This window comes from Haliotis rufescens, unplaced genomic scaffold (genome assembly GCF_023055435.1).
Source record: "Haliotis rufescens isolate VD_foot unplaced genomic scaffold, xgHalRufe1.0.p SCAF_4, whole genome shotgun sequence".
Classification (NCBI taxonomy): Eukaryota; Metazoa; Mollusca; class Gastropoda; order Lepetellida; family Haliotidae; genus Haliotis; species Haliotis rufescens.
The window spans coordinates 17,153,139-17,379,700 of NW_025964112.1; the positions used below are offsets into that span (position 1 = coordinate 17,153,139).

Genomic DNA, 226,562 nt, shown 5'->3' on the forward strand with positions numbered 1-226,562 from the left:
CACTACCAACCATTGGTCTACCAGTCACAAAACACTACCAACCAACGGTCTGCCAGTCTCACCACACTACCAACCATTGGTCTGCCAGTCTCACCTCACTACCGACCATCGGTCTGACTGTCTCGCCACACTACCAACCATTGGTCTACAAGTCTCACCTCACTACCGACCATTGCTCTGCCAGTCTCACCTCACTACCGACCATTGGTCTGCCTGTCTCGCCACACTACCAACCATTGGTCTACCAGTCACACCACACTACAGACCATTGCTCTGCCAGTCTCACCTCACTACCGACCATTGGTCTGCCTGTCTCGCCAAACTACCAACCATTGGTCTGCCAGTCTCACCTCACTACCGACCATTGGTCTACCACTCTCACCACACTACCGACCACTGGTCTACCAGTCTCACCTCACTACCAACCATTGGTCTACCAGTCTACCCACACTACCGACTATTGGTCTACCAGTCTCACCTCACTACCAACCATTGCTCTGCCAGTACGGCCAGTCACACCACACTAACAACCATTGGTCTGCCAGTCTCACCCATCTTCCCGAGGCAAGTGAGTTAACTGACTATAAAAGTCCAGTTTCCACCCTTGCCGAACTAGGCTGGTATTATGGAGTTACATTTTGGCTGGACTAACGAGTCTATGCTTAGTCAAATCAAAATCGCGCACCGATATCGAAATCCGGTTCGTAAAGTGTCATGCAGATTTCGGTCGACTGCAGGATTTGCAAAGCATGTGCACCGCTAACTCGTTGTCGACAGATATTTTCTAAATCTTTTCATGTTTTTAATCAAGGTGCTCACGTGATTTGATGCACTTCGCGATGTAAGACTCGTTTAATCACAATATAGATCTTGATTATCGATCAGATCGTCTTGACTGGGCGCCACCGTTTTGTTTGAAGCAAATGCAAGTGATACGAGAGTTTGAATCTGATTGGTCAATAGGAGAGCCATAGAAAGGACATAACTCGTAATAGCCACTGGTGGCGCTACGATCGAGCCCAGGAATTCCAGCCAAGTTCGGCAAGGGTGGAAACTGGACTTTTAAAGTCAGTTAACACTCTTGCCTCGGGAAGATGGTCTCACCACACTACCAACCATTGGTCTGCCTGTCTCGCCACACTACCAACCATCGGTCTACCAGTCACACCACACTACCGACCATTGGTCTGCCTGTCTCGCCAAACTACCAACCATTGGTCTGCCTGTCTCGCCAAACTACCAACCATTGGTCTGCCTGTCTCGCCACACTATCAACCATTGGTCTACCAGTCACACCACACTACCAACCATTGGTCTGCCAGTCTCACCTCACTACCGACCATTGGTCTGCCTGTCTCACCTCACTACCGACCATTGGTCTGCCTGTCTCGCCAAACTACCAACCATTGGTCTGCCAGTCTCACCACACTACCAACCATTGGTCTGCCAGTCTCACCTCACTACCGACCATTGGTCTGCCTGTCTCGCCAAACTACCAACCATTGGTCTGCCAGTCTCACCACACTACCAACCATTGGTCTGCCAGTCTCACCTCACTACCGACCATTGGTCTGCCTGTCTCGCCAAACTACCAACCATTGGTCTGCCAGTCTCACCTCACTACCAACCATTGGTCTACCAGTCTCATCAAAGTGCAGCTCAGTAGTCTGCCTTCTCTGTCATGTCTCATCACATTACAACTCTAATGAAAGTCAAATTTATTTATTTTATTTTACCTCTTTTTTTAAAATTTATCACTGAGGCAAGTAATAAATCCATGTAACAGAAGTTTACATAGAAAATGTTATCACTTGGCCATTGTTATGTGACAGCAAACCCCTTTGTCCAAATGTGATACACATTCAAATTATTTAGATAAAACTTCCAGTGCTAGATCAGAGAAAGGACATCATTTACAGAGAATCTCCACTGCCTTAAATCTTATCCCTGGAAACAATCGCACTTTAGTTGTGATGCTGCCCCAAAGCCGAGAAACGATGTCCTGATCTCGCATTTTTTAAGTCGTGATATGGAAATGTCAATCATAATCAATTTGAAACCATTTATGATCCTACCATTGTTTTTACGTTTGGTTTCTGTCAATAATCATATTGTTCCCCAAAAATAGATCATTGTTAAATAGATCAATAGATTAACACACGATGGTAGATCTGTAGGGAGATAGGTTCTTCAAAGCGAAGCAAATAAGGCACTTGTGCTAGCGCTGAGATAAACATTTATGTTGATAAATGTATACTGAGGGCAAACATTAATTTGTTGAGAACTGAAAATATATAATTGTGATGCTATGTACAAACTGGCTCTATATATTGTTCAATGTGCTTACAGTGTACGAACAATTTTGTCAAGACCGTCCATAGAGTGAGTGTGTATGATTTTATGCCGCTTTTAGAAATATCCTAGCAATATCATGGCGGGGGACACCAGACATGGGCTTTGTACCCATGTCGGGAATCGAACCCGGGTCTTCGGCGTGACGAGCGAACGCTTTAACCACTGGGCTACCCGATACGAACTGTACAACATGGCGGAAGGACCGTTATGTTCCTGGAAAGGATGTGAAATGGAATATTTTATTATGGATGGAAGCAATGACGCAAAAAACACATGCCTCATAGATTTTAACCGGTTGAATATGTTCCGTAGACCTTCTTCAAAGGTCCCGAGTCATACACGTAGGTCGAACGACTTGACCTGCTGGAGGACAGAGGAAGACAAGCAGACGTCCCATTTCACATGGCACGTGGCACGTGGGTGAAATCATTCAACATCAGGAACATGGTTGCAGCGCTGACCAGTAATGTGTATAATGGATGAATGTGTATAATCGACTACTGGTTGGCCCACTCTCTATTCCCGATAACATTTAAAGATAGCGGGATACAGCTGTAATATTGGATCCGTTATGCCATAGTCATCTCTGCCTGTTCCTATTTACATGTGTGTTAATCCGACTTCTTGTGAGCGGACAGTCTAGAAATCTATAATATTGTTCACGAGAGTGTTCACGAGCGCTGACAATATTTTGTGTGGTTATAACTTCTGCTTCTACTTTGTCATCCTAATAGCAAGATTATCACATAACTAATCGTTATTCACCAGCTAACGTTATATCGGCATGAATATAATTAGATCTTCCCATTCCGACAAAACAAACCAGGATTGATCCGTAAACATGACCCCACTCAGGCAGCCTGGAGCGGCATCACCCCTCGAAGGTACGTCTGTCAATAAAGTATGTAAGAGGATGGCATTTGTCATAGCTTGGCTCCATCATTACAGATCACCAGCATATGTCCAAGGTTGAGGATGACGATGTCTAGCTGTACGCGTGTCAGTGGGGTAGTCTGGTGGTTAAAGCGTTCGCTCGTCACGCAGAAGACCCGGGTTCTTTTCCTCACATGAGTCCAATGTGTGAAGCAATTTCACCGTGATATTGCTGAAATATTGCTAAAAGCGGCGTAAAACTGTGCTTACTCAGTCTGGATGTACACAGAAATGGTTCAATTTGATAGGGCTCTGGTCTCAAGTCTTCTCTATGTGGTATATCATGCATGGGCAGCTCGATTCGTAATATAATTACACTGTATTCAACTGATGCTAATTTGGATGTGATTGAATAAAAAATGCACATACACATGGGTGGTTTTCTTCATGACGATTGCAAATATCAAACATGTGCATCTTGATGAGGGTTGAGCGGAGGATGGAGGTCCTGTGGCGGCTACGACATTGTCAGTTTCCGACGTCCCCGTCCTCTGTCCCGGATTGCCTGCGCCGAATGCGAGACTGCGATGCTGAAACAGCCATTTGTATAATCAGTGACTGACATGGGCTTCCCTCACATTACTTCATCTCCATAATAAAGATGTAATCAACTCCCTATTTGTCTTTGTAACACATTACATACACTGTGTTGTAACGACTGTAGCCAATACGTGGCTTTTGTTGTGTATAGGAATCTTTGCGTCACAGAGTTTTGGAGGTACGGGTGACCCAGTCGTCAAAATTCGCAGCAATTCGCTGTGTTTACTTACGTCCCTTATACGTGCATGCACCTGTGGTCGCAGGTTCTAATAATAGATTCATCCTGATTATGTTTCTAGGTTTGTCAGCATTATAACCTGGCTCTTGGGTTTCTTCAAAGTGATACATGTCTAAGACAATCATCACTTCGAGCTTTCGTCCTGCGTCCTTGCTGACAGTCCACGTGATATAACTGAAATACTGTTCAAAGCGGCGTTATAAAATCCAATCACCTTTTTTGTATATATATATTAAGTATTTGAGTTATTATGGGAGGAACGCCCTGTCTTAGACAATATATGGACTCGGAACGCCGAAGACCCGGGTTCGATTCCCAACACTTGTACAATGTGTAAACCTCATTCCAGGTACCCTCCCACTGTCAAATGGCTGGAATATTGCTAAAAACGGCGTAAAATGCAACACACGCACCTACTTTCGAACCAGAATATGTACTTAGTTGTAGTTGAGGATGCTGGGTAATAGCTGTTTGAGGAATTTGATAGCAATCTCATTACTGGATCGTCATGTCTGACAAAACAAGAGTTCGAATATTTAACTTTCGTTCGTAATCTTGCTCGGTAGTCATATGATCCTATCTGGTCCCAAATCGCAATATGCGGCCAAATATACATATGCATGTAACATGTCCAGTGATAACTGTTTACATGGTTATGTGTTAATGAATATATTCCGTAAGGATTTTCTGATAAGAGCGCTTTATTGCTCTACGGTATTTAGAGGACGAGGCCAGATTTCGTGTTGGTGTATGCTACTGAGTGAGTGAGTTAGTCGTGTTTAACGCCTTTCATCAGTATTCAGCTATGTAACGGCGTGTCAGGGTGATGCGAGAAGAACGCCGGAAGGGATGCAGATATCAACCTTTTACCACTTTTGGTGTAACTCACGTGCATGGCGCTGTCAAACGCAGAAACATAATCGGATTCGAACCGACGATCACAGGTGTCTGGCACACCCAAGGGAAGCAACTCTGCACAGCGAATTGTGGTGCCTAAGACAAACTGTTTGTTTGTTTAACGCCACACTCAGCAATATTCCAGCTATATGACGGCGGTCTGTAAATAATCAAGTCTGGACCAGACAATCTAGTGATTGATGTCATGAGCATCGATCCACGCGATTGGGATACGATGACATGCATCAGCCAAGTCAGCGAGCCTGACCACAAGCATAGTCGCCTTTTACGACAAGTATGGGTTGCTGAAGACGTATTCTTACCCGAATCTTCACGGGTCTTAGACGACTGAATCATCCGCACTCCCTGCTGGAAGTCTAAAGCCTATCTCACATCTAGAAATTGGTCTATTCATGCAGTAAGTATAACTTGATATTACATACATTTGTATAACCACCCATTTTGTGTTGTGTATAATTCTGTGCATAACGGAGAATACCATTGAAGAAAGACAAGTTCTATGGATGAACAACTTCTTTATTACAATCAGTGAGGACAAGTTCTATGGATGAACAACTTCTTTATTACAATTAGTACAATTGTTCATCCATAGAACTTGTCTTTCTTCATCACACCAACTTCTAAATGCCACTGAAAGAAGGAGAATACCATTGCTAGTGCAATCGTTTGTTTTAATACATGTCCGGATAAACGAGTCATTGGTGCAGAGTGATGTTGTAGTGAGTGAGTTGGGGGAACCGTTTTTAACAGCATTCCAGTTATATCGCGGCGTGTCAGCTTGATGTGGGAGGAAAGCCTGAAGTGGTGCAGGTCTCAGACGTTTACCACTTCGGTTAAACCCACGAGCATGGTATGGTGCTGACAAACCTAGAAACATAATCGGGGCGAACCGGGATTCGAACCCACAATCATAGGTTTCTGACGTGCCCAAGGGACGCAACTCTGCACGGCGAGTCGCGGCGCCTTAGACGACGCCACCCGCGCCCCAAGTTATGTTGTAAATACAGATAATCGCTCCTATCAATATCGTTCGATTAGCGAGGTTTCCGAACAACCTAGTTTCTTGTTTGTTTGTCTCCACACACTATTAACACCAAACGGGCGGTCGGTTAGCCTAGTGGTTAAAGCGTTCGTTCATCACGCCGAAGACACGAGTTCGATCCCCGACATGGGTACGATGTGTGAAGCTCATTACTGGTGTCCCCCGCCGTGATATTGCTGGAATATTGCCAAAAGCGGCGTAAAACCATACTCACTCACTTTAACACCAAACTCAACAACATTCGAGCTTCTTTCCGGTGTAGTCATGTGTTATGTTTCTTTAAAGTATTTTTTTATATTGTTCTGTATTTTGTTGTTTGTTCGTCTGTGTTTCGTTGTTGTTTGGGGGTTATTGTTGTTGTTGTTGTGCCCGCGTGCGTATAACGCGTGTTACATTCATGTACCTTTTAGTGTATTTGTGTAGACGGATTGATGGGATCATGGCCGGGTCATGCGTCGAGATGGATATGTCACTCGGGCCTAGTTTATATGGTTAATAACTACAGAGAACACCGTCAGTAAATGTTGAGTTATTTATATAGTTGGAAGCTATCTGTCAGTCCCTTGTGATGATTCATCTGAGGTGTTATTGGAGTCAGACAGCACGGAGCACGCAACGCTGAGCAGCAATACTGCAGCTATATTACGAGTGCCTGCAGATAATGGTGCCGAGACTGCATGAACAGTTCAAACACCGTGACAAGATGACACAGCAGACACGTAGATTACGCATTGAAACCACGTGACAGGCATAAAAACCCGTGGTGGTTCCGGGTTGAAATGGACCGCTTCCGTGTTCTAGTGGTAGAGCGTCCGCCCGGAGAGCCGCAGGTTCGGGGTTCGGCCATGCACGTCATACCAAGACGTTAAAAGATGGTACTTGTTGTTACCCTGCCTGGCGCTCGGCATTAATGGGCTAAAACAAGGACTGGTCCTATCGGAGTCAGTATAGTGTGTCTGAGCGGGGTATTCATGTCAAACTGCGGCATGGTATCTCTGTGGTATATCAGTGAGCTGGCACTATAAAAAAATGCATTCGTCCGGACTAGTACAAGCAGCTACACACACACGCTGATGCCAATATTTCAATGCTGAAATATATATTTATCGAGAGACAAATCGATAAATTATCTAGCCCAAAGCTTATGAGTGAGTATGATTTTACGCCGCTTTTAGCAATATTCAAGCAATATCACGGCAGGGGACACCAGAAATGGGCTTCACACAATGTACCCATGTTGGTTATCGAACCCGGGTCTTCGGCGTGACGAGCAAACGCTTTGACCACTAGGCTACCAAACCAAGGATCACACGCGGGGAGAATCTGCAATTCGAACCCAGCGGATCCTTTTGGAATAACAAGGGACAAAACTCTTTAGAAACTAACTTGTATACAGTTTACTGTTTTACGTATTAGATCATGGCTCCCTTGTCTTTCATCGTACATAAACTAACTGAATTTTTGTTAACACGACTAGGCAATGACGGAACTTCTTTTTGTTCATTTAATTTAACTTCATAATTGAACAATTTTACGAAATACGTGTACCACCAGCGTATATCGAACCAGCGAACTCCGTTCCGAAAGCTAACGAATGTGCGTTTCTTAAGCTGAGTCGCCAAAGAACAGTGTTCGAAATACCTGCCTGCCCGACCGTCCGAGACGGGTTGATTTCAACTCGGGCTGCCAGATTTTCAAATCCCCCTGCCCGACGGTCGGGTTATATTTCATATGTGAAAATATTCAAAATATTTCCCGATGATAAGCATTAATTCACATGTAAAGATGAATGATAAAATGTAACCAAAAAGAAACCCCGTTAGCTTATCCTGAGAAACATATGATTATAGTGGGCAGGCAGGTTTTGGTCAGGGCGGGCAAGTATTTCAGCTAGCCAGTCCTGTGGTCTGGCTGAAATCTTTGGGAGTTTCATACCCTGTTTCAAAGAACGAGAAGCACGTCCCAAAGGTACTAGGAACAAATTTCACGTGCATCACGCAGAGGCGACTCGCACAGTCTTCCCACCTTTTAATACAGAGTTCCACAATATCTGTTTCTTTTATAAATAAGGTTATCAAAAAAATGTTGTTTTAACATTTTGGGTGTTAGGGTTCTTTGAATGAATGTCAGCCATGTTTAAATAGGTTAGGCCACGCGGCGCCGATGTTTAATCGCTGAAATGGTTAGTTAAACACCCCAGCGCCCCTTTTCTCGGGGTTTAATTGACCATTTTTAACGATTAAACATCGGATACCAGCTTCCAACTTATACTTACAGTTGTTACAGAAGCGGGAGTTCTTGAAAACAAAGCAGTCCCTGTTACATCGTCTACTATCATTCTAATGATGAACATGATGACAAAGAGTGAGTGAGTTTGGTTTAACGCCGCTTTTAACGGTATTCAGGTTACATCGCGGCGTGTCAGCTTAATGGTGGAAAAGCCCGTGTGATGCAGGTCTCAGACGTTTACCACTTCGATGAAACCCACGAGCACAGGTATGGTGCTGACAAACCTAGAAACATAATCGAGGCTAACCGGGATTCGAACCCACAATCACAGGTTTCTGACGTGCCCAGGGGACGCAACTCTGCACAGCGAATCGCGGCGCCACCCGTGCCCCCCAATATACAAAGTTGAAATAAAGGTCAAAGTATGCAATGTAATAGTGAAATGTTACGAAAAGACGTCATGTGAAAAGAAAGAACAATGTGTACTAAAGAACGACGAGCCATTTTTTCTATCGACTGTACAACGTTATACAAATACATACATACATGTTTTACGCGACAGACAGCAATGTACCACCAAGGTTGACCTGCAACGAGCCTGGGGGAGACAAACCAGTGGTCGACAGCGTGATCAATGACGACGTCTTCGTGATCACATGGGCATTTTGACCTCTAGGCCTCATTTTAGTAGACCGCCTCCGTGGTCAGGTAGAGCGTCTGTTTGGCAAGCCGTTTTCACATTTATTACTTGAGTTACCGTTATCTCCAGTTGTTTTAAAGATATCTTGAATCATATTGAAGATATTTTGAATTGAATTGAAGAGATCGTGATTTCCATTGTAGACATCTTGAATGGGGAAGATATCTTAAATGCAGATAATTGAAGATATCTGCAATAATATTTAAGATATCACGAAATGAATTAAGGATATCGTAAAGCTTATTGCTGATATCATGAAAAGAAATGCTGATATCTTAAATTCGATTAATGATATCTGAGACTAGTTCCTGCACAAGTTGGGCATGGTTTGCCGCCATTTTGGAACCGGAAGAATTTACAAATAGGTAGCCAGACAGGAAGTATTTGAAGATATCTGTAAAACCCGCACTTTTCATGTTATATTACAGATATCAACAACTGATATAAAGATATCTTCAAAATTACTAATGTTATCGTAAATTTGAATTTTTATATCAGAAACGGTCATAATTAACGAAATGTTGAATTTAATTAAAAATATCTCTATTTAATTAAAGATATATGTATTGCATTTGTGATTGATTGGTTGATCATATTTTTGGATATGTATAACTTATTTCAAGATATCTTGAATTTATTTCTAATATGATTATGTACAGTAGGATGGTAATTGTTTAATGATATCTTAAATACATTTAAATGCATTATTACGAAATATTTTGTTGATCAGTAAATGTATTTTGGAATCAGAAATTCATTCAAGATATCTTTCATTATTTTTTTTTAATCTTTCGATAGAATACCGATATCTTTAAAACAATTGAAGATATCAGTAATTTCGTAATAAACGCGAAAGCGGCTTGCCATACGTCCGCCCTGAGAGCGGAAGGTCGGGGGTTCGATCCCCGGCCGCGCCTGTCCATCATCATACATGAGGTATAATTGGCATAAGTAGTGCGACCTGAGGTCATCACCATGCAGTAGCCAATCAGCTGTTTCAGTTTTCTTCACCAAAATGAGATTTACAGTATTTTTCGTGGTCTGTTCAAGGTAGGTCAAATATCAAACCTGACTTAAACCACCTGTTAGATTCAGCTTAATCGGGTTATTTCAAACAATGCAATTCGACTTTTCACGAGTAAAACCAATCGAACTTTATTGTGACGTCATAGACATGTGACGTCACAAATCGTCAGTCTCATCGACAGAAGCGGGCGTCTTTGCTATCTGAGGACGTGTCTCTGTAGATATGGCGAGCTTACTTCACCTGAAAACCTTCTCCAACTGTTCCATGAACTTGGCCTTCGGTAAGAAATTCATGTATAAAGAATTGGACATAAAACCAAGTTGATATCTTACATTTTCAGTTTTCACGCTGCATCCTGTTCTTAGCGACTGTAGATGGTGGATTAGCTTAATGGTTTATGCATTTTGTCACACCGAAGACCCGGTTCGATTCCCCAAATGGGAAGAAATTCTTCGTGTCTCCGCCGTGATATTGATGAAATATTGTTTGAAGGGGCGTAAAATCCTACTCGTTCACCCTTGGCAGCTAGAATTTTGCTCTATGTGGACCAAGGGTAAAATCAAGTTAAAACTGTGGGAGATACTCTGAAAATGCATGCAGTTGCTGAGATTTATCAACTCTTTCTTTCCCCGACTGCAGTTTATTATGTCTTGTCATCATACATTGTGCATCCTCCTGTATTGTGGCGCTTTTGTAATAACTGACCCAAAAAACGTGAAGATCCGGGGTAGAATAGGTCTTTAGCAAACCATGCTTGACGTAAAAGGCGACTATGCTTGTCGCAAGAGGCGACTAACGGGTTCGGGTGGTCAGGCTCACTGACTTGGTTGATGCATGTCATCGTATCTCGATGATCGATGCTCGTGATGTCAGTTACTGGATTGTCTGGTCCAGACTGATTATTTACAGACAGCCGTCATAGGTTTAATATTGCTGAGTGCGGCTTTAAACAATAAATAAACAAACAAACAAACTTAAGATATGATGTGAGTGGATTCTTTCCATGTCTATGAATGAAAGAATCCCACAAATATTTAGCTCATCTACCACTCAGATAAGTGTTTATCATTGCTAAAGAAAATCAAAATCATCATTGGCTAACACATGGTGTTGATATTTGTCTACGGTAATAAGTTTGTTTGTAGGTCCCTACTGACCTTCCCATATCATTGTTTAGTAACACCAAAATGTGGCGCCCACTCCCACCCCATTGCATGTGGTATGATATCAACTCTTGTATGTCCCCCCACCATCCATGTGGTATGACATCAAAGCTTGTCTCTCCCCCCACCATCCATGTGGTATGACATCAACTCGTGTCTCCCCCCCCCCCCCCCCCCCCCCCCAAACATCTATATCTATGTGGTATGACATCAACTCTTGTCTCTCCCTCCACCATCCATGTGGTATGACATCAACTCTTACTACCTATACCCCTTCCCCACCCCCACCTCTAATTTCCCACTCCATGCCAACAGTATTATATGACATCCATTTCTCCCTCCTCTCCTTCATTCACATGGTATAAAATCCAGCTAATAGATTTATTCTTTCTCTCCCTTGGTCCTCCAGCAAGTTCTTCTGCATCCATCTCAGGGCCACACAATGCTGCTGCTGAACTTTGGAGAGAACATCTCCAGACATCTGACACGGCCAGGACCAGTGCCACCCCCAACACCACGTACAACACACGGGGGTCGGCTGCCGACATCGGAACGTCAACCGGTGCCGGGTCCCAACCAACTGCTCCCACAGATCCACCAACACTCGTTGGTCAAACCATCAATGGCTACTACTTCGAGGGGGTCATCGAGTTGGGTGGGTGTGCTAGGGTATACAGGGTGAGGAAGGACGGGGTTCTTTACGCCGCCAAGGTCTCCCTACACACGGCCACTGATGACAGCTTCGCAGTTCGCACCTGGGTTAACGAGTATGCAGTTTTAAGATCCATTGATCATGAAAACATCATTAAGGCATACGACCTGTTCCGGTACAATATGAAGATGTTCATGATCATGGAGTACTTTGAGGGATATGACATGGTATATTTTATCAGCAAATTCAGTGTGAAATGGAGACAGGAGAACCTGAAGCCGATTGCCAAGCAGATTATGGCAGGTTTAAATCACTTGCACAACAACAACATCGTGCACAGGGACATCAAGCCAGAAAACATCCTGATCGGATCTGGGAATGAGGTGAAAATAATCGACTTCGGCGGAGCGATACGACTGGAGCAGCAGCAAACGCCTGAGGATAGGCACGTGACATGCTCCACGTCCTACTTCGCCCCACCGGAAATGCACAGAGGAGATGTCCGTGCCACCTCTAACGCTTGGATAAAATCCTTCGACATGTGGAGCACTGGTGTCACTCTTTATACGGCCTTAGCTGGGCAGTACCCGTTTCCTTTGGGGTCGGATCGAAAGATAACATCTTCCGTTTTTGACCAGGGGCCAGACTTTGGTGTACTAGGACAAATAGACACCAAACTTCTATCCCTTATGAAAAGGTGCCTGGACACCAACCCTGAAAGGCGCATCACGGCCAAGCGTGCCATGCACCACAGGTACTTCTGGAGAGGGGCTCTGGATGTCATTTCGTATGCTTTGTTTCAGTGTTTTGGGAAATAGGTTTATAGTTACAGAAACGATTAGCCCAGATACCTTTATATCCCAGGATCCGCTGGTCGTGGGTTCAAATCCCAGACAGGCCCCGATTATGATCCTTGGTCTGTCAGCACCATGTCCGTGTGAGACGGGTTCTACCAAAGTGGTGAACGTCTGTGACCAGCGTCACATTGGGTTTCCTCTCACATCAAGCTGACGCGCCGTCATGTAACTGAAATACTGTTTAGTGGCGTTAAATTAACCGACCAGCCCACTCACTCCTTCCTTCATATCCGGGGTCCTCGTAAAGATTCGGTAAGGACTGGTCACCTAGGCGCGCCAGAAACCTGTGATGATGAGGTTTGAAATCCCTGTTCGCCCTGATGGTGTTTCTAGGTTTGTCAGCACCATACCCGTGTTCGTGCGATTCACCAAAGTGGTAAACGTCTTAGAGGTGCATCACTTCGGGCTTTCCTCCACATCAAGCTGACACGCCGTGATATAACTGGAATAATGTTTAAAACGGTGTTCATCACTCATTCCTTCATATCCTGGACCTGTGAAGATGTCCAACCTGGCTTGGTCTGTCATCGGTCTGCTTGGCAATAGGTGCATCGTCACGCATATTTACCAACACTTACAACCTTACCTATACTGGTCAAAATAGACCCTGTGAAGCACAAAGACGTGTGTAATTCTCTTCTGTGGCTTCACAAAGATGTGTATAATCCTATACTGGTGAAAATGGACACTGTGGTAGCAAACCAATGTTTGTAAATCTTCTACAATTGGAACTGGACACGGTGTAGCATAAATGTGTGTGCAGTCCTCTTCAGGTGAAAACGGACACTGTGTTAGCACAAGGGTATGAAAATAGGTGCTGTGTGAGCACAAAGGTGTGTGTAATCTTCTACTGGTGAAACTGAACATTGTGTTGCATGAAGGTGTGTGTAATCCTCTACTGGCGAAAATGGACACTGTGGTAGCACGAAGGTGTGTGTAATCCTCTACTAGTGAAAACGGACACTGTGTTCACAAAGGTGTGTGTAATCCTCTACTGGTGAAAACAGACACTGTGGTAGCACAGAGGTGTGTGTAATTCTCTACTGGTGGAAACAGACACTGTGGTAGTACGAAGGTGTGTGTAATCCTCTACTGGTGAAAACGGACACTGTGGTAGCACGAAGGTGTGTGTAATCCTCTACTGGTGAAAGTGGAAACTGTGGTAGTACAAAGGTGTGTGTAATCCTCTACTGGTGAAAGTGGATACTGTGATAGCACGAAGGTGTGTTATCCTCTACTGGTGAAAACGGACACTGCGTTCAGAAGGGTGTGTGTAATCCTCTACTGGTGGAAACGGACACTGTGTTCACAAAGGTGTGTGTAATCCTCTACTGGTGAAACTGAACATTGTGTTGCACGAATGTGTGTTATCCTATACTGGTGAAAATGGACACTGTGATAGCACAAAGGTGTATTATCCTCTTCTAGTGACTTTGGACACGGTGTTGCAGAACGTCGTGTGTAATCTACTGGTGCTTATCGACACCGTGGTAGCAAACCGATATTTGTAAATCATCTACAAATGAAACTGGACACTGTGGAAGCACAAAGACATGTGTAAACCTCTATTTGTGAAAATAGACACTGGGGTAGCACAAAATCTAAGGTGTGTGTAAATCCTGTACCTGTTAAAACGGACACTATGGTTGCACACAGGTGTGTGTAAACCCTATACTTGTGAAAACGGACACTGCGTTGCATAAAAGTGTGTGTAATCCTCTACTGGTGAAAACGGACACTGTGGTAGCACAAAGGGGTGTGAATTCCTCTACTGTGAAGGTGGACACTGTGGTAGCACGAAGGCGTGTGTATTCCTCTACTCGCGAAAGTGCATACTGTGATAGCACAAAGGTGTGTGTATTCCTCTACTGGTGAAAGTGGACACTGTGGTAGCACGAAGGTGTGTGTAATCCTTTACTGGTGAAAGTGGACACTTAGGTAGTACAAAGGTGTGTGTAATCCTCTACTGGTGAAAACGGACACTGTGTTCACAAAGGTGTGTGTAATCCTCTACTGGTGAAAACGGACACTGTGGTAGCACGAAGGTGTGTGTAATCCTCTACTGGGGAAAATGGATACTGTGATAGCACGAAGGTGTGTGTAATCCTCTACTGGTGAAAGTGGACACTTTGGTAGTACAAAGGTGTGTTTAATCCTCTGCTGGTGAAAGTGGACACTGTGGTAGCACGAAGGTGTGTGTAATCCTCTTCTTGTGAAAACGGACACTGCGTTGCATAAAAGTGTGTGTAATCCTCTACTGGTGAAAACGGACACTGTGGTAGCACGAAGGTGTGTTTAATCCTCTACTTGTGAAAACGGACACTGCGTTGCATAAAAGTGTGTGTAATCCTCTACTGGTGAAAACGGACACTGTGGTAGCACGAAGGTGTGTGTAATCCTCTACTGGTGAAAACGGACACTGTGATAGCACGAAGGTGTGTGTAATCCTCTACTTGTGAAAACGGACACTGTGTTCATGAAGGTGTGTGTTATCCTCTACTGGTGAAAACGGACACTGTGTTCACAAAGGTGTGTGTAATCCTCTACTGGTGAAAGTGGACACTTAGGTAGTACAAAGGTGTGTTTAATCCTCTACTGGTGAAAATGGACACTGTGATAGCACGACGGTGTGTGTAATCCTCTACTTGTGAAAACGGACACTGTGTTCACAAAGGTGTGTGTTATCCTCTACTGGTGAAAACGGACACTGTGTTCACAAAGGTGTGTGTAATCCTCTACTGGTGAAAGTGGACACTTTGGTAGTACAAAGGTGTGTGTAATCCTCTACTGGTGAAAACGGACACTGTGTTCACAAAGGTGTGTGTAATCCTCTACTGGTGAAAACGGACACTGTGGTAGCACGAAGGTGTGTGTAATCCTCTTCTGGTGAAAACGGACACTGTGATAGCACGAAGGTGTGTTTAATCCTCTACTGGTGAAAGTGGACACTTTGGTAGTACAAAGGTGTGTTTAATCCTCTACTAGTGAAAATGGACACTGTGATAGCACGAAGGTGTGTGTAATCCTCTACTGGTGAAAATGGACACTGTGATAGCACGAAGGTGTGTGTATTCCTCTACTGGTGAAAGTGGACACTTTGGTGGTACAAAGGTGTGTTTAATCCTCTACTGGTGAAAATGGACACTGTGATAGCACGAAGGTGTGTGTAATCCTCTACTTGTGAAAACGGACACTGTGTTCACAAAGGTGTGTGTTATCCTCTACTGGTGAAAACGGACACTGTGGTAGCACGAAGGTGTGTGTAATCCTCTCCTGGTGAAAACGGACACTGTGGTAGCACGAAGGTGTGTGTAATCCTCTACTGGTGAAAGTGGAAACTGTGGCAGTACAAAGGTGTGTAATCCTCTACTTGTGAAAGTGGATACTGTGATAGCACGAAGGTGTGTGTAATCCTCTACTGGTGAAAACAGACACTGTGGTAGTACAAAGGTGTGTGTAATCCTCTACTGGTTAAAACGGACACTGCGTTCACAAAGGTGTGTGTAATCCTCTACTGGTGAAAACGGACACTGTGGTAGCACGAAGGTGTGTGTAATCCTCTACTGGTGAAAACGGACACTGTGATAGCACGAAGGTGTGTTTAATCCTCTACTGGTGAAAGTGGACACTGTGATAGCACGAAGGTGTGTGTAATCCTCTACTTGTGAAAACGGACACTGTGTTCACAAAGGTGTGTGTTATCCTCTACTGGTGAAAACGGACACTGTGGTAGCACGAAGGTGTGTGTAATCCTCTACTGGTGAAAACGGACACTGTGGTAGCACGAAGGTGTGTGTAATCCTCTACTGGTGAAAGTGGAAACTGTGGCAGTACAAAGGTGTGTAATCCTCTACTTGTGAAAGTGGATACTGTGATAGCACGAAGGTGTGTGTAATCCTCTACTGGTGAAAGTGGACACTGTGGTAGTACAAAGGTGTGTGTAATCCTCTACTGGTTAAAACGGACACTGCGTTCAGAAAGGTGTGTGTAATCCTCTCCTGGTGGAAACGGACACTGTGTTCACAAAGGTGTGTGTAATCCTCTGCTGGTGAAAGTGGACACTGTGGTAGCACGAAGGTGTGTGTAATCCTCTGCTGGTGAAAGTGGACACTATGGTAGCACGAAGGTGTGTGTAATCCTCTACTGGTGAAAGTGGACACTGTGGTAGCACGAAGGTGTGTTATCCTCTACTGGTGAAAACGGACACTGTGGTAGTACGAAGGTGTGTGTAATCCTCTACTGGTGAAAACGGACACTGTGGTAGCACGAAGGTGTGTGTAATCCTCTACTGGTGAAAGTGGACACTGTGGTAGCACAAAGGTGTGTGTAATCCTCTACTGGTGAAAGTGGACACTGTGGTAGCACGAAGGCGTGTTATCCTCTTCTGGTGAAAACGGACACTGTGGTAGCACGAAGGTGTGTGTAATCCTCTACTGGTGAAAACGGACACTGTGGTTGCACAAAGGTGTGTGTAATCCTCTACTGGTGAAAGTGGACACTGTGGTAGCACGAAGGTGTGTGTAATCCTCTACTGGTGAAAGTGGATACTGTGATAGCACGAAGGTGTGTGTAATCCTCTACTGGTGAAAGTGGACACTGTGATAGCACGAAGGTGTGTGTATTCCTCTACTTGTGAAAACGGACACTGTGGTAGCACGAAGGTGTGTTATCCTCTACTGGTGAAAACGGACACTGTGGTAGCACGAAGGTGTGTGTAATCCTCTACTGGTGAAAACGGACACTGTGGTAGCACGAAGGTGTGTGTAATCCTCTACTGGTGAAAGTGGATACTGTGATAGCACGAAGGTGTGTGTAATCCTCTACTGGTGAAAGTGGACACTGTGGTAGCACGAAGGTGTGTGTAATCCTCTACTGGTGAAAGTGGAAACTGTGGTAGAACAAAGGTGTGTGTAATCCTTTACTGGTGAAAACGGACACTGCGTTCAGAAAGGTGTGTGTAATCCTCTACTGGTGGAAATGGACACTGTGTTCACAAAGGTGTGTGTAATCCTCTACTGGTGAAACTGAACATTGTGCTGCACGAAGGTGTGTGTAATCCTCTACTAGTGAAAATGGACACTGTGATAGCACAAAGGTGTATGTTATCCTCTTCTACTGAATTTCGACACGGTGTAGCAGAACGTCGTGTGTAATCTACTGGTGCTAATCGACACCGTGGTAGCAAACCGATATTTGTAAATCTTCTACAAATGAAACTGGACACTGTGAGAGAACAAAGACATGTGTAAACCTCTATTTGTGAAAATAGACACTGGGGTAGCACAATTCCAAAGGTGTGTGTAAATCCTGTACCTGTGAAAACGGACGCTGTGGTAGCACAAAGGTGTGTGTAAACCCTATACTTGTGAAAACGGACACTGTGGTAGCACAAAGGTGTGTGTAAACCCTATACTTGTGAAAACGGACACTGTGGTAGCACAAAGGTGTGTGTAAACCCTATACTTGTGAAAACGGACACTGTGGTAGCACAAAGGTGTGTGTAAACCCTATACTTGTGAAAACCGACACTGTGGTAGCACAAAGGTGTGTGTAAATCCTGTGCTTCTGAAAACGAACAGTGTGGTAGCACACAGGTGTGTGTTAATTATGTGCTTCTGAAAACGAACAGTGTGGTAGCACAAAGGTGTGTGTAAATCATGTGCTTCTAAAAACGGACAGTGTGGTAGCACAAAGGTGTGTGTAAATCCTGTGCTTCTGAAAACGGACACTGTGATAGCACAAAGGTGTGTGTAATCCTCTACTAGTGAAAATGGACACTGTGATAGCACAAAGGTGTATGTTATCCTCTTCTACTGAATTTCGACACGGTGTAGCAGAACGTTGTGTGTAATCTACTGGTGCTAATCGACACCGTGGTAGCAAACCGATATTTGTAAATCTTCTACAAATGAAACTTGACACTGTGAGAGAACAAAGACATGTGTAAACCTCTATTTGTGAAAATAGACACTGGGGTAGCACAAAATCCAAAGGTGTGTGTAAATCCTGTACCTGTGAAAACGGACGCTGTGGTAGCACAAAGGTGTGTGTAAACCCTATACTTGTGAAAACGGACACTGTGGTAGCACAAAGGTGTGTGTAAACCCTATACTTGTGAAAACGGACACTGTGGTAGCACAAAGGTGTGTGTAAACCCTATACTTGTGAAAACGGACACTGTGGTAGCACAAAGGTGTGTGTAAACCCTATACTTGTGAAAACCGACACTGTGGTAGCACAAAGGTGTGTTTAAATCCTGTGCTTCTGAAAACGGACACTGTGGAAGCACACAGGTGTGTGTAAATCCTGTGCTTCTGAAAACGGACACTGTGGAAGCACACAGGTGTGTGTAAATCCTGTGCTTCTGAAAATGGCCAATGTAGAAGCACAAAGACAGGTGTAAATCCTGTCCAAGTGAAAAGGGAGACTCTGGTGGCACACAGACTCGTGTTATCCTCCACTGCTGAACTTGAACACGGGGGTAGCACGAGCCTGTGCAAGTCCTACATACGTGAAAATGGACACTATGGTAGCACAAAGATGTGTGTTATTCCATCAATTGTTTTCTCGGCCGAAATGTACCGCGATTATTTCTGACCATTCATTAATCATTAAGGACAAGGCATATGGAACCTCTAGTAGTGTAATCAGTTCAGAATAATTGTCACGATTACAAACATGTTTAACGATAATATGCTTCATGATACCCTTAAGAGGTAAAAAAAATCAATTCAGGGAGATAAAGGTGCTCATAAAAAGCAATATGCGTGAAAGGAATTAAAAAAACCCAACCATTATACTATTGGGATTAACACTTTTCAATTTGCCACCTGAAGTGTTATTGTTTTAGATTATTTGTTTGCAAAGTTAATAGCAGTGTAATAAAAAAAATAATTCTGTTGTAGTGTAAAATTTTTGTTATGGAATTTTTATCACGAAAATAAAAGAATGCCAAAAAAACAGTACCACTTGACCTATTTTAGTCACGCCCCCTGTGGATCGAAGTCTAAGACCCGGGCCAGAGGCCATGGCATGTTGGAGTCAGAACAATGAATGAGAACAACTGAATACCACGTGACTTGCTGAGTGAGTGCACGTTGCTACACTACGTAGTCAGCTATAGTCCGGTATTCGAATCCATGGCATGCAGGCAAACCAGTGACTGAAAACATGAACACTATCCACCCCATTGGCATACGGTTATTAACTACCTGTCACAGAGCCACCCGATCCACAGTTTAGTTGTTTCTTACAATCCGCATGGGGTTCAGAGGTACCTGTCCTGACCTGGAATCCATCTGGCTGAACGAGAGACATACTGCCATTTAAACATCTCCATATACCCCCAAAAGAAGTAGAGGATATTCGAACATGACGGATGATTACAGAAATACAAAGAGGTTTCGAGTATTGGTAACGGTTGGATAGGTTGGGTTGTTGTTTTACGCCGCATTCAGCAATATTCCAGCTATATGACGGCGGTCTATAAATAATCGAGTCCGGACCAGACAATCCAGTGATTAATATCATAAACATCGATCCACGCAATTGGGATCGATGACATGCATCAACCAAGTCAGCGAGTCTGACCACCCGATGGATGGATAGGAAAAGGGAAGGACTATGTGTAACATGACAACAGAACGTGTTGCCGGTGTTTTATGAGGTGCAACCAACCAACAGGGGGTGTAGTCAAAAAATGAACGTTTGAGATGACTTGATCAATAATGGGACATGTTCCACGACTGGTCGAACATGCGTTGATACGACATAGCATGGTCTGAATCATTCTCCTATTTCAGGGAGTCTTATTCACTCTTTTCCGCCTGCCCCATCTCGGCTAACGTAGCGACCCTTGACGTCGGCGCACGCATATCCCGCTCATGCCCCGGACGTGGTCTGTTAGGGAAAGGTCAGGAGTTGTGGCTGACCATTGTTTTCTGGTATTGTTTTGCTACTGGGGCTAGTCATTATCATATGTACACTGTGGGCACGAGCGTTGTCGTCTTGAAGACATAATATGAGCCATCATGGCGCGCAGACGGCACAGCTATTTGCGCTATAGTATGTATTCTTGGTGGTACCTCCAGAGACCATTCCATGGACAATGTATTGTGGCGTTATGGCAGTCATAGTGATCCCGCCCCATATCATTACAAACCTACCCCAAAATCTGCCATGTACGTTCGCATGACGTTCGTTCGGGTGCCGCCAGACACGTCCACACCTATCCAGAGTGAGTGAGTATGGTTTTACGCCGCTTTTAGCAATATTCCAGCAATATCACGGCGGGGGACACAAGAAATGGGCGTCACAAATTGTACGCATGTCGGGAATCGAACCCGGGTCTTCAGCGTGACGAGCGAACGCTTAAACCACTAGGCTACCCGACCGCCCCACGCCTATCCAGAAAGTGAATCTGGACTCATATCATCAGAAAAACATTACGCGAGACCATCGGCAATTCCCGCTGTTTTCTGCGCTCAAGACACCATTGGCCTCTGACTTGAATGTGTCATTTTGTTAAGGGTGGATGTACTACACGTGATCGCCGTGACCACAAACATATAGGTTACTATAAGCTTTACACCACAATCCTCACAGACTTGTTTGTGAAGAAAAGTCAAGAAAATGTTAAAGGTCAGTAATTAAAAATTACCTGCAACCTTCCAACACAATGGTTTGGAGAATCTGTCAATTTCACCAGAACCTATGCAAACATTGCAGACGGACTGACGGATGATGTACGTCACACCTGGACGATTGTTAAGGTTCCTCGACCGCATCTGTCCTCCCGTCTCTCCGCAGTCCATACAGCTGTACCATGAACCTTACACGACGAGAAATACAACACCGCACTGTCTGCCGCCAGGCGACACCAGACATCAATACACGACATGCATATTATTTGATATCAACATTTTCTTCAAGGAGACCGCCTCTGTGGTCTAGTGATAGAACGTCCGCCCGGAGAGCGGAAGGTCTGGGGTTCGATCCCCGGTCGCGTCATACCAAAAGACGTTAAAAGATGGTACTTGTTGTTACCCTGTCTGGCGCTCGGCATTAAGGGGGCTAAAGCAAGGACTGGTCGGCTCGGAGTCAGTATACTGTGTCTGAGTGGGGTATTCATGTTAAACTGCGGCATGGTATCTCGGTGGGCTAGCACTATAAATCGGCATCAGTCCGGACTAGTACAAGCAGCCACACACACGTGCATGCACGTCGCTATAAAAGTGCAATAATCTTGGACGCGACGTTAAACCCAATTTCACCTCACCTTCAAGTCTTGGCCGCCCCCGTCTGTTGATCCATGGGGATTTTACGGACGTATATACCATATATTCACACCGTGGTAGCCGCGGGTTAAACGTTCAAAATGACGACGGTCACGAAATATATATATACGCTTACGCTTGTAAATTGAATATATTGGAAAATATTGGTTGACACTCATATAATGTTCCGGATAATATTGCCATTATTATACGCAGTTTGACGTATATAGGTGGCAGCCGAGGGCGCAAGATGACTTTAGTGTTTGTTTTTACAGAGTGTGTGAGTGTGGTTTTACGCCGCTTTAAATAGCAATATTCAAGCAATATCACGGCGGGGGACACCAGAAATGGGCTTCACACATTGTACCCATGTCAGGAATCGAACCCGGGTCTACGGCGTGACTAGCGAACGCTTGTCGTAAGAGGCAACTGGGTTCGGGTGTTCAGGCTCGCTGACTTGGTTCACGCATGTCACGGTATCACAATTGCGTAGATCGATTCTCATGATGTCAATCACTGCATGGATTATCTGGTCCAGACTCGATTATTTACAGACCGCCGTCATATAGCTGGAATATTGATGACTGCATGTGGCGTTAAACAAGAAACAAACAAACTAACAAACCTACATGTACATCAGCGCAAGGGCGTAGTATTGCTGATTTTGCCATTGCCTGGATCTCCAGCTCTATTCGATTAGAGAGAGAGAGAGAGAGAAAGAGAGAGAGAGAGAGAGAGAGAGAGAGAGAGAGAGAGAGAGAGAATGATCCACGCCGAGCCGAGCCTGACCACCAGATCTATTAATCGCCTCGAACGAAAAGCATAAAGGTTGCTGGGACCTTAAAATTGCTATTCCAATACGGAATCCCCCCGTGTTTTCATATGTATATAAACGAATAGCTATAGTTTGTATTTATTCTCTACCCCGATCTACACAGGTAGAATGAATTGATATAGATCTAGCCACAGTTAATTTTGAATACATTTTTCAATAAATGACAACATAGTATTTTCGTTATTTATCGTTACATGTGTGCTTGTGAAATACAACCAGAGAATATCAATTTTAAGCATGATATATGTTTTGTTGACTTCATAAAGAAAATCATATCACTTTTTCAAAAGCTCTTAGAAAATGTCAACCTATCATTGCGCGAAATGATTAATGGCGTGGTAATATTATGAGATTTAAAGATCAATCGTCTATATGCCTAGTGTTTTTATTTGTGAATTAAGACAAAGCTACGATTCCATTAATCATTCAATTGAAATGTCGCTTTCGTTTAAGTGTAATAGCCCTTAATTAACAGTCAATTACAACCCTTGTGTTTGTTGCACGCATGTACAGACATGTAGCAATGACGTCGATGTACATTTAAGTTCGAAACAGTGGTCGATCAGACCTGCAATAGCTCTACACGTTTCCCCGGAAGTAGCGCTTGTCGTCTGTTAGAAGCGTTGCTTACGTGTTAACGGTGGTTTTGTTGCTGTCACACAGACATGTTGAAGGCAATTATCCTTATCGGCGGGCCTATGAAAGGTAAGAAATAGATTTAATCATAATTGTGTTTCTGGGTGACGTCACAATGGTCATACTTGTCACGTTTTAACAAAACATTCAATGAACGGACACCTGCAAAAGTGCATTCCTGAACCGGTTGTGATACGTCAGGCATGACAGTCGCGTGTTATTCAAGCATTCCATTACATTTTCATGTGTCTGATAAAATAAAAAGCGCTTCAGTGATATTTAACATATTTTTACAGAATTATATCCATGATTATCAGTGAAAATTAATTTATCTGAGAAGACAGTAATGGGCGTGACTCCGGGTGCAACCGGGTAGAGGGTGGTTGGAAATAAAAGCTTGAAGGTTTTGTGTTCATGAACAATAAGCATGATAAGAGTTAGTCAGACGCATGCACGTATTTGTACATGCATTTGGATCATGTAGACATATATTAGGTTGAATTTTTCAATAATAGGTTGCATTGGTGCAATGTTTTTATTGCTAAAAGGGCGGTCGGGTAGCCTAGTGGTTAAAGCGGTGGCTCGTCACGCCGAAGACCCGGGTTCGATTCCCGACATGGGTACAATGTGTGAAGCCCATTTCTGGTGTCCCCTGCCGTGATATTGCTGGAATATTGCTAAAAGCGGCGTAAAACCATACTCACTCACTCACTTTAGTGCTAAAATCGAGTCCTGAAGAATACAAGCACGTGTTTGTGTTGCTGATTGTACTAGTCCAGACATTTTTATAGTGCTAGCCCACTTTGATATCATGCCACAGTTTAACATGGATACCCGTGCAACCGGGTAGAGGGTGGTTGGAAATAAAAGCTTGAAGGTTTTGTGTTCATGAACAATAAGCATGATAAGAGTTAGTCAGACGCATGCACGGTTTTGTACATGCATTTGGATCATGTAGACATATATTAGGTTGCATTTTTCAATAATAGGTTGCATTGGTGCAATGTTTTTATTGCTAAAATCGAGTCCTGAAGAATACAAGCACGTGTTTGTGTTGCTGATTGTACTAGTCCAGACATTTTTATAGTGCTAGCCCACTTTGATATCATGCCACAGTTTAACATGGATACCCTACTCAGACATTATACTGACTCAGATCTGATCAGTCCTTGTTTTATCCCCTTAATGCCGCCAATAGTCACTCGTGATCCATTTTCCTTTGAAATGTACTGGTGGTACAAACAGATATATCAAGTTATAATTTTTTAATTTGAAGTTTACACGATATAAGGCTTTTCCATTGGATGAGAGGTCAGTCACCTGACCACAAAATTGACGTTCATAAGTGAGTGAACAACACAATTTGACGTGCATACATTTTTCACAAGACCGTGTTCTTGAAGTGATGTAAACACTGACAGACTACTTCCATATTCATGGGGAAACCCCTGGGAATTCCCTAGCACAAATACATTCAGAAGCGTTCTTTCTGTTCATTTAGACCCTTTAATCTTGAACGCAGCGTTTTAGTATACATTGAGAAACATCAGAGAGTTTAACTGCACGTTCGTTCACGAATATCCTCGCTATGACCCATCCTAGTGAACGAAACAAAGAAATGCACATCTAAACTATTGGAGTATTGACTCGATCCGTGTCTAGGCTGACACTGACAGTCTAGAGAAATCTATGAATTTACCTTAGTGTCTATTTGACAAATCTTTATTCATCTTTCAATGATCGGCCAATTGATCAATGATGACTAAAACATATAACCGCCACAGGTTCATTAAAAACTTCCAAAATCTCCCCCATCACGTTTATTGTGTCGGCCATTTTGACGTCTTGTACTTGATATAAATGTTTTATGACGCGCTGTCATTGTGACTGACTTACTGAGGTAGTTCTTAACAGACCGTTCTCATCTAATGGTGATATTATTTGAATACATGTCTTGTGTAAGATGTTTCTGAAGAGCAAGTTGTGCATACATACGCTCCATCTTCCCGAGGCAAGAGAGTTAACTGACTTTAAAATTCCAGTTTCCACCCATGCCGAACTAGGCTGGAATTACTGGGCTCGATCGTAGCGCCACCAGTGGCTATTACCAGTCATGTCCCGTCTAAGCCTCTACTATGGACCAATCAGATTCCACCTCTCGTATCACTTGTGTTTGCTTCACACAAAATGGTGGCGCCCGGTCAGTTAGATCTGTTCGACAATCGAGATCTATATTCTAATAAAACGGGTCTTACATCGCGAAATTCATCAAATCACGTGAGCACTTTGATTAAAAACATGAAAACATTTGGAAAATATCTGCTGACAACGAGTTGGCGGTGAACATGCTTTGCAAATCCTGCAACCGACCGAAATCTGCACGACAGTGGACGAACCGGATTTCGAATTCGGTGCGCGATTTTGATTGGACTATGCATAGACTCATTAACCCAGCCAAAATGTAACTCCATAATACTAGCCTAGTTCGGCAAGGGTGGAAACTGGACTTTTATAGTCAGTTAACTCTCTTGCCTCGGGAAGATGACATACGCTCATGTCACTTCTCTTTTTGAGGAACTATTTTATTCTGCAATATAACTGGTTGATGTATGGCTCTCAGTGTAAACATGAAGTCACAAATACTAAATAAAATTGTGTATAGATCTAGGCCTACATCCTTTGAGGTAAGAAATTGTGACCAAAAATTGCAAGAATTGACTTTCTCTTTGTGTGAGTCCATTGGAGTATGAACCTTCATAGAGTGAGGGCCAAACAATGTATGAACATCATCGCAAACCCCGATGTTCATACAGTTTGGCCCTCACTCAATGAAGGTTCATACTCCAAATGAACTCACACAAAGTGAAAGTCAATTATTAAGTAAACTACCCAGATTTGTGTTGCCATATTGTTTTGTACCCAGACGATACTATATCAAAGATGCACTGAAAATCTATGGATTTGTTGTAATGTTACCTCACACAGGGGTAGAATTATCATAATTAAGAAATCTATGCCCATTTCCAAGGACTAATGCTAAAAAATATCTTAACTGGTCCTTGTTACAAGTCAGTATGTTTGTATTATCAATGACATACCAGATATGAAGATTCAATATTGTTTTGATCGTGCATGAATAATGTCTCCTTGTTGTGCCAGTTTATAGCACACCTATTCACATGAGTTACCGTATTCGACGTAATAAGCGCCCCGCTCTAATAAGCGCCCACGGCGATAATTGCTAATATATTGGCTGGTGAACAATCCCAATTGGCACCCCTTCTGATTGATCAATGTACACAAGACTTATTTATTCGTGTATATGCACCCTTAATTACGGGCAATTAAATTCTAGAAAAATATATCTGTCGTGTATAATACGCACAGACTTTTCTTTTGTATCATTTCAGGCTGTCAGCATAAAACACGAAATTTACGATCTTTCAACTCTGTTTTTTTCTCACCAAAATAATATATTAATAAGAGCCCCCTATTTTCTAATTTTAAGAGCGCCCTGGGCGCTTATAACGTCGAATACGGTATATATACAAAGCAAAAATGAGTGTTCCCGCAAAGTTTGGTAGGCTTGCATTCCCTAATCTTGCAGTACTTATGGCTTTCAGTTTATTTTTAAATAAAGGCAATTCACCAGTGTCAAGTGTTAATGTTTATCAAAGCGTCATCGTTTTTTACAATGTTTACAAATAAGTATTTTTTCCGTATGAAATTTACATTTTACATAAAGATCGATGACGAAAGGTCATGTTGGAAGGTGCGTTTCATATTCTTGCGGAATGATTTCAAGGGGCCTATAGTTTTTTCCCGGGCACACAAGGTCAGCTTTCAATCATGTGACTTTATGAAGCTTACAGACAAAGTTTTTCAAGCAGCAAAAAGGTTATTTGACATGGACTTGTTAAATTATGATGCATCAATGTTAATAACTTCATAACTAATTGTGTTATCATATAATCTTCTAACCAGTCACTCAAAACATGAACATCACTTACCCCAGACATTCGTAAAAATAAATGAACATTAACAGGATTAATAATGACCCTCTTAAAGCTTAACAGTCAACTTGTTTTTCATAATGGCCAATCTTTTTTCTCTCAAAATATTGAATATGATTCATGTTCTTGATGATTCCAATATTGCAGGTACTCGTTTCCGCCCCTTGTCTTTAGAGCTGCCCAAACCTCTGTTCCCAGTGGCTGGCTTCCCGATGGTTTATCACCACATCGAGATGTGCAGTAAGGTAAGTCACGTTCCCATCTACGGCGCTGTTGGGGATAGCTCAGGGGTTAAAGTCCCCAGTGCAAACAAGAACACAATGATGCTGAGCATCAAAATCTGACTGCAAATAGTCGTGTTTATAATTTTGATGTTTGGAACGCTGAAAAAAAAAGTCAAAATAGTCTCTTCATTATTTGCTACACTATTCTCTTCAGTAGGTTAATAACATTCAGGCTTTATGATAAGAGGTAGTCTAAGTCAGTGGGAAGTGAAGTTGAAATGATTTGCTTAAGATTACTCAAAAGGCACAAAAGCAAGATAATTTGTGCAAATCCTCTTAAAACAATGCAGAAAGGTTTGAGAGCCATACTCTTGAAACAAAACCTAGATCCTAGTTCTCTCATTGTGAATGTATGTATTAATTGATGTTACATGTTGTTAATGAAATACTGAAATTTTTATAAGTTTGGCTGTGGACTTAGTCCTTACCTTCAGTTGAAATTTCTTCCAGTGAAGTGCAAAAATTGAAAATGTTAAATTCCTGAATAGCGAAAGGCATCAGCTCTGCAGTTCCCTGAAGTATATACAGACTTAAATCTTTATGAAAAAAATTGAAATGTTTATTAGTTATGTTAGGAAAGTGATCCTTACCTACATTTTCATAAGTCCAATTCTTTGTGCTGGAAAAGAAAACTCTAAACAATAAAAATATCATGAATGGTAAAAGTTTAACATTTGGACAGATTATGAGTTATGTTCCTGAAATGAATCCTTCTTTTTATGGACATGTGTTGTCTTTAAATGAAATGCAAACCCCCTAATTTGTTTTTTGATTCCTTTATAGCGAAAGGCGTCATTTCAGCTCTTGTCTGATGTGTATAATAATTGGTTGAACGCAGATGCATAGTGTGCACATCAGTTAATGGATTCACACCTCAATAAACAAAAAGAAATACATAGTCAATCCTTATGATTACATTTCACAACAACATATGTTCTCAACATAGCTGTATGACAAAAGACATAAATCAAAACAGATGAATATATGATGAAACCGATAAACATTCCATGTGTAGGATACATTTTGACTAATGGGTCAGGTTATATACTGTGGGACTAATGGGGCAGGTTATATGCTGTGGGTCTAATGGGTCAGGTCATATCTTGCGGGACTAATGGGTCAGATTATATGCTGAGGGACATGGGGCAGGTTATATACTGTGGGACTAATGGGTCAGGTCATATCTTGCGGGACTAATGGGGCAGGTTATATGGTGAGGGACATGGGGCAGGTTATATGCTGAGGGATATCGGGCAAGTTATATACTATGGGACTAATGGGGCAGGTTTATATACTGTGGGACTAATGGGGCAGATTATATCTTGCGGGACTAATAGGGCAGATTATATCTTGCGGGACTAATGGGGCAGATTATATGCTGAGGCACATGGGGCAGGTTATATGGCGAGGAACAACGGGCAAGTTATATACTGGGGGACTAATGGGGCAGGTTATATACTGGGGGACTAATTGGTAAGATTAAGTAATGGAAGACTAATGGGTCAGGTTACATACTGGGTAAACAATAAATTATTTAGGGATGAAATGCTATATTTATTTGCAAAACTGAAATTGGTATTTCACTCCAGTGAATTCAACTACTTTCAGTTTGCCTCAATGACTCTGATTTTCAGAGTAAGATCACAAAGAACATTAGAATATGTGTCTTTTCTTGTCGCATAACCTATTTATATCATTTTGTGATCTGAAAAAGTTAACATCTTGCTTCTACCTCATCTTTGTTCCTTAGTATATTTACCTCCTCAATAGAACAGATCAGAATCTATAACTATAAGTAGGCTGAACCAATGTGTAATATAGAGATCTTGGTGCACTATTTCACTTCACGATTTCACAGGCACTGTTAAATATACAGTTTTGTTGAAAAATCAATCAATCACCTGTCACATCTGTTCAGGTGTTTTAGTTCAGCTGATTATGTTTGCACATTGATTATATCAGTATAGTAAACCTTTCACATATTGTCGATATGGCAGCTAGGCAGCTCAGATTATCTGTCATCTTTCCTATCAGGGTGAAGGATTGATATAAAGAAGTATTTTTAGGGATGTAATAAATACAAAGTCTACCTAACTTAGTATGATCTAAAGCCACCATGCCAGAAACTGGATACAAAGTTTGAGAGTTTTCCATACAGTAATTGCTTCAAAGTTTAATTCATGCTGGTAGGCAAATAAATTGGCAATCTTAGGTTGTAGGTGATCACAATCTTTCTCATTCATTTTTGGTTTAAGGTTTTGTTCTTGGTGTTTTCTTGCCTCCTGCATATTTACATATTTGGCTAAAAGATTCTAAACCAAAATATGTATTACATTCATCCCTTTCTGTTCAATATGTTAGGTTCCAAACATGAAAGAAATCATCCTCATTGGGTTTTACCAGCCTAATGATGCACTGAGCAAGTTCATCATCAGCTGTCAACAAGAATTCAAGATACAGATCAGGTGAGTTCCATTTGCCACTCTGTGTGAATGTCATCAATGGTATCAGTAGAATTGACATCTGATGCATATGAAAACAGCAGACATGTCATAACAGGTCTTCATCTGAGGCAAGTGAATTTCCAACAGGCAAGCAAAATGTGCTGTCTTGACTTGTCCGTGGTCAAGTGAATTGTACAATTATATTTACTTTCCCTTTACGCCTGTGTATTAGAGTAACTTCCCTTGCTGAGTTAATTAAACTCAAAAGATAAGAACTATGACAGCAGTCATAGAACAAGAAAAAGATGTGTGAGAAATATTCTTGGTTCAATTACAATGAAGCATGTGATGTTATGGATTGCAATTACTGGACAGTTGTCCGTCTTTCTCTTCAAGGCATCGGATGAAAGACACGTTTGTTAAAGGATGTGCACAGATTAAAATTGTGTATGATGTAAATATTCATGCCAGTTCTGCCATTCATAACAAATGCTTGCCTTACTACTACATAGTGAAGTGAGCTCAGAATCCAGGCAGATTTTGTGCGAAACCATGCCCGATGTGATTGAAACGGAGCACAAACGTATTCAGTGCTTTCAAAGGATAGATGAAAACTACATAGTAGCAGAACTGTCACTCATTTTCATATCTACAAGTTCTAAGGAAGGTGAAATAATATACAACTCATTACATTAATGTTTTTTTACATTATTCATTGAAATGTTTTGGGCAAGTAGAAATATTGGCAAGTGATTTTATCTTTTTCACTTGTCCTTTGGCAAGTGGATTTTCAGAAATAATTTAAACCCTTGCATAACTTGTTAAGTCATGTCAAATATACCATGCAGACTGCAATATTATATTTCTTTAGGAGGGTATAACATGAAAAGTAAAAACCAATCAGCAAACTTAGATTCCCTGTCCACCAATACCACCAGTTTTTCCACAGAAGAATTATGCCTTCAGTACATCAACCGCCAGCAATGATGAATGTTTCTACTGACAGGTATCTCCAGGAGTATACTGCTCTAGGCACTGCAGGAGGAATCTATCATTTCCGGGACCAGATTCTCACAGGCAACCCAGAGAGTTTCTTTGTGATGAATGCGGATGTGTGTGGAGACTTCCCTCTGACCGAAATGGCAGAGTTCCACAGGTCTACTCCATCAGGCGCCTATGGGACAATCCTAGCTACTGAGGTAGGTGGACCAAAAGTATCAAGATTGATGTTATACTGAGGTCACATGTAAAGTCACTTGACATGTGCATATGTTCCACACATCTTATTTATGCCTTTAGAGTGCATCTGAGACATGGATTGGACTTAACTAGTGTGGTTTTCTTTGTTTCCTGAACTGTTTTATGTGTGGTTTAGTTGCTATTCTTGTTTAAGTTTTAAGGTAATTGCATCTGTTCTGGGATGACAGAATACAATCAGATATGTCAGGATGACTGTTAATTGGGACTATTACATGTAAAGACTAGTACATTTTGGTTGGACACTATCCCTTTGTCTAGAAGCGATTTTCATAAATCATTGACCTGTTTGAACAACTTTGAACAATATCCATCAGATGATTTTGTACTTCACAAAAATAACCTTTCAAGGCATACATATGATACTTAAAGGAACAGGATGAGATTGTACACTCACTCAAATTGCCTTATTTTATGCCACTATATAAAGAACCAGTTTATTGATTCAGATTGTAACTTTATTATTTTGGTTCATTTTAAGGCATTTGTTTGACCTTTGCCATGTTTGCAGGCAACCCGACAGCAGTCCTTGGAATATGGCTGTATAGTGGATGATAAATCCACACATGAGGTAAGATCACACACTGTTCCTTGTGGTTAAAGCATTCACTCGTCAAGCTGAAGGCCCGAGTTTGATTCTCCACATGGGTACAATGTGTAAAGCCCATGTTTGGTGTCCCCTGCTGTAATTTTGCGGGAATATTGCTAAGGCAAAGTAAAACCCAACTTAATCACTCTTTCCTTTAAAAAGATGCCATGCATCTGAAGTTCTTGAGGATGTCATTATTATGGGTTTAGTTTACAAAAAGTGTTGTCAGTTTGTATTAACACATCAAACTATCATCAATCATGCCATAATGTAACCGAATTACAAAGCTGCTTTAAAACAATGTTACATGGCTAAACCAAAATATGATTCTTCACAGATGGGATAGAATATGTGAATGATTACTGGGAGTCCTCAAATATTACTAGCCCTGTCTGCAACTTTAGCCACTAGTCTGAAGCTTGAGTCTTGTAAAAGCCTGTTTGGTGTGTTAAACTCAGCAGATAATGGCCTATGTGTCCAACACTAAACTCTACTGAAAATGATGCCATGTTTGAGCAAGTAGACTCAAAGGATTTTGGCACAGACTGCTAGTCACTGTCATGTCTGTTATGCGTTTTGCAGGTACTGCATTATGTGGAGAAACCTGGTACATTTGTCAGCACAACAATCAATTGTGGAGTGTACCTCTTCTCACCAAGTGTTTTTGAAAACCTGGAAATTTCATTTAAGAAGAATCTGGAAGAAAATTACAAGTAAGTGTTCATGTTTATCATGTTTATTGTGATGTATTGACATCATATTGTTGATATTTTTCCTAAATTGTTAGGTAAGCATTTGGATGATGAGTATAAAACACTGACTAGTTAGTGGAGTATGTTACAATGTGAGCACAATGTCAGTTTAGTACAAAAAATTGAATACTGATGTTGACATGAATGATGAACTGTCGAATACCCTATGCTCATAATGTGTAGGTTGTTAGAAGCTCAGGGAATCTGGAAAATAGGGTTTGGTCTATCAGTGTGTATTGGATTACCATAAATATACATAAAAGATCAGGACATGTTGTAATAACCATAAATAATGTTGATAGTTATTGAAAAGTTATTTTGATTGTTGAATGCCATCAAGGTATGCCTGTTTTCTTTGCCCTTCATCCATCTATTTATTTTACTTTCATGTAAGAGGCAATATTTCCTTCGTCTGTTTCATAGTTTATGAAGCAAGTTCTGTAAGATAACAAAAAGGGTATTACAGTATTAAGTAGCATATTGCTAGAGATAGAGCATATTTGTCTGCATTGATTTGAAAGAATATCTTAATTCATCTGATATGCCTTCTGAACTTAACCACTCAAATGTGACTCAAACATTGTTTAGCCAGGTCATTTTATCCTCATGTAAAACACAGTGCATTATTATGTTGATAATATTAAGGCCATAAAAAAACTATACTTACCTCATGCCGTTGACATGATTGATAAGAAATTGTTAAGTTCGTTTAATTTTGAGAACGGTGCATGTTTTATATTGAGTATCTGGTGATAATTTGTTCCAGGTTTTGGTTTAATATTTGCACTTTATTCTGACTTTCATTTTATGATCATGTTGAAATAAATGTCATGTTCTCTCACAGATAAGGCTTAATACTGCCAAATTATTAGCAGGGAATTGTCAAGTAAATCTCCCACTGCACACACAGAGTACACAACCAATCGCCATGAAATCAGATCTTGTGTTTCGATATGATACCTCTGTATGAAGATCTGATGTCGGGAGGTTGCATCAGGTGAACTTTCTAATAAGCCAATCAACATCAAGGTTTCCAAGTTATTGGTACATGTGAAGTATTCAGAGCAGTATGTCTGATTTCTGTATCTCAAAAAAGAAAAAATACAGGCATTTCCAAATGGAAATAATAATGGCAGTACATTGTTGTAGATATTTAATACTGTCAGTCATTTTTAAGCACCATGTCATCTACACCTAAAAGGGAGTACTATCAAAGGACTATATGTGCCTGGTGTCAGTTTTCTTTTCTTTTGGTCGGCATTTCCAAATTGAGATGAATTAAACAAAAGTAGTAGAAAGTATACATCTGAACCCACAAAATTCATCATTTAGAGTGGGCTTTCAGAAGTTTCTCAGGGTTCAACTGATGTGACCTCCCATGGAGGTTTTTAGGTCCTGTGTGTTTTTTTGCACGGATGGCCCAGTCTTTTAAGGCTGCAATTTGCTGTGCAGACTTGTGTCCTTTAGGTATGCCAAATTCCAGATTTGCCCTCAATTTGTGATCATTACTAAGCTGGCATGCTGGAATATACCTGAAGTACTATTTAAGGCAGTGATAAACAAGTCTCACTCACTTTTGCTCAGGTTATGAGCACAGTTCAGCTGAAACAATCTTTTCACAAAATATGAAGCAGACGGCTTTATGGTACGTACTTATGAGCCCAACGTTTCCTTCTAGTTACACAGATTTCTGTAGGTATGTACACTGCCTGCAAACGCATGCCCTGTCACCCTAATGTTTGCATGCAGCATCTACAGTTCTCCTTTGAATGCATAGTCTACCCCTGCAGAGTGTTTAGATACATTATCAGTGAAGGCATGTTTCCCTAATTGTGAAAATGTACTGATTAACGTGTTATTGCTGTTGGACTTAGTGTAGAAGAGGTGTTCTGAAGGTGGATAATTTTCTTAATATTCTGGGATCAGGGAATAGTTGTGTGTAGCATGCAGCTGTGTTGTCAGTGTGTGAGATGGCTGAGTGGTTGTCATTGTTGGTTGGATGTGGGCTATAAATGATGTTTGGATCGCTGTCGTTTGTAGTTTTGAATGGTGTGTGGTTAATGTCAGTCTGTGCCATTTCCTCATTTGTTCCTTGCTTTGTTAAAGTAGGGTTCCCAGCTAGAACTCCATGCTTGCTGTAAGAGCCGACTTATGAGGAGCTGGTGATAACTTACTATGAGTGCCTTGGCTGATTGTGTTATTGTGCATTAACAGTGTGGATCGTTACTCGTGTTGTCTCTGGTTTGCCTTGACTTGATTATTTAAGGGCAGCCACATGGCTTCAATATTGTTGACTGTTGTAAAACAACATTCACTTCCTTCTCTTGTTAAAATATGGATATATTGATCAAGCTGATTTGGTTTAACTATTTCATGTTTGTGTCTATATCATGCATCTCATTATTCATCATTCAAAATGGGGGAAAGTGTAAGCTTGATGTAATTGAGACATAAGACCTCAGCACTACTCTGGAAATTCTTAAATCAGTCAGTGGTAATGAATGTTTATGTTGGATATGATAGAATGCAGTTAATACAAACATACTTTTATGTGTGTATTGCTGTTCACCGCCGTCATATAGCTGGAATACTGCTGAGTGTAGCGTTAAACAACAAACCAACCAACCCACAAAATACTGTGGTGGAACAAATAAGAGTTTATTACACAATCTCCCGAGATCATTAGCTGAATGTTGGAATTGGCCGAAGATGAGGTTTTTCTTTCAAACATTAATACTAGTCACAGCTTGCTGGAGTGATGGGGAGAAATCACAACTCGAATATGACAGATTTTTAATTATTGTTGGATTGCACAACACTGACTTTCAGAAGTTGGGGTATTGTAGATGGTGAATGTATTATTTCCTTAATAGATAACTGTACTCGCTGTATTAAGCACCCTCCTCCAATAAGCATCTCTCAAACAAATTCTAAACCAACTTATAAGTAATCATATAAGTGCCCCCTACTTGACTGAAAATGTATGTGACAGGCCGTATGTTCTTGCAGATTCTTTTACAGAAACAAGGGTGTAGAAAGGGCATATAATTGCAAAGTGACTATTATCAAAAGAAGTTTTAGTTTCTTCAACTTTCGAAGTGTTTGTTCACTACTGCTAGGAAATACATGTATATATTACTTTTTGTCATAGGTTTAATAGGTGCCTGAGGTACTTATTGTGAGAAATACTATGTTTCATGCATGCTGTAATATAATTGGAAATTAAAAACCTTTGGATTTTCCCAGTTACCAGGATTTGTATATTGACATGGACTGATTTATAAGGTTTGGTTACTTGTGTATGTAACATATATTACATAATTAAGCATCAGCATGGATTAGAAAATATTGATATTAATTATCAGTTGATTATATACATGATATATGGCAACAACATTGTTAAAAAATGATTCCATTCTTTCACCTTTCCTTCGTTTTTTGTTCACAGTTTTGAACAATGTCATTAGTGCTAATCTTCTGCTCCTCTTTATATAATCAGTAACACATTCATACTGTGTTAAACTTCTTTACTTCATTTACAGGTACTTACTTCAGATCCGGGGTAGAATAGGTCTTCAGCAACCCATGCTTGCCGTAAAAGGCGAATATGCTTGTCGTAAGAGGCAACTAGCGGGATTGGGTGGCTTGCTGACTTGGTTGAAGCATGTCATCGATCCCAATTGCATGGATCGATGCTCATGATATCAATCACTGGATTGTCTGGTCCAGACTCGATTATTTACAGACTGCCGTCATATAGCTGGAATATTGCTGAGTGCATCGTTAAACAACAAACTAACCAACCTTCTACAGTCAAGTCCCGTTAATCCGACATTGTTGGTTGCATATGATTATGTCGGATTAACGAGTATGTCGGATAAACGAAATTGGTGGTATAAAGGTTCGTGATCGAAAATTGGACAACTACCTGATAGATAACGAGACGAACACGTCAGAAAATGAAAAATGAAATATTCATATTGTTGTGTTACATTGTCAGGGGAATATGTTTTCTAATCATGCAGCCACTAAACTTTAACACAAAACTATTGTTACAGACTGTATGACTGATTCAAAATTAACTGAAATTGACTCAAAATTTTAGAGCATAGTCTGGAATGGAAGTCGCTTATTTGAAACTAGTGCCGCAATGCTTAAGAAAGCTGCTTTCTTAGTGGCTAATGTCGACTTCCTGTAAGTAATTTCATTGGTCGGTCAAAGTTCGCGAAAGGTCTCGCATCAAAACATGGCGCTGTGTACTCGTAGGCAGATGACCACAGATCACTGTGTCGGATTAACGAGACTGATTAATGAGTGATTTCAGCAATTCGTTGCAAATTAGTTGTGTTGGGGTCGGAGTGCGAGACTGTCGGATTAACGGGTCTAAATAGCACTGATTTAATCGGTTCCCATCATTTGTGTCGGATAAAGCCGATTGTCGTATTAACGAGTGTCGGATAAACGAGACTTGACTGTTCTTCTGATTAACCTCTTATCACTCAATTGTTCAAATTGAGTTGACTTGTCAAAAATGTCAAGACAGTTGTACAGCAATAAATAGTATTATCACTCAAATGGGGTATGTAACAGCTTGAGACAATGTGAGAGATGATTTGGGGAAGTTTATGTTCTATTTTGCTAATCTACATGATGTTAGGGTGATGGGTCCTACAATTGCCTTTTCCAAGAACAGTAATGTTAAGTTGACTTGACTGACTTATGATTGCAGTAGGACACATTAATAACCAAATAACATATTTGTTGTCAACTTCTCTACAAGTTCAAAAATAGGCTGTTTGTGGGAGGAAATATGCAGAGGTCTATCATGTTCAGCAACTGTGTGAGCTTGACATTTTTTCAAATTATATCTACAGATCTAAATATTCCTTTACAGGCCATAATTCATCAATGATTTTTCGCCGCTTCAGCAATGTTCAACAAATATATTATTCAAGTTTGGTGGTCTAAGATTGTTTGGTTGCTGCAAATTGATTGTAATGGAGTTTATGCACTAGGGATTAATATGTTAGTTACAATTTATTTTACTGACACTTTTCAACTGAATTCAACCGATATTGATTTCATTAACTAGTTGGCTGCTTGAGCCGTTTCCTAAAGCTGCACAGTCCATGAATTTAGCACTTTTTGTTTTTTTGTGTAGATCTATTTGTATCGTTTTCAAACATGTCAAAAACAACTTATCATGTTTATGAATCAGGTAAAACTATATTTTGTTAGCTATACACCTTGGATCGATGCTCATGATATCAATCACTGGATTGTCTGGTTCAGACTCGATTATTTACAGACCGCCGTCATATAGCTGGAATATTGCTGAGTGCGGCGTTAAACAACAAACAAACCAACCAACCAACCAACCATGTGCAAGATGATATTGAAAATGCAATCACTTGCATCAACTTGATTAGTTATTTTGTCATGAAAAACATATCCTTGTAGTGTTTTAGATTAAGAATAATAGTTCAGGAGTCCTTAGATGAAGGTTTTATCATGGAAATCCCCAAGGACCCAGGGAATCACACACCCTACACCCACAATCCCCATAATTCTATTGCTGTCATTGGGAAAATTCAATTTGAAAGAAATGAACAACTTAGTAGCTTTATGCTGGTTCTGCTAAAGAACAGCAGAATGATTATGAGTTTCTGTGATTTATAACTATTACAAAGGTTGTAAGCAATATAATGAACAACTGAGGAAGCAATGTCTTGCACCATGTGGCATGTTAGTGTGATACATTCATGTGTTTTCAGCTCTATCGCATCTGTGTCTGTTGATGTACAGTTCTCCATTGTGTGCTTCAGAGAATACTTCAATAGTTGTTGCCATGTCCTCAGGAAGTGTTGCAGCATAACGATTATCATAGCTCACATACAGTAGTTGCAGCATCAAGATTGTTGTGTGTAACTAGTTTAAGTCATTTACTATCAGCTGGAACTAAATAGAATCTGTAACTCATGAGATAAATTTTGAATAATGACATTCTTAAGGGAATATTTCTACTAAGTTCAGAGAGTGATGTCAAATATTATAGGCAGAACTGATATCTGCTTTAAGCTAATGTTAGCTCTCCATTTGTCAGTTTTGACTTCAATACGCCGTCAAAAGAGGTGATTCGCTTGGAACAGGACATCTTCGCTCCCCTGGCAGGCACAGGGAAGTTGTTCATCTTCCCCACAACCAGGTTCTGGAGTCAGATCAAGTCCGCAGGGTAAGATACAACAGCCATTTGTTAGCTCTAGATAGCTTTCTATTCTAAGACCAACTGTCCATTTGATACCCTCTTGGACAAAATAAAGAATCGTCTATGGCAAACAGTCAACATGGTCAAGTATGATTGTAATGATGGATATGAGGAAATCATATTATGGTTTTACTGTTAATTGAAAATAGTATTTACACCGTGTACATCTATCCCATAGGGATTCCGGATTAGAATCGGTCCCTGGCAGCCTATGCTAGTTGTAAGAGGTGACTCTCAGTAGATCGGGTGGTCAGGCTTGGTGACTTGGTTAATTTCATGCCAAAGTACCCCCAAAGCATGGATCATTGCTCATAATGTCATGATCTACTCTCGGGTCCAGATTTGTTTATTCATAGACTGATGTCGTATAGCTGGAATATTGGAGTGTGGAGTTTAACAACAAACACACACCATGTACACCTGCAGTTTTAAAATATTGTCTGCTAAGTGATACTAAGTTTATGAGCATTTTTTAATATTTCAGCATCTTAGCATTTGAAAATAACTTGTTTAGTTCTCAGCCTTATGTATCTCTACAGCAAGATTTATTGGTCATATTGTGAAATTCTGTTCTACATTCAATGGTGTAAAGTGGGATGTGACATGCTGAATGAGATCTGTGTTTGTTCCCAGGGCTGCCATCTATGCAAACCGCCACTACTTGGCCATCTACCACAGCACACATCCAGAGAGGTTGACAACCAATGGAGAGGGCAAGATAAAGGTCATAGGAGACGTCTTCATCCACCCTACAGCAATGGTGCACCCTACAGCTGTGGTAAGATTACTGGCATTCCTGCATACCAAGGGGCCTGTAGTGTAAGGCCTTACAATTCACTGGGATGATCCCTTAGAGTCAGCAGTGTTAGCAATCTCATTAAATTCAGATTTTTTAATCCAATATGATACCTCTCCACATGAAGATCTGAGGATGTGAATTTTCTAATCAGCCAATCGGCATGGTTTTGACTTAATTCTCTGAACAAGTGAGCAAAACATTTAGGCAAACATATCTGATTTCTGTGTCTCAAACGTGAATATAAGCTTAATGCAATAATATAATGCTGTGCTATTATCACATGATTATATTGTTGAGGATAGATTATACATCCTGTCGTTTCTGATCACCATGACATCTAAGCCCGAAAGGGTGTACTACTGAGGGTAGAGATGATTGAAATACTGTTCAAAGCAGTATTAAGCTCTCTTACTAGGGCCATTGCCTCATGGGGGATTAACTTGGCATCACTATATCAGGATTCAAAATTAACATAAGTGCTCTAGTCTGAGACCAGTGACATTCAAGGAGGAGAATTGACATTTCATTGTGGACTACCACGTTTTGCCATGAGATAGATTACAACTCTATAGCATGTTATTTATTGCGGACAAGTGAAAATATCAATAAATTTCTAACCCTGTATATTACAGTCAGAAACAGAAAGACATTATGAAGCAGATTGGTAAAGTTGACATTAACATATTTGTATTCTTTTATTTCTTGGTTTATGACAGGCATATGTTTTTGTCTGTTGGGTTGGTTGGTATTCATGATATATATATGTTACTAAACAAATTTATGGGGATGCAGGTTAGCACATGTTCGAGGCCCTTAACATACCGGTATATGGTACTACTTGGAATAATTGTTGCTTTCTGGTTAAGCAATTTCTTGCTTTGATATTTCTAATGTAAAAGATTGGTCATATAATTTATATATTTTTTACCCTACAGAAACACTATTTAACAATCTCATTATAATTACATTTTTTATTCTTATGCATTACCTCTCTGAAGATCTGACAACACCTCCAAAATGCCCATAGAAGGAATTAGAGAAGAGTGTTCAACACTACCATGGTTTTGGAGGAAAAATCAATTAAAATTTTATCAGTTTTAATTTTGTTTGGCCAATTAGAATTATTTTAAAACAAAATATAATGTGTACATATGTCCTATGTGCAATTAAAATGTTTGTTTTTTTATTCTTCCATGAACAGTTATATTATTTTTACATTTTTACAGGATATGGTTATGTAAACTGACGTGTAAAAACATTCATGAATTGCAATTATCAGGAATATGAATCTTGTCATGCCCCAATACACATCCACGCCTTTATAACACTTGGTGACAGCAGTTGCTTAATCATGTTACTGGTGGCATGTAGTGTGAACTCTGACTGAGGAGAAATCAAAACCTTTTCAGTTTAGACAAGGATGTCAAAAACAAGTAGCATGATATGTAGGTGCACAATAACCTTAACATGTCATGAGATGAGAGAGAAATCAGAGGAAGATGAACACAAGTGAATGAAACAATCTATATAGCCACTGAGCGCTTGATATCAATGTCAGGTGAAATGGAGAAGTGTTGACACACATCACTGCCAGCTGTTTCATGCTATAGTCTTTTTCTTATAGCTTTGTAAAATTTGTGAAAGTAATTGGTAATTTTAGGGGTAAATATGCCTCTTATTCATGTAAGGCATTGTGACTGCTACTTAATTTCCACAGTTGTAGATGATGATACAAAGCAACATGTTTGACTGTCTAGAACTGCTTGATGTATTATGACCGCCCCGTGGTCTTGTGGTAGAGCGTTGATTTTACAGTAGTAAAGAAGTTATTATTCATAAATTGTGTCTACTTTGTCAAACAACTTCTTTAATACTGTAAGGGCGCCGTTTCATTACAGATCCTTATCAACGTCAACATCGATTGATTTTACAGTAGTACAAGAGGTTGTTATCCATAAATTATGTTTACTTTGTCAAACAACTTCTTTAATAATATAAAGGCGACGTTGCGGTATGGTTCCTTATACCGTTGTCAAACAATAATCTTGAACGCGACCCTACACCTATTTTCTGTTTATTGTTGAGTTTAACAGTTCAGCCTGAATCATATGCTCACGCCTGTTGGTTCATGTGTACTCTCATGAATCAAATCCTGCATGGTGGAGTTATATTCCTTGTAATAAACAAATTGGATATGAAGCCACCATATAGTTGCTCACCATTTTTATGTTTTTAAACTCACGATAATATTTTTTTGTTTCCAGCTTGGTCCAAACGTGACAATAGGTCGCAATGTTACCGTAGGCGAGGGAGTGAGAGTAAGGGAGAGCATCATCCTAGAGGGCGCCACTCTACAGGTTGGTTCTCTAGCACCGTGGTCAGATGGGGAATTCTGATCAGTAGGCCCATGCATATAGATTCTTTGCATTCAAGGGTAGCTGTAAATCCAGGTGATGTTCAAGCAACATTGCCTGCGGAGTGTGAATAAGATTGGCTTGGGGACCACCTGAAAACGCTAGAATCCAAAAATGCTTAACTCAGGTTGATGAATTATTCAGAAACTCTGTTTTCATGTTTCCTTCCAAGAATTGCTTTGTTACCATCCATTAATATGATTTTCATGTGAGGGAATCAGGGCAGGGTCACCAAAGACGTATGACAGTCTCTAGAGGAAGATTATATAATAATAGTTCACATATGTGGAAATGATGATGATGAACATTGAAGTGGACATTTAAAGATACAAAGTGCTTTTGCATTTTGTCTTTTGGGAAGGGTCACGAAAAGATAAGTGCAAGGATATGGGGTGGGTCATCAAAAATAAGACAAGCATTAGGGGAGGGTCATTATTGTCAAAACAGTAGTACATAAAAAAGCTCTGACCCACCCCCTGAAATAAATGATTGGCCCCTAATACAGTTTGAGCTTTCGTACATTTGGCCGTGTTTACCTGATCTTATTGTTTGTTGACCAGTAACATGTGTTTGCACATTCTCTTCACCAGAATCACTGTTGTATACTGCAAAGCATTGTGGGATGGCACAGCACAGTGGGAGTGTGGAGTCGGGTTGAAGGAACTCCCAATGACCCAAACCCAAACAAGCCATTTGCCAAGCTACAAATCCCATCCATGTTCACTGTTGATGGCAAGCTGAACCCCTCTATTACTGTAATAGGTTGGTAATCTTGTTACCCTTCTTTCTTAGTTGGAATGTACAGGCAAGTATGTTGACAATGCTGTCCACTGATTCATGTTCTTTACATACTTGTGATTGTAGCTTCTTGTTATGGACAGCAATGTGTTATGTTCCCCATAAACTCATATACCTCTATGACCGCCTGCATGGTCTAGTGGTAGTGCGTCTGCCAGGAGAGTTGGCGGTTTGATCCCCAGCCGCGTCATACTAAAAGATGATAAAAGATGGTACTTACACTCGGCATTAAGGGGCTAAAACAAGGGACTGGTCGACTCAAAGTCAGTATACTGTGTCGAGTGGAGTATTCATGTTAAGCTGCAGCATGGTATCACAGTGGGCTGGCACTATAAAATCAGCATTAGTCCAGCCTAGTACAAACAGACACACACACATGCATCCACATTGCTAAATGAGTGCAATGATCTTGAAAACGACATTGAACCCCATTTCACCTCACCTCATATACCTCTGTACTATAATACCTACTATCATAGCTTCCATTTGGTTTCCAGAGCAGAACAGCTCCCTCGAATCACGTCACATAATAAATAATAAATTTCCATGCAAAAACATGTGGTTAAAGCGTTGGCTAGCCTAACCGAAGACCCGGGTTCGAATATCACTAAAACCAGCTTAAAACCATACTCATTCACACTCACTCATGCAAAAACAAATGACAATATTCAAATAGTTGATTTGTGTTTGTTTAGGTTCGAATGTCCAGGTGCCGTCTGAAGTGATTGTCCTCAACTCCATAGTACTGCCTCATAAAGACTTGCAAGGCTGCTACAAGAACCAGATCATCCTGTAGGCCTCCCACACCCTGCTCACACCCTGTCCACCAGCACAGGAGCTGTCTCTTTGGTCATCATGGTTTCCTCAGTGATGGTCACAGATGCAAAAGATGTTTAATTACTTCTTACTGAGAAAAATATGACAATTAAGCTCCTTTCTCAGGCACTGGTTTAAGGGATTTTATCATTTTGGATGTCAAAAAGAGTGCTTTCAAGATTGCAGTATTCTGGTAAGCTGTAATCAATTCCTTTTATTTGGGGTGTTTTGATGATGGGGGCTAGTGCAGGAAAAACTGGATTATTTATTTTCAGATTAGAAGTATTTGTTTGAATATCTTTGAGGATATTCACTGGTTTTAAGACATGATTATTGCTGGTCGTATTTCATTACACCATGGGCAGTAACCACTGGTTGTTATTTCAAGAATACTGGAATACACAACTTTCACAAGAGGAAATGAGAGCAATAGCGATTCTACTATGACTACTATCAAATCTTCCACCAGAAGTATAAATTTTAACTGTGGTCTTTCTGTGCACAATAATGATTGAGAACCTCTCAATGACATCTTCTGTTTTCACATGAAGCTTACTGGTTTTCATTCTTTGAAAGCTTCTAAATTTAAAACAGTTTATCTCCTACTTGTTAGGAAATATATGCTGTGGTACAATGGTTATGGATTCATGTAGGGTTGGTTAGTTGGATAGCAGGAACTAGTTTGGAAAACTAGAAAAATTGGAGAATATGGCTTATAGAAAATATCTTCATTGAAGATTCAGACATTGATTCACTGCCATTTGGTTTTATGCAATCAGATGAAATGTTAATTATTTTGTCGTATATTATGTCTGCAGCATTAGAAATTGGCACTAGTCCTATAGTTTAGGTATCCTGAGGACTAGTAGAAATTTGCGCTTTTAAGGGTTTTGCTGTATGTTATCATTTTAAGGACTAAAACTGTTTGTTTCTATCGCTGGATGCTTTTGTAAAGTAATATGTTGCATCACATGGTTAATAGTCCTATTTCAAATCCCACAAATTTGTTTATTTAATGCAACTGTTTTTGTTTTCTATGTTATGGACAAAATGATGTTTGTATGAATGAAATACTTTGTAATGAGTATTGTATGAAAGCATGACTGTGAGTTGTGTGTTTCTGCTGCTCATTTCATATAACATCTCAACACTATTCCATTCATTTCCTTGCTGCCGTTTGCATGTTGCATTAGGGATGATTGGGTGATTGCTTAGCATATTTAACACAAGCAAGTATTATTTGGAGAGACATATTCCTATTGTACCAGTGTTTCTTTGTGTATGTATATCTTTAAGCATACTGAATGTCTTTTTTTGAGGCTTTGAGTGCCACAAAATTGTTTTCTGTGCAACTTTCAAAAGACATATAAAAATGTTTTTAATATGAGTAGAGAAAGTGAATCTCGTTTTTTTACCTCATTTTTATAGTATCTCTTATGAATCAATTAATATGAGAAGATTTATATCGTTTCCAGAAATAGATGGTCCTGGCTGCATCAAAGAATTATTAGCCATGTCCTATTATGACTGTTTTGAGATAAAAGATAGATTTTGCAGGAAATGAGAGAAGAAAACAAGTACTAGAATGCAATACCTACTTTCTCTTCACACTGGTACTAATAAGATTTAGATGCTTTATTTATATTCCTCGCATTATTCAACACCTGTGTCATATTGTCTGCATGAATGATGGAATATATATATGTTCATACAACATTGTAAATAGGAGGGAGAATAAACAATTGAATTTTTTGTGTTTATCTTTCTCAAATCTGTGTGAAAAGCCAGGATGTTGCTGATGCAGCATAATATAAAAACAAATCAGGTCTCCAAAACTAAACAAATACATTTTTCGCATTATCCATTGGTTCACTTCCAAGTCCTTTTTGCGTGTCAGTAGCCCAAATGTTGCTGATACAGCATATAAAACATTAAAAATATTTGTCTTTTGGACAGATGTATCAAAACAAACACATAGGAAATTAGTCCTGCACCATGACCGTGGAATATATTTATTTTATGAAAAAATAATAATCTAGAAATGCATACAAAAGCAAGTCTAGCCAGCTCAAGCTAGCTCTATTATGAAATCAGCATAGGGAATTTTTTTCATTTTTAGAGTCAAGAAGGATATTGTGTAATATAAGATTTCAGAGACTACATGTTAGTCTAATAGGAAATATATGACAAACAATAAGAACAAAACCAATTCATAATGTGATCACACTCTTCCCCCCCCCTCCTGAAAAACCCCAAAACAAACAAAACAAAACAAAGGCGATGAGTGTACTCAACTTGTTTTGATAAGAAATGGTAATATTTCCTTTTTGTTCAGAAATGTTTGATAGTTTGTGTGATAATTTATTGCCAAATAAAGAAAGTTGTGTACTTTCAGCTGAATGTCATGGTTGAGGGTGTGTCATTGATTTCTGCCAATATCTACCTTGTCTGTAATTGAGAATTTTTTTCTGATAGACTTTTCACCTCTACAGAAACAGGAGCAGACAACTCAATAACACTGATCCAACAAATATTTATTTCAAAGTTGATACAAAAATTCCTCTCTGTATTATGGGACATTCTCCACCTCTTCATTCTGTATAAAACTAACAAAACCCTAGGTATGTCACCAACAAACAACACTGCAGGACTTACTTGTTTCCTAAACCTTAACTACGATTTTCATGATACCCTTTATCAGTAACATGCTTATTGCATAGGGAATATCAGTAACTAACATGTGCATGTTCTATTGGAATTATACCTATGGGACGTGTCACAAAGGATTCCTAAAATGTTTGACATACTGTATGGATGTTGAGCAACTGCACCAAGAACACTGCAGATATGTATGATGATCTGATAGTGTGAGTGTTTTTTTGCCTGTTTTAGCAATATTCCAGGAATATCAGGGTTGGGGACACCAGAAATAGGCTTCACACACTGTACCCATGTGGGAATCGAACTCGGGCCTTTGGCGTGACGAGCGAAGGCAAAAAAACACTAGGCTACCCCACCGCCCCTCTGATAGGCGGGGTTACGGGTGGCTGTGCAGAGTTGCGTCCCTTGGGCATGCACTGAGGAACATGACAGTTTTGTGTTGTCTGACCAACACTAGAATATTATGTTCAAGGGAGACTTTCCCAAGACAATTACCTCCATGATCGTAACAAATTTGACTTATGTTAAGGTACACCTTCAGCCTCCCTCTGTGTAACCTTTATTCAGGTTATGCCCCAGAACATCTTGTCTTGTCACCTTGACACTTGCATCACTAGTCGTGTTACTTCACACACTAACACAAATGGGTATTCTGTGACAAACCTGAAACCTGGGCTATTTTGTTTCTTGCTTCTCATTACAAACAGTGAGGTGAACAGCATGGAACATATATGCCTGGCTTTCGAGGATGGGTTTAGAGAATGCATCTTAGCCCGGGGGAATACAGGGCTTTCATGAACTTGCAGTTCTTGTCTTTTGACCTGTATGTAATATCCTTGATACGTTGACATGTATAAGCTATGGCTGATCTGAGGGTAACGATTCCTGGACAGAAACACTATCTCTCACATATAGACTTAAACCATCTATTTTGGAGGGGTGGTCAACCATGACAAAAACAATCAGTGAACATATAGCTTCAAATAAGCAATATGCTGTAGCAAAAACAAACATTAATATTAATGCTTCTTTAAGCATAATCATCAAAGTGAAACATCATTATGAAGACATCATTGGCCTTCATTCCTAAATAACTTGTTCCAACAATTTCTGTTCCCTTTTGATCACCAATGTAAATTATCATATTTTGCAACAAATAACTTATTTCAATAGGATATACAAAAATAAACATAACAGCATAACAACCCTCATTCTACAAACATGAAATTTAAGCAAAATTTGATTAAAGTCATTTACATGTGTGTAAGCATCAGGAAGAAATGATTCAACAATTAAAAGCATGAATCTCTAATATATAAAATTTAAAAAACCCACAGTAATAACAAAAATCATCAAATCTCTGTTTGAAAATGTTGAGTCTCAAAAACACCATGGATAAAGATAGGTATAAAAACAATTCTTATCATGACCCATGTGCAAGTACCCTCAGAACAAAACCCAAGTAATACCCTCCTGACAATGCATTGTTCTTAACTTTATAAACAAACATAACCTGTCAAGCACTGGAGTCAAATGGTAATAATTGGTAAAAATGTACAAAAATAGAGCACACGGTCCTGTACCAATTACTTAAAATGCCATTTGGAGATCTAAGAATAAGCAATGCATTAAAAGCGAATAAAATATTCAGACAAAGTAAGTTTCAAATTTGATGACATCGCTTCAATGAAAAGAAAATGCTATTTATACACATATCATTGATAAACACAAAAACAAACTCTAATCAATTGCAAAAATATTGCAAATTCATACAAAACAACTAAACAAGAAAACTGATCAATAAATATAACTGGGACTAATTTCGGAAAATTGATGTACAAAAGCACATAAAATAATCAGTGCAATGATGAGACACAACATTCAATATCTCCATCACAAAATATAAAATACAGACTAACTACAGAACTAGAAACTTTCTTTAGAACTGTCACCTCTTATAATTGCATAGATAGTCCTCGTTACAGAAAAAAAGATTGGAGCCCTTCAGACTTCGATAAGTCTTAGTGAAGAACAAATACTGAAATGTCTTAATAAGCTCTCGAGACAAAGGTAAACAATCATCATTGCCATATACCAGGAACTTGACAGCACCATTGAAATGAGTTTTTAAGGAGACTTCCGTCATATTTGATTTATGTTGTTTAAGATCTGATTTGTCTGCTTGCTTGGATATTATGATTATTAATCTTTTAATGATAACCCCAATTACACATAGAAAATGTCACCACATCTGTGGTCTAGTGGATAAAGCATCTGCTGGAGAGAGGAAAGTTGGTGGTTTGATCCCAGGGCCGCATCATGCCAAATTGTTAAATAATTACTTTTTGTTACCCTGCCTGGTGCCCTGAATTAAGCAAGGACTGGTAAGCTCTGTGTCAGCAGGCACACTCTTTATACATTATGTTCAGACAATATGACGGTATGAATATGCATCAAAGGTGCAGATACCAATATCCCAGCACTCTAATGTAAACAGGCCAATTAAGACCTTATGAATAATGCAAAAATTGCACTTGAAATAATGAATTGCAAATAAATTAATACTTTCTTAAATAACTTTTCGAATAATGATGCCCTCTCAGTGTTTGCAATTAATGGGGGTCCTTGATGTTTGCCTCTGTAGTATTTGGATTTACATTTCACCCTTTTTGAATTTGCCCTCACTCATTCTTGACTACATTCATTCTCTTACCAAATTTCCCTAGAAAATATGTAACATAAATAAAACTAGTCTGCTTCAGTATCATCTAATATGATTCATTAAACAAGATGCTTTATAGAACATTTTCACATTGACACTCAACCAGAGTACGTGTACATGAGGCATATTTTCAACAACCAATTAACATATTACAAGGTAGACACAATTCTATGGATAACAACTTCTTTAATACTTTAAAAGCGACGTTTCAGTATAGATCCTTATACCGTTGTCAAGCAAGACTGGACTGGAATGTCGCTTTTTACAGTATTAAAGAAGTTGTTATCCATAAAATTGTGTCTACCTTGTCATCCGTCAACTAAGTAATGCCTATCAAACAATTCAATTAGCATGTTTAATACAGCAGATATGGACATGCTCTTAAAAGCAAACAGAAACTGAGAAGATAACCACAGTACTGCTATACACAACAAGAACTATGAATGTAAGTAGAATGGTCCAAATTCAACAGGATATACAAACAAGCAAGACACTGGCCCATCAAGAATATGTGCTACTTGACACAGAAACATCTTTGGTCAGTGAAGAACATAATCTTAATTATGTTTGCAATCAAGTTTGTATTTCAACAGAATCACTGACATTCTTATCATTAGGGGTAAATTTTATACTTCAGTTTTAATGATTATGCTGCTTTGTCATATCACTTTCATATATCATTTCTGAGTGATGATTCATTTTCAGTCATCAGAATTAAAAGGTCATGATCATGATGGAAAGTGGTTAATTTTATCAAATTTGACTAGAACTGACTTTGGCAGTTGGACTTATTTTCAGCACCGACATGTAGGTTTGGATTACCCACAATACCATCTTGTGATGATGTTTGTAAGGCAAGACCAATTATATTACTTGTTTTACATATGTGTCTCCTCTAAATACCTAAAGGCAGGAATGGACAAAATTGAAAATGAAATTCTCTTTCAAACAAAAATACATATAACTGCATTGTGCCTTTTTACCATATTTTCTTCTGCTTAATAGGAACCCATAATCTGAGGTTCAGTTGGTTGGTTGGTTTGTTGTTCAACGCCGCACTCAGCAATATTCAAGCTATATGACGGCAGTCTGTAAATAATCAAGTCTGGACCAGACAATCCAGTAATTGATATCATGAGCATCGATCCACGCAATTGGGATCGATGACATGCATCAACCAAGTCAGCGAGCCTGACCACCCGATCCAGTTAGTTGCCTTTTACGACGATTATAGTCACCTTTTACGGCAAGCATGGGTTGCTGAAGTCCTATTCTATCCTGGAATCTTAATGCAGTCAAAACATTCATATTTTGCTTCAGGCAAAGTCTTTGTTCAAGAAACTAGCAATTTTGTAATTTGGGTGGAAAATGAAAATGGCTGGATTGGAACTTTCACAAAATCGCAGAAGTATTTCCATATTTTTAAGAAGTACATCACAAAGCACATCATTCATATAAAGCTAAACTTTGAATATAGAACTTAATAAATACTAAACGATTAATATGTGAAATTGATTCCTATGAATAAGATAAACTGTAAGGATTAGATACCACAATACCTAGTATACTATTAACAGTATTCACAAATAATTTGTAAATTTCATCTTCCTTGACAATTATTGCCTTGAACACTGGATGGGTTTGCTAAATTCCTCTAATTGAAATTCAGTATCAATGAAACACAGTGGGACATGATTATAATACACAGATATAGCCAACTTTACTATACACAATAACAACAGGTTGGTGATACTGGTGATGGGCTTGCAGAACAGAGATCACAGGAAATAAACAGCGTGTTTGAGGAACCCCCAAATATGGTCACTTGCTGTTCCAACAATAGTTCCACCCTCCCTCGTAGTATATCATTTCATGCAATTAAAACAAGATGCTGTAAACAGATCCATTTAATAAAAAATAATGACTCATATATTTTCTTAAAGCTATTTCTTGTTGATTTATATAACAGCATGTAACCTTTAAATGTCTGACAATTATTCCCTTAACTTTCCTGAAAATACATATTTTCTGACGGCCCTCTGTCACCCCTTTCCCCATGCTTCAAATCTGTCCCTTGAAAATTCAACGGATGGCGTATCTACCATATTTGTCCCTCAAACAAAGCAATCAGTGAGACAACATGAGCAGCATAAACAGATATACACAGATGGTCATACCAACTATAAACAGTCACAATAAATACTTCAGACATATATTTGTCATCTTGAACTCTGTGTAACAATATTAGTCCACACTGCCTTCAATGCTGGTTGATTCATCATGGAGTATGTTTGGTGACATAAAAAAACATCACATTTTGAATTATAAAGTCATATAATTTTGATCATTTAATTATTTGTATTCTTTACTTCCTGATCATAACATACTAGTGAGTGAGTGAGTGAGTATGGTTTTACGCCTCTTTAAGCAATATTCCAGCAATATCACAGCAGGGGACACCAGAAATGGGCTTCACACATTGTACCCATGTCGGGAATCGAACCCGGGTCTTCGGTGTGACGAGCGAACGCTTTAACCATTTGGCTACCCGACCGCCCCTCATAACATACTACTCAATAGAAGTAAAGGACCACCCCATTCTTTCATATTGCTATAGTTAATCTGTCATGCCATAGTACAATAGTAATAGGAATGAATTGGGTGGTCCTTGACGTAACGTCATTAGAGTCGTATGAGAAACTCATTGGAGGTTGTTGTTTTTTAGCCTTACTGTCACTGAACTCTCCTGATGTAGCATCATGAGTTATGTAGAGTAACAGACATTGTTCCTAAATAAGATTACTTGGGGCACGAAGTGTTCCATTTTCACGGGTACAAAAGTATCTATAGGTGAAACTACTTAATATCCTCTTCAAAATTAACAATTAACTTTGATTGTGGGGTTAATGCCATCACAAGAACGAGAGGAGTGCATGGTTGTGGATTTGAACAAAACTGGAGTGAGAAATGTTATGGTACATTAGGGGCAGCATAAATAGAGAATCTCTCTATGGAAATCAGTTTTCCTGAGATTTTATTTATCATCCAAAATCAGTCTTCCAACTTTTTCGCTTTGTAGACAGTAATAAGCAGTGTCTTAGTGTAAAAAGTACTGCAAACAGCTTCAGTAGCAGAGCCATTAGTGATGTCATTTGATTGTGACGTCATGGTAACCAATGACGTCACAATGGTCTGCAAAGCATTGTGATGCAATTTCATTGCAGCGATATCTACAATGTAGATATCGCTTGATCTCACCCAAGCATATCTCCCGTGGGACCCAGTTTTGGATGATAAATAGAATGCACAGCCTTCACCAGTCTTGTCATTTGAACAGTACCAGTATATTATGATGTTTTGAAAACTAGAAGGATTAAGAAAAATAACACAACTTTATTAAGATGAGCAGACAATCCTAAAAACATTGCTTCTTCAAATTATCCCGGCTCATGTTGCTATTGTTTAATGTATCAATATTACCAACTTGCTAATAAATGCAAACATTAATTAATCAAGGTATTTGTGATGATATTAACCCCTGATGTTTGATATAAAGGAGCAATAACAGTCAAGCGGACATTTACACTGTGTAGCCAACATTTATGCTAAGAATAACTGGACAATATGACGGGTGTTTAACATGAGAAAATATTCACATTCAGGCATTTTGGTGAGAGGTAACTCTTGTTAGCAGAGGCCTATCTTTACAACAAGGAAGTGGAGTATGCGATGTAACAAGGAAATATTTTGAAGACACGATGTACTCATAAAATATTTCTGCAGAAAAGTGATGCACCAGTGAAATATTTGCATCTTGCAACAGTGGACGAAAGTGGAGGGACTTAAAACTCAGCACTCATGATTGGACAAGCTTCGAAAGTTGTGAACAAGGACTGTTAAATGGATGAATCAGTTCACAAATGTGACCAGTGCAACAATTCTGGCATATACATGATCTTTGGTGTTCAAAAACAGATGATACCGGGTTGACAATTTTTACAAATTCATCCATCTGTACATTCCACATCTTGTTAAAACACTGCCTCTTCATATACCTTTTCATCCCCATCTTTTACCAATAATGCACATGTTCACCAATCAAGGTCAGTTAGGAAATACTTTCACAGTATACAACAAACACATGTTCACCTCCATTCAGAAACAAAGCCTACATGGCAAATCAAGGGTCATATCCCATACAACCAATCAAATCATCCATAACATCTTTCTTCAAATTATGAACCAATTAGAAAGCACTTAATACAAATACAGCCAATAGCACAACCAGTTCCATCAGTCCTCTTCAAGAGTCTCAACATAATACTGGTTTTCTCTTAAATAGTTCTTCACTTTCTCCGGCACTGGCAGGACGTCGATGTGATCTCGCCGGACCCAGCGTAGGATGAGGAAGCGGCACATGTGCTGCAGTGACGGAACACGACAGAAGCGAGACACAGGGTGGAGGAGACGGATGGCAATTGGTGGCGATCCCGGCCCGGACGGACGCAGGAAGTACAAAAACTTCCCTGAATGGGAGAAGTGGACTGCCTGCTCGATGAAATCTTTAATGGTGGAAGTCCCATGGGAGTCTGGCTGAGACCAGAAACTGAACACACCTGGAAACAGTCAAAATACAATTGTTACTAGATCTGGTAAAAACTGAGTGAGTGAGTTGTGTTTGATGCCGCTTTTAACATTATTCCAGTTATATTGTGGCGTGTCAGCTTAATGTGGGAGGAAAGCCCGAAGTGATGCAGGTCTTAGACATTTACCACTTTGGTGAAACCCACGAGCACAGGAATGGTGCTGACAAACCTAGAAACATAATCGGGGCAAACCGGGATTCGAAGGAACAATCATAAGTTTCTGGCGTGCCCAAGGGACGCAACTATGCTCAGCGAACCATGGCGCCTTAGACGACTGGGCCACCAGTGCCCCCACTAAGTAAGAGAGTAAACATTGCTTTAGGCTGCTGTCAGTGATGTCCAAGCTGTGTCAAGGATACCTGTAAATAGATGCGGCTGGGGGCACACATGCATTATACCTGACACCATGTTTGTTTAATGCTACAAATAAAGTATTTTGTATCTAATTTGGTAATTATACATTTCATTTATCTATTTTGGTAATTACACATTTCATTTACATACGAAAGCATTTAATTCAGGCCATTGAGTGGGGGGCAAGCCCCACAAACCCCTTGTTGTTTTAGCGAGGTGACAAGAATGGCATCTGTAAAACATGGAAACCGTTACTAAGGAATAAGCTCATGCACATTTTTTCCAAAGTGGCGGAACTGCATTCTTGCCACGGCTGGGCCAGGCTAAACTGGTTTATTACGTACATTAACAAAGACCCACACCATCTGCATCCAATCGCATACTATCCATCAGGGCACACATAGTAACCACAAATTATTCATTATTGTTGGCACTTATGACTATTAAAACGATCCCATGGGATTCTGGGTTAGAATAGGTCCACAGCAAACCTATACTAGTTGTCACAGGCAAATGGATCAGGTGGTCAGGCTTGGTGTCTTGGTTGATTGCGTGACATGACCCCGATGCTGTGGACTGTTGTTCACCATATCGATCAGTGGAGTGTCTGGTCTAGGCTTAAATATTTCCAGGCCGCTGCGATATAGCTGGAATATTGCTGTGCGTGGCGTTAAACAACAAACATATAACATGTGTTTAACATGGGGAGTCGAAACCCCAAGGAAGACATGTCCAGGTGACCTGGAAAGTTCTTATATTACTTTTGTCACATTCACCTTTGTTGTGCTCGATGCGTGTGTGGCACACGGACCCCATGCACTTGAATGACAGGCTGAGGATGTAGTTCTCGTTGGAGCTGTCCCGGACCAGGAAGGACCCGTCAGGTTTGTTCAGCAACTTGTTCACTGCCTCGTTGTAGCTGAGCGGACCCCAGTACCACCCACACTGAAACAACATGTTTGATAATACAGTCATAAATACACATTGGTCTTGACCCATCCAAATGAATCTTTATTTGGCAATAATACATTCTTTACTAGTTTTCCATCCCCACCCACCTCACTACAAAACACCCTGTCTCATATCAATGTATTGGCCCCAAGTACCAACGAGGTAAATCGCACATTAGTTGTCTTGTTTCTCTACTTGACAGAATATACCACATACATAGTCCTTCCAAAAGTCCAACAACAGTTAACATACACAGATGCCTTGACAATTTAGTTCAAAATACAATATGAAATAAAATGGCTCCAGCCTTTTCATTGAAAATCTAATAAGTATTATATTGTGGCCATAAGACTGTTGATCTTGCCTAACATCATCCTAAATCAAGTGAATCATTTCTCCATTCTATATGCTAAATACCCTGGACCCATTTAATGAGCGACTGACTACGTGGTCCAGCTGTCCCTGGTTCGATCCCCTGGCCCTGTCAGACCAAAAATGTTAAAAAGACGGACCTTGTTGTTTGGCATTAAGGGGACAAAACAAGGACTGGTCGGCTCGGAGTCAACGAAATATGTCTGAGTTCGGTAACTGTGGCATGGTATCTCTGTGGGCTGGCACCTATAAAATAGCATCGCTATATGGCTGAAATAATTGCCGATGTGACGTTAAATTTGAACTCACTCACTATTAAAATTGCATTAGTCCAGACTAGTGTGAGCATGTACAGGTCCAGAGTTCGGTCCCCGGCCTCGTCTTACCTAAAGACATTGACAGATGGTACTTGTTGTTACCCTGTCTGGCGCTCAGCATTAAGGGGTTGAAACAAGGACTGGTCACCTCGGAGTCAGTATACTGTGTCTGAATTGGGTATTCATGTTAAACTCGGCATGGTTTCTCAGTGGGCTAGCACTATAAATCGGCATCAGTCCGGACTAGTACAAGCAGCCAAACATACACACACGTGCATGTCGTTATATGAGTGCAATAATCTCCAGCATGAAGTTAAAAACATTTCACCTCACCTCACCTCACCTCACCTCACCTCACCTCTCCTAACCTCACCATTTAAAGAATATGGAGTAAACACTATTGTTGAAGTTTCAAAGTGTACTGGTGTGTTAGTGAGGTGAACCCAAAATACATTCAAATAATGTATTCATAATAGTGATCTCTGGCAATTTTTGTGTTCTTTAAAACGCAATTACAATATCAATTTTAGCAATTGTTATCATAAACAAAATATTAAGCAGAAAAGTGTCTGGTTATATTAGTTGATGATGATGATGTTTCTGCTTTTGTCTACTGGCCATGCATGTTCTGTCCATGTGGAGGTGTCCTGAGATGCTCAGTGAGTGCAGTCAGGTGGTGGTCGGGGTTCCAAGAACACTGTTCTTCCACAGGGATGAGCATAGATGTGTTCGTGTGGCTGCATGTACTAGTCCAGACTTAGGCAGGTTTTATAGCGCTAGCCCACTGAGATACCATGCTGCAGTTTAACATGGATACCCCACTCAGACACAGTAAACTCTTTGGAGATCATATTGAGAATTGGATCATAATATTAAATAATAAAACGGGTCTTACTTCGAGAAGTGCATCAAATCACATGAGCACCTTGATTAGAAACATGATAGGATTTGGAAAAAATCTGTTGTCGTCAACTTGGCAGTACACATGCTTTACAAAACGAAATCTGCATAGCAGTTTACAAACTGGATGTCCATTTCGTCACTGATTGGGCTATGCATAGACTCATTAGTCCAGCCAACTCAATAATTCCAGCCTAGTTTGGCGAGGGTTGAAACTAGACTTTTATAGTCAGTTAACTCTCTTGCCTCGGGAAGATGCTCTTCAATATTCCCTTCATTGCCCCTTCCTGGGCCTGTACATTTCCCCCTTGACCCCTGCTTGTCACTCCTTCCCTGTGTGGCGCTGCAAGCTAACTTACATCTTTCAGTTGCCGCATGGACTCCAGGAACGCCCGGTGTGCAGCATTTGTTGCATTTTGATCTGCAAGAGAAACAATAGAATCAGTATGTGCGTGGCGTGGAATCTTTCAATGTAACATGATAGGGATGGGTGTTGCTGGATCATTTGTGGCTCAAGTTTGTCAACTGCTGTCGCACAAATGTACTGTGTTGCCCTGAAACAACCTCTGGAAATGTCATTTGCTGTTGTATATTTGAGAACATACTCAACAGAAAACAAGGACTCCAATCTGGTAGCTTGCAGTGTCAATCCTAGGGGACTTCTAGATTCTTGGGTTTTCTGTGAGTGTGTTAGCGTGTATGGTTTAACGCCACTTTGAACAGTATTTTAGTTATGTCAGCTTGATGTGGGAAGAAAGCCTGAAGTGATGCAGTCCTTAAACATTTACCACACTGACCACATTTACTGCATGGGTACAGTGCTGTCAAACCTAGAAGCATAATCAGGGGAAACTGGGTGAGGTGAGGTGAGGTGACATGGGGTTTAACGTCACGTCCAAGATTATTGCACTTATATAGCGATATGCGTGCATGTGTGTGTGTGTGTGTGTGTGGCTGCTTGTACTTGTCCGGACTGATGCCGATTTATAGTGCTAGCTCACTGAGATACCATGCCGCAGTTTAACATGAATACCCCACTCAGAGACAGTATACTGACTCCGAGCCAACCAGTCCTTGTTTTAGCCCCTTAATGCCAAGCGCCAGACAGGGTAACAACAAGTACCATCTTTTAACGTCTTTTGGTATGACGCGGCCGGGGATCGAACCCCAGACCTTTCACTCTCCAGGCGGACGCTCTACCACTAGACCACAGAGGCAGTCAGGGGATTTAATCCCATGATCATAAGGGATGCAACTTGTTTGCCTTAGATAACTGGGCAACCCATCAACCTTGGTATACTTAGAAGGGGAGAAGATTCCACCTGCAAAGTATACCCTGGATGGCTTGGGGAACTCTGATTCCACCTGAGTAGATTCTAGTCCACTAGCAACCTGCTACTGGTCAGATGCCCGGAAAGTGTGGTTCACGCTTCACAATATCAATCACTGGATTGTCTGGTCCACACGGGATTATTTACCAGCAAAATCATACAGCTGAAATATTCCGGAATGTGGTGTTAGACAACAAGCAAACAAAACAAACAAAGAGATCCTACCCTGAGGGAATACAGAGATAACGACACTGTTTTCTAATGAGACTGGTATCCTTGCCAGCCTCATCTTATTATTCCCAAGTACCTACAGTTGAAGAAAATTGTTGTGTGTTGCCTTCTTTCCATACTGGATGAAAAACATCCTATTCATATTCAAAGTGAAAAGATTTCAATGTTTTTAATATACATGGACACCATGTACATGGAGATAATGCTTGTCATAAGGGGCGACTAACAGTTCAGGCTCGCTGACTTGGTTGATGTATGACATTGTATCCCAATTGCGTGGATTGATGCTCATGATGTCAATCACTGGATTGACTGGTCTAGACTCGATTATTTACAGATGCTGAGTGGAGCGTTAAACAAACAAATATACATCGCCTACCAAACACTCATGCATCATGTGTAGCACAAACAGATGCCTTGAACAGTTTGTTAAAAAGATATATATACATATATGATAAATATAAAAAAAAAGCCTTATGCCTCATGTTTGTAAAAATGGATGAATATTTATGAAGTAATTTATTTTGGCCTAAAATAGAGTGCCTAATCTACCCAGGGAATCAAGACTACAACAGGGGTAGACTCTGGTTACATCAAAGAAATAATATCACTTCGAGTTTCCATAATGACTTTCTGTTAAGAAACCCCATTATCTCTACATTTCGTGACGTAAACGTGGACAATTATCCTACTGAAAATACCACCATGGATCAGTAATATCACTGAATAACAGCGATAGCACGTTCTATCCTTAATATATTCATAACTTTTCTGACCAAAGCCTAAAAAAGTAGCCTGATCAATAAGTGAGTTGTAAAACAAGTTTATTTTCAAGAACCTTTTCAAGAAGATTGCTTATCCTGCATTAAATCACAAGCATCCATTATGAGCATGCATATGACAGCTATCAAGCAGAATGTTATCAGCACCCAGTGGTTTATCACTGCACATGCAGTCAAGTGTTTACACAAGCTACCTATCTGAAAAAGCTGATAGCCTACATTTTACACAGCCTGTCAAACAAGCTATTGTGTTACTCTGTAAGCAAGTTGCCACATTGTAGGCTGGTGTGTGTGTAGTCCCAAATCTTGAACATCTTTGACTACCTGTTGGCTCTGTACCAAATTTACTAGCTACAGAACGCTGCTTTGTCCATCCATCGGGATGCTGATTACTATGTATAATAAAACTGTTATAGAATCTAAATATTTAGCTGAATATTCTCTATTGAAGTAAAATCCTGGTGTTTCTAAACTCGACACTCGGTTGAACACCACCTATAACTGATTGAAGCACTTATAAAATATACAAGCCAAAATGCTATGGTCTAATTCTTCCTAAAAAGCCAAGGGGCAAGGTCATATATAGACAGCTCTTGGGACTGAGCCAAAAGAATCCAATATCCGGGTATTCCATAGTTGTGTTTCCAACTTTTTATAACTCACTACATCTGTGATATCACCTTACTACCCAGGTATGAAGCGACATTAGATCACAAGGAAAAGATAAATAGGACACGCTTTGACATTTATTGAATCAACTGTGACTTGGCATTCACCAGCTGTCTGTTTGAAGACAAATGTCCTCCCAAGTTAAACATTGCCAATACAAAATGACTCCAGGGATCAAGGAAATGTTCTTCTGACACAGTTTTCTACTAGGGTTATTCTTGTCCTTGTTTTAAATGATGATATGGAAGGACAGTCGGGACCAACAAAACTATCTGCTTGTCATCAGTTTTTCTAATATTTCAGTTTCTACATAATGACCTTTGGCTGCATGTATAAAAATTTATACATACTAGTTTACCATACCTGCTTCCTGGTCTGAAGTGACTTACCGTATTCGACGTAATAAGCGCCCCGCTCCAATAAGCGCCCACGGCGACATTTGCTAAGATATTGGCTAGTGAACAATCCCAATTAGCACCCCTTCCAATTGATCAATGTACACAAGACTTATTTACTCGCGTATAATACACACTCGTGTGTTATATGCACCATTAATTATTGGCATTTAATTCTGGAAAAATATATCTGTCGTACATAAACATTTCAGGCTGTCAGCATAAACCACGAAATTTATCTTTCAACTCAGTTTTTTTCACCAAAATAACATTCTAATAAGAGCCCCCTATTTCTAATTTTGAGACCGCCCTGGGCGCTTATTACGTCGAATACGGTATATGATAACATGTGGAGTTGGACTTTATTGCCAAGCTTGAACACAGAACATAAGGAACTTGACAGAAGCTCATTGCGTGGTTGATCTACTGGATACAGAGCCTGTCAAGGCAGCCTGACTCTATACAAGGCCTATTATTATATAGGACTGAATAAACATATGCACTTCACCACGTTACATACAATGTGTAAGCTAATGGGGACCAAAGGGAGTTTGTGTGTTTTTATAGGTTTAGAATTTTAAGGTTTATTGGCAGCTTGTTTGTTGTACTTTTATTTTTAACTGCGGCCAAGTAGGCCTGTTTTGATTAGATATATGCCTAGTGCTTTAAATGTTTGTAAGTCATTTAGGGGGTTAAGTACCATTGCTAGTGTCATTTGATTGTTGCAATTGAGTGTGGATTGGAGTGTTGTTCTGTGTTTCTGGTAATGTGTGCACCCCACACAATCCCTCACAACCACTGACAGCTACCTCACACAACACCTCACAACCACTGACAGCTACCCTACACAACCCCTGACAGCTACCCCCCACAACCCCTCACAACCAATGACAGCTACCCCCACAACCCCTCACAACCAATGACAGCTACCCCACACAACCCCTCACAACCACGGACAGCTACCCCACACAACCCCTCACAACCACTGACAACTACCCCCCACAACCCCTCACAACCAATAACAGCTACCCCACACAACCCCTCACAACCAATGACAGCTACCCCCCACAACCCCTCACAACCAATGACAACTACCCCACACAACCCCTCACAACCACTGACAGCTACCCCACACAACCCCTCACAACCACTGACAGCTACCCCCCACAACCCCTCACAACCAATAACAGCTACCCCCCACAACCCCTCACAACCACTGACAGCTACCCCCCACAACCCCTCACAACCAATGACAACTACCTCACACAACCCCTCACAACCACTGACAGCTACCCCCCACAACCCCTCACAACTACATCACACAACCCCTCACAACCACTGACAGCTACCCCCCACAACCCCTCACAACCAATGACAACTACCCCACACAACCCCTCACAACCACTGACAGCTACCTCACACAACCCCTCACAACCACTGACAGCTACCTCACACAACCCCTGACAGCTACCCTTCACAACCCTCACAATCATCACCCCTCCACCACACAATCATAACCACTCCACCACACAATCATAACCACTCCACCACACAATCATAACTACTCCACCACACAATCGTAACCACTCCACCACACGATCCCAACCACTCCACCACACAATCGTAACCACTCCACCACACAATCCCAACCACTCCACCACACAATCCCAACCACTCCACCACACGATCCCAACCACTCCACCACACGATCCCAACCACTCCACCACACGATCCCAACCACTCCACCACACAATCCCAACCACTCCACCACACAATCCACCACACAATCCCAACCACTCCACCACACAATCCCAACCACTCCACCACACAATCCCCATGATCATCTTCCAGTGCCACCCCTTATCCAAGCTGAACACAATCTGTCACCATGCATTTAATCAGGCTTTTCTATCAAAAACAAGTTATGAACAGCTTCATCAAGATTAAATCACACATTTTTTTATGTGTGCACAGCTTCAATGAAAATGAAATTAAACATCTTTTGACTCGGAAGTTCAAAAAAATCCTGTGCATAATTATAGTCATAAACAAAGACAAAAATACTATGAACTATTTCAAAGCTGTGTAAGGTGGTGAAATGGAAAATAACATACGCCCCCACCTAACAAACCATATTGCTACTGTTAATGAGTCCTTGTAGCTAGGTTATTTATACCAGGCAGAATGTACACCACTTCAGTGAAGAAGTGAGTCTCTCACCTGTTCATAAATAAGGCTGGGGCAGGAAGTAGTGGGTGTGTTCACAGAAGAGGAGAGAGGAGAATTGGAAAGGATGTTGCTGTGTGATGGGGGTGAAGTTAAAAGGGGGTGGGGTGGCGTTGTTGGGGGTGTTGTGGGAGAGGTGTTGGTGTGTAGGGGGGGATCTAGAGAGGGATTTGGTGTGGGGATTTGGTGTTCGTGGGAGAGGTGTTGGTGTGTAGGGGGGGATCTAGAGAGGGATTTGGTGTGGGGAGAGGGTGTTCGTGGGAGAGGTGTTGGTGTGTAGGGGGGGATCTAGAGAGGGATTTGGTGTGGGGAGGGGGTGTTCCTGGGAGAGGTGTTGGTGTGTTAGGGGATCTAGAGAGGGATTTGGTGTGGGGAGGGGGTGTTCGTGGGAGAGGTGTTGGTGTGTGGGGGGGATCTAGAGAGGGATTTGGTGTGGGGAGGGGGGGTCATGGGAGAGGTGTTGTGTGTCCAGGCTGATCCATCTAGACATTCCTCAGGGTGTCACATACAGCCAGGATACCAGAGGGCCCAGGGTGATGACAAACTAACAACTACACTCATGACTCATGTGGTATAGGAATGTTACAACACATAGTTTACAATGCTTTTAGCATTAATGGTGTGTGTATTTTAATTTTATCAAAAATACTGCATGACATTCATAGATTATCAACAGGAAGCCACATGTTGAGTGAGTGAGTGAGAGAGTGAGTGAGTGAGTGAGTGAGCTTGGGGGGGACCGTGGAAGGAAGAGAGGGAGAGAGAGAGGGAGGAAGGATGGAGAGGGAGAGGGAGATGTTGCAGTCTGACTCCAGCTGTCCTACTGTGGCCTGTTCAAAACAAACCAGTGCTTGATTGTAGGAACGAACATTCACAGGAGTACCATGACATGTAGAAAACCAAGTCACAGAACATGACCACCTGATCTCCACGTTAGTCACAGAACCTGACCACCCGATACCTGTGTAAGTCACAGAACATGACCACCTGATCTCCACGTTAGTCACAGAACCTGACCATCTGATATCCGTGTTAGTCACAGAACATGACCACCTGATCTCCACGTTAGTCACAGAACCTTGTAACATGATACATTGCAACATGAATAAAAATGACTTGGTTTCACTAAGACTGAAATCCAAAAAGTTATTCACAGATTTTGAAAAATATCAATGAAAATTCATTCAAGTACAGTTTTACAAGTGAGTGAGTTGGTGAAGCACATCCTCACCACTTGAGTTTTAAATCACTGGATAAAGGTGAGCTTCATTGCCTCTTGTACTCTGGACTACACATAACATTCGGAATATTTGTCATTGATGAAAGATTTGCAAACTTTGAACAACAGTATATTCACACCAGGAAATATCTCACTCCAAATTCCGTGAGTTGCTTTCGATGTGTAATGATAGAAATGACTAACCACATAAAAGAATTGACTCAAACCGTAATAGCCACCGATTAGTCATAAAATATTTATGTACAGTAACCCAGATTTCAGATGAACCTCCAAGTCTCCACCAACCAGTGGTCTCAGTGAAGATCTGAACATACAGCTCATGGCTGTTTTTGTTGCTGGGGAGCTGTTCTGCCCATCTGCCTATGCAAAACTTGTCCAGATAATTACCATCCTTCCAACAAGCTTCTATATCCCCCCTGCAATCTTACAACTTAATTCAAACAAAACAGAAGACTCATTCCTGAATCCTCCATGGGTTGTGCTTATTTAAATCTTGCTTGAAACCACGTAACAGGTGATATCTGGGATCCCTTCAGGTGCATGTCTGTGTTCCTGCTTATCTTGCTCTTACCTATGCTATAAAATCCATTATCACGCCCCCACATTGTCCATGTACATCCCCCCTCCTTATCTCTCCCTTCCACAAGTGATAATACTAGTGATGTAGTGTAAAGGTTATCGCAGCATCTCTGTCACAAGCTGTATCAGCCCTCCCATGTTACTACTCCATTCCCCACCCCCTAAATCATGTGCCCCCCAACCATGTGCCCCCTCCCCCATATCCTCCTGCCTTCCCCTTCATGTAGAATCATTATTTTACATGTCACCATACATTTCATTCATGTACTTTCCCCAACTTTTCTTTACATGCTGACACATCCCTGTCCCTACTTTCTCTGACAAATCCCCCCCCCCCCCCACACTCTCTTTGACATCCTTTCTCCTTGATCCCTTCCTATGTACATGCTTCCCTCTGTGAACGTCCCATTCATCCACTTCCCCTCTTCCTACCCTCATAATTTAACCACGCCCATTCTGTCATGCCTCTGTACCTCTCCCCACACTTCTCTTTCCTAACCTTTCTATACACAAGCCCACACCTCTCTCCTCAATTTATCCTTGCCTATGTTAATACCCCTTCAAACACACCCCTTCCCTAAACCCACCCCACACAACCTTACCTCTCCCCACACAACTCTCCCCTACCCACACAACCTTACCCTGCCCAACATCACCTTCCCCCTACACACATCCTTACCCCTCACAACCCTTATGTACCCCCACAACACACATCCCTTCCCTTCTGTTCTCACAATCCACATCCGTCCTTGCCCACACACCTATTACCCCTCCCAACTCAACTTTACCCTGCCCCACATAACCCTAACCCTCCCAAGACATCCCTCCCCCCATCCTTGCCGACATACCACTCCCCATTCATCCTCTCCCCATTCATCCTCTCCTCCCCTAATCCTCCTAAACTCCATCGCACCTCACCCGTTTTAACACATGCTTGCCTGGAGGACACCTCCCCAAAGATCCAACTCCCTCCCTCCTGATCCCCCATCCCTAGGGTTATCTGGAGCCACCCCTGACTAAGGATGAGATAGTCCCCCAATGGGACAGCTTCATCAACAGCTTGCCTATGTGGGAGATCCTCACTGAGTCATGCCCAGATTCAAACGGCACCTACGACACCCCAGGGAGCAGTGAGCCACCAGGCAAACCACTCACAAAGTGACCAGATTGGCTGCAAAAGACATTCACTGTGGAGGCTTATCTTCACCGCCTAATGACTGGAATTAAATGGAAGCACTTCTCACTGACTAATCCAGCAATGCAACTTGATATGTTTTAACTGTGTGCATTAACGACTCACCGTCAAATGCCTTTCCACTGATCTCTAGTGATATGGTCATACTTAAAAGAAAAGTGCATAAACCACATATGTTCCTGACTTGACATTTAAGTCTGCTCTGACAAGATTATACGCAACACATTATGAAATATCTCAAACATTTAGCTTCAAGATATGAATTATTTGCTTGGGCATATCTGTCAATGATTCCTACAAAAGTGAATATTAAAAAATATCAAAACAATCTCGAAAAAAATTCAACCCTTTCACCCAAAATAGTCTTTACATTATTCTTCAATAAGGAATAAAAAAATATCCGTGCAGAAAACCTTTTAACAATTGTAATTTTTTCACATATTTTGCAAGTACTTGAAATACGTATTGAATAATGTGGTTCATACAAAGAAAACAGGTCCACCAGTCAGACAATGAATTTTTACATGTAAAGGTCAATCTAAATTTCAAAGGTTTTCAACCCATGCTTAATGGACGCATATGGTCCATTTCCTATTTTTTAAGGCCAAACTGACAAATGTATGTTCAGCATTAGCATCAATCTCCGTCACGTCTGTCACATCTGTCATGTCAGAGATAAAAGTTAGAACATCAAAGAAAAACAATAAATACCTATTTTGGAATCTCTTTTATAAAACATAGTCAACAGATGATCACTGCCAGTATTGGAGTTCTTCATCTTGAGCATGCTGCTAAATGCCCTTGAATCATTGAATATTTTACCAAAAAAGTTGTGCCTGATACAGCTGGATGTTATTAAATTGATTTTCTAATAAATCATTTTGCACAAACTGTAAACATGGTAATATGCACAACTTGTTTTTTATAGGCTGCAGCTTTTTAACAAACTAAATTATATAATACCCAAACTGTTTTCTATGAAGGACATGTCCAGATCTTTCAATGTCATTAGAAATCATATAATCCAAAAAAAGAAACTTAGCAAATGTCAGGTTAATTGAAGAAAATGCTGCCTTATATATATTAAAAGACTCAACTTATTGTTGACATAACATCAAGTATTATCTTCTGAGATTTGGACCTTGTCCTTGAACTCATAAACAACCCGTAAAACAATCCCCACATGGTATAATGTGTAAAGCTCATTTCGGGTGTCCCTCGCCATGATATTCATGGAATATTGCTAAAAGCTGCGCAAGACCATACTCATTAACAATAATTTTGACATACTGAGTAGTTAACTTATTTAAAATTTTAAACTATTTTCCTGCCCACTGCCTTTCAGAGTCATCTAGATTTATAATAACATCTTATTTTCTAACCATCGCATGCATAAATGACAGCTAGGAAACATTCTGAAGTGCACAGCATAATGCAGACTTGGTTTAGTCTTGGTACTGAATAAAACTCAGGTATGAAGAGACAGACTGTGAGGTCAGCATGTTCCCCTATGAATGGGACACACATGGAGTGGCGAGTTGGAATCCGATGCAAACACGAAATTTATAAAATCAGCGTTGAAGAATAAATAAAAATATTCGGGGCTGGATACAAGAAATTTATTTTGGACAAGCCTAATGAATTACATAATGATTAATTACACACAATGTCCACAATAACCGCCTGCCCCCTTGTCAGTGGCTGGTAACTTTTCTGTCGGGCTGCATTAAATTTACCTCTACCTCTTTTCAGTTTTATAATAACTCCTCGTAGATTCTCAAGTAATTGTTTGTATTAATTCAACTGAATCAAGACACAATTTGTCTCATACTTTTCATGATTTTTCAATATTTATAGTGTCTGAATGCAGGCAGATAAGTTTGAAGATGGGCAGGGAACACTGATTACACAGAGATGATGTTTCCACTGTTACTAATTACATGTAGACATTTTGAAAATGGGCACAAGACCATGCCGCATAGTCCCCCTTTAACTCAGTCAAACAAGTTAGAAGTTACAGTTGTTGGATGACTATTAACTTAATAGAAAATCACTGAGGACTTTACAAAGTCTAGCATCACATCAGAGACATAGTACTGGGCTGACACTTAATGAAAATGTCAGAGCAGGGAAACTGTCAGGTACGATGTCAACTTGCGATCCAGTATTCAGAGTTGGGTAATGCTGATGCAATAATTAAATTCTAAAAGGTTAATCTGCCTACCATGATAATACACGGCTACCATGGCTACCACCACGACAACTCTCCTGGTGTACTGCAACAAGAACCTTACACACTGTTCCTCATGCACTGGTCGCAATGCAAACATGGCAGCTCAGCAATACCCATTTATTACTGACTTCAGTATGACAGATATACAAGCACTGATAACCAAGACTGATAAGATAACCAGGAAGGGATGAAAAAAACACATTAACTGATTAGAGATTAGACCAGTCTAAAATTATTCTTGTCTCATGACTTATTAAATAATGTTTAAATAATTGTTATATTTTTTAGCTCCACTGGCCTGAAATGCCCATCAGCTTATATCATCGCATGTCTTCCGTCAGCGGTGGTTAAACAACCTATATTTTCATCGTCTCCTCTGAAATGGCCTGATGAATTCAGCTGACGTTTTGTGTGAATGTTTCAACATTGGAATATCAGTATGGCCACAACGTAGCCATCTTTACTTAAAATAAATAAATTATAGAATCTCTTTTCCTACAAACCTTGAAGGGCTAAGGGCCAAAAACTTGGTACATCCAAGTTTGTTCAAGGCATCTTGATTGAAAATTATATATGGCTGCCAGAAATTACAAAAAGTCATATGTCTTAAACATCTTCTCCTCTGAAACCATTGGACCAATAAAGCTGAAACTTTGCATGCTAGTCTCACCAATCATAACATAATTTGTTCATGATATTTGAATTTGATTTTCAATATGGCCTCCAAGGCAGCCATATTGAAAATCCTACTGATGACCAAAACTATGCCATTTTCTTTCAAAATGTAATGACACCTGTATTTTTTGTAGTTTGTAGGGAGGCCCAACACATGAATGTGTGTGTGTGTCTGCTTGTTCTAGTCTGGACTAATGTTGGTTTTATAGTGCAGGCCCACTGACATATCATGCCCCAGTTTAACATGAATAACCAACTTAGACACATTATACTGACTCCCAGCAGACCCATCCTTGTTTTATCCCTTAATACCAAGCACCATGCAGGGCAACAACAAGTACCATCTCGGATTGACACAGCCGGGTATCGAACCACTAACAAGCTCCACAGGCAGACTTTCTATTCCCAGACCATGAAGGTGGTCGATACACATGAAACTAACACCACTTAACAGACACAACTGGTCACTTTAGTTCCAGCTTCTTCTTCATCAGTGTACTGCAATGCATCTCTAATACCCTCCACGACAACAACCCCTTCATCAGTTGCAATCACAAAACAATCCCCATCCTCATCTCAATCCCAAGCAGTATCCCACAAAGCGCCCCCTTGAGGTAAATTTACAAGTCGGGAGGGCTGGATATGATAATTACGGTGTTTGTAGAACACGAGGACATGAACCCAGACACCCACTCCAGGGTTACATGAAACATCATCCTCCACCCACGTGAGGAGCACACACAGCAGATTGGGACCACGCATCCATTACTATGATTAATGGTGACTCCATGTTGTGGAGTCACAGGCTGAGCTCCTCATAATGGGGATGTCTCTACCTACAAGGAAATATTGATGTTTACAACTACTTGGGCGGAAAATGACCAGGTTATTAAATTAGGAGGATATTTATTGACAGTCTCAGCTTCAATACCAGGAGTTAAGTTAAATGTATCATGTTTATTGGCCATTATTATTGTGCGGTGAGTAACACAACGTCATTACATGAGGAAGGTTTATTGTGAGAGTAAGTTTACCTTACGAGAGTAAGTTTACCTTACCGCTGTTTTGAACAGTATGTCAGTTATATCAGTTGGAAGAAAGCCTGAAGTGATGCAGGTCTCAGACGTTTACCACTTTGGTGAAACCCATGAGCATGTGTATGGTGCTGACAAACCTAGAAACATAATCAGGGCGAACCGGGATTCGAACCCATGATCATAGGTTACTTCTACATCCTGTTGTCCTGGACCGTGGTCAAACATGGATCAAACAACCGGGGGTGATAGTGTGAGAGCAGTATGATCAGAATTACTACTGGGGTGATTATCAGGAGCTTTTATCTGGGACCACGAAAAGCTGATTACTACCACAAACATACCAAACCTAATCAAAACATATTGATGATAACCAGTTAATGGCAACAGCGAGTGTGAGTGTGTATGGTTTTACGAGCTTTTAGCAATATTCCAGCGGGGGACACCAGAAATGGGCTTCACACACTGTACCAATGTCGGGAATCGAACCTGGGTCTTCGGCGTGACAAGCGAACGCTTTAACCACTAGGCTACCCGACCGCCCCTAATCGCAATAGACTGAAACAGTTATAAAACGGCTATGGCTTCACACAGGAGCTAGGTTGAAGAAAAACACCTGAAGACATCCCCTCCCCGCACCTGAACACTTCTGTGACTAAATTGTACGCCTTTGTGAGGTTCTTGCCTTATCTAATCTTAATGCAAGTCACCTTGACCTTGGTTTGTGACCTTCTTTCAACAATCTAATTCACTAAACATTCCTGGGTTTCCATAAGAAAATGTGAAACACTTCCCCCTTGGGTACTTAAAATGGCTTGAGGACATGTTGCCTTGACTTGACTTAGTCTAATTTAATCCTTGCGTGCAGTGTTTTGGGGTTATTTCCATAAAAAATGGCAAATCTACTTTGTGTGGATCAGAGCATGCTAGCAGGTAAACTAGAAATCCAAATGGGGGATAGAAAGTTCAGAGAATGCAAGCTTAAGAAGAAAAATGTCAACAACAAAAAATGGAGAGAAAATATAGGGTTTAGCTGAACACATGAAATTGTGTCATTGATAGAGTGAAAATATAGAAAAAAGCTCAGAAAGGTATGAATATTATACAGCTTGGTTGCTGATGATTGTCATTAATACAAAAAAGGTTCGACTGGACAGATGAAACCTTGCCATTTTTGGTGTGGAAATTGGAAGAAGAAATCAGAATTCACACCAAATACAACCAGCCAAAGGAACAATGTGAATGCCAAATGTTACAACAAGCACCATGTGAATGCCTCCTACTGTGATCCCCTGGTGTGTTCACCTGATGTGATCCCCTGATATGACCCCTTGATGTGATCTCCTGATATGACCCCTTGATGTGACCCCCTGATATGACCCCTTGATGTGATCACATGACTTGTCCCCTTGATGTGATCCCTTGATGTGATCCCCTGATATGATCCCTTGACATGACCCCTGGATGTGATCCTGATATGACCCCTTGATGTGATCCCCTCTCGTCACACAGCTCTCCTTTGATGCCTGTCCCCAGGGATGACAGCCTATCATGCTAATCAAATCCTAGCAGACTGCCAGGCAGAGAGAAGGTGCCGCTGGTATGAGATCACAGTGATGTGTCTGACTGCGTGATCTGACATACATGGATCAGTCTTACACAGCAGAGAAGTCATTATTACATCATGGGATGGGCTCCTCTTGGGAGTAATTATAGCAACAAATGTCAACGTGAGACATTGTATGTGTGTACTTAAGATAGTCATCAACTGACACATTGATAAACGTATAAAATGTCAGTCTAATAACAAAGCAGTTTTTGAAAGACTTGAATCCAAGTTTGCTTGGATGGACAATTGGCCCTAGTCTCACCTTAATGTATTTCGTCAAGCCTCAAAATCACTAAACTCTTACTTTCTTCATTTGAGTATAACATTTGTACTCTAAACACGCAAAAAACCCAACTTCCTTATACAGAAAACCCACGGAAATACTTGCAGCATGAGGCAGTTTCCAAATTTAGACCATAATGAATAATAACGAATATATTTGAAAAATCAAGATTATTGCACTTACATAGTGATGCGTGCGTGCGTGCATGCGTGCGTGCGTGGCTGCTCGTACTTGTCCGGACTGATGCCGATTCATAGTGCTAAGCCCACTGAGATACCATGCCACAGTTTAACATGAATACCCCATCCAGACACAGTATACTGACTCCGAGCCGACCAGTTCTTGTTTTAGCCCCTAAATGCCTAGCGCCAAACAGGGTAACAAGTACCATCTTTTGATATGACACGGCCTGGGATCGAACCCCGGGACCTTCCGCTCTGAGGGCAGACACTCCATCACTAGACAATGAATATATACCTTATAGACAAGTTACAGAAAAAAAAAATAATGCACAAATTATCTTAACATCTTAAAGGTACAAGTGGTTCAGATAAGTCCTGACCATGACAAATACATCTACATTCAGTTTCAATTGTGTAAATATGCTTTAAAACAAATTTTAAATCAGGGCATGACTGTGTGGGTATTGGTTTTCAGAAGGATTTGAAATTATCATAATTAGTAGTCCGAGACTTGTAATATTCAGGAAGGACTAGTAACATTTGCTTGAGGACTAAAAATTTTAACATGAGGTAGATTGTTGCTCTGAAGCAAAAAAGTCTTTCAGACTAGTGAAAATGACAAAAATAATTTTTGACCATGTAAAATTGGGGTTGGGGTTGCCACCAACAAAGCTTCTGTTCCACAATCCCCCCCTCCCTCCTCCCCCCCCCCCTCCCGTATAACCTCCTTCCCACACAGTCCTCTGTCTGACAAATCTATGTTTAGTAATGTAATTTGTGACACCTGAGAGCCTCTTAATACAATCAGTGTCTTGCAAGCTGCACACCAACAACATAATTGTATCATGTTTTTTTAACCCTGTTGAAAAGTTATTCTCAGTTCCCACTGACATGACTACAAGAAAAGCCGACTTCTACATCACATCTCTCTTCAGTTACGCACTGCAATGTGAATAATGAAAGTTTTTCATGTGAAACATTCACAAACAGTATTCGGCTGTGCCCATTCAACATGGACCAAAAAAACCTGTTATCAGCCTCTTAGAAAATAAACAGCATTGCAAAACACGTGAGTGTGTGACACAATCTGGTTGTTTGAAAAACATTATAAAATGGAATTTAAACCTGGAAAACCTCTCGCCTTTTCAAGGCATGAATATTTTCTATAGTACCATTTTTTCAGTTCCAAATTTGAAGAATGTACCGGGTATGTTAACAGGGGGACATCAATGCCATGTTCATTACATCATCAGTCTAATTTATATTTGAAAGCAACAACACAAAATCATTTTAGTTTCTTCAAAAATTGAACTAACCATGCAGTTTGGTTGCCTTGGAAACATGACATCATCCATTGAATGATGACATACTTGCATGTTATGTATGTCTTAAGCGTACATGTAGAAAAATTGTGTCATAGAGATAATGTTGCACACCATGTTTTACCTTGACTGCAGGGTTTTACCCTGACTTACAGGGTTTTACCTTGACTTACAGGGTTTTACCTTGACTAACAGGGTTTTACCTTGACTTGCAGGGTTTTACCTTGACTTACAGGATTTTACCTTGACTTGCAGGGTTTTACCTTGACTTACAGAGTTTTACCTGGACTTACAGAGTTTTACCTGGACTTGCAGGGTTTTACCTTGACTTACAGAGTTTTACCTTGACTTACAGGGTTTTACCTTGACTTACAGAGTTTTACTTTGACTTGCAGGGTTTTACCTTGACTTGCAGGGTTTTACCTTGACTTACAGGGTTTTACCTTGACTTGCAGGGCTTTACCTTGACTTACAGGGTTTTACCTTGACTTACAGAGTTTTACCTTGACTTACAGAGTTTTACCTGGACTTAAAACACAGGGGGCTCCAGGGGACCCCCCAAAACTAATTTCAAGGGTCCTCACAGGAAATATGAGGGTCCTATTAAGTAATACAATGATGTGGTGAACTGTAGTAAAGATTTGATTATTACCTTAATTTCAGGGTGTTTTTATTTTTTGTCGAGAATTTGGTACAAAGAATATTACTATGCATCCTGAGGGATGAGCTTTATATTTTTTTTGGTGTCCATTCTATACAGTTGTGTGTATTGGACACACATTTCAATGCCTGTAAAACCCTGTTTTACATAAAGTGTAGCAAAACATTATGTGTCTTCAAATATTCAGGTGTTTCAAATTTGATACTAGGAAATTTGACAATCAGTTCCAAATGAAATACCCAGCGAGTCTAGAAACACATGTTTATCATTTGTTTTATTTGATGGAAGCGGACACAAATGATCTTAATTGAAGTAGTGATGTCACCCTCTTAATCATATTTGTCATACAGCCAATGTCAGTATCCTAAAGCAGATTATACACTTCAGTTTGCACAGTAACCAAATCAGCCAAGTGACATGCAGTTGCCAATTTAGTTTTTGGGGGGTTATTGTCTATAAATCTGCAGGATAATTGCGAAAGATGCAGATAATACTAAGGGCCTGGTTGTCTAAGGTGCTGCAATTCGCTGTGCACAGCAGCATCTTTTGGGCACACCAGAAACCTATGATTGTGGGTTTGAATGCTGCCTCAACCCAAAAATGATTCTACGTTTGTCAGCATCATAATTGTGTTTGTAGGTTTCATCAAACTAGTAAACGTCTGAGACCTGCATCATTTTGAGCTGTCCTCCATCATTAAGCTAACATGTCATGACTGGACTACTGTTGAATGCGGTGTAAACTCCAACTCACTCACTCACTCACTCACTGATACTTCTAAGACTTTAAGTAAATAACAAACTGATTATTTGTTTGTTTGATATTATCTATAAAAAGGAAATTATGAATCATGGCCTAGATTTGTCTGTATCTGAAACAGAGACACGATCTTGTTGTAATTAGGGTGATCATTATGACCTAGATTGGTCACACATTTCAGTGGAATTTGTAATGATTCAATCTTGGTATGACTGACACTTGGCCCAGTCCCCTTTTAACATGTTTAAAGAATAGAGGGATTTATTTTAAATGACATCAAATTAAAAAAATAACATAATCCAAAAAGTTAAAACTTTGGCTGATGAATACATCACTTTGTCCCTAACTTTATGTAAGAAAACATTAGGCAGGAATAGTCATTAAGTGTTTGTGTTTTGTTTTATGTAAATAAAGTTGAGTTTGAGACAAACCCACTTTTTTCTATAACAAGACTTATATGTTTAACATATTCAACCCAGACAATATTTATTTGTTTTATGGTGCTTGGAATTCAATGGAATATTCAACAAGCATATCCATATGTGAGAAATTAACAGGTCTGGCTGAATTATCACCTAACATGATTTTCCAATGTGTTTGACATATTTCCACATAAGCTCCTCAAGTCTGTGTCATCTGTCTTCATTTGTTAACATGGTGTCAAAGTTGTTGTAAGAGGTTAAACCTCAACTGATTGATGCCAGGAAACATTTCACCTCCTTGTGAATAAATAAACATTTCATCTGTCAATCTGTGGATGTATACTACTGTAAAATAAATGCATGAGATATATTATGGCATATTTCTGAGAGTGATGAAGTGGCAAACTGATAATTGTCAAGTAATTATCAAAACAGTGTGTGTTAAACATTAACATGATTAAAGAGCTAATAGATACTAACATGTTACTCCTTTAATCTGATGCAGAACAGGTCCCCAGAACCCATTGCTTGGCTCTCTGTGGAGATTCTGGGAAGAACAGGTCCCCAGAATCCATTGCTTGTCTCTCTGTGGAGATTCTGGAAAGAACAGTTCCCCAGAACCCATTGCATGTCTCCATAGTCTCTATGTGGAGATTCTGGAAAGAACAGGTCCCCAGAATCCATTGCTTGTCTCTCTGTGGAGATTCTGGAAAGAACAGTTCCCCAGAACCCATTGCTTGTCTCTCTGTGGAGATTCTGGAAAGAACAGGTCCCCAGAATCCATTGCATGTCTCTCTGTGGAGATTCTGGAAAGAACAGGTCCCCAGAATCCATTGCTTGTCTCTCTGTGGAGATTCTGGAAAGAACAGGTCTCCAGAATCCATTGCTTGTCTCTCTGTGGAGATTCTGGGAAGAACAGGTCCCCAGAACCCATTGCTCGTCTCTCTGTGGATATTCTGGAAAGAATAGGTCCCCAGAATCCATTGCTTGTCTCTCTGTGAAGATTCTGGGAAGAACAGGTCCCCAGTACCCCATGCTTGTCTCTCTGTGGAGATTCTGGAAAGAACAGGTCCCCAGAATCCATTGCTTGTCTCCATTGTCTCTATGTGGAGATTCTGGAAAGAACAGGTCCCCAGAACCCATTGCTTGTCTCTCTGTGGAGATTCTGGAAAGAACAGGTCCCCAGAATCCATTGCTTGTCTCTCTGTGGAGATTCTGGAAAGAACAGGTCCCCAGAATCCATTGCTTGTCTCTCTGTGGAGATTCTGGAAAGACCAGGTCCCCAGTACCCCATTGCTTGTCTCCATTGTCTCTATGTGGAGATTCTGGAAAGAACAGGTCCCCAGAACCCATTGCTTGTCTCTCTGTGGAGATTCTGGAAAGAACAGGTCCCCAGAATCCATTGCTTGTCTCTCTGTGGAGATTCTGGAAAGAACAGGTCCCCAGAATCCATTGCTTGTCTCTCTGTGGAGATTCTGGAAAGACCAGGTCCCCAGTACCCCATGCTTGTCTCTCTGTGGAGATTCTGGAAAGAACAGGTCCCCAGAATCCATTGCTCGTCTCTCCGTGGAGAATCCAGGGACAATTAGGTTCCCCATCACGCCCATTGCTTATTCTGTCCACCACTTGTGTCCTGGCCCAGTCACCTCTTTAGGCAGCCATGATGTAGATGGAATATGACTGACTTTGACAACACTCACACTACCAAATTAAAACTAAAAATCAGCAGCTGTGTATCGAAATCTTTTCTTCCCACAGTCCTGGACAGACAACGGACATTCTATTTCCCCATTAACAGTCAGTGGTCAACAGTTTCTTTACATTTTAATCTACACATGGTTCTCACTGAGTTCACTAGACCAAAAGCAATTTTAGTATCCACAGGCTCCGACCTTATGGCTAAAGTCACAGACATCATGACAGAAATAGAAATTCTCGCTCACTTCCTTACAACATTTGATAAGAGGCGTACATATTTCCACATCACCAAACCTGATTCATACAAGCAGAAAATCATGCCGGCATCCTCCTGGCCCAAGTCAAAGAGAGGTCAAAGGCAAAGGAGAGCTGTCTAAATGTGTTGGAAAGATAAGACAGCTAATATTAGCGATGAGGCATGGGTGAACTTGTGTAGGTGCTGCCACCTATCTTACATAGCTATAGTTCCTGGGATATCCGTTGGTGGTCTGAACAAATGGAAGACACTTTGACCATGGGGTGTAAATCGGTGCAAAACATAATCCTTGAAAAAATATATGCTTGGGGTCAGATTACATAGATTTCAGAATTTGGGCTGTTTGTCTGGTAAACAATTTTGACTAAAACTTAATATTTCTCATAAAAATGATGAATAGAATTGTTTAGTTGTTTTTGTTGTGTGATTGAGCAATTTGCCATATTATATCACTATGTCATGGATTGCTTTTCCAGGGGTTTTCGCTTGTTGTGCAGTTAGTTTATCCATATTTTGGAGCTGTATGCATTTACTGTAATTTGGCATGTGTAGTGTTACAACAGGAATGATTGTATTCTTTGTTCATAGGATGAAAGTCAGCGAGGGATTATTGCTGAATGCCACGACAGCAATCTTGCAACTATTCAAAGCAAGTCATGGGATGGAAGAGAATGCAACACTGTCAAAATTATGGAAGATTTTCAAATTATTTTTTTCATTTTTTTACCTAATTTTCACCAATTTAACATCAATCATAAAGAAAATTTCCTAACATGTAGACCAGGACATGGATTTTCTTGTTTCTACATCTAGCTCAAAAAACCTTTTAAAATGAAATATAATTTTTAATTATTTTGTATATTATTGCTTTTTTTAACAACGTTTTGTTTGTATTGATAAAAAGTTACTTCAATGTTTTCTTATGGTTTTCAGCGTCTTGAAAAGTATATTGAAAAATCTGAAAAATGGAAAGTTAAACTGGTTTGGCCTGATGAGACATTTCCACTTCCAGATTAACAAGGACATACATATTCTGCATGTTCTTGGGGAACATGCATTGAACAAGCAAAACCAGGTCAAAAAAAAAGAGGAAATGAAACAAACTTTATCTTCAAATCAACTACCTAATGGACGGAAGGTTGCATCCACTTTTTGTAGAAGAACTCTTTATAGTCAGCATGCCTTTGAACAGAGAAAGCTAATCTGAAATAAAACAAACCTAATTCTAGCACCTGACGTGATCCAGGCCGTAGTGTTAACACTGAACTTTACACACAAGGAGAAACTGCGGTCTCCCTGAGAGACAAAGAGTCCACAGCAAATGTCAGAGGTCGTAGGTTACAAATTGCCCCAATTATAATCATTTTGAACATCCCTTGACAGTATTCCAACACCCTTGTGTCTAGATCTGTAGCTTGTGGGATCACTCGTCCGGCCTGCTGAAGTTGTGGAGTTCAAGGTAAAATCTGTAAGTGCTGATCATCGTTTGGGAATAACCAGGAAGCCATGGTGCCAATCAATAACAAAACAGACACAATGAATAAATTTATAAGCTTTTCAGAAAATGAATCAGCTATGAATAAATTTTAAGTCTTGAAATGAAAAATGGCAAATTTTCAAAATACCTAAGCAAAAGGTACTCTTCATCACAAATTGGACACGAGTAGTGAAGCAATATTCAAGGTGTTCTGAGTTCTGATTCAAGCAAAGTTCATCTTCAGCAGAGTCATGTTCATCTAGATTTTAGTAACAGACAGCACTTCATTGACATGGTTGGTACGTGAGATACCAGAGTACAGGCATATATATGTTGGTAATGTCGGTATCATACATACATGAGGTGGCAAACATTGCTTCAAGTGGGTTTGTTTGTCTGTTTGTTTGTTTGTTTGTTTGTTGCTTAATGCCACACTCAGCAATACTCCAGTTATATGACAGTGGTCTGTAAATAATCCAGTGATTGACATCATGAGCATCTATCACTGCTTTTGGGATACAATGACATGCATCAACCAAGTCAGCAAGCCTGACCACCCGATCCCATTAATCACCACTTCTGAGAAGCATGGGTTGCTGAAGACCAGCTCTAACCCGGATCTTCACAGGTTTCCAGTGAATGTGTGAGTTGGATTTAACACTGCCTTGAGCAGCATATCATGTACTGATCACTGCATGCTGGCTTAACATGGCTTAACATGGTCAGACATCCCAAAGTGATGCAGGTCCCCGGTGTTTGCCACACAAGGTATGGTACTGACAAATCAAGGATCATCACAATGGCCACTGTGGTATTCAAATCCACAATCATTAGATTCTTGAACAAATAACTATGAGACACAACTCGCAGCAAATGCGGTGTCTTAGACCATCTGTAGATAGGGGACCACCTCTTTAACTGACCATACAACACATATGCAGGTTACCCAATCAATAGTTGAGTCTCCAAAACTTGATGCATATTGAAAAGAAGAGTTCAAGGAAAACACGAACTCACAGCCATCCAATTACCTATGTCTTGTTGCTATCCTTACATATCAGGTCTGTACCTCAATGCTTACTCATCCCTCCCTAATGAGTGAGTGAGTTGGGTTTAACGCCGCTTTTAACAGTATTCCAGTCAGCTTAATGTGGGAGGAAAGCTAGAGGTGAAGCAGGTCTTAGACGTTTACCACTTCGGTGAAACCCACAAGCACAGGTATGGTGCTGAAAAACCTAGAAACATAATCAGGCAAACCGGGATTCGAACCAACAATCATAGGTTTCTGGATTGCCCAAGGGACGCAACTCTCCACAGTGAATTGTGGCGGCTGAGACAACTAGGCCACCCGTGCCCAACCTCCCCAGCTCATCCAGCCATAATGACAATACATAGCTACTGTTCATCCTCATAAAGTATCTCCCAAATAAATCCATGTCATCCTTGCTTCATACAAATGTAATAAAATCACAAGGAATGATAGTATTACTCTCATTGCACCTGATTACAGAAAAATAACTCATTGTAGTGTGAACAGAAACCTTTGACTTCTTATCTTCAAAGAATATATATCACATACATTATTAATATTATTTCCCAATCTATTCTATAATGTCTCCTGGTCACATTACTTCATGACATATGGTCAGAAACTATGGAAGAATTGTGTAGAAACTGTCAGATGAGAAGGTATGTATAAAATAAAGCCATGAAAAACCATCAATATTTATTAAGCTCATGCATAACTTCAACCCTGTCAACACCTTGAGATAGTCATTTCCTGAACTACACACTAGCTTGTCTACACTCAAGCCTGTGCTGATGGAATAGACAAGAATAGAAAAGCAGGCCAAACATATGTACCTACAATCTGAACACACTGCAAAAGCTTGTGAAAAATAAACCTCTGATGCCACCTCTGGCAGCCATTTTGAAAACCTTATCCTGTTTGCTAACCCTACAATATGTAAATATTCTTGAATACATACAAATCGTCACAAAGGATTCCACTGTAAATAAATTCTTCTAACATAAATCACACATCATGAGAAAATGTTCATCCCAACAGTATATTTTTCAACTTCACAAATCACTGTCTGCAATTAAATGATTTGCAGACTGAATCATTTCCTTTCAATTTGTGAAGGCATATTGTTCCACAGGACTTTTGTGAACTTCATCTGGGTAACGTTAATATCATTTGACTGTACAAATATTCTAACGGTTAACAAAATTGTTGATGTCAAAGCCTAAATCAATGTCTTCTGATGAAGTATTGTTTGAGAGGATAATTTTCTTTTGAAATTGTGAAAATAATTTCCCAGTTAGAAAACTCTTAACTTAAACTAAACGGGAATGACTTTTGGAATACACAATGTATTTAGTAAAAATCAATAAGAGTTGTATGGTTAAGTGGATCTTCATGAAAATGTCATGGAATAACGTCCTCATTATACAAATCTAACTAACCTTCCACAATACCTATTCTTAGAGATAATACACCAAAATTATACATCAGTTCTTCAGAAAAGAGAATACAACAATGTTTCAACCAAAATAAACTGTTACAATGATATTTATTTCAGGTTCTCTCGTTGATTTCATCTACACACACAGCTGAGCAGGATGCTTATTTACTGTTCAAAAGTTGAGCCATTGTTCTACATTTCAAATTAATTTCACATTAAAACTTAACAAAGGAAGAGAAACTCAAAGAAAATTTCTACACATCACTCTTATCAAATATACTCATATCTAATCTACTCTTTCTAAACCCTTATAGCGAAACAAGTGGACCAGAAGTCTAAAGAAACCTCGGATTGATTAGGTTTCTAGGTTTGTCAACACCTACCTGTGTTCGTGATGTTCACCAAAGAGGTAAATGTCTAAGACCTACATCACTTCGGGCTTTCCTCCCACATCAAGCTGACATCTAACTGTTATTATAAGTTACTTCATAAAAATAATAATCTACAATGATAATATCCTTTTGGCACGTGGAGTGACTTGTTTCAGTCTTTCTAAAGTCTTGATGAGTTTATCACTCTTCTAACATGAGTGAGTGAGTGAGTGAGTGAGTGAGTGAGTGATGTCACATTTATCAGTATTCCAGTCATATCACGGTAAGTGAGTGAGTGAGTTGGGATTTATGTCACATTTATCAGCATTCCAGTTATATCACGGTGAGTGAGTGAGTGAGTGAGTGAGTGAGTGAGTGAGTCGGGATTTATGTCACATTTATCAGCATTCCAGTTATATCACGGTGAGTGAGTGAGTAAATTTATCAGCATTTAAGATTATATCACAGCATGTAAGCTAAATGTGGGAGGAAAACCCAGAGTGATGCAGGTCTCAGATGCCTACCCATTTGATGAAACCAACAGCATGGATATATATATGATGCTGACAAATCCAGAAACATAATCGGGACAAACCAGAATTGAAATCCACAATCATAGGATTCTGGTGTGCCCAAGGTATGCAACTCTGCACAATGAATTGTGGAGGCTTAGATGACTGGGCCACCTCTGCCCCCTGTACAAAAGAAAGAATGTTAAGAAACAATTGATAGCGTGGATTTCAGGGAGACACAGGATTTTATATTTTTACTTCAGAGATGAAGATGATGGATCATTGATTATGTTTCTTCATCGAACAGAACTTACAACAAGCTCTTATCATAGACTTCACACAAGTTGCCCAAGGCTATTTTTCTCTTGTAACACATGGAACCTCATAATGCACAAGCTCCCTACTAGTACCACCTGTTGTAAAGTACACCGATAAGATAAGCTGAGTGGATAATGTTCAACTTGTGTTCAACTTGGACAACACGTTATCTCCATCACAGTCTACTAAATTTACACAGACTTCATTACCGAGCCGTGTCGTTAATGCACTGGGGATTACTACACATGCATACTGTCGGGCACGACTGGAGGGTCGGGGATTGGCTCACACTAACACTTCACCACCAGGCCCTGATCTACAGAATATACTGTTTCCAAACACATCTCCCAATATTAAGGGCTCTGATCACATATAAACCCTGTCTTATATTTTTAGGTAAAGCTGGACGAAAAATAAAAATAAAATATACAAGATGTTGCCAGAGATTATTGGAACAAAATAATGTTGCAAGGTTGTTTTGAGGCTAAGGTTTTAAGAAAAATACAAACAAAAAGATATATAAAAAGGCATATTTCAATAACTAAATCTATTTTGGATTAATTAAATTTTAACTTATGCCAGATTTGATCATTCTTAACAGTTGGTAGATATTAAATTATTAAATTGGAATGGCCTTTTTTGATGTTTTCTCGAAAAACAATAAAACCCATTTCAGGACTTGGTTCTAAAGCCTTTAAAACTGTTAAGCGAAGCATCAGAATACATGATGAAAGAAACTGTGTCAGTGAACATCATGAATAAATCAAATATTCAACATAAAAAAGAAATAGGTGAACATCCAAGGAATATGGACGAGATAATTTGGTTGGCATTCCTCATGATGTGAGAATTACAGCTTCCTGCACAATGTGGAGCTGTGGCAGTGAGAGTCTGATCCTTATCACACAAGACAAACAGAGCAAGGTGGCAACTAGCCCCTTATCTCTGCTACATGCTTGGTCTTCCACAACCAGGGAGCCAGGGACTGATCACCAGACAGATTTTCTACTTCCCGTCCCAGGTTTATAGGTACAGGGGGTGGGGAGGCAGGGACAGGGGCCGGAAAGGCAGGGACATGGGGTGGGGGTCAGGGACAATTGGGGTGGAGAGACTGTAAGGGACATGGGGTGGAAAGACAGGGACATGAGGTGGGGAGACAGGGACATGGGGTGGAAAGACAGGGACATTGGGTGGGGAGACAGGGACATGGGGGTGGTGAGACAGGGACATCGGGTTTGGAGACAGGGATATTGGGGTGGTGAGACAGGGACATGGGGTGGTGAGACAGGGACATGGGATGGGGAGACAGGGACATGGCATGGTGAGACAGGGACATGGGGTGGTGAGACAGGGACATGGGGTGGTGAGACAGGGACATGGGATGGGGAGACAGGGACATGGCGTGGTGAGACAGGGACATGGGGTGGTGATACAGGGACATAGGGTGTGGAGACAGGGACATGGGGTGGTGAGACAGGGACATGGGGGTGGTGAGACAGGGACATGGGGTGGGGAGACAGGGACATGGGGGTGGGGAGACAGGGACATGGGGTGGGGAGACAGGGACATGGGGGTGGTGAGACAGGGACATGGGGTGGGGAGACAGGGACATGGGGGTGGGGAGACAGGGACATGGGGGTGGTGAGACAGGGACATGAGGTGGGGAGACAGGGACATGAGGTGGGGAGACAGGGACATGGGCGTGGTGAGACAGGGACATAGGATGGGGAGACAGGGACATGGGGGTGGTGAGACAGGGACATGAGGTGGGGAGACAGGGACATGGGGTGGGGAGACAGGGACATGGGGGTGGTGAGACAGGGACATGGGGTGGGGAGACAGGGACATGAGGTGGGGAGACAGGGACATGGGGTGGGGAGACAGGGACATGGGGTGGTGAGACAGGGACATGAGGTGGGGAGACAGGGACATGAGGTGGGGAGACAGGGACATGGGGGTGGTGAGACAGGGACATGGGGTGGGGAGACAGGGACATGGGGGTGGTGAGACAGGGACATGGGGTGGGGAGACAGGGACATGAGGTGGGGAGACAGGGACATGGGCGTGGTGAGACAGGGACATAGGATGGGGAGACAGGGACATGGGGGTGGTGAGACAGGGACATGAGGTGGGGAGACAGGGACATGGGGTGGGGAGACAGGGACATGAGGTGGGGAGACAGGGACATGGGGGTGGTGAGACAGGGACATGGGGGTGGGGAGACAGGGACATGGGGGTGGGGAGACAGGGACATGAGGTGGGGAGACAGGGACATGAGGTGGGGAGACAGGGACATGGGGGTGGTGAGACAGGGACATGGGGGTGGGGAGACAGGGACATGAGGTGGTGAGACAGGGACATGGGGTGGTGAGACAGGGACATGGGATGGGGAGACAGGGACATGGGGTGGTGAGACAGGGACATGGGGGTGGGGAGACAGGGACATGGGGTGGTGAGACAGGGTCATGGGGTGGTGAGACAGGGACATGAGGTGGGGAGACAGGGACATGGGGTGGTGAGACAGGGTCATGGGGTGGTGAGACAGGGACATGGGGGTGGGGAGACAGGGACATGGGGGTGGGGAGACAGGGACATGAGGTGGGGAGACAGGGACATGAGGTGGGGAGACAGGGTCATGGGGTGGTGAGACAGGGACATGGGGGTGGTGAGACAGGGACATGAGGTGGGGAGACAGGGACATGAGGTGGGGAGACAGGGACATGGGGGTGGGGAGACAGGGACATGGGGGTGGTGAGACAGGGACATGGGGGTGGTGAGACAGGGACATGAGGTGGGGAGACAGGGACATGAGGTGGGGAGACAGGGACATGGGGTGGTGAGACAGGGACATGGGGTGGGGAGACAGGGTCATGGGGTGGGGAGACAGGGACATGAGGTGGGGAGACAGGGACATGAGGTGGGGAGACAGGGACATGGGGTGGTGAGACAGGGACATGGGGTGGTGAGACAGGGACATGGGGTGGTGAGACAGGGACATGGGGTGGTGAGACAGGGACATGGGGTGGTGAGACAGGGACATGGGGTGGTGAGACAGGGACATGGGGTGGGGAGACAGGGACATGAGGTGGTGAGACAGGGACATGGGGTGGTGAGACAGGGACATGGGGTGGTGAGACAGGGACATGGGGTGGTGAGACAGGGACATGGGGTGGTGAGACAGGGACATGGGGGTGGGGAGACAGGGACATGGGGTGGTGAGACAGGGACATGAGGTGGGGAGACAGGGACATGGGGTGGTGAGACAGGGACATGGGGGTGGGGAGACAGGGACATGGGGTGGTGAGACAGGGACATGGGGGTGGGGAGACAGGGACATGGGGTGGTGAGACAGGGACATGAGGTGGGGAGACAGGGACATGGGGTGGTGAGACAGGGACATGGGGTGGTGAGACAGGGACATGGGGTGGTGAGACAGGGACATGGGGGTGGGGAGACAGGGACATGAGGTGGGGAGACAGGGACATGAGGTGGGGAGACAGGGACATGGGGTGGTGAGACAGGGTCATGGGGTGGTGAGACAGGGACATGGGGGTGGGGAGACAGGGACATGGGGTGGTGAGACAGTGACATGGGGGTGGTGAGACAGGGTCATGAGGTGGTGAGACAGGGACATGGGGGTGGTGAGACAGGGTCATGGGGTGGGGAGACAGGGACATGGGGGTGGGGAGACAGGGACATGGGGTGGTGAGACAGTGACATGGGGGTGGGGAGACAGGGACATGAGGTGGGGAGACAGGGACATGGGGTGGTGAGACAGGGTCATGGGGTGGTGAGACAGGGACATGGGGGTGGGGAGACAGGGACATGGGGTGGTGAGACAGTGACATGGGGGTGGTGAGACAGGGACATGGGGGGTGGTGAGACAGGGTCATGGGGTGGTGAGACAGTGACATGGGGGTGGGGAGACAGGGACATAGGGTGGTGAGACAGTGACATGGGGGTGGTGAGACAGGGACATGGGGGGTGGTGAGACAGGGACATGGGGTGGTGAGACAGTGACATGGGGGTGGGGAGACAGGGACATAGGGTGGTGAGACAGGGTCATGAGGTGGGGAGACAGGGACATGGGGGGGTGGTGAGACAGGGACATGGGGTGGTGAGACAGTGACATGGGGGTGGGGAGACAGGGACATAGGGTGGGGAGACAGGGACATGGGGGTGGTGAGACAGGGACATGGGGGGTGGTGAGACAGGGACATGGGGTGGTGAGACAGTGACATGGGGTGGGGAGACAGGGACATAGGGTGGTGAGACAGGGTCATGAGGTGGGGAGACAGGGACATGGGGGTGGTGAGACAGGGTCATGGGGGTGGTGAGACAGGGACATGGGGTGGGGAGACAGGGACATGGGGGTGGGGAGACAGGGACATGGGGTGGGGAGACAGGGATATTGGGGTGGGGAGACAGGGACATGGGGTGGGGAGACAGGGACATGGGGTGGGGAGACAGGGACATGGGGTGGGGAGACAAGGACATGGGGTGGGGAGACAGGGACATGGGGTTGGGGAGACAGGGACATGGGGTGGGAAGACAGGGACATGGGGTCGGGAGACAGGGGGTGGGGAGACAGGGACATGGGGTGGTGAGACAGGGTCATGGGGTGGAGAGACAGAGTTTGGATTCATAGGGTTGAGGGGGACCAGGCCTGGGTAGAGAGAATCAGTACACTCATGTCACATGCCATGTCCCAGGCAGTTCTGGAATGCTAACTCTGCACAAACTCCCAGTATGTTATGTCTCCTGTCATGAAATGCTTGCCTGTGGAATGTTTTTACTCCGCTTTCTCTGACATGATCTCATGGTGACAACTACATGAAACAGTCTAACCCAAGTCCCAGTCACATCCCAGGGTATCAGATATCTTCTGGAAACTTTTATACAGTGTATTTGTGCAAATTCGGCAAACTTATTATCCAGACCTTGGACATGAAGAGGTGAGGTGAAATGGGGTTTAACTTTGCGTCCAAGATTATTGCACTTATATAGCGACGTGCATGTACGTGTGTGTGTTCATGGTGTTTGTGTGGCTGCTTGTACTAGTCCGGACTGATGCCGATTTATAGTGCTAGATCACTGAGATACCATGCCGCAGTTTTACATGAATACCCCACTCAGACACAGTATACTGACTCCAAGCCGACCATTCCTTGTTTTAGCCCCTTAATGCCGAGTGCCAGACAGGGTAACAACAAGTATCATCTTTTAACATCTTTTGGTATGACGCGGCCGGGGATCGAACCCCAGACCTTCCGCCCTGTGGGCGGACGCTCTACCACTAGACCACAGAGGCAGTCTGGACATGAAGAGGGAGATGAGACACGATATGTTGTGACTTACAGAGACAGCTTATGACAGTCGTAAACATGCCCTGTGTCTGGAAACTGGGATAACCCATGTCAACCTGAAATCTTCAGTAAAATAGCAAGAAATGTATCAAAGAAATATGATGGGGGCTACAAATGAGTAGGTGACTGAGTATGGTGTTACGCCACTTTTAGCAATATTCCAGCAATATCACGATGGGGAACACCAAAATGGCCTTCACACATTGTTCCCATGTGGGGAATCGAACCTGGACCTTTGGTGTGACGAGAGAACACTTTAACCACCAGGCTACCCCACCGCCCAGCTACAAGTGATACAACTATGGCACAACAATATTCATGAAATACACAACATTCCATGCATTAACATGTTACAAGGTGGTGGTCTTTCAAGGATCTTGTTTCTTGAAACAACCATTTTCAAGAGCATTTACCATGGATACTGAAAGTTATCATCATGCGTACATGCTGTCATTTGAAAACCTAAAGCTGTCTTCTATAATGTTAAAAGACACAGCTGTCAGCTTGATGTTTTCATGAGAAACTGGTGAATGTGTCAGATTCCGCAGGTGCCATGCCACTTACAACAACACCTGTCATAATGAAAACATTTGAACACATTCATGGCTTTAAAAAACTAACTTCATGCTCTATTTAAGTACAAGTCAAATAAAACCTTTCACTGAAAACTTGACTTCAATATTTTTTTTGCATTTAGGCCACACTTTTTTTTCACTTGTGTTACATATCTGAAGACGGTAATTTTGTTTCAATGGGGGAAAAAAATGAAAATTTGCTCTTTTTTTATCCCACAGATAAGCTGATAGCATAATGTACCAAAATATATTTTCTAAACAAGGACCCACTGAGGGTGACTTTGGATTCGGAAAAGCCATTTTTCTTTACCTCAGGTGTCCTCAGATGTGTTTTTAATCCTTCCCTTTCACTTAACGAGCACTCATTGACCTGGGCTAACTTGTACAAGCTGATGATTGAACCTGTCCTAATATTAGATCCCTACCTGTAGATTATCATGATTATAGAGCTGCTTAGCTGACCCACATGAGACACTCAGTATAAAAATACCAATACCTATCTGTTGGATATGTACTTCAATATAATAGGTTATTCTCTGATAAGCGATCTCATGATCTTAGATCATGTTGAAGTCAATCATGTGTTTTACATCCCTGTTCATTTGGAGCCAAATCAATGTTTAGTGTTGTTTAGTATATCACCTGTAGTGTATGGAGTTCTCCAACAACATAGTTTAGTCAGTCTGTGTTTGGTGTAGTGGATGAACGCTGGTATATTTTGTGTTCAGTGCAGAATATCACCTTTCGATGGCCAAAGCATTGATTGTTAATAAGTTGATAATTCACTTACTGGTTAGGCCAAAACTGGCAAAAAGGCAGCCTGCCACCTGTAAACAGTTCAGGCCTGCTTGAACTTTTTTTGCTGTGTTCTATAAAATTAAAAGCTGTAGGATGTTGAAACTGTGCCTGGACCATCCTCCGACAGCTTCTCCCAATGCTGCTCAAACCATTTCTTTTCGAAGTTGTTTGGTTTTCATGTCAACCATATGCAAATACCTACCAGAACTATTTCATTGGTCTCCAATGACTTCAAGATAATTTGATGATTTTGTTTGTTTGTTTGTTGTTTAACGCCGCACTCAGCAATATTCCAGCTACAGGTATATGACGGCAGTCTGTAAATAATGAAGTCTGGACCAGACAATCCAGTGGTTGAAGTTAATGACAGATCATGGTCAGTCAGGTGAGCCCAGAACTTGGAAGAAAAGCAAATAAATTAATTATTGTGGCCTAAGCATGCTAGGAGTGAATATCATTTTAATCCAGGAAGCAGGGATGGAAAGTTCCTAATTAACATATCCTGGCCTAATGGCAACTGTACAGGATATATGATCACCATATTGATACAGCCTTTAGTTACTGGCAATACTTGCTTCATACCACAATGGGTGAGGATGCAAGAAGGAAATCCTGCATCAGAAATTAATGAACAGGGCATGTGTTCAGTGTGATAAGCTCTGAGGAACAAGTGCATAAACCGTGGTAAAAAATCAGAACCACTGTCTGTGTGTACCGCTTGAGTTGGCTTTCATAAGGGTTGAAACTAGAATCAACCATGGACGACAAACTTCCTGAACTTAACATTTCTTAACATGTCAAGGCAGAATTTATTGGATCATAAAAGATTTATAACAAACACATAATCTGTGACACTATTTATGCAAAATTTATCACAGGTGTATCATGTCTAATTTATGAATTCTTCAGCAGGTGATTTTTCCATTATTTTTGTAATGATCTAGGAAGTTTATTTGCTAAATATTTTCCTATTTTTTTCAGGATGTAGACAACATTTTCCTTCATGGCGCATAAACTGATAATAAATTTGGAAAGATAAACGATGCATTAAGTATCACTGTCAGAAATCTCTCCATATCTACTGACAGGCTACATCATCATCATTATCACTAGGGGCATCAACATCAAGACTGGAGTAGATGAATACTTGGGAGAAACATCCCACTCATTCACACTCACCTTTACAGGCAAACACTTCATAAAAGCGCACTAATGCTAAGAGCCTTAAAAGGGCACTGATCTAAAGCAATTCCCCGGGACTGGGTGTTGCCTTTGTTATTGTTTTTTCCCAGTGAGTACCCGGATGTATAGCAGAAATCTAGACTAGTTCGCGGCCTCTGCTGCGCCATTCGTAAGCGCATTAGTCACTTTTAAGGGTAGTAATAAGGGCGTATCGTCACATTGATCAACAAAATGAAATACAGTTTTCGAGATAATAAGGAAATGTAGGTATCTTTGTGGGTAGCATCGGTAAAGGTGACGAAGTTTTGATAAGTCACTAGCTTGGTAATTTTGCGATTTTCGTTTACACTATTTTGACTTGCAACACAAAGTACATATTTCACCTGGGCATTGCTTTTTTTATAGTGTGTATATTTTTTTACTGTCAAAATCTGTAACATATTTTACAAAGTGACTTAAAAACATTTCCATCTGTATTATTATGATAGCGAATTCCAAACATTTTGATGTTTAATGTCATCTCCAAGAGACTGAAAATGTTAAGTTGAAAAGTACATTTCTATGTTGTTTGGCTTCTTATCCTACATAATAATCTGTTGTGATGTTTTTAGGCCCTTTTGATCGTCTTAATCAATTTCAGTCAATCTGGACAGATTTTTCAGTCAAAATGACTGAAATATTTACACATTTTATAAATTGCCTGAGAGAATCACATTTTACAAATTGACGGTAATATATACACGCTTACAAAGGAAAAGACTTGTGAAAACAACGTCTATCGCGCATTGAAGAATTTCCCAACCAAGACGTAGAGGAACAAGAACGAATCGGTTCAATGCTACAGCAAATGAAGGAAAACAAAATGCAAATACAATAATTACAACCTACTAAATATATGTGTATAATTTTAGGCAGCTTCCTTGTTCGAGGAATGTATCCGTGAATATCCACACAAAGGAACAATATCCCACTCGTCTGCAGCTGTACAAAGAAACTTATTCGATGTCACGTGTGTCTGTAACAATCAAGATATATATCGTTTCGGGATATTATAACCCGTGTTCATTTCTCAACTGATCACTTAGATTGTTTCAGTTGTTTCACATAGGTGTCAAGCCTCAAGGGTCGGCTGAGAAAGCCCACTTGACAACTATTTTCATAACGTCCACGGTTCCTAAAAAAATCCATTGAGTGATAGATAACAATGAGCAATCAATCAACGTATTATCAGTTAACCCTTTGAACAAAGTATGTTGTTTTTACATCAGCACTTCACGCCATGATATGAGTGTATTCCTTTAGTTTTAGTAAACCTAGACATGTAAACACTCACTTTTGACATATCCACTGTGCAGTGATTAATCAATCAACGTATTTCCTGTTATTCCTTTGATGACTAGGAACGATCTGTTGATTTACAAAAAAAAGTAAATCAACTGATCATTCACCTCTTGCTGGGCTGCCACGTGCATATTACACAACACAAATTTCACCTCACTTCAAACCTGGATTTAGATTGAATAATTACCCCAGACACAATAAATGCCAAATGGGAACCTTTGTCAGGTAATCTAAGTGGTGCTGCCACTTATTGTACCTGTAATAAATTCATTAACTGAGCATCAAGTGAATGATGACAAATTCACAAGTGTAGGGTTATACGAGAAAACGTGGATGACATCAAGGGAGTAGTAATCGTATTATCGACGCAATCTGAAATCCGAAAAATGCTTTCACTGCATGGATACTTTTTTTTTTATTAAACTATAACCGTCTGGGGTATTTCCAAATGACGACATCCGATGAGCTCCACCGTTCTTTTAATCTGTTTGTTTAGGCTGAAGAAATTAATTAACATGCGCCCTTTGTCAAAATCTTTATAGATCACAGTTAACCAATCAGTGTTCAAAAAAGCGTAAAACAATTATTGCCTCCAGCCTCTAAAGTTTATTTAGCTGTCCTTGCAGACGGTAGCCCAGTCTCTGGTCACGCTCAGTTGCGTTGCGTATCATCCGGGTACTCACGGGGGAAAAACAATAACAAAGGCAACAACCAGTCCGGGGAAATGCGTTAGATCAGTGCCCCTTTAACAGAGCCACAGACTAATGTGACTGGGGGATCAAGGGACCCTATTTTACCTGTACAATTTAGGGGCCGGGTATCAAGAAATATACAGCCCATATTGCTAACAAACTGAAGGCGTTTTCAAGGGACCAAGGTCCCCTGAGATCTAAAGCACTGATATATACTACTCAAAAGAAGCTAAAGAACACCCAATATATATAGTCATATGAAAGAATTTGATGTTCTTATCTTCTTTTGTGTAGTATACCATAAGTTGTAGCAGTACCACAAGGGGTACATGTGGTTTTATGCGTTTGGTTTTATACCATGAGCCAGAAGCAAGTTGTACAAACGCTAACAAGGGAAGCATAACACCACATCTACCTCTCGTCCTGCTGCTTCAACAAATTTATCTTACTGACCTGTTTCAATCTGCTGTTGTAATAGAAATTCAACAATTTGAAAATTGATAGAAAACAGCAGATCAGTTGAGCTGAGGTTAACTTGTGCTGTGTCACGTGACGTTCATTAACTCAGAAAAAGCATGCAGCCTTTTGCTTCGAAGGGGGGTATAACTATAAGGGATGTATTCTCCCACTCAGATATCCATGTGCAGCCTGTTTTCTCTGTGGCAGGGTATAAGGAATCTATTCTCCCGTCAGAAAATTTATTTACCTCCAGGTGGGATACATAGTATTTTATCAAGATAACGCGAACCAATCAATTCTAAACATTTTGACAGGGAGTCATGATAAACGAAAAAAGATGGAATTACAACGTTAATCTTTGGGGCAATCAATTATCGGAACACCACTTAGGAACTTCACAGATCCATGTGGACAATTAATCCTATTAATGACAGGGAACAAAATGTTGACTTACTTGTCTGGTTGGCAGAAGCCCCGTCCTCCTCGTCCTCCTCGTCCTCCATGACGTCCTGATAGTCCTCATCCCCGTCTGACATGGACTCATCATCCGGGGGACTCATCAACTCTGCAAGGGACATGTGTATCGGCTCCTTCTTCCGTAACCTCCGAACACCAGTTTTCTGTCTTGCCCCTTCTCCCACACTGGCAGACATCGAATTGTTTTCTGAACCTCCAACAGCCCCTTTCACATCATCACTCATATCAAAAGCACATTCATTAGATTTAGAACTAGATGCGTCCACCAGAACAGTTTGTAAACTCTGGTCAATGTCTTTAGAAGAGTCGCCCGGAGAGAACTTGCCACGGCCACCCAATTTCAACATGGACGCCTTCTCTTCCAACCTTGCAATGGTTTCATCCGACACTCCTTCTTCAGCTTTATCATCACTTAAGAGGCTGTCCTCATGGGCACTCTCATGAAGCTTAATTACAACAACATTTTTAGCACAAGTTTGGTCCGAATTCCCATTACGATTTGTTATCCTCCTCTCCACTACTTCTATTGAATCAGCATCAACAATGGAGTGAAGACCTGCAACACTGCTGGCATCATTCACAGAGTCTTTCTGAGCCATCTCCTCAACACAAAGATCCGGATCAGAACATTCAGGAGTCTGTATGTCCGCACTGGGGTTTTCTGAATGGGGGTTTTGAGCATGAGGTTCCAATACTTTGCTTTCAGCAATAACTTTTGAGTTCGATGTCTGTACAACAGTTTTGTCGGAAACAGAAATGGCAGTGTCACATCTTATGTTGTCCTGTCTAAATTCCTGTGACTTCACACTGTGAGCAGAATCTTGAGATGCTGATGCTTGTGAATCCTTGCTCTCCTCTGATGGAGGGCTGTTGTTCAGAGTGGTTCCTTGGTCCCCACTTAAGCACATTTTTGAGTCAGGTAGAGTTGCAATGTATTTGGTATCACTGTGACAAGCTTTCAAACTGTTTGTACAATTGTCTTCAACACTTGTTTGAGCAACATCTTCATTATGCTGAGATCTCTCTGCAGAATCCAATAATGTTCTTTCAACAGTTTCACAGGTTTCTGTTCCCAATGAAGAAACTTCTGTAGCTTTGCTTAAAGCAACACTGTCAATAAGCTCAGAAGTCCTAGAATCGGAAGGCTTTTCAAAAACAGCACATGCCCCTGCGTCAGTAACAAGATCCTCCTCAGATTTGATAGAAGTAGAACTGGACTCAGTTTCAGAAGATAATTCTGGACATAAAGGTTCTGGTGTTTGGAGACATTCAGAATTATCTCCCCCTACTTCTCTGATACTGCTAATGCTGGCGACACTATCCTGTGTAGCAGACTGGCTAAGTTCCTGATTGGCTGAAAGAGTGGTGGAAGTAGAACAATCATTGTCTGCAGAATGCTCTTCTTCTGTTCCAACTCCACTCAACCTGGCATTATTGTCCAGGTAGCCACGGTCAGGCAGGGGCGGGGCACCAGTGTCCGAGTCCACAGAGGCTCCCCTTGAAGGTTTCAAATCACTATCAGACACTGACTTCTCTCCAAACCTATTGGTATCAGATAGAGACTTAGTGGCCGAATCATCCACTGCAATAGTACTTGCGGATACTGATTTACTCTGACCCATCCTTGACTGTTTCCTGAACAATATTTGAGGATTCGCATAAAGGTCTGAGTCTGTGTCACTTTGTAGTGGTTTGGTTAGAACACTGTCTGAGCTGTACCTTTGTCCATCACGGAGGGGTTTGGACACATTTGAAGCTGGGCAGCTGTTGAGCCTCTGAATAACACCCCCCACATCCTGGTCATGTTCACCTGTGTCTGGCTGGCTAGACTCCTCTGTCAGTGGTGTATCACTAAACATAGAACTTGTAACACTGCGACTCGGACCATCTCTCCCACTCTCTGGACTCTCCGTAGTTGGGGTGGTAATACCACTATCTCTACTACTTTCATTGGGAGGCGAACCATCCTTTGTCTCGGGCAAAGAATCAGGCTTAGCCACACCAGCAGTCTCAAATTCAGCATGATTTGCAGTGTTATTAATTGTTACCTTTGCTGCTTGTGATCGCTTAGCTGCATCTTCTGCAGCCTGCATTCGAACTTTCTTCCGAATCTCATCCAGAGTTTCATACCCAGGATCCATTTCAGCTTCAAATACATCATCAACATCTAGTGCAGCCTCTGCTCCTGCCACGGAATTTTGTTCTGAATATGCAGGAGAACCATTTTGTTCTGTGTTCACCGGAAAACCACCATTCACTATATGCACTATCATCTGCTCCCTGTCCTCGGGAATTGATTCACTGACACTTCTATTTGGTAACAGTCCAACTCCTGATTGTATTTTACTTTTGTGAATAAGTATGACATCTTCCTTATCAACATGAGATCGCCTGGTACCCCGCAAGGATGTTGCCCTGGACATTATTTTACGGTTATTTTCAAAATTATCCACTGGCTCTTGAGACTGATGTTGATCAGGCTGTACGGAAGTGACGTTGTACCTTCCTTTACTCCCAATCCGCAAACAACGTTTCAGTTTCGTAAAGAACCCCTCGCCAGAGGAGTTTGATATAGGCCTGCTGTTTGCTGGTAGCGTAGTAGCTTTAACTTCCCTTCTATGAGAATTAGACGGCATACTAACAGACCGTGAAACATCATTACCCTTTTTTTGTGCTGTAGCCATATCGCAACAAATGACAATATTACACAAAACGATCAATCAATTTTCTTACATAACATCCATATATATCAGTCAATTCATTGATTCCATAATAAATGACATCACAAACAGGCGAGTACCAGACATATCCCCCTGTGTAGTTTCATGAATATGAAATGAACTTCTCCAAATTAATTCAGGCCAGTCAAAAACATTCCAAGCCAAGTGATGATCTCATGAAATATTTCCTCTGTTTCAACATATGAAATACATCCTTGATGAAACTTGACATTGTTGATGAACATGTTTACATTCCTTCATGGAAAAGGAGACACATGAGTTGGACATCACTGCACATCAGGTTGGCTGTGATACATAGCTTTCAGCCATTACTGAATCTCTTGTTGATAAAGGCTTCAGGGTATTGGACCTGCTTCAGTCACAGTGGTGTTATCAGTTCAGTGGGACCCCATGAACAAAGTCAAGCCGGGGCTGAAACACAACCAGGATTAAACAGAGGTGGCTTATATTAGTCATACTTAACTATTCCTGTTGTGTTATCATTGTGTTGGCCACAAAGCTGAAAATATATACCAATGATTACACTACACCCTTTCCTGAAAAGAGATTTTCTGATAAGCTCATTTGGACAGTGACTTATATTTTTGTAAATGTTGTAATTATATCTAGGATGAAATAAGGAAGAGAATTTATGGATGTCAACTTGTTATTATGAGGAAACACATTGTTTTGGAATATATGCTTACTCCTGTATCGGGTGAATTCATCTGTACCTTACGAAGTTTTCAGTCGTCTGGAGACTGTTTTCAGCCAAGTAACGTTTAGACAACGTTTGTAATTTTTTTGTTATGAGGACCACGACGTTTGTCTATTGCTGATCACCTATCAGCGCCCATTATCTGTTGGCTTCCCTTGTTGAGTTTCCACCTCTTGTTATCTTATCACTTTTGTTGTTCTTACATGTACATATATATGCTCTCTGCCTCATAGCTGGTCTGTCTTAAAGACCCTGATACAAATATATATCAAATACAGCCCATGCAAGTCTATAATGTTTGGCAAGTCTAGATCACTGCAGTATCAGGGTCTGTACAAATCTGCTGAAAATGAAGAGAGTCACTGGGCTCCTTTTTATTATATTTTGATTAAGATAACTGAACAACTGGTTTTTTTATGTACGATATGTTCATTTCAGAGACTAGATTTTAGTCTACCTCATAGCATTCATTCACCTGATGAAGGAGTAAGCATATACTCCAAAACGTTGTGTTCCTCGTAATAAAGAAGTTGACATCCATAAATTCTCTTCCTTATGGGTATCACTTCTAAATGCCTTTCAAAGACTAGGATGAAATAACATGGGAAATGCTAATCCTATTACTAAAATCTAAAAAGTGTTTTGAAACTGATGTGAAAATAGTTGAAAGGTCATCATGTCTAGACCTGCCCGCAGGCATTATTGTATCGAATCCAATGTTAAAGTACCTCTGAATTTAAAAAAGAAAATGTTTCCCCCAATTTGCCTGCCAAGGGCACTTAGTTTTGAATTTTAGCTAAATCCCTGTCATATGAAAAATTGAAGCTGTACCATTTTCGCATGATAAAGCATAAAGAAATATAAACATTTCAAAATAAATTATTACATTGCTTTGTTTTCCGGTAAGGTTAGCATGGTTAGACCAATATATCAAATTATAATTACAGACAAATCTACCATAACGTTTGCAAAGAGTACAAGTCATTGCATGAAATCCCCATTTAAACATCCTTAATATTCAGTTTAAAAAATGCCCATTCTATTAGGGCTGGGACGGGTAACTCGGGTACCCGGGTCGGGTGGGTACTGAGTAGGACCCGAGTACCCACAGGACTACCCGGACCCGTGGTTAGTCATGTGATATATTGTTTAATGACAAAAATTATCTAGAACTCTATGATTACACTACAAGTCACTAATGTTCGCATTTCTTTCTGACTGTGCACCCATCCCTTCTGATTTTTCATATGGTTGAATAAAGAAATAACTTAATTCAACTTCAGTGTATGAATGACCAGATTGTTTAATACGTGTATCTTAATACGTTTTGCCAGGGCTATGCTAAAAATGTTCCCAATCGGACGTTTTGAGACATCTCTTGAGACCTACAGTGGGTACCCGGGTAGGGTTGGGTAATAGAGAGGTGGGTACCTGGGTAGTAAATTCGGACTCGTCCCAGCCCTAAATTTTATTAACATAAATACCCTGGACACATTTGCCACCATAGGTGCATTTTTGAAGGGTTGAAACCCATAACCGATCAGAGTGCAACTTCTGAATGCAAGTCTGGCATCAATCTACTCAAAATCAGCATAATTAATGGAATCTGAAGACTGTCTTAATGAACTATTATCTCCAAAGATGTTTTACAAAGTGGCATGAAGTCATGTTGAGTACTGGCAATATTGACACGTTTTTCCAGTCATTAAAGAATGGTACAATTTGATTGGCCATCTATCTTAGCATGAACGTGTCTCAAAACGAAGGTCTGATGATGAAAAGGTCCAGAATTTATCATAAGTATAATGGAGACATGCTTCTCAAGGTAATCAAGGATGCATTACTATGAGTTGTTCATCTATGTCTTTGAGATGTTCTGCTATAGTATTCTAATCAAGGGACCCCATAAATCTTTAATTCATGTCATGACAAGGACAACATGATTTTCATCCTTAATTTCAAACACTGAAGCAACTAGTACCTTGAGTCCTAGGTAAGCATGGATGACCACAAATTGCAGTACACAAGCTAAAACATTTTGTCCCTATTAGTTTCTGGACCTGTAGCCTTTTTCTGAAAGTTATCATTTATCATATTTCCACACTCCTTGTTACCAGTTTAAATTAGTGTTCAAAACACACATAGAGCCCTGGCCTAACAAACTGTAAATGGAAATTTCATCAATGTAATACCTTCCTTTCAATCAACACAACTATCAACAAACAACTTGTTAATGATCAATAGGCTGATTGAAGCTATAATAAAATGTTAATACCTTCTTAAGTACTGTGATGATTATTGGAGAGGAACTAACAGCTTTGAAATAGGACCTATAGTCATGATAGTCATGACAGTTGCATTTGGTTATTGTCTAAATATTTTTTAAAATTATCTTTATCAATAAACAAATCTCTACCTTATTTACATGATTGAAAGTTAATAAATAATAAAATATTTTAAGGACATGAAACATGTTTTAATTATTTTTGGCACTTATTTGTATATTCATAATGTCTTATCTGATCATACTATTATTTACATATAATACAAAGGATTCGATATTTAAATGAATATAAATCTACCTATCTAATTAAATTTACAAACAAAAAGACACAGAAACGCGCAAGTTAGGAGAAATGATATCGATGATATCGATGAAATTAGGCAAAAGGAGTTTTTATTTAAACTGGTAAATCTACTGTCTGAAGTAAATTAATTAAGACCCTATACTCTTATTCATTTTCTGCATATCTGTTTTTTGGGTATGTAAATAATAATAAAACAATAGTGATATATATTCTTTTCACTTTCTTATTTTATTTTGATTCTCGATGTCTTACAACAAGATTTACATTAAATGTTGAATAATTTGCTCAGCGTATACCAATGCTTGCTGAAGGTAGAATATCATCAAAACGATTCCAGTTCTGTCAAAACAACGGGCACCTGCTGCAGGGCCGTCAAAACACTGGTTACTCCTAATCGAAAGGCAAAATATAGAAAATGCTGGGGTAGTATTACCTTATTTATCCGTGGAATCGAAGAATAATCTCCATACAAAGATATATCCATTTTTTTGTATTTTTGGTACGATCCTATCCAGTGACCATCACACGAAACCCTCAGTGTCAGGCTTCCTAACAGGAAGTGAAATAAGATAACTTACTTCTCGCGAGATCAAAAACTAGAACGAGATGTCACGCGAATTCAACCAGTTCGTTCTAAATTGTGCACGAGTTTCCTATTCCGGAAAAACACATGAGAACATGTATAAATGCATCTTTACACGTATACATCGTGACATGAAATACTAATAAAGTAAAAATAAACGACATATCTTTCATGAACAAGGTTGTTTAAGTATGGCTCCTATATCAAGCTGAACAAAATCCAAACGGGTTCTAAACTATCAGGGGATAAAAGTATACACCCATGGTTGATGGTGGCTCTAAAATGAATCAATAGCATAGGCGGATACAGTTTTTTTGAAAAGGGTGTGTGGGGTGGGGGTGGGGGTGGGGTGTGTGGGTGTGTGTGTGTGCACAATTAAGATCTATTTATTGTCTTTGGTGGTAATTTATACAGAAATAAAGATTTTTTGGAAATAAAAAGGGGGTGGGGGTGTCCTTATGTGTATCGTTTCTAAATGCCTTTCAAAGATTTGTAATTTTTGTTTTCAAATCCAGTTTTCAAGTGTACACTTTCTTTTGCACAACAATTTAGTTGTCTATTAATTTTTGTGATGCGTTACTCGCGTGTTGCAATTTGTTTTGAAAACTGGCAGTCCTAGAAAGATAGGGTATAAAATTTAATCAGTACTTTTCTCGAAAAATAAAATTCTGACCTTATCAGCCTCACTAATTAATTAATTAATTGATTAGGGCCCAATCTCCACGTCTAGACATGAGTGACAATGGACTCCAAGTCGCGCCAGGATTGAAACGCAATCTGGTCATGCAAGCTTGTATTACATAGATGCACCAATGCCGGTGACACAAGAATGTTTAAAATATATTGCAGCCACAGTTTATTTTATTGCATGGATTTGATTTATTTACATCATGATCACTAACCTTAAATGATGATGAAATAAGGGCGGTTATGTAACACGTGCTGGTTTTGTCAACTGTCACTAAGTCACGTAAATGACAACCTGGATGATCAACATGTCTGTGTAGATTCTAACACGTACAGTTATCAAACAAACATCGCCAGTATTCGCCACAGTTGTATCAAAGACGGTGATTGTCCATACTATTTGTAATCAGTTACAGATATCAGTACTCCTATATTCCACTCAAATGCCTCATTTCTGTCACTTAGACCGCCACACCTGTACAATCTGTACAACTATACAACTGAGCTCTTTTTTCCATAGTCAAATGAAGATAATGTTTTTGCTAAAATCAGAACTTGCATGGAATGTTCAGGAGTTGATAGAAATATGCTGAAATGTTGAAAGTAATGATGGCGGTTCATCCTTTTGATTAAAGTTGTGGTGAAATGTGCCATTTTCGTTTTATTTTTGAGAACTTTTCCATGTAACGCTTGACGCATGCGCAGAAAACGTATTAAAACCTCGTGGTAAATTTTGCAAGTAGATCAGCGAAGATGTTGGTGTTATTTGAAACACCGGCGGGTTACGCCATGTTTAAGGTATATAATGTGCAAAATAGAAATATGTGTTTATTATGTCATCGTTGTCATTGTTCCAGAAAGTGTCATTTGCACGTGTTGCAGTTTTTAGTGATGTAAATATCAGGTTGATAAAATAAGATGCTGCTTCTCGACACGTGGTCGGAGTGATTCGAAAACACATCACACGCGTCATGAAGTTCATGAAGAATCAAAATAGAATTCATGTTTGCAACATTCTACCCGTGTTGTCATTTCTTAAAACCAGCATGACGTAGCCTTTCTGCCTTTTTGTTCCACTTAAACTTGACTTCCTTCGTGCTCAATATATGCAATGCATCAGCTGAATATGGACGCGTCCAATTATTATGCCATGATCATTCAGGGCTTGCAAGATTGATATCGTTGACACAGACAAATGTTTTATTAATAATATCGGATACAGCTACCCTTTCCAAATGTTGTTTAAGCAGTGATGTAAATCCCAACAACCATAACCCTAAGATTATTCATTATAATGCAAACCCCTTTCACATTGCTGTTTAAATGGTTAATGGGTTCATAGGCCAAGATATAAATGATTGGCTTATAAGGAATATGTGTAAGGGTGGGAGCTTCTATCACCTTCAGGGGCGATTGGGTACCCAGGGTACATTTCGATTGTATATAGATCAAGAGTAACCCTATCAGCCCATGATATTGCTAAGAAATGGCAGAAAACTCTGTTAAACACAACTCGCTTACCACCATTTTGTGTTTTAAATGTAACAACAAACAATACTATATTGTTTGAAATACTAATTCAGTAATTTCCTTTTGGTCTGCTTTGATGGGCATGTTCATCATGCATTTTGCAAAGTTTGCTATCAGCATTAAACCAACTATCACATTCATCATTTCTTATCTTGTCTATTTTATTTATCTTGTGTGAAACCATTTTATCATGTTTATCTTGCAGCTACTAAATGAAAAGAAATTATCGAAAGCAGATAACCTATTTGAAGATTTTAGTAGTCCAGAGGCAGCAAGTAAAGTGTGAGTAGTTTCATTACAACCTTTATGAATAAAATCAGTGCAGATCTGGGTTAGAATAGGTCACCAATGTTTGCCATAAGAGGCGACTGCTTCATATTTATTTTAAGCTGTGTGGCACTGCAGAGATTCTCTACTTTGGCATGGGTGGCCCTGTCATCTAAGACACAATTTGTTGTGCAGTGTTGCATCCCTAGGCATGCCAGAAACCTATGATTGTGGATTTGAATCCCAGTTTGCTCTGATTCAAGGTTTGTCAGCACCATAACTATGATTGTGGGTTTGATTGAAGTGGTAAAAATACCAGCATAACTCTGTACTTTCCAAACACATGGAGCTAATATGTCATATTATTGAAGTTCTGTTCTACTCATTACTTTCCAAACACCAGTCTAATTTCTGTGAACATCAACAGAATCTGTTTCCAACAGTTAACCATCCCAATAAATAATGGAGAGGTCTCCCAATAATTTAAACATTTATGCTTATTGAATGAGGAATGGTTTAAAACCTGATTTGCTTACTTGCAGAGTCAATCCCAATAATTGAAACATTTATGCTTATTGAATGAGGAATGGTTTAAAACCTGATTTGCTTACTTGCAGAGTCAAATTGAAGCATTTTCAAAAGTTCAAGGACATGACAGAAGCATTAGCAGGTTGGTGGATTAATGTTGATCAATTTATTGTTCTTAAATCTTTGTGCTTGGGTTAAACACGTTAAGGCACTGGCCAGGTATGTAATAAATAGAATGAAAACATTAGTAGACATTAGTATATTACAGTGTTGCAGTGTAGTCTTGCAGTTTCTGTTATTATGTCAGGGAGCAGTTCTTGTGCCTGTTAAAAACTTCTTTTGTTAACCTTTGAGGCATACACCCATCATATCCCCCAAAAGAAGCAGAAGAAAAACACAGCCCAGTTGTACAAATGTTGACATTCTCAGACATTTTCAGAAAGAAAAGCACCCAACATGTAGAACAAAAGGATTTTGAACACATTGAACTGGCATGTTTCTTTAATTTTATTGTTTTACCTACGATTTTGTTTATTATGGGAGTAAGAATATGACTATTCAAGCTGTTGTTCATTGTGCTGAACTATGAAAAATCTGAAAAGTTGATTTTTATAAGATGGAAAACTTTCAGACGAGTTAATATTGTTTACTCACCACCCCCAAAGTAATGTTTGTATCTGACATCAAATTTTGAACTGCTCCTTTACTGTCATGGTCATGGGCCTTGTAGCTTGCAACATCTGACATTTGTCATGAAATTAAGATTAGTTTTAAAATACAGATGGCTTTTTGTCATAGCTGTTATGTCTCATGTGTGAGGGAATGGTAATGGTTCATTTGATTGTATAATGAATAGTGACAGAGGAGGATCTTCATCATTCTTGATATATTGAGTCTGCAAAAACAGTAAATTGGATTGATTGCACCTCTGCATTTGTTGACTTTGTTCTTTCTGTGTTCAGCTGCAACAGCTGCAATCGAGGGGAAGATGAGCAAGACCCTGAAGAAGATGATGAAGAAGATGGTCGCCCAAGACATTCAGGAGGAGCTGGCTGTAGCCGATGCCAAACTGGGAAATGTCATCAAGGTAGGCAAGTCAGGATATAGAAGGGTGATGAGTATAGTTCGGACATAAGACCAAATATTTGCAAAATCCTGGGCTCTCTTGTTATCACAATTATTCAAAGATTAAATGTCCAGCTCTCCATGCAAGCTTGTGTCATTGAAAGGTGTCCACCTGTCTTTGTCAATAAATTTTAGTGTTAGTCTCTAGTCCTCAGTATTTACGTAGGATATTTAAATATTAAAGTTGACTGCAACTTTTAAGTGTCTGTCTTTGTTGACATTGTAATCTGTTGACTACATATCCAGGTGAGCTACAGACAAGACAGCTGCAGCCATTTTATGTTTAACTATTATTTTGAGAACAGTTTGGTTTCTATTTGCTAATCTTTGAATCACAGATTATATCTGATTTTCACTTCTGGGTTGTGAACTGCAAAGCCTTGCTTTTGGGTTCAGTATTGGGATAAAGATCTACTACCTCATGAGATATTCTGTCACTTTCACTTGGTGGTGAATGGGTCCACGGTCTTTATCCAATTAGAATGGACATGCATTGTGCTGGATGATTAAGGATTCATCCTGACCTCAGTGATTATATTACATGAAAGTAGTGGACCTATGTACACTGAGGACACTTCTATGTGATGAGAGGTCCGGGTAGCAGGTGCTTGTTTATGCAATGGTGACTGGAAACAGTCTTCTAGATGCATGCTATGTGTAGATGCTACCAATTTGGATAATTTCTTTCAGAGTTTCTGTTTTATCAATAGCCTTAACATCAGTGAGTTCTCTCATCAACTGTACAGTGCGATTTCACATTATTCTGTATTATACAACCCGTGAAGATTCCGGGGTAGAATAGGTCTTCAGCAACCCATGCTTGCCGTAAAAGGTGACTATGCTTGTCATAAAAGGCGACTAACGGGATCTGGTGGTCAGGCTCATGAAATTGATCACTGGATTGTCTGGTCCAGATTTAATTATTTACAGTGAGCTGTCAGATAGCTGGAATATTGCTGAGTGCGGCGTTAAACAACAAACCAACCAACCAACTGTATTATACAAAGTGTGAAGATCTTTGTGTCTACAATATTACTTCATTAGCTTTGAAAATATTTATCCTTTATAATGAATGTTTTGCCTAACTCTTTAAGAAAAGCTAGTTTTCTATTTGCTAATCTTTTTTGAATCGCAGATTATACCTGGTTTTCATCCTAGGTTCTGATCTGCATACAAGTTCTTAATTAATGAATTGATATTACAGTACACACCTGTGCACAAATGCATTCAAAACTTTGTCCAGATACATTTTCAAATTGGTGTCAATCATTGGCTGTTATGACTTAGGACAGTCAAATCTTTTAACCAAGTGCACACAGCGGAAATAAACCTTTTGCATCGTTTGTAATTATCCCCCGCCCAACAAAGTTTCCGGAGCATAACTCAGAAACCGTTCAATATTTTTTCATGAAACTTTGTAGGTTTGTCAGGTACATGCTGAACTGGTGCCTTTTGCTACATAGAAATTTTTATTTTTTACGCTTCCATGGCAACAAGATGGACTTAGGTTCCAAACTCTTCTTTTTTTATGATTTCCATGACAAGTTCCACCTTGGTTAAAAAAGGTTTTGTTTAGATTTAATTATGTCATAAATTATGTCATAAATTATGCAACAGGGGCGGGGGTTATAGCCACGTTATTGGCAAACTCTTGTTATAATTGGAATGTAGAAGCAAAAGGCTGATGACCTAAGGCTAAGGGTGTTAAAACAGCAAGTAAAAGGAACACAGCTATACAAGTATTCTAACCATGGGATCTGTCCATGTCTTACTGCCTGGGCCAGTCATTCATTAATTGTTGTCATATTGATTGGTTTGGGGGTTCAAGCTCACGAGCGGGATATTCTGTCACTTGAACTTGGTGGTGAATGTGTCATGGTCTTTATCATAACAGAATGGACATGCTTTATGCTGGATAATCAAGGATACTGCATCCTGACCTCAGTGATTATATTACATGAAAGTAGTGGACCTATATACACTGAGGACACTTCAATGTGATGAGAGGTCAGGGTAGCAGGTGCTTGTTTGTGCAATGGTGACTCGAAAACAATCATTTCAGAAATTCAGTCATTAACACAATGGCCAGGCAAAGTTCAATGCATATCTATCTCCTAGATACATGCAATATGTATGCTGATAAATAAGAGTTAGGGATAATGAATATGAGAACATTCCTTAATATAACTTAAATATAGCAAGTACTCTGGGTTAGAATAGTTCCTCTGCTACCTATGCTTGTGGTTATAATCGCAGGAGATGTCTGAAATATTGAAGCCACAGATATTATGAAGTTCACACGCGGCTTTAAACACCATGTCATGGAATGTAACAATTCAGAAAGGGATCTAGAATTAGAAACATTTGGGATGTGCACACTATCGCAAAAAACACCTCATAGGGATACAAATGAGGTGTAAGGCTAACATGTAGTCTCTAAAATAAAATATTTTGCAGAAGAAAACATTTGTTAAATTAACATAATGTAATATGCTAAAAAGCAGCTCAGAGACTCTCTTCAATGCAGTGATCTAGACTTGACAACTATTAATATTATTGACTTCTATGGGCTGTATTGGATATATTTGTTTCCGGGTCTGTATGACAGACTGGTAAGGTGTCTGAAATCCATCCCCCCCCCCCTGATAGTTTGGATGATTAGTCACCGCAATCACTGGATGCTCAGGTCCAGGAGCTTTACAGGTTGCCGTCATACATGTCATGGAACATTGACTGGTGTCAACCAACAGGCGAAGCAAAAAATCCATTGAAATGTTAAGCCCAAATGACCTGCTCACTCTCCTATCCAGAGAGATTGTCAATGATATTTGTGTTCCAGGACAAGTTTGACGTTCAGTGTGTGACAAACTCCAACATTCAGGAGCTCATGCGAGGTATCCGGTCACAGATGGACAGCCTCATCACAGGGTTGCCAGAGAAGGAGATGTCAGCCATGGCCCTCGGTCTCGCCCACAGGTACCCATCGACTAATTCCCATTTAAAAGACTCTTGTTGTGTTTGAATAGCCACGTCCTTGTCCTTTATCATTGCATTTGGCAAAGTTAGACAAATCTCGTCTTTCAGATTTAATCTTAGGTTAGTCTTAACTAGTGAAAAGTACGTAACGTTATCAGATAATGTTTGATATAGAGCCCCTAACTAAATGAAAAGAAGTATTGGTCATATATGTTGAATATCAAATAAAGTGATTGTTAAGAGTTAGTACTTGGAAGTTGTACCACTTGTGTTTGGGTTGAGTGATGTTTCTGTGACAGTGACTCTTGTTGGAATCTTGTTAAGACATAATTTGGTAGAGCCTGCATTTTGTAACATCGAAGTATGACCACTTTAAAACTTTTTGTGTAAGCAAGTTGAGTTATTGCACAATCATTTTAATTTTCAGCCTGTCCCGCTACAAGTTGAAGTTCAGCCCTGACAAAGTGGATACCATGATTGTCCAGGCTATATGTAAGTATCTCGACGACACCTGAGGGTGAAGATGTAATTGGGGGACTTCGTCACCTTTCTCACGAATAGGTTCAACAATTTTTAAAATTCTATGAATTATGATAAATTTCTTAATAGTGTTTAAGCAGTAAGATGAAAATACTGCTGTTGCTGCGACAAGCTGAAGACAATCTTGAGCATGTTCAGTCTTCTCTGTTTCTTGTTTAACACCGCACTTGACAATAACTCAATAAGATTAACAGTAGCCATTTTTGTGCTGTTAGTGTTACACTAACAAGAACAAGGCTATTAATCTATGACACAGTGTCATTGTTTACTAGTCTTGTTCTCTAATGTTTCTTGGGGCACGGGTGGCACGGTGGCCCAGCCGCGATTCGCTGTGCAGAGTTGCGTACCTTGGGCAAGCCAGAAACCTATGATTGTGGGTTTGAACCCTGGTTCGCCCCGATTATGTTTCTAGGTTTGTCAGCACCATACCCGTGCTCGTGGGTTTCACCGAAGTGGTGAACATATGAGACCTGCATCACTTCGGGCTTTCCTCCCACATTAAGCTGACACACCGTGATATAACTGGAATACTGTTAAAAGCGGCGTTAAACCCAACTCACTCACTCACTCACTCACTCACTCACTCACTCACTCTAAAGTTTCTATTAAAATGCTGCAGTGGTAAATGAGTTTGTGGAATATGTAAAACTTCTGAAAAGGCCTAGTCAGCGTGTTTCCAATCTGCTGTGTGATTTGCAGCCCTGCTGGATGACTTGGACAAGGAGCTCAACAACTACATCATGAGGTGCCGAGAGTGGTATGGCTGGCATTTCCCTGAACTTAGCAAGATTGTCACTGACAATGTCGCATTTGCTAAAGTAATCAAACAAATAGGTAAGGAGGACCCTAAAGTTTGTGTGCTAAATTACCAAGAAGGATTAGTCCTCAAGTTTAAAATATGCTCATGACACTAACTAAAGTGGTTGCTGTTCGGAAGTAGCTTTTGGTTTTCACTATGTTTAGGAAATGTTTAAAAAACAAATGTTCTTATTATTTGGGACAGGAAAATTACTTGCATTGTTAGTAATTTGAAACGTCTGTAGAACGTTTGGTTTCCTAGACATGAGTTTTCATCTTTTTGAAACTATTATTGTGCTATCCTAAAGTAATCATTCTGTGAACAGCGTTTTATGTGAAGGTAGTCACAAAGTTTCATGCAGGGGTAGAAAGTGTTATTTATAGAAAATATGCGTTCCTAATAGTTTTGAGGCTTAGATGTTCCTGTTCGCTCTAGAGATGACTTTTGCCCTTTCGTCAGGTGATAGAACTAATGCTGTCTCCTGCGATATGTCGGCTATATTACCTGAAGATGTCGAACAGGAAGTGAAGGATGCCGCAGAGATATCAATGGGAACTGAGATATCGGAGGAGGATTTGTTGAATGTAGGATACCTGTGCGATCAGGTACATGAGAGAATTACATTTGTAACCACAAGTACTTTGGGACTGATTTTCTTCTAAAGTAAATGTTGCCATTATTGTTCTATTAAGACTGCCATCATGAGATTCTGGGGCAGAATAGTTCCCAGTACCTTGTACTTGTCCCAAGAGCCGTCTAATAGGCACTTGTTATTGTGCCCATTGTTATACAAAGGAAATGTGTGACTGGTGTCAAACTACAGCTTATCATTTACTCTTTGATTAATAGTAAATGATAGCTTCATATCTTCATTTATCAGATAGGTATTTGTGGGTTTGTGTTAAAACATTTGCTCACTTGTTTGATGTACAAGGCTCACAAGCTTAAATAAGTGCCCACTCACCTGAGATATGTTTGTGTGCATGTTGCAGATATTAGAAATCACTGAGTATAGGACCCAGCTGTACGACTACCTCAAGAACAGAATGGTGGCGGTGGCCCCAAACCTGACAGTTCTGGTGGGGGAGCTGGTTGGAGCAAGGCTTATAGCCCACGCAGGTAATTGGTGTATATGTAGCATGTGTTAAATGTACATGTGTGTATGGATAATGTCCGACTTAAGAAACACACAAACCCCACCCTGCCCTATATTGGTTATAGAAAAAATGATAGGCACAGAGCTCCCTATAATCATGATAATCTGCATATTTGGGTAAAGTACGCAAAATAACTCTCCATTACCCATTTATTTTGAGTTACTTGCATACAAACATGCATACAAAATTTGAAGAAAAAAACCCAAACAGTAATGCACTGCTTTAATTACCCTATGTAGCCTTTTTAACTTGTGTACTAGCATTTCTGTATGGATATCTATTAACTGATTGAATCACATCGCACATACATAAAAAACTACTGCAGTGAGTGAAAAAGGCTCAACGCCCTGCTGTTCATTTGAAATATGTATCGCTGTTTGTGCAACATGCTACACACTTGTAGTAGCACACATACAAATACATATGATATTAGAAGTCTCCTCAAACAGCATTTTTAAGCAGAATTAAGAAAAATGTTTGACCTGGCTGGATTTAGTTTGTTTGTTGTTTAACGCCAAACTCAGCAATATTACAGCTTTATGACGGCGGTCTGTAAATAATCGGGTCCAGACAATCCAGTGATTAATATCATGAGCATCGATCCATGGAATTGGGATCGATGACACGCATCAACCAAATCAACGAGCCTGACCACCTGACCCTGCTAGTCGCCTTTTATGACAAGCATAGTCACCTTTTACGGCAAGCATGGGTTGCTGAAGACCTATTCTACCCCGGAATCTTCACGGGTCTGACCTGGCTGGAAAAAGGGTGGGTTTCAATGTGACCTGGCTCTGGGATTGGGTGATTTTCAGTGTGTGACCTGGCTCGGGATTGGGTGGTTTTCAATGTGTGACCTGGCTGGGGATTGGGTTGTTTTCAATGTGACCTGACTGGGGATTGGGTGGTTTTCAATGTGTGACCCTTGGGATTGGGTGGTTTCCAATGTGACTTGGGTGGGGATTGGGTGGTTTTCCATGTGTGACCTGGCTCAGGATTGGGTGGTTTTCAATGTGGCCTGGCTGAGGATTGGGTTGTTTGCAATGTGACCTGACTGGGGATTGGGTGGTTTTCCATGTGTGACCTGGCAGGGGATTGGGTGGTTTTCAATGTGACCTGACTGGGGATTGGGTGGTTTTCAATGTGTGACCCTTGGGATTGGGTGGTTTCCAATGTGACTTGGGTGGGGATTGGGTGGTTTTCCATGTGTGACCTGGCTCAGGATTGGGTGGTTTTGCAATGTGACCTGGCTGGGGATTGGGTGGTTTGCAATGTGACCTGGCTGGGGATTTGGTGGTTTGCAATGTGACCTGGCAGGGGATTGGGTGGTTTGCAATGTGACCTGGCTGGGGATTGGGTGGTTTGCAATGTGACCTGGCTGGGGATTGGGTGGTTTGCAATGTGTGACTTGTCTGATTGTGTCATGCTATGCTATTAAACATTGGTTTGCTGGAGACAGGCTTAATTATTTACGGGCTGTGAGGCTTCACCTGGAAAATATCCGTGTAAAACATGCACTGCAGATGTATTATGACAATGCTGAATATAGTGACTGTTGACACTGTAAGGGGGCTACAGTCAAGATTTTACTGTCAGAATGATGTGTTATGTAAATGTCATCCTGTCTGTAGGTTCTTTGCTCAACTTGGCGAAGCATCCGTCCTCCACAGTACAGATCCTGGGCGCCGAGAAGGCTTTGTTCAGAGCCCTCAAGACCAAACACGATACGCCCAAATATGGTCTCATCTATCATGCATCACTCATCGGCCAGGCAACTCCAAAGAATAAAGGAAAAGTAAGAGAATGAACCTAGAGTTGAATGTATTTCAATCTCGCAATTCAACCATTGCAAGACTAAAACTGGATCTAAAATTTGAACAACTTAAGTATTCTTAATCTACCCGTCATGCATAGTAGAGTTTACAAAGATTTTATGTCCATGTGTTATACCTGATCATAAATTTGCCACAGACATCACATGTTGCACTGGTTTTGTAGATGTCTCGAATGCTGGCTGCCAAGGCGGCTCTGGCCATCCGAGTGGATGCGCTGGGTGAGGAGACGAATGTTGAGCTGGGCTTGGATCACAGAGCAAAGCTGGAGCAGAGGATGAGGGCACTGGAGGAAGGAAGTGTGAGTGCTGGAGATTCTGGTTATAGCATGGCATGGTGGAGATACTGGTTATATAGTGTAGCATGGTGGAGATACTGATTATATAGTGTAGCATGGGGGAGATATTGGTTATAGCATTGTGTGGGGGAGATACTGGTTATATTGTGTAGCGGGTGAGGGGGGATACTGGTTATAGCAAAGCGTGGTGAGAAACTGGTTATAGCATAGTGTGGTGGAGATACTGGTTTTATAGCATGGCGTTGGGGAGATACTGGTTATAGCATAGCGTGGTGGAGAAACTGGTTATAGCATTGTGTGGGGGAGATACTGGTTATATTGTGTAGCGGGTGAGGGGGGATACTGGTTATAGCAAAGCGTGGTGGAGAAACTGGTTATAGCATAGTGTGGTGGAGATACTGGTTATAGTATAGCGAGGGTGAGACACTGGTTATAGCATAGCGTGGTGGAGATACTGGTTATAGCATAGCGAGGTGGAGATACTGGTTATAGCATAGCGTGGGGGAGATACGGGTTATAGCATAGCGTGGTGGAGATACTGGTTATAGCATAGCGAGGTGGAGATACTGGTTATAGCATAGCGTGGGGGAGATACGGGTTATAGCATAGCGTGGGGGAGATACTGGTTATAGCATAGCGAGGTGGAGATACTGGTTATAGCATAGCGAGGTGGAGATACTGGTTATAGCATAGCGTGGGGGAGATACTGGTTATAGCATAGCGTGGGGGAGATACTGGTTATATAGTGTAGCAAGGAGGAGATACTGGTTATAGCATAGCATGTGGAGATACTGGTTATAGCATAGTGTGGTGGAGATACTGGTTATGGTGTAGCATGGTGGAGATACTGGTTATGGTGTAGCATGGTGGAAATACTGGTTATAGCATGGCTTGAAGATACTGGTTATGAAGCGTAGCAGGTTGGATAAACTGGTTATGATAGTATAGCAGGGTGGCTAAAGTGGTTATATAACCACAGCAGGGTGGCTAAACTGGGTATATAGCATAGCAGGGTGAATATACTGGTTATCAGTGTGTTAGTATCGCAGAACAGATATTTTTCCTCCCACATTAAGCGTTCAACCTAAATAACACAACTGTTCAAAGCAACATTTGACCCAACTCACACTGATTGATCATGTTTGTTTCCAGGCCAGGAGAATCAGTGGAACAGGCAAAGCCAAGTTCAAGGCTGAGAAGTACGAGAACAAAAGGTAACAGTCAAATCATCACCGTTCTTCGGGTGTCGTCATGTAAAACAGATTGTCCAGATTGACCAGCAGTACTAATGTTAGTTGTAAAAGCCTGTTCTGTCACTATCTACGATTTGCTATATTATTAAAGCATGATTAGGATTATCGCATGAAACAATCTTGAAATATAGTTTGTTGTATAGTGGTGTCAAATGTGTCTGTTATGAGGAATGATGTGTGTAACACAGTGTAAGTGGACCAAGCAAATTTAATATGAACCCACTTGTCAATTAATCAAATCTTGTTTGCTTGCAGTGAAGTCAAAATGTACAATGTTGGTGACGACTCCACATTGCCCAGGGTTGCTAAGAAGAGGAAGTTTGACGAGCAAGAGGAGGAACCTCTCACGCCAAAACAGATAAAACAAGAACCTGCCGAAAATGGTCAGTGGTTTATTGGTGGATATTTACACGGAACTCAGTTGTTTTCAGAAATAGGTTTTGTAATGACAGCTTATAAAGTTTTCCTTGAAATGTTGTTTGTGCCAATGATGTATTATTGATACTTACTGACAACTTGATGAGATAGTCAACTTCGTCACTACCTCTGAGGCACAGCATATTCCTTGGGAATCTCATATGATGAAATGATCCAAAAGTTTTGGTGTTTTTTACCTGTCAAATGGGACGACTTTAATGTTTTGGTGGAATTTATCTGCTGTCGACATCTAGAAAATGAACTAGGCAAAACAATGACTGATAATTTATCTTGTTAGCGGTTTTGATGCAGTTCACAACTATACTTGTGGGGAAATTAGGAACTTTGATCAGTGTTCTGCTGTTTTCAATATGTGCGCAGGGGCGGTCAGATAGCCTAGTGGTTAAAGCGTTTGCTCGTCACGCCGAAGACCCGGGTAAAATTCCCAACATGGGTACAATGTGTGAAGCCCATTTCTGGTGTCCCCCGCCATGAAATTGCTGGAATATGGCGTTAAACCATACTCACTCACTCATTATGAGTGCATGAATCATGTTTTGGTTTGAAATATTCATTTAAGTGTTCATTACATGGATATGTAATGTATGCTCAACACATGCATGGGTGTTTCAGGGTCAAGCAGTGCGGAGGAATCGGAGAAGAAGAAGAAAAAGAAGAAGAAGAAGAAGCATGAAGACGCAGATGTCAGCCAGGAAGCTTTGGGTGAGTTAACAGCGTCGACCATTGTCGGGCGGTTTGTTCAAGATGTCAATAAGCACCGCTGAATTTGTTATGGTGATCTAACAGGTGGCTGTATTACAGGTATACTGCATTTTGAAATACTATTTAATACATATCACAATACGTTTGGAAAAATACTGGCAAAGTTTACATATCTGACATGCCGAATTGAAATTATGAATTTCATGAATTTGCAACTGTTACTGTGATCTCAAAGCGAAACTATTCGCGACCAACTTGACTATGAAGTTATCAAAATGTGAAGAGGTAGTCCAATGCATAGGTCGATTTGTATTATGCCCACCTCCCTAAGGTCCAGACCTCAGTGATTATATTACATGAAAGTAGTGGACCTATATACACTGAGGACACTTCAATGTGATGAGAGGTCAGGGTAGCAGGTGCTTGTTTGTGAACTGTGTAAACAAGCATTTCTGAAGTATGGGTTGTAAAATAATGATAGAAACTTCAAATGCATGCCTGTTTTCTGTTGCAACTGTGGCGATCTGGATATATGCTTAGAATTGTAATTGATTGCTTCAGCCTTATGGGGATTCCTTGAAATGCATTTTTGCCTCATTTTCACTTCACTTTGTTTTTAGGTTAGAGTGAGTTAGGAAGTATTAATCTGTAAACTCACTCTTTACATTATCAACTTTGTGCAATGTGGGTTTGAAATCTCCAGAAAAGAATGACCACGTGTGGATTTATTTCAACAGTTCCATCATAGATAAAACTACTTAAATCTTTGTGTCATCATACCCAGGGAGCTTGGGACATTGCACACAATATCAATCATTGGGTAGGGCTGGTCCAGACGTGAATATTGACTGCTCGTCGTTATGTAGCTGTAGTATTGCCAAGTGTGGCATTAAACTTGTTGGAGTCACCTGACTTTAAATGTTTTTATTCACTGATCTAATTGAGTGTTTGAGACTACTATAAAAAATTGTGTGGAGTTTTATGTTATTCAGATCATGTTGACACAATGTGTAAATATAGTATATGAAGTTTTCCTTGTGCCAATGATGTATTGTTGATACGTACTGACAACTTGATGAGATAGTCAACTTCGTCACTACCTCTGAGGCACAGCATATTCCTTGTCATTATTTCAAATTTCAGATGATTAAGCGACACATGAGCATTTTTGCTGAGTCCCATAAGTTGTCTAACTCTACAGCAAACTATGTTTGTATCATGGATATAATGAACTGTTTTTGTGGTCCTGGCCATTTGCTCTATATATGCTTATAACGAACTTTGGTTTTTACAAATTAAACAATGCTAAACTAAATGGCCCATTTGAGTTTGTTATAACCGTAGTTTACTGTACCCCTATAACTGCTCTTGTTTGAAGCAAGTTTAAGATGTTTTCTACAACAGGTTATGTTGTTACAGGTTCACCCAATGGAGATGTTGCTTCAGAGAAAAAGAAGAAGAAAAAGAAGAAGAAAGCTAAAGAATCAGACAGTGATTAGTTCTGTGATCTGTAAATGTAAACTCTTGTACTTTTTCTGAATGAACTGATCCTGGCTGTGTGCATAGTGCTGTCAACACATGGCACCTGGAGAGCTGGTAGTACCTCATCATGTACATGCGTTGAATCCATGTACAGGGAGAGAAACTGTCTGCCAACACATGGACGTTAACCGGGTATGGAGATCATCAGCTTCAGTGCATTATTATTGAAGGTGGATATCACATTTTCTGTTGGGCATTAAAGAAGTGTTTGCCGAATTTGTGAAGATTTTAAGAGGTCAAGTGTCACAGATGTTCCAGTAGCTTTATCATGGCAATGTATACCACTCAACATTTGCTAAAGACCAAAATAGTCGTCTTTAGTCGAAGGTGTGGTCCTTGGCAATATATGGTGGTTGAGAAATGAATAATATCAGCCAGCAGATATACCACTCAACATTTGCCAAGGACCAAAATAGTCGTCATAAGTCAAGGGTATGGTCCATGGCAAATGTTTGTGGTATATATGCTTGCTGAAGTTATTCTTTTCTCAACCTCTATATACTTTAGCTTAGGAATGTTACCTGTTCTCTTATTCAAGAAGTTACATGTTGTGGAGGGCAAGTTAATGTCATGTCAGTTTGTTGTCTTTCTTTTGAAGATGTGTAGTGAGAAGTGGAAATTTAGGAATGGTACGAGATGAAATAAGCTGTAGTATTTGTTACTATTTGTTGTTGCTGAAATGACACTACTTTATTGAAGGATAATCAGTGTTGAATATTCACTCAAAATCTATCCGGACTGGCAACTCAAAGTTATCTGCCCTGTTAGAAAGTTGGCAGTCCAAATTTTATACGAATGTTTATTCATATTTACATTATGGCTGAAAAAGTCAGCACGGCCAACGTGGTGTGCATTCTCTAAAAGTTGACTGCCCAAGACAAAAACAGCCCTTCTTGGACAAATGGGCAGGCAGGCATTTCCAATGCTGGGTTAATGCTTTCAGACATAGGAAGCCAAGGCCCATCTATGCGATAGTGCGGGATGTGTGCACTTGACCTATGATATTTGAGAACAGTGACAGGTATCACCAGTAATATGCATTTATTCCTTGTAAATAATGAACCTTGAGTCAACTGGACATATATTTCATACCTTTATTTCAAGTTTGTAGAGTATACACAAGTTTTTGAAGCTGTTGAAGCTGTTTTACATCCCTGTTAAAGGTTGCAATTTTAGTTCATCAACTTATTTTAGTATGATCTTTTTATTGAGGTAAGCAAGTGTTATGTTACTGTTTAGTAAAAATGCAGATTTTATTAATGATTTGTTGACATTAGAAGCTATGAATTTGTGAAAATGGTTCCAAGTTGTTTTTGAATGCTTGACGGTTTGTCAATCATGTGAAATAGATTTTACTTAAGTCGATTCCATATCATTCATTCATGACTGCAGAGGTACTACCGTACAGCAGAGGTATTTAATTGTACCTGAGGAAAGAGTTAGCATTCCAAGTCACTGTGTTAGAAAGTGTTGATCTGTTTGGACTTGTAGTCCACTTCAGAAATGTCATTTCAATCCTTCAACCCTTGATAATGTGTTGCCCATGGCATCAATCTTGTCCTGTATTCCTCTGTTTGGTAACCTTGGTTACAACTTCTGACTTAAGAACTTCACCTAGGCTTTACATACCAATATATCAGAAAAACTCATTGTAAATACACGCCCATAACTTTCAAATTCTGTAAATATTTTCCATTTCCCAACCTATTAAGACATTTGAGTTCTACGCTGGTTTCTGCATGAATATACATCCTGACTGCTACAGAGTGCCGGCCTTCGTGTGTGGTGGGGTCATCAAGGCTTTATATTTGTCATATTTCATACATGAGAACAGTAAAAATATCAAACGTGTGTGTTGTATTTTCATTTACCTTCCAAGACTGGCCTTTCAGCATATATTGATAGACAAGAACTAATTTTGTAAGATAGCTTTTCTGGAGGCAAGATCTCGTGGATCAAGTTGCTGCAGACTTGTCTCCCTTTTGCTGCTACTCCGCACCTCCTTCCTAGCCTGTAACACTTTCATTACAATCTCGGCAACATTGCTGCCCTCAGTGTGGAAGTGGCCGTTACAGGAATCTTGAAATTTGCCCTCTAACCCCAAATGTAGTTACGTTTATATTTTTGTTTGGGAATGCCAGCATGGTGAATTTTGAAAGGGTTTAGGACTGACCAGATTTTCCAGATGAATTTACCATTTTGTGTTTGTTTAATCAGATTGGTTCGAAAATCACCCAACATTCCCCTTAACATTCTTACTATACCAGTTACATGATGGTTGAAATGAAATAGAAATTCAAATTGAGAAAAAAATAAAATCATTAAGCTGGGGTAAGAGTATTCGGCATCACGGCAGTCATCACATGTTTGTAAACAGAATGGCCAGTCTGTTGGAAGTTCCAACAGCAAGCATGTTTATGGCCACCCATCACAGTGGGGAGCTTTGACTGGTGGCAGTGATGGTATAGAGAGCTGTGAACGCGCTTTGAGGAGCTTGGCTGCCAGGATTATTGAGCAGGGTTGGTTGGTTTGTTGTTTAACGCTGCACTCAGCAATATTCCAGCTATATGACGGCGGAGATCACTCCAGTGATCCCATGGTAGACGTCTGCAAATTGTATGAATTTGGGGGTTTCCCCCGCATTATTTGACAATCTTTTTATAAAGAAAAACAGTCTTCACAGAAAGGGTTTGAAGACTACAAGCTGAGGTTCAGGGTTTTTTTCAGTTTTCATTCATCCATAGCAATATTTCAACATCACCAGTCCGTAGGTCTTATTTGGCACAGACAAACCCAAGAACCAATGATAATGGTGTTCTGCAAGCAGCCAGGATCCTCAGTGCGGTCCTTAACTATTCTGACCGCCTCCCCTGTCTTGTGGTAGAGCAGAAGACGTAAAAAGATGGTAGGTGTTGCCCTGCTTGGCGCTTACGTTTAAGGGGGCCAAAACAAGTACTGGTCGGGTGTTTGTGTTAAACTGCGGCATGGTATCTCAGTGAGCTAGCACCACTGAATCGGCATTAGACCGGACCAGTACAAGCAGATGCGCGTTGCTATAAAAGTGCAATACTCTTGGACGATACGATAACATGCTTCAACCAAGTCCGCGAACCTGACCACCCGATCCCGTTAGTCGCCTCTTACGACAAGCATGGTCGCTGAAGGCCTATTCTAACGCAGATCTTCAGAGGTTCACGGCTACCTGACTGCGGCCTGTAAATGATCGAGAGTGTCTGATATTGTGAGCTGTGTTCAACGCCCTCGAGGCAAGGTGACTTGCAAGTCGCCGAGTCGGACCACCCGACCCATGAAGTCTCATACGAAAAGCATAGGTTGCTTAGGAACAATTCCTTCCCGGATTCCCCAAGTGGGGTGATGACGACAAACACCGGGCGAATTTACAAGTGAAAATTTACCATTTTAAAGGGTTTTGCTGTACATGTTATTTCGGGGACTAGTAGACTAAAAATGATAGTTCCTACCGCTGCCATGGTCGTAGTGTAGTTGAATTTGTTGAAATGGCCAAGTACAGAAACAATACAAACAAACCTTGATTTTCAGTTTTCATCGTCATATTCCATAACAACTCGTCACAAACCATTCAAAATTTCGATATACGACCTGTCCTTAAATACTTATGAAATACGAAACGTAAAGTGTATGCATGACTGTCACTAGAAGTGTAACAAATCAAATCAACATATTATACAAGCGGAATCTGAAAAGACGAGATCACCCGATACCAGATTACATATTACTGTCTTTTTCCATCAATTGAAAATATTCTTATCACGATTTTCCCAAGTCCTACCGACTGCAACTATGTCCTTCGACATAGCAGACAGGGCTAATCATCAAGACGTACAATGACTGAAGGTGTCATTAAAACAGGGTCATTGGTTGTTTTTATACATGACGACAAACGGTATCAACCTATCATTTAGTTTCCTGTTTGTAGTTCTTCAGCAAACCATGCTTGCCGTAAAGGCCGACTATGCTTGTCTCAAGAGGCGACTTACGGGATCGGGTGGTCACACTCGCTGCCTTGGTTGATGCATGTCATCGTATCCCATTTGGGTGGATCGATGCTCATGATGTCAATCACTGGATTGTCTGGTCCAGACTCGATTATTTACAGACAGTCGTCATATAGCAGAAATATTGCTGAGTGCGGCGTTAAACAACAACAACAAAATGTTTCAAAATATGTTGTAAGATTATCAAGATTTACTATTCATAAGGTTAACGCAAATTCGAGTGGGTTATGTAACATGAGAAGATCTTTTGCATACGGAGGTACAATAGCAACAAATAAAGACAAGAAATGTATGAAGATAAATTTACAGATAATACCTATAGCTGAGCCGTCTGATGTACTCCAAAAAAAACACTTTTCTGGCCGACCATCGGACCAACACATGCATCAAACAAAGTCAGCGAGCCTGATCACCCGATCCCGTTAGTCGCCTCTTACAAGCATAGTCGCCTCTTGCAACAAATTCGCACGTCTTTGAACATATTTGATGGCTTTGTTTTACTCTAATATATGCGAGCTAATGGTGTCCGTGATGTTGGTCTACAGCAGAGCAAAGCAGTCAACTTCATATGTTCAGATGGTGCATTGTTATAGATATTATTGTTCCCTATGTTGTGCTCCGGGCATGTTAAAATAGCTGACAACTTGGGGGCTGTTTTGTCCCGGAATTCCTACAAAGGTTTATTACCAATATGAGCAACTGAAGTCTCAAAAAAGTAACCGGCTGAACGTTCATTAATTTAAAAGCATTCTGGGACCAATCTTCATGATTCTCATTTCAATACTCGTCGAATGAAAGTTAGGTAATGTGTTCCAAAGAAAACTGTATTGCCCAACACTTACCTTACATCATACAGACACTGATAATTTGCATTCCGTTTGGTTGTTCATGTACGCACGCTGACGGGAATATTTTACGTAACTTCTATCAGTAAAGCACCTGCATTAAGAGTTACCATTTTAGTGCGTTTGATTGCCGACAGGCGGTTTCAATTATTTATCAGACAATTTGATTGGTCAATAATCGCAGTTCCAGCCAATGGCAACCTATCTTACAAAGCTGTATACATAGTTGCATGTCTGTCTCGACTCGAAGCAATCTTAGAAGCAACAAGATGAAAAACTCACATGTTCAACGAAATTAAGGACATGTCAGAAACTTGCAACTGGCAATGACATAAACTTATAAGTACGTACATTTCTCTATAATTCATTAATTGCAACATGTTCAGTGAACGAAAAATGTACCATTAGAAACAAAAACTGTTCGATTGTCGATATGTCCGGCAAAAGGCTTGTTCACTTTTAGATCTTCTGCTCGTGTGCAGTTGACAGTTCTAAATACACAATCAGTCTGTGTATATTTACGCAATGGCCCTACATCGTCTTGTCCGTAACTCAGAAGTATTTGTTGGTTGTGTTAGCATCAACTACCGGTATCAATTATAGCTGATTGTCTCTGCCCCGACTTTCACAAACACTGAAAGAGATCAGAGCGGAACGACGAACGTAACTCCCATCAGCTGAACATAGACTCACGATAGTCTTATCGCTGAGACAATCTTTGTTCTAATTGGACCTGAATACTAGTAAATTAATTGTTCATATTTTTGCAAATTTTAAAGGGTTCCACAGACAAGATATAATCAATATTGGTAAACGGAAGGCTTACATTTATTCTCAGCTATCACACACTTATGACATGCTTAAATATTATTAGAACTGAGATGTGTCAATACTTTGGTACCTGTTAGAAAAAACTTCTTGTCTCTGAAATGAACATGTTTTACAGATAAAAACAGTTGTTGTATTATGGTTATGAAATATAATAAGGAGGACCTCTGATGCTCTCTACATTGCATTAATCTGGATTTGCCAAATATTATAGACTTGCATGGGCTATATTGGTTATTTCTGTTTCAGCGTCAGTCTGACAGACTAGGGTACCTACGTGAAATAGATATTAAGAGTGAGTGTGTATGGTTTTTACGCCGCTTTTAGCAATATTCCAGCAATATCACAATGGGGGACACCAGAAATGGGCTTCACATATTGTGCCCATGTGGGGAATCAAACCCAGGTCTTTGGTGGGAGGAGTGAATGCTTTATCCACAAGGCTACCCCATCACCCTGTTATTAAGAAGTGAGGGAGTTGGGCTTAACACCGCTTCTGGGGGATAGCCTGAAGGGGTTGCGGTAATGTCGTAACCCAAATGAAATTTTCCCCCTAGAAAGATTTGAAACTAAAAATAATAAACTTCTTACCCAGCGTTAATTGGCACTTGTCCTATAGTCCTTGCCAAACTGCCCAATGGTAAAGGTATCATAAGGACCAGTAGACATTTGCCCTTTTCAAGGATTTTGCTATATGTTATCATTATAAGGACTAGTGGACGAAAACTGTAAGTTTCTAACCCTGCTTAACCCTATTTTTTATTTCTAAATATTTGTTTATATAAGATAATATTATCAGTAATTCATTGCTTTTTGCATTGTCTATTTCTAGGGGTAAAAATTAATTTGGGTTATGAATTTACATACACCCGCCTGAAGTGAAACAGGTCTCTGATGTTTTCCACTTTGGTGAAACCCACAAGCATGAGTTTGTGCTGACAAGCCATGAATCTTTGTCATGTTTGTTAGGGATTTGAACCAACGATATTAGGTTCCCAGCAGTTTCTTCTGAAAGTTAAACATGCTTTAAGACCCGCTGTCATAATCCAATCTCATTAAAATCAGATCTATATCAGAGATATCACCACTTTCACTACCATAGAGACATCATCACTTTCACTACCACAGATACATCACCACGTTCACTACCATAGAGACATCACCACATTCACTACCATAGAGACATCACCACGTTCACTACCATAGAGACATCACCACTTTCGTAACCAAAGATACATCACCACGTTCACTACCATATAGAGATATCACCACATTCACTACCATAGAGACATCACCACGTTCACTACCATGGAGACATCACATTCACTACCATAGAGACATCACCGCTTTCACTACCATAGAGACATCACCACTTACACTACCATAGAGACATCACCGCTTTCACTACCATAGAGACATCACCACTTTCACTACCATAGAGACATCACCACTTTCACTACCATAGACATCACCACATTCACTACCATAGAGACATCACCACTTTCACTACTATAGAGACATCACATCACTACCATAGAGACATCACCACATTCACTACCATAGAGACATCATCACTTTCACTACCATAGACATCACCACGTTCACTACCATAGAGACATCACCATGTTCACTACTATAGAGACATTACCAGTTTCACTACCATAGAGACATCACCACGTTCACTACCCATAGACATCACCATGTTTACAACCATAGAGACATCATCACTTTCACTACCATAGACATCACCATGTTCACTACCATAGAAACATCACCATGTTCACTACCATAGAGACATTACCACTTTCACTACCATAGAGACATCACCATGTTCACTACCATAGACGTCACCATGTTCACTACCATAGAGACATCATCACTTTCACTACCATATATACATCATAACTTTCACTACCATAGAGACATCACCACATTCACTACCATAGAGACATCATCACTTTCACTATCATAGAGACATCATCACTTTCACTACCATAGACATCACCACATTCACCACCACAGAGACATCACCACGTTCAAAACCATAGAGACATCACCATATCCCTTATCACAGAATTACTTTTTCTTATTAGCTTCAATCAACAACCAGTCTAAACAACTCTTCTGAACATGATTTCCATACAGATTAACATTAAAAATTGTGAGTTCTCTATACACTCAGTCCATACACAAAACTGTTATAAATAAACTTTTAGCATGTTCAGTTGTATTCCGGAGGGACTGCCTCCGTGGTCTAGTGGTAGACAGTATGCTCGGAGAGCAGAAGTTCGGGAGCTCAATCCCCGGTCGCGTCATACCAATAGACGTTAAAAGATGGCACTTGTTGTTACCCTGACAGGCACTCAGTGTGACTGGGCATTAAGGGGCGAAAACAAGGACTGGTCAGCTCGGAGTCCGTATACTCTGTCTGAGTGGGGTATTCATGAGCTTGTGTCCGTCCAACTAGATTGAAAACAAGGCTATGGTGTTAAATGGGTCCAGGGTATTTATCATAATAGAATGGACATACAGTACACTGATGGAGGATGCACTTAATACAGTGCATTTGTATTCAAATTATAAGCAGAAGCTGTCAAATTACTTGTGCATTGGACCATAGACCAGAGTAGAAAATCCATTCTGTTTGTATTTTACATGATCAGAAATAAATACCTGTTTAAGTTCAATAATAATTTGCTTAAGTACCATATGCAGGATTGTTCACATAGTGTACATCGTTTGTTTTATTGCAGAAGCATGGAAAACTTTGTCCTGTATGAGGAACTTGGAAAGGGAGACCACTCCGTTATTTACAAAGGACGACGCAAAGGCACCATCAACTTTGTTGCAATACATTGTATTGATAAATGTAAAAGGGCCGAAGTTACGAATACGGTTTGTCTTTTTTGTACTGTGCAATGTATTTCTGAAATTCATGTCAATGTCAATTTAAACTGCTAAAAAAATACAGATGCTTCTGAGAGTGCTCACACATCAAGTTTATGATGTATCTTGAGTTGAGTAAAGTTGTGATGAAGGTCCTCATCCAGAGGGCCAGAAGGGTAGCCAAGTGGTTAGCATTTAGCTCATCACACTGTTGGGAGCTGAAAATCAATCTTATCTAAATCAGATCTTAGTTCTCACTACCGCTAAACAAAGATCTGAGGACATCCCATTACGGGTCACGACAGACCGACCTTGCGCGAACTTTGACTGACCGATGGAATGACCAATCAGAAGGCAGCTTTCTCGTGCTTTACGGCACTATTTTCAAATTGGTGACAACACTTCGAAACATATTTTGACAAATTCTCGATTAAAAATTTGAAACTCGAACAAAAGAACATTCTGGAATCACTAATAGATGGACTAGATTGTATGGATTCAATCGTTAAACCCGTAACTATCGTTCGGATCACCCTGTGTTAAAGTTAATGAAAATGCATGATCAGAAATCACATTCGGACTGTCACTTTCATGATCTGGTAAGTGACGCTCTGATTGGTCTGATGAAAGGTCGTTCTGACGTGACCTCTACTGGGATGTCCTCAGATCTTTGTTTAGCGGTAGTGAGAACTAAGGTCGGATTTAAATGACATTGGCTGAAAATGAAAATCAAGTGCACACTGATCCACTGACCCCATGAAGTGGTGCGGGGGATATGGAAACAGAGTTTGGCTGTCCATCTGTCTGTCCTTTCACTTCTCAAATGCAGGGGTAGAAACTAACATTTTTAGTCCACTAGTCATTATAATGATAACAGATAGCAAAACCCTTAAAAATGGCAAATGTCTACTAGTCCTTATGATTCCTTAACTATTGGGCACTTTTGCAAGGACTACAGGACTAGTGCTAATTTCTATTGCTGAAATGGACTAATTTTCTCAAAAACTATTTAAGTTGGAGAAGTGAAATGATATTACTTGTCATTGTTTCGAAAATTGGTGTCTTAAATTCATTTTGTACAGAGTTATGGCCAATGCTCCATGCTTTTCAACTCTGAGTGTAGTATGTGCAGTAGGGACAAGTTTTCTCGGAAACTACTGAAGTTACATGAATGAAAGTTTTCATGCTTATCTAAGAGATACTTATCGAGACTGAGTTATTTTTGCCAGAGCAGGGGACTTTTGTGTGTATTAATTTCATCATCACACCAAACACTTGCATTACATTCCTCACATAAGAAGAATTCTCAATTCTCGATGTCCCCATCCCAATGAGATGTTGCTGAAAATAGCAGAGAACCATATTCACTCTATCACTTTCATCAGTTGATTTTCAGTCTCAATACTATTCAACCGGAAATAAATTTCACTTTCACAAATTCCTGTTGCATTACTGTAGAAATGAAGTAGTTGTTTCATGCACTTTGTCATCCCTAACTACCTATGTATTTTCCAGGTTCGTATGACCCATGACATTAACCATGAGCATGTTGTCAAGTTCTACGAGTGGTATGAGACTTGCAACCACCTGTGGCTGGTTGTGGAGCTGTGTACAGGGGGCAGTCTAAAGACACTCATTGTACAGGATGGCAACCTCCCCGAGAGCTCTGTCCGCACATTTGGCGTCCACCTCGTCATCGGGCTGCACTACATTCACTCTCTGGGAATTCTCTTTCATGATCTCCGACCATCAAAGGTATTTTTGTCTCATGCCTGTGTCTGATGTATTGGCTTCGGCTGAAATAATAACAATTTATTTGCTGGGTTTTTGGGCACCCTGTCATCAGCAAAAGCACTGATTTCAGACAACATTTTTTTTCACGCCCGAATGATATAGGCTACCTTCCCACAACAGTTTACACATGTGTTTTTCTGAGAGCTGATATCATTTATTTCAGCCATGTGTTAAGGTTATGATTTTGCTTCTCATTTTTATATGTTTATCAATATATATTGGTATGTTGTAAATCTTTGAGATTTCAGGGGACAATTTCATGTTTTTATTGCCACCTACACCTGCAACCTACCGTATATGACGCCATGCTTACGATGCTGAATTCAAACTGCGAGTCTTCGCTCCAGCTGATATATTTTCTCACGGGTCCATAATTCTATATACACCGACTCACAAAATGGCGCTTGGTTGTTGATGGCAACATATAACGATCATTATGAGATTAAAAAACCCACGAGAAACAGCTTCCCACATTATGAAAGTGGATGACTGGTTTGTTAAATCTTTATTCGAAATAATAATGACTTTTTCAATATAATTACAACGTTTTTCATCTTATATTTTTTAATATCTGCGAGTACCGGCACATGTCTTTCAGTCCGACTTCGCAGTGTTTTTTGTCTTTCAATTCCTGATTCGGCTTATCTGCGGGTCATATCATTTTCTTTCGTATTTCAATGGTCAAATTAACACCTCGGCTTATCTACGGGGTCGGCTTATCCGCGGTCATATACGGTACAGAATAAATCAGATTGCAACATGTTAATGTGATTAGAAGTAGCAGTAGAAACTAACAGTTTTAGTCCTCTAGTCCTTATAATGATTACATATAGTAAAACCATTAAAAATGGAAAATTTCTACTAGTCCTTATGATACTTTAACTATTGGGCAGTTTGTCAAGGACTACAGGACTAGTGCCAATTTCTAACGCTGTTAGAAGTATGTTCAGTTCTGTTAGTGGCTGAAATATTGCTAAACAATGCATTTTTTAACCCACCTCACTGTGTGTGTCTCCACAGATCCTGCTGGACACGTCTGGGATCCTAAAGTATGCTGACTTTGGACTGTCCAAGATCGAGGGTGAGAACCTTCATGAACTGTTCCTTAAGTTCTCCGATGCCGGCGAGCAGTGGAACTCGGAGACTTTTGAAGATGATTTGAAGAAAATCAAGACAACTGGTGAGTAGCCATGGTTTCAGATGCCAAAGTGATTCTGCGATTTTATTAACTGATAATTAACATGATTAAGAATTATGATTTTCAAACTGGTTACAATTTCGGCAGATTTGAAATTCACCTGATTCCACTTCTGTGATACCCTTGAAGAACTGGGTTAGAATTGGTCTTCAGCAACCCATGCTTGCCATAAAAGGCGACTATGCTTGTTGTAAGAGGCGACTAACGGGATCGGGTGGTCAGGCTAGTCAGGGTGATGCCTGTCATCATATCCCAATTGCATAGATCAATGCTCATGATGTTAATCACAGGATTGTTTGGTCCAGACTCAATTATTTGCAGACTACCGTCATGTAGCTGGAATATTGCTGAGTGTGGCGTTCAACAACAAACAAACAATCATGTAGATATTCCATATCTATACATTCTGAGTAAACAACATTTCTATGGATGCTGTCTGAACTTAAGGTCAATAATCATGAAAATTTGTGAGGAAACTAACCTTTAATAATGGTAGAGCCTTATGTCATTCCTCATGATGATATATCTATGGTAAACATGGTAAAAGCTTTAAATCTTAGTAAAATCTTGTAGTCCTACTTTAACCATGATATATATAAGTAACAAATGTGAACCCACCAACACTGATATGTCAAACTGATTCTCATATGGAACATGATACAGTGATTTGCCCTTGTGCCAGGAATTTGTCCCAAGTAATATAAGGTTATTACAGGGGCTATAAAGGTATGTGTGTATGAATAATACTTGGATGGTCACACCTTGGCTGTTATGTCTCTTAGTGTGTCATTGTAGCTGGAAGCTTGTGAATTTGTAATGTCTGTAATATTGCCAACTACAGCAGACGTGCTGATTTCTTCACTACATACAGTTGTTTTTGTTTTGCAGGTAGCGTCACCTATATGGCCCCTGAAGTGATAGATGGAGCTGAACCAACTGTACTCAGTGACCTCTGGGCTCTTGGATGCGTCTTCTACGAGATGTTCACTGGTAAAGAAATACAGTTTCTAAATTATTGTCATATTTCACCCTTGGTTATCAATGGATGTTGTAGAAATACTAGAATATCCTTCATTTGTAATTCTGAATATGTTTCTGATGTGCAAAATGATTTTTCACTAGATATATATTCATAATTTTTAAACTTATCCTGTCTCACACTATGTATTTCTTCTTTCTCCTTTTGATCCTGGTGTGGAAATGTCCTTAAACAAAGTTTCCTGCTTCTAAGAACATTTTGCCAAAGCATGACCAAGCCTCACCATAGTCACCATCCAAACAAATTGGTCTTGCACTGTAACCCCGTGCACTGTGACCCTACCTGGCTTGATCACCTGACTACCCCTGCAACATCATTCCCTTTCTCATCGCCAACGTGTGGGAACGCGTTTTGAGTAGTAGAGAATTGATCTTTTTTTTTAAAGAAAAGCTTCCTCTTACATTTTATCACCATCTATGGCGAAACATAGGAGCTGCTCAGGATAAATGTCCGGCCTTTAAGAATTGCATATGTACCTTTTCATGAGCCTATCCACCTATCCATCTGCTGTGGTCTTTGCTCGCAATGTTCCCAGCTGCCTGCGGAAGCCTTTCGTACTTATCTATGTAATTGCTAGAAACACAATGTCGATTGTCGGTCTAAATCTAAAGATGCGGAACATGGACCTTCACCATCAAAAGAACCAAGCAGGTGACCAAGCCAGTTGTTCCCTCTACGATTGTCAAGAAACCTCCAGTGGCTATATCCGTTGAAGAAGACATTGTATGCACAGTTCTTGTTAAGGATAGTGTCTCAACTACAATTACAACATCTACTGCTATCAACCCTCCCTCCATTCCCCGACCCTCAGCTGAATCACTGTTTAGTGCTGTTGGCACTCAAACACCCTCTACCTCTTCGCCAATGGCAACAGCTGCTAGGTCTTGTGACGTTAACACAAGCACTGACAGAGGGTCAACTCCAACTCCAGCCAATCCAGTACTTCCTCAAGCCCTACCTCCAAGATGATAACTACCGGGTTCTGATCAGCCTCCCAGTATCACTACACTGACATCTCCAGTGGTGGCTACTGAGGTCGAATGTTTGCTCCAGAGTCTCTTGCAGCTCTTCAACCCTACCCATCACTTGTTCGTTGACGCCTCGACCGTGGGCTGGGGAGCTCACCTCCAAGGTTGTCCAATGGCAGGGCGCTGGTCCGACAATGACAAGAGGCTCCACATCATTAACTTGGAATTCAAGGCAGTCATTCATGATCACAGCTGCTCCGTGTGTCACAGCTCATGATCCAGTCAGACAATCTGTCAGTCGTTTGGTTCATCACCAAGATGAGCCCCATCAAGTCAGCGTCGATGGCTCTGGAGTTCTTCTGACTGATTGATTCCTTGAGCATTCAAGTCCAAGTGGGGCACATCCCTGGATCCACAATGTCATAGCAGACTCTGTCCCTGTCCCGACCAGACCAACCATTTCTGATGGAATGGTGTCTCCCTACGATGATTTTTCAGTGGATTTTTTAAAGCCCTTTATAAAAGCCCAAACAGCAACCTCTTCACGACACGGTTCAATGCTCAGCTCCCAAGGTTTGTCTCCTATATGCATGGGACCACGACGCACTGGTCATCTCGTGGGAGAATCTGAACACCTACGCCTTTCCCCCGACAAGCTATCTATTTTGGGTACTTTAAAAGGCCGCAAACACCAACCAACTTTGACTGCTTTATGTTGCCCCCTATTGGCCAGCGCGAAATTGACTCACAGTACTAATAAACTTTGAAGGAAAAAGACACCGTCCTCTTTCATTTCGAGCCAATCTCCTCCAGCCTTACTCCCACTTGCTACACCCGTCACCGCACACCCTCCATCTCTACCTTTGGCTCATCTCCAGAAATCACTCTTCGCCAAAGGGTATTCAAAAAGAGGAGATAGGACAATCACTGAAGCTCATAACACCTCCACTCAGGCCTTGTACAATCACAAGGCCTTTCAGGGGCATTGTTGTACATGTGGTATCACCACACCGACCACTGCTTCTCCCTAACAAGTTGCCTAATACTTACAGCACTTCAGGTCTACATGGAAGCTTAAAGGTTCCACTTTGGCTGCATATCTTGCAGAAATAAGTTCAGTAATTGCCACTACCACTGACTCGAAGATCTCAACGAACTACAAGCTCTCGTCCGATCCTACAAGCTCTCGTCCGATCCTACAAGTTGGCTGACCAATCATCCTGGTTTTGTCCCCCTACTTGGGATCTGAATGTCATCCTACGCCATCTGACTTCGGAGGACTATGAACCCTCGAAGAGAAGAGCTTCGAGTATGACTCCCTGAAGATGTTTTTTCTCCTGGCCCTTGCAACAGCTGCTCGAGTTAGCGAGATACATGCTCTTGACGTCACCAGACTCTGGTTTGTGAGGCTGCGTCGTGGGAAGGTTTACTTGGGACTTTGTTGGGATAATCAACTTCTGGGCCCACCAGATAGACTGTTCATCATCCCTTGTTTGGCATCCATCGTGAACCCAGATGACCATGAAGACATCTCCTTATGTCCGGTGAGAGTTTACCTCAAGGCTTCTTCGATGCTACGATGCTGGAGGGAGAGGCACTTCATCCCAAGATGGCCACCACAGAAGTCTCCCGTACCATGGTCTCCTTCTGGCTTCGTTTGATGATTCTTTGTGCTGGATTGCCTCCTCCTGTTACATCCAATCCACACGAGACAAGAGACACAATGGCTCTACGCAGCAACTGCATGTTATCAGATGTAATGGAAGATTGCTTCTGGAAGCTTGATACTGTCTTCGCTTCCCACTATCTGTGTGATATCTCAGTGTACCATGTACCCTCTTCAGAAGCACAGGACACCTTATTATGTACAAGTGGTGTTCATTAAAGATTTCCCCTAAACCACTTAGGGTTATCATATTTGGTTGAAATTTCACATGTGTAATGATACATGTATCTATGGGTTATTTCTGAATTTGCAGCACCAAACTATTAATCTTACCACTTTTACAGGTGTTATGATCGAGTAGGGTGTGACAATGGAGCCAGTAGAATACCGAGCAGTGATTAGGTTTTTATATTTGAAAAGTCGCACACGAAAAGAAACTTTCGATGAAATGAAAGCAACTTATGGGGAAGATGCCCCATCATTTGACATTGTTAAACACTGGCATCGCCAGTTGAAGTGTTATCGGACATCTGTGGAAACAGCTGCCATTCCTGGTCGCCCCCATTCAGCCATTGATGAGGACACTATCCATCAAGTGGAGACTGCCATTTTGGCAGACAGACGTATAACTGTTCGCCAGTTAGCACAAGATGTCAAGGTCAGTGTAGGGTCTGTGGAAAAAATCATCCATGACAATTTAAACATGCATAAGGTGTCTGCACGATGGATTCCCAGGTTGCTCACACCTTTCTAAACGCAGGAACGAGTCAATTGCTCAAAGGATCTTTTGGACATGTACCAAAAAAAACAGGCAAACTCTTTTGACAGACTTATCACATAGGATGAAACATGGGTCCATCACTATGATCTAGAGACTAAGTTCAGTCGATGCAATGGAAGCATGTGGAGTCACCACCCCCAAAGAAGGCACATGTCCAACCCTCTGCAGGCAAGGTCATGCTCACAGTGTTTTGGGACCAGCACGGAGTAGTGATGATGGATTTCTTGGCAAAGGGTACCACAATTACAGGAGCTTATTATGCTTCACTGCTGCGGAAATTGCGGGACGCTATCAAGCTTAAGAGGCGTGGCATGCTGACCAAGGGTGTCCGTCTCCTGCAAGACAATGCTCCAGTACACAACTCTCATGGTGTCCAGACAGAAGCGCGGTCCTGTGGCTATGAAATCCTTCCACATCCTCCTTACTCTCCTGGGGCGGTCGGGTAGCCTAGTGGTTAAAGCGTTCGCTCGTCACGCCGAAGACCCGGGTTCGATTCCCGACATGGGTACAATGTGTGAAGCCCATTTCTGGTGTCCCCGCCGTGATATTGCTGGAATATTGCTAAAAGCTGCGTAAACCATACTCACTCACTCCTTACTCTCCTGACCTTGCACCATCTGACTTCCACCTCTTTCCAACCATGAAGTCATTTTTGAAGGGAAAATGTTTCACAGATGATGAAACACTGATTTCTGAGGTGAAGTCCTGGTTTGAGACGCAAAATGAGGGCTTTTACAAGCGAGGTCTCCATAGTTGCATAAAACGATGGGAGAAGTGTGTAACTCTTGGTTGTTCCTATGTGGAGAAAGACTAATACCTATGCCAAGTTTCATTCCACTAGGTCCATCGGAAGTGGGTCAGGGGAACTCTTTAATGAACACCCTCGTACATATTGAATAAATATTGGAATGTCACTCCCTTGTTTTTCATTATTATAACTCGGGTTCCCAGATTGAGGTCACAGTGCACAGTGTTGCAGTGTGTGACCCATTTGTTTGGGTGGTAACTATGGTAATGCTTGGATGTGTTCAGGTGAAATGTTTTTAGAAACTGGAAACTTTTTTTTAGGACATTTCTTCACAAAGGATTGAAAGGAGAAGGAAGAAGTGCATAGTGTGAGATCGGACTAGTATAAAAAAGTACAATTTATTGTAAAATTTTCAATTTTGTTTTGCGGATTATAAATGTCATAAACACAAGATAAGACAAATGTCTTCATTGCCTACATCTTTATCATACTGAATCATAGGTTCAGATCACTGTTGTCAATATGGATTATTTGTGTGGTAACTATACCATATAATGTATTTCTATTGCAGGTCATCCGCCATTTCTTGCCGATTCTGAAGAACAACTAAAGGAAAAGATAATGAACAAAGATTTTCCTCCACCGAGAGTGAAAGGTGTGGCATTTTATGGTGGTATTAGAACCTATTGGGCACTAAGTGCTTGTTGTAAGAGCTAAGTGAGGAACAGGTTGTCACTTGGCCGATTGCGTGTCATTGTACCCTGATGGTTTGGATTGTTTTTCATGATAGTGATTTCATGACTGGATTGTCTGGTCCAGACTTGCTATTAACAGGCCTCCATCATATAGCTGGAATATTGCTAAGTGCGGTGTTAAACAACCAACAAACACCATCATTGAAAGCATGGATCATTGATGGTGCCGTCAATCACTGGTTTTCCTTGCTGGGATGAGATTATTTAACATGCCTCTATTATGGGGAAGGAATATTTAGAGGTTATTATATGGCAATATTGTATTTTTACAGGAAGCAGATTTTCAGGAATTGCCTCCCCTGATTTCTTGAGTATTTTGGAGGGTTTGCTGTTAAAGGACCACATGATGAGGTAAGGCCATGTGTCATGTTACATGACACAGCAATGGAATTGTAGTTAGCACGATGACAGTGGCTGGAAATATCCAAAAACAATTGAGATTAGTTTAACTTCAAGCTCATAAGTATAATATCACTGGTTTTTGCACACTGGAGCACGAACAAAACTTGCATGAAATCATTTGATTATCATTGAAGAAACAAACATGCTTACTTTGTTTAGCAAACAGTTTCTTACCAAACAAGCTTCTGGATTGTACAAGCATTTCATTGCCTGAGAACCAGTTGTTATTAGTGATGTGCCTCCTGTGGGGAATCCAGGGCAGAGTATTTCACAAGCACCCTGTGCTTGTTGTAAGAGCCTACTAATGAGGATCAGTTTGTCATGGTGAGATCCGATGTAGAATAGGTCTTTAGCCACCCATGCCTGCCGTAAAAGGCGTCTCTGCTTGTTGTAAGAGGCGATGAATGGGATTGGGTGGTCAGGCTCGCTGACTTGGTTGATACATGTCATTGTATCACAATTGCCTGGATCGATGCTCATGATATCAGTCACTGGATTGTCTGGTCCAGACTTGATTTTATACAGACCGCCATCATATAGTTGGAATATTGCTCAGTGCAGTGTTAAACAAGAAACAAACAAACAAACAAACAAACAAAGAAACGTCATGGTGTGTGACTAGGTTGATGGAATGTCATCAGACCCTGATGATGTTGATTGTTGCCATTGTTTTCAGTCATTGTCCAGAATCCATTATTTACAGGCCACCTTGATAATATTATGGCTAGAATCTTGCTGACCTGGGTGTAGGAAATTAGCCTCCCAATATCTCACTATTTGTTTACTGACTGTTGCAGACTTGGGTGGCAAGGCCTGGTGAACCACTCGTTCTGGCAGGGTGAGTTGTCTCACCTGGCGAAGGAGTTCACGGTGAACCAGGACATGGGGGACAGTGTGGTAGAATCCACCAGTCGGAGCAGCGTCTTCGACATCCGTGGAGGTTCCTCCCTCGGCAGAATCAAGGGTGTGGATCCTCGTAAGAGCATAGCATCAAATCTGGACCAATTTGATGCTACTAACAGGCCAGGTAGCTACTGACGAAGCTAGTTTCATTTGCTATCCGATGAGGAGTTTCTTTATCATGTGGATTGAATTATTGCATTCATATTCCTGTTGTCATATCTACTGTATAGATAACAGATGAGTTGTCATTCATTGTCATTCACTTTCATTCACTGTGGATCACGAATACAGTTCAGTATGTTGTGTGAGTGCTATCTGTGAGGTATTGCGAGGGCTTTCTTTTACTGAATGTTTTGCCAATTTTATAAATAATAGTTAATTTAGGTAGGCTTATGTACCAAGCCTAACATATAACATATTGAAAGCCCACTGACTACCTGTTCACAGGATCTACACTTGGTGACTATATGCGGCCTAAGACAGCCCCAGGAGATGACGGCGGTGGCAGCCTCTTCACACTCAGGTAGGATCTGTAGGAATTATTACTGTGCATGGGGAGCACTGGGGTAGCTTAGTGAATGAAATGATTGCTCGTCATGCTGAAGGCTTGTACATGAACGTATAAAACTCATTTCTATTGTTCCTGATATTGCAGGGATATGCTACAAGAGGCATAAAACCCTCGTCTCTTATTTTGTGTGTTTGTATCAGTCCAACTCAATACATGGAGACACTACCAACTTGTGTTGTATCTTGACTTTTGGTAACATTATGAATAAGGTTTCTGTTTGTTATATTTTGTACTCTCAATGTAGAATGTGATGGTATGAAGTGCTGCCTGTTGCTTAATGCACTTTATTGTTGGTCATGGTGCACTTTGCTCAGAAGAGTTGTTCCCCTTAGCCATGATTAAGGATCTGATGCTGACAGGTTCGAATCCAAGATTTGCCTTAATTATGATCCTTACCATTTTAGCATCATACCTGTTCTTGTGGAATTGTTGTACCATTTCCAGCTTGCCTCCAATATAGAGCTGATATTCTGTGATATAATCTGTATCTGATCATAGTACGAAACCATCATGACCCATTTGATTGATATGGAATAGTTTGTTGATTGCATTCATAACTGTTTCTAGTGCTCGTCCTCACACTGCCGTCCCGCCTGAGGACCGACTTGTCCTGAACACCAACTCAAATGACCAGGACGAGACTGACGGGACCCAGATTCAGAAACTCATCTACCACACATCCGACTTTACTGTCTCCCCCATTGTAGATAACCACAAGGTAAACTGTCCCCTGCGGTCCTGTTCTTTCTAATCAGCTATGTGAGCACCACATTGGTCTAGTAGATAGTGTGTCTGCTTAGACAGCAGAAGGTCGGTGGTTCGATTCCTTGGCCGTGTCGTACCTGTCCCCTGCGGACCTGTTCTTTCTAATCAGCTATGTGAGCACCACATTGGTCTAGTAGATAGTGTGTCTGCTTAGACAGCGGAAGGTCGGTGGTCCGATTCCTTGGCTGTGTCGTACCAATAGACGTTAAAATTTGGTGCTTTTTGATATGTGTGTTATCCCTGGTTTTGTTTATTGATTATTTTGTGCATATAAATGCACAGGTCTGTGAATCACGGTGTTGTGTGGTTTAGATGTTGTAGAAAGGAGATGTGTGTGATACACAATATTGAACCACATCAAGGCAGTCTGTTGTTGTATATTCCTGATTTCAGATCCAGAAACCTACCTCTGTAAAGTATGACACCAAGATCCTGCCAGTTCCACCATATAGTGGTGAGTTGTAAGAGCTGCCATGAACACATGGACTGAAGATAACAGCAAATGTCACTCGATGATTTATGAAGAATAATCTGTCAATTATTTATATTTTCTGGTTTTGTGGTGATGAGTGAGGTAACCTTGTCTCGAACATACTGTAACAGCCATGACTCTGTGACCTGTGTGGGTTGAGTGAGAATGATCACATTGGTGAGGCTCGGTGACTCACTCGCTCGCTCACTCACTCACTCACTCACTCACTCACTCACTCACTCACTCACTCACTCACTCACTCACTCACTCACTCACTCACTCACTCACTCACTCACTCACTCACTCACTCTGACCTGTAGAACCCCACACTTTAACAAAGACAGGGTATGACAGTGAAAGGGTTAAGATCATTTTGTGGAATAGGACCAAGGTCATATCAGACTTTTCCTCACTCCGCTGCATAATGAATGTATTTCCATAATCTTCATCCATCAATTGTGACCATGTTTTGCAGTAGAGAAGTTGTCCTCAATGTCTGAGAAGGACCTGATGAAACATATACGGCAGATCCTGGACAATGTGGCGATGTCGGAGAAAGGTCCCCCCTCCCAGAAGCGCATCCATCTGCTGCACTACCTGGTGCAGGTGACGACCACGCCCTTCATGGCCTCCCTCCTGCTGCACAACAACGCCATCGCCATCATGGGGAGACAACTCAAGGAGACACAGCACATTGAAGTGTGAGTTGTGCCTGTAGCAGCTCACTCCATAGTAATACCATCACAGCAATTTGCTGCAACGGGAATAGTTGAGCTTACACCAGTTTTTTTGTTTCCACCTTCACAATTGTCCGGGGCGGATGGGTAGCTTTGTGGTTAAAGTGTTCGCTCGTCATGCCGAAGACCTGGGTTTGATTCCCGACATTTGGGTACAATGTGTGAAGCCCATTTCTGGTGACCCCCGCCTAATATTGCTGGAATATTGCTAAAAATGGCGTAAAATCACACTCACTCACTCACTCACTCACAATTGCCCCTGTGGTCTTATGTCCCTTGTGGCTTCCTCATGCCAGGATTCACCCTGATTATGATCCCCGGTTGACCCAAGTTCATACTTGTTAGTTTCACCAAGTTGTAATGATCCACAGCAGTCGCGTTGAGCTCACCATCCCCGTTCTGCTGACATCCTGTTATATATACTTCTCAAAAGAAATTAAGGACCAACTGATTCTTTCATGTTACTATGGTTAATCTGTCATGCAAGGCAGATTAACTATAGTAATATAAAGGACTTAATTCGTCTTTTACTTCTTTTGAGTATCATAATAAGTTTACTGCTGAATTAAACCCACTTTCTCACTAATGTTTTTTTTGTTTTTTCTTAAGTAAAAGGGTTGTTTAAGTCAGAATAAACTTGGACGTTATTTTACTTTCCTATCAAGATTGATCAAAAACATCCAAGAAATGGGTTTTCAGGATTGTATTTCTGAAATCTACCCCTATCAGATGTGTCATACTGCAGCTTATTAATATGTATGTAAACATATCTATTGTTGTCATGCAGGCGACAGAAGCTAGCTCGGGTGATGGCTCTCATTGCTTTACATGGGGAAGCTCTGGATGAAAACTTGAACATGTCTGAGGTGAGACTGCTTCTTATTCTCTCCTTTGTATCATTTTCTATTATTGAAGGTGTCTTAAAATCTCAAATGTGTGCGGTAAGTATATATTGGCTGACATCAAGGAGAGAATCTTCACCTGACCTATGTACTTTCATGTTACTTTATATCAGATATGTTGGGTTCGCTGCTCCATTTGCTGTTAGGCAGCGATTAGCCAAAACATGAAAGTTATGTATTGCTTGAACTTAAATTTACTGAAAACCCAGAAAAGGTGATTACTGCAGACCTGTTCCACCCTCCCCCTTCCCCAGCACTCTCCTCCCCCTCCACCTCTCCCAATACAATAAAAAAACAAAAAACATATTGAATTAAGATCTTTATCCAATGTCAATATTAATGAGCTTTTAAATGTTTTAAGCTGAAGTGAAATTCTGTTACAGGCACTGACAGCTTTGACTGAGATTATCCGAGAGCATGTGAAGAATGACAAGATGAAGCAAGGCCTGCTCCCAGCTCTGGGGGAAATACTCTTCCTTGTGGCTAAACAGGTGAGTGTAGGTCTAGTAAACACGTTCACACTGGGTAACAAGTATATAACACAGCTTTATCTGATGTTCATATGTTCTATCAAATAGATGCTTATACATGTAATGAAAATAGACACTATTTCTTCAGACGTTAAATCTTAGCTTTTTGTCCATTATTGACAGTTTTAGTTGAAATCAATCTTATCCAGTACAATACATGATACTCAGGTAGCAGGATCACCCAAGCAGAACAAACCAAACTAATTTTGGATTTATTTGATTGTTTTGAACCAACATGTTGATGTGTGATTCAAGCAACCAGAATGGCTGCCCTAATGATTACTTGTCAGCTTCAGCTTATAAACTAGGAAGTCTTTCCATCGTCTTGGTATTAATTACAGAGATAATATTATTTTGATCAAGAAATGTGATAAAGAAATATTAATGAAATATGGAATTTACTGTACAAAGAACATCATTGTGTATTGTCTTGAGTGTGTGACAATGCCTTGTATGTCCAGGAGCAGGACAAGGGAGTGACATATGACAGCTGGTCTGTGCCCTCCATGACCTACACAGTGATAGCGCGGTGCTGCCGAGATGGGGTATGTACTCTCACCCACGTGCTGACCATATCCAGAGTGTGTTTATATTAAAGAATTGAAATGTAATCAGATGCTTAATGTGGAAGTGTACCAGACTGATGGATGATCCATAGATCCAGAATTGTCATAGTTAAAATGACATGTTGTTGTAGCTTTTTTCTTGAATATTTCAGGAAGACCCTGTCGTGAACCACATGGCAGCCAAGATTGTGGAGAATGTGGCATCCACTAAAGGCCAGCATGCTCAGGTAGAACGGGGAGTTGATTGGTTCACTGGGAATGTCCCCATGGGGATTTTCTGGGTTAGAATTGGCCTCCAGCAACCGATGCTGGTAGTATTTGGTTTGTTTGTATAGATCCTTGCAGTTTGGATACGATGACATGCAAAAACAAAGTCAGCAAGCCTGACTGCCTGATCCAAAAGTCGCATCTTACGATACGCCTTTTAAGGCAAGCATGGGTTGCTGAAGACCTATTCTAACCCTGATCTCTATGGGTCAGATGCTGGTATTATGGGTTGGTTGGTCAGGCTCAGTGACTTGGATGATAGTGTGTTCTCGTACTCCGATGGCATGGATCGTTGCTCACAATATCGATCTCTGGATTGTCTGGTCCAAATTTGATTATTTGCAGTAATAAAGCTAGAATATTGTTGAGTGTGGCATTAAATAACAAACAACATACTGTGAATGTTGTTTAATGCCAGTCAGCATTATGCCAGCTATATCACGGTGGTCTGTGTACAATAAGGCTTGGACAGTAACTGAAAGCGTGAGCCACGCCATCAGGCCTTACTGCCTGGTACCCATTTTGGTTGCTTCATGACAACCGTGAAGTGCTGAGGAGCTTTTCTGGCCCAGAATCCCCACAGAGGTAGTTAACTGAGAAGATGTTTTTTTATAATCGTGGTCATTGTCAGCGATAGAAATGTGAATATCTACCTGGGAATTATGTTATGCCTCATTAGATACTATTTACATTAACCAACATTTTCATATTGAATTTGACTACCAGACCATGTGGTGTGTGAATGTATAGATGAGTGAATTTGATCCAGTGTATACTCAAGTAATAGTTGATTGATTCTATTTTCCAGAAATTTGTCAGCAATGAGATGGCCCAGTCTCTGTGGTACCTGTTCAAACATTCTACAATGGACTCGTTGAGGTGCACTGCGTTGTCAGTAAGTAGTTGAAAGAAGGATGTTGAAAGAACGATGATGCTCTAAATATCTCAAAGTGCTCTCAAGTTGTATTGATATCTTTCATCAACAAGATCAAACATTTGACACATATGACTTGTAATTCAACTGTTTTCTTTAAATAACTTTCTTATGAGCTATTTTGTAATCAGTTTCATTGGAATCGCTTTTATCAAGGCCTAGTGAGTAGAAAAAGCATTCAATTTTGCAATGGTTTAAAAATCAAGACATAAATCTTACAGTGGAATCACCCAAGCTAAAGAGATTTTTGAAATAGACAGGGATTAGTACATCACTAAAAGTTGCTTAGATATACTGTTAAATGTAAGAAAACTGTTAGATGCAAGCTACTATTTTTCTATCTAAGTTGGAATTCCATCTTTTTGAACTCCAGGCTTTCTCCTCTTTAAGGTGGGTGTTTGCAGCTCCCAAACTCCTGGCTTTTCAGTCTATTTTTGTCACCCTTCAATCATATGCCTGTTGAATATGTTATTCAGTTACAGTGTGAGATGGAGACAGGTTTTCATGTTGTGTATTGCACAAGTCTGTAACCCTGTACTTTTGTTTCAGGCACTGTGTAGACTCACCTGGCACAAGGCGTCAGTGTTTCAGAATGTGATCGACACAGTTGGCCTATCTAACATCCTGGGTGCCCTGACACTGGGCATCTCACGGCTACAGCAGGCAGTGGTCACCATGTTCGGTGCCCTTCTCTCCAGCGCGTCGCACCAGTCACGACTAACCCAGGACAAGGTCTGTCACTGTCAGGCTGCAAATAGAGAACTGTTCAGCAGGGCTGCAGATTGACACTAGCCCACTAGCCATGATCAGCTTGTCTAATGTTAAAAGTAACCAGCTGGCTAGTAGGATTTCAGGCTTTTGAGTGTCTGGCTTGATATGTTGTAACTGTTGTAAATGTATCAGGTGTTGTTGTATCCCTGTATTACAAAGGTGTATTATGCACTCAACTCATGATTCTTTGTTAAGAATATTACTCAAAAGTTCATGATAAAGATAAAATACAGGTAAAACAAAAGACTTGTTTGTAACTTGTTTCTTCTGTTTAGGATTTCCTGCAAAAGATGATGCGTTTATTTGAGAGTCCATCCACTATCATCCGAGCTAAGGCTTTCTACGTGATTTATGAACTTGCCAGGACCAACTGGGACATGCTGCTCAGTAGCTGTCAGGCCAGGTGAGAGGGGAGCAGTGTTAGGGGTGGGGAGAGGTTTGGGGTCAACGGGATTGGGCAAAAGTTATCCAACTTAGAAGGCCCTTTCCCTACTCTATATGTACAGACAGGGAGAAGTGTTAGCGAGGGGGAGGGAGAGGGAGAAATGTGAAGGGTGGGGAGGGGGAGGGAGAAGGCTGGGAAGGGAGAAATGGAAAGGGGGGATAAATGTGTGGGATGGGGAGAGGGAGGTAGAAATGGGAGGGATGGTGTAGGAGAAGTGTGAGGGGAGGGGGGGCTTGGGGCAGGACTAGCCTGGACCAACTGGGATTTGCTCCTCAGTAGCAGGGAGAAATGTGAGGGTTGGGGAGGGGGAGGGAAAAGTGTAACGGGTGGGTAGGAGGAGGGAGAAGTGTTAGGGAGGGGGTAGTGTGAGGGAAGGGGGAAGGAGAAGTGTGGGGCGTAGGAGAGGGAGAGAGGGAGAAGTGTAAGGGGGAGGGAGAAGTGTGAGGGATGGTGAGGGGGAAATGTCAAGGGGTGGAGAGGGGGAGGAAGAAGTGTAAGGCATGGAGAGGGGGCAGTGTGAGGGGGAGGGAGAAGTGAGTGATGGGAGGGCTTGGGGGCAGGACTAGCCTGTAACAACTTGGACATGTTCCTCAATAGCTGGAAGGCCAGGTGAGTGGGGAGGGTCATGGGTTGTACCAGGCAGGGTTAGGTTGAGTTGGTGGCAAGGCTGGCCAAGCACAGGTCAGACATGAGAGAGACCACGGTGTTGGGTAGGATCAGGGTTGGGTTAGATTGAGGCAACTTGCCTACTCAGCAGCTGTCAGGTGAGTGAGAGGGGTGAATCAAGGAACACAGAGGGACATAGTGTCCTGATAGTTGCACATTGGTGCATAATAGAAATGTCTTGTGTATTGTTACTGACAATATTGAACCTTTGGCCATTAATTTACTGTTCTTAAACATATGGAAATGAATGCCAGCCTCTCTGCTGTATGTTTCAGACTTGTGATGTATATAGAAAGAGACAGTCGGCGTCAAACACCAAGAGATCACAGCACCGAGAACCAGGAGGCCGCATCCTATCTCTCACAGTGTCTGGATATGCTCATCTGTCTGCTGGTTGATACTGTGCCCAAAATATTTGGTAAACTACAGTAACACTCTACCCTGAAATATCTATAACCAGTGAACAGGAATAGTCTCTGGCAAGATTTGTGATATAACAGATGGCTACTTATAATATTTTATGTCAATGTTGACATTTAGCAGCATACTTACATGGTTGCGCATCACTTGCTAAGTGGTCTCAGCGTTGTGATGTTTGTAATTCTCATACTTTAACATTGAACTAAACCAATTGTAGTGCAAAGATTGTTTTGTGGAACGGGGCCCTGATCTATTGAGATTAAATGCATCTTCTTCATTCAGGAATCACAGATCATTTGTAAATTCTACTTTGTGTATGAGCTCAGATCATTGAACAATTTACAGAGAAGATCCTGTCTGCATTACAAGACATCTCGGGCAGGAAGCACCCGTCAACCGTCCAAGTGCGAGAACTCAAGTCTGCACTGCCCTTGCTACCAGTGTTCCTCCATCTAGTCACTAGTCAGGTGGGTTCTGGTGCTTAGGTTGAAGGGGGGACTGGGTGGGGTTGATTCGGAGGGTTGATTGGGAGGCACTGCCCCTGTTGCCAGTCTTCCTCCATCTGGTGGGGGCACGGGTGGCCCAGTCGTTTAAGGCGCAGTGATTCGCTGTGCAGAGTTGCATCCCTTGTGCTTGCCAGAAACCTATGATTGCAGGTTCAAATCCCGGTTCGCCTCAATTTTGTTTCTAGGTTTGTCAGCACCATAGCCATGCTTGTTGGTTTCACCGAAGTGGTAAACGTCTGAGACCTGCATCACTTCGGGCTTTCCTCCCACATTAAGCTGACACGCCACAATATAACTGTAATACTGTTAAAAGCAGCGTTAAACCCAACTCACTCACTCACTCCTCCATCTAGTCACTAGTCAGGTGGGATCTTGTGCCTGGGTTAAGAGGGGACTGGGTCGGGTTGATTGGGAGGGGTGACTGGGAGGGGTTGATAGGGAGGCACTGCCCCTGTTGCTAGACTTCCTCTGTCTCGTCACAAGCCAGGAGGGATCTCGTGCTGAAGGTAGGGGGTGATAGGGTGGGGTTGATTGGGAGGGGTGACTGGGAGGGTTGATTGGGAGGGGTTGATAGGGAGGCACTGCCCCTGTTGCTAGACTTCCTCTGTCTCGTCACAAGCCAGGAGGGATCTCGCGCTGAAGGTAGGGGGTGATAGGGTGGGGTTGATTGGGTGGGGTGACTGGGAGGGTTGATTGGGAGGGGTTGATAGGGAGGCACTGCCCCTGTTGCCAGACTCCCTCTGTCTTGTCACAAGCCAGGAGGGATCTCGCGCTGAAGGTAGGGGGTGATAGGGTGGGGTTGATTCAGAGGGGTGACTGGGAGGGTTGATTCAGAGGGTTTGTGCTAAGTGTAATGGGAGACACTTGTAATTGGACTTATCTCCCCTTGTACAGTTAGCCATGTCATTCAAATATGTGTATGGTCATGGGCTTCAGGAAAGTGGACAACATCTAATACTTGTACCACTTCGGGCTTCATTCCCACACAAAGCAGACATGCAGTGATCAACTGAAATACTGTTTGGGATTAGGATCAACAAACTCACTCTCGATGAATGTTTTAGTTTGTGGTTACTGGCTGTGTTGCTCCCTTATTTAGTGATCACTCTGATATCTGGGACTCCATCAACACCTGGTGTCTGAAGTACAGATGCAGCTGTGTGTCCCATGGGGATGCAGGGTTAGAACAGGGTTCCAGCACTCTGTGGCTTGTCATAATAGGTGACTTAATAAATTGGGTGGAATGGAATGGAATGTTGCTCATAATATCAACCACTGGTTTGTCAGGCACATACTCAATCATTTGCATGCCTGCTTCATATTGCCAGACTGTATCTTAAAAGAAAACCCTTGTAAAGTTCACGACAGGCAGAGTTCTGATATTTGGCAAATGGGTTGATAAGGATTCTTTTTCATTATGCTGCTTAAACAATAAGTTAGGTTGATGAAGAGTTTACAAGGTTTCATTTCCATTCTTTGTGTTGCGTTCAGGTATTCAGGAACCGTGTTGTCACAGACAAGTTCATGAGTGACCTGTCCTCGCTGTTGAAGCACGTCCACAGCATCGAGACCAAGGAGACCAACATCGAGTCTGCAGCAGGTCGGTCTCCTGCATCCAGCCTTTCTTGTATTGTGATTGTTCTACTTGTAATATTTATCCGTGAATCTTCTGTCTGTGATCTGTTGAACACTTGAGGACTTTCAATTCAAATTCTGTAGTCCCTTAGTTTAATATTCGAGAATGACAAACATTTTGCCACTGTGATTCATGATCAGAGAATGGTTGCTAATATTTTTGCATCATGATTTTTAGGATTGTTATAAAATGTTGGTAAAGGTATATGCCCAAATTCTCACCGACATTCACACACAAACATTTCATTGAAGTTGTAATGGTCTTTGACCTTCATCACTTCAGGCATTCATCACATATAAGGCTGAGAAGTTGGGATGTAACTGAAATACTCTTCAAAGCCAACCAAAAAACCCTCATTATTGACATGTATTTCTTCAGCCACAGCACTATGGGATGCAATTTCCGTGCCTCATCTCCAATCCACTCACTCACTATTTCTCACAGACTAGCATCATGTTCGGGATACGTAGGGTTCTTGGGGGGCACGGGTGGCCCAGTCGTCTAAGGCGCCGCGATTCGCTGTGCAGAGTTGCATCCCTTGGGCATGCCAGAAACCTATGATTGTGGGTTCGAATCCCAGTTCGCCCCGATTATGTTTCTAGGTTTCTCAGCACCATATCCGTGCTCGTGGGTTTCACCGAAGTGGTAAACATCTGAGACCTGCATCACTTCGGGCTTTCCTCCCACATCAAGCTGACACGCCGTGATATAACTGGAATACTGTTAAAAGCGGCGTTAAACCCAACTCACTCACTCACTCACTCACTTAGGGTTCTGGAATGGGTTGTTCCCAGATTTCTGTGGAAGGTGACAAAAGTGGGGGCAAGTGTTGCTACACCTGGCTTGTGGAACACCTGGGAACACCAGTTCCTGATTGTTACATGTCCTTTGTAGTGTGTGTATTCTAACAGGACTTCTCTCACTGTTCGGCAATTTCCAGACTGAAATGCTCATCAGTGTGCAGGCTGCAGCCTTGTGAATAATGTCAGTCATTCACTCACATGTTTTAATGAAATTATTCTAGATTTTGTAGAAAAGAGAATATCTATATCGTTCAGGCAGAACTGATCATTGTGGATATTGGGTTTCAATGCCTGAAATGAATAATTTTATCTTATCCTGACTCATACTTATTACTCATTTGTATGAGTCAGGATAAGTATAAATGATATTTTTACTCTAAAAAATACATATTTTATCTTATCCTGACTCATACAATTGAGTAATAAGTATGAGTCAGGATAAGTATAAATGATATTTTTACTCTAAAAAATACATAATCTTTTCTTGAAGGTAAAGTCAATAAGATGTTTATATATTTCTGTGCTTTAGATGTTGCACATGTGCTCTGTGTATTGACACTATTGGCTACAAGACACACCTGCAATTTCCAGACTATTCAGTAGTAATGGTTTAGTGATACTGCCTTTCTGACAGATGTTGTACTATAATGCTGTCTTCATTTCTCTCAACAGAGAAGATGAAAGGTATCACATTTGTATTGTATCTAATTATATCTTCTCTGCTTGAGTGATGCCTACTGTATGAATAGATTTGGTCCTCTTTTTTTCTTTCTCTCCTTTTGCTGCAATAGAAGCAAAAATGTTTAAAATATTTAATTGATGTGTAATGTTTGTTTTGTAAAAAATAAGTATTTCATAATAAAGGTAAATGAATTGTCGTTTTTGTCAGCATGATAATTGAAAGAAGACTAGTCAGAAGCGCCTTTATGCAACTTGAAGCATTTACTTTTAACATGCTTATACACAAATGTTTAAAAATAATTCAAATACAAATACAGGTGTCTTACTTGATTTGTAATTATATTATAATATGAGCTTCATATTTTCATGTTCACTAACTGTTTGTAATCCAACATATTTCTTTGTCTTTGTATTGGCTTCCATCTGTTCTAGTGTTGCCACAAGATAATCATCTCTTTGTCTTAGATTTATGGTATTTTTTTTACCAAGCATGAATGGAATAATTATTAGGTTTATGAATTTGTAGTACCTCTTGTATTGTTTTATGATTGCCTTTTCAACTTGGTGTTCAGATCTGTAAGCTTATTATCATGATTGTAGTGATATGGCTAATATCAAAGAAAAGATTTTCCACAAGAAAGTTTCTTGGTAATTTATGGTGAGGAAAGATCTCCAGTAACCTGTGCTTGTTTAACTCAAAACAGCATTGAAATCTCTGTCACTCACCTGTGCTTCTAAGAGTTGTTCAACTGTATCTGTAACAGTTTGTAGCTTGGCTAATTGTGGGTCATCGTACCTCAAAGCCAAGGGTAATTTCTCATCCTTCCAAGAGGGGTACGATTGACCCTCTCATATAAGACATCACAATTTGCTGTGCAGAGTTGTGTCCCATGCTTGTGCCAGGAACCTATGATGGAGAGTTCAAATCCTGGATTGACTCAGCTAATGTTTCTAGGTTTGACTGCACAATACCCTTGTTTCACCGAAATCGTAAATGTCTAAAATCACTTCTGGCTTTTCCTAATGAAGCTGACATGCCATGATATAACTGAAAAACTGTTCTGGCAATAAACAATCACTCACTCAAACCTGCACTGAAGACTAAGCGATGCTGCTATGTCTTCCTGCTTGTGGTGAACAGTAAGGCTAATCTGACCACTGTGCAGTGCCTCATGCAAAGTGTTTCCCGAATCTAGTTGATCCACACCAGAATAGGTCCCCTGTACCCAATGTTTGGAGGATCAGTGGTTATAATGTGTGACCTAAGCCTCAATCCACAAAACTATCTTAGTGCTACGACTGTAATAACTCTTGTGTTAACGTAGGGGAGTTACGATTTAGGTGAACAGTCACTCACACCTGTCTCTGTCTGATGTGTAACAGCTTCTATCGGTGTGGGAGAGTTCGTCACTACAGTCATGTCCATCCTGGAAGGAGTATCCCAGCATCCCACACTACTCATCGAACATCATCAGGTTGTCATGGGAACCATTCTTCCGACTCTAGCAGGTCTCATCGGTACTCAGAATGGTAAGAAGGAAGAACTCATGTTAGGCCAATGGAGGAGGGGTGTCATCCATTAGTTTCAGTTTAACTGATGGATATTTAGTGTAAGAAGATTATGCAACTGAGTTGATAATAGTACATTAGTTGTTCTACAGTTGTGATCAGAGTTTTACAGGATGCCATTCTCATGCATACAAATGAGAATAAGTGTGAACAATATGAACTATGAGTTCCATGGGTTGCAAATTTCAAATCATTTGGACATATTTAATTGTAGCATTTAACTCAAAGTTTATCACGTCCATGTTGTTTCTTTGTTCTCATGTCGTCTCCATGATCTCTATGCCTGGATGCTCATGATATCAATCGCTGGATTGTCTGGTCCAGACTCGATTTTTTACAGACCGCCGTCACATAGCTGGAATATTGCTGAGTGCGGCGTTAATTACATTAAGTAATACGTTACCACTGTTATACCGAGGCTGTTGTCTCCCACAACTGCTGCTATAGCGAAATCTACCACAGAGATCTCAATTACCTCATGCAGCACGTGCGTAGCCACCTAGCTGCCATGTGACACCCTTCACTCTTGTCTCCTTCGTCTGCTTAGCAAGACGTGTTTTCTCCTGCTGAAGCGTTCCTTGAAGATTTGGTGATATTTATTATAGTTTATTCTCTAATAAACTGTGCTTTTATGGGGCGTTGCGGTAGCTACGCTTGGTTATAATTTTCCCGCCAAACGGAAAATTTTTCCCGCCCTTTTTTCTATATACTTGCGGGGTTCGCGTATGCACGTTGTGTTTTACGTTTCCCCTGTTCTTGTATGTTTTGGGGGTTAACATAACTTATTTCTTTAATAAAAGTTATATGTGTATGTTATATGTTCACATTGCTCGTTTATTTTCTTGTGAAAATGTTCGTTTGTGAATCATTGTGGTGCGTGCTTTGTAACCATGTTTTGTTCTTTGTTTATAGCAAACAATCAATGTCTGACATGGATCTGTCCCCAGTATCCACCCCCTCTACCCCTGCTCCTCGGAGTTATGGGGTGTGCAGAAAGTTTTTGTCGTCCCGGGATCCCCACGATCGTTGCCCGCGGTGCAGGGTTCCTTGCGGGGACGCCCGGTGCATCCTGTGCGAAGGTCTGGGGCCTGCGGATTTTGAGCGGTACCGGCTGTACGTACAGTCCGTCTCCACCCCTGTGGTGGCCGGTTCGTCCGGTCGGGGTCCCCGTGCGGGTACCACCTCCTCGGCTGCGGCGGATCCCCTTGCGGCCCTCGGGCTGTCTGGGGATTCCGTCGCCGCATTGTTGTCGAAACTTGTGGATTCCAAGCTGGCGGCCTTATCGCAAGATAGGCCGCTGGCTGTTCCGTCCCCGGCCTCTTCGGTGGCCGCGGGGTCGGACGCGGGGTCCACCGGTAAAGCGGCGGATCTCTTGGCGGCCCGTGTGCTGTCCGGGGATTCCGTCGCTGCATTACTTGCATAACTTGTGGACTCCAAGCTGGCGGCCTTATCTCAGGATAGGCCGCTGGCTGTTCCGTCCCCGGCCACTTCGGTGGCCGCGGGGTCGGACGCGGGGTCCACCGGTACGGCGGCGGCTCCCGTGGTCACCGGTCCTTCCCCCGAACCGTTGCTCCCGCTATCGGTTTAGGACCGCGTGGCCATGGTTTATGACCTCTTTGAGGACATGCCCCGGCCGGTACCGCGGGGAATCCACGACTGTTGGTTCCTCCGAGGTATACGATGAGTCTTCCGACACGGCTTTCCCCGCATCAACCTTGCTGCGCGGTTTCAAGCCTTCCTTGGAGAACGCCTTCGCGGCGGCCTCCGGTCGGGGTCTCCCGTTGCCTCCGACGTCGTGGAGAAAGGGTTTATTCCCGGTACATGACCTTGCCTTTCCCGAGGCTGGTCCTACCGCGGAGGCCCATGTTGAGCGGTTGGGTGTCCGTGCCCCACCGGCTGCTACGGTAACGCAAGCTACCTTGCACCAGCTGGACGCCCTCGCTCGGCACTCCATGTCTCACGGAGACACTTACTTGGCTGCAGCGGCCCGTCTGGTCGAAGGTTCTCCCACGGACCGTGACCAGCGCATTTACAACTGCCTGCTCAGTTTAAATGCTTCCCTGGAGTACGTTGCCGAGGACTCTCGGCACACACTTGCTCTTGTTGGGTCCCTGCATAGGCGCCTGGGTGCCGCTCCTAACCGGAGCGCGCCCCAGGCTGCTGCGGCCGGTAGGTCTCAGGGGTCGGGTTCTTCTTCCTCTGGGAAGTAGCCCCGCCCTGAGGGCTCCGGTATGGGCAATCAGCTGCCCTTTCGCGGGAAGACGGGGAACTGGGGGAAGCCCAAGTCGTCGACGGACGGCAAGGGCCCCTCCAGGTGACTCTCATTGGAGGGGTTCGTATGCCGACAGCGCCAACTTCGGTTGGCCCTTAGGCGAACCCGAGTCACTTGGCCCTGGACAGTTGCGCCTGTCGCAACCTGTCAGGGCCCCCTCTCCTTACCCAGTGGGAGCCAGACTCCACACTTACTGGGAGAATTGGGAACAAGTGTTCGACGACCCGTGGGTGGTCAACACGATTCGGTACGGCTATCGGCTTGATCTCAAAGCGAATCCGCCGCTCACCGTTGCCCCGTTGGCATGCAGGTTTCGATTCGGAAACCGATCTTCCCATCCTCGCCGATGCCATCGGCAGGTTGGTGGAGAAGGGGCAGTACGGGAGTTAGCTCTACCAGAAATAACACCGGGGTTTTACTCCAGGATATTTCTCGTTCCCAAGTAGGACAGTGCCGAACTCAGAATGATTCACACGTCCGCTCCCTGGCTGTTCACCCGGTTAACCACCCCCATAGTGGGGTTCCTCCACAGGAGGGGTGTCCGGTACTTCGCGTACCTGGACGACTCGCTAGTAGCAAATCGAATGACGGACACCCTGTCACGCCATCTCGATTTCGCACGTCGGCTCTTGGAGCAATTTGGGTGGATTATCAATCTCCCCAAGAGCGAGTTAACCCCTTCTCAGAACTTGCTGTTCATCGGAGGTCGGTTCAACACGGTGTCCCATCGCCTCTTTGTCCCCCCAGACCGGTGGCACAAAATTCAGGCGATGATTGCCAAAGTCTTAGCGGTGCAACAGACTGTTCACTTTTGGGAACAGCTGTCAGGGCTACTTGTATCAGCCCAGGACTGCACCGCACGGGGTCGTCTCCAACTCCGCCCGCTGCAACGGTTTTTAATCCAGTTGTTAGCAACGGAGGTGAACAGTGCGACCGTCGCCCTCCCGGATCGGCTCCGACCGCATCTGGAGTGGTGGACGGTCCCTTACATTGTCTTATCAGGAGTCTCTATGCGGCCCTACCGGGCCACGTTGACCCTGTATACAGACGCCTCTCTAGTGGGCTGGGGCGCCCATCTAAAGGGGGAGGTGAGCTCGGGGCTGTGGTGCTTAGACGAACTAGGTCTTCACATCACTTGTCTCGAGTTCAAGGCAGTGATCAACGCAGTCAATCACTGGAAGCATCGTCTCGTCGACGCCCGGCTCATGCTGGCGACCGACAACACGACGGTAGTGTCCTATGTGAACAAACTGGGGGGAACCCACAGTCACTCGCTACTCGATCTCACGTTCGAGTTTTACGCTCTGGTGGACAGTGTCCCGTGCCAGATACGCGCCCGTCACATCCCAGGTGTGCGGGACGTACTGGCAGATGCTCTATCGAGGCCTCAGGATCCGAGCCCCACAGAGTGGATGCTGAACCCAGTAGTGTTTCAGTGGCTGTGCGAACGTTTGGGTCGTCCGATGGTCGACCTGTTCGCAACGCGGTTCAACAATCAACTCCCGTTGTTTGTATCACCAGTCCCGGTCCCGAGGGCCATCGATCACGATGCTCTCGCGTTAGACTGGACGGGCTTGGTCGCTTATGCTTACCCGCCGACAGCGTTGATACCACACATTCTAAGCCGGCTCCGAGGAGTTCGCTGTCGAATGTTACTGATCGCGCCCATGTGGCCGAACAGATCGTGGTACCCCGACTTGCTGACCCAGGTCACGCAGTCGCCACTTCCACTGCCTGTGAGACCGGATCTCTTGATCCACCCTCACACCCGTCAGCTTCATCCAAACGCAGGGCAGTTCAATCTGCACGCGTGGATGTTGTCACCGAGCGTCTGAGGAGTAAAGTTTTTTCTCGCCGGCGTCTCGGGCATACGTTAGTATGCATCGTGATTCTACCCAGAAGGTGTATAATGCACGTTGGGTTATTTTCACGAAGTGGTGTTGTAAACATCACATTCATTCGCCAGATAAGGTATCTGTGCAGGATATTGCTCGTTTCATGTCTCACTTGCGAGAGTCCCGGAAACTCTCCGGGGGTTCCATTGCCAACTATGTCTCGTCCGTTGCTACGGTACGGGACGTTGCTATGGGTACCAGTCTCTCCAAAGAGCCGGTGATACGGGGTATTATCAAGGGTTTCAAACAGCACGATCTTAAGAAGGGCCGCCTTCGGGCACCGGCCTGGGATCTTTCCCTAGTGTTGCAATCACTTACGGAAGCTCCGTATGAACCCTTGCATAGTGCTTCGTTCCGGCATGTGACTTGGACAACAGCATTTCTCCTCTCCTTTGCCACGGCGGCACGTGTATCCGAAATTCATGCACTCGATGTCGCCAAGGTACGATTCGATAGGGGTGACGAAGGAGCGGTCCGCCTGGGCCTGCTCATGGGCTTCGTCGCCAAGAATCAGAGAGTCGGGCAAACGGAGAGAGAATTCACTGTAAGATCACTCAAAGAAATCTTACATCCTGCTGATACTGAGGACAGAGCGCTGTGTCCGGTTAGGGCCCTAAAGTATTATCTTAAGGCTTCGAATGAACGTAGACAAGGGCGTGACCGTCTGTTCATATCGTGTAACCCTAATCGCACGGTTGACATAACTCGCAACTCGATTGCGTTGTGGCTTCGTTCTGTCATCAATCTGGCGTACCGGTCTCGGGGGTTACCGGTAGCGGGGTCAAACCCGCACGAGATCAGGGCGCTAGCGGCAACATTTGCCCTACACTCGAATATCTCTGTTCGCAGAATATTACGAGGTTGTTCCTGGCGTTCTGACTCGGTTTTTGCCAATCATTACCTCAAACAGGTCGCTGATGCCGTCGTGGAGAGTGTGCACCGTCTTGGCCCGCGGATCGCGGCGCAAGCGGGCACCTAAGGGGTGTGCCCAGCGCAATTCCGAACTCCTCAGGCGTCTGACCTTGCACGGTGGTCAATCTGGGTCGACTCCATTGTTCCCACTGCCGTGGGTACAGGAGTTGGGGTCCCGCAAACCAGCGCACTCACACCACAGGTGAGGGCGGCTTTTTGTGTGCTTTGTCCTTATTTGTATTTTGACAATTATGTCTTTAATTGTCTGTCGTGTATCCCAACCTTGTGATGCATGCTTACAAATACTGGAATTAGGTCACGCGCCTAATGCATACTTTAAGTAGGCTTGCTCTGGGATATACGGTCTGAATGAAATTAATTTCCCTCTTTTCGACTGTTTAACCTGATCTAAGATTAAGCTCACGCGGATACAGTGTTCTCATCCGCTGCGGCGATGAAATACCTATCCAGTGGGGCCGTTTGGAGTCACCAATCGTTTTGGCAATGACGATTGAGCCTTACGGTATGCGCTTGACAGTGCTTTGGTATTCCTATAGGGTAACGCCTAGCTAGGTGCATGCGCATCGAGTGCTTCCGCCTTGGTGTTTACTTCCGCTGGTCGGAAGGAACGCTAGCAGTCAGGATTCGGGTTGTAGGTGCTCCCCACCGCCTACTGTGGTAGTCAGCCTCGGTATAACAGTGGTAACGTATTACTTAATGTAATTTGTAGAATTTTCCTATTCGGAATATTCTATAAGTAATACGTTACCACTGGGCTGCTGCCCGCCCGTCCATCCCCCGAGCACTTGCTCTCGCAGGAGACAAGAGTGAAGGGTGTCACATGGCAGCTAGGTGGCTACGCACGTGCTGCATGAGGTAATTGAGATCTCTGTGGTAGATTTCGCTATAGCAGCAGTTGTGGGAGACAACAGCCTCGGTATAACAGTGGTAACGTATTACTTATAGAATATTCCGAATAGGAAAATTCTACAAAACAACAACAAACAAACAAACAAGTAAGGCTTAGACCATGTACTGTGCTTTAATGTAAGACTCTTGGAAGTCAAGTGTAGTGTGTCAGCTGGGTCACTGATTAGTGATTACGCTTCGATCACATTCAAAGTGTAGGAACTCCATGAATAGATAAACCAGGTTGTAGTTGTTAATGTAAGCGTCTGCTTCTGGTCTTTAGTTGACACGAGAGCGCTGTCCCTGCGTCTGCTGTCGGAAATCGCTGCTGTGTATCTGAGCCAGGAGCAGTATGGGGAGGTGAAGGTCAACACCAAGCAGCTCCATGTCATCATCTCCCAGCATCTGCTTCCGCTGTGAGTACAGATGAGTACACACTCCACATTATACCTCCACCTCAAGTCTTATAGCATTTGTATGGGCGGCCATCCAGTCAAAAAATACACAGTGGAAATAAACGACAAAAGTATGCAATAATACTCAATTGTTATGAATAAAGAATGAATGTTACAAATAACGGTTATTGTTAACATACAAATAGTTAATTCAAACTATGAATCAATTCCAATGAACACCTCAAAAACAAAAGACATCATATGTAAAAAGAAAAACATGTACTAAGAACGTCAGCACACAAAAAGGACACCAAACTGCTAAAGGAAAACGTTGACAATAAAGAACGACCGAATGGCTGCCCATAGTAAAGCTCATTATTGGTACGGCCTGCTGTAACATTGTTGGAATATTGCTGAAAGCTGTGTAAAACCAGCAGTTATTGTCTTGAAAATGCAGATGTTTATATATATGAAGTCTCAAAGGTAACTTTGTTCTTTCCAACATATTGTCTGCTGATTCTTCTAAGGTTAGGGGTGGTCGGGTAGCCTCATGGTTAATGCATTCGCTCGTCACGCCGAAGATCCGGGTTTGATTCCTGACATGGGTAAAATGTGTGAAGCCCATTTCTGGTGTCCCCTTCCGTGATATTGCTTGAATATTGCTAAAAGCGGCATAAATCCATACTCACTCACTTCTAAGGTTAGTGTGTTTGCCAGACTACTATTAACACGCTGATGTGATACAGCTGGAATATTGTTGACTGTGGTTTTAAGCAGCATTCCCTCCTTCTGTTCCAGGTGCGAGCAGATCCTCCTGGATGTGGACCCCCTGCCCAGCTACGGCCTGAAGCTGCTGCTGGCTCTCCTGGAGCAGAACTCCGCCTTCATCAAGCAGTTTGAGGAGAAGGGGCTGGTGGCCGTCGTCTTCCAGGTGCTCATGGTGAGTGTGTCTCACTTCACTCACAGCTGTGATCGTGGCTTCTCATAGTCTCACTGATTATGTTTCCTGGTTCGTCAGCCTCCGGGTTTCACCAAAGTAGTAAATGTCTTTGAGTGAGTGTGTGAGTTGGTTTTAACGCCACTTTGAACGGTATTCCACTTATAACACGACATGTCAGTAATATGGGAGGAAATCCCGAAGTGATGCATGCCTCAGATGTTTACCACTTTGGTGAAACCCACAAGGCAGGTATGGTGCTGACAAACAAAAGAAACATAATCGGGGTAAACCGGTATTCAAACCCACAGTCGTTTCTGGCATGCCCAAGGGATGCAACTCTGCACAGCGAATTGCGATGGCTTAGACAACTGGGCCACCAGTGCATGTCTTATACTTAGACATCTCTACAGGCTTTCCTCCCACAACAAGCTGACAAGCCGTGATGTAACGGAAGTACTGTTCTAAGTGGTGTTAAACTCACTCCACTCATTCAGATCCTCCGTGGTGGCCTTGTGAAGGTCACATCATGGTATGTCTCAGGGTTTTAGATGAATTAATATTGTATTGGATGTACAAAAGGAAGAACGAATGGAATCGTGTTTACATAATATGAAGAGAAAGAGTTGCCACTTGACAATTACATCATTTTGTTTTTAATTCATCGATATTTGTCTTTGTTTATTTCATTCAGAAATTTTGTATCATTTTCCATCTGTCTGCCTTGTTTTGAGTAGAAAGCTAGCAGTAAGGCAGTAGCTTTAAGTTCACAGAATGCATTGCAGTTATTTTAGTCTAATCATGCTTGTTCCCTATCAGCAAAATTGTCAGCTAGAAACGGGCCTTGTGAGTATACGTTGATTGTCTCCCCTTGGTGAAGGTCATCTCGATGCCCTTGTCCATCCCCTGCAGAGCTTTTGTATCTGTCAGATGTAGTTTTTAGTGAAGCATTTATTAACTTTATCTCATTGTCTGCTTGGTAGGAAACAGTAACATCATTAACAAATGTACAAAGAAAGTTGTCTCCATGGTGATTCAGTGCTGGAATATTGGTGACCATGTGACAAAGGACACACTAATGGACAAAATGGCTACTGTCAAACTCATCATTGTGTATATATCATGGTCACATCTCAAAATGTCTACAAAGTCTCCCTTCCGTGATTACCAGATTGTTTGTGGCAGTTAAAGGGAGTCCAGTGGTGTGGAGACTGGTTGCAATGTCTCTTGCTGGGTCTGCTACAGAGTGGAGGCCATGTTGTAAGAATAGCATGCCCTGTGTCATGTGATAGTGAATTGTGGGAGATCTTGTGGGCCAGAATATCCGCTATTGATGCCCTATTGATGACATGCTGAACTCATCCACCTAGTCCTTTATTGTCTTTTGTTGAAAATGTCACTAGAATAGGATGATCATCTTACCTGAAAGACATAACAGTATATTTGTTACAACTTGGAAAGTTTCGATTAAATTGATGGACAGACGGTTTCCTATATATTGAGTACAGGTAATGTCAGCATCTGCTTGCTGTACAAGCTTTCGGGACTTCTGTCTCTCCATGTCTGTGTACTAACACCAGCTTTTAGACAATATACTGAGAAAATCAGGAAACTTGATACCAGCAGATACCTGCCCCATGTCTACTGTTCTAATGGTCATTGTACACTTTGTAAATAAACCTGCATGGTTGTGGTAACAGCAAATGTTGTCTCAACAAGAATAACCGTCAGTGTCTGTATCTCTAGACAAACTGCATGCTCCTTTAACCTGTGTATAGAAAATAGGTTGTATGTGAGACCCTATCTGTGATTCTCTGTTGTTGAAATTTTCATAAAACGTTCATGAAAATAGTTTGAAATTAATTATGTGATTTATGCAAGAAACTTCTGCCATGTATTTATAACTCAAACCGACTTTTTGCAATCCTTCGACAGTTCATCACATACCCTGGCTTATTAGTGAAATTATTGGAATTGTTGAAGGAGACATTTATAGAGAAGTAAGAATATGACAAGTTGTATGACTGTTAGTAACCAGTTCATTCTTCAGAACATGTTCTGGTTATTAACTCATACAACAAGGTAGTGAACATTCTTTGACTTTTATCAACATCAACATAATAATTTTAAATTTATTTTAAGATCTGGGTCTAGTCCCCACCGTTGCAATTCTGGGAAGAGGATTAGGTTACCTGCACCTCATGTTGTCACAAGTCAAATACAGTGAGGATTTGTTAGTCACTCTTTGTGACCTGGCTGATACTGTGTCATCAGACCCTGACAGAGGCACGTGTTGCTCATGCTATCAACCCTTGGTTTGTCTGACCCAGACTTGATTGTTTACAGGATGCTCTGATATAGGGGCTTGTTGTTCATGCTATCATCCCTTGGTTTGTCTGACCCAGATTTAATTATTTACAGGTTGCTGTGATATAGCCAGTATATTGTTGAACAGTAGCTGTGATCATATCAGTTTATTAATAACTTGAATCTACACGTGATACACATGATATGACCTATCAATACAGACCTACGTAGCTTGATGCTGTTTAAATGTGTCGGACAGAAAGACACACATTTTCCTTCCCTTTCAAAGTGCTGTGCACCTCAAACAGGGAAAGTAAATAACCGAACATTTCACCTTAATTTGGGTAAAGAACACAAAAATTGGTAGGCAGAATATAAATTTGAAATTTTGAATTTGTTTGAAATGTTAATTTGAAAAATCAAAAGAAACCCACAAAGTTCCACAAAGTGATCTTAGTGCTAACACTTCGCAGTGACCATTGTCTTAGCACTAAGATCATTGTGTTGAATTAGGCTGTGTATATAATTCTTCAAAGAATAAGAAAGGAGTCCCTGATAGGCATTTTGAAGTTGGAAGAACATGCAATCTCATTAAAATCAGATCTTAGTTCTCGCTACCGCTGAACAAAGATCTGAGGACATCCCATGAGGGGTCACATTAGAATGACCTTTCATCCGACCAGTCGGGGGCACGGGTGGCCCAGCCGTCTAAGGCGCCGCGATTCGCTGTGCAGAGTTGCGTCCCTTGGGCACGCCAGAAACCTATGATTGTGGGTTCGAATCCCGGTTCGCCCCGATTATGTTTCTAAGTTTGTCAGCACCATACCCGTGCTCGTGGGTTTCACCGAAGTGGAAAATGTCTGAGACCTGCATCACTTCGGGCTTTCCTCCCACAATAAGCTGACACGCTGCGATATAACTGGAATACTGTTAAAAGCGGCGTTAAACCCAACTCACTCGAAAACCTCGAAAACTTTAACACTGAGTATTCCGAACGATTGTTACGGGTTTAACAACTGAATCCTTACAATCTAGACCATATATTTGCCATTCCAGAATGTTCTTTTGTTCAGGTTTCAAAATTTTAATCGAGAATTTGTCAAAATATGTTTTGAAGTGTAGTCGCCAATTTGAAATAAGTGCCGTAAAGCACGAGAAAGCTGCCTTCTGATTGGATAATGTTGACTTCTTGTCAGTCCTTCCATTGGTCGGTCAAAATTCGTGCAAGGTCGGTCTGACGTGCCCCGTAATGGGATGTCCTCAGATCTTTGTTTAGCGGCAGCGAGAACTAAGATCTGATTTGGAAGAACATGAAGACGTGAAACTTTTATTGATAACTTCTAAATTGTTGATAAAGACATTTCATGACTTTTATGGATAACTTTTAAATTGTTTGTTAAGACATTTCAGAGCTACTTCTTTTCCCTTCATTAGGTGAATACTGAGTAAGTGTATTGAGTTGGGAAAGGAGTTTGGTGCTCTCATAAAGTGACAATATGATCAATGAGAATATGATCACAGTTACTTTTGTGTTTCAGTAGTATTCAAAGAACTTGTGTTGATTTGAATGACCTGCTAGAGTTGGACCTGTTTAAGTATGGCGTCTGCAGCATGAACATGTCTTGTTGCAGGATCACCAGAACAACCCTCTGAGCAGTTTGATGCAGAGCATTGTGGGGATCCTGAACTGTCTCCTGTCACACAAGGACACCGACGTGAAGGAGCTGTATGACCAGGGTAGGTGGGAAGATCTGTGGGTTTAGAGAGCTGTATGACCAGGGTAGGTGGGAAGGTCAATGGGTTTAGAGAGCTGTATGACCAGGGTAGGTGGGAAGGTCAATGGGTTTAGAGAGCTGTATGACCAGGGTAGGTGGGAAGGTCAATGGGTTTAGAGAGCTGTATGACCAGGGTAGGTGGGAAGATCAATGGGTTTAGAGAGCTGTATGACCAAGGTAGGTGGGGGGAACAGTCTGTGAGTGGGAGAGCTGTATGACCAGGGTAGGTGGGAAGATCGATGGGTTTAGAGAGCTGTATGACCAGGGTAGGTGGGGGAACAGTCTGTAAGGGGGAGAGCTGTATGACCAGGGTAGGTGGGAAGATCAATGGGTTTAGAGAGCTGTATGACCAGGGTAGGTGGGAAGCAATGGGTTTAGAGAGCTGTATGACCAGGGTAGGTGGGGGAACAGTCTGTAAGGGGGAGAGCTGTATGACCAGGGTAGGTGGGAAGATCAATGGGTTTAGAGAGCTGTATGACCAGGGTAGGTGGGAAGCAATGGGTTTAGAGAGCTGTATGACCAGGGTAGGTGGGGGGAACAGTCTGTGAGTGAGAGAGCTGTATGACCAGGGTAGATGGGGGGAACAGTGGGTTAGAGAGCTGTACGACCAGGGTAGGTGGGGGAACATAGGGTTAGAAGGCTGTATGACCAGGGTAGGTGGGGGGAACAGTGGGTGAGAGCTGTATGACCAGGGTAGGGGGGGGAACAGTCCATGAGTGGAAGAGTTGTATGACCAGGGTAGGTGGGGGAACAGTCTGTGAGTGGGAGAGCTGTATGACCAGGTTAGGTTGGGGAACAGTCTGTGAGTGGGAGAGTTGTATGACCAGGGTACGTTGGGGAACAGTCTGTGAGTGGGAGAGCTGTATGACCAGGGTAGGTGGGGGAACATAGGGTTAGAAGGCTGTATGACCAGGGTAGGTGGGGGGAACAGTGGGTTAGAGAGCTGTATGACCAGGGTAGGGGGGGGGAACAGTCTGTGAGGGGGACAGCTGTATGACCAGGGTAGATGGGGGGAACAGTGGGTTAGAGAGCTGTACGACCAGGGTAGGTGGGGGAACATAGGGTTAGAAGGCTGTATGACCAGGGTAGGTGGGGGGAACAGTGGGTTAGAGAGCTGTATGACCAGGGTAGGGGGGGTGGGGGGGGGGGGGGGACAGTCCATGAGTGGAAGAGTTGTATGACCAGGGTAGGTGGGGGAACAGTCTGTGAGTGGGAGAGCTGTATGACCAGGTTAGGTTGGGGAACAGTCTGTGAGTGGGAGAGCTGTATGACCAGGGTAGGTGGGGGAACAGTCTGTGAGTGGGAGAGCTGTATGACCAGGGTAGGTGGGGGAACAGTCTGTGAGTGGGAGAGCTGTATGACCTGGGTAGGTGGGGGAACAGTCTGTGAGTGGGAGAGCTGTATGACCAGGGTAGGTGGGGGGAACAGTCTGTGACTGGGAGAGCTGTATGACCAGGGTAGGTGGGGGAACAGTCTGTGAGTGGGAGAGCTATATGACCAGGGTAGGTTGGGGAACAGTCTGTGAGTGGGAGAGCTATATGACCAGGGTAGGTGGGGGAACAGTCTGTGAGTGGGAGAGCTATATGACCAGGGTAGGTGGGGGGAACAGTCTGTGAGTGGGAGAGCTATATGACCAGGGTAGGTTGGGGAACAGTCTGTGAGTGGGAGAGCTATATGACCAGGGTAGGTTGGGGAACAGTCTGTGAGTGGGAGAGCTATATGACCAGGGTAGGTGGGGGAACAGTCTGTGAGTGGGAGAGCTATATGACCAGGGTAGGGGGGGGAACAGTCCATGAGTGGAAGAGTTGTATGACCAGGGTAGGTGGGGGAACAGTCTGTGAGTGGGAGAGCTGTATGACCAGGTTAGGTTGGGGAACAGTCTGTGAGTGGGAGAGTTGTATGACCAGGGTACGTTGGGGAACAGTCTGTGAGTGGGAGAGCTGTATGACCAGGGTAGGTGGGGGAACATAGGGTTAGAAGGCTGTATGACCAGGGTAGGTGGGGGGAACAGTGGGTTAGAGAGCTGTATGACCAGGGTAGGGGGGGGGAACAGTCTGTGAGGGGGACAGCTGTATGACCAGGGTAGATGGGGGGAACAGTGGGTTAGAGAGCTGTACGACCAGGGTAGGTGGGGGAACATAGGGTTAGAAGGCTGTATGACCAGGGTAGGTGGGGGGAACAGTGGGTTAGAGAGCTGTATGACCAGGGTAGGGGGGGTGGGGGGGGGGACAGTCCATGAGTGGAAGAGTTGTATGACCAGGGTAGGTGGGGGAACAGTCTGTGAGTGGGAGAGCTGTATGACCAGGTTAGGTTGGGGAACAGTCTGTGAGTGGGAGAGCTGTATGACCAGGGTAGGTGGGGGAACAGTCTGTGAGTGGGAGAGCTGTATGACCAGGGTAGGTGGGGGAACAGTCTGTGAGTGGGAGAGCTGTATGACCTGGGTAGGTGGGGGAACAGTCTGTGAGTGGGAGAGCTGTATGACCAGGGTAGGTGGGGGGAACAGTCTGTGAGTGGGAGAGCTGTATGACCAGGGTAGGTGGGGGAACAGTCTGTGAGTGGGAGAGCTATATGACCAGGGTAGGTTGGGGAACAGTCTGTGAGTGGGAGAGCTATATGACCAGGGTAGGTGGGGGAACAGTCTGTGAGTGGGAGAGCTATATGACCAGGGTAGGTGGGGGGAACAGTCTGTGAGTGGGAGAGCTATATGACCAGGGTAGGTGGGGGAACAGTCTGTGAGTGGGAGAGCTATATGACCAGGGTAGGTTGGGGAACAGTCTGTGAGTGGGAGAGCTATATGACCAGGGTAGGTGGGGGAACAGTCTGTGAGTGGGAGAGCTATATGACCAGGGTAGGTGGGGGGAACAGTCTGTGAGTGGGAGAGCTGTATGACCAGGGTAGGTGGGGGAACAGTCTGTGAGTGGGAGAGCTGTATGACCAGGGTACGTTGGGGAACAGTCTGTGAATGGGAGAGCTGTATGACCAGGGTAGGTGGGGGGAACAGCCCGTGAGTGGGAGAGCTGTATGAGAGTTATATATCGTGATGGTGAGGAATCCTGTGGTTAAGGGTATCCCTTATCAAGCCAAAGGCTTTATTTCCATTTTCCATGTGGGTCCATACTGTGAAGCTCCTGATGTTGCTAGGTTTGGTGGACTACCTGTCAACGCTCTTCTTCGATGTGTGGACTGTGTGTGTGGAGGGTTCGGATGGCGGTCGTGACATCAAGATGGCCAATGCTACATTGCAGATGTTGCTCGATACACTGCACACCCTCTTCAAATATGTGTCGGAGGTTGTCCGGAGAGCACTACAGGTATGTATTTCTTCCTACTGAAAAAACCCTTGTGCTGGTGACACAGGATATTCCTATCAGTCAGAGCATGGCTGTATGGAAGAAAAGGCTCTATGAGAGGGAGAGAGCACGACCCGGTAATTAGATGCAGTCTTCAATGCATTCTAATGTGATGACCACCTGTGTTTAAACCTATCATGACACTCACAATCCATTTTAGTTATTTATGTTTTGTTAAAACTATGTGGACATTTCATCAGGAATCATGAGTAGAGCAAGATTGATGTCTTTACCCTCCTGTATCTGTTTCCTAGGGCTAGTTATACTGCTCGACATACACTACTGAGAGTGATGTTGTTTAGTGGATCTGGTTGGTTACCCCTGCTTGTCATTGGGTCGTCTTGTGCAAACCGGTGAATGTCCTGTCCGTGGCATGTATGTACAGATGAACTCAGCCTGTCTGGGAGCCACTCAGTCTTGTTGCAGTGGCCTGGCTGTTGCCACTTGCTGCTGCAATTGCTGGACTGTACACAGTAGAGTTGACATTACCCCATAGCTGGCATTATCCACTGGTTTCACCACAGTTGTGGCTGGTGGAGAACTCAAAAGGTGTTCTGTCTCTACTAGTAGCTGACACATTTTGTGTAAAGAACCTTATATTGTTTTCTTGTCAAACCTTGAGGCGTTTCATGAATGTCTTCAATTAACCTGTCTGTCAACCAGTTTCTGGGAGAACAGTATGGTCGAGTATCACTCTTATTACCAGCGTAACAGATCCAAGTGTTGTTTGCATCTTGAACTTCAGCAATGGCTTGTGTGGCCTTGAGCCTTTCTTCCTCAATGATGGCATCGGGTGACACGGGCTGTGTAATAGTGCTGGAACCTCGCACTCCCTTTCTTCTGATAGGAGGCATGATCAATTTGTAAACAAATTCATACCTGTGGATGGCAACTGCTGATGGTGATGTGTTGGAGATTAAACAATATATTCTCAGCTCAACAAAACATACCAACATAGCAGATAACAACATTGCAGCTGGACATGAGCGGAAAAACCAAATATAGACAGCTTCTCAAACAAATAGTTTGCGAATAACAAAATGGTGATTACCTGGCATTGACGAAGATACGTGTGCACACATTATTGAAACATTATGACAGCAGATAAGATATACAAAACGTGATCAGTTTTCCTAACATAAACAAAGTGAGAAACTAATAACTCTGTAATATGGCTTTACAAGACATTTTGAAGGTGTTTGCCATGATTGTTTCTAAGCCCATTATCAAATTGATACTGATTTGAAATCATCCGATATACCATCCCATAAATAAAGTCGTGATTTTGAAAGAAAGAACCACAACTAACTGGCAAACCAGTAATACTGTGCACCCATAGCCTCTGATGGCATTGTATCTCATGGAAGTCACTGATGTTTCCGGTATTTGGTGAAGGAGAGTGTCAGTCTCTGTAATGGGGTCATGTGGCCCAGTCTGATGCCATGATGTGTCAGTAGAAATCCAAGGTGAAGTACTGCCAACATGGTGGGAATGACGTAGTCCACCTGGACTGACACTGATTGGACAGACTGGGTCATGTGACATGTTCAGGGACATGGACACTTTCATTGGCCAGGATGTGTCATGTGATTTTACTGAAGGAGATACAGGAAAAGGTTGGTAAATTGGTAAAAAAAAATCAATTGCCAATACATCCTATTTAGAATACAATATATTGGACTTCAGGGCTGAAAGATCTCATAGATCCTGAACTATCTGGCATGCCTGTCCTGTCTGAGAGAGTGAGCAGACTCACATTGAACTCATGAGTCGGGGAAGGGCATCACCTTGGTCCTGGTATTCTGTAGTGCCCATACTGGTCCCAGTTCCTCCTGTAGGCCACCATACACTCTGTACATATGTACATGGACAGGCTAAACTATCTGGCATGCCTGTCCTGTCTGAGAGAGTGAGCAGACTCACATTGAACTCATGAGTCATGGAAGGGCATCACCCTGGTCCTGGTTTTCTGTAGTGCCCATATAGGTCCTAGTTCCTCCTGTAGGCCACCATTCACTCCGTACATATGTATATGGACAGACTGGACTGTTCTTCTAGACTTTTCAGTGGTTCCCATAATGCTTATGTTTCTGTTTGGCTGTCGACCCCGACTAGCAGTTGCCTTCTCTTTGCACTTGCCTCTGTAACCGGACCGCTGGTAGTAATAATATTTTCTTTCTGATTGGCTTGTCACTGTCTTCCTTTTGGAGCGACTGTAGCATCTCCCCAAGTTTCTCGCCCACACTCTGCTTTCTCTCCCTTTCTTTTGCCATAATGAAAACAGCCAGTATAGCTTATAAGTAAGCAAAATGAGTAAAGATTGGCCACCATAGCTTGCTGCAGGTAACATGAGCAATGAAAAATGCAAAAGATGAATTCGTACAAAGGTTGACATCGCTCAAAGTAAAAGACAATTTAAAAAATAAAAATAACATGTACTCATGAAATTTGCTGAAAAGAGATTCTTTTTTTCCCTGTTCACTTTCTATAAATATGAAAGCATTGTTTATATCGCAATCACCTGCCCTCCAGAACATGCCTCAGGTGTTTCTGTCTGACACAGATTCCTTGTGGCTTGCATGCTTCTGGTCATAATAAGATCTTGATGGAACTTCACTCGTACTAACCTGCTTTGTGGACCCCAAAAGGACAAAATAAGTTACCATACCAGGAAGGTTCCTCTGAGTTCCCTGATACCTGGTAATCAGACACTTCCCTGGTGCCAAGTCTGCTGATGTGTGGTTGTCATGGTGATTGTACTCGTCTGACTGATCAACATGAGGGAAAAATAATAGATTACCAGTGTTGTACAATATGCAAAAAAATGAGTTAGTATTATATTTAAAATGTGAAGAAATGTTCCTATTAGTTAGCTCAATTGATCACAGACTGGTTGAGTCCTTTAAATTGGGAGGTGTCGGCATTCAGTCCTGCAACGTCAGGATGATTGTCAGCTCAACTGTTCACAGACCGGTTGAGTCCTTTAGATTGGGAGGTGTCCTCATTCAATCTGCAAGGTGGAGTTGATGAAAAGGTCAATGAAGGAAAGTAACAAGTAAGCTGTCCTTATTGGCTGGTGTTGCCTCTTACTTCTTTATGGAAATCTTTCTTTGTTCTGCTCAGAGCGTGCCTCTCATTCCCTGTCACACGCTAACTCTGGACTGTTACAAGAAAAGTTAGGGATCTTGTTGTTTGTTGGTGATATGTACTATTTATATAATATGGTAAATACACAAAATGAATCAATCACTTACTTTCATTATCATCATCCAGAAAACGCACGGAGCCAGATGGGGAAACTAAACCCCAGTGTTGGGTAAAAGCAACAAGCCATTCTTTACATATTTAGTAATGATTTGGGACAAAGCTTCACGTCACCGAAACCACATGACACAGTAGCAAGACAATATTAAAGAAAAATAAATCTTTTAACTAGTGATGCACCGCAATCGGGCATGAACATTAAACAAATTAAAACTCCTGATATTATAGGGGTGGTCGGGTAGCCTAGTGGTAAAAGCATTAGCTCGTCACGCCGAAGACCCGGGTTCGATTCCCGACATGGGTACAATGTGAAGCTCATTTCTGGTGTCCCCCGCCATGATATTGCTGGAATATTGCTAAAAGCTGCGTAAAACCATACTTACTCACTCACCCCTTATATAACACTACACAAGTGCCCCCTGTAACCAAGTTCTATTTCTGTATCCTAGTGTTACATGCTCATTCCGAATTGAAACATGAAGGTTAATCCAGAAATCGGCACATACAGAACTAGATTGTTAAATTAGTAAATAACCACACAGGATAAAGGAACAAATTATCTTGACATACACAGGATAAGGTTTACAATCATACAAGGCAATGCAATAGGTCAAAATATGTGGCAACAGCAATATACGATAACAGGCCCTATTACCATCTTCCCGAGGCAAGAGAGTAACTGACTATAAAATCCAGTTTCCACCCTTGCCGAACTAGGCTGGGATTATGGAGTTACATTATGGCTGGACTAACGAGTCTATGCATAGTCCAATCAAAATCGCGCACCGAAATCGAAATCCGGTTCATAATCTGTCATGCAGAGTTTGGTCGATTGCAGGATTTGCAAAGCAGGTGCATCGCCAACTTGTTGTCAACGATATTTTCCAAATCTTTTCATGTTTTTAATCCAGGTGCTCAAGTGATTTGATGTACTTCGCGAAGTAAGAACCGTTTTATCACAAAATAGATGTTGATTATCGATCAGATCGTCTTGACTGGGCGCCACCATTTTGTTTGAAACAAATGCATGTGATACGAGAGGTGGAATCTGATTGGTACAAATGGGAGAGGCATAGAATGGACATAACTCGTAATAGCCACTGGTGGTGCTACGATCGAGCCCAGGAATTCTAGGCTAGTTCGGCAAGGGTGGAAACTGGACTTGTAAAGTCAGTAAACGCTCTTGCCTCGGGAAGATGCCCTATAACAGAAGTCAGTGCACTCACAAATGTCCAGTAGTTGTCACACTTGAATATCTTAGATGAGGCACATGCTCTGTTTTTGAATCCAGGAATTAGTGTGGGAAACAGGCAGAAAAGTGGGATGTTAGTATCTAATCCACACTGGGCAAGTAAATTGATGCAAGTTAGGTTGCCTCAAATCTCCCTCGTCTCGCTCTTATATAGTTACAGCCACCCTTCCAGAAATACTGCCTCGAATTGTCTGGAATAATGTTGTCCTTCACCAACTGTAAACAAGTAGTAGACAGTAGACAAGCTCCTCAGCAAAGCTCTCTATACTGGTAGGTTATCAAAGGTGTCAAACACTGGGACAGAGTTTGGACAATATGAAGGGAGGTCACTCTATAACAAGGTCACTACCAAGGTCAACATTATATGAGCACCTCAATCAAATTGACACTTACTATCACCAGAGTTACGATATACACTGCCACAGAACACTAGGAGAAAGTAATTTCCTTATTATTCGTCCTTCAAACAATAAAACTAACATTTCTTCTTCAACATTAACCACAATAAACAAACAATATTGGAATCCTCTTCAGTGCACCACACCGAGACTCAAAGAACATGCAGTCTAGAGGCCAAGTCGACACTTTCAGACGCTTGTCAACAATCGTTATATAGCCATTCTCATCATTTTCCCTTTTCCACTGACTGTGCCTGCTGATGGGAGACCATCTCTCTTAATATAGTTTTAGTATAGTCTACTGTTTTTTTAATTTAAAAAACTCTTGCACAAACGAACCTCAAGTTGATGTTCAACTGCTTGTGTTAAACCCTCAGTCCTCACAAGTCATGGAGCTCTTTCTGTGAATTTTGAACTTTTTTTCTGAAGACAAAATATGTGGGTTTGATCTATAATGACAAAGTATGAAAGTTCATGACAGCTAATATGAAAATCCATCTCTGCCTTCTGAAAGGGTAGATGGGCATATGATAAAAGATAGGTGCTACTGCTGAAATGTTCCCTGGGTACAAGTTGTTTTTTAACGAGAACTCCAAAATCATGGTATGCTTAGATATGATCTGGGTACAAATGATATGGCATGAAACTCAGGCTATAACTTGACATATTGTTTTGTACCCAGGGTACATTTCAATGGTAAACCGATCAAGAGTGACTATTATATATCAGCAACACTACAGTATGCTGATTGGCTTGAATTCTCTATATTGTCCCAATGTGAAGGGTATGATGAACATACACTTCACATTGCTGGGGATGAAGACAAACATTGCAATGTTGTAAATGTTTGTTTTTGTCTTCAGGCCAAGAAGAGTGGAGTAGAAGGTTCCGCCATGGATGCTGAGGCTGCGGAACATCTGCTGCTGAGGAATAAACCACTGACAGAACTGACGAGTCTCCTCACTCAGCTGGTGAGTAGCTGTGTGTTAATGATGCTGTGATTGCTTCAGTAGTGTGTTAATGATGCTGTGATTGTTTCAGTAGTGTGTTTATAATGCTGTGATTGTTTCAGCTGCGTTATGATGTTGTGATTGTTTCAACTGTGTGCTAATGATGCTGTGATTGTTTCAGTAGTGTGTTTATAATGCTGTGATTGTTTCAGCTGTGTGTTATAATGCTGTGATTGTTTCAGCTGTGTGTTAATGATGTTGTGATTGTTTCAGCTGTGTGTTATGATGCTGTGATTGTTTCAGCTGTGTGTTAATGATGCTGTGATTGCTTCAGCTGTGTGTTAATGATGCTGTGATTGTTTCAGCTGTGTGTTATGATGCTGTGATTGTTTCAGTAGTGTGTAAATGATGCTGTGATTGCTTCAGCTGTGTGTTATGATGCTGTGATTGTTTCAGCTGTGTGTTATGATGCTGTGATTGTTTCAGCTGTGTGTTATGATGCTGTGATTGTTTCAGTAGTGTGTTTATAATGCTGTGATTGTTTCAGCTGCGTTATGATGTTGTGATTGTTTCAACTGTGTGCTAATGATGCTGTGATTGTTTCAGGAGTGTGTTTATAATGCTGTGATTGTTTCAGCTGTGTGTTATAATGCTGTGATTGTTTCAGCTGTGTGTTAATGATGTTGTGATTGTTTCAGCTGTGTGTTATGATGCTGTGATTGCTTCAGCTGTGTGTTATGATGCTGTGATTGCTTCAGCTGTGTGTTAATGATGCTGTGATTGTTTCAGCTCTGTGTTATGATGCTGTGATTGTTTCAGCTGTGTGTTAATGATGCTGTGATTGCTTCAGCTGTGTGTTAATGATGCTGTGATTGTTTCAGCTGTGTGTTATCATGCTGTGATTGTTTCAGTAGTGTGTAAATGGTCCTGTGATTGCTTCAGCTATGTGTTATGATGCTGTGATTGTTTCAGCTGTGTGTTATGATTGTTTCAGCTGTGTGTTATGATGCTGTGATTGTTTCAGTAGTGTGTTTATAATGCTGTGATTGTTTCAGCTGTGTGTTATGATGCTGTGATTGTTTCAGTAGTGTGTTTATAATGCTGTGATTGTTTCAGCTGCGTTATGATGTTGTGATTGTTTCAACTGTGTGCTAATGATGCTGTGATTGTTTCAGTAGTGTGTTTATAATGCTGTGATTGTTTCAGCTGTGTGTTATAATGCTGTGATTGTTTCAGCTGTGTGTTAATGATGTTGTGATTGTTTCAGCTGTGTGTTATGATGCTGTGATTGCTTCAGCTGTGTGTTAATGATGCTGTGATTGTTTCAGCTGTGTGTTATGATGCTGTCATTGTTTCAGCTGTTAGAATGCTGTCATTGTTTTAGCTGTGTGCTATGAGGTTGTGATTGTTTCAGCTGTGTGTTATGATGCTGTGATTGTTTCAACTGTGTTATGATGCTGTCATTATTTCAGCTGTTAGAATGCTGTCATTGTTTCAGGTGTGTGTAATGATGTTGTCATTGTTTCAGCTGTGTTGTGATGCTGTGATTGTTTCAGTTGTGTTGTGATGTTGTCATTGTTTAAGCTGTATTACAATGCTGTGATTGTTGCACCTGTTGTAACAATGCTGTGATTGTTTCAGCTCTGTTACAATGCTGTGATTGTTTTAGCTGTTACAATGCTGTGCTTGTTTCAGCTGTGTTACAATGCTGTGATTGTTTCAGCAGTGTTACAATGCTGTGATTGTTTCAGCTGTGTGTTACAATGTTGTGATTGTTTCACCTGTTGTAAAAATGCTGTGATTGTTTCAGCAGTGTTACAATGTTGTCATTGTTTCAGCTCTGTTACAATGCTGTGATTGTTTTAGCTGTTACAATGCTGTGCTTGTCTCAGCTGTGCTACAATGCCGTGATTGTTTCAGCAGTGTTACAATGCTGTGATTGTTTCAGCTGTGTTACACTGCTGTAATTGTTTCAGCCATGTGTTACAATGCTGTGATTGTTTCAGCAGTGTTACAATGATGTGATTGTTTCAGCTGTGTGTTACAATGCTGTGATTGTTTCAGCTGTTACAATGCTGTAATTGTTTCAGCCGTGTGTTACAATGCTGTCATTGTTTCAGTTGTGTTACAATGTTGTCATTGTTTTAGCTGTTACAATGCTGTGCTTGTTTCAGCTGTGTTACAATGCTGTGATTGTTTCAGCTGTGTGTTAATGATGTTGTGATTGTTTCAGCTGTGTGTTACAATGTTGTGATTGTTTCACCTGTTGTAACAATGCTGTGATTGTTTCAGCAGTGTTACAATGTTGTCATTGTTTCAGCTCTGTTACAATGCTGTGATTGTTTTAGCTGTTACAATGCTGTGCTTGTTTCAGCTGTGTTACAATGCTGTGATTGTTTCAGCAGTGTTACAATGCTGTGATTGTTTCAGCTGTGTCACACTGCTGTAATTGTTTCAGCCGTGTGTTACAATGCTGTGATTGTTTCAGCAGTGTTACAATGATGTGATTGTTTCAGCTGTGTGTTACAATGCTGTAATTGTTTCAGCCGTGTGTTACAATGCTGTCATTGTTTCAGTTGTGTTAAGATGCTGTCATTGTTTCAGTTGTGTTACGAGGACATGGACATCAAGGACCTGTCCATCAAGTGCCTGTCTCTCATCATACAACTGTTTGGCGGAGACTACCGTGATGCCCTGTCACCAGAAAACATGGTGAGATACTCTCACAAAAAGATTAAATGGAGAACACATCTTTAGCTGTGCTTAGACAAGATTCACACTTTCACTCAGTCCCATTCCTCCCTCCAGTTAATGCCAATATTTGAAGACATCATCTGTCCTCATATTAGACAATGAGGAAGTTCAGTGTCATGAAAATATACATTCACTGATTCAATTTATCTGGAAAATCATCTAATATCTTAACCATTTGTGTCCAAGCTCACATTATCTCAGAAAATACAGTGACATCACAGTCCCTAAGTATAGCTCTCACTTTCTCTGTAAGGATACAAGTCTGCTGTAGGCTGATAGCTTAGATAATACTTGGTACAAAACTCAATTCCCATGCTCAAAGCATTGACATGAACACTAGGGAATCAAAAAGAATGCAGACACCTAACACACACATCTTGTGTTCCAGGAGTGTTACAGTCAGGCACTGAAGAAAGCAGATGCCAAGAAACAGAAGGTCCTGCTTCGTATCATCAAAAGACTGGTAGGCCATTACTGGAAAACAGTCTCTCATCTGGGCAGAATAGGTCCCCAGAACCCCATCTTGTTAAAGCTGAATAAGACAATCAGATTGTTACAATGTGTGATGAGGCTTATGTATGTCATGAACATTGACGGTGTGGATTGTTACAATGTGTGATGAGGCTGATGTGTGTCATGAACACTGACAGTGTGGATTGTTACAATGTGTGATGAGGCTGATGTGTGTCATGAACACTGACAGTGTGGATTGTTACAATGTGTGATGAGGCTTATGTATGTCATGAACATTGACGGTGTGGATTGTTACAATGTGTGATGAGGCTGATGTGTGTCATGAACACTGACGATGTGGATTGTTACAATGTGTGATGAGGCTGATGTGTGTCATGAACACTGGCGGTGTGGATTGTTACAATGTGTGATGAGGCTGATGTGTGTCATGAACACTGACGATGTGGATTGTTACAATGTGTGATGAGGCTGATGTGTGTCATGAACACTGGCGGTGTGGATTGTTACAATGTGTGATGAGGCTGATGTGTGTCATGAACACTGACAATGTGGATTGTTGCTCATGCTGTCAACCAGTGGTCTGCCTGGTGTAAACTTGATAAAGTAGTTGGACCATTGCTAACTGTGGTGTAAAATAACAATCGCTCACTTGTTTTCTATCCGAGATTTGTTCCATTTCTGCCTCTAAGATCCACACAAACGATTGTAGTATTCCGGCAATGCAAATCTCAATGATTGTTTTAATGTATTAAGGTATTGATTGCTTGACATGTGGTCCATATTGGTGTAAATGTTTGTTGCAGGTTATGACTGAGAAGCAACACGCCGAGTCTGTGCGGGACCATGGAGAGATTCTGGTGGAGACGATCCGCTCCCTGGCTCACACAGCAAGGTCAGTCTGCCTGGGGCATGTAGACAAATAGTGAGTGAGTCTGGTTTTACGCCGCTTTTAGCAATATTCCAGCAATATCACGGCGGGGGATACCAGAAATGGGCTTCACACATTTTTCCCATGTCATGAATTGAACCCGGGTCTTTGGTGTGACGAGGGAACGCTTTAACCACTAGGCTACCCGACCACCCCCAAAAATAGTGAATAACTGGCACTGAATAATGGGGAGGTGCACTCACTGTCCTGCACACAAACTAGTTGATTTTCCAAATTGGTAATTCTTTTGAAACCCATTATCTCTCTTAGTACAGATTTCATCATAACATTTAGGAGATCAGTAGCAAGGTCTACTAGTGATTTTATAGAGATAATTGGCATCATTTTCCAGATTTTATTGTCGTTTGAAAGGTCATTTTTCTATTGTCAGTACCAAATTTTACAAACGGTTTGAAGACATTTTGGATGTCAATCATTCAGTTTCCTAAAAAATAAAGTGATCTGAAACCCTGTGTGCTCCCTTATAACAGCCTTGGTAAACTGCCTGTCAAGAATGATTTGATTTTGAAGTTTTCATATATTGTTGGAGAATATTACTGATTCAACTGTGTTCAAACTTGCATGAAAGTCAAGAGGGATTTTGCCATGACCCCAAGGTTAAAAGTTAAACATTTAGAAGGTTGTTAAGTTCCAGGATCCACTTGCACAAAGCCATCTTTACGTTCTGACTATCGTAAGTCTATCTTAAAAGTATGGAACTTACACAATCACTTTGTGCTGGTGGACCCAGTACTATAGCAGCAATCTTAGGACCCCAGGAACCCTCTGAATTTCAAACACTGCTCAGTATCATTCATCTCTGTTTCCCAGTTCCCACGCTGACATGGCGCTGTCCACAGTTGCAGCGGAGATCCTGAAAGCCACTGGTCATCTCACATGAAGATAGTCACATCCACGATTGAATTAAAACCCTGCTATGCACACTGCTGAGATCCTTGACACCTCATGTTGTAACTACCAAGTCATCACAGTTGTCGCTTCTGTTTGGGAACTGTGTGATGGATTCGGGAGCATCATCAGGGAGCTTGACACAAGATTCTAGATGGAGGCAGGAGTATACAGTATATGCATATGTATCTGTCGTGATTTATTTAGAGACTACTGGCAAACACAGACACGTTTACATGCTATGGCTGAGTGAGTAAATGTGACTGTGAGACTAGATACACTTCCGTGCATGTGACAGTCACTTTTGCACAAGTATCACTCCCGTGCAGCATGATTCAGTTTGCTATCATTTTAGAAGCACTGCCATTTGTTGAGAGCGTCATTCACCTATTTTTCAGTCAGGGTAACATTGTTTCCCGAAGCCTTCTCTGATGTTCTTGAAGCTCCTGTACCTTCGTCATGATCACAGTTTGCTTCCTGTGTTACCAGTATTTTGTGGGAGCAGTGTGCAGCGTGGTAAATGCCACATGTAGATTGCATGGACTGTCTGAAGATATATTTGTGACCAATGAGAGTGCAAAGAACATATGATGTTTGAGTTTGATTTCAAGTCATGAAGCAAGCTTTATCTGTGAACCACTAAACTAAATAGTAATTGTTACATCAACACCTGAAACAGCAGGTGTGGGATCCATAGATGAAATGTTACTGATGTAAAGATGCACTGTGTTTAACATCCTCCACCTACATCAGTTTAGTCCTGTTTGGTGCCAAGGAGGGTTTGCGTCCCTTGCCTGAAGCTTCTTACAGAATTTCTGCTTGGAGCAGGCTAAGCATGCAGGGGTGATATATTTGCAATAATGTGAACGTCCTCCTGTTTAAATAATCCTAGATCCACCTCCGACGTGTATACCACTATGGCTGTAGTGTTATCTTGATGTCATATAGCAGATGTATAAGCATGCATGCAGATTGTTGGAGGGTTCAGTGTGGCATTAGTATCACATAGTCGAGCGACACAAAATTGAAGTGTATTGTAATCTTATGTCTGAAATCGATCAAAGTATTTATTTTGCTCATTCTGATGTAATCCTATATATCAAATGCTTTTTGTGATCAAAGTATTCATTTAATCATCCCTGGCTAATAATGAACCATTGTGCTTTGAATATTCATCCGTCCTTGTTATTTATTTTGCATGTTGCTGTATGGAAGTTCAGTCACCGTCATGGCCCCTTGTCACAGTGCAATCAAAACATTATGTTAACAAACCCCTAGAAGCATTTCCTGCCAGGATGGGTGCCCAGTACCTTATGTTTGTCAGCTGACTAAAATGGGGATCAGGTGGCTCGGTGTTATTGTACCCTGATGGTGTTCATGCTTTCAGTCACTGGTTTGCCTGGTCCAGACCATCTTCCCGAGGCAAGGGAGTTAACTGACTTTAAAAGTCCAGTTTCCACCCTTGCCGAACTAGGCTGGAATTCCTGGGCTCGATCGTAGCGCCACCAGTGGCTATTAGGAGTTATGTCCTTCCTATGCCTCTCCTATTGACCAATCAGATTCAACCTCTCGTATCACTTGCATTTGCTTCAAACAAAACGGTGACGATCTGATTGATAATCAAGATCTATATTGTGATAAAACATGTCTTACATCGCGAAGTGCATCAAATCACGTGAGCACCTTGATTAAAAGCATGAAAAGATTTAGAAAATATCTGTTGACAACGAGTTAGCGGTGAACATGCTTTTCAAATCCTGCAGTTGACCGAAATCTGCATGACACTTTACGAACCGGATTTCGATTTCAGTGCGCGATTTTGATTGGACTATGCATAGACTCGTTAGTCCAGCCAAAATGTAACTCCATAATACCAGCCTAGTTCGGCAAGGGTGGAAACTGGACTTTTATAGTCAGTTAACTCACTCGGGAAGATGGGTCCAGACTTGATTATTGAACATTCCCTCCCTCACTACACCCAGTATACCCTGACAATGTTCATGCTTTCAGTCACTGGTTTGCCTGGTCCAGACTTGATTATTGAACATTCCCTCCCTCACTACACCCAGTATACCCTGACAATGTTCATGCTTTCAGTCACTGGTTTGCCTGGTCCAGACTTGATTATTGAACATTCCCTCCCTCACTACACCCAGTATACCCTGACGATGTTCATGCTGTCAGTCACTGGTTTGCCTGGTCCAGACTTGATTATTGAACATTCCCTCACTCACTACACCCAGTATGTTCCCAGCTGTGTGAGGAGGTATAACGCTTTGTTGCAACAATTGCAATGTACTGTATACCTGTGAAGGTCATGTATTTGTGGTGCAACAACAACTGTTGCATTAAGGACAGCACGTCATATATCCATAAATGTTGCCAAATGGAATATGGCAACCAATATTATTGGGTGAACAAATGCTCAACTCTACTGGGTCATCCATCCATAGGACATGGTGAACCTCCATGGGTTAGTTTCATGAACTAGGGGTGGTCGGGCAGCCCTGTGGTTAAAGCGTTAGCTCGTCATGCCGAAGACCCAGGTTCGATTTCCGACATGGGTACAATATGTGAAGTCCATTTCTGGTGTCCCCTGCCGTGATATCTCTATTGCTAAAAGCGGCGTAAAACCACTCCCTCCTTTCATGAACTGAGGCATATGTGTACAACTAGCAGCAATAATGTTGATGTTGTTGGGTTTTATGGGGCAGGGGCCAGTTTCACAAGGCCATCTTAGCATTACGACTGTCATAAGCCTAATGAAAGTATTGGAGTTACGATCATCCTAGAGCTAAGATCACTTTGTGAACATGTCCCTGGATATTAAGATCTTATTTCCGTACAGTTCGAGTCAAACAATGAGTTACTGGGGAAACTGTGTGTCTATCAAAGTTGTTTTGCTGTCAGTGTTGTTTGTTTCATTGAAGCTTTATTTGTCACTGTTTTCCTTTATGCATGAATCAGATCGTGATATATTTTTTTGTGTCTTTTATTATCAAACATTCCTTGTTTCAACAAAGTCTTAGCCCTTTTATATGAACTATTTTGTTTTATTTATGAACAATAAATACTTGAGATATTTGTGTTTGTCTTGTTGATGACTGATGTTAATGTGTTTCTGTCAGGTCAGTCATGGGTTATCGAGACCTGTAAAACTTGCCACACCCATACAGATAGTCCTGCACCATGACCGTGGAATATATTCATTTTATGAAAAAATAATAATCTAGAAATGCATACAAAAGCAAGTCTAGCCATCTCAAGCTAGCTCTATTCCACAGTCTCTGAAATCAGCATAGAGAATTTTTTATTTTTTATTTTTAGAGTCAAGAAGGATATTGTGTAATATAAGATTTCAGAGACTAAATGTTAGTCTACCATACAGAGGAATGCATAGGTTGTGCTTATATTCTTGGGATATTCTGGAACAAATTGTAAACACTGTTTGTATATCATGGTAGAGAGGAATGTGTAGGTGGCTGTCGACTCATTGTATGTTGAAAGAAGGAATTGTTTCTTGATGTAACTGGTACGGACTATATGAGACACAATCAGTCAACAGTCTTCAGAAAACATTTTATTCTATGACATACAATCAGTCAACAGTCTCCAGTACATTCCATTCCATACATATGGACAACCAAGGAACTGTATACATGTTCATCTATGCAGTATAAAAATGACACTTGCCTGTGGCGTGACCTGGGGCATCATGTAATGTCACTTGCAGATTTATTCTCTTCCCAATATTCATTAGAACATCTTAAAATGGATCATCTGTCAACTGTAAATCACACAAAGTGTACTTACAATAACAGGTTTGCTGACTTAGTTGATGCATGTCATCTATTCCAATTCCACAGATCGGTGTGCATGATGTTAATCACTGGATTGTCTGGTCCAGACTTGATTGTTTACAGACCCATGTATTATAGCTGCAACATTGCTGAGTGCAGCAATAAACAACCAACAAACAAACATGTATTACAGGGGTGGGTCAGGTTTGTTTTTATGCACTTATGTACCGAAAATAATTACCCCCATCATATTTTTGGATGATCCTTCCAATGTCCTTGATAAATTTTTCATGACCCTCCCTGAAAAGACAAAATACAAATGCCCTTAATATTTTATGATAAAATTTCCATTTTAACCATGACCCACCCATTTGTGGTGTATTTTTTATGACCCTCCCCAAGAGACTGTCATATTTTTTTATGACATTCCCCTGTTTGGCTCTCTTCCTCTGATAAATGATGTTTTACTATTAAATTGTTCCGTTACATCTGCATACGACTCCACTAAACCGTTTCAAACATCCCAAATCATTCACAACGGGCTGTCTGTATAAAGGAACACCGAAGGCCGTGACTCAAGCAGACAAGAGACGATGAATGGGGTCACGTGACACCTGTAGTAATAATACGCTCAGGACGGTCGTGATCGGTTGAGACTTGGAAAAAAATGTGAATTATTTGGATGTTAACCGTGAACCTGTGAATATCTGTGTTTGTGATGTTTCCGATCGTGTGTGTGCTGTTGTCTCTTATAGGTAAGTCGCTACGAGTTGATTAGATTTGTGTACAGGTATTCTACCTGAGCGTTCCTTTTACAGGTGGAATACCACGCTTCAGTGATGGCGTCCAACTGACATAGATTTCAAACAAGCCTGTGGTCGAAACGTACGGGTATACCTTCAGAGGAAATATATCCGCGTCACAGAGTAGATTGGATGCTAACAGGACGCTGACGTTCAGAAATACACACACGCCAATCAATATGTCGATTTCACCGTGAAATAGACATAACATGCCCGTCAAAACAATGACAGCCACGAGCCGGAAGTCAACACCTGCTTACACAAACACTGCCCTAGCCATTTAGTTGTTTCACAACGAATTAAATCGATGTTTGATTAGCTCAGTAAATCTTCTTTCTTGGGGTAGAGACTGTTTATTCGTATCTCTCGCCCACTTCCCCACGACGTTATATACATTTATAATACAGGCCATCGCATCGGGGTTATATAACCGGTTTCAGTTGTCTCCTGAATTTGTACGCAGTGGTGTTTCGCCAACATGGTGATATAGTGGTCATGGTAGCTGGTGTTGGAAATGTAGTCGTAGTTGGAGCAGTACCATGGCTGTATAGGCAAGGTTACAGAATTTACAACTGGGCAAAGTGCACTTGTTTGCTCCAGTCATTCATCCACTACCGACACATTCTGTACGTTTATGAAGTGTGTATACTGAGGGGCTAAAGAAAGTATACCAATTATTTTTTTGTGTGTTATTGAATTTTTTTTTTAAAAACTCTATATATGTGCTCGGTGTCTTGGTTGATTGTTGTTCACCAAACGGCGTGAAAGTTTGCTCATTATATCAACCCCTGGTTTGTCTGGTCCAGATTCGATTATTTACAAACCGCTGTGATATAGCTGGGATAGCTGACTGTGGCGTATAACAGCAACCATTTGCGTTACCTCTTTTTATATTTAGAGTTTTGAGTTGTTGATGTAAACCATAACATAAGATGTAAAGGGTAAAACCAAGTTACGTCTTGCTAAGATTCTACAAAATACCTATGAGGGGTTCTGTCTTCTGTCTGGAAGGGCACATTGCCCTGGTATGTTGTAACAGGTGGCGTGATATATCACATGTCACGCTTGTTCAAACACACCACAACATGGACTGCAATAAATATCAGCTCTAACACTGACTACAGCCAGTATTAAAGACAAATGTACACAGTGTCTGCTTAATGTATGCGTGTGAATCATGATGCATTGCTTTTCCTATCTTATCACGCCACCAAGCGGAATCAGCCACCCTGAGTGAGACTAGACTCGCGGTATAGTTGGCACTCCTCGTAGACTTGATCCGAGTCCTTCAATAACCACTTTCTTTGTCTGTTAGCTCAAAACTTAGGATACATTTGAATCCTGCGTTATTGATGACCTAATTACTCAGACAATGTCCAGTTTCACAGACAACACTCATTACAACGTGCAGATTGAGACAGAATAGTCTCCAAACATTGGTCAACCATTAACCCCGAAATACTCCGGCTATTTTCTGTGTTTACACGGGCGGATTGTTTGTTTCCGGGAATATCCAAGCCTCAGCTCCGACAAATAGAACGGCTCCACGCAGAAGTACACATGTATGCAACGAGGTGATAGAACAGCGTCTTACCACTAATGTTTGAAGATTCCGCAATGTGACACCACAGTGATGGATATATGTGGAATGAATGAGGTCATGGTCGCAATACATGCATGACATCACGTACCATGTATGTAATACTGCGCTAATCATTAATTAATCTACTTTGAATTCAGATCTATCGCCAATAAAATGCATTACATTCTCCTCAAATCATCCGTCCGTATCTGAATTTGCCATGAATTCATGTTAAAAAGGACAAGATTATTTCAATTCAATTCTTTATTGACCTAAAGCTTTGCAGCTTATCAGTATCACGTTAAAACTGTTGATACAGGTGATTAAAGAATAACATACCTATGGAGAATATACACACGCCTATATTTCATTAATTCTTAGTTGACATGCTCTATAAAGAAATTTGCCAAGACAAGACTTCTGCTCTACATTGGTAATAGTACATAACTATACACGTTTAAATACTGAGGTTATTTTCCAGTAGTATTTGATGAGCGTCTGTTACTCTCAGGGCGCTGACACAAATCACTCAGGTTGTTACCCATGTGGCAAATGATCCTATTGGACTGGGCCGAGTGTGAAGCGGTCAAGCTGAAGTCGAGGCGATTCATCAATTTCGGCCTAAGTGTATCATTCATATGGAATCCTGTAAAAGAAATGCCAGCTAAAGATTCCACCCTTAGGTTTGTGTTACATATAAGTAACCCGGGGTTCTTTTAAATATACATATCAGTCTTGCATTTTAACCTCGAATATTTCATTCTTTAGTATAAATCTGTTGGCAACAAACGACTTTATAGTTTTGGGACAGCCAGATTAGCGATTGTATCATACAGAAGTTGTTACCTCCTACACCCAAACAGGGGCGGTCGGCTAGCCTGGTGGTTAAAGCGTTCGCTCGTCACGCCGAAGACCCGGGTTCGATTCCCGACATGGGTACAATGCGTGAAGCCCATTTCTGGTGTCCCCCGCCGTAATATTGCTGGAATATTGCTAAAAGCGGCGTAAAACCATATTCACTCACATCCTACACCCCGTGTCATGATTACATGCGAAAGACACTCAGTACTTTAAACGTTAGACAGACGAAGCTGACTTGTAGATGGAGAGACAAAGACAGTTGTTGAAATACCAGTCCAGAGACAACTGATTTACATTATTATAGAAATACTGAAATAGTGAATAGGGTGAATCTGGCTTTACACCAAACCAGCAAATTTGTAGCTATAGAGAAAAACAACTGGAAGATATGACCATAATAATTTCATGTTTTCCAAACATAATGATTTTCTCACCAGGAAGACCTAAAACGATCTAACCTCAAAATAATGTCCGAGCATTCCGTGCATGCACTTGAATATTGCCGACTGTAACGTAAAACAACATTCACTCACACTGCCTTGATACAATCTTCCATTAGCTAATGACAGAGATGCACATCCGAGGAGATGATAATGAATTTGTTGGAGCCTAAAGTTCGAAAGTGAATACCAAGTATATTTGGATGTGAACTTCGATATGTACAGTGACAGCGATATCCCTTTACACCACGTACATGACGGGAAGAGACGGAGAGAAGCTGGCCCCCGTTCCACAAAGCTATCTTAGCGCTAAGGTGATCGTAACTCCCATACTTTAACACTGGCTTACGATAGCCGTAGCGCTAAGATCACTTTGTGGAACGGTGCCTTGTTGTCACGTAGCCTAAGCTAAGTGTATTTCATTAAGCCAGCCGGCGCGGGGCTAAGTTGTAGGTGTATATTTGTACGCTATGTCGGATTTGTTGCACAAGCTATGCTATGCCACTATAGTCACTAGCTCTTGAAGGGTTATGGTTCATACGTATTAATCATGTTATTATTCATACGGTTCATTGTTTGATTCCCCTGTCTCAGACTACTTGTACATATTGGAGGGGCCGGAATTTGATTTTATTATTTTCAGAGAGGATTTATAAGAGGAAATTCGTTGTTTTTCATGACAGTGCATGAATTATTTTTTTCAAAAACGTTATTAAAACTTTCAATTATCCATTTTGTTTTATTTATCATCGACTCCAATATTTTATGTTGTTATCATCATTTCTTTCGTCAAAATCACATCGTTCAGATGACCACGTCTGTCGTCACAATCACATCCACCAGAAATGACTTCGTCACAATCACATTCGTCAGAAGTGTCCTGGTCACAAGCACATCCGTCAGAAATGTCTTTCGTAACAATGACATCTATCAACGACGTCTTTCGTAACAATGACATCTGTCAGAGACGTCTTTCGTAACAATGACATCTGTCAGAGACGTCTTTCGTCCAAAACATACCTGTCAGTGACCTCTTTCGTCAAACAGTCACACATCTGTCGGAAACATCTACTGACGGCTTTTAAAAACCGATACGTCTTTCTCTACGCAAACAGATAAAGATCCAACAGACAAGTATAGGCGCTCGACTTTGCATGCTTAGCAAACACATCAATATGCTGATATGTTTAGGGGTTATTTCAAAACTGTTCGAGGCAACAAGAAAGTAATCATTTTATTCGTCGGATATTTGGTACGAAGTAAGAAGGCGGCGAAGGTTTATTGACTTTTCGCAGTGCAACATTCCTTTTAAAAATAATACGAAAAAGTTAATAGTTCTCCCGAGGGACGTATATAAAAGTGTTAAAACCCCTTCCAGAATCGAAAGGAATCTTTGCTAAAAAAAAGCAGAGTTGATTGTACAATTCCGAGCTTGGGATCATTCATCACTAGCAAATAATCATGGTGCCAGGTGTTTGCGAAAAGGTGAGCGTATCCTGCTCCGTCGGTGTCATACGTCACAAACACATGCAAAGACAAGCCATGTGTTTCCACGGGAATATATGGTAGAAGTCAAAATAGAGAATTGCATCGGACACAAGTTTTGTCACTGATGCGTCAAATTTGGAAATGGCTTCTATAAAACCTTTTGAAAGCTTTACGGCTTTTGAGCATAAGTCGTTTGACGCTTTTTGAAATCTTCGTAGCATCTTCGTATACGTATGACACGTACCAGATAGAACTCAATTGTGTATATCTTCATGTGGTTACCAAGTGATAAATAATTGTATTTGTGTGTTGGATGCGGCTGAAATTAAGAAGTTCTGCCCCTCTTTTCAGTCCCCAAATAAAACCCGGTTTCTCGAATAAACGCCGGGTAGTATTTATGCAAGGGATTTTCCCCATTATTATCCATGCGGTTAAACGCCGGAGTAAAGAGCGTCTGAAAGACATACACACCCGAGCGTTTGATCGAGGAAAGACGGTACTGTCAGCGTAAATGACAGAACAAGCAAGCTACCTGTGTTCTGACTCTGATAGTTTTAGTGATGTACAGAAAGTAGGTTATACAATTAAGCCCAGAATTAATTTTACCTCTGCCTTCAATAATATTTTAACATTTGAAACCGAACGAGTAGGGTCCAATCTGTTCAATCAAATTCGAGTATTTCACGTAGTCGTGGTAGAATCTCTAAAAACTTCTAATTGATGGGGCTCTTTACTTTATATGTTTTTATTCATATATTTTTAAAGAGATAACAAATGTTTTAGATATGTTGTTTTTTTTAGTTTTTGTTTGTTTGTTGTTTAAAGCCGCACTCAGCAATATTCCAGCTATATGACGGCGGTCTGTAAATAATCGAGTCTGGACCAGACAATCCAGTGATTGACATCATGAGCATCCACGCAATTGGGATACGATGACATGCATCAACCAAGTCAGCGAGTCTGACCACCCGATCCCGTTAGTCGCCCTTTACGGCAAGCATGGGTTGCCTTTTAAATCTGTACCGAGGTGATACTTCAAATAAATGATCTGTCTGTCTGTCTGTGTGACTAATGTGCTACATTGTTTTCTGTTCCCACCACCAGGGGTGGGGGATGGCCAGGTCCAGCTGCAGCCAAACTGCCCCTCGGGGGAGGACATCCTGCGCTGTAAGGGGGAATATGTGAGGGATTTAGAAGGCATTATCGTCAACCCCCTCGAAGAGATCTACACCACCAACACATACTTCATCAAACCGATGGAATGGACGTATTATGAAACACAGCAAATATGCAGGTTGGAAATTTGAAAAGAAATGTTTTCTGAAATCCTATTTTGGTTCATGTCTGCTTCTCCGTCAAACCTGGGCAAAGGTGAATCGGTGATACCATGCATCACAACATTGTGCAGAATTACGTCCCTTATCTGCGCAAGGATCCGTTAGTTGTGTTTCGATTATATGTGGGAATCTTATGGTTTCACCTAAACCAGTTATCCTCTACGACACGCATCACCTTTAGCCTTGATGTCACTGAAATAATGGGGCGGTCGGGTAGCCTAGTGGTTAAAGCGTTCGCTCGTCACGCTGAAGACCCGGGTTCTTTTCCCGACATGGGTACAATGTGTGAAGCCCATTTCTGGTGTCCCCCGCCGTGATATTGCTTGAATATTGCTAAAAGCGGCGTAAAACCATACTCACTCACCCACTCACTGAAATAATGTGTTCATGCTATTAGCTGCGCCCTTTTATTGCGATCCTCTGGTCGTGTGTTCAAATCCATGTTTGGCCCCGATTATGATCCTCGGTCTGTCGGCATCCTGCATATCGTCTACCACCCGCACCAGTTTTGCACGTGGCATGACTGAAATACTTTGTAATGTGTTCAAATCAGCAATGAAACTCATGAAGTCACTCTTTGAACCAGGGGCGGGCAAGTCGTCTAAAGGATCGTTGTGTCCCCAAGGCGTGCCCGAAACTTGTGATCTTGGCTCATTCGTGAGCAACTCGTGTTATTCCGGGACATGCCGAATAGCGACTCGTGCCCCTCTCGTGGCCATTTTTGCGACCGGGTTCCGTCTTAGCGCAAACGGGCATACCTAAAACAATTGTCTACTCGTTGCATAATGGTTCACTAATAATTCCCCATATATTATATATATTTCAGCTGCAATTTAAATCACATCGGGACATGCGGATTTATACAGTATGATTGAACACATTTAACTGTGTCTTGGGTATATTTTTAGATGCACGACATATGTAAAATCAAAAATTGTTTCTGAGGGATTCTTTGACGAAGAACTTGAAATCATACGCGCATTCTGATTGGTTTGTCGTATTTTCGCACATAACATTCATCGATAGGGGGACCGGTCTTCTTGCAGGTTACGGAAAGGGGCGAGGGGTGACGAATGAGCTTGGGTTTGAATCCAAGCTTCGCCCGGATTGTGTTTCTAGGTCTGTCAGCACCAAACCAAGGATCGTGCGTTTCACCAAAGTTGCAAAGACCTTCATCACTTCGGGCTTTGAAACTGACACGCCGTGATATAACTGTAATATTGGTCGAAGGGGCGTTTTTACACAACTCACTCACTCACTCATTCAGGACACCGCCTTAATTCGTCTTCGTGGTTTGCTTTCAGATTCAAGACCCAGTACATAAACTATCTGCTGTGCGCAATAGATCTGCGCAGACGGTGCATGCTGCAGGACCAACGCCAAGTGTTAATGTCTCGGGCCCGGATCGAGCAGTCGATCAACTATTTGTGCAGCACCTATAAGTGTGATGAATGCTCAAAGATCTATTGTGATTACTGCTCAAGCGATAGATGTACGGTTGGATTTCACTGTTTACTGTTTTGAATATATATTTTGGGTACATGTTGTGTGTGTTAATCAACACTTGGAATATTAACAAATATGGCGTAAAACCCTACTCACTCATACTCGAAAAACAACTTAAAAACAACCCTTTCAGAGTTTGAGCGTATCTATACGGATAACCTGTGTCCGCCAGAGTGAATTCATCATGTAACTTATTTAATCCTTTAATCTGGTAACCTTAATCTCGAAACAAATCCCAGCAAAACAGGAAATGAATTGAAATGGAAAATCTTCGTCTTGTGATGTTTTATTGCAAATTTCACATTTTACTTGGCCACGTTTTATTATTTCCCACTCCTTCACCTGAAGCGATACAATGTAGTTTTTTGTTGCGCATAATACTCGATTTTTTTTTAACGCATCCCCTAGAGTGTGTGCATTATACTTGGTTGCACACTACAGTCAAGTAAATACAGTATATTGTTTGTTGTTTAACGCCTGGGCCAGCCAATCCAGTGATTGGTATCGTGAGCAACGAACCAGTCCGTCGGGTACGATGTGACACGCAATCAGCCAGGTCACCGAGTATGACCACCCGATCAATTAATTCGCGTTCAACCTGTTCTAACCACTGGGGCTAGGCTTGGTCATATCTTTCAGCCTGCGTCATGTTTGGCTTACCCAACGCCTGTAGGTGTCTCGTTGATATAGCTGCAATACTGGTCAGGATGGCGTTAAACCCAACTCACTCTCTCAACTAACACTTCAGTATTCCAGTACGACTGTGCACAGAGGAATATACCCCAGGTGAGGCAGTGCATGGGGGAGTACGAGACGATTCCACATCACTCAACAACCCCCGACATCGAGAAACGAACATGGGAGTTCCAGAATTACACTTGCAAGTAGGTAACGCTCTGGTTCAAACTAAGGCATGGGATGGGGGCTCCAGAATTACACTTGCAAGTAGGTAACGCTCTGGTTCAAACTGAGGTATGAGAGCTCCAGAATTACACTTGCAAGTAGGTAACGCTCAGGTTCAAACTGAGGTATGAGAGCTCCAGAATTACACTTGCAAGTAGGTAACGCTCTAGTTCAAACTGAGGTATGAGAGCTCCAGAATTACACTTGCAAGTAGGTAACGCTCTAGTTCAAACTGAGGTATGAGAGCTCCAGAATTACACTTACAAGTAGGTAACGCTCAGGTTCAAACTGAGGTATGAGAGCTCCAGAATAACACATGCAAGTAGGTAACGCTCTAGTTCAAACTGAGGTATGGTGTGGGAGTGACCCCGTTGTCTAAGGTTTCCACCGGATTCGAATCCCGGATGAAACACCACCCAAAATATTAGTAGCGTTAATACTTTCCTGAGAAAGTGTAATCCCAAATATAGCATATGGTAAAAATGACAATGTTTAAAAAGGCATTGTCTATTCATGCACATAATGTCTCAGTTGGCAAAACACCCCACTTTGTTTTATCCCCTTTTTTCAACAAGACTCACTGTTTTGTGTAATGTCTCCGGCTGACCCACCATTTTGTTTCAACAGAGTGATCAACACCTACCGCAACTGTATAATCAAAGCCCACCACCCCTGCGGCTACTACACGAAGAACGTGACGGTCTGGGTCTCCTTGTTCGCCAGACCCTACATCTGTTCAGCCACGACACACACCGCGTCCGTGCTATTGACAATAGGCATAATACTATCAGCTGTCATTCACAGAATCTGTTAATAACGTGTTTGGTTTGTTTTCATCTTTGCTTTCATATTTGCAATGGAAAATTCACAATTTGGTATTGATATGATGCTTTACAATCATTTTCAGTGACGGAACAGACTTTATAAAATACGTATGAAATGATGAAGAATATCTCAGGTATTTACGCTACAAGGTCAGATGTCTCGTCTCGGGTAAAAATTTGTTTCATTGCATAAATATAATTGACTTTATGGGGTTCAAACTCGGTTTTATACTTTGTCGGATAAGGGTATAAATCGCAATACCCAGGGTACCTGAAGACTTTTTAAATATCTATTTATTTAATTCGATGAAAAGTGATAATGTTTGTGATGTGTAAAGAAAATGATCTTGACTTGTGTAAGGGAGATAACTCTTGTTGACTTCTTTGAAAAGAATAGCGCTATTATAAAAATAGCCTTAGTTACTTTAATGGTAGACTGCTGGGTACGTGATCTCAAGATGTGAATGAAACCGTGTTTTGTTTATAATATTGTGTATGTACAAATATCAAGGCTTGCTTTCTACAGTACTTGGCAATACCAGTATTATATAGAACGTTAGGACTAGAGTATGTTACTCCAATACTTGCTTTAGAGGGAGTCAACCCTTGAACTACAGGTGCTAGATAGATCGGTGAGACGTAGTGTAGTTTTTTGGTTTCCATGGTAACGTGGTCACTTTCTTGAATCTACGCGTGAATGTGACACTTGAAAACATGTGTTTTCTTGTTGAAGTATCGAATTTCGATTATTGTACATATATCACCGCCATGTTTTTGAAGAAGTGACAACAGTTGGTTCAGGTTTGTATACTGTAAAAACAAGTGATAAAAGTATTGTTTTCCTACATTCCCTTAATATTTCAATAAAAGCAAAAAAGGAACATATTTACCAAGATTAAACGAAGTTCATTTGTACATTTAACATTACCATATACATTGCATTCTACAGCAATATTTTTGAGAAACAAAATAAAAGTCTTTTATTTCTTAGATAATTCGGTCAATTTATTTCCTTCTATTTCAAACGATTTTCTGAATTCACCCATATGGCAATTATAAAGAATTCTCACTTTTGCGTGCAGCTGTATCAATGATATTTTTGTAGATAATATCTGGATATTGTGGTAAACTTTTGTAAATCGTGATGACATTGTTCTTCCAAGTTGTTTTTCAAAACTCAGCAACTGTGCTTATCTTCCTTTGTGAAAAATGCATCTGTACCTATAAGGACAGGTGTACTAAACTCTCATTTTTACATCTTTTATTATTTATACAAATAAAACACCTTTTCATTTAGGCATGTCTTGTTAAAGTGTGTTCTCTGTTTCAAATACTGGTTGTACATGATTTTAATATATATACAAACATGTCTGTGTATATTTCCTGATCGACAGTGATAACACTTACTCGTGTTTTTATCGCTTCTTTTGTTAAAGATTCTCATTGTAAATATAAGATGATGATTGCCATTTTTTTCGTGTTTCACATCGTAATTTTGGTGGAAACCGAAACTTCAAAATGCATGAAATGAGAAAAACGAAATTGCTAATTCTTTTCACCCGGATCAATGGTATTCTTGACTTAAAATAGGGAGAAAAAATGATTGCATTTTGTCAATGTTATAGTTTTGGTACTTCTCAAGATTTAAAGAAAAATCGGGTGATATGTGACGCGCTTTTGAGGTTTGGCTTTTTAAGATGTTGTTTCCGTTCTTCTTTCCCCAATAACTATAGATCGATGGGCGAAACAGAAGAACAATGCAAACATTTCTTTATAAAAAGTGATGTCTTCACTGTTTTGTCCGTTGGATGAAATAAGGAAAACAGGAAAGGAAGTTTTTTATAATGACAACTTGATTAAATGGTTGCTTGCCTTACAATATTAACCCATCATGACCTACTTTTTTCAAGTTATTTTTGTCATTTCTGATGTAAGTTAAACGATTCGTCGAGAAGAAACAATCCTACTCAAATGTTTAATATACTTTCATATTTGTGAAACGTTTAGTCTGTGGATGTTTAAAGCAAGAAATCAAACAGAGTGTGTAAGCATCCCGGAACTCCATTGGTAATCACTAGCTTTATGTCCGGGCTGACGCTGTGCCTTGTTTTGTCCATTCGCGGAATGAAGGTACTGATTACTGATTGAGTCAATATCAAAACTGATCTCAACATATATCTGTACATGTTTTGTCTGCACAATATAACGAGAACGCTTCATATGTAACAAAACTACCCAAATTTCTACTTGTTTACTCTCCAAAAAGATCTGCTTTTATCTAACGTTTGCCCCGCACATCATTGATGGTACAGGGTCTGTTTGAAGTGCGTTTCTCCATCGTTTAGGACACAGTGTATTCAAACCCGAGTAATGAACGTGCACCACTTCCATGTACCGTTATCAGATGCAATCTCCAAGAAACGCAATAGGTGTTGAAGTATGTCTTTATACTAATTGTGCGAGTGGCGAGTGCCACCGGTATGGCAGGACATGCTAACCCTTTTCGCGAACGGGGGCACGGGTGGCCCAGTCGTCTAAGGCGCCGCGATTCGCTGTGCAGAGTTGCGTCCCTTGAACATGCCAGAAACCTATGATTGTGGGTTCGAATCCTGGTTCGCCCCGATTATGTTTCTAGGTTTGTCAGCAACATAACCGTGCTCGTGGGTTTCACCGGAGTGGTAAACGTCTGAGACCTGCATCACTTCGGGCTTTCCTCCCACATTAAGCTGACACGCCGTGATATGACTGGAATAATGTTAAAAGCGGCGTTAAACCCAACTCACTCACTCACTCACTTTTCGCGAACACCTGGTGTCATCACTAATTTTCAGTTAATGGAGACTGGTTATTCTCTGGCATTGGCGTTTTATATTTATTTGACTCAGGAAATATGCTGATCATGTAGAATTTTATTGCGTCATAAAACAACTCTTATAGAGGATTACAGTAGGTGTCCAGTCTAGATTTAGACGTTATGACGTGAAGAATCAGCAGAGGGTCATAGCGGAGTTAGAACACAATTGTATGCTTGCTAGAACTATCATTTAAAATGACCCCACTTAAGCATATCTTTCTACTGTCAGTTAAAACCGTTCGTTAATGTTAACGGAAAGTGGCGAGCTGATTTGAATGAACCACCAACGTTAAGTAACGCGAATCGGCTCAGTGATATTGCGCACGTATCGTCACGCGGCGTTAGAGATATAAGTAGACAAGATCCCAGTCAAGCATTCAGCTTGGTCACGGATTGAAGAACTGGTTACGCTCCTTGACTACGCGGCTACCTTGTCACTGTCACGATCGATGCAACGGACGAGGCAGTGACACAGACCAAACGATGCACTCTTTGGCGATGCCGAAATAGATTATATTTTTTCTTTAATTTTATGTCTCACTCAAGAAGAGTTTGAATTTCCCAGGAAGCAATTCAAATGCACGATCGGAATTTGGACAGTTAGTAACTGTAATATCTTGCAATTGGGCGAAAAGTAATAAAATCTGTGTAGCTATTTCTATTCTTATTAAACCTTCTACAAGGATTGAGTCCAGTGGTTAAAGTGTTCGCTCGTCAGGCCGAAAACATGGGTTCGATAACCCATATGGATACAATGTGTGAAGCCCATTTCTGTGGCGGCCGATGGATTAGCCTAGTGGTTAAAGCGTTCGCTCGTCACGCAGATTACCCGGGTTCGATTCCCCACATGGGTACAATTTGTGAAGCCCATTTCTGGTGTCCCCCGCGGTGATGATAAATGCAATGATGTTTAAAACCATACTCACTCATTTCTGTCGCAAAACATCCTTCTCTCACTTACTTTAAAATACCCAAACATGAATTCAGTGGCGTTAATTATTACTTCGCGGATTAAAATACTCACATTCTCCTTCCCCGTGTTTAATCTTTGTTTGTTTATGTTCTTGATTTAAGAGTGTAGATATGTATTTTACAGTTTCAGCTCTATTTGTACATAAGCAACTAAAAATGTTCTCATTTTATAAAAAAATCGAGATGATTGTCATTTTGTATGTACAGCAGAATATTTTTTATTGTCCTGTTTGACAAATAAATCATAAACTTAATACTAACTGGTGTTTATGTATATTTGACCAGCTAGTCTCTGCTTCACTGTGGTCGTCACATACAAATATTTACTGTGACAATTATCATTTGCGTTTTCTAATAACGACCCATAGACTGATCCCCGGCCGCGTCATACCAAAAAATGCTGAAGATGGTACTTGTTGTTACCCTGCCTGGTGCTCGGCAGTTAGGGCTCAGTCACACATACAGGATTTTTACTGCCGTCCTTGATAGGACCATTCCCGATTAAAATTTGTCAAAAGTCTGATCAAGATCCTGTGATTCGTGGCGGGAAATTCACAAACAATCAGATATTGTTCACGAATCGTCCCGATTCAGCCATTTCCAGCCGAATTCGTCCCGATTCTCCCGTTCTCAATCCGAATCTGATCCGATTTGTGTCTTCCGCATGGTAAAAAAAAGACCGAATCTGTCCCGACAGCGTCCCAATTCTCCCGAATGAGATCCAACAGAGATCACACAGTGACGGGACAGTGAACGGACAAAGACGGTTCGCATTCGGCAAGATCTGGACTCAATCGACAAGAAACGGCAATGAACAATTCATGCCCTTTCATCACGACAGCGTCCCGATCCACAGGACACCGTCCAGACAACACAGGACGTTGTTACGATTTTGATCCGACACAGCAGAATCTGTCACGACATAGTCACGATTGTTACGGGACGCACCATACTGTCGGGAGGGCTTGGCCGACCTCTCTGGACCTTTCCCGATCCGTAGGACCCTGTTACGTACGACTGTGTTCAGACAATGATAGGACATTCCAGATCATTGAGGATAGTAATCCGACTTTTTCACTTTCGTGTCGTAGCGCTGTCAGATCTCAAACGGGAGCCATAATCGGCACAGTGTGAACCTGGCCCAAGGGCCTACAATATAGACTGATCTGCTCGGAGTCATTTAATGTGTCTGAGTGGGGTATCCATGTTAAACTGTGACGTGGTATCTTAGTGGGCTAGCATTATCAAACCAGTATAATATACTGAACTACAACCGCATGATAGGGTGTCACTGGATTTACACGAAAGAGATCAGATGTCAGCGAGCTACGAGAATATCGCAGCACCTTATGAAGAATAGTTACTTTTCTGTAACAAGTAGAATTGCGGCATCTTCACAGGGACTTGGGTGATCTTTTTCTTAAATAATGATAATGAAGAAGTGTCCTTTACTTCAGTTTGAAGAGAGTTCCACAAATAACTGCTGTCATAGATATAAGCTTGATTTTTGGGCAAACTTAGGTCAACATGTGACAATTCTTGCTGCTTCGGATTGGACCATTTCACCGCTACTTTCTACAGTACAGCTGTCCCAGACGTCTGATGCATAGTCTATATACAATAGATAACATACATCATACACTTTTGACAAAATGTTTCTCTAAAATAGAAGTTACATAGTCTAAACATATTTTATTTCGACTGAAAATTGGGATCAGTTAACAAGACGACGCTTTTTAAATACCTCTCCCTCTATATACATCGAGTAACAAAAGATATTCAAGATGTATACATAATAATTACACAATATATACCTTGGCGGTGTAATCAAGTACACAAGTCTTTGGGCGATCGGTTTTATTGTCATCTGCGTTGTTTTTTATTATCCAAGACGATATGCTCGACAACTGCAGCTGAACTGCGTCAGGCGTTCCTCAGAGTGTAATACGCTCAAGTGCCTATGGCCTTCATCAACCGCCTCATCCATTCCATGTATCGACGTTGCACGGCAGTAATCAATGCACATGGCGGACACACGAGATACTGACTTGTGATGCCATTTTCTCAAAGACTAGTGTTGTGTTTCACTTTAAGAACATTTGACACTTTAATTTCAACCTTGGTGATCAGTTTTGCCATGTTTCATCTTTTAATATGTCTCAAAGTATGTTTACAGTGTTTGGACAAATAAGGTTCTCATGTATCTATCCATGGTGACGTTTCTTTTGCGGTTCAGTATATATGCAATACATCAGTATTCATTTACCAATACTATTCATAGAACTATGTACATAACTCCTACAAGACTGACATACTACTGTTGAATATATTACTGAGAGTAAATTATTGATAGAGATAAATGTATGTCTAACAGCTACAGCTATAAGCTGTATACTATATAAATTACTACTGAAAGCACCGTATAACAATATGGTAGCTTAAAACACTAATTAAATTATGTACTTCTGGTACGGAGGCACGGCTGGCCCAGTCCTCTAAGGCGCCGCAAATCGCTGTGCAGAGTTGCGTCCCTTGGGCACGCCAGAAACCTATGATTGTGGGTTCGAATCCCTGTTCGCCCCGATTATATTTCTAGGTTTGTCAGCACCATACCCGTGCTCATCGAAGTGGTAACCGTCTAAGACCAGCATCACTTCGAGATTTCCTCCCACATTAAGCTGACACGACTTGATATAACTGGACTCACTCTCCTGGTTACTGAAATCATTGCTAATCACCACTACTAATACTATTGTAACATGACATTGTTAAATGTACACATGCACTTAATTTTCTAATTCTTCTGGTAACTCAACTATGAAGATAAAACAGCACAAAATCGCATTTATGGTCTGCAGTTCTTTCAAACGGAACGCATGGCTTACATCTAGACTGTATATAATGAACATATTTTATAGATTAAAACATTTATTACGTTGTATTACAATCTCATTAAAATCAGATCTCTCCTCGCTATCGCTTAACAAAGATCTGAGGACTTCCCATTACGGGTCACGTCAGAACGACCTTTCATCCGACCAATCAAAGCATCGCTTACCAGATCATGAAAGTGACAGTCGGAATGTATTTTCTATTCATGCAACCTCGAAAACGTTAACACGGGGTTTTCCGAACGACAGTGACGGCTCGTACGACTGATTCCGTCAAAATTATCGTCTATCTCTCGGTTCCGTGGGATAAACATTTGAAAGGAGGACGCGTTGCACAGTACATAGGAAGCTCTGCCATACACTCTCAACCATATATTAGACATTAGGGAATGTTCGTTTGTTCAGTTTTCAAAATATTAATCGAGAACTGTGTCAATATATTTTTCAAGCGTTGGGAGAAATGGAATTGCTAGGTTGAAACGGATGACGTAAAGCTCGAGAAAACTGATTTCTTATTGGCTGATGTCGACTTGCCTGATGTCATTTCAGTCGTCGGTCAAAGTTCGCGAAAGGTCGTCCCGACATGACCCGTAATGGGATGTCCTCAGATCTTTGTTTAGCGGCAGCGAGAACATAGATCTGATTTAAATGAGATTGGTTTCGAAATAGTTATGAAATATAAGGAAAAGGAGCCCAGAGGCTCTCTTCGTTTTCAGATACCGCAGTAATCTAGACTTGCCAAATATTAAAGCCATTTGTTTCAGGGTCTGTATGACAGACTAGACTTACACGTGGCTGTGAGAACTTCATGACTGCCGAGTCGTCCATGTGGGACCCGAAGAGCCCGTGCAGCATTCGTTTTCTAATGACCGCTCGCGCAGCCCGTGTTTTTATCGTCTACGCTGCAAAAGCGATTCGACGAGGCCAGAGTTTTTCTTAAGTTTAATTACCGGGTGAACTTCTAGTTAATTTAAACATCGACCAGTGAGTCATAAACGCATTCTGATGTATATTTCTTGACATAATTACCGACATCCACACCAGACTCTGTACAAAAGGATTTCCCTGGAGAGAACAACCTGTGTCACCGGGGGTTTGTGGGTAACTAGCTACACGTTGGAAGTCACCGACCCGTGAGTTGTTGACGGTGCGGTGAAGTCAACAAGATGGCACCATGGGGATGTGTGTTTGACTTACTGATGCTTGACGACGGGTGAACACACACGATTCTCGGTACATACAGTTGAAGTTACTGAGTCCGCGAAGATCCGGGTTAGAATAAGCCTTCAGCAACCCAGCAACCCCACTAATGGGATCGGGTGGTCAGGCTCGGTTAATGCATGTCATGGTATCCCAATTGCATGGATTGATGCTCATTATATCAATCACAGGATTGTCTGGCCCAGACACAATTATTTACAAACCGCCGTCGTATAGAACGAATATTGATGATACGTTAAACAAACAACAGTAGGTTATTGCTGTTATTGTTGTCCCGCGGGTTCAACAATTCATTGTTGGGATGTTTACACTATATGTTGTCATGACATGCCTTGTGATAAATCGATGTCTGACAAGTTGTTTGTTTGTTTGTTTGTTGTTTAACGCCGCACTCAGCAATATTCCAGCTATGTGACGGCGGTCTGTAAATAATCGAGTCTGGACCAGACAATCCAGTGACTGGCACCATGAGCATCAATCAGCGCAATTGGGATACGATGATATGCATCAACCAAGTCAGCGAGCCTGACCACCCGATCGCGTTAGTCGCCTCTTTCAACAAGCACAGTCGCCTTTCACCGCATGTTTGACAAGTAAAGAAACAACAATATCCACATAGTATGGTCGTGTTTGTTTCACATTGTCGAAGATACACACCCATACAGTGTGCAAGAGGGACGACGTGCATATGACTCCCGAACTGGTGTTGATTGTCAAAACTATAGGTGTGGAAAGGTGGGGTGAAATGAATTGGGGTCTAACGTCGCGTTCATTATTATTGCCCTTTTTTAGCGGCATGCATGCACGCGTGATGGCTGCTTATGCTAGTCCGGGCTAATGCCCATTTTATAGTGGTAAACCACGGAGATACCATGCTGCAGTATAACAATCGATTCCCCACTTAGACACAGTATTCTGCACCGATTGACATAAAAATATACCAGGCTTGTTCACAGGTATAGTGCTGGTTGAAAGATTCCAAGTTACCCAACGCTATGTAACATACAATGTATACTACACAAATGAAGTTAAGGTCCACTCGATTATTTCCTGCCATGAGTATGAGACGCCAGCCCTGGTAACTGGGTAAATAACGACACAACACAGGCAATGTTTCAATGTCGAGTCCATTATCCGATGTCGTAATAGCTGTGGAAGTGGAGAGAGTACATACCGGTTTTATTTTATTTATTTATTTTTTATTTTATTTTTTATTTTTTTATAATTTATTATTTTTGTTGCATTTTACATAAGTTGCGCATACATATTAGACTTGTCACTACATGTTCTAAAATAGTAAATGACAGCTTGACCAAAACTTATTAAACATGTTAACATTCGAATTCAAAGTTGCTGCATATTTAGTTAAGTTGTAATAGTCGGAAAACTCCCGTTGGATGTCTTTGAAATCTGGCTTTTTATGTTGTATTCTTTTATTAAATATTTAATATTTTAATATAATTATCATTATGTTGAGAGGAGAATTGTTTCTTTGGGTGTAACCCAGGAAAACTATTTCCTCAGATATATTTGTATTTATCTGAGCGTCCGAAGAAAGTCAGACTTTCAATTCGTTCCAAAGAGGGCGAACACAGGAGCATTCCCCAAATAAGTGAAACACAGACTCTTTCTCTTTAGAACAGTAACTGCACAAATCACTATCCGCGTATCCCATTTTATAAAGACGTGAATTTGTGGGTAAAATGTGATGTAAGATTTGATACTGAAACCATTGGAATTTGATGGCATTGGTGCATTTGAAAGGCACTAGGTTATAGCTAGCACGTTGTCTTTCACCTATGTCATGACCAAATAAGTGTTCCCATTTCGCGAAATACCAGTTTTATGTATGCATGATCTAAATCTGAAGTTCATACACGACGAGGTATATGCTAGGTCACATTTGGTCTATTGTATATATTGTTGGGGAAGTCTTCGAGTGAGTGAGGGAGATTGATTTTACGCCGCTTTTAGCCATATTCCAGCAATATCACCGCGGGGGACACCAGGAAGTCTTTGAAACGTTAATTAAAATTATCTAAAGTGTTCACATGTTAACTGAAGCATTTGTTTCCTTTATGAATTTGTAAATGGTCTTTCATATGGGTGTGTGGCTAAAACGCACGGAAAAAGGTCGACGTTACAGTTTTCAAAATTTGTCAGCTAGTGTCGTATACTTGACCTGAATATCTCACTTGTTATAACTTTGTTGTTTTTCTCATTGGCAATAGACTTGACTGACGCGCAGGATGCCCCACTTTCCTTTCTATCCCCCGGTTTGCAATCAGCATGTCCGTCCGTCCGTCCTTCTGTCCTGCGTCCGTTTTCCTCTTCCGGAACTCCAAAGCAGTTGAATATTTCTTGATGAAACTTGCTATACAGATCAGTCTAGTTGTGAACTGATCCCCATTGATGATTTGGGATTTTGAAAACGACTGAACAGCATTATTGTTTTCTTCACTAAACTTGGCATGTAGGCAATTACATGTAGGCATGTAGGCTTTTCCAAATTGCGCCAGATCAGGGGAATATCATCTGATGTCATCTGATGACTCTTGTTTTGCTCTAATAGTATGCAGTACGATTTCGCGGTAAACGTTTATTTAGCAATGGTTTAACTAATAATTCCCGTGCATCCCTTACTATCTTGGGAAATATTACATGAACGCAAAGAAACATCGATTGTGCAACAGCACAATATATTGATGTTCAAGAAACATGAATTTTTCTGTAAACATAATCTCAGACTGAAAATGGCTTGGGGTCAATTGTCAGTTCACCCGTGGAGATCCGGGTAGAGAATATAGTCATTCAGTAAACCATGCTTGGCTTAAGAGGCCACTAACGGGATCGGGTGGTCAGGCCCGCTGACTTGGTTGATGTTTGTCATCGTATCCCATTTGCGTAGATCGATGCTCATGATGTCAATCACTGGATTACCTGCTCCATTATTACATACCGCCGTCATATAGTTGGAATATTGTTGAGTGCGACGTTAAACAACAAACAAACAAACAATTGTCAGTCCACAAATCAGTATCGGGTATGACCACCATTAGCAGTGATACAAACTCTACAACGGCGCCTCATTGTCGACACATGTTGGTTAAGGAAGTCTTGTGGGATGCCATTTCAGATCTGGCCTGAGGCCTGTGGCAGTTGGACCAACGTCACCGGTTTGGATTTGAAGTCGGCGTAAACGACGAATAGATTGTTGGGATGTCTCTGATGTCATGTGACCACACGTGCAACGAGTGGGCGTACTTTGTTGTGCTGTAAATTTATGCGACGCCAACTGGTCTGAACGAACGGGAAAACGGATAACTTCGTCACGGTGCCGTACACCTGTTAGACTGCCATCGATGACCACTAAATGGGTCCTGTGAAGCATGCTTCCCCATTTCGCCCCCAACGCCGAATACAGAAGGTGTAACAACACACGCGTGAGCGTAACATTCCATCCGAAGTCGCTACACACGTTGATGGCCACACGATGGGGGCACGGGTGGCCCAGTCGTCTAAGCCGCCGCGATTCGCTGTGCAGAGTTGCGTCCCTTGGGCACGCCAGAAACCTATGATTGTGGTTTCGAGTCCCGGTTCGCCCCAATTATGTTTTTAGGTTTGTCAGCACCATACCCGTGCTCGTGGGTTTCACCGAAGTGGTAAACGTCTGAGACCTGCATCACTTCGGGCTTTCCTCCCACATTAAGCTGACACGCTGTGATATAACTGGAATACTGTTAAAAGTTAAACCCAACTCACTCATTCACTCACTGCTGTCCTGATGAACCCTGGAATCATCTGCGAAGAGGCAGTTGTCTTGACCAGGCGATGCAGCTCGATGACGTGGCACCAAAAATGGACGTACAGCAGAAAATCGAGGTCGGATGTTATGTTCTCGTACTTGATTCCTGCAGTCCTTGCACTGAGCCAAGAATGCTAACGAGCACTACGATCTTATTTTCACGAGACTGGTCCAAAAACGTTCTTTTCTGACCCTTAATTTGCTTCGTTGGCCATTCTGTTTAAATTACGATTAAGAAAAGCTAATTTTATCGATCACATGTGATTTAACGTTTCATTACAATTCCAAGGTTTTGATAATAATAGCTTTATAGTAAATATACAGTGAAGTCGAGATATTGTTTTCCCAGGGGCGGTTCTCTGAATGAAACATTCCCTGCCCCGCCCTGTTTCACTTAACTCTTTACATGTGGAATTGATTTATTTCCTAGTTCGAGACAATGCATTGATCCAGCCGAAGGGCTGAGTTCAGTAATCATTTAATGGATGGAAGTGATGCATTGTTGTAATCGAATCTAGATCTCGAGGAAATCAATAACTGGGTCGATATTACCCGGCATGTGCCTGGAAGCAAAGGAAAGGCAAAGGATGTCTGTCGTCATTACCCTTATTGGAAAATTATTCCAGCGATATATAGTTACATGGCTGGCGATATTTAACGCCGTACATTACGCTTGATAAATAAACTGTGGGGGAGTCTTAAGTAGGTCTTCCAGTGTTATGTCTTCATTTCCTGCACTAGCATGTTCACAACCTTACTGTCCTAGTGTCGCGTGAACGTGCTGATGTAGTACTTTACCAGTGACAAATCCTCACAAAACAACATTTAACATCAGGAAATATCGATAATGATGAAAGTACATTTAACCCCATCCGCATCTTAAAAAAAACATTTATCTATCTGCATTAAAAACAAATACACCCGAAAGATTTAACATTTAACTTTACCAAAGTACATAATATGTATTGTCATGCCTTTTTATTAATAACATACTTTCCGTTTGAATGGAAGACGCATTGTCTTATATATGAACATATTAGGATACTGCTGTCGTCCATAAGTTTGTTCGAATTTCGCTAGTAACATACACGGTAACCGTGAGTTCACGTCGCGTGCAGTCCGCAATATCCAAGCAATATCACGGCGACCTGCATATCATCGAGTGTGGACCAGATAAACCAGATCCTGCTGAACATGAGGGCACGCCAGCCACACCATCGGGGCATAAGCACACCAATCAACAACGCCACAGAGCCTGATCACCAATCCTTATGTACAGTAAACTACGGGTATAACGAACTCAAAGGACTACTAATTTTAGTTCGTTATAACCGTAGTTCGTTATAAGCATATATACAGCATAACTACAGCAAATAGTCGGGACCAAACCAAAAAGTAAGTTCGTTATATCCGTCAGTTCGTTACAAGCTTGTTCGTTATAACCGTAGTTTACTGTATACTAGTGGTTGCCTGTCACATGCAGTCGTATATCGGCCGGTGGGGACCTATGTGTACCCAGAGGCCTGCACAGCAACCAATGCTTGCCGTAAAAGGCGACTATCCTTGTCGTAGGCGGTCGAGTAGCCTTGTGGTTAAAGCGTTCGCTCATCACGCCGAAGACCAAAGTTCGAATCCCGACATGGGTACAATGTGTGAAGCCCATTTCTGGTGTCCCCTGTCGTGATATTACTGGAATATTGCCAAAACCAAACTCATCATCATCACTATCCTTGTCGTAAGAGGCGACTAATGGGATCGGGTGGTCAGGCTCGCTGACTTGGTTGATGCATGTCATCGTATCCCAAATGCGTAGATCGATGCTCGTGATGTCGCTGATCCAGACTCGATTATTTGCAGACCGCCGTCATATAGGTGGAATATTGCCGTTAAACAACAACCAAATACCAAACAGTTGCCTGCGCGGTTCGCATTCGATGTATCTATATTCTACGCTTTCACTTGAGTTGTCGATGGCATTTTGGTGAAGTATAAATTAACAGCAAATGAAAATATTCTGAAAACAAATATAGAACTTGTTGTGGCCTTACTGCATGACGTAACTCACGTGCAATGTTCAAATATATCACGTACATGGAACCATATGTCACACGCGGGACGAGAAAATGAATCGCCTGCAGCAACCTGTGATGTTTATTTGACAACCGTTAAGAGGTAAGAGCGAGTTGCATGGTAAACATTGCTAGAGAGTACTAATCGATAAATGTTGTCACGGGTAACATCAATCAACGACAATCGATTCATTTTGTCTTTCATTTCACAATGCAAGCGTTTTATCTTTCATTTCACGATGCATAAAGTAAACTATATTCCAGTCCCGTGATGCATATTTATCCATCCAAAAAGCAAGAAAGGTTTTATAAAAAGTTTATTTACAGAGAATTGTATTTTCAAATATACAAACATTATCAGGTTCTTTTAGCGTCCTTTGAGTTCAAGTAAAATAGCAAATTTACAAGACTGTACATGCTCTGAGAGACACACAAAGAAAACGAAACGGCTCGATTGGTATGGAGTGCATATACATGTATGTCAGTAATGAGAGATTCGGTGACTCAAACAGAACGTCGCTATGTAGCTATATAAACATTCATCATTACAAGGCATGCTCATGTACAAACTCTCGACTTACGATCATATAGAACATTTTTCATAAATGCGTATTGTCGAATGACCATTCGTTAGAACTCGTCTTCTTTCTTAGCTTTTACGGGGGCACAGGTGGCCAAGTCGTCTAAGGCGCCGCTATTCGCTGTGCAGAGTTGCGTCCCTTGAGCACGCCAGAAACCTATGATTGGGGGTTCGAATCCCTGTTCGCCCCGATTATGTTTCTAGGTTTGTCAGCACCATACCCATGCTCGTGGGTTTCAGCGAAGTGGTTAACGCCTGAGACCCGCATCACTCAGGGCTTTCCTCCCACATTAAGCTGACACGACGTGATATAACTGAAATACTGTTAAAAGCGGCGTTAAACCCAACTCACTCAAAATCTTAGCTTTTACAAAGATGAGTGGCCACGAATTGTAAAAGTAACTTTGTTTCGGAATCACGAATGCCATCCGGACAAAATGGCATCTTCGTAGTTCGCCGACAAGAGCGACAGCCTGATTCCCTGGGTAGCGCCAGTGAACCATGCTGCAAGGGTGAGTGGTAACGAATGGCATTTGTTTCTTCTTTGCTGCGGACAACCGGAAGTAGTTGTCGACACATCCGTCGCTTTCACAAAATTACAGCAATTTCCAAACACGTCTTAAGTGTGACCTAATTTTTTCTAGCTGGAACCAGCTAGCAAATTTGTAAATAATTTTACAATTTACATAAAGAATGTGTTGGGATGCGAACTTTTTTAAAAACATAATCACATGATACTGACCCAGCACAAGTTTAAATATTCATTTTCAGTTATGAAGTATGCACAGCAAAATAAGAATAAATGATACTGATTTTGAAATATTTAAAAAAAGTATGAAATATGAACCCCCACACTAACTGGACCAATCGTTAAATAGATAAGCGGAATTATAAAGCTTCATTGTTATATCGTACTTGGGGATATTAAATGTTCAGCCATTCTCACAATGTGCATTATATACAATAAACACGGTAATAATGCTAAGATGTTTTTGAGGGATTTACACACTACCAAAGGATTGATAAATAAGCAGACTTTGAAATGCATACTGAAACACTTTAGAAACGGGACACTTTCCTTTATAATTATATTTGTAAACAAGGCAAATTTCCTGCTTCCCTTCCGTTGGTTCAGCATTCGAATGAGACTCATACCTACCATTCTTTTGTGACCTACCTACCATTTACATATTTGAGTGAATCACAAAAAGCAGTTACAACCTTCTAACATATTGAAACACTTCAAAATGGAATTAAAATATTTGAAGTTGGTGTTGCGTTTCTAAAATGTTTCAGTATATATTCACCCTCTTATAGAACTATGTTTATATACTTCCGAGACGGCAACGTGCTGGTTTCCCGTTTAACATAGGAAGTTAACAAAGATTTACAATAGGAAACGCCTACTTACTAACTAATATTTTATACTGTTTTTAATTCCGGCATATGTGTTGACCTGTACATAAAACATTATATCACAGCACAGAAATTCCCCCTGAGCGAGTTATCACAATTCAAACAAATACATGACCACACTTGGTGTGGCCTTATCTACAGACAGTGTTCTATTTGTGTTTCATTTACAATTTCATTTATAGATGATTCTAAATTGTGTTGTATAATTTAATATATTTATATATTCAACATGACATTTAAATACCAATGAAATGGGACTGCAGCCAATGATGCGTTAAGAAAATATGACCCTAAAATTAAACAGGCCATGAATAATAAAATCGTGTAAAATATGCTTTTTCATAATTCGTTTTCATTTCGTCTGCCCATCTTTTACATTTCTAACGACCGCAAAGTCTCTATAATGTAAAGCTCTAAAAGGCACATTCACACTTATTCACTGACACCACCAGCAATATTGTGACGTCACAATGCAGTGTTAGAGCACGTGCAATTCCCAAGCTCCTAACTGCATCCACATCTCGTGTTGAAGAATGTGTCACCCGTTGCAACGGAGGCCTCTTAATTACATAGAGAGGAATTCTGAAAGTTATTTATTCCACTGAATAATTATTGGACGACACCCGTGCTGGGAGTGCCTTGTTGATTGATACGTTTCAAGATTTTCGCTGACATCTTATTTGGGGATTGTTTTCCCACCGAAACAAATATTATTAAGACTTGCACATTTGAACTGGAATTTTTAAGTTGAATCAAATAGCATGTGCAGAACACATGAGTCACGATGTGAAAATTCCCAGCGTCATCAATAAGATACCATGGTCGGCGACCATTCTTATGGCTTACATTTGTTTGTAGATGGTAAAGAAATTGACTGTTCAAGAACACTACTCAATTTACAAAGGACATTAAAAAGTCATGATTTACTTGTGCTATATGCCCATGGACAAATACTGTTACAAAGACCACGTTGTGGCATTGCCAGGGGAACCACGGTAAATACTCGCATGGTATTGACCCCATGTATGTACACGGTCGATCAATGCAGTGACGCTGCTGACACAATTCAGGGAACCTAGGCAACGCCGAGTCAACCTCGGTCAATACTTAACATCCCTGTTTGGCATTTTAAGATAAAAAAATACAAACATAAAACTTCGTATGAGAGTCTAATAATAAATATCGGATCCGAGAGACCACCAATGGTAGTACCTACCTGTCTGATCGCTAATGTATAAATCTAAATACGAAGCGCGGATCATAAGTCGTACAGGTGTTGAACCAATCTCATCCATCTACAATATGGTTGTATTGTGGCGATACGATTCTAATCTCGATAATTGGGTGGTAACACCTTAAGTCTAGCATACATGAATACTCCTTGACTGCCATGTTAAAGAACCGTATGCCATATATTCAGTGCACTCTAGTCAGTGTAAGCTAACAATGACACTGACATGAAACACGGTACGCATCCGTTAGCAAATAGAAGTGTCGACGCGAGTCGATTTATGGGATACATGATATCACGATATGAGACCCGTATCGTAGCATAAATCATCGACTTTTTCCAAAAATTGAAATTAATACTTTTTCAGCAAAGTGAAACTGTAATATAATGTTGCATAAAACAACACCGACGGAAAGCGTTACAGTCTAGTGTTATATTAGTGTGTTTTTTTCAAATATCATAACGTGAAATACCCATAGACTGTAAGATGAATAAGGCACCGAGACGTAGTCCATTATTCCACTGAATGACTTACTGTTTAATAAATCCGACATACGTTTAATCAATTCGTCAAATATTGCTTCAAATATCCTAAGCAAATAAATGTTTAATTATTGTTTCAGCAAAGCATATAATATTTCGAAAGTTTGCAAATCATAGTTCTTTGTTGCTTTGAGAGTACAACAGTATTCCACTGAATAGTTCATCATTTCAAAGTATGTATCCGCAATCCGATCTATGTCGAAATGCTGCTCCTTCTTGTAAGAAATATGGCGGCTCCAGCGGCCATGACGATGAAAGATATAGAGGCTTTGATGACGTCACATCCACACCTGGCTGGTCGCATCTTGTGCAGGATGATGTCCACGACGTTTTTGGTTGTGGCGCTGCATCCGTCCAGGTTACTCATGTAACACCTTTCCAGTTCGTCCATCATACTAAAAATACAAAAATTAAAACTGAATACATGACCACATACTTATGCTTAAACGAGAGGCACCCAACTTGACTTTTTCTCCTATCACTATTTCACTTATTCTCAGTTTTCTCCTCCACAATATATACACATGCACAAAAGTTAAGCGCCACCCACCATATTTGTGAGCTGTTACTTTTGGCACTTAATGATGACTATTATAACGAGATGTACGATTGTTATAAGCCGTATATGTAAACCTCATGTGATGCAAAAGTTGTCCCAAAGCAAGTTTGTCTTGTGTTCCAAAAGAATATGAGCAGAAAGGAATTTTACCGAAGACCAGAAATTGAAGGATTAGAAAACATTGAAAAACTTTTTTTGTCATGTAACTGTCATGAGATAAGCAGACCATATCAGGTGTCACATAGACACCCTAGGGAGTGCAGAGTCTATTGCAAGACAGAAACGTCAGTAACGTGTGTATGATCCACGGACATTGACCACAGCTTCAACCCTACGCCTCATACTCATTACAAGTCGTTGAATGTTTCTCTGAGGCAAACGGATCCATTCTTCATGAAGTGCGGCGTCAAGTCCAGCGAGATTTTGAACTTGGGGATCACGGTGTCTGATTTTCCGGCCAAGAATGTCCCAGAGATGCTCAATCGGATTAAGATCCGGACTAGAGGCCGGCCAAGGAAGAGTGGCAATAGCTTCTTGACGCAAATAAGCCAAAACTGCCCGAGATCTGTGTTGTCTAGCATTGTCGTCCATGTAAACAGGTCTTGTCTGAAGAGGATGGTTGTCAAAATGAGGGACTACCACTGGACGAAGAACGGCACCTTGGTATTGTTGGCCATTCAGGTTTCCACGAATTGTCACCAGCGGAAGTTTGCAGCGGAAGGAAACACAACCCCATATCATGCCAGACCCCCGCCACATGCTAAGGTCTTCTGGATGTTCCTTGGTCCAAAACGAGTGTTACATTGCCTCCAAACACGTATTCGACCATCAACAGTTCGTAGCAGCATTCGACACTCGTCAGTCCAATGGATCCTTCTCCAGTTGGCCAAGTTCCATCGACTACGGGCACGACACCATATCAGACGATTTCGCATGTGCCTCTCAGTCAGTTGAGGACGTTTTACTGGTCTTCAGGCGTTATAACCAGCCGCTCTGAGGCGACGCCTTACGGTCTTCGTCGAGAGTCTCTGATGGGTAATCCACTGCAGTCTTAAATCTGTTGAAGTGGCAAATGGATTTCGTCTGACTATCCTGAAAAGACGTCTATCCTCTCTGTTAGAGGTCTTTCTTGGCCTACTAGACCTATGCCTGTCATTGACATCATTGGTTTGACCATGTTTGACAATCAAACGAGTGATAACACTGTGATGACTTGCAATGGCCCTGCATGACATGCCAGCATTTTTCATGCCTATCACTTGCCTTCTTTCAGCGTTAGTTAACTTTCTCCTCACCATGGCTGATTTTCAACCTCTATTGGAAGGGGAATCTCACACGGGAGCAAAATGCAACCACGTGTCTGAAACTTGAATTTCACTATTTATAGGGTAGGGGAACTCCAGTATACGTAAAGCACGCTTTCCTTGTGGTATCTGGACAAATTTGGGTTCATGAAACTATGGAAGCTTAATTCAGTCATACATCATCATATTTCGTATTTCTGATTCCCACACGTGAAATCAAGAGACTATGAATATGGTGGCGCTTAACTTTTGTGCATGTGTATATCAGTTAATAGTTGAATTGTTTGCATTACTAAGAAGTTGACGGATGACAAAGTAGACACAATGTATGGATAACAACTTCTTTAATTCTCTAAAGACGACGTTTCGACAACGGTATAAGGATCTATACCGAAACGTCGCCTTTACAGTATTAAAGAAATTGTTATCCATAAATCGTGTCTACTTTGTCAGCTAATAGTTATTTTGCGCAGTAAGCAATGTATCGGTTTTACCACGGTGGCCTGTGAGTGGTCGAGGCGGACCAATCAAACCAGTTGTAGCAAGAGCAACGACCCAGGCCATGGCGATTCGATAACACTATCATCGACATGTTATTGTAACCTACAAATACAAACTTTTAAAGTCTTTAGTTTAGATGCTGTGACAAACTAGTCGCATGTGACCACTTCTGTCATGGAGTCCCGATGGTGACGTAATTGGCTTTGGATAAGTATATATCATCGACATTATATATTTCAATAGCAAAAGCTGCACGATATGAGTGTTTGGTAACCTAGCCTCACCTTTCAACTTGAACTTTAACTCGCACAATGGAAACAAAAACATTGCCAGAACCAAAATCCAAGAAACAAGGCCTATGTGAGAATTATTCTTATAAAAACAACAGGTATAAACTTACTCGCACTTGACGTCTGCTGTGGCGGAAGTGATGGTGGAAATGGCGGTGTTGTAGCAGGTCTCTATGGCAGCTTTGTTGGTTGTGACGCACGTTCCAATCACGCCTGGAAGACAGAAGGCGTTGTTTGTTCACAATTACAACATTCAAGGCATCAGTAAAGCTTTCAAAAGCGTCTGTAGTATACGGAGGACATCTCCAAATTGGATGCATCAGTGACCAAAATGATGTCCATGCAATTCCCTGTTTTTATTTGTGCCCGTGTCTTTTTAGGTGAACAATTTACTTGCCTTTCCATGCGTTTGTGACGGGTGCTACCTATTGGGCAGGATACCTAGTATTACCACTATTTGATAGTGATTCATAAACACATGCTTATTATATAGTCACAATCAATGGATTCTGCTTAAATTGGAGATTTCATGTTTTTGTCGTTTAAATTTACGATGCTTTATTCCTTCCGGGCATCAGGATAACATAGATCTTTATTTCATTAATAAAAGCAATCCCAGGCCAACGAGTATCTTTCGTGGTGAAAAGAAACAAAAATTACTCTACGTGCCAAAGTGAGAATGCGACCTGCGCCAAGATTACATACGACACAAGGAACACAGTTACGAGGTTCTACTTTCTTGACCTTGACCCCTAGGTAAAAGGTCATTGCTTTTGTGGTAACTACCTTGCATGCCCTGGAACTATGACGACCAGAAGGGGAGACATCGACAGGGTCTAGCAGACAGATAGACAATTCCAGAAAAAAGATAGCCATGGTGTAGTAGACAGATAGATAAGGTCTAGACGAAAGATTGAAACGTCTAGTAGACGCATAGGCAAGGTCTACCAGACAGACGGACATGGTCTAGTAGACGGACATAAAGGGTCAAGTAGACGGATGTTCAGGATGTCGTGGACACGCTGACAAGGTCCAGCAGACGGACAGACAGAAGGTGGTGTAGTTCAACTCACTGCCTCGCTGGTGCTCCTGGCAGACGAACTGGTAGACCGTGGGGATGACGTTGATGCTGAGCACGAGATCCTGGTTCTTGGAGCCGATGCACTGCCTCTCCGCCGAGATCTTACACGTGAAGAAGTTCAGGAAGGACTCTTTGCTGGTGTCTCTGAGGACATGAAACATGCAACATTTGATCCCCGGAACAGATATAGTCACAGGTGCATGCATATGTTTGATACAAAGGTATATGTTTCCTATGGTATGGTTCTGGCACAGTCGATGCAATGATTTCGTTTCATGTGTGTGAACCAAATTTTAAGTTTAGAGGGAAAAGGTAGGTCATCCAAGTCACGACAAAACTCCACGATGGAGGATGGGGAGTGTCGAACCTTGCAAAAGTACTTGGCGATACTAACCAATGGCATGCATTTGGGCCGTGTCCTTTTCTGCCGTAAACTCATGGTCAGATATGCTAATCAATGGCAACGACTTTCATGAAAAAAAACCCCCAAAAGCAAGTTAGCCTCCAAAATATTGACAAAGATAAAAACAAAGCCAGAACCTTGGCGCAAGGATGTTCTCGTTGAACCAATATCTTTCCTTCCGATCAACGAATCTATGTCACTGGCTACAAGCATGTACTTACAAACACACTCGGTCCATATCCGCCGTTACCCACGATTTAGGGTCGACCGCCGCTTCGAAGTTGGCGTGGTAGTTGTGGGAGCCGTCGCAAGAGGCCATCTGTGACGCGGAGGGGCAGGTCGTGGTCGGGTGTGAGTAGCCCCCTAAAGTACAAGAGAACCAGTCAGTGATCAATGGACCCTGTGTGAGGATGTAATTCCTCAAAATAAGTGGGATGTCAGATTGGAGGAAGGGTGATGCGGGTGTATTTGTTCAACACCCGGGTGAGAATGCCCCTCACCCAATCCTCGTGTATGAAGTTTCTTTTCTTTGGTTGGTTGGTTGGTTTGTTGTTTTACGCCACACTCAGCAATATTCCAGCTATATGACGGCGGTCTGTAAATAATCCAGTCTGGACCAGACAATCCAGTGATTAATATCACGAGCATCGATCCACGCAATTGGGACCGATGACATGCATCAACCACGTCAGCGAGCCTGACCACCCGATCCCGTTAGTCGCCTTTGACGACAAGCATAGTCACCTTTTACGGCAAGCATGGGTTGCTGAAGACCTATTCTACCCCGGATCTTCACGGGTCTTCTATTCTTTGGAGATACGTGAGTTATCCCTTGACATTTTGTTGGGGGTTTGTAAGATCTAACCTGCAATTAACTTTTATCTGAATCAAATATATGATAACGCCACCCTTTTTGTTTTTTATATGTATACTAGTAGATACTTATATGTAACTGACTCAGCAAACTTTAAAAATGATTTTTGTAGACATAAACGTACACATTTTACATGCTATTTGCACTTCGCAATCACTTTTTCCACTTAAATCAGGTCAAAAATGGATAACAAAATAAACCTAGGTTCAATAAACTGTAGTGGTTTGGCAGTATAAAAGAAAAGAAATCAGGAAGATCTGACGGAAAAAAAATCAATATAATTTGTCTGCAAGATATTCACATCTCGAAATTGAAGATATAATGAGAAATAATTAGGGGCTGCAGAGTCTATATAAATCAAATGCACGAGGAATTGCCATTCAATTCCACAATATGTTTTGAAAATACAAATCCACACCACTAAATTTGATGAATTTGGTTGGTTGGTTGGTTTGTTGTTTAACGCCGCACTCAGCAATATTTATGGAAACTAAATCAGGACCGATACAATTACTGAAGGATTAAGACTTTGTAATATATATGGATCTAATAGTGATGGTCCAATGTTCTATAATTCCTTATGTATAAAGTAATAATTCTACGTGCAATACAAAATGGCCAGTTGTCATCTTCGTTTTGTAACGAAAGGGGCTATATACAGGGTGACCTAGACTAACATCTAGTCTCTGAAATGAACTATTTTACAGAAAAAACCCAGTTGTTGAATTATAGTCGTAAAATACAACAAAAAGGAGCCCAGGGACTTTATTCCTGTTACTGCAGTAATCTAGACTTGCCAAATATTATAGACTTACATGAGCTGTATTGGATATGTTTGTTTCAGGGTCTGTATGACAGACTAAGGGTTGCTCTATCTTTTAATCGTGAAATACCTAGGATTATGATAAGAAACAATAAAGATCTTAAGGAGATAGAGCTAAAAGCAAAGAATGTATATTAGGACAACATGCAGATGACATACTTCTTTTCTTGAATGGAACAGACGAGCATCTTAGAGCCTCTATTTCATAACTCAGTTAATTTCCATAAATTATCAGGACTAAAGATGAAGTTGGCTAAAATAAAGGCTGTTTGGATTGGTTCCATGTCCATGTCATACAAAACTGTGATTCCACTTTGACTGGCATTCAGAAGACTTTGAAGTATTAGGAATCGAACTTCACACGTCTGAAAGTCCTTTGGGTAATACCAGGAAAAGACCTCAGCTGGTTCAAATTACATCTTTTCAGTATCTTTTATTTTTTCCTTTCTAAACATGTCTTAAGGGAGTTATTTCTTGTTCGCGACCACCTCCATGATCTAGTGGTAGAGCACCCGCCCGGAGAGCGGAAGGTTCGGGGTTCGATCCCCGGCTGCGTCATACCAAAAGATGCTGAAGATGGTACTTGTTGTTACCCTGCCAGCGCTCGGCATTAAGGGACTGGTCGGTTCGGAGTCAGTATACTGTGTCTGAGTGGGGTATCCATGTTAAACTGCGGCATGGTATCTCAGTGGGCTAGCGTTAATAATCGGCATTAGTCCGGACTAGGACACACACACACGCACGCACGCACACGCACACACACAAACACACACACACACACACACACACACACGTGAACGCACCGTTAAACTCACCAACTTCACCACCTCACCTTTATTGCTAGCCTCAACACATCGTTATCATGAATTGTATTATCAAACGTCCATGTTTCAGGAACAAATATGTATAGTTTCTTTAAGACCCTGTCCAGGGAGGTTATTCTGGGGAGGATCACAAACAATTTACGAAGAAAAAGATTCCACTAGGCGTAAAAGCCAACATAGCTGTTACAGTTACCGGTACATTAAAACATTGTTTGCGGTATGGCCATTTCAAATACCACGATCATATAGTTCATAATGACACATTCACAATGGCAAACCCCCATTATGTAAACTGAGGGGCAAAAGAAAGTATACCGAGTTTGTCTTTCATGTAAATGAATTGTTGTTAAATTTGATTGTTTATTTAACTCAATCATTCCAGTAACAGTTTGTAAAATGTAATCTGTGGCTGGGTAATTGTGAGTAAAAATAAATTGGTTCAATGAAGCCTGCGCAAGAAATGATTTTGCAACCACTTCTTTGTAATGTTGTAAATTTATGCCGAAAAAGCAAGTTTATTAATTTTCAAAGATAGATGCCTAAGATATCCATCATCTGGGAGGTATTTTTAAAAAAACCCAAAGTTTTAAATCAAATTATATTTTTAACATAAAACAACGTAGAAGTATTATTTGAGTTCGGACTAAGCGCCAGTACAGTTCTTGTTTTTTTGGATATCATATCGCTAACTGGAGATATCTTCAACTGAAAATATCATATATGATATACAGTAAACTACGGTTATAACGAACACGCTTATAACGACCTGACGGATATAACGAACTTACTTTTTGGTCCCGCCTATTTGCTGTAGTTATGCTGTATATATGCTTATAACGAACTACGGTTATAACGAACTAAAATTAGTAGTCCCTTTGAGTTCGTTATAACCGTACTTTACTGTAATCAAGTTAGAGGTATGTTTCTTTTTGCCCCAGAGTTTATAACCTTTAAGTTCCCCTGCTATTATCCTACAACGCTATAAATAATCATACCATTGTTCCATCATGTGACCTAAGTGATAAATCTCGTCAAATATTCATTACACCCATATGTAGAAAATGTAGAAACTGTTCTCTCCACCTACGCCAGGTCATGGCTACAGACTGGAACATCGGTGTGCAATTAATCATTCAACCAACGTGACCGTCACAAAACTGACGTTTGTTTTGATAAACATTGTGGCAGTGACATAGTGATATCGACCACAGTGTAGGCGAGCCAGCCTCTCCTGATAAATGGTTAGTACTACAAGATGTCTTACTAAACGTTACGTATGGATCGATAGAGCCTGGCCACGACTTGTGTGTACAAATGTCGCAATGAAAGCGCGTTGGTGATAACGCCACAGAACTCAATTGATGCGCATTAAGGGCTGTGTAAAACGCATTCCTTGGTCTCAACATGGATTATTAAACATAACCTTTTCAACGGCAGCTTGATATCGATGAAGTTTTTCATGTCAATAAGAGCTACCTTTTAATCTAAATCTGTAAGGATTGTTGAACACAATATTTTAATAAATTAAATAAAGGCAGTTTAACACTTCCAGTGACTGACCAAGGCAGATAACAAACAACAGTCCGCCACTTAATATTGGTAATTAAATACCAGTGTTTAATTGTAGACTGTTTTGGATTCTGGTATCACGGAAAGCCTTTATTAAGGAAGTTGGGCCAATGTGTGTGGAATATTTCATTATTGTTACTTTTAACTTTTATGTTATTCTAATTACGCGTGAATATAGTCATCATTTTGCAACTCTAGCAACAAGGGATGTCAGGCTCCCGTGGGGATTGCGATTTAGAATATGTCCCCAGCAACTTAGGCTGCTCGGTAAGAGGCGGCCAGATGGATGGGGTGGTCAGGCTCGGTGACCTGGTTGATTGTGTATCACCGTACCCCGACGGCGTTGATCGTTGCTCACGATATCAGACACTGGATTGTCTGGTGCAGACACGATTATATACAGGCCGACTCCATATAGCTGGAATATTGCTGAGTGCGGCGTTAGACAACAAACAAACAAACAAACAGGGCGTGTTAAATTCACTATTGGTTTACAACCGACAATAAACTACATAATACGCCTGCCAATGTATTGCTGTTTCTATTCTGTATCGAATTAAAAAAATTATATTTACTTATTTTTTTTAATAACCGGGTTTGATTACACGGGCTTCTGTTTCTGTATGGCATGTCGCGAAAAAGGATAAATGTTTTTAAATAGTTAGTTAAACACAAACTGGTTCCCGCAAAACAACGCAAATAAAGTATCGCGATACACATTGTAACGTGACTCAAGTATCACGATATATATCGAAAAGTGGAGTAATGGCGTGTCATGACACCGCTACTAGTAACTGTATATATTGTTACTTGACTTGAACGGGTTAGAATTGGTCTCTAGCAACCCATGCTTGTCGTAAGAGGCGACTAACGGGATCGGGTGGTCAGGCTCGCTGACATGGTTGATGCATGTCATGGTATCCCAATTGCGTGGATCGATGCTCATGATGTCAATCAATGGATTGTCTGGTCCAGACTAGATTATATACAGACCGCCGTCATATAGCTGGAATATTGCTAAGTTCGTGGTTGTTCGTTCTTATCCGGACTTATATTGGTTTCATAGAGCTAAGCCCACTAAGATACCATTTCCCAGGTTAACATGGATATCCCACATAGCAATGACTCCGAGCCGGCCAATCCTTGTTTTACCCCCTTTGGTGCCGAGCACCAGGCAGGGTAACAACAAGAACCATTTTAACGTCTATTGGTATGACACGGTGAAGGGATCGAACCACAGACCTTCTGCTCTCCGGACAAACGCTGTTGCCACTCCACCATTCACGGAGTCCGTTCTTTGAACATTCGATACTGCGTTGATTGTGTCGTGTTTGCCAATTTCCGCAAACTGAACTTGGACATTCTTTATGGATGAACTGAGAAATTACTGATAAAGTCACAAACGCGAATAATGGAGTTTATTTGTGGAAATAAAAGGTGTCAGTGAAAGAGGCAAGCAGGCATTATCTAGCCGATAACTGATAGGTATTGTACAGTATGTTCCCTCCTCCCGAGAAGTACATGAATTTCACCTTGACCATTTTATGGCTTAAAAACCTTACAACTTGGCAACGGTATATACTCAGTACGTTATGTATGTACTTCTTAGTTCCAGTACCGTTTCTACTTTAAAGGTGCACTTGTTCCTACGGTTAGAGGGACTCTACCGTGACCGTATCGTGCGTAGGCTGCACCACACTTGCTTCATTATTGACTGCAGTGTCATTGAAATAATCTAATTGTCTACTTGTGTATAGCCTTTGCCAAGGCGACGATAAAAACCCAGAACGGGGTATCGAGTGCAATGCGATCAACATGCATGGATCTTATCGTCATGCTCCGTTAGGTTGCTGTATAATTTACTAGGATATATATAGAGAATCTCACCCGAGTGTCTTTTGATATCAAATATATCAACACGAGTTGATAAAAGTGGAAAAATTCCGAGGCTTGCCGAGGATTTTTGCCACTTTTATCAACGAGTGTTGATATATTTGATATCAAAAGACACGAGGGTGAGATTTTATTTATCATCTAACATCATTCTTCCAACTTTTTTAGTTTGTAGACAGTAATAAGCAGTGTCTTAAGTGTAAAAAGTACTGCTAACAGCTTCAGTAGCAGAGCCATTAGTGATGTCATTTGATTGTGACGTCATGGTAACCAATGACGTCACAATGGTCTGCAAAGCATTGTGATGCAATTTCATTGCAGCGATATCTACAGTGTAGATATCGCTTGATCTCACCCAAGCGATATCTCCTGTGGGATCCAGTTTTGGATGATAAATATGGAATATTCTCAGATGATTCATTGACTTTTTGTTTTTTTTGTTTGTTTCCTTGGTTGTTGTTTAACGCTGCACTCAGCTTTATGGCGACGGCCTGTAAATTATCGAGTCGGGACCAAACAAGCAATGATATGTATTAGGAGCAACGATCCACGTCGTCAACCAAGTCTCCTTACGAAACATTACATGCGACCAGCCAATAGGTTGCTGAATGGGACAGATTCGAACACGGAACCCCCCGGGGGCTCATGGACATGTTAGCGCGGGAACGGGCTGCCCAGTTGTCAGAGGCGCCGTAATTCGCTGTGCATAGATGCGCCCTCAGCAATATCAGGATCCGCCGAATTATGGGTTCGAATCCCAGATTATCTATGCTGGTTTTACCAAGTCTACGAACTTTGTCACCGGTGAGTGAGTAGAATTTTACGCCGCTTTTGGCAATATTCCAGGCGGGGGACACCAGAAATGGGCTTCACACTTTGGGGAATGGAACCCGGGCCTTAATCGTGACGAGCGAGGCTACTCCACCCCCACCCTACATTCCCGACCCCACCCCCTATCTGAGAATGAGCTTTCCTCCAGAAGTAAGCCATCCTCGATTGCGCTCGATTCTCTTCATTCTAGAGTAATTCGATTAAAGGCTTTTATTAACGTCGTGTCATTCGAATCAGATTAACGAAAAGGAAGCTGTGGCATCAAGTGGGTCTAGGGTTCATTACAAAGTGTTTGAGTTAAATTACACTATGAAGTATTGTTTTACTCTGCAGTCTGCAATATTCCAGATTTATCACGACAACCTGTAAATAATCGAGCCCGGGCCAGGCAAACCGGTGGTTGATAGCACGAACAACGACCGACACCGTCGGGAAAGATGATTTGACGACGATCCAGTTCACAGGTTGTAACCTGGAGGTATCCATTATAAGTAATTCTCCAGGGGAATTGTAATTTTTGAATTTGAAATTGAAATGTTAATATTTGTTAATATAAATTCTAATATATCTTATAGTTAAGATATATGTTTGCACGAGCATTGTATAAACTGCCGGGCAAAAGAAAGAATATGCACTTGAAAATTGGATTTGACCAAAAAAATGACAAACGTTATCAATACGTTACTAGGCTGAAAATTGTTGCCGAAACACAGTAAACTGATGGTAAAACAACAACTATGATACCCGTATCAAATACATCAACATCGAATAACCAACCACTTGTTGTTCTTTATTTCATTTTTTGGCCACCATCAAATATGAGTCTATACTTTTTTGGCCCAGCAGTTTAGTTTAAATCAACTTATGAAAAAGAATATTGACTTTAATTTCAGGGCCTTTATATTTCTTGTCAAGAATTTGGTACAATATAATATTATTGTGTGTCTCTCGGAGCACACCTTATTTTTTTCTTCGCCCATACCATACATTTGTGCCTGCTGGATTTATGCTTTGCGTAAAATTCTGCTAGTGGTATTGGTGGGGTCACTACGGAAGCCTTTTAGGGCCATTTGTTTTTTTTGTTTTTTTCGATGCTATCTTGAAATTTCAAGACACTAAGTTGAAATTTCAAGATGTAGAAGATGAAATTTCAAGATATAAAAGTTGAAATTTCAAGATATAGAAGTTGAAATTTCAAGATCACCGAAACTCTTAATTTAATTTAATTAATCACTCACTAATGATACGTAGGGTTGTATACAATTTATCAGGGTTACCGATATCGATATTTGTAAAGATACACAAATGAAATAATTCCTTATGTTAAATTTGCTTACTGATTCAGAAAAAGACAACGTGCCATCCTATTGTGTACAACATTTTAAGAATTGGTGAATAAGCTTACATACTAGTACCAGTATATAAATCAGAGAAACGCAGTTCACAGCAACCTTATTTACTCCACGTTGGCAGTCTCTGTACATATTTAAAAATGTTGAAGTATTAAGAATAGATGGAATGTTAAACTTAGATTAAAATAAAATAATATATTTTTTTCAACAAAAAGGATCCACTTTGATCTTACGGGTTGTGGGGGTTTTGATACCCGATGGCTATAAAAACAACAATAATAGATGTCACCAAACGGTTAAAAACAGTTACACATCAAGCACAGATTGAAACGGCGTCGTCACTTTAATAAGACGGTTCTGAGATGTCACAAACAGTCGTTATTTGTCATTTGTTTTGAATTGAAGACAATGAGTAAAAGCAGAATTCTTATTTTAGGAATATCAGAAGTAAATTGACTTCCTTTAAATTATTTATTGATAAATTGTATACAACCCTACGTATCATTAGTGAGTGATTAACTAAATCAAATTAAGAGTTTCGGTGATCTACGGAAGCCTTCTAGGGCCATTTATATATATATATATATTTTTTTTTCGATACTATCTTGAAATTTCAACTTAGTATCTTGAAATTTCAACTTCTATATCTTGAAATTTCAACTTAGTATCTTGAAATTTCAACTTCTATATCTTGAAATTTCACTTTAGTGTCTTGAAATTTCAAGATAGTATCGAAAAAAACCAAATGGCCCTAAAAGGCTTCCGTAGTGATCCCACCAATACCACCAGCAGAATTTTACGCAAAGCACAAATCCAGCACGCACAAATGTATGGTATGGGCGAGGAAAAAAATAAGCTGTGTTCCGAGAGACACACAATAATATTATATTGTACCAAATTCTTGACAAGAAATACAAAGGCCCTGAAATTAAAGTCAATACCAAAACGTACAGTACAGTACACTGCACCATTACGTTATTTTACAGGACCGTCGTATTCCCTGTAAGAACCATTGACAATAATCAGTGGAGGCCCCTTGGAGCCCCCAGTTATGTGCGTGAAGGTAAACACCTTGAAAGGGAACAACATATTAATAATAATGATCATAATATTTTAATAAAAAAGTGAAAGTACCCAACCTTAGTAAAGTAACATGAATCAACTACTACATGCATGTAAGATTATTTTACACATTCGACATCTTGAATAATGTACTTTTACCTATGAATTATTTCAGGAAAACTTACAGATGATTCACATCAGCAAAGAGGAAGTCCACTTACCTCCTAGAAAAGTTAGAAACACAATTTGCACCGGGAAATAATTCATCCTTCTTAACCTATTTTATCAGATTCCAGCAGAATATCACCAGATCCAGCAACAGTAAACGCCAATATGGAAGGTACTGATCAAAGCGTATTTGTATATCTGTCGCCATGGCGACGAGTTGGGCTCTAAAGATAAATATCGATATTTGTAGAACAATGGACGATGATAGGTCGCTGTTGCTGTGGTAGACAGACCCACTGCGGGATCATCGGTGCCAAAGTTCAAATGCTATACAACGATCTCATTAACCTAATACCAAATCACAGGGGAAACGAGAAATAGGTTAAGCTTTAATCCTTCACGGCTGAACATTCAGTCCTAAGGCATTCATTATGAGACATACGTATATAAACTATCAATGGAGTTGTAGGGCTCCAGAGGCATTCATTATCAGACATACGTATATATACTAGCAATGGAGTTGTAGGGCTCCAGAGGCATTCATTATCAAACATACGTATATATACTATCAATGGAGTTGTAGGGCTCCAGAGGCATTCATTATCAGACATACGTATATATACTATCAATGGAGTTGTAGGGCTCCAGAGGCATTCATTATAAGACATACGTATATATACTATCAATGGAGTTGTAGGGCTCCAGAGGCATTCATTATAAGACATACGTATATATACTATCATTGGAGTTGTAGGGCTCCAGAGGCATTCATTATCAGACATACGTATATATACTATCAATGGAGTTGTAGGATTCCAGAGGCATTCATTATAAGACATACGTATATATACTATCAATGGAGTTGTAGGGCTCCAGAGGCATTCATTATAAGACATACGTATATATACTATCAATGGAGTTGTAGGGCTCCAGAGGCATTCATTATAAGACATACGTATATATACTATCATTGGAGTTGTAGGGCTCCAGAGGCATTCATTATCAGACATACGTATATATACTATCAATGGAGTTGTAGGATTCCAGAGGCATTCATTATAAGACATACGTATATATACTATCAATGGAGTTGTAGGGCTCCAGAGGCATTCATTATAAGACATACGTATATATACTATCAATGGAGTTGTAGGGCTCCAGAGGCATTCATTATCAGACATACGTATATATACTATCAATGGAGTTGTAGGGCTCCAGAGGCATTCATTATAAGACATACGTATATATACTATCAATGGAGTTGTAGGGCTCCAGAGGCATTCATTATAAGACATACGTATATATACTATCAATTGAGTTGTAGGGCTCCAGAGGCATTCATTATCAGACATACGTATATATACTATCAATGGAGTTGTAGGGTTCCAGAGGCATTCATTATCAGACATACGTATATATACTATCAATGGAGTTGTAGGGCTCCAGAGGCATTCATTATAAGACATACGTATATATACTATCAATGGAGTTGTAGGGCTCCAGAGGCATTCATTATAAGACATACGTATATATACTAGCAATGGAGTTGTAGGGCTCCAGAGGCATTCATTATCAAACATACGTATATATACTATCAATGGAGTTGTAGGGCTCCAGCGGCATTCATTATCAGACATACGTATATATACTATCAATTGAGTTGTAGGGCTCCAGAGGCATTCATTATCAGACATACGTATATATACTATCAATGGAGTTGTAGGGCTCCAGAGGCATTCATTATAAGACATACGTATATATACTATCAATGGAGTTGTAGGGCTCCAGAGGCATTCATTATCAAACATACGTATATATACTATCAATGGAGTTGTAGGGTTCCAGAGGCATTCATTATCAGACATACGTATATATACTATCAATGGAGTTGTAGGGCTCCAGAGGCATTCATTATCAGACATACGTATATATACTATCAATGGAGTTGTAGGATTCCAGAGGCATTCATTATAAGACATACGTATATATACTATCAATGGAGTTGTAGGGCTCCAGAGGCATTCATTATCAAACATACGTATATATACTATCAATGGAGTTGTAGGATTCCAGAGGCATTCATTATAAGACATACGTATATATACTATCAATGGAGTTGTAGGGCTCCAGAGGCATTCATTATCAAACATACGTATATATACTATCAATGGAGTTGTAGGGTTCCAGAGGCATTCATTATAAGACATACGTATATATACTATCAATGGAGTTGTAGGGCTCCAGAGGCATTCATTATAAGACATACGTATATATACTATCAATGGAGTTGTAGGGCTCCAGAGGCATTCATTATAACACATAAGTATATAAACTATCAATGGAGTTGTAGGGCTCCAGAGGCATTCATTATCAGACATACGTATATATACTATCAATGGAGTTGTAGGGTTCCAGAGGCATTCATTATAAGACATACGTATATATACTATCAATGGAGTTGTAGGGTTCCAGAGGCATTCATTATCAGACATACGTATATATACTATCAATGGAGTTGTAGGGCTCCAGAGGCATTCATTATCAGACATACGTATATATACTATCAATGGAGTTGTAGGGCTCCAGAGGCATTCATTATCAGACATACGTATATATACTATCAATGGAGTTGTAGGGTTCCAGAGGCATTCATTATCAGACATACGTATATATACTATCAATGGAGTTGTAGGGTTCCAGAGGCATTCATTATCAGACATACGTATATATACTATCAATTGAGTTGTAGGATTCCAGAGGCATTCATTATAAGACATACGTATATATACTATCAATGGAGTTGTAGGGTTCCAGAGGCATTCATTATAAGACATACGTATATATACTATCAATGGAGTTGTAGGGTTCCAGAGGCATTCATTATCAGACATACGTATATATACTATCAATGGAGTTGTAGGATTCCAGAGGCATTCATTATAAGACATACGTATATATACTATCAATGGAGTTGTAGGGTTCCAGAGGCATTCATTATAAGACATACGTATATATACTATCAATGGAGTTGTAGGGTTCCAGAGGCATTCATTATAAGACATACGTATATATACTATCAATGGAGTTGTAGGGCTCCAGAGGCATTCATTATAAGACATACGTATATAAACTATCAATGGAGTTGTAGGGCTCCAGAGGCATTCATTATCAGACATACGTATATATACTATCAATTGAGTTGTAGGATTCCAGAGGCATTCATTATCAGACATACGTATATATACTATCAATGGAGTTGTAGGGCTCCAGAGGCATTCATTATCAGACATACGTATATATACTATCAATGGAGTTGTAGGGCTCCAGAGGCATTCATTATCAGACATACGTATATATACTATCAATGGAGTTGTAGGGTTCCAGAGGCATTCATTATCAGACATACGTATATATACTATCAATGGAGTTGTAGGGCTCCAGAGGCATTCATTATCAGACATACGTATATATACTATCAATGGAGTTGTAGGATTCCAGAGGCATTCATTATCAGACATACGTATATATACTATCAATGGAGTTGTAGGGTTCCAGAGGCATTCATTATCAGACATACGTATATATACTATCAATGGAGTTGTAGGGTTCCAGAGGCATTCATTATCAGACATACGTATATATACTATCAATTATAATTGAATAATTGAATCTACAAACTTCCAAACAAAACAAAAACCCTTGAGAAAATATTATCATAAGCGAGGCGTCAGAAATATAGTGGTGTACTTGGGGACCGCATTGCTGAGAAATCAAAAGTATTGTTTTCTTCCATAATCTTTTCGAAGCCCGGAGGCGATATTTGAGCGACTATGTGTACGAAACAGGCAACTGAAAGAGCTCATGCACTAAAGGCGATCATTGAGATAGGGTCATTTATGTCCCGAGATCACAGCTCAAGACAGAAAGCAATGGTCTGAGCCAGACTCGTTTACACGCTGCCTTGTTACCGAAACATTGCTGACTGCAGCGTTAAACGTTCACTCCTGCTATTCAACTTGCAATGAACAGTTTTATTGCATAGGACTCCTTGAATTTTATAGTTTGCCAGTCAGTTTCATAACAATCCATCTAGCGTGTTTTTGAAAATATTTGGTTTGTTCAAGTGAGAAAAATGTTTCATCACAAATCTTTTGCCCTAATCGTTTCGGCAGGTTGAAAACAATGGTTATTAGCTTCAAACACCACGTTAACTATATAATTACATATTGACATGTTTTTCACAAAAACAAACCCGTGGCTGCAAATTGGTGTTTTTATTTCCAATGTGTAACAAAATTATTATCCAACTCATTTTCTGGTTAACGCATTCTTAGTCTATGTTATATTTGTTCATATAATAATGTGGCAGACCGAATTTTTGATAATATTTAATGAGAGTAAGAGCTATGTTAGAAACACTCGTAAAATCCCTGAATACAATTAAGTACATGTGGGAGATGAGAATTTGAGCCAACTACCAGCGTTGAGTTTGGATTAATGTTTTTTGTTGTTGTAATTCTGAGCCTTTTATGCACTGAAAACCTAAAATATATACATAAAGGTTCCGTCTTTACAAGGGGACGGACTTTGGTATTCTGGACTCCGACACCAAACTCCTGTCCCTGATAAAAAGATGTCCTGGCACCGGCGCATTACTGGTAAACGTGCCCTTCGGCACATTATTTCTGGAGAGGACCAATTAGAACTACTTCGCGTTCATTTACTAAGTAATGTTGTAACCTTTCGATCTGGCCCGACAATAGACTAACATATAGTCTCTGAAATGAACATATCGTACAGAAAAAAAACAGTTGTTCAGTTATCTTAATAAAAATCTAATGAAAAGGGAGCCCAGTGATTCCCTTCATTTTCAGATGTCACTAAGTCTCCAATATAATCCCACATGTTGTCTGGCCAGAGTGAGTTGGCAGGGCCAGAGCGGGAGGTCTTGTCTCAGTGTGGGGTCTTGGGGAGTGGTGTGTGTGTGTGTGTGTGTGTGTGTGTGTGTGGTGGGGGGGGGGGGGGGGGTGGGGGGGGGGGGTGGGGGGTGGGGGGGTGGGGGGGTGGTGGGGGGGGGGGGGTGAGGCTCGCCACATGCTAATACTAAACACTAATGACAGCTAGAGATTTACTGATAATTACAAGCTCTGTGCTCGCTTGTGAATTCAGCAGATTTGTACAGACCCTGATACTGCAGTAATCTAGACTTGCCAAACATTATAGACTTGCATGGGCTGTAGTTGATATAAATGTATCAGGGTCTGTAAGACAGACTAGCCCGACAATGGCCATGTATAAATTGACGCCGATGCTCCACATGTTGAATGATCAAATCCAAGTGTCAGGTGTCACACTGGTGTCTTCCCCTGGTCTTCTGGAGAGGTTAGGGATGACGTGCAGAATGTTATTTGCCCATCGTCTTGGGTTTGTTGCTGCTCCACCCAAGTCGATCATTTCTTCATTAACCCTGGACGCCCACAGTGTGTAGTTTGGCTTGATTCGTGTGCACGATGTATATGTTGTACAAGTGGTTGATGCCTGTCATGATCTAGTTGGTGGTGTGAAGGTGTTATCCCCGCGCCTTTGTCAAAGCCAACAGATTTCATCTCATACTTGTTTTGGAAATGTGACTTTGTACAAACTTTCTGGTCACAGTTTATGACATGGTTGTCAGGAGGATATAATCACGTTCATAACCTTAATCTAACATATTTTGTGTGTGTATAAAGGATGTTGTGATTGATGCTGTGTTTGGTCTCTTTATCATCTAAGCAACATATTTCTTGAATAAATGTGAGATAAATGACCTTCCATGTTTTGTACATTTTAAGACCGATATAAAAATGAGATACTATATTGAAAAGACTTAATTTTTATTAAAAAAATCTTTTAATGAGTTTTATATTAAATAGGCAACGAATGTATCATGGCTTATTCGAATAAGATACTTATTATCACTTTATTAGAGAAGCTGTTATCATAATTATTATAATGCTATGAATTAACCCCCGATCTAATATGTGTGAATGGTGAGTGAATGCTGTCTTTGTGTTGTCTTGTGAACTATTCCCCTCTTTGTCCTCTCCACCTTCTAAACCTTTACTTTGTTAAAAAAACAAGGAATAAGTTTCAACTGGTTCTCTCCAGAAGTATCTATCCTGTAGGACACGCTTGGCCGTAATGTCACGTGCAGGGTTTGTGTCTGGACACCTTTTAATCAGGAACAAGAGTTTGGTGTCGAGTCGTCTCAAAACACTGAAATCTGTCCCCTTACTGCAGACCCCAGCTGCCAAACGAAACTGTCCAGCAATTACCGCATCGAAGTGGCGCACATGCTCCACGCACAAGATGGTTTCTACCCTACAAGGAGAGGAAATGTCCGCATAACAAAAGAATGAGATGTGGAGCAGATGTGTGCTCCACATTTAGTACTCAAAGGATTACCGCATCACGTATTGCGCGGTAGCTATACCGTGTACTTCCGGTAGGGCCAATGTAGGCGTGTGGGAATTATCTGCTCATGTCCAGTTGAGTTTGGTTATGGCACTTGTCTGATAGCCACACTGAAGTCGTTAATTTTGAGCACATTCTTCGACCCTACTGCCCTATTATTGGTTATGGGTTTGAGTCAAACACCTTTCTACCAGGGTCAGGAGTTTGGGGTAAGGTGTCTTCGCTGATCGGTTGGACTAATTAAGCAGATAAATGTTATACATTAACTGTACTCTGTCCTCTGTCCTCCCCATCTTCTAAACCTTTATTTGGTTAGAAAACAAGAAACAGGTTTCAACTGGCCCTCTCCAGCAATATATGTGCAGTATGGGACGTTTGGTCGTAATACGCAGTGCAGGGGTTATATCCGGACAGCTTTCAATCAGGGACATGGCTTGTGTGTCGGCCGCCTTGCTGAATACGTAATGATTCTATTATTCTATTGGACCCTCCAGCTGCCAATTGTCTCACAATTACAATACAGAGTATTCCACACACATTTCTTTTCTCAGGGACGTGTTTATTTTATCTGTAAATCATGTAACTCATCCGTGTGTGAATAATAAACGATGAATGTATCCATGTGTGTCTTTATGTTATTGCATGAAGCGTGAAACTATTAATTGTCATTGACTCCAGAAATAATGATCTTTCTGTGTTTTCTTCATGCATCCGGTCTTATTGTTTCGGCCTGTGGTCTTTGCGTGTCACATTTACCGTAAATGTATGCATATACAGTATGTCCTGGACAAAGCAGTTCATTGCGCACCGCACTAAGAAACGACCCGTGATAATTCAGGGTAAGAAATTATAGGTTCCCAGAATTCCATGCTTGTAGGAGGCGACTAAGGTCGGTCAGGCTTCGGTGTACTCGTGATTGCGTGGATCGATGTTCCTGATAACAATCGCCGTAAAAGGCGACTATGCTTGTCGTAAAAGGCGACTAACGGGATCGGGTGGTCAGGCTCGCTGACTTGGTTGATACATGTCATCGATCCCAATTGCGTGGATCGATGCTCATGATGTCAATCACTGGATTGTCTGGTCCAGACTTAATTATTTACAGACCGCCGTCATATAGCTGGAATACTGCTGATTGTAGCATTTAACAAAATAAAAACGACAGCTGAAAACGAAAACCCAACATGTCATTAGTGCAATAATTATTTTATCCAATATAAACATGGAGATACTGTACTTTTCACCACAGAGTTGTAGTTCCTGCGAAGTTTATAGGGTCATTATTCTCATTAATCTGTGGTAGATGTTCTATAGCTGCATAAAGTTCAAATTATGTAGTGATATGTGTCCTTGATTTTGTGTGATGTTGTTTAACGCCGCATTATTCCAGGTATATATGACCGCGGTCTGAAAATATTCAAGTCTGTACCAGACAATCCAATGATTGACATCACGATCACCTATCCACTAATTGGAAAACGATGACACGTAATCAACCAAGTGACCGAGCCTGACCACCCGATCCATTTAGTCGCCACGTACATCAAGCAATAGCTTTCTGTGGCCCTAGGGGCGGTCGGGTAGCCTAGTGGTTAAAGCGTTTGCTCGTCACGCCGAAGACCCGGGTTCGATTCCCGACATGGGTACAATGTCTGAAGTCCATTTCTGGTGTCCCCCGCCGTGATATTGCTGGAATATATTGCTAAAAGCGGCGTAAAGCCATGCATACTCTAGTATACTCTAGTTTCAGTACTGCCCCACACTGAAGCACGTGTTACACGTGGTGTCTCGAACTATGCCACTGTCCACCCAGCTGTGAATCAGTTCCCGGTAGGATGAGATGATATCGTGACTGTTAGCCTTCTATCGCCTTAAAAACAAAACAATGGGAAAGCGCAGTACAACCTAAGGCCCCCGAATTAGCAGATCTGTTTCACAAAGCCACCAGAACTCTGTGTGCTAAACATGCAAAAACATCATCTCGCTTCATGGTTTGGCGACAATGCATCAGTTTCGTAACTTGGGGTGGCGGTGGGACAACCTAGCGGTCAAAGCATTCTCTCGAAGACCCGGGTTCGATTCCCAACATTGGTACAATATATGAAGCCCATTTCTGGTGTCCCCAGCATTACTATTGCTGAGATATACATCAAAAAGCGGCGTAAAACTATACTTACTCGCTTACTCGTAACTTATAGGGACTGGCTATTTGATATGCTGGGGTTGAGGACCTGAGATGTTGTATCGAGATAAGACATTGCTACAGCTACACAACCAGTGACTGGACTGGTTGTCTTTATAGATTCGCTTCACAAGAATTTATATGATCTATAAGAATTTCGTTCAGTGTGAAAATATATAAGTGTGTTAATTTAGGCAGCAAGTTCTGAATGTTTGTGAACAGCGACTATTCGTCGACATGTCCTGCGCATGTGCCGAATTAACCTGTCACGTGTAACGTGTTCGTCTGGCCGAAAATCTGAAGCTTGGTGGTGTTCATACACCGAAGTCGTTCGTTAGCCAACATGGATCAAATTGACTTATAAGATGTTCTATCGAGTGAGTAGACACTCGCTCAAGCTCGTTGTTGTAATATACTGTTCTTCAGTGGTCTACCTAGTACGTACTCGATTAACACCCGGAAAATGAACTATGACAAAGTCAGGTACCATGGACCAGCTTTCAGCTGTTTTTATGCCTCAAATTCATGTTCTAAAATGAAATAAAGGTAGGCTGGTAATCCAACCAAGCCAAAATATCTCTGTCGAAGTATACTTAGTGAAAACGTATTTATCGCCACTTGTCAGAAAATTTTGCTCAAA

At 41.4% G+C, this 226,562-nt stretch overlaps 7 protein-coding genes across 12 annotated transcripts; 5 read left to right on the forward strand and 2 right to left on the reverse strand.

Annotated features, from left to right (window-relative positions):
- Nucleotides 1–10,150: 10,150 nt before the first annotated feature.
- LOC124149236 (aurora kinase C-like) lies at nucleotides 10,151–12,993 on the forward strand. Its single transcript, XM_046520692.2, has 2 exons — nucleotides 10,151–10,262; nucleotides 11,555–12,993. Exons 1-2 carry the CDS (start codon nucleotides 10,205–10,207, stop codon nucleotides 12,613–12,615), a joined length of 1,119 nt encoding a protein of 372 aa, XP_046376648.2. The 5' UTR covers nucleotides 10,151–10,204; the 3' UTR covers nucleotides 12,616–12,993.
- Nucleotides 12,994–23,333: 10,340 nt separating this feature from the next.
- Nucleotides 23,334–45,583, forward strand: LOC124149218 (mannose-1-phosphate guanyltransferase alpha-A-like). 2 transcript variants are annotated; one of them, XM_046520659.2, is made up of 12 exons: nucleotides 23,334–23,469; nucleotides 27,561–27,658; nucleotides 30,059–30,162; nucleotides 31,148–31,340; nucleotides 31,910–31,969; nucleotides 32,570–32,700; nucleotides 34,418–34,435; nucleotides 38,843–38,971; nucleotides 39,638–39,782; nucleotides 42,068–42,160; nucleotides 42,808–42,979; nucleotides 43,711–45,583. In XM_046520659.2, the coding sequence occupies exons 1-12, from the start codon at nucleotides 23,430–23,432 to the stop codon at nucleotides 43,809–43,811; spliced, it is 1,284 nt and encodes a 427-aa protein (XP_046376615.1). In that variant the 5' UTR covers nucleotides 23,334–23,429; the 3' UTR covers nucleotides 43,812–45,583. The 2 variants fall into 2 exon arrangements, with proteins under 2 accessions (XP_046376615.1, XP_046376616.1); XM_046520660.2 differs by lacking the exon at nucleotides 34,418–34,435.
- Nucleotides 45,584–46,348: 765 nt separating this feature from the next.
- LOC124149217 (microtubule-associated protein futsch-like) lies at nucleotides 46,349–99,172 on the reverse strand. The gene is made up of 5 exons (XM_046520658.2): nucleotides 99,032–99,172; nucleotides 92,550–95,724; nucleotides 57,114–57,175; nucleotides 54,991–55,159; nucleotides 46,349–53,830 (listed from the first exon to the last, which is right to left on the reverse strand). Exons 2-5 carry the CDS (start codon nucleotides 95,254–95,256, stop codon nucleotides 53,508–53,510), a joined length of 3,261 nt encoding a protein of 1,086 aa, XP_046376614.2. The 5' UTR covers nucleotides 95,257–95,724; nucleotides 99,032–99,172; the 3' UTR covers nucleotides 46,349–53,507.
- A 1,379-nt stretch (nucleotides 99,173–100,551) lies between these two features.
- On the forward strand, nucleotides 100,552–116,706 carry LOC124149219 (nucleolar protein 58-like). The gene is made up of 15 exons (XM_046520662.2): nucleotides 100,552–100,666; nucleotides 101,604–101,680; nucleotides 102,283–102,335; nucleotides 103,156–103,280; nucleotides 106,158–106,294; nucleotides 106,722–106,786; nucleotides 107,534–107,668; nucleotides 108,093–108,238; nucleotides 108,626–108,752; nucleotides 110,422–110,585; nucleotides 110,789–110,923; nucleotides 112,073–112,134; nucleotides 112,429–112,556; nucleotides 113,224–113,313; nucleotides 114,733–116,706. The coding sequence occupies exons 1-15, from the start codon at nucleotides 100,622–100,624 to the stop codon at nucleotides 114,810–114,812; spliced, it is 1,569 nt and encodes a 522-aa protein (XP_046376618.2). The 5' UTR covers nucleotides 100,552–100,621; the 3' UTR covers nucleotides 114,813–116,706.
- A 3,233-nt stretch (nucleotides 116,707–119,939) lies between these two features.
- LOC124149220 (serine/threonine-protein kinase ULK4-like) lies at nucleotides 119,940–174,029 on the forward strand. Of its 5 annotated transcripts, XM_048381725.1 has the most exons (35): nucleotides 119,940–120,080; nucleotides 120,815–120,860; nucleotides 123,319–123,460; nucleotides 124,967–125,206; nucleotides 126,266–126,425; nucleotides 127,332–127,433; nucleotides 132,217–132,300; nucleotides 132,673–132,751; nucleotides 133,600–133,829; nucleotides 134,153–134,228; nucleotides 134,844–134,994; nucleotides 135,435–135,495; nucleotides 135,989–136,214; nucleotides 137,038–137,116; nucleotides 137,536–137,643; nucleotides 138,144–138,227; nucleotides 138,401–138,475; nucleotides 139,324–139,410; nucleotides 139,999–140,181; nucleotides 140,496–140,623; nucleotides 141,607–141,749; nucleotides 142,097–142,218; nucleotides 143,749–143,857; nucleotides 145,369–145,380; nucleotides 146,761–146,907; nucleotides 153,218–153,350; nucleotides 154,128–154,269; nucleotides 155,086–155,112; nucleotides 158,205–158,310; nucleotides 161,490–161,659; nucleotides 167,476–167,583; nucleotides 170,167–170,274; nucleotides 170,705–170,779; nucleotides 171,594–171,682; nucleotides 172,550–174,029. In XM_048381725.1, the coding sequence occupies exons 3-35, from the start codon at nucleotides 123,323–123,325 to the stop codon at nucleotides 172,617–172,619; spliced, it is 3,852 nt and encodes a 1,283-aa protein (XP_048237682.1). In that variant the 5' UTR covers nucleotides 119,940–120,080; nucleotides 120,815–120,860; nucleotides 123,319–123,322; the 3' UTR covers nucleotides 172,620–174,029. The 5 variants fall into 5 exon arrangements, with proteins under 5 accessions (XP_048237682.1, XP_048237681.1, XP_048237684.1 ...); XM_048381724.1 differs by lacking the exon at nucleotides 120,815–120,860; XM_048381727.1 differs by lacking the exons at nucleotides 120,815–120,860; nucleotides 155,086–155,112.
- A 2,994-nt stretch (nucleotides 174,030–177,023) lies between these two features.
- On the forward strand, nucleotides 177,024–190,255 carry LOC124149221. Its single transcript, XM_046520668.2, has 5 exons — nucleotides 177,024–177,182; nucleotides 182,706–182,895; nucleotides 184,243–184,430; nucleotides 185,193–185,328; nucleotides 185,975–190,255. Exons 1-5 carry the CDS (start codon nucleotides 177,146–177,148, stop codon nucleotides 186,159–186,161), a joined length of 738 nt encoding a protein of 245 aa, XP_046376624.1. The 5' UTR covers nucleotides 177,024–177,145; the 3' UTR covers nucleotides 186,162–190,255.
- Nucleotides 190,256–200,794: 10,539 nt separating this feature from the next.
- LOC124149222 lies at nucleotides 200,795–217,493 on the reverse strand. Its single transcript, XM_046520669.2, has 5 exons — nucleotides 217,341–217,493; nucleotides 208,113–208,254; nucleotides 207,481–207,632; nucleotides 206,518–206,620; nucleotides 200,795–204,148 (listed from the first exon to the last, which is right to left on the reverse strand). Exons 1-5 carry the CDS (start codon nucleotides 217,384–217,386, stop codon nucleotides 203,947–203,949), a joined length of 645 nt encoding a protein of 214 aa, XP_046376625.1. The 5' UTR covers nucleotides 217,387–217,493; the 3' UTR covers nucleotides 200,795–203,946.
- Between the last annotated feature and the right edge of the window lie 9,069 nt (nucleotides 217,494–226,562).

Bases quoted from the DNA above. Each gene is read 5' to 3' on its own strand.
- LOC124149236 (XM_046520692.2), top strand. From the start codon at position 10,205: ATGGCGAGCTTACTTCACCTGAAAACCTTCTCCAACTGTTCCATGAAC. The intron at 10,263-11,554 runs GTAAGAAATTCA...TTGGTCCTCCAG, and splicing joins TTCCATGAACTTGGCCTTCG to CAAGTTCTTCTGCATCCATC.
- LOC124149218 (XM_046520659.2), top strand. From the start codon at position 23,430: ATGTTGAAGGCAATTATCCTTATCGGCGGGCCTATGAAAG. The intron at 27,659-30,058 runs GTAAGTCACGTT...TCAATATGTTAG, and splicing joins ACATCGAGATGTGCAGTAAG to GTTCCAAACATGAAAGAAAT. The intron at 42,980-43,710 runs GTTGGTAATCTT...GTGTTTGTTTAG, and splicing joins CCCCTCTATTACTGTAATAG to GTTCGAATGTCCAGGTGCCG.
- LOC124149217 (XM_046520658.2), bottom strand. From the start codon at position 95,256: ATGGCTACAGCACAAAAAAAGGGTAATGATGTTTCACGGTCTGTTAGT. The intron at 57,176-92,549 runs GTAAGTCAACAT...TTTCTCTTGCAG, and splicing joins GGCTTCTGCCAACCAGACAA to ATCAAAATGCAACAAATGCT. The intron at 55,160-57,113 runs GTAAGTTAGCTT...ATGTTGTTTCAG, and splicing joins CCATGCGGCAACTGAAAGAT to TGTGGGTGGTACTGGGGTCC.
- LOC124149219 (XM_046520662.2), top strand. From the start codon at position 100,622: ATGTTGGTGTTATTTGAAACACCGGCGGGTTACGCCATGTTTAAG. The intron at 107,669-108,092 runs GTAAGGAGGACC...CCCTTTCGTCAG, and splicing joins TAAAGTAATCAAACAAATAG to GTGATAGAACTAATGCTGTC. The intron at 108,239-108,625 runs GTACATGAGAGA...TGCATGTTGCAG, and splicing joins TAGGATACCTGTGCGATCAG to ATATTAGAAATCACTGAGTA.
- LOC124149220 (XM_048381725.1), top strand. From the start codon at position 123,323: ATGGAAAACTTTGTCCTGTATGAGGAACTTGGAAAGGGAGACCACTCC. The intron at 132,752-133,599 runs GTAAGGCCATGT...TGACTGTTGCAG, and splicing joins TTAAAGGACCACATGATGAG to ACTTGGGTGGCAAGGCCTGG. The intron at 137,644-138,143 runs GTGAGTGTAGGT...TTGTATGTCCAG, and splicing joins TCTTCCTTGTGGCTAAACAG to GAGCAGGACAAGGGAGTGAC.
- LOC124149221 (XM_046520668.2), top strand. From the start codon at position 177,146: ATGTTTCCGATCGTGTGTGTGCTGTTGTCTCTTATAG. The intron at 177,183-182,705 runs GTAAGTCGCTAC...TCCCACCACCAG, and splicing joins TGTGCTGTTGTCTCTTATAG to GGGTGGGGGATGGCCAGGTC. The intron at 185,329-185,974 runs GTAGGTAACGCT...TTGTTTCAACAG, and splicing joins TTCCAGAATTACACTTGCAA to AGTGATCAACACCTACCGCA.
- LOC124149222 (XM_046520669.2), bottom strand. From the start codon at position 217,386: ATGAATTATTTCCCGGTGCAAATTGTGTTTCTAACTTTTCTAGGAG. The intron at 208,255-217,340 runs GTAAGTGGACTT...CTTGTACTTTAG, and splicing joins GTTTCTAACTTTTCTAGGAG to GGGGCTACTCACACCCGACC. The intron at 204,149-206,517 runs GTAAGTTTATAC...TTGTATTTTTAG, and splicing joins ACAGCAGACGTCAAGTGCGA to TATGATGGACGAACTGGAAA.